Source organism: Lissotriton vulgaris, chromosome 6 (assembly GCF_964263255.1).
Source record: "Lissotriton vulgaris chromosome 6, aLisVul1.2, whole genome shotgun sequence".
NCBI lineage: Eukaryota > Metazoa > Chordata > Amphibia > Caudata > Salamandridae > Lissotriton > Lissotriton vulgaris.
Window position 1 is genome coordinate 1,350,812,104 of NC_141694.1, and position 288,358 is coordinate 1,351,100,461.

Below are 288,358 nucleotides of genomic sequence, written 5' to 3' on the forward strand. Positions count from 1 at the left end.
ATCTCTTGAGATGTGCAGTTATCAGCTGGTATTGGCAGCAATATTTAGTACATCTGGTGCAACGGTTTTAAACAGTGCATCCAGAGGATTTCTCTGGAGTCCAGTAGTTCATCCTTTAAGTCATATTCCGCAGGGAAAATCTGAAGCAGATTGTCAACAAGATTAAAATGAGTGGCTGCCGGCTGTCTAAGTTTCTTCTTATTGTTTGTGCTATTGTGATTGCTGAAATTCGTTCAGAAGTCATACATTGTTTGGCTTACATATTGATTGTTTAGAGCTGTGGCACTAAATTACATAAATAATGCATGTACGATGCTGTCTTGTTGCATAGTTTTCATCTTGTAACAGAACTTGTTACCAATGATTCTTATTAAAAGTATCCAAGTGTAATAAGCTTTTAGAATCTCAGCAATGAACACCTGTATTTGTTAAAGCTTGCTTGAGTTTAGCTCTCACAAGATGAGCTTGTAAATTGGGAGGTCTGTGAAAAGCAATGACTCATGGTTTTGGAAAAGCCATTTGTAATCTTTCACAGGTGGTTATTAAGGGAGGTTTTTTTCTGCATTATGTTTTTGTACCTAAGAGCTGATGGATGATAGTCAACAACAAATGTGAATATGTCACTTTTTCCTGCTGTTGGTATTCCAAATAAGTGCTGGTGAGTTTCAATATTTTGTTTTATTTAAAATGTTATGTTGTAACTGACACTGTTACCTAACCACAACATTACTCTAACTTTGGTGTTGTCAGTGAATTCCTAAGGTGTTTAAAAAAATATAAGCATGATATTATTACCATACCTAACTAAAATATAACTTTTAACATTTGTTTTTTTCAATGAATGTCCAGGTTTTAACATTTTTATCATACTTTACTATACGAAGGCCCTTCCTCCAACCCCCCATTAGTGGCCAACCACTCACCAGACATGGCCTTTGACTGTGCACAGCATGGGTTTGAGTGAAGGCCAGGCCCTTCTCCTAAAGACTGTGTCCCTTTTGTTTCCATAAGCAAACAGAGCAGATGATGAATGGAAAGCGGAACAATGCAAACATTCACCCCCAGTCACAGAGCTGGTTTTAATCTATCATTTTTTTGCTCACCATGCCACCCCATTTTGGACCCAGTCATATGCAAATCAGTCTTGATCCTGCTCCTCATGAGAACAGTCCAGCCTGAACTGCCAAGCCAGGTCCTTTCTGGCTTGAAAACAAGCCTCCTTGGACCAGTTTCGTGGTATCACCCCTCATCCGCCAGGCAAGCTTGAATCCGGTGGCACAATGAGCACAGGACCCACTTCTGGGCATACCCTTCCCACTCAGGGTGACAAAAGCAAAAATAAAAGATGATGGGCGGAATGATGAACAATGCAAACATTCACTCCCAGTCATTCTTGTATCCAGTCCAGGGAGGACCTGGCCTAGCAGTTCGGGCTGGACTTTTCCCATCCGGAGCAGGGTCAAGACTGATTTGCATATGGTTGGGTGCAAATTAGGGTGGCAGGAGAGAAAACAATGGATTAAACCCAGGTTTGTGACTGTGGGTGAACGTTTGATTTGTTCAGCATGCTGCCCAACATTTGTTATTTGTGAATTTCGGTTCCATGGTTCCACAGCGGAAACACACGTAGCCAGGCTGAGCACCATGACAGCTTCTTGGATCTGAGGTGCCTCAAAATAAAAATATTTTTTTATTTTCACCTCAGGGATGGTCCCTTCAGATTATATGGTTTGTGCTCACGGTAAATCGGCAATGGTACCACAGAGAGAAATATACACAATTGTTTTACTTTCATTTCTCAAAAACTAATGATTGGCTTTACACCAAATCACACAAATATGCTTCTTGGGTAAAGATCTAGCTTTCTGAGAAATTAGTTGTCATTCAATTCAGACCTTTGTTTCTGAATGTCTCTTCAATTTTCCTATGGAAACATGCATGGGGGAAATACGTTCGGGACCATTCCTTTTTCTGCCTTTTGACGAATCACTCCAAAACTTTCCATGTAGGAGCTGAGGGGGGTGAGACTTTTTTCAAAGTTTCATGAAGATTTATAATACCTTACTTATACTTTCCATGTTTGGTAAAGGCAAGAGTGGTAAAGGTTTCTGCGTGGTAAAGACATTCATGGAAAAAATGTGTAGTAATAGATGTTTCCCTTTATTATTGTAAATTAGGTGAACTGGTAAGTGTGCATTCTTTCTCACTTCTTTGGATGGTAGATGCATTCTCTTTTTTACAACAATGAGGTGAATTTCCTGCCCCGGAAGCGAGACTTCACCTCAGTTTTCACTGGGAGCCCCCAGCGTCTTTTTCCTCAGTTTCTGTGTTCTGGTCCAAAATTCGTTAGCACGTCACATTAAACCTTATTAACTCTTCCCGTATATTGCCCCATCTCAAATGTAAGACGATACTAAGCTGACAGCCATTACAGAAACTGCCAAATATTCTGTTGAAGGAAGGGTGGTATTACGGGCCCTATTTAGACCCTGGCAGGTGGTCCTACGACATGCCAAGGATGCAGAGTTCACGAGTCCACCCCCCTAGTGGAGAACTTTTCACCAGGCTTAACGTGCCCACCTTCTTCAAGGAAAACTAACACCTAAAGCGGGGTTTTGTATTCCATGAACAAAAATAAAGGGCCCTGGCTTGCACAGAGCTTGTTTCCTGTTTCTGGAGGCCATTTAGCATGTTTCCTACTTGTTTCCCCTAAGCTGCGCATAACAGAAACGTGCAGGGAAAACCAGTAGAGGCCATTTTGTGTCTCAATATGGTGGTACGACCATCACTCTGACCCAGTGGTGCTTTTGCAGATGTAGGGTTACGTCATAGGTTACTAATAAAGGAGGCACTTGAGACTCTGCTAATGGTGACCCAGTGGACTCCCCCATTCTAAATCGAGCACGACAACTTTGGTATCGCTTGGCAAGATTAGCACCAGTTCACATTGTTCCATCTTCTCTGCCAAACCCTAAATTAGGCCTTGAGTATTTACCGACATAATTTGTAGAATTAAAACTAATTTTGTGCAAGGTAGGTAGCATGTGCTTTTTTATTGGGGAAGTATTCATGCGCCTGATATTAGTTGAAAAAGTAAATTGGAATTCAGATTCCACTTTACTCTTTGAACATAAGTTAGCATCCCATCAGAGGATCTCCTTCCTTAAGAGGTAAACCTGCAATGACAACATGATTAAATCTTAAATCAGTGGTGAAAATAGGGGTGTAATTTCAGGGGGGAGGCTGGCTGGGGTGTTACACATAAACTTTATAGTAAATAGTGTGGTACAGTTGATTTAAAGCGGATATTCTGAGTTGTTTGTCGGATTTCACCTGGGATTTTAACACACACCCACAATCACACACCCATACATATACACACACACACACACACACACACACATTCGTCTCTGTTTTAAAGCTCTTAAAAATGGTTTCTTTTACAGAATATTGAGTTATAAGTACCCCTTACAATCCACACTTCTCTCACTTTCTACTGCTCCTTAATCCCCCCATGCCCTGCATCACATAATGCAGCATATTTACAAGAAATGCTGGAGCGTGGTGCTCCAGCATTTTTTAAACACATGGAAGCGCCATATTTACAAATATACGGTGCACCCTAGCGTATCCCCTAGCGCTGGCGCAAGAAAAGCTGCCTAGCACCATTGCAGACACACTTGAGATATGTTTCATTGGTGCCTGCGCTGGCAGGGGCAATTATTTATGTGCAGGAAGGAACACTTCCTGCACATAAACAGTCAATCATGGTGATTTGCTCTTCCTATATGTGCTGCATGATGCAGCACACATAGAAAGAGCAAAAAACAATAAATTAAACATTTCTCCTCGATTCGTCATTCTAAGACCAGGTATTACCTAGCCTTCTTTTTTGGCACTGCCTCAGCCTTGTAAATCTGGGACAGCGTCAAAAAGCAATAGGTGTTGTGGTGGAACACCCACAGCAACACCTTTTGCCTGCCACTTTGCTGCAGCTGGCTGCAAAGAGGGCATATTTAGGTGGCATTAAGCCACATTAAATGGCAAAGTGCCACCTTGTAAATATGTGAAATAGCTCGCCACCGGAGAGTGACAAAAAGTGATGATCCGGTGACGACCGGGGCTTGTAAATATGCCCCAATGTATTTCAACCAGCTTGATTGTCGGAAAATCCGAAGCTCACCCCCTCCCAATCTTATGGCCCAAGCTATGCCCCTGGTTAGCATGAAGTACAAGACTGACATCCATGTACACCATGAAGACACACGGTCTCCTGCCAGGCATCTAACTGCAAACGATGACCCATTTTCGGTGACAATCTAGATTAGCTGCATGCTAATGTGAAAGAGACATACATCACTTCCGTAAAGCAGTGCTGAATTCGTCATGCATGGCGTGCTTTGCTCTCTCTTGTGGAATAAATAAATCCATCTTAAAACGGTGTCCGCCATGCTAACTTGAGCTGAAATAACATCGCCGGTTAGAAGCACAATGTTGCTAGGGAGAAAAGAAATACATTACACGTACTTCCAACAAATGTTTATAGGAGCTGGAGTTTTAGGTTATTAGAGAATATTCTGCTATTTTCAAGTAGGCGTTATTCAAATTTAGACGTTCGGGGGGACCGAGTGGTCGCCCCTTTCCATATGGCTGAGATACCCGCCACCCCCTCTCAACACAATCCCCAAAAGGAGGGAAACCGGAAACAGTTCTTAAAGTTTTTGGATGTGGGAGGGAGTGACCCTCCCGGCCGTATTTATTAAAACAAAAAATTAAAACATTAAACGTTTCATGTTATGTACAATTTCATTATCACATTGCGATGTTTGGCTAACCTTAACATATTCTCTAATACAGAGGTTCTCCTAGCCGAACTAGCATCCTACAAAAACATTCTCTAGAAACACTGAAATTGTACATCCTAACGTTTAAGGGCCAACGGCAAGGTCATAACCGGTGTCAAGATCCCTAACCAGACTTACCCCTCCCACTTGGGAGGGGCGACAGCACAGAGGCTTACCTCAAGTGCAACTACTAACAATTTCCCTTGACTTGACGGGGGCACTTAAGACTCGACGCCATTTAAAGGTCGTTCGAAGACTTGTGTGTGGTATCTAGAAGGTATCGTGGACCTCACCCCACCCCACACAACTTACCGCATCTGCCGTCGCAGATGACACTGGCCCCGGGAAATTCCCCCAGGAGGGGGCTGTAACCCCTCCTACAAAGGAAGGGGCCTTGACCGCCTTTCCTTTACTTCCGGCGACCCGCCCTTAGACGGGACCGCCTCCCCATTGAGGGGCCAATGGCCACCTCTCCCGAGCGCTCCCATCCGTGTTGGGTGACGCCCACTCATAGGGATCTACCAATTAGTGCTCACCGATCATGACCTTACCGCCACAGGTCCGGATAGTTGACCGGCTATCCGGACCCCCCACAAAACTCCTACCTAAAGGTCATGTTTTAACGATTTTAACCAAGCTAGGAAGTCACCTATGAGTAACTCATTCCCCACCCTCGACAAATGCACACCATCCCCCAGATACATACTGTCCTCATTAATACAACTATGCGAGATCGAATGCAATGTCTTGGAACGGAACAACCTACTCACTTTGTTATTCAATTTTCTAACAGAATGATTCAAAGCAGGGATCGAGATAGCCCCCCGCCACACTTTTCGTGGGATCACATGAGACCACGCAATTATGCACCCCGGAACTCTCCTCGCTAACCAACTTACCGTGGAAAGCATAGCCTCCAGGAGAAGTCGTCTACCGGTGGTGACCATATCATTGCCCCCCAAATGCACTATGACTATGGACGGCGGTGACCTCATCCGCTCTAACAAACCCTCAAAAAATTCCTGAAACTGGTCAATACAGAGACCGCCCCTTCCGTAGAAGGACACTCTGAACCCGTATTCCCCAGGTACGTGAATCATGTCACCTGCTTTGAATACGTCTGCGGCCCGTCTCACGTATGAGTGGCCCACGACCCACACCTCCTTCCTCACAGACGGTGACGTGCGACCGCTGGCCTGGTGTTGGGTCGACTGCACAGTCCGCCCTGCCGCGTAGGCTTGCGCAACTGAAAACAAACAAAGGACAAGAAGCGTGAGTACATGATTACAGCTTCACAACATGTGCAATCGCACGTACCTCTTATAACAATTGGAGGACCAGCGCCCCACACGTTTCACTTGTTCTACATTAAGACCCCTGGCTGTAGCCTCAGTGGCAGCCCCTATTCGAAAGGAATGGGTCCCAAATTCGCCCGGGTCCAAGCCCGCTGCGGCAATGGCCATTGCAAGCACCCGCTGAAACTGAAACCTCGTCAGCGGGGTGGCGTCTGCATGCCTCAACAATGTCCCCCCCCATGATGCCACCCTTCGTGCTAGGTAATCTTCCAAGCACTGTACCGGACACATGGATGACTCGGGGTTCCTGCGAATGATCGTGCAGTCCCCTCTCCCATCTTGGTCAGTCTTGGACCTGAGAAAGGAGACAATCATCGCATCACCCCTGATCTGAACATGTTCCCTGCACAAGCCCCCCGTCACATCCTGTTTGTTCCTTGCAACTAGCTCACTAACTCTCATAGCCCCGTGAAATGCCAGCGTAAATGCAGTCCGGAACAAACAGGTCTCGAAAGGGGACGAGCATGTGTTAGGGAGTGTGGCCAGTAACTGGGACAACCTGTCTAAACCTATCGGTCGTCTTACGTCTACTCTGCGACCCTCTAGGCGTTGCCACCCACGCAGCGCTTTCTGTACTGTAAAAGACGCTGTTGGGTCCAGGATGCCATGGGCCCTGGCAACAAAAGAAATGGCGGCACGATGCCTTTGGGCCGTAGCCACCGATTTCCCAGCCCTACGTAAGGACATCAGAAAAAGTACAACCCACTCTTCCTGACCCCAAAGTCCCCCTCTCTCTGGCCCCAAAAAGGCTAAATAGGCCTGGAACGCCCCTTCATATGCCTTCCTTGTCCTGGGTGCTAGACTCTCTCCCACGAGGTGACGAAGTTCGGGGCACCGAGAGACCAGAGAGCTTCGGGGAAGGGTGCCGGCTCCGGGTCCGCTGAAGGAAGGAAACCCGAGAAAGCCTGCATGTGAAAACGAGACAGTGCATCAGCAGCCTGATTCATCACCCCTGGGACATGTTTTGCTCTGAATACCACGTTCAGTTGCATACACAGTAGGACAATTTCTTTGAGCAGCCTCAAGATCAATTTACAATGGGCTGCCTGACTATTGATGCATTCTACCACGGTCATATTGTCGGACCAGAACACGACAGAATGATCTCTGAACCCTTCCGGCCAGGTTCTCAGGGCCACCAGAATGGGAAATAGTTCAAGGAAAGCAATATTACTCGTTAGCCCCTTCTCGTGCCACCATAGGGGCCACCTTTGAGCAGACCACTTTGTGCCGAAGATGGCGCCAAAGCCTATGCTTCCTGCTGAATCTGTCCATAGCCCAAGCTCTTCTGAGGACACGGCTGGCTTGTTCCAGACGACTCGGCCATTGAAGTCCGCCAAAAATGCTAACCAAATCCGCATGTCCTGGCGGACCTCAGCCGATAACCTCGTGCGATGATGACCCCCCTTTAGGCCAACCATCGCTTGGGCAATTGAGCGGGAAAAAGGGCGAGCCATTGGGATCACCCTCAAGGCAAAGTTCAACTTTCCCACTAATTGTTGCAACTGATGCAGTGTAACCTTAGATGCATTCAAACATACTTGGAGGGCTGCCCTGAATTTTAACACTTTGCTAGCTGGTAAACGGAAACACCCCTCCCTTGAGTCCAACTCGATCCCCAAAAACTCGAGGCAAGTCGTGGGACCCATAGTTTTACCCGGTGCCAATGGCACGCCAAAATGACCCATCAACACACAGAATTCAGCTAAGGCCTGAGCACATTCGGGATTTCCGGCGGGACCAAGGAACAAAAAGTCGTCAAGGTAGTGCATTACATTTCGGAAACCCGTTTTCTTCGTGAACACCCATTGCAGGAAAGTACTGAATTGCTCAAAATAAGCACATGATATAGAGCATCCCATTGGCATACACCTATCCATGTAAATTGACCCCTGGAACCTGAATCCCAAAAGACGCTGATCGTCTGGGTGTACCGGGAGCAACCGGAACGCTGACTCGATATCTGATTTCGCCATCAACGTCCCGGGCCCCAGGCGATTCAAGATGGCTACTGCCTCATCAAACGATGCGTATCGCACCGCACAAACTTCTGGATCAATTGCGTCGTTCACCGAAAGGCCGTGTGGAGCAGACAAATTATGGATCAAACGAAACTCACCTGGGTCCTTCTTGGGGACCACCCCTAACGGAGAACAAACAAAATCCGGTACCGGGAGTACCCTAAACGGGCCAGCGACCCGTCCCCGGCTAACCTCTTTCTGAATTTTTTCTTGCACCACAGATGTATGTTGTAAAACAGAAAGTTGATTTTTGCAAATCCCTACACCCTGAAAGTCCCCTACCGGGATGCGGAAACCATGTGAAAAACCGTTCCGCAGCACCCCAGCAGAAGTACGATCCGGGTATTCACTGAGCCAGGGAATCATTGCCAAGGTATCAATCGGGGTTGGTAAAGGCGCCCCTCGGACTAGTTTAGACCTGTTTGGCGCCTCCCTTACCCCCATTCTCACCCGTTCTGGCTCTGCACGATGACTCAGGATGGGACGACCCACACGTACTACACTCATGTTTGAATTTACACGATCCCGGAGGTCTGGTACATTTCCCTTTGTTGAAATTAAAGCAGAAACCCTTCCTCCCTGTATTGCCTGCGGGCCTCGACTGATCGTCGGTGCTCGTACTTGGTCGAAAGGGCGTCCCCACATTTTGGCGGGAGTAATCTACAACATTGCTCCCAACCAATGGCATCTTTAACATTCCTGATTCTTTCATTTTATCCCATGTTACAGAATCGTAACAATCCCAAGTCAAACCCTTGTTATGTTCCTTTTCTTTCCTGAACAGATTGTCATAACAAAACCAATGGTTACCTTGATACGCTGTCGAGTAACCCATAATTCGTGATTGATAAATGGGAAATTCAGAAAGCAACTCGGGCCTACGTTCCCCCAAAATCGATGTAAAAATACCCCACGCATTGCCCCAGTTGCCAATATTCTCATTTACCTTAAAGGCGGCCATTTTTGCGCGCCAAACACTCGGATGCATTAGGTCCTTCTGACTTTTAACATGCTCCACCTCATAATGATCAACAAGCAAGGAGAAAATATTCACGTACTCCCCAGCCCAGATCTTTTCTTTTATAGCTAAAGGCACATGTTGTCCCAATCTCTCTCTACGAGAGGGTGCTGACTCGACCCTTGCAATCGGCAATGGCCGCTTACCTGCACCGGACGCAGCTTCGGCCGCTTGCGGCTTGTCTATTCCCGCCAACGGCGCAGTCACTTTAGCTGCATCTCTCTTCTCACGAAGCCCTTTTATCAGCGCCTGTGCCTCGGCAGCCGTGGCGCCATCACTACTATCCCCCAACCAAGCTGCTAGCTGTGCTGCCAGCTCGGGGGGCATGTCTTCTTTGGATGTCGGGGTGACGACAACGGGGATTGGATTCCCCTCCCTTGGTACTGGGGTCGGCGCCTCGAGCGGTACAGAGGGGACCGGGACGTCTCCACCGGCTGGAACCCTTCTCGGCCTCTTAGGTCTCCCTCCAGCCGGCGCAGGGCCCGAACCCTCCTCCCCGTCCCGTATCGCCAACCGTTTCTTTATGTCGGACACCTCTTTGCAAAGGGCCCGCACCATCTGGTCGGTCGTCATTCTCTTTGCGACTTTCTTTGGCATTTCTCCGACGAAGTATCTAGAAGACAAAGAAAAAGATCAAAACGCTCAAAATTGGCTCTTCGTTCTGTCCCGAGCTCACGGGTAGCGAGGAGGTGCAGCTTCGGAGCACAAGAACAAGAGGACGTCTTCTGGTCTTGCGTCCCTTTTTATCCGTCTTCAGGGCGGGCGAGAACCCGCCCCTGCCTGCCCCTAGGGCGGGGCTGGCTACGTCGGTGTCTAGGCCAGCCCCCTCTAGGGCGGGAAAAGGCGCGCCCCGGCTACGCCGCTTCGGGCATACCAGCCGAGACGCGCCTCCCGCCCAAAAATGGCTTCCCGGGGGGATCGAGGCACTCCGCCATACGTTCGGGGGGACCGAGTGGTCGCCCCTTTCCAGTCTCTCTGTTTTTCAATGGGAGTGTTTTCATCTACAGACAAATTGTTTTATTGGTAAGTTACTGAAGTTTCTCGACCTAGCATTTCAGATTTTAGAGCAAACAACAAAGTCGAACCTTTATCACAATGATATCTATAATTCCTTGATATTGAAAGTCAACATAGTTTTCCAGTGTTATTTTGTGGTGTATTTCAGCTAATGGTTTTACAGTTTTTAAATCAATTCATTGTAATTTACTCATTCGAAATACATTAACACTTACTGAGGTGGCATTTGTATCCTGATCCTCATTGCCTCCAAAGACAGGCTGTGGACATCTTTGCTATATATTATCTTCTAGAAAGAATTTATCAATTAGTTATCTATAGACCCACTTGTATGATTGTAATATGTAAATAGCTGCTCCCATGCAAAAGGATGTTTTATTAATAAATACTAATTAAAATACGTTTTAAAAAACAAACCTTACTTGGGCCTGCTTATGACTTTGGTGCAGTTGCGCCAGTTCTCCACCAGCGTGGCTACTCCAAAGCATTGCAAAGACCGCCCGCATCATTTTGAGTGTAACTCATGTCGGCAGACGGACATTTTACCATTCCCAGGCTTGTGCCAGAAAAAAGACATCGCAATGTTAATGTAAAAATTGTTCCATCACTGCATGGGCTGTGACGTCCATGCCATGCTGAAATTAGGGGGGAAAGCAGACAGGGGGCACTTGTTGTGCCCCCTTGAATGCACCCCCAAGGCAGTGGGGGCAAGTGGGCCCTGTAGGGGCCCCTTTGTTTCACCACCACAAGCCTTTTTCTGGCAGTCTCAACATCATAAAAAGGCTGGCAGTCTAAAAATATGGTCTGCGGGACTGCGCCAGTCCCGCTCTGCATAATGAATTGGCCCTCCGCCGTGCCACCGCTAGGGAACAGTGGTTCCCTGTTGAGGGTGGCGATCCACCGCCGGCAGATGGTGGACCACCACTGCGAGTGCATTGGTCGGAAGACCGTCGAACTCATAATCAGACCCTAAGTTCAGTTGATTTTGGAGGGGGCAAATTTACTATATCCACTCCAAACTTAACAAAATGAACAGTTAAAATAATCATTAACTTAAGACAAATATTATGAAAAAGCAAACCAATGGACATTTTAATTCAAATATAAAAGCAATGAATATCTATAATGTTAATAAATTATGAAATCATATGAAAGTTTAAATAAATTAAATTTACATTTTTTCAAATTATTTCACAAAACTTTAACAACAATTAAAAAAGACATTAAAATGTCCTAATTTATTTTTAGAATTTGAAAATTTAAACAATTGCCAAACAAAATAAGAAAAAAAATATTACAGAAAACGTTTGTATACAGTATTAAAATATTTAAAAGAATTGTAATAAAACATATATACAAATTTTAAATAAATGTTTAAATATTTATATATGAATAAACTACCCACTAAAATGTCCATAAAACTGACCAACCTAAAAAAGGCATGACAAATATTTATATATTATAATTTCAATACTTTCAAAACTGTTAAAATGAATTAACAATTTTAAATGTCAGCAAAAATAATTACAAACTTAATTCAAAACACAAACCACACACAATTCCCAAAAAACGTAAACCACCAAAACAATTATTTAGAAAACAAAACACTATATCATTTCCAAAAATTCTTGACAAATAGAGATTTTACATAACTACAAAACATCTCCAAAATTAATGTACAATACTATTCTTCTGTAAACACAATAAATCACAGCACACCAACAATATACAGAATGCAAACTTTAAAATAAAAATATAAAGGTTTAAAAATTCTTAAATATTTCCACTAAAATGTTTTAAAAAACAATTATTAAGTTGTAGAATTTAAATCGTACCTGAAATAAAACATAATTGGCACGAATATAACTTACAAACTATATTAAGAACCGTGATATTAAAGTTATCCTTATTTTAAAATTGAATATTAATGTTGCAACAAAAGAAACAATTTACTTACAATCGAAATTCCAAGCCTGCTGTCCGTGATATGTTGTCTTCAATATTTAGTACCATCGATAATAAGGATAAAAAAAGACCAATAATCACCCTAAAATATTAAGTACACAATTGTAAAGATCTTTACAAAAAATGTCAACCACTCATCAATTCACGTTAGTGTCATAAACTGCTGTTTTGTTTCAGGATTGAACTTTAAAATATAATCTTGGATGTGTGTGTAGGAAGAATTTGATGCATGATAAACAAAAACGTATCAATCTATTTACAAAGTACGCCAATTGGTAATCACATTAAAAAGTACCTTTGCTGGTGAACCTCCCCCCATCATGTCTTTGTATGGCCCATAAAGCCATTTTTGGAAAGGCACCTAATTATATCAAAGAGCGCTCTGGCAAAGCCTGCAAATTAATTCAACCTAGATTTAAGCTGAAATCTAAAGGTGGCAGAGCTCTATCGGTACTCCTTCCGCAAATCTGGAACGAGCTACCTGCAACTTTGCAGGGAGACTCAACATTACTTTCTTTTAGAAAGAATTTAAAGACATAGTTGTTCAAAAAGATAACATCAACACCCTAACGGGGTCTGATGTTGGAAAGGCGTCTTGGGTTGCAGCAGGTTATGTACTTTTTCTGTGAAAGCGCTTAGAGACCAGTGGTGATTTGCGCTATACAAAAACATTGTAACATAACATAACATCATTCTTTTCATAATTCGCTTCATAATTATATATTCATGTTTCAGCTGAAACTATTAAGTATGAAGAACAGTCACACATGCATGCACACAGGCACACACACAGTACAACATGTCCTATTGACACCCATTTTTGGTCCCTATAAGCGCTGTCCACTTGTAGAGTAAAAGGCTGTTCTAAATGTGAATGGCATTCATTCACTCACTTCTGGGTACTTAAATCGAAATCAGCATTAATGCCCAGTGGTGACAAGAGATGCCCTTGTAGGTGTTTCATGTTGATTAAACCTCTTCAAGTCACATAAGGGTTGGTGAGCTAAATTTTTTGTTCCTTTTTGTCTTTTTCACACTTTAAAAATTCTCCACAACCACCATTCTTGCGTATCCAAATTCAAATTCAAATTAGTCTTTATTCGATATTTTTCAATCATAAAAGACACAAATACAACACATGCAATGTCATAAAATACCATTAAAAATTTGGATTCCTTAAAAAAATATCATTAAAAGAAGAATTTTTCGTTGAAAACGTATGATTCTGTATAAAAGTTAATATCATTAAATGATGGTAAACATGTAATCACTAGGATTATTATTTCCTTAAAAGTTAAAATTTAGAAACACCAAAATAAAGAACAGTTTGTTCATGGAGAAACAATACACACAGGAGACACCACACTATATATATATATAACAGCTAATTATTACGGAGTGGTAGCTGCTGTAACCGCCAGACTAATTATCCTAAGGGCCCATGTCCAACTCAGAAACTTTGCCATTGCTATAGCTACATCTTTGCGTGTGTCTGTTTTCAGGATGCGCAGCGCTGTTTGGCATGATCCTGGGCCAAGGTTTAGACAGATCGTCCTGAGCTATTTGTGTCGAGGGCCATTGTATGCTGGATACACAAACAGTATGTGGGCTATGGACTCTTCCATCGTTAAGCACGTAGTGCAGTTGGTGTCAAAGGTGTTATGCCAATTTGACGTGAAAGATTTTATAGGGAGGGTACCGACTATAAATTGATGATATAGTTTCCTATAACTAGGTCTTGCGATAAAATCCCAATATGCTTCAGGCCTGAATTCGTACTTATGTTCTAGAGAAATGCCTGTCAGGGTAGTACTGCTCACCAGTGACATGAACTTAAGATTGACCATGTCCCTATTTAGAGCTTTATAATCATTTTCGGATGGGAAGAGGTTACCTACTGGGTCCTCCCACAAATGGCTGGGCTCCACATCAGATAATGTGCTCTTGATCTTTTACAGCCACTTAATTTTTGATGACATATCTGCTTCTCTAATATGATTCACTGCATTTGCATATGGTAATAACTCCAGTGTTGTCCACAATCGTCTCTAGTAGGCCAGGGCTCTAAAACCCGCAGCCTCCTCAAATGAGGTCCATCCCAAATATAATAGTAATAGTTTGAAGGGAGTCCATTGAGGAAGACTGGTTAGGGATCTAAGGAACTTATTTTGTGGAAGGACTAGGGGAGTTAGATTTTCAAAGCCCCAAAGCTCTGCACAATAGATTATCGATGCTCTGATTTTTCCTTTGTAGATCGATTGGACCAGGCCCTAACGATTTAGTGTGGGAAAGTCGATGCTCTTTCAGTAAAGCATCTGCTAATTGGTTATGCCTGAGGACTAATAGATCTATCTGGGGCTTCCAGTTCATCCTCTTACATATTGTTACACCCAGATATGTAAAGGTGTCGGTTTGCTCCAAGGAAACCTTGTTCATAACTAATCTGCCTTTCACTATTTTGTGTTTATGCAGCACCATGAACTTTGTCTTATCGACATTTACTACTAGCTCATGGTCGTTCCAAAAAAAATGATAAATCTGTCAAGGGCACGTTGCAGACCTGATTGAGGTTTGGACAGAATTAGGGTATCATCTGCAAACATTAATAGTGGTACCTTCGAGCCCGCTAGAGTGGGGGAATCGGTTGGATAGGCAGTATAGTATGTAATAACCTTGTTTATGAATAAGCAAAAAAGAGTAGGGGCCAAAACGCACCCTTGTCGTACCCCCTTGTTTACTGGAAAGCGATCTGTTAATTTGCCTTGTTGTCCCCACAGTACCTGGGCATAGTTAGACTCATGCAGTTTAATAATAATAAGTAGGAGCTCAAGAGGCATCCTTGCTTCCTTTAGTGTGTCCCATAGCTTGTGCCGGGGGACCAAATCAGAAGCTGTCTATAAATGCCGCGTAAAGAGTCCCCCCAGCTAAAATCACAGTTCTTCAGTAGATCATCATAAACCTAAAGACTTAGTCGATAGTGCTAACATGAGGGCGAAAACCCACTTAAAAAGTGGATAGGAGTTCATGATCATCTATCCATGTGTTAACTCTACTCAACACAAGCCTGGCCACAATTTTTCTGTATTGTGTCAATTAGGCTTATAGGCTTGTAATTACTTGGGCTGGCGCGGTCCCCTTTTTTATATATTGGTATTATTTCTGCTCCATGCCAGGATTCGTATATGGGGGTACCTCTGGCCAGGGCATTAGATATAGAATGAATATATTTAAGCCAATTCTTTCTGTCATGTTTAAATATATCTGCCAGGATGCAATCCGGGCCAGGGGCCCTGCCTTTAGGAACGGCGTCCAAAGCTCTTTCAATCTCCCCTATACCAAAGGTTAAAACATTGTCTGAGGCTATTTCGGGGTAATGTGTGGGGTGCCTACTGTGGCAGCAAATTGGGCCTGGTAGTGTGAGACCCATTGTTCTGGTGCCACATTATTAACTGATACAGGTCCTATATCTCCACTACCCCATTTAACTGTTTGCCAACATTTCCGCCAGTTGTTCCCATTACTTGTGTGCAACAAATTGTTCCATCTATTTTCATCGAAACTCTTCTTTGCCAGGCGTTGCACTTTATTGTAGTCTGACCATGTATTTTTGACCTCCTGTGGTAATCCCGACCTGATTGCTTGGGAGAGGTGCCTAAATGCTGTCCTACATGCCCCATCATACCATTTTGCTGACTTTTGGATTACGTGCCTGGTGGATCTTTTATTCTTGGTAAAAAAGACTTTCAGCTTAGCAAAAAGGTCCTCCTGTGCCTTCGTAAGGGCGGAGAGAGTGTCATCGTGGGTATCTAGAGAGGAGACTGTTGTCTTTATCTGATCTAAAATATTACCATCTTCTAATACAGCTGCCCATTTTAGCCGGCGACAGTCTTGCGACATAATTACGTCTGCTGTCACTATTTCAGAAAGTGCCCTTTGTTGTTCCAGACCCTTTGACTCTAAAGTTAGCAATAGGGAGTCATGATCACTCTCCATTCTACGTGGGATCTTCATATCCAGAAGTCAAGGCCATAGTTCCGGATTGATTAGAAAGTAGTCAATTTGGCTACTTCTTATCCCATTTTAAAGGTATGGTGGCCTTCGCTATCTGACAACGCCCTCTCATTTACAGCCCTTAGACCCCTTGCAAGACAAAGGCTTTTAAGCTGGAGCGCTGCCTCAGTCCATTTATTAATTGGGGGCAACGTTAGGAACGGGAAACCCCAATTGGAATCCTCATCACTACTAAGGCCGCAGTCTTCATAGCCGAGGGGCTCAAAAGTGCAGTTGAAATCACCAGCAATTACCACATGATTTTTCCCTTTGATACCTTCAATAAATGTTACCTAGATGGAAGACAGTTGATGAAGCTTTCCCACCGCCATCCCTCTCGCATACACATTGATCAATATTAAGTCTGGGTCATATTTCGATCGAGCTTTAATGGCCAGGATGTCGGGGCTATCAATTAATAACTCTTCAACCTGATGACCAGAATGTTGTCTAACCCAGATAATGAGCCCCCCACATGGTCTCCCTTTATGTCTTGCAGTAGCCGATTAAACAAAAGCCAGATAACCTGGATGAAAAATCATGTTCTGCGACCATGTCTCCTGAAAAGCAATGATCTGGGCCCCGATTCACATAACTAACCTAGGACAAAATCCTAAACCTACTACCATTTTGGTATTCACAGAAGGCACTTACTCATTTTGGTATTCAAAGAAGTTAGGAGTCCTAACTTTAGGACTCTCTTAATGCCTTCTGTGAATACCGAAAGTCTTAAAATTAGGATTTTTCTCAGTTTAGGAGTAGTAAAGTTAGGACAGTTCTGGTGGCCTTCTCTCAGGAAAGACATTCCGGAATGGATAAAGGCCTGTACAGTGTGTGCTTAAAACAAGACGCTTCCTGGTAAGCCACAAGGACTGCTGCAGCCTCTTCCTACTCCCGACGTCCCTTGGGAAAGGTTTTCATTGAATTTTAACGTAGGACTTCAATCTGACCACGGTCATATAGTCATTCTGATCATCATTGATTATTTAACAAAACTGGGGCATTTTGTAGCCTGCAAAACGATCCCTACTGCTGGACTTTTAGCCACTCTCTTAATGGAACATGTAGTGAGATTGCATGGACTACCTAAGGTGATTGTGTCTTATCGTGGAACCCAATTCACGGCCAAATTCTGGAAAGTCTGGTGTTCCGCCTTACAGATATCGTGTGCATTGTCTACTAGTTTTCTTCCCCAGACCGACAGGCAGACAGAAAGATTGAATAGAACCCTTAAGCAGTATTTGCGTAGTTATGTTAACAATAACATGGACACCTGGGTGGGATGGTTATGTCTGGCTAAAAGTGCATAAAACAATGCACAACACAGTTTCACAAAACACTCTCCCTTCTACGGTACATACGGGTACCAGCCCCGCTCTGCTCCCTTTTCTGCGCCTGGTAGGTGCAAGCGTATTCCAGAGGTGCATGAGAGAATAAGGCAGATTCAGAAAGTGTTGTTGAGTACTAGGAAACATTTGATCCAAGCTAAAGTTCTGTATAAGAGACAGTCTGACAAACATCGCCGTCCAGGGCCCACGTACAAAAAAGGGGATTTAGTGTGGCTTTCTACATGTAACATCTGTTTCAGAAGGTATAGCGTGTTCAATCCTAGGTACATATGTCCCTATAGAGTGGGAAAACTTTTTAACCCCGTAGCTGTGAAGCTGGCTTTGCCCTCACATATGCACATACACCCTGTGTTTCAAGTGTTTTTGTTGTATGCCTGTTTTTGGTCCGGCTCAAGCTAGGCCAGCTCCAGTTTGGATTGATGAGGAAGAAGAATATGAGGTGGCAAGATCATTGATTCTAGGGTTAGAAGTAACAAACTCTGGTTTTTGATCGCATGAAAAGGATATGGTGCTAAGGAGAACTCTTGGGAACCTGAGTCCTCGGTCCATGCACCTAAACTGATTGCCGCCTTTTTCAGGCATTGACCTGACAGTTCTTGCACATGCCTGTGCTCTCCGGGAGGGGGATGTACTGTTAGGGGACACGGAGGTGGTGGCAGTCGAGCAGGCAAGCGCTAAGGAACTACGATTCCCCGCATCCTTAGTGAAGTGCATCACTTCAGACGCCCTGTAATCAGCGCGTCCCACGTGATGCGGACACAAGGATTTAGCAAAGCAGCAGGAGAAAGACGCTGCCGATTATCCTGTGTTGCCAAATGCCGTTGCTGTCTTCAGATCCTGTCGGTTCCTGGTCAGGTAAGGGTGCTGTGTGCACCGCTTCCCTCCTATTCTATTTGGATTCCCAAGTTACTGTGGCTTGCTCCATTTTGGGATATTGTCTCATGTTGGCGAAGTACTCATAGTTTGCTCCTCGCTACCTTGATTATCTGGCCATAACTTTCAAAGTTCTTGCTTGAGAGAAACAAGAGGTTTTGTTTCATTTAGATACTTTGAGATCTTTGGGCATAGACAATAAATACATAAATTTCCCTACGTTGGCGAACCTTCGCCTATCCTGAAAGGTTCTTGCGGGGGAAATTATTTGCCCACTAACTGTGTGCATTAATTTCCCTATGTTGGTGAACCTTCTCCAATTCCTTAAGGTTCTTGCAGGGGAAACAATACTCACACAGTCAAATATCCTAAGATAGAGATAGAGGATCATTTACCTTATACTGGTTGTACTTCTTTATCAAGCGGAGAGAGTGACGTAAGTCTTCTTGTGCTTTGGTGCATCTGGGCGTTATACTTGTGCACTCTGCTGTCTTTTGGTGTGTAATACATCATGCACATTTGAATGCCGCTCGCATTGGTTTGTGCCCCACTTTTCTTGACTGTTTGGCTTCTTGCTCTGTCTCTGCGCTGTCACTTATTAGCACTGTGTTAGCATTATTGTGTTAATTTCCCTCAGTGTATTGTGCTAGCATTATTGTGTTTTTCCCTCTGTGCCCTCCACTTTGCCTTCTGTAACCCCCGCCCGCTCCCCCCTTCGTTTTTCACGCTGCTGCATCCCCTGTGGCCCTGCCCCCTGATCTCCCATTCGCCGCTCCGCTCCCGCCTCCCAGCTGCTCCTCTCTCCCACTTCCCCTCATATGTAGGCTGCACACCGGTCGCACAGTGGTCACTCCGCTGGCGCACCTAAGGTAAGCCTAGGACAAACCCGTCTGCGCCCATCTGTGCACACAGCGCCAGGACCCCTGGCTCCCACAAACACCCGCCTCCGCTGCAACTCCAGTATCCTCCACGCACTCAATGCCGGACGGTCACGCACTTGCTGCCTGGCTGCCCTTAAGCACACCCAAGGACCCTTTTCCTGCCGGAACTGCAGCTTCACCAGCATCCGGCCCACCAACCCAACTACCAAAGAACCCAACCACCCCAGATGCATCCTCCTCAACACCCGCTCCGCACCCAAACACACCGTGGAACTCGACACCAACACCCCAGACGCTGCCTTTCTGACGGAATTCTGACTGAACCCCACATCGGCACCCAACATCACCATAGTTGTCCCGGAAGGTTAAAAGATCACCCCCAAGGACCGCACCAATGGAGTAGGAGGAGGAATCGCCATTGTCCACAAGAACACCCTCAAAATCTCGACAAACATCGATGACACCCTGAGCACCACCGAACACCTGCACTTCCAGATCCATACCAACCCCAACACCACCCTCAGAGGAACCCTCGTGTACAGACCCCCCAGACCTCGACCACAGTTCAGCGACTCCATCGCCGATTTCGTCAGCAAACACGCCCTCACCTCCACGGACTACATCCTCCTCAGGGACATGAACTTCCACCTCAAGAACATCAACAACTGCATCTCCTCCACCCTGATCGCCAACCTCAGGCTCAGACAACTCGGCACAACACCCACCCACTCCGCCGGCCACACGCTTGAACCCATCTTCTCAGCAAGCTGCCTTCTTCCACCGCAAGATCACAGACATCCATGACAGCTTCAACACAGCGAACGCCCCGGCAACCACCAAGACCTCCACCCCCATGACCACCACTCGCACCAGCCGCCTGACCTCCTGGTCCAACATCAATGACGCTGACACCATGAAGATCATGAACTCCGTCCACTCCGGATCCCCGTCTGACCCATGCCCACACCACATCTTCAACAAAGCCAGCACCACCATTGCACCCCATCTCTGGAAAAACATCAACATCTCCTTCGAAACAGCAACCTTCCCGGAGAGCTGGAAGCACGCCGAGATCAACGCCTTACTCAAGAAACCCAAGATGGACCCCCAGGACCTCAAGAACTTCCGTCCCATCTCCCTGCTCCCGTTCCCAGCGAAGGTCATTGAGAAGGCCGTCAACAAACAACTGACCAGATTCCTCAAGGAAAACAGCATCCTGGACCCATCCTAGTCAAGTTTCCACAGCAACCACAGCACAGAAACTGCCTTCATCACCACCTCCGACGACATCAGGACCCTGCTAGACAATGGAGAAACCGCAGCCCTTATCCTCCTGGACCTGTCAGCAACCTTTGACACGGTCTGCCACCGCACACTACGAACACGCCTCCATGACGCCTGGAGCTAAGAGAAGGCTCTGGACTGGACCACCTCCTTCTTCTCCGGCAGAACACAGAGCATCCGCCTCCCCCTTCTGCTCTGAAGCCACCAAGATCCTCTGCGGCGCACCCCAGGGCTCATCCCTGAGCCCAACGCTGTTCAACATCTAAGTGGCACTGCTCACCCACGTCGCACGACTGCACAACCTCAACATCATCTCCTATGCTGATGACACCCAGCTGATCCTCTCCCTCACCAAAGACCCCAACACTGCCAAAACCAACCTCCACGCAGGAATGAAGCCCATAACAGACTGGATGAGAAACAGCAGACTGAAGCTTAACTCCGACAAGACGGATGTCCGCATCCTCGGCTCCACTCCCTCAGCCTGGGATGACTCTTGGTGGCTGACCGCACTAGGAACAGCTCCAACGCCCACCGATAATGGACGCAACCTAGGGGTCATCCTTGACTCCACCCTCTCTATGACGAAGCAGGTCAATGCCGTCTCTTCCTCCTGCTTCAACACCCTCTGCATGCTCTACAGGATCTACAAGTGGATCCCCACCGATACAAGAAGGACGGTCACCCAGGCCCTTGTCAGCAGCAGACTGGACTACGGAAACACCCTCTACGTAGGAGCCTCGGCCAAACTCCTGAAACGGCTCCAACACATCCAGAACGGCTCTGCACGCCTGATCCTTGACATCCTTTACCGCAGCCACATCACACCCCACCTGAGAGACCTGCACTGGCTCCCTGTCAACAAGAGAATAACCTTCAAGCTCCTCACCCACACACACAAAGCACTCCACAACTCTGGACCAGCGTACCTCAACAGTCGACTCAACTTCTACAACCCCAGCCACCAGCTCCGCTCCGCCTACCACACCCTCGCTACTTTCCCGTGCTTCCGAAGAGTGACCACCAGTAGCAGATCATTCTCCCACCTCACCGCCAAGACATGGAACACCCTCCCCACCAACCTACGGCAGACCCAAGACCTTCTGACCTTCAGAAGACTCCTCAACACCTGACTCTTCGAACAGTAGCAGCACTCCCCCTCCACTTAGTGCCTTGAGACCCTCACGGCGGGTAAGTAGTGCACTTTACAAATGCTTTGATTGATTGATTGATTGATTGTGTATCCCCCTTACCCTGACTAGAAGCAAAGGTTCCTATTTGGACAAAGGTACCTACCTTTGCCAACTACAGACCCCTATTTATAACATTGACATCCAAGACACAGGTGATATCAATAACCCACAGGCCCAATAAAAGCAGTCCACACCAGCAGTCTCACTTTTCACTTGCACACTGACAATGGAGCAGGCATACATGGCAAAGTCGTTAGGCCTTTATAAGATTCATTCCTAATACAGGAGGCTCAAATCCAGTAACAAGAGGAGAAAGCTGCCTGGCCAGCCTGCCTGCCTTTAGTCAATAGGCAGCCTAAGCCTGCCGCTGTCTGCATTCGACGTCGGGGTAGTTGATGACTCTTGGCGGGATGGTGCGTGCGGGTGTGCCGGGGCTTGGCACTTTGAAAAGAATCTACGCACACGCTGCCTACCTATGCACAGCCCTTCCCTCGCAGAACAACATCCAGCCCCCTGGGCCCTGCCCAATCAGTGCCTCCCGGCCGGGCCTGTCCATCACAGCAACACTGAAGGGCTGCAGCCCCCCCCGCTTTTTGCAAATTTGAAATGTGCATTGCATCATCATTGAAATAAATACAAAGAGTTGGATGGTCTGCGCGCGCTGAGTCTGAGCCTGCCTGAGGTACTTTATTTGTATATACTGACTACTGTAGTAGTCTCTAGTCTACCCACATTCACATTGCCTGACATATGACGTCCAGAGTCAGCGTTGCAGTGGCTTGCTGTTATCTAGACCCGTCCCTGATATATAAGTGCCGGTGCTAAGCACCTTAAAGCACCGGCACAAATTAAGCACTGCTCTCAGACGTATTTAGTCATTTCAAAATGTATGTGTAACTAGTAAATACTGTCTATGTATTAAACTTGAAAACAGCTGACTAAACGTCTCAGGATTCTGAAAAAGCTGCATAAATGTACTTGATTTAACTGAAAATCACATCATGGGCAGGAGGTTTTGGTGTCCCGAATTTAGGAGACTACTTTCGCAGCTTCCCCCTGGAGCATCTTCTCGAGCATTTTGAGCATCCTGATGTAAGTCTCTCTCCTGATTTTCGGTATAAGATTATGTTTGCTTTTCACTTTCAATGCTTGTATCCCTCTCCCAGCTTGGTCGGCCTGGCAGTGTACATCTATGGCCAGATTTACACTGAATTAGCATCAGGCTTACGTTGCTCTTTTAAATGAGACCCAACTCAAATTCTGCGTTTGTGATTTACAATCCAAAGCAAATCATGATTTGCACTGGATTTAAACCCAAAGTAAGTCAAATCAGCACAATGCCTGTAAAGAATTGTAGACAGGAATTTGTATCAAAATCCAGTGCATCCCTGAGGCAGTCGTACCAAGGGCAAAAAAATAATTTCTATTCGTTTTTTCCTCTTTGTATTTGTACTGTATTCTACAGCACACATACACATAGGGAAATGCCTTAAATCATGCCTTAAACCATAGTTTTGTACAGGAAGGGACTGCTATCGGAACAAAAACTATGATGACCGCAGTGCTATGGCACAAGGAAGCCTGCATTGGCATATAGCTACTAAAAGTGCTCCAGTGCAGGAGGAGAGCCGAACTGTGCCACTTCCCTCCATTTCACGTCAAACAGTGCAGCAACTTTAGTTGCTGCGTTGAGCGAATTCTTTGTAAATCTATTGCCTACATTTTAGTGCTACCTAAAACTTCAAAAATACCTCTTCCAAAAATAGCAATGACCAATTCTTATTAATTCTAAAAAATACTTGGAAAAGGGAACACTCCATGACTCCATAAAGTGTTTGCTCCTCAAATACAACTGTGTGAAATGGTTTCAGGGCACTTGAGTTTGGGGCAAAGGGTAGTGTGATAAGATTATGAGGTAAGTGGTTGGGATTAGGAAGATACTGGTAAGGGGACTGGTTTATGGGCTTGAAGTTAAGGGTTTTGGGGTTTAGGGCTCAGTGATAGGTGTTAAGTGTATAACAGTTTTGGTTAGGCATTCAGGACTTATAGTTTAGGTTGTGGGGTATAGGGTGAGCATAATAGCGATTAATTGATAGGAATTAAGGTTTGGGGGTTGCATGTTACAGTCAAGAGTTTGTGTGATAGGGATAAGGTGCTACGGGTTAAAGTTATAAAAAGGGGGTGGTGATGAACAGAGTGTCTGAGTTAAACAGACCACTCTTACCCAGTCCAAAGATCAGGGCTTGATCCATCACCGTTATTTATCTCACTGCCCCATCCCAGCTCAGAACCTGGCTATATGCAAATCAGTCTGTCCCTGGCCCAGTGCATCATGGGAACAGGGCAGACTAAACTACCAAGCCAATTCTTCACCAGAAAGGAGACAAGCTACCGGGGACCGGTTTCTGGCATTTCAGCCTTCTTCGGCCCGGCTTGCTTGAATCCTGATGGAGCAGTGAGAAAGGGACTCATGTCTGAGTATACCCTGCCACACCTATAGTGGCCAAAAACGATTTACAAAAAGGGGGTGGTGATGAACAGAGTGTCTGAGTTAAACAGACCACTCTTACCCAGTCCAAAGATCAGGGCTTGATCCATCACCGTTATTTATCTCACTGCCCCATCCCAGCTCAGAACCTGGCTATATGCAAATCAGTCTGTCCCTGGCCCAGTGCATCATGGGAACAGGGCAGACTAAACTACCAAGCCAATTCTTCACCAGAAAGGAGACAAGCTACCGGGGACCGGTTTCTGGCATTTCAGCCTTCTTCGGCCCGGCTTGCTTGAATCCTGATGGAGCAGTGAGAAAGGGACTCATGTCTGAGTATACCCTGCCACACCTATAGTGGCCAAAAACGATTTACAAAAAGGGGGTGGTGATGAACAGAGTGTCTGAGTTAAACAGACCACTCTTACCCAGTCCAAAGATCAGGGCTTGATCCATCACCGTTATTTATCTCACTGCCCCATCCCAGCTCAGAACCTGGCTATATGCAAATCAGTCTGTCCCTGGCCCAGTGCATCATGGGAACAGGGCAGACTAAACTACCAAGCCAATTCTTCACCAGAAAGGAGACAAGCTACCGGGGACCGGTTTCTGGCATTGCAGCCTTCTTCGGCCCGGCTTGCTTGAATCCTGATGGAGCAGTGAGAAAGGGACTCATGTCTGAGTATACCCTGCCACACCTATAGTGGCCAAAAACGATTTACAAAAAGGGGGTGGTGATGAACAGAGTGTCTGAGTTAAACAGACCACTCTTACCCAGTCCAAAGATCAGGGCTTGATCCATCACCGTTATTTATCTCACTGCCCCATCCCAGCTCAGAACCTGGCTATATGCAAATCAGTCTGTCCCTGGCCCAGTGCATCATGGGAACAGGGCAGACTAAACTACCAAGCCAATTCTTCACCAGAAAGGAGACAAGCTACCGGGGACCGGTTTCTGGCATTTCAGCCTTCTTCGGCCCGGCTTGCTTGAATCCTGATGGAGCAGTGAGAAAGGGACTCATGTCTGAGTATACCCTGCCACACCTATAGTGGCCAAAAACGATTTACAAAAAGGGGGTGGTGATGAACAGAGTGTCTGAGTTAAACAGACCACTCTTACCCAGTCCAAAGATCAGGGCTTGATCCATCACCGTTATTTATCTCACTGCCCCATCCCAGCTCAGAACCTGGCTATATGCAAATCAGTCTGTCCCTGGCCCAGTGCATCATGGGAACAGGGCAGACTAAACTACCAAGCCAATTCTTCACCAGAAAGGAGACAAGCTACCGGGGACCGGTTTCTGGCATTTCAGCCTTCTTCGGCCCGGCTTGCTTGAATCCTGATGGAGCAGTGAGAAAGGGACTCATGTCTGAGTATACCCTGCCACACCTATAGTGGCCAAAAACGATTTACAAAAAGGGGGTGGTGATGAACAGAGTGTCTGAGTTAAACAGACCACTCTTACCCAGTCCAAAGATCAGGGCTTGATCCATCACCGTTATTTATCTCACTGCCCCATCCCAGCTCAGAACCTGGCTATATGCAAATCAGTCTGTCCCTGGCCCAGTGCATCATGGGAACAGGGCAGACTAAACTACCAAGCCAATTCTTCACCAGAAAGGAGACAAGCTACCGGGGACCGGTTTCTGGCATTTCAGCCTTCTTCGGCCCGGCTTGCTTGAATCCTGATGGAGCAGTGAGAAAGGGACTCATGTCTGAGTATACCCTGCCACACCTATAGTGGCCAAAAACGATTTACAAAAAGGGGGTGGTGATGAACAGAGTGTCTGAGTTAAACAGACCACTCTTACCCAGTCCAAAGATCAGGGCTTGATCCATCACCGTTATTTATCTCACTGCCCCATCCCAGCTCAGAACCTGGCTATATGCAAATCAGTCTGTCCCTGGCCCAGTGCATCATGGGAACAGGGCAGACTAAACTACCAAGCCAATTCTTCACCAGAAAGGAGACAAGCTACCGGGGACCGGTTCTGGCATTTCAGCCTTCTTCGGCCCGGCTTGCTTGAATCCTGATGGAGCAGTGAGAAAGGGACTCATGTCTGAGTATACCCTGCCACACCTATAGTGGCCAAAAACGATTTACAAAAAGGGGGTGGTGATGAACAGAGTGTCTGAGTTAAACAGACCACTCTTACCCAGTCCAAAGATCAGGGCTTGATCCATCACCGTTATTTATCTCACTGCCCCATCCCAGCTCAGAACCTGGCTATATGCAAATCAGTCTGTCCCTGGCCCAGTGCATCATGGGAACAGGGCAGACTAAACTACCAAGCCAATTCTTCACCAGAAAGGAGACAAGCTACCGGGGACCGGTTTCTGGCATTTCAGCCTTCTTCGGCCCGGCTTGCTTGAATCCTGATGGAGCAGTGAGAAAGGGACTCATGTCTGAGTATACCCTGCCACACCTATAGTGGCCAAAAACGATTTACAAAAAGGGGGCGGGTTAAAGTTAGGCATATAGCTGTTAAGGGTGTGGAGTTAGGGAAAAGAGTTAAATGTATGGTTGAGTTTTGGGGTTAAGGGTTAATAGTTAGAGCTTTGAAGTATGTAGGATATATGTTAGACCTGGCATCTTTGGCGTGGTTTCCCCTGTCTTTTTGGCCTCTACCTCCTGTATTTTTGATGCTGTGCTGGATTTTGTTTTTGCTGTTTTAGATGCTTTGGACACTCTGCCACTGATCAGTGCCAGAATGTAAGTGCTCCCTGTGTAAATTGTTATTATGATTGGATGTACATGATTGGCATATTTGTATCACCATGAAGTCCTAGTAAAGTGCACTGGGTGTGCCAGGGCTGGTGATGACAAATGCTACTAGTAGGCCTGCAGCACTGATTGTGCCACCCAAATGAGGAACCCTAAAATGGTGTCTCAGGGATGCCACCGCAGTGCCTGTGTGCAGTCTGTGAACTGCCATGTCCTCCTTGTCAGTGTCCCCACTGACCAGGCCTAACCCTTCCCTTTTTGTGCACATTGGTCACCCCTATGGAAGGCCCAAGGTACCCCGCTGGGAAGGGTGCAGTGCATGTGAAAGGTAGGGCATGTACTGGTGCAGGTGACATGCTCTGGTAGTGAATTAAAGCCATTTCATTTTTCACTATTGTAAGGCTATCTTGCTCCATAGGTTAATATGGGGGATGCTGGCTACAGTGGCTACCAGCATTTCTTCCCATAGGAACAAGATAGGACATAAGAGTATAGAATCCCTGAACTCAGAATTTAATAACACATCTTTTAGGAAAGGTTGTTTTTAAATCCTGTGTTTGAGAACAGCACTTTTAGAAAGTTGCTGTTCTCTTGTCTGACCCTTCTGTGTCTGTATGTATTGACTGTCTGGTTTGAGAGTGACAGGGGCTGGGGATTCTCCAGGAGGCTGGCTGAGTCAGCCCCCGGCTGAATGACTGCATTTGCAACTTGAGTGGTGGGAGGAGATAGCACCTGGGCCTAAATAGGGCTGTGCCTGCCTTCCACAATGCTGGCTCCATCTCCTGCTGGGAGGCTGACGACCCTGCCCCTCACTCTGAAAGGAAAGGAGAAGCCAGGAAAACAAAGTGCTCAAGAAACACCCAAAACTGGTTCAGACCGGGCTCAGGCCCACTTGCACAAAGAGAACAAATACTTTTAGGGGTATAAGTACAGGATCACTGACAACAGAAAATTAGATCATCCTGGAATCAAGAAGGAACCTCTGCCAAGGAGAAAGCTGAGACTGAAGAAGGAAGACTGTCCAGCTGTTGCTCTGCTGGATTGCCCTGCTGTTGCTTTGCTGCGAAGGAGAGGGGAAGGACTTTGCTGTGCTGTGTCCCCTTGCTTGAAGGAATCTCCAAGGGCCTGAGAAGAGCTGGCTCCCTGTTCTGAAGTCGCAGGAACAAAAGGACTTCACCCCCAGCTTCCCCTGAACTCTACTGAGAGAGTTCTGTCCTTCCTGGAGTGCTTGGCCCATGTGTGGTGCCTCTGGAAGTTGTACCTGTGCTGGGAAGCTGGAAAGTAAGATTTGAGAGACTTTGCTTCAAAAAAGTTATTGCATCGCTCGCTGCGGAGAGCATCCCCGACAGTGCGAGGAAATTCCCGCCGCTACGAAGGTCGAGATCGTTGCAGCGCCTGTTGCCGCTGTCAGAGCCATTGCATCCTTTGTTTGTGGGACGCACCCGATTGGTACGAGAAGTCTAAGCGCTGCGAGTGTCGTCGCAGAGCCTGTCGTCGCTGGGTGAGATCGCCGCACCGCCTGCTTGCAGACCACATCACGTCGCTGCGAGAGTCATCGCCGAAATCATCGCATCGAGGAGCTGCAAGAGAGAGGAGCACCGCTGGACCGCGCATCGTCACCGCGGAGATCGTCGTAGCCCCTACGAGATCGTCACATCGTGCCTTTGCGAGAACAAACTTCCTACGGAACCTACGCACCGGAATACAGACAAGTGGCCTTCCTCCCCATACAGACCGGATTCGTCGCAACGCGCGCGCTGCTGCAGCGGGGCTGTCGCAAATGCCTCCCCAGGGTCTCAGGAGCAACGCATCGCTTGTTTTTCCCCGCACCAGCTTCTGCTTTTGGAACTTTGTCTCAACTAAAGGGACTGTATCTGAAACGTGACGCAACTGTGAACTTTTCACAAAACTGTGGATTATTTTATCGCAACCTAAAGAACTTTTTATAACAACCTTAAGAACTCTTTTGAAACCATATTCTTGAACTGTGTATGTTGGATTTTTGTCGTTTTGGTCTTGTATAGTTTAGATTAAATACCTTTATTTTTCTAAACTGTTGTGGAGTCAGTTTGTGGTGTTTTCACTGTGTTACTGTGAGTGTTGGTACAAATATTTTACACATTGCCTTCTGATTAGCCTTGACTGCTCATGCCAAGCTACCTAGAGGGTGGGCAGGGTTTATCTCAGAGGGTCTCCTCCTTGCCCTGACTAGAAGCAAGGGTCCCTATTTGGACAGTGGTACCTACCTCTGCCAACTAGAGACCCCCAATTCTAACATTGTTGGTCAGCGGTGGGGATTTGAACTTGTATTTGTACTAGACCCACAGTGATTGGTGTACATCACTAGTGAGTGCAGACCACTACGCCACCGCATACTACTGTTTTTGATTTTTATTCTATTTTGAGTAACTCTTCAAAGCATCATGTCTACAAAAGAAAAGGCACTCAGTGAAGGGGCAAAAGTAGAGTTGGAGTTTGTCTTTGGAGACTTGTATTCCTACAGTGTTGGGCAACTTAGGAAATTCTGCCACGAGTTTGAGTGCCCAATAAAGAACAGCTACAGAAAGGATGAGCTGTGAGACATCTTGAATGCCTATTGGGAGGCACAAGAGGGAAATGATGATGTGGATGCAGGGAATGGTTTTCAAGTCACAGATCTGCCAGTGGGCAGAGTAGGCTTAGGAGCTGACAGCAACCATTCCGGTAGAGGCCTCACCCCAGCAGAGTTACAAGAAAATCAGAGAGTAAGAGAATATAACTTGGAAGTCATAAAAATGAAAATGAAGCAATTGGAAATGGATAAAGAGAGAGAAAAGGCGGCGGAGGAGAGCAAAAGTGTCCGCGCCTTGGAGGAAAATAATTTGCTTTTGGCTCATGAGTTGAGCATGGATCTTAAAGCCAAGCAGGTGGATGCCAGTTCAAATGGTGGCAGCGCGCAGCCAGTTCATGGGGTAAAGTATATATTCCCAAGGATCTGGTACAGAATTACAATATGAGTGAGGATATTTATGCCTGGTTTACTTCCTATGAGATTGCATTGAGAATGAATGGTGTGTCCGAACAGCATTGGGGGGGCGGGCCTGTGGAAACATTTTGAGGCTTCTGGGAGGAGGGCTCTAGAGCCCTTAGAATTAGCAGGTACCATGACCTACCCCAATATGAAGGAGGCCTTATGTCTCAGGTATGTACTTACTCCAGAGCAGTACAGACTGCAGTTTAGAAATTCTAAGAAGAAAGAATCTGAGACTTGGATGAAGTGTGTGAATTTGTTCTCGCGTGCACTGGAAGTTTGGATGAAGGGCAGCAAAGTAACTGATTTTATTGGGTTGTTGCATTTAATCAGTTGGGAGCACTTGAGTAGTCTTTGAGTTCCAGAGCTGCGCCAGCATCTTTTAGACAGCAAGCTGACAGACCCCATTGAGCTCGCTAAGGAGGCGGACCGCTGGACCAGTACCAGGGTCTACAGAGGAATTGTGGGTACCACAGCCAAAGGTGGGCAGGGTCCCCAGCAGAAGAGTGGGGGGGACAAGGGCAATCAAAAGGAGTCCACACCAGGGCCCCAAAATAGTTCCAAGGCGAAGGAATCCCAACCCCCCAAAACTAGACAGCCATGTCCGCCTAGGGGCAGGCGGGACTACAGGTCTTTTGGATTATTTACTACGTGGCTCGGGCTAACCACGCGATCCGGGTTGCACGCCTTGGATGAAAGGAAACAAAACAACCTTAAAGATAAAAGATTATGGAAACTCAGGTGTGCATTCTGTCGTCTTTCATGAATTGATAATACTACTTTTGGCCCACCAGACGAGTAGCACCCATTGGAAGAAAATGATGAACTTGACAAACTTAAATACGTCACAAGAGAGTCAATCACATGAACATTTTTCGCTTGAATAGAACTTTACGAATGGCATACTTATGAAGATTGCAATGTTTACTCGAGACATTTGAGTGTTTATTTAAATCAGCAGAGTCCACTGCAGTCAAACACGACCTTTTTTATAATGTTGAGATCATTTTGTTAAAACATTAGCTCAGTCAACGTTGTGGATATCAGCGGGAGGGCGGGCATTGATTGGAACATTTCTCATGATGTGGGAGTAAAAGGCTAAGGAGGGAGAATAGTGTTTTGAACCATCTCAGTTAGGTTAGAAGAACAAGGGCCACTGTGAGAGATGCAGTTAGCAATGAAGGGTTAGTGAGATCGGGATGAAGTATTGAAGTAATTCCGCATGACACACGGGAAAACTTGGTGCATTATGGGAAGTATAGGCACTCACTGAGATCTGAGGATGTGCAAGCATGCGCAGGTGTAATGGGAGGGGCGGAGACTAGTACAGTTAAAAGCAGGGAAGAAAGACAGTTGAATGTTTGGTTCAGTTGGAAGTGTTTACGATGAAAGAGACAGGAGGCTGCGTCCACGGACGACTTTGAAAGGTAAAGGATTATAATAAAAGCATAACAGTAAGGGGAGCTAACTAATTCTTAAGTGGCAGATGATTGAATAGTACAGAGGAGGGAGCACGGGACTGAGACAGAGGACGGATGGGAGAGTAAGAACGCAGGGTGAAGGGAGTATGCAGTGGGTAGTCATAACATGGGAGTGTAGAATCACGATTGCTAGCGGGAAAAACGTTGAGGTTTGGGTTTTGTTATAAAAGGTCACTTTGAGATAAATAAGCAAATCTAATTGATGTATTTTACATTTGTAGAAATCCCCTGACGAAGGGCCGGAAAATGGGCCCGAAATGCATTGGGAAACAAATGATTTATGACCGTGGATAAACTTATGTATACAGTCGGGTTGCAAGATAAGGCCTGGATGGGCATTTCTGCAACACTAAGAATTAAGTAAAGACATAAGTGCCTCTCTTGTGATGTGAGTGGAAAACATCAAGATTGCAAAACATGTGGATTACGTGGAAAAAAGATTAAATAAATATGGAAAAGAAACAACTTTGTGGCATTTTGTTAGATACAATGTGAAGAAAGCTGTGCATCCAGTTTGGAGCGAGAATCCGCTCCAGGTCTTTTGGGACTACAGAGATCCCAGGGCAACAGAGGTCCCCCTACCTGCTTTCACTGCAACGAGGTGGGACATGTTATCAGCCCGTGCCCCCAAGCGACCCCCAGCACCCACTGGTGCTCCAGCCCCAGGGTTATCAAGTGTAGCTTTGGGGGGTTATTTGGTTTCTAGTGGGGAGGTGGGGCTAGCAGTTATGTCCCTTGTCTCTTTAGGAGACCAAGAGATGGTCCAGGAAAGCTTACTGCCCATGAACACTAAGAAGTATGAGCAGAAGGTGACCGTCAATGGGAGGGAGATAGAGGCTCTGAGAGACACCGGGGCCAGTGTGACATCCGTGAGGTGTCAGTGGGTGTCTGAAGAGCAGTGTATCCCTAATGTACTCCGCCCTATAGTAGCAGCTGACAGTTCAGTGCGCCTCTGCAAAGCGGCACGTGTTCCCTTTGAGTGGGGGGAGTCTCTGGTCTTTTGGAAGTTGTTGTCAGTGATGCCTTGCCTGTAGACTGTCTGCTAGGTAAATACCTGGAGAGTTCTCCATGGAAGGATGTAGAACACCGTACTCATTTGGAGATGTTGGAATTGCCTGCGTGGATCTATGTGACCACACGTGCTATGGCAGCCAGTAGGGGTGATTCAGCAGAACTGGAGCCCGAAACAGTGGCCCAGAGACCTGCCAGGAGAGGACAGGGCAGAGGGCGCGGGAAACCAGCCCCAGTTGTTCCCACGGTCCAGGAGGAAGCAGACCCTGAGGGGAATACCCTGGAACCTACAGGGGAACTGGTAGCCGAACTGGGCAACCTACCCGAGCTGACCCATTGGCAGCAAGAAGGTGGGCCCTCCAGGGCGGAATTCTGTCAGGAGCAGAAAGAGTGCCCGTCCCTCGTGGGTCTGCAGCAGCAGGCTGCAGACCAGGCGGCAAGTGGAGCGGCCAGAGATCACTTCATTCACTAGGAAGATGACTTATTATATAGCGAGCCTAAGTTTGCTGAGCATGGTGCAGCCCATGTGCTGGTGGTACCCGCGCGCTTCAGGGACTTCCTACTGGGTCTGGCTCATGACATGCCTCTCGCAGGACATCAGGGGCAAGACAAGACCCTAAACAGGCTTGTCACCCACTTCCACTGGCCCCAGATGAGGAAGCACGTTGGTTCCTTTTGTAGGTCTTGCAAAACATGTCAGGCCAGGGGCAAGACTGGAGTAAAATGCAAGGCACCCCTCCAACCCTTCTCTGTGGTGAGCACCCCTTTCGAGCGGGTATGCATTGACATTGTGGGGCCCCTGGACCCCAAGACAGCCTTAGGCAACAGGTTCATCCTGGTCTTGGTGGACCATGCCACCCAGTACCCGGAAGCAGTACCTCTCAGGACAATCACAGCACCCGTGGTGGGCCGTGCATTGATGGGGATCTTTTACCATGTGGGGTTCCCCCGAGAGGTGGTCTCCGACCGGGGTACCAACTTCATCTCTAGGTACATGAAGTCTCTGTGGGAGGAGTGTGGGGTAACTTATATGTTCACCACTCCTTACCACCCTCAAGAAAATGGGTTGGTTGAAAGATTCAACCGCACCCTGAAGGGTATGATTATGGGCCTAGAAGAGCCCATGAGACGGAAGTGGGACGTCTTGTTACCATGCCTGTTGTTTGCCTACAAGGAGGTGCCTCAGAAGTCCTTAGGTTCCAGTCCCTTTGAACTTCTGTATGGCCACCCTGTTAGAGGGCCTCTCACACTGGTGAAGGAGGGGTGGGAGAAAACCCGTGGGAAGACCCCCAGGATGTGTTCAGCTATGTGTTGGCCATTCGCAACCAGACACAGCACTTCAGGAAGCTCACACAGGAGAACCTGGAGGCTAGCCAGAAAGAAATGAAAAGATGGTATGACCAGAATACCACTCTGGTCGTATTTCAACCTGGGCAGAAAGTGTGGGTGATGGCGCCAGTGGAGCCTTGCGCGCTCCAAGACAAGTGGACTGGGCCATATGAGGTGGTGGAAAGGAAAAGTGAAGTAACCTACCTGGTTAACTTGAGAACCCCCAGGCAACCCCTGAGAGTATTACATGTGAACCGCTTCAAGCCACACTTTGAGAGGTCTGAAGTGACAATGCTCATGGCTACAGATGCTGGAGGGGAAGAGGATAGTGATCCTCTCCCTGACCTCCTGGCAGCTAAGGAGCAAGACGGGTCAGTGGATGGTGTGGTCCTCTCGCCCACCCTGACCCCAGAACAGCAGAGGGACTGTCGCCAAGTGCTGGGCCAGTTTGCCCCCCTGTTCTCCCTGACCCCAGGTATCACCAATTGGTGCCTCCATGATGTGGACACTGGAAATAGTTTACCTGTGAAACAAAAGTTTTACAGGGTAGCTGACAAGGTCAGGGCCAGTATCAAGGAAGAGGTTTCCAAGATGTTGGCGCTAGGGGTGATTGAGCCCTCCAGCAGCCCCTGGGCTAGCCCAGTGGTCTTAGTGCCAAAAGCTGCTGTGCCAGGTGCCACTCCAGAACTCAGGTTTTGCGTGGACTACCGTGGGCTCAATGCGGTCACGAAGACTGAAGCACACCACATCCCCAGAGCTAATGAGCTTGTGGATCGGTTGGGAGCTGCCCAGTACCTCAGTACCCTTGATTTGACTTCTGGGTACTGGCAGATTGCATTAACTGATGGGGCCAAAGAGAGGTCCGCATTCTCAACGCCAGAGGGGCACTTCCAGTTCCGAGTCATGCCCTTTGGGTTGAAGAATGCCCCTGCCACATTCCAGAGACTGGTTAACCAGGTACTGACCGGGCTAGAGGAATTCAGCGCTGCATACCTGGATGATATTGCTCTGTTTAGCTCCACGTGGGAGGAACACTTGCATCACCTCTGCAAAGTTTTGAAGGCTCTGCAAAGGGCAGGCCTCACTATCAAGGCCAGCAAGTGCCAGATAGGGCAGGGATCTGTGATGTACTTGGGACACCAGGTGGGGAGCGGCCAGGTGGCGCCCCTACAGGCAAAGATTGATACCATTCTGGCTTTGGAACCCCCCAAGACCCAGACAGAGGTGAGGGCCTTCTTAGGTCTCACCGGGTATTACAGACGGTTTGTCAAGGGATATGGCACCATCATTGCCCCCTTGACAGAACTGACTTCTAAGAAGTTGCCCAAAAGAGTGTACTGGACCGAAGCCTGCCAGACTGCTTTTGATGCCCTGAGGACTGCCATGTGCACAGCACCGGTGCTCAAGGCACCTGATTTCTCCAGTGAGTTCACAGTGCAGACAGACACTTCAGGGCATGGTGTGGGAGCAGTACCCTCACAGATCACTGAGGAGGACGGGGACCAGCCTGTGGCTTTCATTAGTAGGAGACTACTCCCCAGGGAACTGAAGTGGAGTGCAATTGAAAGGGAAGCTTTTGCTGTGGTTTAGGCCCTGAAGAAGCTGAGGCCCTACCTGTTTTAGACTCACTTCTGTGTTGAGACCGACCATATGCCCCTCAGGTGGTTGATGCAGGTGAGGGGGGAGAACCCAAAACTTTTGAGGTGGTCCATCTCCCTACAGGGAATGGACTTTACAGTGGAACACTGCCCTGGTACAGAACACGCCAACGCTGATGGTCTATCCAGATTTTTCCGACTTAGTGAAGAGAACTCCCAAGAGGGTGGGCAGTTCCCCCCACTTTCAGCTGGAGGGGACGCGTGTTAGACCTGGTATCTTTGGCGTGGTTTCCCCTGTCTTTTTGGCCTCTACCCCCTGTATTTTTGATGCTGTGCTGGATTTCGTTTTTGCTGGTTTAGATGCTTTGGACACTCTGCCACTGCTGATCAGTGCCAGAGTGTAAGTGCTCCCTGTGTAAATTGGTATTATGATTGGATGTACATGATTGGCATATTTGTATCACCATGAAGTCCCTAGTAAAGTGCACTGGGTGTGCCAGGGCTGGTGATGACAAATGCTACTAGTGGGCCTGCAGCACTGATTGTGCCACCCACATGAGTAGCCCTAAAATGGTGACTCAGGCCTGCCACCGCAGTGCCTGTGTGTAGTCTGTGAACTGCCATGTCCTCCTGGTCAGTGTCCCCACTGACCAGACCTAACCCTTCCCTTTTTGTGCACATTGGTCCCCCTATGGAAGGCCCAAGATACCCCCCTGGGCAGGGTGCAGTGTATGTGAAAGGTAGGGCATGTACTGGTGCAGGTGACATGCTCTGGTAGTGAATTACAGCCATTTCGTTTTTCACTATTGTAAGGCTATCTTGCTCCATAGGTTAACATGGGGGATGCTGGCTACAGTGGCTACCAGCATTTCTTCCCATAGGAACAAGATAGGACATAAGAGTCTAGTATCCCTGAACTCAGAATTTAATAACACATCTTTTAGGAAAGGTTGTTTTTAAATCCTGTGTTTGAGAACAGCACTTTTAGAAAGTTGCTGTCCTCTGTCTGACCCTTCTGTGTGCCTTGGCCTGTTTGTGTATTGACTGTCCAGTTTGAGAGTGACAGGGGCTGGGGATTCCACAGGAGGCTGGCTGAGTCAGCCACCGGCTGAATAACTACATTTGCAACTTGAGTGGTGGGAGGAGATAGCACCTGGGCCTGAATAGGGGTATACCTGCCTTCCACAATGCTGGCTCCATCTCCTGCTGGGCGGCTGATGACCCTGGCCCTCACTCTGAAAGGAAAGGAGAACCAGGAAAACAAAGTGCTCAAGAAACACCCAGAACTCGTTCAGACCGAGCTCAGGGCCCACTTGCACAAAGAGAACAAAGACTTTTAGCGGTATAAGTACAGGACCCCTGACAACAGAAAATTAGATCATCCTGGAATCAAGAAGGAACCTCTGCCAAGGAGAAAGCTGAAACTGAAGAAGGAAGATTGTCCAGCTGTTGCTCTGCTGGATTGCCCTGCTGTTGCTTTGCTGCCAAGGAGATGGGAAGGACTTTGCTGTGCTGTGTCCCCTTGCCTGAAGGAATCTCCAAGGGCCTGAGAAGAGCTGGCTCCCTGTTCTGATGTCTCAGGAGCAAAAGGACTTCAACCCCAGCTTCCCCTGAACTCTACTGAGAGAGTTCTGTCCTTCCTGGAGTGCTTGGTCCATATGTGGTGCCTCCGGAAGTTGTACCTGTGCTGGGAAGCTGGAACTAAGATTTGAGAGACTTTGCTACAGAAAAGTTATTGCATCGCTCGCTGCGCAGCGCATCCCCGACAGTGTGAGGAAATTCCCGCCGCTACGAAGGTCGAGATCGTCGCAGTGCCTATTGTCGCTGTCAGAGCCATCGCATCCTTCATTTGCGGGAGGCACCTGATCGTTGCGGGAAGTCTAACTTCGCTGCGAGTGTCGTCGCAGAGCCTGTTGTCGCTGGGTGAGATCGCCGCACCGCCTGCTTGCAGACCGCATCACGTCACTGCGAGAGTCATCGCCGAAATCAACGCATCGAGGAGCTGCGAGAGAGAGGATCACCGCTGGACCGCGCATCGTCACCCCAGAGATAGTCGCAGCCCCTACAAGATCGTTGCATCGTGCCTTAGCGAGAACAAACTTCTTACGTAACCTTCGCACCGGAATCCAGACAAGTGGTCTTCCTCCCCATACAGACTGGATTTGTCGCAACACGCCCACTGCTGCAGCGGGGCTGTCGCAAACGCCTCCCCAGGGTCTCAGGAGCAACGCATCGCTTGTTTTCCCCCGCACCAGCTTCTGTTTTTGGAACTTTGTCGCAACTAAAGGTACTGTGTCTGAAACGTGACGCAACTGTGAACTTTCCACGCAACTGTGGATTATTTTATCGCAACCTAAAGAACTTTTCATTACAACCTTAAGAACTCTTTTGAAACCATATTCTTGAACTGTGTATGTTGGATTTTTGTCGTTTTGGTCTTGTGTAGTTTAGATTAAATACCTTTATTTTTCTAAACTGTTGTGGAGTCAGTTTGTGGTGTTTTCACTGTGTTACTGTGAGTGTTGGTACAAATACTTTACACATTGCCTTCTGATTAGCCTTGACTGCTCGTGCCAAGCTACCTAGAGGGTGAGCAGGGGTTAACTCAGAGGGTTTCCTCCTTGCCCTGACTAGAAGCAAGGGTCCCTATTTGGACAGTGGTACCTACCTCTGCCAACTAGAGACCCCCAATTATAACAGTATATGTTAGAGTTTAAGGGTAAAGAAATTGGATGTAGGGTTCAGGTATAAGATTAAGGATATGGTTAAAGAGTAATAGATCATGGGATAAGGTTATGGGTAAAGGTTATAGAGCTTAAGGGTTGGGGTAAGTGGTTACTGGGATAGGATAGGGTTAAGGGTATAACGTTTCTGTTCTGAGGAAGCGGAATAATGGGTCTGGGTTGTAGCAGTGGGCTATGTCCTTTAGGGGAAAATGGTATATGGTTACGTCTAAGCGAATTAGGGTATAAAGGTTTAGTTGTAGAGCTATTATTAAGGTGAATGATACAGGGTTTAGATTATATGTTTAAGGGGCTAAGTCAAAGGGTCTCATAGTGAGGTAATAGGTTTAAAGTGTGCTGATGACTGTTCATTATTTTTAGCTTATCTGTTCAAAATAAAAAAAAAATCAAATTGAAGCGTTGCTTACCATAGAAACTTCACCTAATTTATTTCAGTTGAACACCTTACATATTTGAAGTGAAATGTTAAAAATGAAACTGACGCTAGTTCTCAGTAAAATAATTCATCAACAAGGAGCAACCATTATGGCAGAAACTGTCAGTTTCTACTTGGCTAAAGGAGATAGGCTGCCATTATTTTTGTGCTGTCAGGTGCCCCTCATCTTTGTAATATTCAGTGGAACCCTACCCCAGAATGATGGCTTTCTGAGCTGAGGCCTGAAGGGTATCTGTTAGACATGGCCGTTTTTGCAAGGTCACCCCAAACATGTTGCTTTCCTCCTACTATTTTTGCTGAATTTGATTTGTTGGCCTTGGGACTCTGTGTACTTTAACACTGCTAACCAGTGCTAAAGTGCTTGTCCTCTCTACTCAAAACATGGTGGAATTGACTCACATCCAATTGGCATATTTAACTTCCTTATAAGACCTTAATAAAGTGTACTACATATGCCCAGGGCCTGTAAGTTGAATGCTACTTGTGGGCATGAAGCACTGATTTTGTCATTCAATTAAGAAGTCCTGTAAACATGTCTCAAGCCTGCCACTGCTGAAGCTGTGTGAGCAGTTTACATTGCAATTTTGATCTTGTAAAATTAACCTTTGCCAGGACCAAACTTTTTTTTTTAATACATGTTGCCCCTAATGTAAGCCTTAGGCAACCCAGAGGGCAGGGTGCAGTGTATTTACAAAGTTAGACATGTACTTTTAAAGTTTTACATCTCCTGGTAGTACAAAAACTCTTAAATTAGTATTTTACTACTGCAGGGCATATCACTTCCATAGGATAACATTGGAGTTGCATTATTAGATTTTAAAAGTGTAATTTCTTAATGGGAAGAGATACATGTTTGCTATTTGGTGTCTCTGAAATCCTGATTTGAAAATCCTAACTTATGGTAAATTCAGGTTTTAAATTACAATTCTGAAAATACCCCTTTTAGAAAGTTGGTATTTTCGTACAATAGTATCAAAAAGTAGGGCAGGCAGGGAGCTTAAGAGAGCTCCAGTACCTTTGCTCCCAAGAACAAATATGACACTATTCTAAGGTAACACAGCTTGGAGAAGTGGTGGGGGGTTGCATGGGTACTTCCTTATTAGGAAGCAGTGGCCCAACACACTTGTGAGGGCGTCATGCTTCATCACTGGGCGTTGCTCCTCGTGGGGTCGGCACTGCTATACCCCATGGTCCCTGCGAGAGGAATCTTTGGTGGAAAACTTTTTTAGAAAATGCTGTGATGGTGAGTGCAGGTGTGTGGGGGGAAGGGGCTGGGGTTCTGGTAGTGAATTAAAACTACCTGAGGGGTACCTCAATATTATATTATAATCCAGAGTCCCCGCTGCAAGGTAAAAAAGTGTATGTAGATTTTGAGTTTCTCATAATGGAGAAAGGCAATCTACCAGTGTGTGTGGGTCTTCCGGGTTGACATGTTTCACGCCTCAATGGTCCAGGAGAGATCCGTAGCATTTCATCAGGACCAAAATGGAGAGGAGAAAAAATCCCTGCCCTTAATCTGGGTTATGTGGAGGGAGTTTATGTCTCCTGGGGTATAAACCGATACAGCCAAATAATTAATAATGGGTCACAATGGTGCCTCATGGTCAAATGACCATGAGTGAGGAGTGCCTGGAATTTCAAAATGGAAAAAGAAACACATAGATCAAAGCAGTGCTTTATTGTAGTTGGTAGTGCATCCCCAGGTCACAGTCTCTGGGGCATCCACGTCATAGTTTTATTTTAAAATCATAAAGTGCAAAAATAGTGAGGCTCCTACTGTGCAGTGTGTCACACATCCCATCTCCAATCAGGTGAGTGAATTTATCACAGACAATAACATGTTATATAATATGTTAACAATAACATAAACAGACACACCCATAAATCTAAAGATCGAGTTTTTAGCCCCAACGTAAAGGTAGGGATCTTCCACCCGCCAAAAAGAAATAAAATGCGCCTTGGGTCCAGGCATAGGACAGAGACTGAGCTGTGCCTAAAATAATGCTGGAGAGGTAAAATTTGCAAAAAACAATTAGGTACTATGCGGTCGTCTTGGTGCAAGTGGACTGAGCTGAACTGGAATGGTTAGTATTCACGTGGAGTGTTTTGGTGTGTGGCACATAGACCTATCCTTCTGTCTGCCTGCCCAGATGTAAATGCCGGACGAGCATGGCATCATTAAGTCTCTCATGGCTAAAGCAGCACGGGGCAGTCACCCCAGTCACGTACTGCTGATTGCTGACGAGCCCATCAGCCTCAGTTGCGGTCACCCCCTATCACTTCTCCAACTTGTGATTTAGCACCATAGGAACAGTTACCCTAGAGTAGAGTAGTGTCATTTTCTTGCCTTAGCCATTTGGTGCCTGCAGCCTGTCAAAGATCATATGACGGCACGTAGTTGGCAGTGGAGGTTTGTGTGTTCCTCCTAGACAGATGCACTAAATGGGAGTTTACATGTCAATGAATGGGCCATCATTGGCAGAATGGGAGGGAGGAATTCAACCCAATCTCACTTACACCTGAATAGGCTGTGTTCTGTCTCCAAACAAAAGGGCCAAATGCCCCAGTATGGTCACGTCAGTGAGCTTGGAGCCAGGACAGGGGACGCAGGGAAGCTGTGAACTTCAAAGGCATGCCTCTAGATGCTTCTCCTCACTTCAAGGGCACAACAGTGTATAAAAGAATAACCCCAGACACCACCACTTCATTCTGGACTTGTGGTTCACATTTCTATACTCTAATGCAATGCGATATGAACCGTCCGGTTTCGAAAAGAGGATTATTCATAGGAGTTGTACAGGGTTCAATTACACACTTAATATTCCAATTGAGTCAGAATGTCACAAACATGAGCCTTAGCTTCCCGTCTGATTGGATATTGTGATTGTGGCTGCGGCATAGACCGTAATGGAATCTCATGTACCAGTGAATGTCTTTCCCAGACCACTTGACAGTACACCACGGGGCAAGGGCCAAAGCCCACTCAGCTGCAAAAGCCTTTTCATGCACCTCGGGGACGTATTGTGAGAAACTAGGAAGTATCACTTCCTCTCCTCTAGAAGCGACCAAAACAAATGGTGGAGGCCAATCTGCCTCTGCCAACAAAATGTCATGAGAGGAAGTCAGTTTTCTCCAAAAAACACTAATTACTCGCTGTATCACCCTCAATTTGGAAGACTACTTCATATAGTCTATATGGGGGAGCAACTCGAGTATCTGCTGTTTTTACTGTAATAAATGTATCAGTTGCTCTCACCTCCAGACAGGAACACAGTGCCTCCCGCACTAGGGTAACCTCTGCTGCGCTGTCGAGCAGAGTCACCGCCCATGTCCAATCTAGAAGTCGTGTTCTCACCATCTGAAGCATATTTTGCTGTTAAATGGTAAGTAAAAAAAATACTTTATTTGATTTGGTTTAAATCATAGAAAGAGCGGGTTAACCGCTAAAAACACATGAGCACTTGTGACTTAAAATTCATATATAAATACTGGTTAGTTAGTAAACTTTTCATTTTAAACATTTTGATCAATAAAACAAAGGAAGCGAAGGTGCATATTTTGCTGTTAAAGCCACAACTTTTTTCTTCTGATATGGGGGTTCAAAACAAGGCAGATCCTCTTGTTTGGCTTTAACGTCAAACTGTCGAGGTTGATCCCGTCTGAGCTGTGTGGTCAGACTTTTGCCACAATCCTGGCGTTCCACACCACCGACTTAAGAGTCCGATGCGTCCTGTACAGATAGAGGAGAGCGCTGATCAGGGACTTGAAATCTATCAGGAGGCTTATTTTTTGAGCGGTCGCGCAAGTCATAAGTGCACTCAGAAGACTCAGTTGCCAGTGAACCAGCCCGCGAACCTCGTTTCTGCTGCCCCTGTTTTTTATTTCCCCAGTTCTTTTGTAGGAAAGAACGGGCACCCATCATTATCAGTCTGGGCCTTTTGTTGGGTTTGAGCTTGAGTTTGCGTTTGAGTAAAAGACTTAATTCCCAGACTGTTGCGACCTAAGGTTTTATAGGCTTTAGCAATAATCTCTGGCAATTTGCTTTCTTTGTCTGCATCAGCTACCCCCTCCAAGCGCTGAGCCACTTGCAAGCTCACTGCATCGCCCTTAACATTAGCAAGGATCATATCGCGAACAACATCGAACACCCCCACCAGTCTCATTCCCAACTCCAGGTCCGCCTCGGCCCCATGTTCATCCTCAACACGTTTTATCACGATTGGAAGGACGATCATTGAGGGGGTGTCAAAACACATTAAATATACTGCTGCAAACACTCTATCCCAATTGATATAATCAGCTAATTCGGGAACAAGGCCTTTAGGTAAACTCATGGTCAGGATCCTCTGTGTCCCAACAGGCGTGGTATTTGGAAAAACAGCTTTGAGTTGTCCAAACTTTTCATCAAGCCAATAAGGAAGTTCATCCATATTTTGCGGATGCTTGCCCATCACAGAATTAATCATTAATGGACTGATAGTTACTCCATCAGTTACTGGTGGTTGCGCAGCAACACCAGGGGGTTTTACCCAGAAGTTGTGCGACATGAACTGAATAACAGCTCTATGTATACATATTAACAAAGTATGTAATATGCGTAGCTCTGCGACTGTAGCAGTAAGATAATTTGGGTGCGGGGTATACCCAGCCAAAACGGGCCACGTGGCTCCATCTATCAATAAGGGGCCTAAATGGACCGGTGTTATTGGGTGTGGAAGGGTGCCATTAAACCATATTGCATGTTGCCAAACCGTTAGCGTAACTTCAAGAGACCTATAAGGTTGATAATTCGGATACAGGGCCGTGGAAGTATACTCGTGATACAATATGTAGGTTCCATCGACCGCCAGAAAGGTGAACCAAGAATAAAAGACCTCAAAGTGGTAAGCTGCATCCGCTTCAACAACAAACATAAGCGCAACACCAGCATCAGGGACTCCATATTGAGTCAAATATGCCGAGACCGGTGAGTAATTAGGAGGTGCTATGGTCACCGCCATACTCAATAGTAGAATAACAACGTATCAGCGTCAGCGCAATAATGGGTAAAAAGAGAGCGAAAGACCATTTAAAATTCAAACTTGAAAAACCTATAAAATTGCATAATATAGGCGGCTACACCGTGACAACCATCTCTGGAAACAGAAGTGAGGGGTTTGTGAACAAGTACAAGCACTACTCAGGAGTCTTGCAGCTAAGAACCAGACCAAACATTGGCGGTGCCATGGTGCGGGGATTCTGCACCGACACAGAACTGTGCGCAGGAAAACAGGACCTCGCTGTGTAGGGTTTGTACCTTCCTAACACCTTAGTACCCAAAGTCCCAAAACCGACTACCTATAGTGTCTGATTCGTTCTCCTACATATTCATGAAGCTACCAATATTTAGACAATCCAGAACATAACACTCCTGACTCTCTCAGGAATCGTGGTAGCAATATGTACCCTTTTGCTCACTCACTCATTCTTGTCCACAATAAGAATTGTAAGAATCAAGCTTATAGTTCAAAATGTTTATTTTAACTACTGTGCTCTATAATTCAGTATAAGAGCCACTACCAGCAGCAAAATACAAAATGCATAAACCTAAAACAGTTAGCATTGTTACTATTCCATAAAATATAAAGGGGGATGTCATCTTATACAGACAGTGGAAAAAGGACTATAAGGCCTAACCACTCTCCCCCTGATAACTTGAAGTTTATTATATAAAGGAAGATCTCTGGGCTTTGTCAGCATACCCCATACCATAGTGCCTAGATGGACGTTTTACATCACAGGAACAGCGTAGCTGTTCTCCATGGAAAGGTCCCTGTGTGTTTGAACAAAATTCATTCCCGTAATATCAAAGCACGAGTTTCCAGCAGGGCAGCTGTGTTAGCATGTTTTGTCTAGGTGCTAGGGACTAAACAGAACAGAATAACAAGGGGCAATGTTTATCAACCTTGCACATCGTGTTCAGACTAAACTCCAGGAACAGGCAGAGAACGCAGAAAGCAGACAGTTCTCATGTGAAAGGCACAAATAGGGTCTTACAAAATAAAATCAACAAGTAATGTGCGCAAAAGCAGCATCATGGCAGCAGAGCTCATGCTAACTTAGAAATGTCTCAATGACCCTGACAGGCATATAATAACATCAAGTTCAAACAGGTAGAGCCCAGCACTGATGGAGGCAGCCATTCCACTGTGTCTGAAGGAGATAAAAAGGTCTGCATATGAGGTAGTCCTGAGGGTGCAAAAGATCCCAGGAGAGCATTAGGGGTTGGGGAGTTGTGGAACACATGCCGACATTGGGGGGATACACTTTTTACTTTAGAGATTGAGGACCAAATAAGGTTACTGAGTTTGGATTGACCCATGAAAAGTACTGACAGAGGTTCAGGGACAGTCAGAAACTTCCCAACAAGTCTTTGGCAGCTTTTGTGGAATACTCCAGAAAGGCACGAATGGTTGGGTGTGGCACGAGAAAGGTCATTTTTTTATGTTGGGCTGTATAACTAAATTGTGAGAGAGCGCATGCTGTTTTCCTGAACTTGCCAGCATCTAGTTGACAAATGCAAAAAGAACAATTGATGGAAAGAATGCAGAACAATGTCATACATTCACCCAAGGACAGAGATCTGGTCCTAAATCCATCGGTTTGTTTTGCTCACCATGCCATTCAAGTTTGAACCCAGTCTTATGCATATCAGTCTTCACCCTGTGCCCAATGGCAACAGTCCAGCCCGAACTGCCAGCCCAGGTCCTCCTTGGACTGGAAACAAGCATCCTAGGACCGGTTTCGGAGTTTCACCCCTCATCAGTAAGAATTGTGTGTCTTTTGAGCATCTGATTGACAGCTAGCTGATCGACCCCAGGAAGCTTAGTGAGGAGGCAGACCTCTGGGTCAGCACCAGAGTGTCCCAGAAGGTACCTGGGAGTACACTCAGGAAGGGTGGCTCAGGTTTACCACAGCAGAGAATGGGGGAGGAAAAGGTTTCTATCGCCCATCTGACAAACAGGGTGGTGGTGCTGGTGGGCGGTGCCCCAAGGTGCCCCATTTCCAATCCCATTGCTTTGAGTGCTCCCAGTTAGGAGACACAAGCAGGGTGCCTCTGTCTATCCAAAGAAACCACCCACTGGTGGGACCACTACAGGGGTGGCCAATGTGGCCTTAGTGATAAGTAGTCCCCCACGGCAGGTTATAGGTCATGCTATGACATCCTTAAGTGGGAGATATACTCAGAGGGTGAGTTTGTGATCCCTGATGGTAGGAGTTATCACTTAAATCAGGTGAAAGTGAATAGGATCTCTGTCGTTGCTCTGAGGGACACAGGGCTAGCCAGACCATGATAGTGGAAATGCTAGTTTCCTCAGAGCAGTACACTGGCTAGGTATGTAGGGTGGCACAGGCCCATGGGCAGGACTTTTTCTACCCCATTGCTCTGGTGTCTCATGAATCAGATGGGGAGGTGACCCAGAGGGGGGGTCTTAGTTTGTCCCCATAGACTACATTCTGGGGAATGAGTTGTCCCCCGTGGCAGTAGAACTGAGAGAGGTACCCACCCAAGGCATCCTCACAGTTCAGTTTTCTGGGGGTACCACTTTCAAACTGAGGGTAATGGAGCTCAGATGGAGGGGCATGATGAGAGTGGACTCACCCTTGTCCCCTGTTCAGCAAGGTACAGACCCTAAGCTGAGCAACAAGTCTTAGGCTACCACCATTAAAATTGTGGGAGGTAGAGAGGAAGTAGGGTACATAACACCCGGAGCGACTGCCCCCCAGTGTGAAAAATCTTAGAGTTCTGGAAATCCTCAAGAGCCCTCAAGGAACTCCTTGCTAGCCCCAAAGCTGGAAGAGAAGCAAACCTGATGTCCCCACTTAGGGCTACACCTGGCAGTGGATGGCCTGGTGCCTGGCTCCTGATATTGACAACTAGCAGTGGTCTCTGTTGATTGTTGCCCATATGGGCAGAACTTTGCTTGGGTAAGGGACAGAAGTCTGATCCAAAGAGTGGAGTGGGCCACATCACTATGCTGGTCATGGTGGTACTGTCTGCCTAATGGGATGCATCTGTGAGCAATTTACGGGTAGGTGCTGCACAGATGCGATCCACCAGTGAGAAGAAGCGTTCACCATGGGTTAAATCGGTGGCACAGGAAAGTATAGACTGAGGGATCAAACTGAATTAGAAAGGCTTAGAACTGACAAGTGCCCTTGCAGTGGAGGGCCATTGTCCACATTCCATCCCCCAAGAAGGGAAGTCCATCAGGGAATTGATTAGTTCCCCCTGGATTTAGGATGAAGGGGGGTTGTGCTGGACTAGGCCTTCTTTGCAGAGTAACCCCCAAACATGTTGCCTTCCTCCTCCTGTTTTTGCTGAATTTGTTTTGTTGGCCTTAGGACTGCCAACCAGTGGTTAAGTGGTTATGCTCCGTACTCTAAACATGGTGGAATTGGCTTGTTCCAAATTGGCATATTGAAAGTTCCTAGTAAAGTATATGTCTAGGGTCTGTAAATTAAATGTGACTAGTGGGCCTGCAGCACTGATTGTGACACCCACTTAAGTATCCCTTTAAACACATATCAGGCCTGACACTGCAGAGCCTATGTGTGCAGGTCACACTACCATTTTGACATGGAAAAATAAACCTTTTGCCAGGTGCAAACCTTACTTTATAATACAAATGTCATCCCTAATGTAGGCCCTGAACAGCCCAGTGAGCAGGGTGCAGCATATTTGAAAAGCTGGACATATACTTTTAAATGTTGCTTCTCTTGGTAGTAAAAAACTCCAAAATATGTTTTCACTGCTATAAGGCCTACCTCTCCCATAGAATAGCATTGGAGTTGTCTTATTACATTTTATAAGTGCAATTTCCAAATGGGAAGAGATAACTGGTAAATATCTGATGTCTCCGGACTCCTATGGTAAAGTTGGTTACCATTCTGGAAATGTTTTTTTTTTTAGAAATTTGGCATGTTCTTGCCTTAGCCATATGGTGCCTGCAGCCTGTCTCTGATCACATGACTGGGTGTAGTTGGCAGTTGGGCTTTGTGTGTTCCTCCTAGATAGCCACACACAATGGGATCTTTGGTGTGATTGAATTGGCAATCACTGTCAGGAAAGGAGGGAGGAGCTGAGCCCAGCCTCACTTGCACCAGAAGGTCTCCTGTCTCTGCACAAAAGAGCTCAACTACCCTGCACCATCTCTTCAGCCAGCTCAGAGCCACATCAGGGGAGGCAGGGCATCTATGCACTCCAAAAGCATGCATCTAAAAGCTTCTTTCCACTTCAAAGGCACAATTGTGTATACAAGTAACTGTCACTCTGCTGGATTGATACCTTGAAGGATCTGTTGCCTTTCTGTGCTGGCAGCCCTCTTGCCTGGAGTAGAAGAACTGAACCTGCAACCCTTCTTGAGCCCAAGACCCGGAGTGACTCAAAGGTCTAGTCTGCTGGCCTACTGATCTGAGCCTCAGGGATATAACAGGCTCCCCACAGCTCCTGGACCCATCTTCAGCAAGTTTGTGTTTTGGGCCCCTAGAGGCACCTCTCAGGTCCTGGGCACCTGGTGTGGCTCTCAGTCTCTTAAAGTTACGTTTTTGGGCTTTGTGTACCATAAATGGGCCATTATGCATTGGAACCGTGCCATTCATACAGAACATTAGCAAGAGCCACAACAAGTTAATCTCTTCACACAGCAAGCATTGATCGCCCGTGTGGACCACCAACATGAAGCACCAGTCCACCTGTCTACGATGCCCGGCCTGTTCCTTGTTCCATGTCAACCACTGCCTGCAACGCTCTCCCTGCTCCCGGTGATTTCTGCTGGCAAGCACACAAGATTTTTGCCACAAAACTGGAGAGGTAAACCTTCAGCTGGACTAATCTGGGACTGTATCTGACCCAAGCTCTATGCAGTCAGCCTGAAAATTTTATTTTGATCCAGTCTAGCAGTACCAAATAGCCGCAGTTGACCCATTCTGTTCTATGTGCTAGTTTACAGTTTGTTCTTTAAATAATCATAACTTCGGTTCTACTGATTGGATTTTTGTCATTGTGGTCTTCTTTGTTTTAAATAAAGTAAGCCCTATATCTCTAACCTGGTTTGGGAACTTTATGTATGGTGTGTGCACTGTTTTATTGTTTGAAGTGCTGCACAAATACTTTACACACTGCCTCTAAGTAAAGCCTGGCTCCTCTGTGCCAACCTACCAGGGGGTTGATCACAAGTTAATTTGGGGTTTGCTTGTGCCTTGCCTTCACTAGGATTGTGGTTTCTGCTTGGCCAGGGCTCACACACCAGTCAACCAGTAACCCAAATGCTAGCAGTGTCCATTTGTGATATTTCCAATGTCACTAAATGTTCTGCTCTTGGGTCCTTTATTAACAATCATAAGCTCCAGATTGTAGGCTCTGGTGCTATTTGTGCGTCTGCAGGGGCAGATTTACGAGCCCCTTGCACCACGTTTACGCCGCTGTTGCGTCACGCAAGGCGGCGTAAACGTGGCGCATCCCTACGAGGCATTTACAACGTGATGCATCTATGGAGATGCGTCACGGTGTAAGGCCCTGCGCCACATGAAACCTGCGTCAGGTTTCATGTAGGCGTTCCGGTGCAGGGGAGGAGTTCCATCGCAGGAACGCCCCTGGAAAGTGACTCAGTGAAATCTACAAGATTTCACTGAGTCACTTTCCCAAAGCTTCTACGTCAATTCCTTATGCCTGCTTGAAGCAGGCGTATGGAGTGACGCACCATGTAATGTATGGGTGGCCCCTGTGCATTGCAGGAGTTGCGTCGCGCTTGCGACGCGACTCCAGCAATGCGCCACCCATAAGCCAAAAGATGCGTCACGCATCTGCCTTTCCTTGCACCATGGTGCGCCGCATTGTAAATGCGACGCATCATGGGTGGCGCAAGGATGGATTTGCGTGACGTATCTTTCCTGGCGCATCTCTGCCGATTTGCAGAGATGCGTCAGGCAACGTAAATCTGCCCCGTAGTGTTTAGCTCCATGATGTGTGTTTTTTTATATTGCAATGCTTCACTTGCCCCCCATTAATATTTCTTCATATATACGCATTGGGGTGAGTGAGGGGGACCGAGCAGTAGTGCCCCAGTTACTTGCTAGTAATGTTCATTACACTGGGTATAGTTCTTCCTCATCCTAGTACTTCATCCTGCCTTCCCTCACTGGCAGTCGGGGGCACTGCTGTTTGGTATTCGTTTTGCATGTTATCTAAATGCCCTATCTTATAAGATACCCTGTCTCCAGGGTGGGTCAACATCAAACATAAGAGATCAAGAAGAGTAAGAAGCAGTTTAATGCGTCCTACTAAACTATCCTTTTAGGGTAAGGCAATGCCACCATGAACAGTAAGCCACTGCGGCCCAGGTAAACACAAAGGGTCAGATTTATAAGCCCCTTGCGCCACTTTTGAGTCACTTTTCCCATGTTAAAAGTGACGCAAAAGTGGCCCAAAGGGCTTGTAAATCTACCACTTACTTTATAATTTTGAGAAAATGCATGATATAAAAAACTTTTAATTCAGTCAAAAGAAAATATAACACAATGCATTGCTTTTACATAGAGGCCTAAAGTCTAGATAATCTCACCCAGTTTTGCTGGACGGCTGAGGTATTCGAAATATTTTCGCTAATTGAGCAGGCCAGACCTGCAAATCAGCCTTTGCTCAGGAAAAGATAACACAGAATAGCTCACATAGATTTTAATCACTAAGCCAAAGCTCGGGAATTGCACCTACCTGTAACTCTGCCTGCCAACCTGGATCCTCTCTGTGCTCATTAATGAGGTAAATAACACAACCCGCAAAGCCGAGAAGTAATCTCTTAAGCAAGAGTGTCAGAGCCGAAGATAGGGATGCTCTTCGTGGAACATCTCTCATCTGGGAAGAGAGGGTCAGCGCATCTTAAGAAAACACATCTGCCAACCGACTTCCCACTGTCAGAGGTATCTTTAGTGCTTGAGAAATTGCTTTGTCCTTTTACCGTCAGAGTTAACCAACACACCCTGTGAAGCCTGCTACATTTTCAATTAAGCTGTAAAAGAGAGACATTTGGAGACAGCTGCCCGTGTTACAATAGCACTGCGCAGCCAACTTTAAAGTTGGTGTAAATGAAGTAAAATGTGAAGTAAAATCAAGTGTCATGTTATGCAGATTTGTACAGTGCACTGTCACCCAGAAGGTTATCCTGGTGCTGAATTGCTGTAATATTCACTGTCTTACCATATGTGTTAGGTGCTTTTTTTTTTTAATCTGAGAATAACAGGCCACAAAACACGAGCTGCGCTATTAACAGAAATGTTTCCCATCTGCATTTCGTACTTCTCACACTCAGGATTTCCAGAAATTCCGGGCCAAAACGTAGGGCCTAATTACGAGTTCCTCGTAATTTTTTAACCCATCTGTAAACTCCTGTTTATGCATGGGTCGCAATAACGAGTGTGAATGAATTTAACGCCTCTGATAATTATAGAAGACGTTAAATAACTCAATATTCAACCATGCGGAAATTTAACAGGTAAAAACATACGGGGCCTCATTTATGAAAAGTGACGCATCACTGCGTGAAAATAGCGATGCGTCACTTTTCACTGCGCCCTCCTTGCGCCACCAATGATGCGTCATATTTACAGTATGACGCATCATGGCGCAAGGAGTTACAGATACGTCAGTATTTCTGACATATCTGTATGGCGCAAAAGTGACGCATTGCTGGAGTGTGCCACAAAAGTGACGCAACTCCAGCAATGTGTCCTTTCACATGGGGCAAGCCCCATGTGAAAGGGCCTGCGTCAGTCTTACGCCTGCTGTGAGGCAGGCGTAAGAAATTGACGCATTTGTGTCCTAAAAGTGACGCAAATCTTATAGATTTCACTGCGTCACTTCCATGACCCTTTCTTCCGTCAATACGCCCCCCTTGCATACATTATAAATGGCACAGGTATAATGTGGCGTAGGGGTTTACAAAGTGACGCATCTACCTAGATGCGTCACTTTGTAAATATGGCGCAACAAGGCGCATTTTTTTACGCCACTGGTGCGTCACAAAAAGTGACGCACCGGTGGCGTAAAAGTGACGCACAGCCTCATAAATGAGGCCCACGATATTTATGGTATCATGTGGATTTTGGAGTGTTGAACACCAAAATCCGCATGTTATTTCCCAAAATCAAAATAGGTGTTATTTATCACACCCGATAAATGACGTACCCCGTGATATTGTTATTTACCAGGGGCAATATAAAATGCCTTAGGTCGTAATCAGGGCCTAAATGCATTATTATCAGCTGTACAACCTATGGAATTATACATGAGTAACTGTAACAAAGGAAGATGTTTTTCACCAAGGCATTCCAAGTGTCATCCAATAGGCAAAAAGGAGTAAAATTCAAGTGGGCTATGATGTCCCTCAGAACCCTGAGATGAAAAAAAAACTCCCCGTTATTTATAATTTTATGTTGCATATGCCCCCCCCCCCCCCACTCCCAAATCACCTCCCACTGCTTCTAATGGGCAGAGAAGAAATGGATGAGCCATATGTAAAATGTAAAAAAATGTGTTAAAGAGCTAGCCTCCTGTATCTCAACTCCCACAACCGTTGAGGTACCCTTCCTCAATAAATAAATGCCTATCATCCTGCCACCGAAAACCACTACCATCTAACAAAATCCCTCCCCTTTCGAAACCCAAATATAAAAACATGAACCTGGCCTCCTGCCACCCATTGACACTATCCCTTGCATACACCCCTTCCTCCATCCTGTCTCCCCCCTCACCCAAACAGGAATAAAATACCTGACATCCCACCACCATCTGCTACCCGCAATCTAAAAATTATTTACCTGGCCCTCCCACCCACTCCCATCCACACCAACCTCCGCCATACAACCTATCCCAGCTCAAAGTTGCACTCCCTGCCCTCACATTTAGAGCGGAGAGCCAGCTGATAGTGGCTCTGTGAGAACTATTTGGCAGCAAAGCTTAGTTTCTCCCCATAGAGCATGTCTGCAAAGATCTGAACTAACAGGGTAGAAGTTGGTTGGAGCATGCGCAACTCTATTAATTTTCTTACATTTCTCTCTATTGGAGACAGCGGGAGCAGTGATATACTGCTGGTAAGACACCAATTGCCATTCCATCCTCACATAAGCATGTAGGCAACTTAGTTCAGGTCATTTATTTTTAGTTTACCCATGCAGCTCATCAGTGACAGATGATGTTGTCCTATGGAGTATACATTTTTTTATTTCAAACCTGTGGCTGGAGCAGCTGGTCATTATAAAGCTTTTTTAATTGCACCATTACCTGCTAATTAAGTTACTCAATAAATGACAGAGGAATTCAGGACGTGTTTGTGAAAAGAAGTGCAACACAGGTCGGTTGCCAACTCGCTTTATTTAGTCCAATCACCACAGCTCCTGGCAGCAACTGCTGATCCCCCCACATTCCATGTTCTATGCAGGGAACTCAGAGAACCCACAAGTAGAACACTCCAGAACCCAACACACCTCCCTTCCTTCACAGGTCAACAGAAAGTATAACCATAATGAACAAAACAGTTGGAGAAAGCAGAAATAAAAATAAGGACCTACCGCAAAATGGCAAAAAAAATCTTGAGAACTAATGCATGCCATAATCCTGGAACCTGGCAGGGGCGACTCTCATCCTGGGAGGAATCTCCCTACAGTGAGAAGGTGAGGGTTTAACGCGGTAAATGTGTTAAACACTCATCACCCCTTTCCTACACCTTCTCATTTTGATCAGTTTCACTGTTTGAACTTTGTACCGCTTTGGTCAGTTTCACAGCGTTTAGAATCATCTTCACGGCGCACACCTTGCCACGATGGTAAACAGCCATAGTTGTGTTTGTGTAGTGTTTTAGGGTAGTGTAGTAGTGTTTGTGTAGTGTTTTAGGGTTTAGGGTAGTGTAGTAGTGTTTGTGTACTGTAGTGTTTTAGGGTTTAGGGTAGTGTAGTGTTTTAGATTTTAGTGTAGTATGTTAGTGTTTGTGTAGTGAAGTGTTTTAGTGTTTAGTGCAGTGGTGTAGTGTTTTAGGGTTTGGGGTAGTGTAGGGGTGGGAGTAGTGTGGGTAGTGTTGTAGTGTAGTAGTGTTTTAAGGTTTAGGGTAGTGTAGGGGTGGGAGTATTGTGGGTAGTGTTGTAGTGTAGTAGTGTTTTAGGGTTTAGGGTAGTGTAGGGGTGGGAGTAGTGTGGGTAGTGGTTCAGGGTAGGGTAGTAGTGTTTTAGGGTTAGGGGTAGTGTATGGGTGGGAGTCGTGTGGGTAGTGTTGTAGTGTCATAGTGTTTTTGGGTTAGGGGTAGTGTAGGGGTGGGAGTAGTGTGCTGTGTAGGTGTAGGGTTGTCACTTACCTTGCAAACTTTAACTACGAATATAGCTTTACCACGCATGCCTTTGCGTTGTAAAGGCATGCATGGTAAAGGCATACTTGTGGTAAAAGTATGCGAGGTAATGGCCTGTCGTTGAAATTGACATTGTGTAGTAATACCCACGTTGTAATGGCACGCGTGGAATTACTATGCGATGTAATGTCATATAACCTGCCATGATAATTCATCACTTCATTTAGACCACGTACATTTTATTTAGATTTTGGAAAATCCGAGCACTTTATATTTATATTTCAACAGAGCTCCACTGTTTTACCCCTGGTTTACATCAATCATGGTATGGATTTCACACAAACTGCATGTATATCACAAATACATTCACTACGTGCATAAGCATATAGTATCACCCATTTCCATATGTTTACATGTTTACTTATTGCACTATGCTGAATATTACCTCTATGTTTTCAGATAACATCCCCTGAGGAAGGGCAAGACCCGAAATGCATTGGGCACAATACAACAACAAAAAATGTGAAAAGAACATACTTCATAATTACTGAAGAAAGTATTATGAATTGAAAAAGAAGAAGAATACATTTGAATTTGAATATATTTGCATGAGTAAAACTTTATTGAAAGTCAACAGAGTGCAATTGGGGACTCCCTCCCTCAGTGAGAGCAGCACAAATCAACCATATTACCCATCCCCAAACTCGGGGATTTACAAATTTGCACCAACAACCTCAACACCTTTTGGTTTACGCAGATTAACAGGAGTGTGAGGGTCCTTCTCCCATCTGGATCTAATAAACAATTTGAGAGGACATGCGTACACAAATTTTTTTTTCAGGAGCTTAAAATGATTATCGCACTCATTGCTCCACATGTACCTGGTGTTTTTCTTAAGAAGTTCTCACAGACATGCAGTTTTGTCAGAAAAGTTGCTCACAAATTTGTTATAATACTCCACTACCTTTAAGAAGGAACAAAGCTGGTCTTTATTCATGGGTTCAGGCGCTTTCTGAATGGCATCCAAAATTTTCACCTTGGGGTCCACTCCACTACCAGAGATAAACTTACATTTGTCCTTGCTCAGGGTCAATTTACTTGACCTTACAATCTCCAACAGTTGCCTGAACCCGCTGTCATGCTCTAATTCGGTTTTGCCATGAATGAGAATGTTGTCTTGGAAAAACACGGCCCCCACAGTGTTCTTAAATAAATTTCCCATAAGGCGTTGGAACACCGCGGAAACCGATGCCAGACAAAGCGGCATTCATATGTAACGAAAAGTCCCTTGGTGTTTCATGAAAATTTGAGGTGTCTAGAGTCTTTGCTCAATTTGACTTGGTTGTAGGCTGAGGAAATGTCAAGAGAGGAAAAAACTTGGCTCCATCCAAGGTTGCCAGCATTTCATTGATGTTTGGCAGAGGCTGACAATCCACCCAGATGTTGGAATTGAGGTCGCGCAAGTCCACACACATTCTAAGATACTTGTCCGCCTTGTATGCCAAAATGATGGGAGACAAGTACTCAGACCCTTCAATGGGCTTAATTACACCCATAGCACACAAATGTTATAGCTTCTGTTTTAGTTCGTAATGGAGACTCAAGGGTACTTTGTGCACCTTTTGTGTAACTGCCTTTGCACAATCCTTGAGGATGATGCTATGCTGAAAACCTTTCAGCTTCCCTAAGTTGTCACTATAAACCTTGGATACTTCTGAATCCATTTATCACCGGTTAGCCGTCCTACCTTGACAACGTCAGAAGGAATAGTCGGTGAGGTAGAATTGCCCCACCTCTCCTCTTGACAAAACCATGTCAGGAGGGTTGGGATACAAAATGATCCCAAGTTCCCCTTGTTCTTCCCACCCCAACAAATTCACACCATCCTTTACTACGTACACAGTTCTAGTTGCAAAGTCTCCCCAGAATTCCAAATTAACTTCAAACTTACCAAGGACTTCCACCCTTTTGCCTCCATAAGCAAAGATCCTTATGCTACACCAGTGCAATTGAATGCCATCCAACCCATCAAAATCTTTGGCATTCATGAGGGGGAACAGGGAACTGGAATTAGAAAAAAAACTCCTTTTCTTGCCATTCACACAGATAACACACACAGGAGATTTTCTCTTGTGTGGCCCAACCATGGATGTTATCTCAACGACACATTAAAAAAACATTCTTCTCATTTGCATCAGCGGAACCAACAAAGTCTTCTTTAATAGTTCTAACAGTTTGCGTAGTGCCTTTGTGCAACCATGTCAGCTTTGCATACTTGTGCAAAGTGCCCTTTCTTACCACATGTAAAACAAAACCAAGCTTGGCATTGCCTAAATATGATTTGCTCCCACAGTGAAAACATGAAGGTTCTGCCTTCTCTGTCTTAGTTTTGGATAATCCAGGTGCAGGTGCCAGATTTCACGCAGAATTAACCTTGGTCATCTTGGCAGGTTTGACATTATGCTTTGCGTTCAGCTGCTTGACTTCACCATATTGCACAGATCCACTTATTTCCTTCATGCAGAACTGAGAATGTTCAATGCTCCTAGCTAGGGTGATGGCTGTTTCCAGGTCATGGTCATCAGATGATAAACGTTTTTCCTGGCTTTCCTCTTGCATGTGCGTTCAGCTGATCGTGGATAATTTAATCTCTAAACTCTCTGTAATTGCAAGTGGCAGCAATGGTTCTGAGTGCAGCGACAAAATCATTGATGGACTTGCAAGGAATCTGGGCACGTTGCAAACATTTGTGGCATTCTAGCACTACATTCTTCTTAGGATTAAATCGTTTGTCCAAAGTTTTGATGACAGATGCGTAGTCATCAATTATTAAGCAATCACTATCATCACCACCACTTACATGGGTACTTACAATTTCCAGGGGTAAAGTCTTCAAAATGTTTCTAACTTTGGAACCCAAATTGTAATTAAACAGCACTTTTTTTCCTTTGAGGTAAATGTATCGCCCTCAATGGCTTTAAGGTAGGCATCAAACGTGTACTTCCGCTGTTGCCAAGTGAGTGGAGGAGTGCCAGGTGATTGGAAGAAAGATGGTGGTGCTAAAACACGATCCACTGGTTGACCGTGCGTGGGTGAGTTGCTGCCCAAACAAACTAGCCCAGAGGTAATGTCAGATGCCACAATACAAGGAGGGATTAATGCTGCAAATGGTGTAGATGAAGTGCGCTTGCACTACAATATACACACAGGAAGAAATTGGTGTGCACATCACTGATGAGCAAGGATGTCCTTAGAAAAATACCAGCATAAAAAGAAACAATACATCGTAATCATTTTAAGAGACCATGATGGCTGAAAACTGTAAAATGCGTGTTTGGAGTCCGGCGTGAGGCGGGGAGGTCGCATATCGGCGGCTTTTTGACTGAATATACAGAATTTGGGATATACACTGTGAGAAGTTGGCCTGGTATATGATGCTCACTAGTTCTAGTGACCACCTTGTACCATGCCAAGGAACCCTTATGATGGTTGGTTGTAAGTCAAACTTATAGACCAGCTATCCTAGTAGCGTGGACAAAGCAGTCTTAGGCTAAACTCTGTAAAGGCATGTGAAGCAAGCTGTTTTACCATACACAATCCCCTTGAATATCAAATGAAAGGACACCACACAGATATATATTGAATATATATATATTTATTTACTACAAATATCCCCTATACTCTTTATAAGCACAGAAGCAAATGCGTTAAAACAAAACACAATTTAAATACACAAAAGTTGCACAATATGGATGAGCCCTAGGGGCCACCTAAACCATATACTAAAATAGTGGTATAAGAACCACCTAGCTGAAAGGAAGTAGGCCTAGGGCTTTGGGAATCGCTGGAGCTGTTCGGGACTAACAGAGAAGAAGTCGGGAAAGGCCCGCGGGACTCAGGTGCAGCGCTTAAAGTGCACGCATACACCAATGTAATGTCAATGGTGCGTAAAAGTTACAAAGTTAGTGTTTAAGGAACCTTCCGACTGACCTAGAAGGACAAAACTTTAGACCTAGGCACTAGAGGTGTGTATCAGTGTAGGAACACTGGCGTTGCTGAGTTACCTCACCCACAGGAGCGGGTGCACAGGTGGGAAGTAGTGTTGGGTTTCGTCACGCAGGTCGATGGTGCTTGGAGCTGAAGATGCTGCAGGCGTCGAGACGAGAAGAGTTCCGGTGGATCCAAGGGTGGATCTGAAGTGGTGAAGACCTGCAAGCAGAGGGGACAATGTTCAAAGTCATTAGCCAGTGAATACCGTGGAACCAGGATGGAACCAGGCGATGTTGGGTGCAAACAGGCGATGAGGTGCAGCTTGTCTCCTCAGCCACGTGGACACGAAGAGGTCGAGGACGTCCAGGAGTCGATCACGAGCTGTCCCACGAAGGCTCTAGCTGTTGGCGGTATCGGCAACTTGATCGGAGCAAACAGGCCTTGGCTAATGCAAGCCACGCAGGAAGTGAAGAAAGCTTATCACTCGGACCAGCAAGGTCAGAGCAATAGTGCTCCTTTTTACAGGAGCGAGGGCAAGTCTGGAGCAACCAGACCCGCAGTGTAAATTGTAGGTTTCGTCGCCAAGATGGCCGCTAGCCATGTGGCAAGTGGCCGGGATGGCACGTCGAGTGGCAAAGTGCAAAAGGGCCCCACGCAGATCGTGGAGATGGCGGGGGCTGATCTTCGGTGCAAATGCTGCTCGGTGGTGGGGCTTCTCAAGCCCAGGAGCACAGCGTCGAGGGTGCCTCGGGTGCTGCGCAGTCAGCTTCTCGGAGGTATTTCGAGATGTCCGGTCCCACATCTCTCGGTGCCTCCACGGGTCCCTTCTTTGCAGGGACTGTGGATCGGGCTGTGAGAAGTCTGGGAGTTTGGGTCTCGTCGGGCTCTAGGCTCGGGCTCCGGCAGGAAGCGGCGGCAAAGCAGACGTCGAGTTGCTGGATGGTGCCTGTGTTCACAGGGTGGCCACTCCTAGGCCACAAGGGAGATGCTCTTCAGTCTTCTGTGCAGCAAAATATCGATGTCCAGTCGTCTTCTTAGTTTCAAGTTGATTCAGGATGATCTGAGGTGCTAAGGCACTGCTCCCACTCTTATTCCCAATCTGAGGGGTGGATCACCTGCTAGGTCCCTCCTCTGGGTGGGAACAGGAAGGGGGCGGTTACACCCCCTTTCCTTTGTCCAGCTCCGCGCCAGGACTGGGGCTGGAAAGCCCCAGCACCGGTTTGGACTGCCTTATGCATGAGGACACCTTGTGTGCCCCGGGCATGTCTGATTCTGTTCAGCCCTGTCCTACCCAATACACAAAATCCTGTCTGGGATTGTGCTCGCACCTCCCAAGGCAGGAAACCCTTTGTCCAAGCCTCCCTCGCTGTAAGGACTCCCAGCAGCAGGAGGTCAGACTTGTGTCTGTGGTGGCAGCATCCATTTTGTGATGCTGAGGCTCGAGTTTAACTTTAACCGGGGTTCAGGTTATGTACATGTCGTGTCCCTCTAGAAGGGTGGACTGCTATCTCCGTTGACAGAACTGTCGAGGGGATAGTATTCCAAATCGTATGACACCTTACTTGACATGTTTTGATAAAGCCAAACCAAAGTTAGCATATAACCGCGAGGATTATAATGCACTTAAGAGTATATGGTATGGCAATATCCAGGAACAGCTAAGGGAGTTGTTCCCGACAGCTGAAGACAGGCTCAGCTCATGCTAGAGCACCATCTCACATGAAACCACGCACTCTGCCTCCAGGATTGCAGAGGTCTTCCATAGGAGTGGCTTATAGGTTACCATGTGTCCAGTTAGGTTAGATATAGGTATACTATATCTAAGTAAGAGGTGATTACACCAACTTACCCCAGCTGAGTGATCAGCCAGTTGTGTCAAATATGGAGGCCAGGCCAGGGGTGGCACAATACATGCTGCAGCCCCTGGTAGGCCTTGGATACACCTATGCCCTGGGTACCTGGAGTACACTGTTACTGGGGCCTATAAGGTGAACCAGTTCCAATTTGTAATGAACCTAAAGTGCATTGGCATTAATTTAGAGAGAGAACAGCAGGCTGTGGGTCTGATTAGCAGGCCCACAGCCACATTAAGTCATAAACCAGTGAAGCAAAAAGCAAAATGTTGGGGTGACCATAGGATAGCAGACCCTACTCTCCTACAAAACCCCCCTCCAAACGCAGGGACATTAGACTCACCTTGACCAGTTGTGTCTTCATGTTCTAAGTGAAAGTACCTGGAGAGACCATCTGCGTTGCCTTGGTCAGTCCCTGGGCGGTGCTCCACTGTAAAGTCCATCCCCTGTAGGGAAATGGACCACCTGAGTAGTTTGGGGTTTTTACCCTTCATCTGATTAAGCCATAAGAGGGGCTTATGGTCGGTCTGAATCTTGAAGTGAGTGCCAAACAAGTATGGTCTCAACTTCTTCAGGGCCCACACCACAGCAAAGGCCTCCCTCTCAATGGCTGACCAACGTTTCTCTCTGGGGGTCAGCCTTCTGCTAATGAAAGCAATGGGCTGGTCTTGACCATCTACATTAAGTTGTGAAAGCACAGCTCCCACTCCCAACTCAGAAGCATCTGTTTAGACAATGAACTCTCTTGAGTAGTCAGGACTCTTCAGGATAGGTGCAGAGCACATGGCCTTCTTCAGGCCATCAAATGCCTTTTGACAGTTTTCTGTCCACTGAACCTTTTTGGGCATCTTCTTGGATGTCAGATCATTAAGAGGAGTCACAATGGACCCATAGTTCTTAACAAACTTCCTGTAGTACCCAGTCAGGCCCAAGAAAGCTCTGACCTGAGTCTGGGTAGTTGGAGGGGACCAGTACTTTATGGTCTGGATCTTACTCTCCAGGGGCTGAACTTGGCCTCCACCTACAAGGTGGCCCAAATACACAACCTTACTCTGCCCTATCTGGCACTTTGTGGCCTTGATAGTGAGGCATGCCTTTTGCAAAGCCTCAAGCACTTCCTTCAGGTGGACTAGGTGATCCTCCCAGGTGGAGCTGAAGACAGCAATATCATCAAGATATGCTGCGCAAAAGTCATCCAACCCAGTAAGGACTTGATTCACCAACCTTTGGAAGGTGGCAGGTGCATTTTTCAAACCAAAGGGCATCACCACAAATTGATAATGCCCACTAGGGGTAGAAAATGCTGTCTTGGCTTTAGACTCCTCAGCTAACCTGATTTGCCAGTAGCCAGCTGTCAAGTCAAATGTGCTCAAATATTTGGCAGACGCCAACTTGTCAATGAGCTCATCTGCCCTTGGAATAGGGTGTGCATCTGTCCTAGTGACAGCATTGAGTCCTCTGTAATCCACATAGAACCTCATCTCTCTCTTGCCATCTTTGGTGTGAGGTTTGGGGACCAGAACCACTGGGCTAGCCCAGGGGCCTCTGAAGGCTCAATAACACCTAATTCCAGCATCTTTTGCACCTCAGTCTTTATACAGTCCCTGGCATGGCCAGGCTGCCTGTAAATCTTGCTTTTCACAGGAAGACTGTCACCAGTGTCCACCACATGGGTACACCAGTTAGTCTGACTGGGTGTCAATGAGAAATTATGTCTGTATGACTGCAAAACTTGTCTACAGTCATGTTGCTGATGTTCAGTGAGGCTGCCATCTAAGGCCACACCATCAACTGAGCCATATTCAGGGTTCTGAGTTAACAGGTATGGGAGAGGGTCACTCTCTTCCTCCTGCCCCTCATCTGTAGCCATGAGCAAGCTCATGTCTGCCCTGTCAACATATACCTTCAGTCTGTTGACATGGAGCACCCTGTGGGGGCTCCTTGGAGTTCCTAGGTCCACCAAGTAGGTAACCTCTCCCTTTTTCTTAACAATTGTATGGGGTCCAGACCATTTGTCTTGGAGTGTTGCTGGGGCCGCTGGCTCCAACACCCATACCTTCTGTCCAGGGTGATACTCAGTCAAGACAGCCTTTTGGTCATGCCAAGCTTTCTGTAATTCTTGACTAGCCTCAAGGTTTTTGGATGCCCTCTCCAAATACTAAGCCATCCTGGAGCGGAGACCAAGTACATAGTCCACTATGTCTTGTTTAGGCTTTTTGAGAGGTAACTCCCATCCTTCCCTCACCAGACATAGGGGTCCTCTTACAGGGTGCCCAAACAACAATTCAAAGGGGCTAAAGCCAACCCCCTTTTGTGGGACCTCTCTGTAAGCAAACAGAAGGCAGGGTAGAAGGATGTCCCATCTCCGCCTGAGCTTTTCAGGTAATCCTTTGATCATACCCTTTAGGGTCTTGTTAAATCTTTCAACAAGCCCATTACACTGTGGATGATAAGGAGTGGTGAACTTGTAGTTGACACCACATTTCTTCCACATAGCTGTCAAGTATCCTGACATGAAGTTGGCACCTCTGTCAGATACTACCTCCTTAGGAAACCCCACTCTGGAGAAAACTCCAAGTAAGGCCCTGGCCACAACAGGAGCTGTTGTGGTCCTAAGTGGAATTGCCTCTGGGTACCTGGTGGCTTGGTCCACCACCACCAGTATGAATCTGTGCCCAGGTGCTGTAGGGGGATCCATTGGACCTCCATTATCAATCCCCACTCTTTCAAAGGGAACCCCCACCACAGGTAGTGGTATCAGGGGGGCCTTTGTTGTGCCACCTGCTTTACCACTGGCTTGGCAGGTTACACAGGAGCGACAAAACTCCTTGGTGTCTTCAGACATGTGAGGCCAGTGAAAGTGAGGGACAAGCCTGTCCCAAGTCTTATTCTGGCCTAGGTGTCCTGCTAAGGGAATATCATGGGCCAAGGTAAGAAGGAAGCCTCTAAATTGCAGAGGTATAACCAACCTCCTGGTTGTACCAGGCTTGGGGTCTCTACCCTTTGAATAAAAGAGCCCATCATCCCAATATACTTTATGGGTACCTTGAGCATTCCCAGCAGCCTCAGCAGCAGCCTGCTGTCTGAGGGGTTCAAGAGAAGGACAAGTTAACCGAGCCTGCCCCAAGTCTGCCCTAGAAGGTCCCCCTGTCCCCGAAACTCAACCTGATCAGGTTCAAGTTCTTCAGGGACAGTTCCTTCAGGGGTCTCAAGATCATCTTCCTGTGAAGGCTGATCTTCACTTGTAGGCAGTTGGGAAGGCCCAGCCTTTACCCTCCTGTTCTTCTTCTTGGAAGGTGCTTGGTCCATTGTTCCAGGATCCAAGACCTGAGGTTCAGAGAGGCACTTTTTGGCCTGTGACCTGGTCACAGCAAGGACATGTGATGATATCCCTAACATCTCTGCATGAGTCCTGTACTCAACTTCTGACCATAGAGAGCTCTCCAGGTCATTGCCCAACAAACATTCGACTGGGAGATTAGCACTAACCACAACTCTTTTTAGGCCAGTTACCCCTCCCCAGGAGAAATTAACAATTGCCACACTATGTGTAGTAGTGACATTGCTGGCATTGGTCACCAGGTAATTGTCACCTGGTATGTATTGTCCAGGGTCCACAAAGCTAGGTTTCACCATAGTGACACTGGCACATGTGTCCCTGTATGCTTGAGCCACTTTTTCATTAATCAAAGGTGTCTGTCTGTACTTGCCCAGATTACTGGGACTTATAGTAGGGGCCAAATCTATGTCTTATTAAAATACAAAACATGTGTGTGGAGGGTCGAGGGGAATCTTTAACAACCTGTCTGCTCATACCCCTTCTGCCAAGATACAATACACGAAAGAACAGACCAGGTCTAGAAACAATGTGTGACTATACCAGTGACTGTGGCCACACGTAGTGCATGTGTGAGTGAAGGTTGCTGTCAACATAATTCATTGAAAACACATTTAACAACAATTATTAAACAAAAACTAAAGCAATTCCCATCAGACCACCCTTTTGGTGGAATTTGCGTCATGTGGGAATTGCTGAACATTCCGTCCGACCATGTAGTGCCGGTGTGGGAATGGATAACAGTAATGTAGTCATAATGTACATCCTAAAGTGATGTTGGTGAAAACGTGCAGTGCTAAAGTGATTGTGATGGATAAAAATGACTACACAGACTCTGAAGAGGGTTTAGACAGAAGTCCATGTGCCACAGGTTAAAAATGCGCCAAGTAGTAAGACTACCTACTGGCACAGTGCAGAGCGGTCGACATGTTTCAGCCATAGGGGCATTTGCCCCGGCTTTCTTCAGGACCTTTGAACATAGAATAGCTACTGCACCTACATTGAAGTGAAAGATATGAAAAATGTACTACAAAACAATATATTAATTATTTGTCTACCAGGAACTTCAATACTTAAGTGTCCACTGGAGGGAGAGCAATATGTCTTCTTCCCAGCTTTGTGTGGGTGAAGACCTCACCTCATCCAGCGAGCTCGCTGCAATACGAGGGGCACCGACGGATAGAGCGGGCCTCATACTCCCGAGCGGTCGCCGGATGAGGTGAGGTCTTCACCCACACAAAGCTGGGAAGAAGACATATTGCTCTCCCTCCATGGACACTTAAGTATTGAAGTTCCTGGTAGACAAATAATTAACATATTGTTTTGTAGTACATTTTTCATATCTTTCACTTCAATGTAGGTGCAGTAGCTATTCTATGTTTAAAGGTCCTGAAGAAAGCTGGGGCAAATGCCCCTATGGCTGAAACATGTCGACCGCTCTGCACTGTGCCAGTAGGTAGTCTTACTACTTGGCGAATTTTTAACCTGTGGCACATGGACTTCTGTCTAAACCCTCTTCAGAGTCTGTGTAGTCATTTTTATCCATCACAATCACTTTAGCACTGCACGTTTTCACCAACATCACTTTAGGATGTACATTATGACTACATTACTGTTATCCATTCCCACACCGGCACTACATGGTCGGACGGAATGTTCAGCAATTCCCACATGACGCAAATTCCACCAAAAGGGTGGTCTGATGGGAATTGCTTTAGTTTTTGTTTAATAATTGTTGTTAAATGTGTTTTCAATGAATTATATTGACAGCAACCTTCACTAACACATGCACTACGTGTGGCCACAGTCACTGGTATAGTCACACATTGTTTCTAGACCTGGTCTGTTCTTTCGTGTTTTGTATCTTGCCAAATCTATGTCCCCATCACAAATCAGAACAGCCTGTGTAGGGGTTCTGACTAGGCCAGAATCTCCCTCAGTTCCCAAGGTGATACCCACTACCCCCTTAGTTTGTGGACCAATACTGCTAACTGTACTAGTGGGTGCAGGTGCCTTTGGGGCTGCAGTGTTGGGGGCTCCACCCTTTTTACACTCACTTGTCCAGTGAGAGGTGTTTTTACATGTACTACACCAGGGTTTTCTTTGACTTTCTTTCTTCTTCTTCTTCTTTGAAGTTTGGGACCCACCCTCAGTGCTAGTTTGGGGCCCTGTTGAAGACTTCTGGTCTTTAGCTTTCTGCTCCCCACCCTTCTGGTCTGTTTTCTTTTGGTCACCACCCTGGTTCTGGTTCTTTTGCTTAACTCTGGTTCTAACCCATTTGTCTGCCCTCTTTCCCAATTCTTGGGGAGAGGTCAGATCTGAGTCAACCAAATGTTGATGCAACTGCTGGTTCTGACAATTATTTAAAATGTGTTCTTTCATAAGCAAATTGTACAATCCTTCATAGTCTGTAACATTACTTCCCAGCAACCATCCCTCCAGAGCCTTAGTGGCACATTCAACAAATTCAGACCAGTCCTGAGTCTGTGTCTTCTGGGTCTCTCTGAACATTATCCTGTACTGTTCAGTGGTTAAGCCTAACACATCAATCAGAGCACTTTTCAGGACCAGGTAGTGTCTAGAATCCCCATCACTAACTGTGAGGAGTCTGTCTTGGCCTCTACCTTCAAAGGAGAGCCACAAGATTGCTGCCCACTGCTCCTGAGGGATCTGCTGTAATCTGCAGGCTCTCTCAAGTGCAGTCATCCATTTGTGGATATTATCCCCAGCTTTCTAGGGAGGCACAATCTTACTCAGGTTTCTGTTATCAAAAGACCTGTCTTTATCCTTTGGGATAATGCTGCCACCAGTGGGTACTAACCCACTCTCTCTAGGCTGTCTTGCTCTAGCAAGTTTCTCTTGGGCCAGGGCAACCTCTAGTTCCCTCTTCTGGATCCTAAGCTCAGCCTCTCTCATGTTGGCCTCATGTTCCCTTCTCTGAGGGCTAGTCTAAGGGTGGGCGTAAAATCCGTTTCGCTGGTGATTTTGCACATTTTCCGCGATTTCGCAATCCGCGAATCTCGCGAAATCAAGGTAAAATCCGCGAATCAGCGGGGGCGAATTTTCAGCCAAGCAAGGGTTACAGCAGCAGGTGCAAAAGTTGAACCTAATTTCTTTGTAACCTTTTACAAAAGGGTTACAAACAAATTAACTTCAACTTGGACACCTGCTGCTAATTGCTTCCTGGCGCCTCGTTGCCTACTTGCTACTATTCTCTGACCCTGCTCTGACCCTTGAAGCAGGGTCAGAGAATAGTTACAAGTAGGCAACGAGGCACCTGTCCAAGGAATTAAACCTCATCAGGAAGCACTTACAGATATAAAAAAACAGGAAGAAGGGAGAGGATGTCAAATACACCCATTTTGAGTTGTCAGGAGTGGTTAAACTAAAAAAGACCTTTACAGCACAATTTTCATATGCATTTTGCTAAAAATAAAAAGCTGTATGTTCTGTAGGGGCAACTCAGGAATCTGGCCCTTCAGAGATCCGGCCTCTCTTTCTTTCTCTTGTTCTCTCTCTCCCTCTCTCTTTCCCTCTCTTTCTCTCTCTTTCTATCTATCTATCTATCTATCTATCTATCTATCTATCTATCTATCTCTCTCTCCCTCTCCCATAAACGTCTGCATGGGTAACTTCGCTATGCAAGCGGCTCGAGAAGATGCAAAAAGCCCCACGAACACGCAAAAAACCCCGCGAACACGCAAAAAACCCCGCGAACACGCAAAAAAACTAAAATCCACAAATTCGCACAAATTCGCGAATTTTGCGGATCGCGAATTCGCAAATCCGCAAATTTGCGGATCGCAAATTCGCAAAATTCGCCCATGCTTAGGCTAGTCATCCCCCTTCTGGAGTGACCATTAGAGCCTCTAGAAGCTTGGGAGGTATTGGATTCACCTGAGTGATTCCTTCTCCTCCTTTGCTCCTGGTTAAGTCCACTTGGGGGTCTGGGTAAGGTCATCCTTAGCTCAGTCCCAAATACACTTAAGTTAGCCTGGGTAAGCCTGCTGGCTGGCACCTGACTAAGTCTACCATCATCAGATTCACTGCTCCCCCCTTATGTCTCCTCTTCTTCCTCCTCCTCATCAGGCTGAGTATCTCCAGTGACTTGGTCATCCTCATCTATCTGGACTACAGGGACAGGGGTGTCAGTGTTGTCATCTTCAGTGGGAGGGCCTCCTTCAGCATTCCCTGTGGGGTCTGCTTCAGAGGTCTTTAGAGCTTCAGACTGGTCTAAAAGCTCTCTAAGGTGGTCTGTAGTAGGGGTTGGACCCGTCTTAAGACCTCTTGAGGCACAAAGCTGCCTCAATTCCTTAAAATTAAGCATAGCAAATTTGGATGGTGCCCTTGGAGGGTCACTCTCAACAGGGACAGTCCCAGTGGACCCCTCTGCTCCAGACATTGCTCTAATGTGGGTAGATATGTTGCAATCTACCTACACTGGTGTTTACCTACTAAACCTATCTAGTAGTTGTAGTCAGGGTGTGCTACTCCCTATCCTCTACAACAACTAAGTTCAGTAGAACTTAAGTATACTAGTCTTGTTTTATATGTACCTAGCAGGTACCTGTATGATCTTTCAAATGATACTCTCAAAGATTGTAATTGTAAAACAACAGCAAGCTCAAATCCCAACCGCTGCTCACCAATGTGAGAAGTTGGCCTGGTATATGATGCTCACTACTTCTAGTGATCACCTTGTACCATGCCAAGCAACCCTTATGATGATTGGTTGTAAGTCAACCTTATAGACCAGCTATCCTAGTAGCGTGGACAAAGCAGTCTTAGGCTAAACTCTGTAAAGGCATGTGAAGCAAGCTGTTTTACCATACACAATCCCCTTGAATACCAAATGAAAGGACACCACACAGATATATATTGAAAATATATATATATATATATATTTATTTACTACAAATATCCCCTATACTCTTTATGAGCACAGAAGCAAATGCGTTAAAACAAAACACAGTTTAAATACACAAAAGTTGCACAATATGGATGAGCCCTAGGGGCCACCTAAACCATATACTAAAATAATGGTATAAGAACCACCTAGCTGAAAGGAAGTAGGCCTAGGGCCTTGGGAATCGCTGGAGCTGTTGGGGACTAACAGTGAAGAAGTCAGGAAAGGCCCGCGGGACTCGGGTGCAGCGCTGAAAGTGCACGCATACACCAATGCAATGTCAATGGTGCGTAAAAGTTACAAAGTTAGTGTTTAAGGAACCTTCCGACTGACCTAGAAGGACAAAACTTTAGACCTAGGCACTAGTGGAGTGTACCAGTGTAGGAACACCGGCGTTGCTGAGTTACCTCACCCACAGGAGCAGGTGCACAGGTGCGAAGTAGTGTCGGGTTTCGTCACGCAGGTCCATGGTGCTTGGTGTCAAGTACTCTCCACAGGATCCGGGTGTTGATTATAAAGCCCACCTCCAAACGTCACAAACCCTCCGATATATATATCAACAGAGGGTTTGAGCCATTAGGTGAGGGGTAAATACAAAATAATAAACAGGGAAGGAAAGGAAGGGGTCTGCTGGGAAAGGGAAATACCTGAAACGACAAAACACACAGGGATAAGAACACCGTTCTTTTCTGCACTGTCAACACTAATGTACTTTCCTGATAAACTAAATACCTGTGGATATAAGCAGGAATACGGAAATATATTTCTCTGATTCCCCTCTTGGCAGTAGGCTTGTCCTATATGAGATATAAATATTGTAAGACCAAAATCATAAATACAACTGTAGAGAATGGACCTGATATCACACTGCCTATCCTACCTTCTCTATGTAGTTGCTTTTTAACATAGGGGGTTCCTGAGGTGGGTTTCCAACTTTCCACCAATGATACAGAAGAGAAGGACTGTAGGGAACAAAGGGAATAAGTACTGAAGTAGAAATGCAGAACACGGTAATGCGTGGGAAGCAAGAACCACAGCACTCCGCTCTGCTGAATCCACTGGACATGAACAAGACAGTTAATAATCCACAGTTACCAAGACGAAGATATCCCAGAAGAAAGAACGGAATATTGTTAAATAGTATTATTTCAGGCTAATACTATAAGGGCACAATACCCCATGTATCCATAGTTTGCTTACACGGAAACGCATAGCTGCGACCGCCACTGCGCTCTGCTTGCAGGTTTCATCAAATACACACTTATATAAACAAGACGCTTGTTCTGGTGCCACGTAGCTGCGACCACCACCGTGCACCACCTACTCACAGTAGTCAGGAAGTGGTAAAAGTCAGAATGCTATACACAATGTTCATGAAGACACGGTGGCATGTGGTGCCTTTACCACTCCGCTCCGCTCTTCGAACGTTCACTCAAATGCCAGGAAATATCACCCGATACTCCTAATTGACACGGCAACGTGTGGCGGAATACCACCGCGCTCCGCTCCATTAACAATCAAGCCAAGTAAAATGCGCTGCAGTTCCTTCACTGCACGCAAAGTAAAAACGGCAACGCGTGGCAGCCACCACAGCGCTCCGCTAAATGACGGTAAACAAGGGGGAGGGATACCGCTCCTACCTTCTGCCGCTGGTCCCGACAGTGCCCCAGACGTTTTACTCGATGCAGCGAGAGACGATACTCTTCTCACTCAAACCCAAACACCGGAATAACACGCAACAGGAAGCGTGTCGCACAGACTGAAATAGCCTCAGCCGAGGCTTCTGGGAAATGTAGTCTTTCCTGCCATAATCGGAATAGGCATTTACCATCCTGCTGGCAAGGTAATGCAGGCGCTTAGTCAGACCCTGACACTTGGAGCTGAAGATGCTGCAGGCGTCGAGACGAGAAGAGTTCCGGTGGATCCAAGGGTGGATCTGAAGTGGTGAAGACCTGCAAGCAGAGGGGACAATGTTCAAAGTCACTAGCCAGTGACTACTGTGGAACCAGGATGGAACCAGGCGATGTCGGGTGCAAACAGGCAATGAGGTGCAACTTGTCTCCTCAGCCATGTGGACACGATGAGGTTGGAGACGTCCAGGAGTCGATCACGAGCTGTCCCACAAAGGCTCTAGCTGATGGCGGTGTCGGCAACTTGATCGGAGCAAACAGGCCTTGGCTAATGCAAGCCACGCACGAAGTGAAGAAATCTTATCACTCGGACCAGCAAGGTCAGAGCGGGTGCTCCTTTTTACAGGAGCGAGGGCAAGTCTGGAGCAACCAGACCCGCAGTGTAAATTGTAGGTTTCTTTGCCAAGATGGCCGCTAGCCACGTGGCAAGTGGCCGGGATGGTGCGTCAAGTGGCAAAGTGCAAAAGGGCCCCACGCAGATCGTGGAGATGCTGGGGAGCTGATCTTCAGTGCAAATGCTGCTTGGTGGTGGGGCTTCTCAAACCCTGGAGCACAGCATCGAGGTTGCCTCGGGTGCTGCGCAGTCAGCTTCTCGGGGGACTTTTGAAATGTCCGGTCCCACGTCTCTCGGTGCCTCCACGGGTTCTTTCTTTGCAGGGACTGTGGATCGGGCTGTGAGAAGTCCGGGAGTCTGGGTCTCGTTGGGCTCTGGGCTCGGGCTCTGGCAGGAGGCGGCGGCAAATCAGATGTCGAGTTGCTGGATGGTACCTGTGTTCACAGGGTGGCCACTCCTAGGGAGATGCTCTTCAGTCTTCTGTGCAGCAGAATATCGAAGTCCAGTCGTCTTCTTAGTTTCAAGTTGATTCAGGATGATCTTAGGTGCTATGGCACTGCTCCCACTCTTATTCCCAATCTGAGGGGTGGATCACCTGCTAGGTCCCTCCTCTGGGTGGGACCAGGAAGGGGCGCAGTTTCACCCCCTTTCCTTTGTCCAGCTCCGCACCAGGACTGGGGCTGGAAAGCCCCAGCACCGGTTTGGACTGGCTTATGCACGAGGACACCTTGTGTGCCCCGGGCATGTCTGATTCTATTCAGCCCTGTCCCACCCAATACACAAAATCCTGTCTGGGGTGGTGCTCGCACCTCCCAAGGCAGGAAGCCCTTTGTCCAAGCCTCCCTCGCTGGAAGGACTCCCAGAAGCAGGAGGTCAGACTTGTGTCGGTGGTGGCAGCATCCATTTTGTGATGCTGAGGCTCGAGTTTAACTTTAACCGGGGTTCAGGTTATGTACATGTCGTGTCCCTCTAGAAGGGTGGAATGCTATCCCCGTCGACAGAACTGTCGAGGGTGATAGTATTCCAAATCGTATGACACCTTACTCGACATGTTTTGATAAAGCCAAATCAAAGTTAGCATATAACCGCGAGGATTATAATGCATTTAAGAGTATATGGTATGGCAATATCCCGGAACAGCTAAGGGAGTTGTTCCCGACAGCTGCAGACAGGCTCAGCTCATGCTAGAGCACCATCTCACATGAAACCACGCACTCTGCCTCCAGGATTGCAGAGGCCTTCCATAGGAGTGGCTTATAGGTTACCATGTGTCCAGTTAGGTTAGATATAGGTATACTATATCTAAGTAAGAGGTAATTACACCAACTTACCCCAGCTGAGTGATCAGCCAGTTGTGTCAAATATGGAGGCCAGGCCAGGGGTGGCACAATACATGCTGCAGCCCCTGGTAGGCCTTGGATACACCTATGCCCTGGGTACCTGGAGAACACTGTTACAGGGGCCTATAAGGTGAACCAGTTAAAATTCGTAATGCACCTAGAGTGCATTGGCATTAATTTAGAGAGAGAACAGCAGGCTGTGGGTCTGATTAGCAGGCCCACAGCCACATTAAGTCATAAACCAGTGAAGCAAAAAGCAAAAATTTGGGGTGACCATAGGATAGCAGACCCTACTCTCCTACATACACAATGTGGATGGTTTAAGGTGTTGGAGCAGAAATCAGCACATCAGTCCTTACAAGGTTTACCCCTCACGCCACAGGAGCAGTGTGGCATTATCGCCACATTTAAAATAGTTTGGAGTGAATTTTGTTCAGCCGTGAACGAGTCGCATGTACAAGCATACTGAGGCGACGAAACACGTGTTGGCTTGGGAACTGTTCACTTACTGGAAATACGAAGACCTATTAAAAAAGAAAAAAAGAGAAAAGGAGAACATACGGACTGATTTTCTTGTGTCTTTTTGCATAAATAACATTGGAAATTACCATTTGAATATTACGTGTGCTTGGGTTTACAATTTATGATGTCTTATTGCTTATGAACTGCACGAACAGACACAATTGTGTCACGTGCAGGAATGCACTGTTCAAACTTGCTCAGGTGCAACCCGTTTTGTCTAACTTTCATTCAAAAGTACTCCGACATGGTAAATGCTTATACATATCAATGCTTATTTTCAAAAAAACATTTTCTTCCAGTGTCGTTTACATGAACGAAACCACAACTTAAATAGCTTCACACATTATTCTTTACTTCGATTTATAAAAATATGCAATTACTCTACAAAACACATATTTCAAACTGTTTAGCAATTGGTTATCATTGCCGATACAATTCCAATGTGACGAATATGAAATTAATACATAGGAAAACACTTTTCATCCGTGCTTGTGTCGGTTCCCAATGCATTTCGATGCACTCGCATCTTCGTCAGGGGAAATCACTGCGTAAATAAATAATAAGAATTTTGTAACCATATTGTCAATTTATCATATTCTAGTCGCATACTGCCATTTAATCATGAGACAACACTGTACATATTTCTTGAGCATGTTACTTAATCCAACAAAACCAGCTATCCAAGCAATGTTCATTTCTACTGTGGTATTCCCTATACATGCTATTGAGTTCAACCAAGTATAATCAACGTGTATAGTATGAGTACTCTACTACCTGCCTTACAAAAAATGAAAAAAGGGGAGAAACATACCCTAAAATCAAGCACGAGTGCTTTCTTCAACAGTTGTGAATTGAGCCAATAGTCCTACAAACCAAAATCGAGAATTCACGTAAGTGCACACTCTCTCTAACCGTTTTTCATTATAGTATCCCAATGGCGTATCACTTACTTCTAAATATTCTGGTGTATATCTTGAGCCTCTTAAATACACTGCGCTGAATGCTGAAAGCACAAAAAGGAATCCACTATCAGAAAGAATGTCTATAATTCTCCACAACCTTAACATACAGCGTACTCAATGTTTCGGTATACTGCGCGTTTGTAACGCTTACCATCTGTCTTCCTTCCAATGCATACGCCCTGTTCACCTTGCTCACTCCAACAACACTAGCAACGCCATGTGGCCACGTGTCTAACCGGGGTCTATTTAAACCCGTCATCAAAAAAGGACAGGTGTCCCCGCCCCCTGAAGGTTACAGATGTTTTTCCAAATGCCCGTTATTTAACTGCTCATTACGAGCGAAACTTACAAGAGTTTGTATACACGTACGCTAATGTGCACTAGTGAACATTATTTTAAGGTGATGTTGCAGTGATATAATATACGACACCCATCAGTGGTTATAGAAAGAGGACTATTCCAACTCCTTATCATCCACATCAACGTATGCTACTTATCTACCTGCTTCTACTGTGTGGTTGAACTACGATGTTTGCATCTCCTAATCGCTACTGAAAAAACAAGCTAATGAGAAAATTGAAAATTCTAACTGTGAATTTACTGCGTACTCAATCGTTGATGATACTTCGGTGTAAGCTCAATCCTGTATTTACAACTAAACATGTTACCACAGATTTTGATTTTATTCAAACCAATTATTACAGAAAACACGCAAATTCAATTTTATCATTGAGCCCACCCGGTTTTACGGTATTCAGATGTCTCATCCAAAATGTTTCTCTCTGAGCTATTCTAATGTTAGGATCCACATGGGGTTCAACTAACACCTGCTCCAGTACAGTAAATCTTAACTGGGGAATAGTATGTTGCCTCTCCTTCCAGTGTTGAGCCAAACTTGATTTCTCCTGATTTAACCTTATGTTGGACTTATGTTCTGTAATCCTTATCTTAATTTTTCTTATAGTGCGGCCTACATAAACTAGGCCGCAAGGACATATGATGGCGTAAATTACAGAACTAGTGTTACAATCAGAGGTGTGTCTCAGTTTTATTTGCTTCCCTGTATGTGGATGTGTAATGGTATCTCCCACCTGTACTTTTCCACAATGTCCACAATTAAAACATTTACGCATGCCTTTGGTATTTTCTTTCAAAATGTCCTTGTCTTTCAGTTTCAGTAATTCCTTGAGATTTTTTGATCTTGATAGTGCAAATGTTGGTTTGTCAACGAATACTGTTCTGAAGTCCTCCTCCTGTTCGATTAGTTCCCACCTCCTCAAGATACATTTCTTTATTTTTGATGTAAGCGTTGATTGTTTCAACACACAGACTTCTCTCCTGCCGGGAGTTTTCTTAACCTTCTGAAGTAACACTTCTCTTGTTTTCTGAGTGACTTTCTGTTTTGCTTCAATCAATACCTGTTCTGGATATCCTCTTCTACTATATTGTTGAGACATTTCTTCTATGTCCTCCATGGCCTGTGCTTCATCACTACTGATCCTTTTGATTCTAATAAACTGTGAAAATGGCAAATGATTTTTCAAACTGATTGAGTGAAAACTGGAATAATGTAATGCATTATTTCGATCAGTCGGTTTCTTGAAAACTTTCGTTGTCATTCGATCTCCTGAGTTGTTTATTATTATACCCAAGAAATTGATGGTATTCTGATCAATGTTATTGGTGAATTTTATCATAGGATGACAACTATTCAAAACCTCCATTGCCTCTTCCAACTGTTTTTTCGTTCCTTGCCAGACTATTAGGATGTCATCTATGTACCGAGCATACAGTTTTAGATGTTCTGTCCAATTCAAATTTTCAAGAATATGTTCGTGTTCAAACTTGGCCATGAAAATGTTCGCGTACGCCGGCGCCCCCGTGAATCCCATTGATGTTCCCGTCTTCTGGAGATAAAATTTGGAATCCCAAGAAAAATATCCGTGGTACAGGCAAAATTGTAAGATTTCCAATAGAAAAATGTTCAATGACTCCTCATATTCACTTTTTAGCAGCATCCACTCCACCGCTTCTATTCCTTCCCCATGGGGGATTGATGTATAGAGTGCAGTCACATCAATTGTGGCCAGCCATGTCTCTGAATCATTAGATATTTCAACTTTACCAAGTTTGTTTAAGCAGTCCGTAGTATCCTGTATGTACGATACCCATCCTTGAACCAAGGGTTGCAAATAGTGATCCAAAAATTTTCCTATGGGCTCATGTAATGAGCCACATCCTGCCACAATTGGGCGGAAAGGCGGGCCTCTGGCATCTTTATGCAGTTTAGGCAACATATAGATGTGTGGTCTCTTGGGATGTTCTGTGATTAGATATCTGTATGTCTTTTCATTAATCCAACATAGATCTTTGGCTTTCTTCAAAATGTCTTTTAGTATTGTTTGAAAAGTCATAGTAGGATCTGTATCCAGGGCAATATATGTGTCGTTGTCTCCCACATGGTTCGAAACCTTTTGGTTGTAGTAAGTCGTGTCCATTACCACTAGGGCTCCGCCCTTATCTGCCGCTTGAAATGTTAAATCCTGATCATTCCTTAGTGTCTTTAAAGTTGTCAAATCCTTCTTCGTCAAATTCATGTGCTTTGGTACGTTTTTGTGTGTCTCCACCAAATCTTTTTTCACTAGTAGCTCAAATAAATCCAATGTCTTATGTGAAGTCGGAGGAATAAACGTACTTTTTGGTTTAAACACTTGAATAGTGGTATCACTGTCGGGTTCTTGTGGTATATTGTGAAAAAACCATCTCAAGCGAAGTTTCCTTGTAAATTTGTACAGAGATATTTCAGTTTCCAGTGGATTGGTGTTATATGTTGGTACGAAAGACATCCCTTTGTTGAGAACTTTCAATTGATTTTCCGTGAGTTCCTTGCTCGAAATGTTAACCACAAGATCCTCTACCGGTTTCTCCCTTTCGGTTTGGACTTTTTTTTTGCTGTTGTTGAGCCTTGTCCCCTTCTAACTCGCTTGTTCTGCTTGTTTCGTCCTCTTGAGGAGGATGGTCGCTCCTCTGGCCTGCCTCTAAAAAAGGCTCCCTGCTCGACCCACTGGTGGATGCTATATTACCAGTCGTTGATGTAGTTCCCGTGGTTGATACCGGTGGTCTGTTTGGGAGGGTATCTTGTTCTGTTGCCACACTTTCTTCCGATGAGGCCTGTGTTTTTTTGAAAGGACGTCTTTGGGCGTACACCTCCGCCCACGTGTACACCTCATCCAGCTTATAGTCAATCGTATCTCTACGCGTACGTGTATACAAACTCTTGTAAGTTTCGCTCGTAAATGAGCAGTTAAATAACGGGCATTTGGAAAAACATCTGTAACCTTCAGGGGGCGGGGACACCTGTCCTTTTTTGATGACGGGTTTAAATAGACCCCGGTTAGACACGTGGCCACATGGCGGTGCTAGTGTTGTTGGAGTGAGCAAGGTGAACAGGGCGTATGCATTGGAAGGAAGACAGATGGTAAGCGTTACAAACGCGCAGTATACCGAAACATTGAGTACGCTGTATGTTAAGGTTGTGGAGAATTATAGAAATTCTTTCTGATAGTGGATTCCTTTTTGTGCTTTCAGCATTCAGCGCAGTGTATTTAAGAGGCTCAAGATATACACCAGAATATTTAGAAGTAAGTGATACGCCATTGGGATACTATAATGAAAAACGGTTTGAGAGAGTGTGCACTTACGTGAATTCTCGATTTTGGTTTGTAGGACTATTGGCTCAATTCACAACTGTTGAAGAAAGCACTCGTGCTTGATTTTAGGGTATGTTTCTCCCCTTTTTTCATTTTTTGTAAGGCAGGTAGTAGAGTACTCATACTATACACGTTGATTATACTTGGTTGAACTCAATAGCATGTATAGGGAATACCACAGTAGAAATGAACATTGCTTGGATAGCTGGTTTTGTTGGATTAAGTAACATGCTCAAGAAATATGTACAGTGTTGTCTCATGATTAAATGGCAGTATGCGACTAGAAGATGATAAATTGACAATATGGTTACAAAATTTTTATTATTTATTTACGCAGTGATTTCCCCTGACGAAGATGCGAGTGCATCGAAATGCATTGGAAACCGACACAAGCACGGATGAAAAGTGTTTTCCTCTGTATTAATTTCATATTCGTCACATTGGAATTGTATCGGCAATGATAACCAATTGCTAAACAGTTTGAAATATGTGTTTTGTAGAGTAATTGCATATTTTTATAAATCGAAGTAAAGAATAATGTGTGAAGCTATTTAAGTTGTGGTTTTGTTCATGTAAACGACACTGGAAGAAAATGTTTTTTGGAAAATAAGCATTGAAATGTATAAGCATTTACCATGTCGGAGTACTTTTGAATGAAAGTTAGACAAAACGGGTTGCACCTGAGCAAGTTTGAACAGTGCATTCCTGCACGTGACACAATTGTGTCTGTTTGTGCAGTTCATTTAAAAACCTGACAGGGGTTAGTCAGGATAAGCAGGTTTGCACCAATTGGTTTAACATTAAATTAAACTATGGTTTAGAAAATTAGATGGTGTGCAGGTTACACATACAGCTGTCTTATTGCTTATGCCACAGAACTTAGAGAGGCAGGTGGCTCTCTCTAACCCTTGAGCACCGTCACTAATAAGGCTTGTTTTTAAGAAAAATTGGTGCAATTACCTATTGGCGCCTACTACCTATTACCTATACCAGAGTCCAAACTAAACTACTGTATGTATGGTGTGCTTGTCACTGCCGGAGTCTAATACATGAGGGTTGGACTGACAAGCATTGAAATAGAAAAACAGGTGTGCTTGTCACCGTGACCTGAAAGGTACGCCTGTCACAGATGATGACAGGCTGCAGCAAAACATGAGGGAAACTGCCATAAAGAAAACAGAAGATTTACATTGGAAGGTGTGCGCATCACCGTGTGTGCAACGTTGTTCAAGTAGTCAAGAGGCAGAGGCTAGCACTCTGATGCTTTGGGCGTCCCTGAAGTCTGCAAAGAAAAAAACATTTCACCCTCCACAGGCCTCTGCAACCTCTCGAAGGCGTCTTCAATAAAGGGCTGTTCCGCCCCCCAATGGCTTCCCGAAACCATCGTAGATGGAGGTGACACAAGGCGTTGTTGCGGGGTAACCACATTGGCCATCTATGATGTGAATGAAAAGGCCGTTGTGCTCACAGTAGGCCTCCGCAATGCTCGATGGAAGGGGTGATGCAGGAAGAGGTTGCGAGGCAACAAAGCTCGTCGATCTTCTCCCAAATGAAAAACTGCTCCTCCCATCGCAGGTCTCATGTTGCTGGGCTCACCACACACGGGTCATATGGGGCAGACGCCGCACCAACGAGGGTAGTTCACAATGCTCAAAACACGCTGTGCAGTCTCACTACGCCACAGCAGGACCACCGTGCCTCGTCAGAATTCCGGCCGCCGACATACACGGGCCACACAGCGGAGAGGGGTCCCACAGGAGAGGAAGCTGAGGAGCGGACAATTCGTCTCCACTGAACAGAAGTGCAACAGAGGTAGGTTGTCAACTATATTTATTCAGTCCGATCACCACACCTCCCAGCAGCAACTGCAGATTCCCCCACATTCCATGTTCCACGCAGGGAACTAAGAGAACCCACGAGCAGAAAACTCCAGAACCCAACAGTTTGATTGCTGTTTAATTTTATTTGTTAGTTTTAAGAGGTACATTTCTCAGCTGGTGGTGAATTCATTTGCTTACTTTGAAAAATGAAAGGTTTCTTTTGCATCAAGTAGGAAGGTATCAACAGTGAGATAAAATATTCAGGCAAGAGTGTTCATTGTTCAAATGTACTGAGTATATGAGAGTAGTTCAAATTCTCTTTGGAGACTGTTAGAAATTCATTTCCTGGTTGGCTGACGAATGCCACCCTTGTTAGGGTAAGTTACACACACACTGAAAAATAACCTGTGCGCTGAGGGGGGGAGCAGCTACTGATTGAACAGCCAGGTCTTGAGAAGTCTCCTGAAGGTCAGAAGGTCCTGGTTCTGTCGTAGGCGAGGGTGAGGTCAGTGGGCGGAGTTGACGGTTGGGGGTGTAGTATGTGAGTCGCTTGTTGAGGTATGCTGGTCCAACGTTGTGAAGTGCTTTGTGAGCGTGAGTGAGGAGCTTGAAGGTGATCTTCTTGTTGACGGGGAGCCAGTGCAGGTCTCTCAGGTGGGCCGTGATGTGGCTGTGGCGGGGGATGTAGAGGATGCGTGCAGAGGCATTCTGTATGCGTTGGAGTCTCGTCTGGAGTTTGGCCGTGGTTCCCTCGAGAGGGCGTTGCCGTAGTCCAGCCTACTAGTGACGAGGGCCTGGGTGACCGTTCTTCTGGCACAATGAATACACCACAAAAAGACCCCACACAAGTTTAGAAAAATAGATGCAAAAACAGCACTTAGAGGTCACTAGTGGCCAAAACATTACTTGAGGTCGCGTGAGACCAGTGCAAATCCAAAGGTCAACCCGACAGCGATGGAGGGCAGGCAGGCTATAGGACCCATGCAGGGCCACTGACAAAGTACCTTGGAAGGAGCAAAGCATCAATGCTAAGGGCACGATGTGTCGAACTGTTCCATGAAGTCGAATAACTGCGTCATTGTCCAGCTTCGCTAAGATGAAGGCAATGTGTCATTGTCGAGCTACACCACAAGTGACAGTCGTCATTATTAAACTGTGTAGAATCACTCCGCTTAGTCAGGAACGCAGGATGAATGTAGGATTATTGACCAGACTGCAGGAGTCTCACGATGCCGCGGCCATTCCGCTCGTGCGCCACCTAGCTCCTCCCATATCTAACTCCATATTACTTCATCTTATACAGGCTCCTTCGTTTTTAGAGAAATGTACAGGTAGCATATTGATTAGGCCCTCTTTGCATAGGAGGTTAAAATCCAAGGTTATAGAGATAGGGTTATGATCACTAAATGGAAGTGGACATACCTCATAATTCAAAAGGTGACAAACCAGATTATCTGTAATAAGGAAAAAATCTTTAATACTCCCACTACTTCTTCCTGTCAATGCCGGGCAGCATGCAGTCTCAATTATAGAACCATATTCTGAAGCAATGATTAAATTATGGGTTAATATTAACTGGTTTAAAGAGTCCCCATAAGGAGAATGATTTATATCTTTTCCACCAAGGGGTGAAAACCGCAAATGCGATTCCCATCTCAAGGGCATTTGGTAATATTAAAATCTCCAGCCCATATAATTAAATTAACAACATTGCTTTGTCTATCCACACAATCTGATAACACCCTCCCAAATCATAAACAATCTCTTTAGGCTACACCAAGAAAATATTGAAGTAGAAATATACAACTACTGCATTTAACAAATTTTTCACATGTAATTTCAAAACTTGATAAGATAGACTTGACGCTATTTCAAGGAACCTCAAAATCTTGATGGAGCATAAAATACTTTATTCATGTATAAGACTTTGACAGGGCTCCTGAACTCCTTCAGCTAAAGGTGAAACTCCTACCAAGACCATGGTGAACGGGGTACAATCCGGGAGAGATGCAGAATATCTGAAACACTTAAACATTGGTGTGTTTTGGCATAAGCATGGTGGTTTTTGTTGTTAATATTCATAGGCCCAGATATGAGTGAATCTAAAGAGTCCTGTGGGTGACCCAACAAAGCAGATGGGCCAAAAAGCCTGAAATTTTTGATTACTATAACTGCCATCCCACCCCCCCGCACTACCCCCTCCCCCGGCTGTAACTAATTTTTGCAAAGATTGGTCAACAGCAGTGGATAATGACCCTGGAATATGGCCTACAGTGTGAGACCGACTAGTTGGAGCTGAGTTTAAAAGAGAGAAAAGTTGATCTTCAATCTTCCCCAAACAAACCAGAATAGGCTTTAGACTGTCAGAGAGAAGATTTTTTATCCTGGAATAGAAATGATCCCAAAAAGTTTGTATTTTCTCATCGCTCACATGACTTGATTGGGAGGTATCCTGCTGATTGTCATTTTGAGAGCATCTCAAGTGAGCTGAAAGCTGTTTCTTAGACATAGTTGTAGGCTCCACCCTTTTTCTCCACCCCTTTACACTTCACACTTTCAATCCCATCAATATTCTGCACAACAGTCTTAGACTGGCTGGCAGGTTAACTATAAACAGCAATAGGGGAAGAGAGAATTTACACCATTAATGACTGAGATGCCTGCTGAGCTTTGTTTCCTTCAAACAGCGATCTTAGCCCAACAGTCGTAGGGAGAGGAGGAAATGGAAAACCGCCTAAGGTGGTTGTCTACGTTGATTAAAGCAAGCCAAAATTGGATTTCAGGTGCTACTGTTAGAAAAAGTTTACAGTACCTTGGGGCCACTGCCTGTCCTTTGGTGTAGGGCTTAAGAAAAGCCAATAAGGGGGACAAGGCCCGCTTCATCATGCAGCGAATGGGCGCAGATGGGCCCACTCTTGGCCCAGTCATTGCCAGGGCGAGTCCATTGCAGCACGAACCCGGGTGAAATTAGTAGAGTGCCTCTGAGTGTGAAACTGGAGGCGACGGCGGATCCTGCCGCAAAGACTGCTGGGGCCTGTGGTCTGACCCTTACTCCAGCTATGGGGATCTCCCCATGCAGCGGGAGCCCTGGATGAAATTAGCGGAGCACCTCAGGGAACAAAACTGGTGGCATTGGCGGGTCCTGTCGCAAAGAATTTTGGGGCCTGAGGTTTACCCCCATACTCCAGCTATGGTGCTCTGTCCGCTCAGTGGGAGCCCTGGGAGAAATTAGTAGAGCAAAATTGGCGATGTTGGTGGCTCCTGCCACAAAGACTGTTGGGGACTGCACCCCTCACTCCAGCTATGTTACTGCTGGTGGCATTGGCAGCTCCTTTTCTTCATTAGAAAAAGGCAAATAAAAAAACTGTAATTTAAAAAGAATTTAGCAAGTAAACAATGACCAAAGAAAAATAAATCACTTCTAGAAACTGCCACATTTTTCAATTATTCCAAGGAGTAGACAAAACACTGCTGCTCCCAGCTACCACTGGGAATTATATGATTGCTCTGTTCGCACCCCTTTCAGCAGCTCCAGGGAACAAACATGTGCATATCGATTTCCCTCAGCAGCTATTGAAGGGGTGACGGCTACTAGTCCACCCACAGAAGATGAGCCAGGATCCAAATCACCAGGAGCTGAAGCAACCCAGGAAGGCTAATAATATTTATTTTGAAGCAATGGCAATCATGCAAGGCATCTGTAGCTGTGAGTCTTTAAGGGGCCTACCGACAGTTCCATATTTGTAGATTGGACCAGTTGCATCCCCAAGCCATTGCCAATGTTACACCCGAAATTGCGCAGCTGACAGTAGAATACAGGCTTATTTTATATCAGACAAGGGAACCCACAAGGTAGATAAGGACCTTGGGTATCAGTATTTTATAGAAACAAAGGTCCTTAAAAAACACAATGCAGTTACAGTAAATATAGACTACAGTCAGCGCTATATTAAAGATGTCCAGACAGACAAACAATTTAATGAATCAAAGACTTAACTGAGTTGTGGGAATGATGATTACCGTCTTGTCTGTGCTCAAGGTGCCTATTGTGCATTAAAGGATTGAAATGCCGTTGACTTGCTGAAACAGTATGCACATCAATCCAATGTGTTAAAACTAGTGCATTAACTGTTTCCTTGAAAGCTTGCCCTAACTATTTGTATTGGTCACAAGCTACTCTTGTCTTGCCTGCAATGTTTTTGTCCAAATGTAATTGTTTTATGTTTGTGTCCCACTCTATTACTGTGCTCTTATGTGCTTTGCATTCTTTGATTCATTAAATTGTTTGTCTGGCTGGACATCTTTAAATTGGCACTAACTTTAGTCTATATTTACTGTAACTATTGTGTTCTTTAAGGATCTTTGTTTCAGTAGAATACGGACTGCACGCAGTGTAGCCAGACCGGCGAAAAGACAAGAACTATTTGTCATTTAGTTCTTGCAAGCAAAGGTGCACCTAATGACTACATCATTCTTTCATGAAACAGTAGCACATGTGGTAGTGTCATCTCCATTTGCCCGCATGGCTGAGCATCCATTGTGGAGGAAACAAAATAAAATCATTGTCTTGGTGACCCGGAATAGGATATGTGGTAAGCCTCCAAAAATCCTTGTAAGCACGGAGTGTATGAAATATGGAATAACTCCAAAGACCATCTGGAAGGTACTAAGCAAACTGGAGGCAAATATTTTACAAAAAGTGTGCTACCCTGCAGTATTGGAAATGTTAAAAATGCTGTGCACTTGCCCCCCAAAATGGTAATTGTGCTTCGTGTAACATAGTGTATGTCATGTCTTTTCTAGCCATACTAGTCTAGTTTTTTGTGGGATTGTATGGTAAAAGTACACTATTGGCATTTATATGGCTTCCATGGAACATGACCAGTGAGTGACATCTGTAGAGTCCTGCTCAGTAGCAAAATAGACCTAAGCTGAGATGGCCCATTTTGCAAAAAAGAGATGTCACTCTGTATGATGTCAATAACAGATGACACAATATTACCCAGATAAAGTATCTGAGAGAAAGTCATTCTTTTGGCCCTGATCACCCTGATTATTTTATTGATACTGGTAATAACTGACTCTGATTGTGCCCTGGGCTCTGCTGACCAGAACCAGGGCCAGGGCTCTGCTTTAAATGATTATGGTGTTTAGGTATAATTACAATTGGTAATGACAGATCCCTGTAAGTCCCTAGTTTATAATAAGGCAAGGGGGATTCAAACTGGCTAAAAGTCCCTTGTATATAATAGTGCAGGAGGGGTTAGAGGCCCAGTAGATGTGTTGCCTGATGGTATTTTAAAGGCAGCCCTGCTTTGCTGACTGTCTTTAAAATTAAATTGTTTGCAAATTTGACTTTGAAATTGAAGGTACTTCCCTAGTAGTAATCTACATTATTTTTTTATATAACTCACCCCTAAGCTAAGGTATCCCCTAGGTGCCCCAGAGTAGGGTGCCATGTACCTATAAGTAGGTACATTATAAAAGATGTTTTATTAGCCCTGGTGAGGGAAAAACTGCCACATGTGTATTTCCCCATTGTAGATTGCTAGCTACATGGGCCAACAATGGAATATTTTATTTAAGTATGAATATTGACAGGAGCAAGGTAAAAATGTCATTCAAGGACTTACAATGATGGGTATGATAACTCCAACAACTTGCCACTGTTGGATTTATATTAACTAACACATTTTTTTTCTTCTGTAATTCAAAATCCAGTCTTCCAGTTGCCCTCTCCTGATTGACCAGACTCTGCCAGGCTGAGCCAAGCTGTCTTAATGAGGTGTTAAATGGCCTGCTAAAGAGACAATGGATTTCCTGTTGGTGGAGAACTTCAGCTGCAGATGCAAAAGGCTGGAAGAGGGAGGGGTCGCCAAACTGGTCTCAAATGGAGAATGGCCCTTTATAACAGCACAAGCTCCCCCCCACATCCTGCAACCCCACTCACACAGGAGCCTGTGTAATTAGATTATGGAGAAGGATGGACGATGAGTGTTATGAAATCTTTTAGTCGGATCTAACCTCCAAGGAGAGAACTTCTCCATGCTGAACTTTGCAAGAATATTGCTTTCTTGGACAAAAATATGCCTGAAACCGCAAGGAGAAGAAGGACTGCTCTGCTGTAAACCCAATCTGCCAACAAAAGAGCTGCACTCTGAAAGACTGCACATGTTTCACATTCAGGAACAACAGCCCTAAGTACTTTGCCTTGCTTCAAGAAGGATTAAGGAATAGACTTCCTTCAAGTTATAGGTTAACTGAGCCCACCTTCAGCGTCTCCATCAAGCGGTTCCCATCCTGGAGTGTGTCCAGGAATGTTTTAAGGATTTGGCAAGGGGCATTGTGGGAATTGTAGTCCCAACATCCCACGGACCATCTCAGAGCTTCTAGCGCCTTGGATTGTTGTTTAGGAGTCTTTGAACCCACAAGAGGATCTTCAGGAAGAAGTTCCAGAAGTTTGGAGAAGGTTATAGCAAGTTTTGTACAAAGCTCCATAAGTTGACCAGGTACATTGTGGGAGTTCCAGACTCCAAGGAGCAACCCACAGCTTCTGAAACCTTGGATTTGTCTTTTAGATACTCACCAAACCCTTCTGGAAGTAAGTGTAAAGAACTCTCGACTTTGTCCCAGTCCAGCAGGAACTTTTTTAAGCCTTTAAGCGCTTTTCCCTTCTAAACGCTACTTTCATTTTGAATCTTTAAAAATTCTTATCTCTGGTTCTCTACTTTGGATTTTTGTGATGTTGGTGTCTGTTCATAAAAATATAATCTATTGTTATACATTGGATTAGGATTTTTATTGTGTTTTGAGTCTTACTTATTTAATTTATTGGTGTTTTTAAATGCTTTAAATACCTGTGTCCTAAGTTAATCCTGTCTGCTCATTGGCAGCTACCAAGGGTGAAGCAAGGGAATAAATTATTGAAATCCTAATTGAAACTTTTATTGGTTTTGTGGCCTTAGTAATAGTGAAAAGTCACTATTTATCACCACTAAAAGACCACTTCCCTCCAAAATCCCTGAACAGCAATATTCAACCTCAATAGCATGATTATACTTACTTTACACAAATCTTCCTTCGACCCCGACTTCTGGCCCCAAGCGGCTGTTCCTGGGTGCATCTGGGTAGAAGACGTTTTAGGGCGACTAGCCCAGTGCTGACCGGGTGATATTGCAAGAATCTCCCTGAGGACTCAGCGCCAGAATAGAATGCCTTGACCTCGATCTCTGGCCACTCACAGCTGTTCCACAGAGCTGATCACCGGCATCTGGTAAGAGGGCATAGCGGCATTGACTCGCAACTGCTGCAACGGCTAGATGCATTAACCAACGATAACCTGCCCGCTGCATCATCCCGCCGCTACATAGATGCATGGCTGAAACAAACCGCAGCTGCACGACCCATAGTTGAATTTACCAACAGTTGTATCAGCCAATGTTGCATTGTCCTACAGTTGCTTAGACCCGCAGCTGCACCGACCTGCAGTTGCACTATGCAAACATGGCGGTCGAAACCTAGATCAGCTCCGGCCGTCCAAGCTACTACAATTCCTAATCCGCTATTAACACTGACCCTGCCACAAGCGCCTGGCGCAATCGATCACAGAGAACTAAAAAAAATGGTAAATTGATACTTGTATAGCGCACTACTCACCCGCAAGGGTCTCAAGGCGCTTGTACGAATACCGCTGTGGAACCCATCCTAGCTTTCCCTGTGAGGTGTCCACTCCTGGGTACCCCCAAGTGGAGTGCCAGGCATCCTTAGCGTTGTGGGGGCTGTTGTGGAGGTTAAGCAAGCTAATGCCCAGAGTTGCAAAGTGGGACTCCATGATTGGAATAGGCACCGAGGCGAGAATTATCAGGTCTGTGGAATTTTGAGCCCAAGACCCGCCGAGGCGGGGAATTGAACCCTGGTCCCGGGCTAGACCTCTGCATCAGGGTCTGCCGCTCTAATCATTGAGCCACACTTCTCCAGTGCAGTGAAAGAGATGCACAGCAACAACCTATGATCCCGTAGAGCAGCCGTATGTTGATGAGACCGAGACCCAACTCGCTCTGAGGATAACCGGCACACGTTGCGGGTCGGCGCTCTCAAATCTCGGAGGCAGTGAGAGGGAGATAGCCGACGTGGGAGCAGACCAAGAGAAAGAGACTCTGAGGCGAGGGCAGAAATACACCCGCTACAGGTCGGTCATCGGCAGCCTCTGCCCGATAGTCAAACCAGTATTGGCTTCAAAATGGCGGGTGCAACAATCCCGGCACCTCCATCCTATGAGTACTTATATTGCTGTTACCGAACAGCTGCTGCTTATGAGGGAAGCCTTTCACACTCCTCTGCTCAAGGTACACCTTGTGTTTTGGTCTGGGGATTGTCACCTACATACACGGTGATCGGCACTGCAATACTGCCTGTCCCTGCCTGACTTCAAAATGGCTGCGGTAATTTCCCCGATCGTGTCGCTTCAATCAGCACTTTAACGGTGCCCAACTCACAGTGCACACCGTTGCTGTGGAGCTGGTAGATGCCCCATGCCATAGAATCTTGGGCCTGTGCCATTGCTGCTGTGAAGAGCACCGACACTCAGCAGAACCTTCACCGTCCACAATGAGTACCTGTTACACCTTCGGATTCCAGGCCCAACTGCCTGCTGGACCTTGGTCCTCGTCTCCTGCTGCAAAGTCTACCATGATTTCTTGGCCTCCCTCCCCTCTGCCTTTCACAATGCTTGCATCTCAGGCAGAAGTGGAGTTTGCTGCAGTGCCTGTCCCCAAGATGGAGTCTGGGGCCAGTCCAGACTACCGCTGCGGGGGACTCCTGAGTTACCGGGGCACTCCCAAACTGAGCTGGTGGGATGTTCCACTGGGTCAAGTATCTCTCCTGATCTAAAATCATCGGTCATCATCCTTTTCTGGATCAGCCCTCACCGACCCCGCTCCTGCTCACCCTCCATTACACTTGACTCGGAGATCTTTCCATCGGCAGCTGAGACCTAGACATTTTGACTGACTCCCGGTGGAGCTACCTCGCGAGCTAAAGGAGAGATGAGCTATGCTTTTCCCTCCTTGACCATCACCTACCCAGCCGGTCATTGGGCAAACTCTCCTGTGTCTCTCTACTGGACTTTTCACCCTTCTCCTCTTCACCATACCCCCTACCTTCTCCTCTCTACTCTTCTCCTCTTTCCAGCTATTGACCTTTGCCCTCACCCGGCCTTGCTCATAGTTCCCACCCCATCTTTCCACTGGACTTTCGTCTGTGAACTTTCTCTTGTCAGTTGAGACTTAGCAATCTGACTGATGCCCGATGGAGCTACCTGTTTAGCTATTGGGCTGATGGGCTGTGGATTCCCTCCTCGAACGTCACCTACTCAGTCGGTCTTTGGGCAGACTTCCCTTCATCTCTCCTGCCGTCTTTTTCTTCATCCTCCCCCTTCAAACTTCCCCCTTTTCCCTCCTCACTATTTGTCTCACCTTTCTTTCCTCTCCCAATTTGTTGCTTAATTTTTGACGTAATGTGTATTTGGTTTCATTCTCTGTAACATTGTATAGCCTAATGTAAAGTGCTCTGATACCTACGGGTCTAGCCAGCACTATATATAACTCATAAATAACGTTCCTCTAAATTTCTGATGGACCAAAACTGTTTTTACTTTGGGCGATGCCCGGTGGAGCTGTCATATGCACCTAAAGAGGAGTCTGGCCCTGGTTTCACCCCCTCGGCTGTCACCTACCCAGTTGGACATCTGACATTGTTTTCCTCTTTTTTCCTGTTGTGTATTCCTCCCTCCTCCTCCCCATGTGACTCTTTGATTTAAGTGATGTAACTATGTAACCTGTAACTCGCTGTAACTCACGTAAAGTGCTCTGATACCTCCTGGTCTAGTAGTGCTATATAAAACTTTTCAAATAAATAAAAATACAAAATCCTATTAGATACTGTGGTCATACCATTGTCAACTGCTGCTAGAGCCTTCTCGAAATTTGCTCTGTCAATTTAATGTATTCTCTCAGCAGATTCCGGCTGTGAAATTTTCCACACTTCATTGTATATTGTGTACAAAAAGAGCTTTTGATGTGACTTTCGAGGACCTACCAAAGCATCCTGTAGTGCCATGTCATCAGAAAGAATAGAAACATGCTGTTTTATCTCAGACAACATTGAATGCTTTACCCACTCTAGACTAAACTTTTCCATGCTGTATGTTGTGACCACTCCTGCGTATTGAGTCTGCACGTAATGCAGGTCTGACCTATTTACCCAAAGCCCTTTTGTGTTGTCAAGAAAACTTGCCTGACATCTGTTAGTATCTAAAATCCACACTAACCTTCCATCTGGATTTGTATGTGAGGAATTGTATGTCCCATTTCTAAGCATGTTGTCAAACGTGTCCTTCGTGTAATTTGTGCCAATTGGCCAAGTGGGCATAAGTGAGAATTTGTGGTGTATTTAGATCCTTTATCTTGGTCAAGCTGAGACAGGACATCTGCTGCTTATTTTTATTCAGGAAACTTAGCTTTTTTGGTATAAGCATGCTCTAAATAAAGGCTTGTTCGCTTGAACCTGCCAATTTCTAGTTCCCCATATACATTTTAAATAGGTATTGTTTCTCCAAAAGTCATACCCTTGTTTTGACAACTGGGAAAAAAGATACAAAATAAATTCATTTGGTGTCAGTGAACATATTTTTCTGTGCTGGGGAAGGTGTACATTTATAATAATAATAATAATAGGACTCTGGGTCTGCTGGATTGTGACAATATAAATATGCAAATGTCTTTGAGCTGCCTTGTCGTGGTGTCAGGCAGTCATCCCATTAGGTGTAATTACATATTGCAAGTGGAGTACTTGCTTTGTGTAAATACTGGTGCTCTAAATCAGCAAGCATTTCATGTGAATTTTGAATGTCCCAATCATCAGAGATAGTGCCAGGAAAAATTACATCCTTTTAGGATATTCAAAGTACATGGGGGACTTGTAAAGTCTCTTCAGGAACATATATATATCATAGGGTACCTTATCCCTAACAATTACATCGGGAACCGGAACAGCTGAAATGTTCACCAGGGAAAGGTCTCCTTGCACTTTGTGTGATGAAGAATGGGAAGAACAGCAGAGCATTCTGGGAGATAGTGTCCATTCAGAAGCAAGAAAAATACAGTCACAAAACCAATCCAAAGGAACAAGAAAAGTAACAAAACTGTAATTCAAATATATATCCATGGAGGGATAAGATATGTATTTTCCAGCAAAATGAAAGGTTCTTGTGGGCCTCTCTGTAGAGGTGGGCCTGAGGAATATGAAGAAAAATCATCAAAGTCGACAAGATAGCCAGAGAGTGTTTGTATAAAAATAGGAAGATCGTGAAGCTGTATCGGACTGGTAGATTACTCTAATGGTGGAACGTTGTAGACACCATCATTGTCTGCTTGCGGAGTCAAAATCTGTGACATTGCTCTGATTGTCTCTGAAGTTGTTAAGGCCCAGTAAAACATCCAAACATTCACAGATATCAAAAGGCGTTCCCATTGCCACTGTATTGGGGCTGTCAAGGTCTGGAACCCACATCTTAACCCCGAACAGGACTTCATAGGGAGTCCGACCACCCAAGGATCTTCTAAGGTTCTCTCTACCTCATGCAAGTGGTAAACCCAACTGTGACCTGGACCTAGTACTCTAGCTGTTAAAGACATGTTAAGTCATGGTTATTCCTCTCCACTACCTCATTTCCCTCGGAATAGTGGGGGGGTATTGTACATTCACACTCAATTTTCTCAAGGTGTCTCCATAGGCCCTCAAGGCAAATGCTGGACTCTGATCTGAATGGAATGTGGCTATTGCATATGTGCCGATAAAGACTTGCAAGTCCTTTATAACAGTTTGAACATCAGTCGATCCCTGTGGCCATACCCATAGGAATCGGGAGCAGGAATCCACTGCTAACATGATGTATTTGTAAGACCCATCTGAGTGTAGGGATCGGCAATGGTCCAGATAGACACAAGCCAGAGGCTTGCTTGTAAGCAAAAGAGGTGTCTTTGGTGAACGAGCTATGGTGTAAACTTTTATCTGCTGCCAAATGTCACATTTAAGGACATATTTTGCAACCTGTTTGTAAAGATCTGGCCACAAATAGTGTTGCTACAATAGTGAAATTGTAGTTGCCACCTTTGCATGAGCAGATGTTAGACCCTGAAGTGCTGCTAAAATAAATCCTAACCAGCAATCTGAATTTGTTATTGTTCTGTTCCCCAACTCCAGGAATATGAGCAAATGGAATATTTCACACACTTAACTGGTAGGTGATTTTTAGTGGAAAACCTTTCTGTAAGAGGTTGTCATTGCGCTAGGCATTGACAGCCGTCATGATGTCTCCACCTTTTCTCGTACAGTAACAAGTAATTGCAGCAACTGTAATAGTTTGCACTGTTGCTTTTACAAGTTCATCAGCCATTAAATTATCTACCATGTATATTCCTACATGTTGATTGCTCAGTGTGCGTGAATTAACCCTGTGCAAACTTGCTTTAAGCTTAGCCACCTGTCCCCAAAGCATCTTCTGCTTGATTGTGTACCCTTTAGAGTCTCTGAATCCATTCTGTCTCCACTAGTGTAAATACACATTGTAAGCGTGGACACAATAAATTGAATTGCACACTATAAGGGGGTCATTATGATTGCGGTTTTTCCGCATCCTCGAGGACGGCGGAAGCCACCGCCGGCCCCGAGGATGCGGAAAAACCGCAGCGGACGGACCAAAGACCCACCGCCACATTAGGATGGCTGGTGGGTCCTGGTTTCCGTCTGCAGCTTTTCCGCCACGGTCGGCTTACAACCGCGGCGGAAAAGCTCTAATATGGTGACGGTGTCTTCCAGACACCGTCCACCATATTAGGATGGCCTTTGAATTATGCTTTTCCGTGGCGGGTTTTCCGCCGTGGAAAAGCATACGGAACTTCACTGCAGGGGCCCATTGCGGGCCCCCTAGGTGAAGGGGGGGTGGGGGGTGCACATGGGGGGTACCTATGGTACCCCCCTGCATTTGCATGAAGAAAGCAGCAGGCACCGCGCGGTGCCTGCCTCTTACTGCATGCAAATGCAATGCGTGCATTTTTAACATTGCGGCGGGTGCAGCTTGAATCTCCACCCGCCGCAATGTTAAAATAGAGGATGTGACTGCAAACCTTGTGGTCACATCCTAATTGCACAGGAGGGAACTCCGCATGCCATGCAGAGGTTCCCTCCTGCTCTGGGGTCGCAGACGGACGCAAGTCCGTCCGCGATCCTAATCGACCCCCATGTGTGGGGAACTCAGGATTTGCATTCTCAAGTGACAGATTTGAAGCTTTCAGTTCAGCCAGCTGTGCAGTGCAATCATCAAGTGACTGTGTGTATGTTTTATGAGGTTGGAATTATCCACTCTTCATTTGACCCTTTACCACACCCAAGCAGAGGAGTATTAATGATGTGTCCCACTGCAGGCTGGGCAGAATCATCAGTGTAGATTAGAAAACTATTCTGATCTAGAGGTATTATTTCATTGGGCAGAACACATTTGTGTTCATATTGAAGGTAGGCTTGTGTTTGTAGTATACAGTCGAATATATGTAATCTACATCTGTTGCTGTGAGTGATTTGGCCCATTGTATTCATCTTGTATATAATGCTTTTGCATTGGGAATGCTGCCCTTTGTAACAACTTTAAAGGCGGGAATCAGGGTTGTAACAATTATTTGTTTTCCATGAGCCAATGATCTTTTTTTCACAACAGCTGTTTGTTCTGCCATCAGTATCTTTTCGGATGGTGCAAAACACGTTTCTGCATTTGTATATAAATGCAATATATATGTAATTGTTAGTGTGTCTCCTTCATTGAATGTAACATATGTACATCCTGAAGTACCCACAATTATACAGCTCACCAAGTTTATGGGGTTGACACATGTGTGTAAGTGTTTTGAAGCTAACATGTCAGCCTTTACTGAATGTAAAATCTGTGTGTGTTCAAATATTCAATGTGTGCTTGAAAAGCCTAGATGAATCAAGTCATAAAATGCTTTCATTCATTGTGCATAATCTGTTATGAAGGTTCTGCTGAAATTCAGCCACGGTGCGTCCATTGGGGCATAGGGGCGTAGCCCCACCAGCCCATGGACCTGCGGCTGCCAAGTAAAATAATTTAAATACATTTTCCTGAGTCACAGTGTGTATTAAAACTTTTCTCGTCATTTATCCGATCGCCGCCGGGCAGCACCCGACTGAAACGGGAGTGCGCAGGGGGGCGGGCTGGTGTGATTGACAGGCGAGGCGAGTCGAGACGAGTCCTCCTTCCTGGAACGCGCATGTACAGCTTGGGGCAGAAACTTGCCCGAGCATGCGCATTAAGTCCCCTCACATTAGCTAGTGACTAGGGGGGGTGCAGGTTTATTCGTGAGGCAGCCCTGGCGTTAAAAGGGCGACAGGGCGAGCAGTTAGTGTGCCCTCCAAGCCAATCCTGGCGCTGCATGCAGCGCCAGGATTGGCTGGTCACCGCGCCGCAGAGCAGGGGCAATCCATATTGGATGGCGCGTGTGGGTGGCTCAGCGGCAGTGCACAATGGCCAATCACTGTGTCTGGCTTCTTGTAGTCATGCAGTGATTGGCCATTGGCGCGCGGCGCTGCTGTCGTACGTTGGATCCGGTTCAATCACTCTGACTCGCCTCGTGGTTGTGTCTGTGTGGAGTTGTGTGGAGACAGTGTGCGCATCACCGCCGGCAGCCTGTGCTTGCCTTTTGCAATTGCTGCCTGTTCTGCTCGTTGCCTTTCTGCTGCTCGACCCGTTCTCATCATCACGAAGTATTGACTTCTCTAATCTTAGTGAGTATCAATCATTAGTTCAGTTGACTCTGTTAATGTTAGTATGTATTTGTTAAGCGCTCGTACGCCCGGGGGCTTCATGGCGCTGTAGGAAGGAACGTAGCGCGTCAGTCACAGTAGAGAATAAGCAGCTCAGCAATGCGCCTGAGAGTAGAGCCAGGTTTTCAGGGAGTGTCTAAAACGGAGGATGTTGTCATTCAGTTTCAGATGAAGGGGGAGAGAGTTCCAGAAGCCAGCTGCAAGATGGTCAAAGCAGCTGCCTCCGAGACGCTTCCTCTTGAAGGAGGGGACGATCAGAAGGGATTTGTGTATGGACCGGAGATTGCGGGAAGGGATGTATCTCTTAAACATGTCTCTAATGAATAGAGGGCCAGAATCATGCAGAGACTTGAATAAAATGCACCCAGTTTTAAAAGCCACACGCTGCTCAACAGGCAGCCAGTGTAGCTGTATCAAGCCAAGTCTAACAGACTGCCTCTTAGAGAGATTCAGAAGAAGTCTAGCTGTCTGATTCTGAACCAGCTGTAGGCGTTTTAGCTCTCCAGTTTGAAGCCCAAAATAAAGGCTGTTGGAAAAATCTAATCTGGACAGGACCAGGGAGATGACAATCTGTGTAAGGACAGCCGGAGAGAAGAAGCAAGCGATTTTCTTAATTTTCTTCGGCTGGAAAAAGCTAGATGGTACAACTGCTCCTACTTGTTTTTTTAGTGAGAGGTCCTCGCTGACAAAGATTCCCAGGCTCTTAACCGAGGATGACTTAGATGGAGGGGCTCCCATGCTAGAAGGCCAAAAGCTGGGGTTCCAACTGAGTGCACTCTGTCCAGGCAAGACCAATTCGGTCTTGCCTGGGTTAAGTTTCAAATGATTGCAGTTCATCCAGCTCAAAATGTGGGACATGGTGTTTTGGAATTCTACCACAGAGTCCTTGGTGTTCAAAGGGAAAATGAGCTGCAAATCATCTGCATAGTTGAAGATGGTAACTTTGGCTTTTCTAAGGGAGTACAGGAGGGGACGTAAATACAAATTAAAAAGCAAAGGTGACAACGAAGAGCCCTGAGGAACTCCGCAGATGGTAGGTATAGTAGGGGCAGTGAAGGGGCCCAATCTGACAGATTGAGTACGGCCAGTGATGAATGAGCGAATCCAGCTCAACGCAGGGCCCCTGAGACATGCCTGCTTGACACGGTCGACCAAGATGGTATAGTCGACCGTGTCGAACGCAGCAGAGAGGTCTAGTAGCACCAGGGCCTGATGGATCCCTTCGTCTGCATTCCGCCTCAAAGTATTCTGCACTGAAAGAATGACTGCCTCAGTGGAATGGCATGGGCGGAAGCCAGCCTGGTTAGGTGCAAGATACTCTGATTCTTCCAAAAATTTGGAAATGCTGTTGCAGACATGAGCCTCCAGAAGTTTGGCACAGTAAGGCAGCAAGGATATGGGCCTATAATTTTGCGGGTCTAGCGGGTTGGCTCCTACTTTTTTTATCAGTGGGATAAGAAGGGCCTTTTTAAATTTGTCTGGGACTTTACCCTGAGTGAGCGTTCCATTCAGCATAGAGAGTATACCCGCGGGAATGCTAGTTCCCACTTCTTTCAGAATGTGAGGGGGGCAGATGTCGTCAGGAGAACCTGATTTAACCTTGGCGAGGAGTTTGGATAAAATGGCACTGTCAACAGGGGGAAAGAATTCCAGGGTCGCAGAGTTATAAAAGGTGTCAGCCAGAAGGAGGGGGGACTGAGTAGTGCGGATGCTTTGTTTTATGATGCAGATTTTATCAAAGAAAAAGGAGTTTAATGAATTGCAGAGCTCCTGAGTGGGGACCACCGGGAGAGAAGTTCTATCACTGGCGCTCAGATTCTCCACAATGTTAAACAGTTCTTTAGATTTATTGTGAGCATTAAGGACTTTTTTAGAAAAATAGTCGGTTTTATGTTTCTGAATACGTTTTTGGTAATCCTTTCGGGCCTTGCAGTAGTTGGCTCTATCTTGTTCTGAGTACGCTATTCGCCACTTTCGCTCCATTTGACGGACTTCAAGTTTAAAAGTTTTCAAAAGGGGTGTAAACCACCTATGAGCGTCATTGGGGCGAGAGCGGGGAAAATTGGTGCAGGGAGCGTAAACATCGGCTGCCTGAAGTAGCCACCTAGAGAAGGCTTCTTCCATTTCTTCAATATCCTGATCTAATGAAGGGAGGGAAGAAGTTAAGGTGCCAATAAGAGCAGGGATGTCAACATTCTTCCATATTCTGGTTTTACCTCCTATCTGAGATGGGGGCTTCCTACTTCTTTCGGTAGTCATAGTAAAGTTGATCAAATAGTGATCTGACCAGATGCATTGCATGATGGAATTGATAGCCAGGGAGATGTTCTGAGACCACATTTGATCACGGCTATGCCCTTTTGCATGGGTTGGGAGGTGTATCTGTTGGGTGAGGTTCATGTCTAAAAGAGTCTCTTTCAGCGCAGCTGCCTGAGTGTCTAACTCGGCAGCGTCTAGCCAAAGGTTGAGGTCACCCAGCAACACAATTTTTTTGTGAGAGATTATTATAGGGGCAAGCTGTTCTGCTATGGAGTTCAGTTGTTGTTTTTTTGGAGGGGGGCCTGGGTAAAACGGAAACGGAAACCTCTTAGTGGCGTAACATCACTTGCATTGTAACATCTTGGCTTCGTGTTGCATATAGCAGGCTGAGCCTGGTATATGGCAGGCTGCTGCGTGGAAGGCTCGTCACTTTCTAAAATCTGCTGTTCGAGCTCTCAGGTCCATCTTCAACTAATTTTATTACTGATGAATTACCGTCATGATGACCATGTGTATACTTATTTTTTAAGATCTTGAGCATGCTCGTCTTCCACTATGTGATGTCCACTTGGCACTTTTATATTGCATATTTTTGCATGGTTGTTTATTGTGATGCTTTTATGGATGCTATCATGTCTCCGAATAAAGTATATTGATTCTGAATCTGAACTGCTTTGAGTTTGTCATCAGGAGTGACTGAAGGCACTCAATATACCACATGGTATTTTTCAAGAAATAAATGCACGCTCTTGATCAGTAAGTGCGCCGTGTCTTAAACTCTGACAACGGCACGTGAACTGTTGTCTTGCAGATTTTATGCATTGGTTTTATATGGCTCACATAAATTCTGGACAAACCTTGACTTGAAGGGCGTTCATGCGGTGCCCCCTGAAAGTTTATAAGAACACCATTAAAGCTGCCTCAGCTACTTCCATTTCCAAGGCTAGCTGTGTATGAACGCGAGCAGGAGTTGAGGGACATTCTCGAAAGAACAATCAGGAACAAATCACTCAGTGTACTTTGATTTGACTGTAAAAACCTGAGTTAGTGTGATGGTATTCAAACCAGGGATCTTCAGGTGTCACGGTGTCCTTCCGCAATGTCAGGAAGGTTATAAAGCTGGTGCATTGTGAAGTATATTTGCAGGTTTTCACAGGAAAATATAAACCCAGAATCATATGCTGCCAAAGTACAAACATACTCATCTCTGTAAAAAATAGGGGGGAAAAGTTGGCCTTTTTTACATTCTTAAACGCATTCATCCTCATTTTAACCTGCTGCAGCAGTTGGTTCATTTTCTTAACTCCAATGCTACCACATTGGGGACACGTGCTGCAACATTTTGGAGGTATGGTTTGTGCATGGTGATAGGTCGGTAATTGATGTTTTTGAGACTGTTTTTGCAGTTTGTTTGGACATACCATCCTTTGCAGGGATGGCTTCCTCTCTGCTAGTTCATGCCAGATTCTTTATCACTCCTTAAGTATTCCAGAGAAATCCGCCCTTGTGCACTTTAGAAGGGCCATGCAAGCTGAATTTGCTGAGAAGGTACATGAAGAACCGTGTCCTATGAGAGCTGTGGGTGTTTTTGTTGAAGTCTTTCTTTCTCCACCCTGCCTAGTCTTTTGTCTTTGGCAGATATTTCAGTTGCTTCTCTTATGTGTTATTTCTGCACAGATTCTGCCGGGCCTGTGATAAAGCCAGCAAGTCCCCTGGGCCACTCCTCAGAAATACCCAGTTGCTGTCGTGAAGTATTATCATTGGCACCGGCCGCATCTGCTGGACCGCTTGTCTAGTCCCATCCTCTGGAAGATAACTGAAAATCGCAGTCGGGCCGAGTGCCAGGCTGGTGCGAAGAAACTTGGCATCAGGTCCCTTCCACATGCCTTATGGCACCTGGCACAAGCTGGGCTTTATTTTCAATTTGCTGTTCTGTGGAGAGAGGAATGGGAGCTCTGAGGGAATCATAAAGACAGAGTGGACGTGCTATATGGAAACAAGTCAGAGAATAAAACACAAATTGATAGTTTAATTTCCAAAGCCTTACTTCGGAGCAGCAAGGAAAGATTGTTTTCTATTGATGCTGTCGCCTCTGGTTTGATCCTCCCGGAAAAGGCTGTGGTTATTTGGAGGCCATGTGGTGGGGTGTTGTTGTGTGAAATGTGGCACTTGCTTTGGGGTTTAGGATCTATGCTTGGTTATGAGTGATATTGGGTGATTTGTCCTGCCCCCTTTCTGTGACCTAGGTTGATTTTAATATTTTCTTTATTCAATTTTTTCACAAAAGTGTTCCTTTAGTAAAAAAGACGCATTAGTAGTAATTGCTTTTATACACTGTTATTAGTTTAATTACTCGTGTAGATAATGCATCTAGCATTCAGACAGTGGATGTGAAGCTCTTACATTCAGGGATTGGAAAATTCAAACCCTGCCTTCAGTCATCTTTTAAGGACTTGTGTGCACACATGTCACTTTTTCCTCCTGTAATGCACCGTGTGCAACAACCTCATGTATTTTGTTTGCTCACAATTGTCACTTTTGCCTCTTGTAACTCAACGTTTGCTTTTGTAATTTGTTCACTTGTAATTTTCTCCTCATGTTTCATTGCTGTTCCTGTTGTGAAGCGCTCTGACGCCTATGGGTAAAGTCTGCGCTATATAAAAACGCATAAATAAATAGAAGACCAGAAGACCCTGTCCGGCCTCGCCATTCCAGCCTCCTAGGCTAGTCCTGACCCGGGCGGTGCATTGTGCTTGCAGTTGCACACGGCCGACTGCATGATTCATTGCTCAAGGCAGGGAGCAGGCCAGGCCTTTCCTTGAACTCGTCACTTCACTTGCAGGTGGTTCACTTCACAGGTAGTTCACTTCATACGTATACTATGAACTGCTTTGGCTGAAATATGCCTGCTTTGCTGGCCGGTCTTCATCCTGCTGCCTTATTGTCCATCTTGGCAGTGGCAGCTTTTATGTCCCTGTGCTTTTTACTGTGGATTTGTGTTTCTGCTGACTTGTGATTTGTTATTTTGGTCATTCCCTCGGTTGGGGTCCTGCTTCTCTGGGTACACTGGCTGTGCCATTTCTCTTTTGGGTTTTTGGTCTGTTGGAGGTAAAATCGGCGTTATGGGGTTGCCAGTTAGAAAATAGAGCATTCATGCTGCGCATTTCAAGTCCCCAAAGGGAGTTAGGGATATGTATCTGGTCACTCTCCAGGCCCTCAAGCAGTGTCTCTTTCAGTGCCTCCAGCAACTACTATGGCACAGAGAGGCAGGAGGCGGTACGGCTGTATTTTAGCAGTCATTTTGTGGGAAGGGGAGCTGTTGGAGATGTTCCCACGCTCAAGACCTGTTTTTCGTCCCCCACCTTACCTTGTTTTGTTTCCCTGTTTTCCCCTTGCGTGCAATTCGTTATTCTAGAGTCCAATAGAGTAGGAAGGCCGTAGGGGAAGACTGTGGACTTTTCTTCAAGTTCCTGACGCTCCTGCGGAACGAGCCTGGCAACCATTACACTGCTGTTCAACTTCTTCTACTCTTAGAGCTGAGATTTCCATGAAAGTCTTATAGTCTGAATTCAGCACCTGAGCATAATAGGACAGAATGTATGAAGCTCTGTGGTTATACTAAATAAGCAGCTACCTATGTTATGCCATCTATTAATGTAATAACTGCACTTTCACAATTGCTTTATTAACCTTCCTGCTTTCTCAAATTTGCTTGAAAATGCATGCTTTTTCTTCTTTTTTTCCAAAATTTTCTGGGGGGGTGAGGGGGGGGGGGTAATCCCCCCAAATCCCCCTTTTGGGGTTCGGGCTCCCTCGCTGCGCTCGCTCGCTACGGTGCTGTATGCAACTCAGTTTGCGCCCCACCACTTTAAAATCTCACCCACCGCCCCTGCCGAAATTTAGAAAACCCAATATGGATTGGAGTTTTTTCAAAATGTTACGAGGTTGTAAAAGTGCCCACTTCTCTAAGTACTGTGTCACAAGAATGTTACCATTACTTGACAGCTTGTATCCCAAGGTGAGGACACTGAGATAGGCAATCTTGGATTTTTTTTTCAAATTACATTTGCAGCCCATGTGAGCAAATCTCAAAATGATATGATCTACGCTGGTCGATTGTGTTGATAAGTCATCATCCATTACATAGACATAGGACAATGCTTGGCCATCAAAATCTGGTAATAGTTCAGTTACATAAGCTGAAAACAGTCCAAGGCTATACTTACACCCTTGGGGTAATCAACAGAATTGTTTCTGAGAGACTGCTTTCAGGCATTATGTTTTAGCAGAAAACCCCATTTGAAATACCAGATATGTTGTTATATTTTTTTGTACACTGTAATGTTCATTAGTGCTGTGTCATGTGCATTTTGTACAGCAAATGTGCATATAGCAGTGTTCAAGTGACTGTAATCTAAGACTAAATTATATGAACGGTCTGGTTTCATTACTGGAAACAAGGGATTTTTCATTGGTGAGGTGCAACTCTCTTTTTCACCTTTATATTGTGGACCTCAGTTCAGCAAAATGCTAGGTGCAGCTGAAGTGTCATCCGACCCTGACGACATTACATGTCATTTGTCCTAATACAATAAAGGGTAGATCAATTAAGTATTTGAAAAAAAAATAACTAAAACATACAAAGAAGTAGTTAAGTTGCCACTTCAACATTACACAGAGAGCTGCAGAGATATTGTTATGCCCAGGCAAAACCATCACACTTGACTTGCATCATGTATTATTTTCCCATTATTTGAGACATATATCGAGCTGTTATTGTAGACAGCTATTTTAACCTTTTCTACCACTGAGACATCAAGAGATTTCTATTCATATATCTCAATCCTGACATGTACAGCACAATAGTTCAATAGTCCCAAGACATATGCAAAACTCTTGTAATGCATCCATATGGGTTTGCACTGTCCTTTGGTTTCAAAGTGGGATTCAAAGTGGAACACAAGCTGTCAAGTCCTTTGACACCTGATAAGTTCTAACATCTGTATTGTGACCCAGACTACCTATTTCTAGTAACGTAACCATATATTATTAGAGCTCTTGCCCTGCCGCAGTGCACACTGGAATCATAATAATGTCAAATCAAGCAGTTGGCTCCTAAAAGCATCTAAATCCTGATTTACACACTACATCAATATATCACTAAATAACGATTCACAGAGCTCTTACAGTACAGATCTGCCTTGATTTGCAGTACACCCCAGCATCCCAGAACGTTTATATAGCACTTCAAACTCAACTTGTAGGTTATGCAATATGCCAGTACTGATACATTCATAGAAATCTCCCCTAGCACATATCTACTGTGTGTGACCTGAAGCCCTGAGACTATAATACCAGTAAGACATCTGCAAAGGTTAATGAGATCGCACATTAAATTATTTGTGTATGCATTTGTTTGCTATGAAGGTAGTAGGCACATTAAATACGCAATCTGTGTTACGCTTACTGCAGCCACTTGCATGCAGGTTTCACAGCTCTCTATGCCCAGATAATCAGCCCCCCTCAACTGCTGTATTGGAATTTAACTTGTAAATTACAGGAGAATAGTTCTTCACAACATGAACAGGTCATTTTGCTATTCTCAATTTATCTTAAGCTCTCAGTACTGGAATTTGAGTGTTGGTTGTATATCCTAATAGGTGTACTATAAGCAGTGCTTAATTTGAGAGCCTGGTTGCAGGTCGGCCCAAAGGAACTCATTTTGGGAGCCGGCACTTGATTTTTTTTAACAAACTTTGATTCTAAGCAAGTGAGAGAAAACACAGAAAAGGGAAAGAAGGAGGAAGAGAAAGGTGGAAAAACTGTGACAAAGGACAAAGCAGGGAAGAGAAGAACCTGTGAGATTAAGATAAGGGGGCTCGGATTGACTGGTGGGGTATTAAATAGGAATGATGTGTAATCAAAAATATGCATTCTTGGTAGTCAGCACCCTGACAACAGTGCTGGCTGCAGGCTCTTCAGCAAAACTGTGGGCCTGGCACTTATTCTTTTGCAGATTTAGTAGTGACAAAAAGAGCTTTCTATACCTTTCAATACTGGGATGTCAGTGCATAGTTCAAGCCAAGCCTTGCCAGTGTTTACGTACTGAAGCACAGGTGCAATACCACTGTCTCAAAGCTATCTCATATCCACAATTTCACTTTCTTCTTCTTTGCTCAGTTTAAATGTGATAAATAATTTGAACCACCAGAGAACCTCACTCTAAAAATTGTATCATGTGCAATTTAACTATGAACGTTAAAATGCATGTCTATTTAATCAAATGAAATGAATAGTTTAGGTAGCCAGGCTATCTGGTCTGGGAAACAAGGTAACCTCAAGCCACCATGTTGTGTAGGGGGATTGAGCCAGGGAGGTTTGGCGAGGTTCACCAAGCAAAGCAATGATCGAAAAATGTGGCAACCTACTGCAATTTGCAAAACACATTTTGGCAAGGACACTGACATTTATAACAAAGGACATGATGTCACAGTGCACCATGACTTCCAGCGATGGTGATGCCAACAGGAGGGCCTTGACAACATGATGAATAATAATCAGAAATATTTTACTTACAAAGGCAAATAGTTAAAACATTGCAAACTGAAGATGTCCTCTAGAGAGGAAATAGGACTGCTCACTGGAGATTAGGGTTGGAAAGGGGAGCTAGAAGTGTCTCAACGCCTGTTCAGAGAATGAAGGTGCACAATGCCATGGTCTGTGGTCTGAGTCCATCTCCTAGAAAGAGTATCAACTTTTAGCCTAAACAAGGAGAGAGACACTGTTGGTGGACGGACAAACAGCAGTGACCACTCAGAATGATACAATGGTAACTGATGAGGAAGGAAAAGAGAAGGAATGGTTTGCTTGAGTAACTGAGCCAGTCGTGTGCACAACATTTTAGTCCCTTACACCAAGCAATGATTTCTGCATAGCTTTTAGGGTGGATGAAAACTTATGAATCCAAGTGAGAAACGGTGTATTGTGAAGCGTTCAGTCTTGATTGCAATATGCCACTAGCCAACAAATGAGCAGCCTGGTGTCTGTAAGTGGCGCACTCTACTCAGTATCCCACAGCCACTCCTTATTTTTGTCACAGATTCCTTAGCATAGGCTGTAGTCAGTACATTTCTACTATGCAGCCTCCGCAATCAGGTTAAAAAATAACTATTGATGGACAGAATGCAGAACAATGTCATACATTCACCCCAGTACAGAGATCTGGGCCGAAATCTATAGTTTTCTTTCTCACCATGCCATTCCAGTTTGGATCCAGCCATATGCAAATCAGTCTTGACCCTGCGCCCAATGGGAACAGTCCAGCCTGAGCTGCCAGGCCAGGTCCTCCTTGGACAGGAAACAAGCATCCTAGGACCGGTTTTTGGGTTTCACCCCTCTTCAGCCAGGATAGCTTGATTCCAGTGGCATGGAGAGCAGGGGACTCACGTCTGGGCATACCAGTCCCACTCGGGGTGACAAATGCAAAAATAACTATTGATGGACAGAATGCAGAACAATGTCATACATCCACAATCAGGTTGGCTTTCTGTTTTACAACAGGCTCTGCAAAATGGGTATAAAAGAGTATTCCTCTATGCTGCCTTCCTATAAACTCAAACTTGGGTATGAAAAGTAAACATTGGTTATTTAGGCAGCAGGTATAATAAGGACCCTGGTCATCAAAATCCTTTCTATAGGCTGCCCTCATATTTCAAATGAGAACATTATGTTATCGACATTTTAAGGATAGAAGAATATAGAGAATCATGCTGGAAGAAACACTACAACATTGTGAGGGGGTGAATGAGGGATGTATGATATCACTCCGAAAGCAGGGGAAAAAAATGAAAAAGGAAATATATAGCACATCTGCGATATGATAATGTTACTATCAAAATGTAACAAGTAGATTAGGGCACACAGAATGTATGTGTTTGTATCTTGGGGTTAAACGTTCATTCACAGTGCTGTGAATTATTAACACTTGTTTTACATCACCAAGTCCTTATAGAACAGCTCATAGTCACTTAAGCAGCTCTAAAATATCTTTAAGGCACATCTTCAAAACACTATCCCCCTTCAGTGAAACTCTCCCATTTAAAGCAACAGCCTCCAGTAAAATGAGCCTTTTATTAAAACTCTTTTCCCTTTATAGCATTACCTACTACATTGTAGTTCTCCTCTCTATAGCACATCTCATCTGTAAAGTACCCCTTTCTGGTGAACCATATCACTCTCTGTCTGGCAAAGCACCTTTCTGCTGTAATGCACCTCACTCTTGTAAAACACTGCTGTATTGTAAACCACCTCTTTCCTGAAAAGCACACCTCTTCTCTAAAGTACCCCCCTTTTCTAAAGTACCCACTGCCCCTGAATCACCGCTTTTCAGGGTAGTTTGAGAACAGAAAATAGGCTTGGGCACCAAAATAAAAGTGCCCCTATTAATGAACCAAATGACTGAAACATTGGTCCATGCAATTTTGAACTTGTAGAGACATGCTGAATAGATATTTTGTAAGGTATGGTAGACTGCATGCATTTGAACTTGCTGCAAGAAATGTTACTGGTAATTTCAGGGAAATCAACAGAAGAAACCGGTCCAGCAGACCATAAAACAGGCCCGCAACGCGTAAAAAACACAGACCAGGAAGTGACCTGTCAAACCAGCCCTTCTGCCGCTGCTGGCAAATGTACCTCTATAAACCATCTTTCTCCTCTTCAGGATCACTTCTAGTATATCTTTATTTGTCTTAGTGCACCAGTCTCATGTAAAGCATTCCCTCTCCTGTGAAATACGCACACCATTTTAAGCACCTTTACTGTAAATGACCTTTTGATTAAAGCATCCCTCTCTGGTTAAAAAAAAGTTTGGTTGGTAAAATTCCTCTGTTTTAAAACGATTCAACTATAATACACTCTTCTCCTGTAATAAGGCCATAAAGGATAAAAACACACAGGTTTTAAGCCACACGAGTTAAAAGGTACCCATGTTTTGTAGATGTGAGTTTGTTTCTTCCTGACATGCTCCTTTATTTAACCGGGGTTCCTGTCCGAAACAGTGGCCATTCTGTCACTGAGTAGTATCTGTGGCCACACTTGGGAGGCACTATGCAGGCCAGAGGACGGATTTTTCTATGATTTCAGTAACACAATTGTGTGCCTGTGTCAGACTGGGCTGCACAGAGGCAGTGTGTAGAAACTTTGCTAGAGGAGAGACTTCCATCATTAAGCTGAGTTACATGATTCCTGAAAGAAAGCAGTGCACACCCACTGGCACTGTCTGGCTGGGTTGCTACAATTTTGTAACAAATGCTCCTGCGTCAACAATGTCCTCATGTTTTATATCTGAATGGCTTTGCAAGTTAATTGGGCCAAAAATAGTTGCTTTCTTTCTTTCAGCTACAATCTTAAAAACGGGGATAATGTAAAAGTGTATTTATTGTATTTCCCTGCCTAGTGTTTTCCTGCTTGGGCTTCTGTTTTTTGCTCTTGTCTCAGAAAAGTTCCAAAAGAACTCTTCTAATGAGCACAAGACAGCTTGTTTACAAAAAATGCATTTCAGAGCCGGCTTCCCCGCCCCTTCTGCAGAGAAAGAAACAATGTGTACACTGCCATGTGACTTGAGCAGCAAAGTTATGTTCTGTTATGTCCTTCCATTTCCAGAGTGCTAAATCGATGTAAACAGGGCTGCAAACCCCATTTTTATGTCGGATGTGCGGTCTCTGCTTCCTTTTTGGCCAGGAGTTGCAAGGGCAGTGCCATGGGTGGCAAGGGGAATGCCAGGGATCATAGCTGCGACCCTTATATTGTGTATAAGCTTGATATCACATTGTATGAGAATCTCTCTAACTAGTTTTTTGGTCTCATATTTCATGGGGTACTGTCTCTGTGGCTGTAGGCTGGACCTCACAGGTACGACGTGATATGGGGATCCATCATCCCAACCCATGTGGTTGCGGTACAACACCAGAGCTTGCGCTAAGTCCCACTCCTTGGTAAATAAATATCTGTTTTGCTGATTCTGAAACGAGGTCAGAAAAAGCTGGCAAAATTGCTATTTCTCCTTGTGGGCAATCAAAAACAAACTCAAGTGGTCTTTCTCATACAATAAATATAGTAGCCATATGACAAGTTCTCCCCAAAAAGAACATTGATGGTATGCTGTATATCCTCCACATCTGGAGTTCCAATTCAAATAATTGACTTGGGACACTCAGGTTAATTTACTAGGACGTGACAGAGCACAGTATTAGCCACCTTGGCTTAACGTTGTGCTCCGCCACTTCCAAAAAGGCTGCACCGTATTTACAAGGATATAGTGCAGCCCTGCATTTCCCCCTGCACTGGTGCTAATTTTAGCTGCCTAGCATCAATGCAGACACCCTTGCACCATAGTGAAAAGGTGCCTGCGTTGTAGGGGAAGATTGTTTATGTGCAGGAAGGTATCCCTTCCAATGTGCAGCACACATAGAAGTTTCATAATTTAATTTTTTTTAATTGATTATTTTTGTGCAGGAAGGGTCATCTTCCTGCACATAAACAATCAATGGCATTTTGCTGTTTTTATGTTTGCTGGACAATGCAACACACATAGAAACAGTAAAAACGAGGAGAAATAACAGATTTCTACTTGTTGGGCCTGTTTAAGATCAGGTTTTCCCTGTTCTTAATTTTAGGTGCTGCCCCATATTTACAATGCCCTTGTAAATATGGGGCTGTGTCATAATAAATGGGTGTTGCGGTGGAATACCCACCACAACACCCATTGCCCGCCCCTTTCACACGACGTATAGCATGAAAGGGTGCCTTATTTACAAGGCAGCGTTAAGCCACATTAAGTGGCTTAACACTGCCTTGTAATTAAGGAGAAGCGCATATCACCACAGGAATGTCACTAAAAGTGACGTTCATGTGGCGATAGGAGCTTGTAAATATGCCCCTTAGTCTCTGGTCCGGTTTTCTAACTGGAAATAGTTACTCATTGCTACTGCTGCCAGACAGTCCAAAAGATTTCAGCAAACTATTGGGACTTCTGCAGCCCTGCCCAGCATGGTCAGAGGACACTCCCTGTTCAGATGCTGAGTCCTCAATATCTGTGATATGTTTGGCTTTAATCCTAACAACTTTCGTCCTTTTAAATTGAGTCTTCGACTGTGTAGGTTTGTCTTCCCTTTTTATTATGATGTCGGAAGAGCATTGTGAGCCCTTTTTCGGTTTCATGTACTGCTCTGATCATGTGTTCTGATCGTCCTCCTCTCTCTGAGCATTTTTCGGATGATTCCTGAAAGGAACTGTTGTGTAGGCTTCTGTTTCACGCGCTCTCTCTCGCGTGCTGTTTCTCTTGCGCGCTGTTCTCTCGCGCATTGTGTTTCTTTAAATCATATGTTATTATTTAAATGTGTTGTATTGCTTAACGGCACGATCTGCAATCGTGCCGTTTCACGGTTAAGATATAGTTGAGTCAGTTGCTGTATGCTGACCGATGTACAAGGATGTGTCACTAGGAGATGCTTCTTTTACCTACGAATAAACTACATCTCTACAACTACATTTTTGTGATCTTTGACTTAACAATTTGGTGACGAGGGACGGAACACTTTGGAAGCATTTCCTGGTTTCATTTAAAAAAAAAAAATAATAATAATTTATATTAACGAGCACCGAAGGATTAAAGGATCTACAAAGTTAATCTCTGGATCTTGAAAGTTAATTTCGGAGTATTTACTTCGACCCATTAAGACTGTGGGAGTTTTCTTTATTTTACCTTGATCGTTTAAACGCCTCGTCATCAAATCGTTTGTTGCCTGCGAAGCGCGAAGGTTGTCTTCATCTCCTTCCTTCCTACACGCTGCACAACGTTTGCGTATGAGGAGCCTTGATTGGTTTCTCTCTAAAGCAGAGAGGTGATTGGATCAACTGGTTTAAGCGCCACTCCCCTAACCGGTCTCGGAAAGAAAAGAGGTGACTTCTTCATTTTGTTCTCAAATCGGATTTCACGAAGAGGAAGTTATTTCTGGTTTATTCATCAGCAGTTTGAAGTTTTAAGAAGAAAGGAGGTGACTTTTTTATTTACTTTTCAATCGGATTTCACGAACAAGAAGTCACTCCTTGTTTATTGATTGGAGCATTTTTAAGGAAGACTCGGCAACCGCTACTATTTTTCTTAAAGTGAAGAATTCTTTTCTTCAACAATTCACTTGAGTTCGTGACTGTTTTTAATAACACATTGCTTTACTTGTTAATTAATTATTCATATAGAGTATAAGTGTAAAGTATTAATATGTGTGCACAAGGTTATACTCTTTCTCCACCCCAGAGTTATTGGGCAGCTGGAAGTTCCCCTTGCATGCCCTGGATTGAGTGGAAAGCTTATTTTCTAAATTATATTGAAACCTTAGATGCTAATGGTAAAATGAACCCCCCAGAAAAAAAGGTATTTTTTTACATTGCTTAGGACCTGAAGGTTTAAAAGCCTTCAATCAATTACCCGCTTCACAAGCTAGTGGGGATGCGAATGTTTTTGAAAAAGCATTATTTGATTTTGATAAATATTGTTCTCCAAAGGTGTGCATAGGAATCTCTAGATATAAATTCTTTCAAAGAAAACAGTTAAGTGAAGAATCTGTTGACAATTTTGTTTCTTCCCTTAAAACTCTAACCTTAGACTGCAAGTTTGGAAATTTACAAGAAGATCTAATTAGAGATCAGGTTGTTATGCATTCATGTAATGAAACTATACAAGAAAGATTGTGGATTAATGGTGATGAAAATTTGGATTTTGTTGTTGCTATTGTAAGAAAAGCTGAACTTTCGTGTAGGAGTGCACAACAAGTTAAAGGGAAGGCTGTCTCTGTAAGTAAGAATATTGTCTCAAAAATTAATCCTAAATATGACGATAAGCGTAAGGACTTTTTGAAAAAGAAACAAAATTTCAGTTCAAAAAATAATTCTGAAGAGTTTAAGAGCAATTTAAAATGTTATAGGTGTAATAGCAAATCAAATCTGGCTAATAGCAAAACATGCCCCGGTTTAAAACAAAAATGTTCTAATTGTGGACTATCTGGTCATTTTACTTCAGCTTGCAGAAAAAGTAAGACCAGCCAGAAAGTCAAGTGTATTGAACAGAGTGATAACAGTGAAGATGATACCTTCTCGAGTGATTCCAACAACTGTGCTGACCGATGTACAAGGATGTGTCACTAGGAGATGCTTCTTTTACCTACGAATAAACTACATCTCTACAACTACATTTTTGTGATCTTTGACTTAACAGGAACCAAAAGGATGTGTATCAGCATCTTGATATCTATCAGGCTGTATCCTTTTCTCATGGTTACACAAATTTAGCGCATTTCAGTGGACTCCTGTTCCACCCTATGTTTTTGTCTTTTTTTTATTTCTCTTAGCAGACTCAGGTGACTGCTTTGAGTGAATTATCCTTTTCAGAATTGCCCTTAAGCTGTGGTTTATTTGGTCTGGCTCCCAAGTTATCTATACCTGTGAATGCATTGGTTTCTTCAATAATTTTAAGCAGTTTCCGCTCCTGATCTACTGGAGCAACATGCGTGAGTCACTGGCATTGAGCCAATGTTGCTGTTTCCCCTTTTAAATTACTTGGCATGTGTTAGACATAGCATCCTTGGAATGGTTTTTCTCTGTATTCTTGCCTTTGCCTTCTGTGTTTTTTGCTGTGTGCTGGACTTCGATTTTGCTGGTCTAGAAGCTTTGGGCACTTTGCCACTGCTGATCATTGCCAAAGTGCAAGTGCTTCCTCTGTAAATTGTGACTATGGATTGGTATTTCCACGATTGGCTTGTTTTACTTACTACTAACTCCCTAGTACTGTGTGCTGTGTGTGCCCAGGGCTTGTAAGTCAAATGCTGCTAGTGGGCCTGCAGCACTGGTTGTGCCACCCACACAAGCAGTCTTGAAAAATGTTCTTAGACCTGCCACTGCAGCGTCTGTGCGCAGTTTTGTACTGCCATGTCGACCTGACAATTTCACCCACTTGTCAGGTCCTGACCTTCCCGTTTCTTACATGTAAGCCAGTCCTAAGGTAGGCCCAAGGTACCCCTGTGGGCAGGGTGCAGTGTCTGTGAAGGTAGGACATGTTTTGGTTATATCCTAGGGGGATTCTTGGCTACACTTCTACATACATGCTAGGTACATTTAGGTACATCTAGTTAGGGTTGGCATCATAGGAGTAGGCATTAATACTGTCATATATTCATATGCCTGCATATATTCATTGTCTTAGCACTATGGTAGAATTCTACCATCTAACTCTGTTAGTGCTCATGATCAAATATGTCTGTTTCTGTCTAATGGTTGTTGCAGCACACATATTTTACACTAGAATGACACTGATTCAATAAATGCTTATTAGAAACGTCCCCATTGTTTATTCTGTGCATCTCTTTGAGACAGAATGAGCACGAGGGACTGATCGAAAAGTACTGTACTGTTTCCGACGATCCCTGAGGGATCGGGGTTGTCATATTTGATAGTTGCCAGAAACTATTCACTCTTTGGTAAGAGGGGCACATAGTGGCACTGTGAGCTAGCTGGTCTACAGGTGAACATATCCGGTGGTGGTATCTGGAATCAGTCTGGACACCAATCCCACAGTTTATTTAAACGTGCAGATCTTATATAGATTTATAGGAACTACATGACATGGCGTCGCCATCATTGGTTTGGTTCTTATTTAAAGTCAAATCTGAGTAGTTCAGTCGTTCTTTTCTCAGAGACCCCTACTCAATTTACCCGGAGACTTCAGGAGTGGAAAGGGAAAAATCTGCTGCAGTTGAATAGGCATATCCTATGTATTGGCTGTAGGTGTATTCAAGCTTGAAGGATTGTATTTCCCTATATTGTGCATAAAACCGTATCTCATTTTCTTTGAAACTCTTTCAACAATGTCTGTCAAAGAGAACACTGCAGCAGCATTACAGGTGAATGCTGCAGGGGATGGAGAGCAGGAAGGAGCTATAAGCAATTCAGAAAATGTTAGAAATGCACGTTGTTTAAAAGTAGGTGAATTTGGAGTCTCAGCATTAGGTGGGACTTTTACATTTGTGAGTAAGGCTCACATATCATACAGGACAGAGGTATTCTATTCCTGGGTAAAATTCCCACCTGCAGATGCACACACAAAGACATTTAATTCTTACACTCCATATGAAGCAGCGGATGAATTCTATCCATACGAGGACATTGAAGTTCCGGTCAGTTACCAGGAGCATATAAACTGGTTTAATGGCGCCCTCCCATACACCACAGATAAAGTAAGACTCGGTCCGCTCAGCAGAAAAAGAGCAACTTGGCCAGTCCTAGCTGCTTACACACCACATCCAAAAGTTGATACATTGCCACTAGCAGACTTACGTCCACTTCAAAAAGAAATAATACAACTTTACAGAAACATGAGACAGTTTGTGATGAGAACTCCCATACTTCAACCTACAAGGGTTACACCAGCAGGTCAACTCCAAGGGACTGCAACATAAATCCCCCCACAGACACTAAACGTAGTTATGGGAAGAATGTCTACTAAACATGAGCAAATGCCATTCCGGATGGCACAGAAAATAGCACGGCTAGAGGCAGTGTTTCCACATACAGGCTCACAAAAAACACAGAATACTGACAATGTGCTTGCCAATGGGGCTAGCTACCCCAATAGAGGATTGTACCAGTTGGGGTACAGTTTTCGATGCCAGGACTCATGGCATTCCTTCGATAGCAGTTATAGCAGAATTATTAAACCCTAGGACTTTTCCCCCCTGTGCCTTTTTTGACTATTTGGGGTACTTCACGCTTAGGCCCCTGTAACCTTTTGACCACATGAGGTATCCACACCAAATTTGCGTCCTTTTTTCCAACAACATGGGGATTCTAAAGGTACCCAGGGTTTGTGGATTCCCCTAGAGGGGACCCAGAAATTAGCCAAAATACAGCTAAATTTTGGGTTTTTTTTAAAAATGGGAAAAAGATGAAAGTGTCAGTTTTTTTCTCTGCAAATGGTATAAAAAAAGGGGGTTGTGGTGCTGAAATCACCATCTTGCCAGCTTTCAAGGATAAGCAGACTTTTGTCAAAAAAACAACATTTTTCACACAGTTTTGGCATTTTTCTGGGACATAGCCTATTTTTGCAATTTTTTGTGCTTTCAATCTCCTTTCAGTTAATGGTAGAAATGGGTATGAAAAAATAATGGATCCTTGAAAGTTAAACATTTTAAAAAAGTAGACAAAATTCTAAATTCAGCAAGGGGTCACTTGTGTAGATCCTTCAAAGTTTCTTAATAAACACTAACAGTAAAATATAGGAAAAATTGAAAATTAGTTGAAAAAAACAGCCATTTGTGACAACGTTTTCACCTGTAACTTCTTCAGTACATATTTGCACATTTCCAAAATGACTTCTTTGTTACACATTGTCTTTCATTTGGAAGGCAGAAATGCATCAAAAGTAATAGGTAACAACAGTTGTTCTACAATTCTGTGTTACCCTAAGTCCCCCGATAAAAATGGTACCTTACTTGTGTGGGTAGGCCTTGTGCCCACGACAGGAAAGTGCTCAAAACACAATGTGGGCACACCACATTTCACAAAGAAAAATTACCCTTTTTTGCAACGTGCTTAGCTGTAGTTTTTGAACCCTAGCTCTGCGAAACCTAGCAAACCTATACCTTTTTGAAAACTAGACACCCAGAGAAATTTAGGATGGGGTGACTTGACTGGCTCTCACCAGGTTCTGTTTCCCAGAATCCCTTGTAAACCTGAAAAATTGTCCAAAAAAACACATTCTCCTCACATTTTTGTGGTGGAAAGTTCTGGAATCTGCGTGGAGCCACAAAATTCTACCCACACCTGTTCCACAAAGTCTTCTGAGAAAAATGGTACCTCACTTGTGTGGGTAGGCCTAGTGCCTGCAGCAGGAAGCGGCCCAAAACGCAAGGTAGACACACAACATTTTCACACTGCCTAGCTGTAGTTTTTGAACCCTAGCTCTGCCGGCACCTAGGGAAACCTAGCAAACCTATACATTTCGGAAAACTGGGGGGGGGTGTCAGCGAGGTATGGCTTATGTGGATCACGTGGATATGTGGCTAGGCAATTTTGATGTCGCCTCAATACATTTTGGGCATTTGCCTGTCGCGGGTACTTGGGCCTCGCGCAGGAGTAAGGCACCATTCCTATCAGGAAACCTGGGAGAACGCTAGGTTGTTGGAAATTTTTGTTAGCCCATTGATGCCACAACTTTCCCACACAAAAATGTGTGGGAAAAATGAGTTTTTCAGCTAAATTTGAGGTTTGCATGGGATTCTGGGTAAGAAAATGTTGGGGGATTGAAGCAAGCCATACCTCCCTAGCATTCCCCGGTTGTCTAGTTTTGAGAAATGTTTGGGTTTGGTAGGTTTCCCTGGGTGGTCGTCGAGCACGGGGCCAAAAAACAAGGTGAGGCCCCTTGCAAAACCAGGTTGTTTGGTGATAGGCAATTTTGATGTCGCCTCAATACGTTTTGGGCCCATTGCCTCTCGCGGGTACTGGGGCTTCCCACACGAGTGAGGCACCATTTTTATGAGGAGTCCTGGGGGAACGCTGGGTGGTACGAAATTTGTGTCAGCCTGGTGATGCCACAACTTTCCCACACAAAATTTGGAGGAAAAAGTGATTTTTCTGCTAAATTTGAGGTTTGCAGGGGTTTTTGGGTAAGAAAACGTTGGCGAATCCTTGCAAGTCATACCTCTCTGGAATTCTCTAAGTGTCTAGTTTTCACAAATGTGTGGTTTGGTAGGTTTCCATAGGTGGCCGCCGAGCACAGGGCCAAAAACCCAGGTGACCCCCCTTAAAAAACCAGGTCTTTTTGTGATAAGCAATTATGATGTTGCCTCAATACGTTTTGGGCCCTTGCCTGTTGCGGGTACTTGGGCGTCCCACACGAGTGAGGCACCATTTCTATCCGGAGACCTGGGGGATTGCTGGGTGGTAAAAAATTTGTGTCAGCCTGGTGATGCCACAACTTTCCCACAGAAAAATGTGTGGAAAAAGTGATTTTTTTCAGCTAAATTTGATGTTTGCAGGGGATTCTGGTTAAGAAAACTTTAGGGGATCCAAGCAAGCCATACCTCCCCAGCCGACCCTCGGTGTCTAGTTTTCAGAAATGTGTAGGTTTGGTAGGTGTCCCGAGGTGGCTGCCGAGCACGGGGCCAAAAAACAAGGTGATCCCCCTTGCAAAACCAGGTTGTTTGGTGATAGGCAATTTTGATGTCGCCTTAATAGGTTTTGGTCCCTTGCCTGTCGCGGGTACTTGGGCCTCCCACACGAGTGAGGCACCATTTTTATTGGTAGTCCCTGGGGAACGCTGGGTGGTTTGAAATTTGTGTCAGCCTGGTGATTGCACAACTTTCCCACACACAAATTTATGGAAAAAGTGATTTTTTCAGCTAAATGTGAGGTTTGCAGGGGATTCTGGGTAGGACAACATTGGGAAATCCACGTAAGTCATACCTCCTTGGAGTCCCGCGGGTGTTTACTTTTCAGAAATGTGTGGGTTTAGTAGGTTGCCCTGGGTGGCCACCAAGCACGGGGCCAAAAAACCAGGTGACCCCTCTTGCAAAAACCAGGTTGTTTTGTGTTAAGCAATTTTGATGTTGCCTCAATATGTTTTGGGCCCCTTCCTGTTGTGGGTTATTAGGGAGTCCCACACGAGTGGGGGGCCATTTCTAGTGGGAGACCTGGGGGAATGCTGGGTGGTGAGGTTCTTTGGTTTTCGACTTCGTCCCGTATTCGGCCACCATTTTGTGTCCCGTCGCCATCTTGTGTTGCCCTCACTCAGGCAGCACGGCGACCGGAGTGTTTTTGCCTTTTCCAGCTGATACGTGTCTCGTCTGTTAAAAAGTAACCCCCTTCCCTTGTTTACAAAACCGATGTCAGGGTCTGGCCGAGTTCACTAATCCTTGTCTGGGTTGATTGTTCCCTGTCTTGACTGGCTATTTGGCTTCCCCTATTCTTTCCTTAGTTTATCTTATCCGATTGGACTTCGCTATTCTCTCCTTGTATTCTCTTGTTACATAACTATCCTTTGAGGCACACAAGTACGTCCTGCCACCTGCAAATTGGATTGTAGGCACTAACACTGATTAACTTGCGGGGAGGAGTGAACACAGGGTCTGAAAGAAGGGCGTTTTTGAGACACTTGATAACTTGTTTTCCAACTTTTCTTATTGGCTAGCCTTGTATGTATTGGGAGTATACATTGTAAATATGTGTGCTATAAACGATTGTGCACCACGGAATAAAGCAGCAGTCTCCCGAGAACCTACTTTATACTTCTGGGACAACTGTGCTTAGCTGCAGCTAATAAACCTGGTTTTCTACGCCTAACAGAGTGTCTTGTGTCTCTGTCTAACAAGGCAGGTGTACTCGGAGATTTAAGGCGTGCCCTGCGCCGCCAGGCCCATAAGGCCCAGTTCTCCAACTGGCGCCCAACGTAGGGCGGCTTCAGTGGTAGCGGTTCAGCCCGAGAGTTGTGAGGAGCCTCGCAAGAAAATTCCGGAGGATTCGCGAACCACGTCAAGCGACCCCTGTATGTCGAAGAGGACCGAATGTCTTTTGCAGCGTGGCTACTCCTTTCCGGCGGCTGCTGACGACTGCTGCCCTGACTGCCGTCCTGCCTTGGCCCTTTTGGTGATGACTGGTATTGCGAGACGTTAGACTGACCTCTGTTGGCGTGAGAGAACACTTAGTTAAGTATTTGTGGGTAGTGCCCACTTCTTTGTTTTGTTTTTGGGTTTGTTATTCGACCATTTCAATAGCCGAAGCCAGGGGGTGAGTACGTTTGTGCTGTGTTATTTACCTTCACCCCTTGAAGTTTGAAAGCAGACCAGTGAATTAAAGATGCCTGGTCTTAGCAAGTTTAAGAAGTTTTGTTGTTTTGGTTGCAATAGGGATTCCTGGCTGGAGGATTCTTGTCCAATTCCTCCGGTTGGAACTCCCACTTATGAGCTCTGTTCGAAACATGGTGTTGGCCCCATTGCCTTTAACGAAACATGGATCCGATACACAAAGAAAGATGGTGTTCTACAGTGGCCACCAAATGGTAGCTTTGAGCCTAACATATTAGACAATTTGGAAGCAATTTTGTTCAAAAGAAAAGCCCGGCCGGTAATGTTTGACTCTTTCCGCCTCTGGCGTAAGGAAGCCAAACAGAGAGAAATTAAGAGGGCAAAAAGAGATAATAAAGCGCAAGGCATGATGATTGTACAGGCTGCCCAGCAATTTAAAGATAATGAGATTGATCAGGCGATTGAAGTCTCAGAAAGACAGCATTGTATGGCAATAGATAGATGTTACCCTGTGTTGCCTACTTCCCCACAGAGGAAGGATCTTGACGAAGATCCCTTAATGTCCCATTTGTTGAGATTGCCTCCACCCTATGTACCAGGTGCTAATGTACCCCCATTATTACCACTTGTCCAGCAACCTGTTGTTCAGCCAGTTGATCCGGCTCTTTCACAATTGCCCCTTCCAGTGTTGCCACCCCCGCCTCTTTGCCACCGACTTTTGTACCTCAGTCTCCTTTACCCTCGGTTCCTCTTGTAACTGTTAGCCCCTCTCCTGTTGTGCTTAATACCTTGTCTCCCGTTTTATTGTCAGATTCTCCCACAGCTCGTAAACGATTGGTTGATACTGTTTCTGGCCTTTTCTCCCCTTTCTTTGGGTCTTTTAACATGACTCCTGCTCTTTCTCGAAAGCAATCCCGTAGTCAACTGCCAGGTTTCGATGAGCGAGTTATATTGGACTCTCTTGCTCACAAATGGATCATGAGTGGTCCACAGTATAGCGCTCACGATATCCTGAGCACCTTTCTGAAGTGGAATGCTCCCACGCAGAGATATGTTTTTAATGGTATGTGTGATACTCTTGTCAAAGGATGGGAGGATATGGATTTGGATTTAGCTCCTGAGGGTCTGGTAGACGTACAGGCTAAATTTGATAAAGGACTTATTGTGGGTTCCGAAGTTGAGGACGCCGTAAGGACACTTGTCACTTTCAGGTCTTTATTTTCTTCTCAGACTATTCTTGAACCTGATCCTGCAGTTAGACAGAAAGTGAAACATTATCCTATGAGAGAAGTTCCTCCAGTATGGAGAGAAGGGGTTCCACAGGCAGGCAATATTCTGCGTGTCCCTGCTCATTTGCAGCGTATATGGGTACATGTCCCCTGGAAACGATCTGAGGTTTTGGTGCTTAAACAGTCTTTACCGGACCCTCGTAAAAATCCTGGTGGGTATTATAAAGAGCTGTCCCACACAGTTGATATGTGTTTTATGAATTTAGCTGATATCGATATGCTGATGGTGAAATGTAGTCCCACAAGCGTTATGGGCTCGGATTCGTAGGGAGGATCACGACCAAGCTTTAGGTGGTAATTGGGCTGCTATAACTGCTGCGGATGCAGCACAAGTAGGTGGTGCTAAATCCGATGATTTGATTGCACAATTGCCTGGTAGGAGCATCACTTTAATGAAAACGCTGATGCCTGCCTTACTTGTTAATTGGGATAAGCTAGCTGTGTGCAAACAGAAGAAAGATGAAAGCATCTCTGATTTCTTTACCCGTTTTGAGGAGACGTTCATTGACCATAGTGGTCAAGATATGAGTATTGAGGGTGGACAGCGATTATTAGTGGATAAATTTATATTTAATTTACTTCCAGAATTATCGCATAAATTGAAAGACCCCGAAAATTCGTGGGACGTTTCTTCGTCTGCCCAGATACTAGCCACTGCTCAGTATTACGAGAATAGGGATAAGGAGGAAAAGGATAAACTTGATAAAAAGAATAAAGAATTAAAAATGAAAGGTTCTTTTGCAACAGGCTTATCCCCCTTGTTCTGCTCAGTGCCATTTTCAACAGCCTCCCCAGTTTCAGAGGTTGTTACAGAAATCTGAACCCTTTGTTCCGCGACCTTTGCTAGGTCCTAATCATTGTGCCTATTGTAGGGAGGAAGGGCACTTTAAGAATAGTTGTCCGGTTTTATTGCAGCGTAATGGTGGATTGTCAGGACCGCAAGGTCGTGGTGGTTTTCAATCAGCACCCAGAGGTAGAGGGCGAGGTGCGTTGTCTCAGGGACAATGTTCCTTTCCCCCTCAGAATTCTATGAATTATTTTGACCAGCAGAATACTCAGTCTGCACAATATTACAATGACGATTATTGTGTTGAAAGTAAGAATCAGGGTTTTCACACTAGCTAGGACAGCCATGGGCAAAGTAAGGGAGTTGTATCAGTTCCAGTGGATCAGAATGGGCCTTATGTCAATGTTGTTGCATTGGGTGTTTCAGAGCCATTCCTTTTGGATACTGCTGCAATGAGAAGTTCTATCATTCACTCCAAACTCCCTGGGGCACCTTTGGCTTAACAAATGTTTCTGTAGGATTCTCTGGCGCCCCAGTTAGCAACCCGGTTTCTTGCCCTTTGCCTATCTCCATTGGTCCTTATGATTTGGAGGCCCGCTCATTTTAACGACTGGTTGCGGCGAGAATTTGTTGGGTTTGGACTTATTGAAACATCTGCATGCAACATTGTATTGTTCCCCCTCTGGTGTACATCTTACTGAATCACTGACAGATTATCGATTTCGAAAAAATCGACCTACTATAACATCGAGTCTCTAATATCGATAGCACTAATATCGACACCCTATACTTAACATGAAAACTACAATAATATCGAGCAAACTATATCGATGCAAAAATATATCGTCTACAGAAATATCGTTAGCATTATTTTCGATTACCATAATATCGACACTCAATACTACATATAACACATTACAATAATATCGAATACAAAAATTTCGATAGCACTATTTTCGTCTATATCTAAATATCGATAGCTAAATTATACTCCATTTTTTATATATAACACCAATAAATCTATTCTCTAAGTAATACACACATTTCTAATGACTTCACTAATGTATTTTCAAATTATTAAGTAACATTTAGTGTACAAAATTGTGTTTTCGCAAACTGACGAAATTTGTATATAAACTCTTTGTAAACATACTTATTTAATACTTAGTACTCATTTTACATAACCTTTATTTATTACTAGAGTTTTTTTTAACATAAATATATCATTTCAATTCCTCAACATAAACTATATAAGAAGATATATCTTAAATGTTTAACTTAAAAAAAATTCAAACTAACCAATAGTAACTCGTCTTTACATATCTGACCAATCAGATGGCTAACTTAATTACACATAGACTATATAAACCAATCACAAACAGCCATACAAGTTGCAGGAAACATTCTTCGTGACCACATACTGCCAATTTTGGGAGCACCATCTGTATTCTTCTCTTCAAGAAAATTCGTCCTGAAACTACAAGTAAGTAATCATATAGCTCTGTTAATAAATTCTAATGTTTTTTGTCTATTAATTATAGACCAAGATTTGTAACCTATTTTGTTATTTCTTTATGTACTTTACCTTTAAACGGACTCTACAAACAAATCAAGTTATACTTCAACTTCAAGATACAGGACACTTTAAATTTAAAAAAGGTATCTACATATGTTTAACATTTACTTAACGTTATTTGCCAATTATTGGCCTAATTTAAAACTCTATACTTTGTTTCTTAGCCTGTAAATCTTAATACATAGTGTGAATCCAGAATTTTTTGAGGAAAAAACGTTACAATGCTGTGTAAAAAATGTTTTCTTCCTGTTCTTAAATATGTTTTAATGTGCTTTTACTCATAATACATGTGTCATCCTCGGTTCTTTTTAGCAATTAAGTAACAATGCTTTATAACAAATGTGTATTATTTATATAACATATAAACGCAGTAGTAATTTTCATCAACTTTCTCTCTAAACAAAACTCAAAGGTATAGAAAAGAGATAATTCACATCAAAGAACAAACATTCTGCTACTACTATAATTCTCTTGGTAAGTTCATAAATAAAACATAACTAGTCTTTATAAACTCTATGGAATGTACTAGAAATAAAATGACTCTTTTTATGCATCTGTTAGTATAATCTTCCTGTTCTTAAATATGTTTTTTTGTGCTTTTACTCATAATACATGTATCATCCCGGTTCTTTTTAGCAATTAAGTAACAATGCTTTATAACAAATGTGTATTATTTATATCACATATAAACGCATTAGTAATTTTCATCAACTTTCTCTCTAAACAAAACTCAAAGGTACAGAAAAGAGATAATTCACATCAAAGAACAAACATTCTGCTACTACTATAATTCTCTTGGTAAGTTCATAAATAAAACATAACTAGTCTTTATAAACTCTATGGAATATACTAGAAATAAAATGACTCTTTTTATGCATCTGTTAGTATAATCTTCCTGTTCTTAAATATGTTTTTTCGTGCTTTTACTCATAATACATGTATCATCCCCGGTTCTTTTTAGCAATTAAGTAACAATGCTTTATAACAAATGTGTATTATTTATATCACATATAAACGCATTCGTAATTTTCATCAACTTTCTCTCTAAACAGAACTCAAAGGTACAGAAAACAGATAATTCACATCAAACAACAAACATTCTGCTACTACTATAATTCTCTTGGCAAGTTCATAAATAAAACATAATTAGTCTTTATAAACTCTATAGAATGTACTAGAAATAAAAATGACTCTTTTTATGCATCTGTTAGTATAATCTTGGAAATTTCTCTTTTTAAATTCAAATAAACAAAACTATTTTTAGAGACGTTATAACGTAAAACAAAAGTTACCAAAAAACAAATGGTAACTTTTCCTATAACATACTTAATTATTTCTCAACAGACCGTGGCAATAGACGAACAACATCTAACTCAACAAGCATCTACTTTCGATAAATAGAACATTACTGGTGGTAAGTAAATTACTAGAAGAATACTAGCTTTATTTAAAATCTTTTATACATTTCAGATTGTATTAATATTTGTATATTAACTTTTCTAGATACCAGAAGTCAAGAATGAGTGATGATGCAACATTTATTACATCTCAGAAAGGCAAATTTTTGTTATGCTATATGGGCTACATTTATACTCAGGAGAAACAAAAAGACCTTAAAGTGAATTGGAAGTGTACAAAATATTACTCCAATAAATGCTATGGCCGTGCTACAACAAGGGAAACTAGTGTTATAAATACCACTGAACATAATCACCCACCAAACATCTCGGAAATAGAAGTGAGATCCACTCTTGAAAATATCAAGGAATTAAGTACCAGATCAGAACTACCTACCAACGTAATTCTGAAAGAATTACTACCTAAAGTTCCCAAAGAAGCAAGAGGTCAGCTACCATCTATTGCTACCATTAAAAGAACAATAGCAAGAACCAAAAAAGCAAGTAGACCCAATATACCAACTCCTAAAACTTTTGAAGAAGTCATAATTCCGCCAGAGCTTGTAATTACTCATAATGACGAGCCATTTATATTTTATGATAATCATAGCAAGGACAAAAGAATAATCATGTTTGCAACTAATAACAATATAAAAAAATTAACTGAAAGTACTACTTGGATGATGGATGGTACTTTTTTATATATGCCCAAAACCTTTCTACCAGTTATACACAATTCATGGGCAATATCATAATACCTGTATCCCCTTCATATATTGTTTATTACCAAACAAACAAGCCACAACTTACTCAGAAATCTTACAAAAAATAAAGGAACAAAGTTCTGACTACTTCCCAATGAAAATCATCATAGACTTCGAGCAAGCTATGATTAATTCTATTTTGAAAACTTACCCACACACATCCATTCAAGGATGTTATTTTCATTTCAATCAATGTCTCTGGAGACATTTACAAAAATCTGCCCTTAGTGTTGAGTATGCAACAAATATAACTTTTGCATGCCAAATCAAACATCTTATTGCTCTGGCATATGTACCAGTAACTGATGTGGCCGAACATTACAATTTGTTAATTGAAAGTCCTTTCTACACCCAAAATGAGCAAAGACTCGCCCCACTTTTAGATTACTTTGAGGACAACTGGGTAGGAAGACTACATAGGTCAGGCCACAGACGCCAGCCAAAATTTGCAATTCCCTGGTGGAATGTCTATCTACCAACACTCAACCAAGAGGCAAAAACGAACAATGCTGTTGAAGGTTGGCACAATGCCTTCCTCTCTTCTACTGGACGTACAACACCCACATTACACAAGCTAGTCACAGCTATACAAAAAGAGCAAAGCTTTCAGGAACTACGTATGCAGCAATCAGTCATACAACTGAAACCAAAACTCTCTAGACAAACTGCTCAAATGTATTTATATCTTCAACAGCAAGTCCAACTATATCCTACAACAAGAGGACTGGAATATTTAAAAATGATAGCCAAAACATTGAACTAATTGCTATAACTAAATTAATTGATAGAGATCAAACAATATCCTTAATCTTAAAAAACACATATTTTAATATAATAAAAAAATATTTATTTAGTCTAATTTATTTTTTAACACTATTCTAAAAAGACTAAATAAATATATTATTATATCACAATATTTGTTTTTAAAAACTGCTTCCATCCAAATAAAATAACATAAATTTATAACTCACCTTTAAATAGAACATCATAAAGATAATCCTTTACCGACAATACAATGTGTAAATATCAAAGACTTAATCCAACAAATCATTATTTATGTTTTCTTTAACTCTGCAAAAACTATCCATCATCCAAATTAAACGACTATTTAAATGCCATTTAAAATAACGACTGTTATCTTAAAGTGTGAAAAATATTTCACAGAACTCAAAATATAAAGGAAGAATGTAAATCATCTCCGTTCTAACAACTGAAACACACTTCCTTTCCCCAAAAAAATAATAATCGGAAACGGAAATAGCTGTTTCAAAATACGAGAAAAAAAAACAGCTAAACAATCCCACCGACATAACACTAACGAGTATCCCAGAATATATAAACATAACATTCCTATTTATTTTTAATTTAATTAAATTATACCACATACTCATTAACTTCAACTATTTTAAATGGCTCAAAAAGTCGTGAACGAAAATACGTATTGATTCCACTCCATTATATGTAAATAGTCATACTTTAATTACCAACCCCAAAATAACAAAATATAACCTTTAATTTTAATTTACAATACTTTAAAAATATAAAAGTAGATTCGTACCTACTCAAAAGTGAACCTGCTTCCAACCGCGACTTTCCCTTTACCAAAATAACGCAAAAAGATAAAGAGTGGTTACAAAATAAACGATCCGAATTATATGTAACTGTGAAAAGTACTACTATAAATGTCCATTATTGTTATATATATGGCTCGAAATTATGTGTAATGTTAAAAAAATTGTATAGTATATTGTGAATAGAAAATGTTTTTGGCTGTATATTAATTATATATTATATACTTTTAATATTTATTACATTAAGTATGAAAATATAAAAATATTTAATGTAATATTTATTAAAATTATTATATAACTAAATGTGTAATATTGTATTTGTTTATCAGATTTATTTGTTTACAATATGACTAATATGTGAAAATTGTTATTATTAAAACGTATTTATTAATAATATTAATCATACATAAGAATATTGTAATGTTAAAAGAATCATTGATGATGATGTACATGTTCTAATTAGGATATTTATATTATATTATAAATGTAAAAGTGTTCATATGTTAATATCATCATCAGTATATCACTATATGTATTAAAAATTTGTGAGTTATGTTTTTCATTACACATGTTTGATGTTTTATTAAGAAACAATAATAGTATTATGTATGTATAATATCATACATTGCATTATGTGAACTAACCATTTTTTCTCTACAAATTAAAAGTACTTGTCAAGAAAATTACTGTAAAATGTGATTATTAAAAGAACATTGTCCTCCATTTTTGTTTATATGTATACCAAAGATAGCTTAATAAAATGTATATATGTTCGTATATTTAAAGTGTTGAATAAAAAAATTTACAGGAAAGAAAACTGGTGTCATTATTTTGTATTACCTATGACAAAATCATTCATATGTATTTTTGCAAATGTATTATAACTGTAATGTTCTATCTATTTCTATATACCACATGTAAATAAATAACATACTATACACTGAAGTTATAACAATTATTAATCATACACCCATATACATATAATATCAATATTTGAAAGACACATAATTAAATTTTTAAATATTCCGACTCCAATAACCATTTACTTTAGGTAATTGCTTCTCAAAAACCGTGATTAATTTACAATTAGAAATGCAATCACCATTTAATTAGAGTAAGTGCAGGACACAGAACATATTAAATTTACTCTTCCAACTCCAATTAACAATTAATTTAAGTAACTGCAGGACATTAAATAATAATTAATTACTATAAAAAATAAAATGTTAAAAAATGAATAATGTAATATCATTAAATTTAATTTAATATAATTAATTTAATTTAAATAGAATCTTAATTTATGTTTTCCCTGTACCCCTATAACTAAAAACTGACCCTGAAACCTAAAAATACCCCTTCACCCACAAACTAAAAACTGACCCTGAAACCTGACAAAACCCCTTCACCAACAAACTAAAAACTGACCCAGAAACCTAAAAATACCCCTTTACCCACAAACTGAAAACTGACTCTGAAACCTCACAAAACTCCTTTACCCACAAACTAAAAACTGACCCAGAAACCTAAAAATACCCCTTTACCCACAAACTGAAAACTGACTCTGAAACCTCACAAAACGCCTTTACCCACAAACAAAAAACTGACCCTGAAACCTAAAAATACCCCTTTACCCACAAACTGAAAACTGACTCTGAAACCTCACAAAACCCCTTTACCCACAAACTAAAAACTGACCCTGAAACCTTACAAAACACCTTTACCCACAAACTAAAAACTGACCCTGAAACCTAAAAATACCCCTTTACCCACAAACTAAAAACTGACCCTGAAACCTGACAAAACCCCTTCACCAACAAACTAAAAACTGACCCAGAAACCTAAAAATACCCCTTTACCCACAAACTGAAAACTGACTCTGAAACCTCACAAAACTCCTTTACCCACAAACTAAAAACTGACCCAGAAACCTAAAAATACCCCTTTACCCACAAACTGAAAACTGACTCTGAAACCTCACAAAACGCCTTTACCCACAAACAAAAAACTGACCCTGAAACCTAAAAATACCCCTTTACCCACAAACTGAAAACTGACTCTGAAACCTCACAAAACCCCTTTACCCACAAACTAAAAACTGACCCTGAAACCTTACAAAACACCTTTACCCACAAACTAAAAACTGACCCTGAAACCTAAAAATACCCCTTTACCCACAAACTAAAAACTGACCCTGAAACCTTACAAAACCCTTCACCCACAAACTAAAAACTGACCTTGAAACCTTACAAAACACCTTTACCCACAAACTAAAAACTGACCCAGAAACCTTACAAAACTCCTTCACCCACAAACTAAAAACTAACACTGAAACATTACAAAACTCCTTCACCCACAAACTAAAAACTGACCCTGAAACCTAAAAATACCCCTTTACCCACAAACTAAAAACTGACCCTGAAACCTTACAAAACTCCTTTACCCACAAACTAAAAACTGACCCTGAAACCTTACAAAACACCTTCACCCACAAACTAAAAACTGACCCTGAAACCTAAAAATACCCCTTTACCCACAAACTAAAAACTGACCCTGAAACCTTACAAAACTCCTTTACCCACAAACTAAAAACTGACCCTGAAACCTTACAAAACACCTTCACCCACAAACTAAAAACTGACCCTGAAACCTAAAAATGCCCCTTTACCCACAAACTAAAAACTGAACCTTAAACATTACAAAACCCCTTCACCCACAAACCAAAAACTGACCCTGAACACTTAAAATACCCCTTCGCACATACACAAAAAACAGACCCTAAACGCACAAAATGTACCTTTGATAAAACTACCCACCCTGATCTACTATAAAGTCTACATCCCACTCCTAAAAATATGATACATTTATTTATTTAATATCTACTACATTATATATGTTTGATTCTTTTTACTACATACACAAAATACCTCAATTTAGAACAACATAATAGTGTTCATAATTTCGTATTTAAATAATATTTATATAAAATTTCGAATCGAAACTAAAATTAAATACAAGGCGAAATTTTTACTTCTATGATTAGAGTATACTTTGTTTATACACTACCCACCCCTATCCCCTTGAAAGTATACATCCCACTCATAAAATAGTTAGACAAATATTTTTAGCAAATATATAAAAATATTATAATTACAAATCTATTTTAGTACATACACAACAGCAAACTTAAAAAATAAGTACTATATTCCAATACAATCGATATCATTTCGCATAATTCGAAAAATTAAATTAAATTTTAGAAATTTCGCAATTTTATATGAAATTGCGAAATTTTAATTTATATAATTACCCTATATATTTTTAAAACACTACCCACCCTTATCCCCTATAAACTCTACATCCCGCTCCTAAATTTATTGTACAAATATTATAAAAATATAATGTAATATTTTAATATTCATAATTCTTTTTTGTACATACACAAAAATTAATCATAATGTTTTATGTACTCCCTAAATTTCGATCAAATTTCGACTACTACAACATTTTTTTACAAATATCGAAAATTTGAAATCTAAAGGAAATGCGAAATTTAAAATTTTACAATATCACTATACTTTTTTAAAACACTACCCACCCTTATCCCCTATAAACTCTACATCCCGCTCCTAACATTAATATACAATTATTTAGTTAAAAATGAAATATTTAGATATATTTACACAATTTAATAATATATATACAAAATCAAAGAACAAATAATTTAACAATACTCAATAAATTTATATAAAATTTCGCTTTTTTAAATAATTTGAATAAAATTTCGCAAATTTAAAATTTTACTTCAAATGCGAAATTAATTATTCCTTTTTTACACTATACTTTTTTAATACACTACCCACCCTTATCCCCTATAAACTCTACATCCCGCTCCTAGACTTCTAACTAAAAATAATAAAATTATATGTAAAAATTACCTTATATATAAACAACATTTAACTAGATCATTACTTAACATACTTTAAAACATCACTTTTACATATCGATATTTTTGACAATCGATATTTTCAGCATCGATATTACTGATTTCGAAATTCATGTCTTCGATATTTTTGACACACACATAAATCGATATTTTCTACGACGATATTTTTGTTTGCGAAATTTCTTACCATCGATATTTTGGACTCGATAATATGGTACATCGACATTTACAACTCAATATTTTGACTGTCTACCCATCTTACTCTAGGTGAGAAGTCGGTTTCTCCTATGTATTTGTCTAAGGACCAACTCCCACCCGAATTGCATTTACTTCCTGCTACACTTTGGGCTACGGGTCCGAATGATGTTGGTTTGCTCCAAATTCCACCTTACGTGGTTACTGTCAAACCTATTGTTAAATTACCACGCATTCCTCAGTATAAAGTTTACAGCGATGGTGAAAGAGCTTTGTTGGCTATCATCTATGATCTAGTTCAGAAGGGTGTGGTTGAAGAAACAAGAGGAAATGTTTGCAATAGTCCTGTTCTACCTGTTCTTAAACGCACTGATCCATCTCAACCTCCTGTATATCGTTTTGTGATCGATCTTCGGGAGGTTAACAAAATTGTTGTCCCCCAGTTTCTTATCGTCCCAGATATTACTGCTTTGCTCACAATGATACCTGCTTCAGCTGCTTGGTTCTCAGTCATTGACCTCAAAAATGCTTTGTTCAGCATTCCTATTGCTGAGGAGAGTAGGAATATTTTTGCCTTCTCGCTCGGACGCTGAAGTTTCCGATTTAAACGTGCACCTCAAGGTTATTATGAGAGCCCCTCCATTTATAGTCAGGCTTTGAAATCTCAGCTTGATGCTTTCATTTTGCCTCAAGGTGCCACTCTTATTCAGTATGTGGACGATTTGTTAGTTGCTGCAGATTCACAGGATGTTTGTGAGAATGCGACTGTTTCCCTTTTGCGTCATTTGTCTGACCTACATCACAAGATTTCACCATCTAAACTACAATATTGCCGCCAAGAGGTTACCTATTTAGGTTATCTCTTGTCGAAGGAGGGAAGGCGATTGACCCCAGAACGTATTCAAGCAAACGCACAAATGTCTGTACCATCCACACAAAGGGAGGTGCGTGCCTCTCTGGGCATTACCTCTTATTTCAGACAGTGGATTACAAATTTTTCTTTGTTGGCTAAACCTCTGCTGGCACTTACTCTGAAAGACACATCCAACCTCTTCCTTGGACTGACGAATGTCAGAAGAGTTTTTCTGACTTACGTTCTGCCTTGTGTTCTGCTCCTGTGCTAGGTACTCTGGATTACAATAAGCCTTGCACACTCTATGTGCATGAATGAGAAGGTTGCACGTTGCCATTTTTAACACAACAATTTGGAGACAAACAGCGGCCATGTGCCTATTTTTCAGCTACATTGGGTCCAGTAGCCAAGGCACTGCCTAGTTGTCTCAGAGCTACAGCAGCAGCAGCGATCTCCATTCGTCAATCTGCTGGATTGGTACTGGATAACACTCTTGTTGTTATGGTACCACATGCAGTGGATACTCTTTTGAATAGAACGAAAACACAACATCTCACGAGTGCCCGTTTGTCTGGGTACGAGCTGATGCTCTTGGCTAGTCATATACACATCAAGCGATGTAATACTTTGAATCCAGCAACGCTGTTACCCATTCCAGAAGAGAAAGACACCCAAGAACAGCATGATTGTTTTCTCCGTACAGAGGAGGAAACAAAAGGTAGAATAGACTTAAAAGATACACCGCTCGTGGACCCAGATGGGATCCTATGGGTGGATGGGTCTTGTTTCAAGCTTCCTAATGGCGAGACTACTGCAGCCTATGCTGTTACCACCTTGTATACAATAGTGGAGACAGCACGCATTACACAGAATTCAGCCCAAGCAGTTGAGTTGATTGCACTGACGAGAGCGTGTGTGTTGGCTAAGGGAAAGAGAGTGAATGTTTACACCGATAGCCAATACGCCTTTGGAGTGGCTCATAGTTTTGGTCGCTTGTGGAAGGAAAGAGGATTCTTTACTTCCCAAGGGACTAAGATACAACATGGTCAGTTGGTAACTGACCTTCTTGAATCACTTGCTTTGCCTACCCAAATAGCAATTGTGAAGTGTAGTGCACATAAAAAGATCACTGATGATGTGGGTCGTGGGAATGCTTTTGCAGACGAGGTAGCGAAAGAAACAGCGAGAGATGCTACAAGTCGCATGTATGTTGCAGGCCCTGCAAGATGGGTCAGAGAAGGAGGAATGTGTGAGGACACAATAGAAAGTGTGAGAATGATTCAAGAAGAGGCTACAGAGAAGGAATTGAGTAAGTGGAGAGAAAGTACAGGAATGTTAGATGTGACAGGGTGTTGGACGGAATTGTCAGAACACCAGCGTTGGCTGTTACCAGACGCCTATGTACTGCCTGTAGTTACTATGGCGCATGGTCCAGCCCACATCAGTGCGAAAGGGATATGCAAACTTCTGGCTCCAGTATGGCAGAATGAAGGAATCCCTAATGCCCACATGCATCAAGCATTTTTGGAGTCGCAGACGGTGCGATTCCTTAAAATCGTCCGTTTGCGATTCCTAAAATGCTTTTTGAGATGCATCATTTGTTTCTGATGAAAATCGTTAATTTTGCGATTTTCTAAAATGCGATTGCATTTAAGGAATCGCAATTTTGCGATTCCTTAAATGCAATGCATCATTCTTAAAAAATTTGCGATTTTAAAGATTGCAAGTGCAAATTACCACGAGGTTGAACCTCGTGGTAATTTGCGAAATTGTTTAACCACATCGCTGCTGTGGTTATTTATCCCCTGTGCTGGAAATCGGAATTCTCATGTATTCATGACGAGCTCAGCTCGTCATCAGCACAGCTCAACTGTGCCTCATGACGAGCTGAGCTCGTCATGAGCATGGAAGGGGTTAAAAATGCACAAAAATGCATTTTTTAAACTGTTAAGTTACAGACACACATGTCCTTAGGACATATGTGTATGTAACTTATAGGTAAAAGTGCATTTCATGGGTGCAGGGGGGGGTCATTTGGACCCCCCTCTCCACCCTTGAAATGGATTGATGAATTGCGATTTCAAATTGCGAATTCGCAATTCCCATTCATTTCTATGGGCATTTTGGCCCATAGGAATGAATGGGAATTGCGAATTCGCAATTTGAAATTCGCATTTTTTATGCGATTCGGTAAAAATAGCGATTTTTACCGAATTGCATAAAAAATCTAAAAATAATCATGCATAGGCTTTTGCGATTTCTAAATTGCGAATCGCTATTTTTCGCAATTTAGAAATCGCAAAAGCCGATATTGATGCATGTGGGCATAAATGTGCGGGAAATGTGGTGAAACATTGTGTTGTCTGTTTGATGCATAATCCAGGAAAGGGAACCCCAACTCAGGCAGGTCATTTTGCTCCCCCTACGTATCCTTTTGAGGTATTACAAATTGATTACATTCATATGGATCGTTTAATAACCTTAAGTATGTCCTGGTCGTGGAGTGTGCCTTTTCCAGATGGATAGAGGCCTACCCCCTAAAGGATAATACTGCTTTGTCCACTGCCAAAGTCCTCTTGAAGGAATTCTTCCCGAGGTTTGGTTTGCCGCAAATTGTCTGGAGTGACAATGGAAGTGAATTTGTAGGCCAAATTATGCAGAAGGTGTGTGCGGGTCTTGGTATAAGGCAAATAATTCCATGCGGCAAACCACCCTCAGTCAGCAGGTTTGGTAGAGTGCTATAATGGCACCCTCAAGCTCAAACTGGCAAAGATTCAGGCCAGCACGGGTCTTGCTTGTCTCGATGCTTTGCCTTTGGCACTTTTATCTACGAGAACAGTTGTACATTCCAGTTTAGGTCTCAGCCCATACGAGGTCGTTTTTGGGCGCCCAGCTAATGTCTGGGGAGTCCCTCGACCTAAAAAGTACTCTGATATTCCGTATTATATGTTGATTGACTACTTACATGACCTCACCACTAAATTGCGTGTTCTTCACCAACAGGTTCAAAACGCTTTGCCGGAGGCCTCCACAAATCCAGGTCATTCCATCCAACCCGGAGACTGGGTTTGCCTGAAGAATTTTCAGAGGAAAAAGAACTTGGAACCTCGTTGGAGCCCGCCTCAGCAAGTTCTGCTAGCAACATGTACAGCAGTAAAAGTCGGCGAAAAGAAGAATTGGATCCATGGCGTGCACTGCAAAAGGGTACCTTTGCCTTTGCCATTTGACCTGTGGGTCCGCAAGGGTGTAGGTGGTAGTGAGGGCGAAAGGGTCCCTCGGTTCGTACCTTTCAGTAGTGCACGTCTGGATGGGACGAGGTCTGAAAAAGAAGACGACGACGTGTTGCAAGAAGCTGTACCATTACATTTGCGATTGAATACAACAAACTCAGAGACTTTGTTTCGAGAGCAAACTGTACCTGACAAGACCCGGTACAACCTAAGACCTAGACTGATTAAAGACAATTGAACTTTCTACACTCTTGAGAGACATTTCTTTTCACTATCCATCAAGTTGCAGGGTCATGGTAGGAGTCTTAGGCTGTGACCTGAGTAGTGACAGTAGGTCTGCAGGACTTGCAGTGTCATAGGACAGCTAATAACCACAACTAAGTGATCTAGGAAGATTACTGTGAGCAACGCTTTAGAGAATGGATATTTAAAATAGAAAAGAATGATAAAAAGCAAGAAATTAAAAGTAAATATAAGAAATTGTTGTTTAGTCCATGTGGCGTAACCTTATGTATTTTAATATGTTCATGTATTCTTTCGGCTTGTGTAGGTTGGGTTGGGTTGTCCACACTATGCAGCAAGCACCTGTTTCTACTTCTGTTTCTTTGCCTTCTTCTACTACTGCCTCCCCGCATCAGTTCCATACACTCCCAGAGCACGAGCAAATTAGGAGAACAGAATACTTCAACAATTCATTCATCCAGCTGTTGCATCAGCATCAACTAGTAGTCAATACTACTGACTGTTGGGTTTGTGGACTTCTGACTCGTAACACAGAGAGAGGGATGCCATATTTAGTCCTTCCGTTTTCTTACGAAGGTTCCGCTTGGGCCTATTTGGCCATGTTTTCTAATGCATACCAGAATCACCTTCAATATCCTCCTGGTGGTCCATATGGTGGTGGAGCAGATTTTAGTCATAGTTCTTTGATAAAGGGAATAGTGGCCATGGCTAGAATTGCCGAAATTGGTAAGATTCCCATTGATGAGAAAGGAGCGTATGACGGTTGGAACGTGACTTGTTACGTTACTAGCCTCACAGATGAAGGAGACTAGACGAAGGAGATCCCCACCAATTTGGACCGTACCTCATCAAGGTAATTTATGTCTACAGATAAATGGACAAAACTTTAAAAACCAACCAACAGGAAGAGTGTTTGTTCTCATACATATATCTATTCACCCCAGATTTCTTCACCGTTAGTGCCATCTCAAGGCACATATTTTGTCTGTCACGACAGAGCCTATACGTGGCTTCCCACCTACTTTTCAGGAACGTGTTATGTGGCTTTTCTTCTCCCTCTGACATACACTGCTCCTTCAGGTCATCACAGAAAAAGATATGGCAGAGGGGTCATCGATTCTGAAGACACAGCAGGACAAGAGGGAGGACACTTTATTAAAGGGTTTCTTCGTTTCTGGGGCCCAATGGCCAATAGCAGAAACATTAGACAGTTAGTTTGGGTTGTTGAAGCTACCATAAATGTGACTTCTGGAGCTTTGAGTAATCTAACAGCCGAACTGCAGGCGGACCACCTTATGACTTTGCAGAACCGTATGGTTCTAGACATTGTCCTTGCAGATCGTGGGGGAGTCTGTAAATTAATTGGGTCTAGTTGCTGCATTTATATTCCTGACAATGCCCCTACTGTATACCAAGCCATCTCTAAATAGAACGTAATTTCCGAGTCTATACACCAGGACACAGGAGATTGGTCTGTGATGGGATGGTTTTGGGGACTACTGTCCACATGGGGATGGAAGGTATTAATCTTCCTTGGAATGGTTTTGGCCATAATTTTTTCTTGTTGTCTTTGTTTACAGTGTGGCCCTGCCTTCTGCGGTCTTTGTGCCATCATGAGTGTCCCAAGGCCTGTGTCACAGAAAACAGAGAACATTAAAATGATGTTGCAACAACAGCTCGACGACCTCATGGCCATTGACATCAACTCAGACTAACTTGTGTCCTTTGTGTTTTGCCTGAGTAATGGCAAAAGGAGGGTCTGAGGTTCTTTGGTTTTCGACTTCATCCCGTATTCAGCCGTTATTTTGTGTCCCGTCGCCATCTTGTGTTGCCCTCACTCAGGCAGCACGGCGAACTGAGTGTTTTTGCCTTTTCCAGCTGCTACGTGTCTCGTCTGTTAAAAAGTAACCCCCTGCCCTTGTTTACGAAACCAATGTCAGGGTCTGGCCGAGTTCACTAATCCTTGTCTGGGTTGATTGATCCCTGTCTCGACTGACTATTAACTTCCCCTATTCTTTCGTTACTTTATCTTATCCGATTTGCCTTCGCTATTCTCTCCTTGTATTCTCTTGTTACCTAACTATCCTTTGAGGCACACAAGTACGTCCTGCCACCTGCAAATTGGATTGTAGGCACTAGCATTGATTAACTTGAGGGGAGGGGTGAACACAGGGTCTGAAAGAAGGGCGTATTTGAGACACTTGATAACTTGTTTTCAAACTTTTCTTATTGGCTAGTGTTAGACCTGACATCATTGGCTTGAGCCTCTCCTCCATTTTTTTCTGTTTGCCTCCTCTGTTTACGATGTTTTTGCTGGTATATCGCTCTGGGCACTGTGCCACTGCTGATCAGTGCTGCGGTGCAAGTGCTCCCTATGTTAAATTACTGTATCGATTGAATTCCATGTTTGGCTTATTTGGTTTACTGTCAGTCCCTAGTCTAGTGCACGCGGAGTTCCGGGGCTTGTAAATACAAATGCCGCTAGTGGGCTTGCAGCACGTGTTGTGCCACCCACACGAGCGGCCTAGTAAAAGTATGTCTACAGGTCGGTCATTGCAAGACCTACATGCAGTCTTGTACTGTCACACAGGCTGCGCAAGTACGCCTACTTGCCAGTCCTCCAAACCTTCCCTTAACTTCATATTAGTCACCCCTATGGTAGGCTCGAGGGCAGGGTGCATTGTAAGTATAAGGTAGGACAAGCCTGACGAAGTTGGCATGTCCTAATACTGAACTACCGCCAAATTCGTACTTCACTATTGTAAGGTCGCCTGCTCTCCATTAGTTAGAATGGGCTGCCGGGATTATTAATGGATGATCCTAGCTGGCTCAGGGAGCATGGTGCAATTTCGAGTTTGGTATCCCTGAACTCTGGGTTTGATAACGCATCCCTTTGGGTGGATGGTTTTTGGACTCTGGGTTTGAAAATAGCACTTTTAGAAAGTGACTATTTTCTTGTCTAACTATTTCTGGTTTCTGCTGGTTTGGTGTGTGTGTGACAGGGGCTGGGTGGCTCCAGAGTTCTGAATGAGTCAGTGTAGGGTGAGTGGTACATCTGCATTGAGAGTAGGAGAAGAGTAGCTCTTGATAGCCGGCCCTGCCCGATACAATGCTGGCTCCACCTCCTGCCGAGCGACGGATTGCTCTGCTCCTGCCAGTGACAATACTGGCTCCACCTCCTGCTGGGCGTCTGAGGACCCAGCCCTGCACCGTGAATCGGCCAGGTGTCACGACCTGGCTACACCCAACACAGACCCGGAATGAGGGGGAGTTCCCCTGCATGGACAAAGGGATCAAAGCCGAAAAGGGGTATAAGAGAAGGACGCCTGAACCAAGACTTTAGATCAATTCTGACAAGGAACCCTGAACCAAGGACAAGAAGCCTGCTGATCCAAGGACTTGCCTACCCCTTCTGCCAGAGTGCTGATTGCTGGGGGGAATCCTGCAGTTGCTTCTTAATTTTTGCTAAGGAACCAGGAGAGAGGAACTGAGTATGTACTCTCGAACTTTGCCAAGGAAATCTCCAAGGGCTGGAAGAATTCCAGCCTCCTGTTGAAGTCACAGGGCTAAAGGACTTCACCGTTTGCTAAAAGTGCTTGTTGCTGGAACCTGAAAGTCCAGCACCTCTGAAAGAATCCAGCGATCTCGACGCCGACGGACGACGCCGAATCCAGCTCGACATCGTGAGTAACGGCTCCAGTGTCCCGCTTCCTCGACGCCGGCCGCCGGGCCCGATCGACGCTAGTAGCAAAGCCGCTGCCGACGCCTCGACCCCGAGCCCTCTCGACGCCGTGAGCGCTGCTCACTCTTGCAACATCATCATCGACATCGATGACTACTGAGGCCTGATCGACACCGAAGACGCCACGCCGGATTACTCGACGCCGCTGATCATCGTGTGCTTCACTTTTCCAAGGTACTGTGTTGTTGGGGGTCCGTGTGACTCCAGGCTCGACGTAGCGCTCCTCGCGGTCGACGCCAAACTTTTAGATTAACTTTGCCTCGACGTCGCGTGTCTCCCGTGTGGGTTACATTGTTGCCAGGAACTGTGTTCTAAAAGAAGAAGACTTGCCTTTTGTTACTAAAGACTTTGTGCTAAGAAGAAACTACGCTTGAACTATTATTTTTCCTTCCAAGAGTATTTATTAAGATGGTGGTATATTTTTGTCGTTATTTGGTCTTATGCTAAGCCTTATATAAACATTCGTATTTTTATAATACTACTGTGTCGTGTCCATTTGTAGTGTCTTCACTTTATTACTGTATGTGGTCGTAAATGCTTAACGCACTGCCTCTGAGATAAGCCTATCTGCTTTGCCAAGCTACCGAGGGGGTGAGCAGGAGTTATCTAAGTGTGTGATCCCCTTGCCCTGACTAGAGGAGGTGAGTCCCTATTTGTCAGAAGTGTATACCTCTGCCAACTAGAGACAGCCAAGTCTAACAGCTAGCCATGTATGTATTGGGAGTATACGTTGCAAATATTTGTGCTATAAAAGATTGTGCGCCACAGAATAAAGTGGCAGTCTCCTGAGAAACTACTTTGTACTTTTGGGACAACTGTGCTTAGCTGCAGCTAATAAACCTGGTTTTCTACGCCTAACAGAGTGTCTCGTGTCTCTGTCTGACAAGGCAGGTGAACTCGGAGATTTAAGGCTTGCCCTGCGCCGCCAGGCCCATAAGGCCCGGTTCTCCAGTGGTAGAAAATTTGTGTCAGCCTGGTGATGCCGCAACTTTCCCACGCAAAAATGTGTGGAAAAAGTGAATTTTTAAGGTAATTTGAGGATGCAGGGGATTCTGGGTAAGAAAATGTTGGGAGATTCAAGCAAGCCATAACTCCCTGGAATTCCCAGAGTGTCTAGTTTTCAGAAATGTGTGGGTTTGGTAGGTTTCCGTAGGTGGCCACCGACCACGGGGCCAAAACCCAGGTGACCCCCCCCTTGCAAAACCAGGTTGTTTTGTGATAAGCAATTTTGATGTCGGCTCAAACCGATTTGGGCCTTTGCCTGTCGCGGGTACTTGGGACTCCCACACGAGTGAGGCACCATTTTTATCAGGAGACCTAAGGGAACGCTGGGTGGTAGGAGATTTTTGTCAGCCCGTTGATGCCACAACTTTCCCACACAAAAATGTGTGGGAAAAGTGATTTTCTTCAGCTTGATTGTAGGTTTGCAGGGGATTCTGGGTATGAAAATGCTGGGGATCCACACAAGCCATACCTCCCTAGCAAGTTTGTGTCAGCCTAGTGAATACACAACTTTCCCACACAAAAGTGTATGGAAAAAGTGATTTTTTCAGCTACATTTGAAGTTTCAGGGGATTCTGGGTAAGAAAACGTTGGGAGATCCTCGCAAGCCATATCTCTCTATAATCCTCCAGTTGTCCAGTTTTCTGAAATGTGTGGGTTTGGTAGGTTTCCATAGGTGGCCACTGAGCACGGGGCCAAAAACCAAGGTGACCCCCTTGCAAAACCAGGTTGTTTCGTGATAAGCAATTTTGATGTTGTCTCGGTACGTTTTGGGCCCTTGCCTGTTGCGGGTACCTGGGCCTCCCACACGAGTAAGGCACCCTTTTTTTGGGAGACCTGAGGGAACGCTGGGTGGTAGGAAATTTGTGTCAGATGGTGATGCCACAACTAACCCACACAAAAATGAGTGGAAAAAGTGATTTATTTCAGCTAAATTTGAGGTTTGCAGGGGATTCTGGGTAAGAAAACTTTGGGGGATCCACGCCCATCATACCTCCCTGGAATCCCTGGCGTGTCTAATTTTAGAAAATGTGTGGGTTTGGTAGATTTCCTTAGGTGGCCACCGAGCACAGGACGAAAAACCCAGGCGACCCCCCCTTGCAAAAGCAGGTCATTTTGTGATAGGCAATTTTTATGTTGGCTCAATACGTTTTGGTCCCTTGCCTGTCGCCGGTACTTGGGCCTGCCACATGAGTGAGGTGCAATATTTATCGGGAGACCTGGGGGAACGCTTGGTGGTAGGAAATTTATATCAGCCAATTAATGTCACAACTTTCCCACATAAAAATGTATGTAAAAAGGATTTTTTAAAGCAAAATTTGAGGTTTCCAGGGGATTCTGGGAAAGAAAACGTTGGGGGATCCACGCAAGCCATATCTCCCTCGCGTCCCCGCGTGTCTAGTTTTCAAAAATGCATAGGTTTGCTAGGTTTCTGTAGGTGCCTGTAGAGTTAGGCTTCAAACACTACAGCTAGGCACATTGCAAAAAAAGAGCCATTTTTCACTTTGAAAATGTGGTGTGTCCACCATGCGTTTTAGGCATTTTCCTGTCGCGGGCACAAGGCCTACCCACTTAAGTGAGGTACCATTTTTCTCAGAACACTTTGCTGAACGTGGGTGGGTGGAATTTTGTGGATCCACGCAGATTCCAAAACTTTCCACCACAGAAATGCGAGGAAAATGTATTTTTTTGGACAATTTTTCCAGGTTTGCAAGGGATTTTGGGTAACAGAACTTTGTGAGAGCCAGTCAATTCACCCCATCATGGATTCACGTGGGTGTCTAGTTTTGGAAATGTATACGTTTGCTAGGTTTCCCTAGGTTCTGGCAGAGCTAGTATTAAAAAACGACAGCTAGGCACTTTGCCAAAAAAGGGTCATTTTTCACTGTGAAAATGTGGTGTGTCCACCTTGCGATTTGGGCTGTTTCCTTTCGCGGGCATTAGGAATACTCAAACAAGTGAGGTACCATTTTTCTCAAAAGACTTTGAGGAACGCTAGGTGGGTGGAATTTTGTGGATTCACGCAGATTACAGAACTATCCACCACAGAAATGTAAGGAGAATGTCGTTTTTTTGACAATTTGTCAAGTTTGCAAGGGATTCTGGGTAACAGAACCTGGTGAGAGCCAGTTAAGTCACCCCATCCTGGATTTATGTGGGTGTCTAGTTTTCAAAAATGTATAGGTTTGCTAGGTTTCACTAGGTGCCGACAGAGCTAGGGTTCAAAAACTACAGCTAGGCACTTTGCAAAAAACAGGGTCATTTTTCCCTTTGAAAATGTGGTGTGTCCACCTTGCTTTTTGGGCCATTTCCTGTTGCAGGCACTAGGCCTTCCAACACAAGTGAGGTACCATTGTTTTGGGAAGACTTTGGGGAATGCGGGGTGAGTGAAATTTTGTGCATCCACGCAGATTCCAAAACTTTTCACCACAGAAATGTGAGAAAATGTGTTGTTTTTGACAATTCTTCAGGTCTGCAAGGGATTCTGGGTAATATGGTGAGAGCCAGTCAAGTCACCCCATCCTGGATTTATGTGGGTGTCTCGTTTTCAAAAATGTTTTCTAGGTTTCACTAGGTGCCGGCAGAGCTAGGGTTAAAAAACTACAGCTAGGCACTTGCGTTTTGGGACGTTTCCTTTCGCGGACACTAGGCCTACCCACACAAGTTAAGAACCATTTTTCTTGGAAGACTTTGTGGAACGCTGGGTGCATGGAATTTTGTGGATCCACGCAGATTCCAAAACTTTCCACCACAGAAATATAAGGAAATATGTTTTTTTGGACAATTGTTTAGGTTTGCAACGGATTCTGGATAACAGAACCTAGTGAGAGCCAAAAAAGTCACCCCATCCTAGATCCCCCTGGGTGTCCAGTTTTTAAAAATGTATAGGTTTGCTAGGTTTTCCTAGGTTGCGGCAGAGCTAGGATTAAAAAACTACAGCTAGGCACTTTTAAAAAAAGGGCAATTTTTCACTGTGAAAATGTGGTGTGTCCATGTTGCGTTTTGGGCACTAGGTCGTTTCCTGTCGCGGGCACCAGTCCTACCCAAACAAGTGAGGTACCATTTTTATCAGGAAACGTAGGGGAACTCAGAATTGTAGAGCAACTGTTATTACCTATTGACTTTCAATGCATTTCTGCCTTCCTAATGAAAGAGAATGTGTAAAAAAGAAGTCATTTTGAAAAATGAACTATAATTCTCATGCTAGTATGGGTACTCCTGATTTCGGAAATGTGCAAATATCTACTGTTTCTAAACTCTATATTTTGTTCCTATTTCAAAAATACATAGGTGTCTTTCATACCAATTTTTCCATGTATACATTTCCCAAAATAATTCCTATATACCAAGGTACATAATAAAAAACCATTGCAAGACGCTGCTCAGTTATTTGCTCTGGGTTTGTCGGGTTCTTGGTGAACCTACAATTCCTATATATCCCCAGAACCAGAAAGTTCCCGCAAATGTAACGATATATTGATTTCATACAGCTGTCTAAATCAGAAGAAGTTACAGGTGAAAATGTTGACACAAATGGCTGTTTTTTTCAACAAATTGTCAATTTTTCCTATATTTAACTGTTAGTATCTATGAAGAAACCTTAAAGGATCTACACAAATGACCCCTTGCTGAATTCATATTTTTGTCTACTTTTTATTAAATGCATAGCTCTCCAGGATCCAATATTGCTTTCATACCCATTTCTACCATTAACTGGATGGAGGTTGAAAGCACAAAAAAAGGAAAAAATAGGCTATGTCCCAGAAAAATGCCAAAACTGTGTAAAACATTTTGGTTTACTGACAAAAGTCTGCTTGTCCCTGAAGTCTGGGAAGATGGTGATTTCAGCAACACACCACTTTTTTGATACCATTTGCAGGGAAAAAAACAGACGCTTTCATCTAGTGCCCTTTTTCCCATTTTTAAATTTCTTTTTTTGGAAAATCACTTTATTTTTGCTAATTTCTGGGTCCCCTCTAGGGGAATCCACAAACCTTGGGTACCTTTTGACTCCTTATGATGTTGGAGAAAAAGGGCGCAAATTTGGCAGGGATACTTTATGTGGTCAAAAAGTTACAGGGGTCTAAGCGCAAACTACCCCAAATAGCCAAAAAAAGGCTTAGCACAGGGGAAGAAAACGCGTGGCAGCGAAGGGGTTAATGCAACCTGTTTTCCTTAAAGAAAACAGAATGCATGTAAAGTTAATTAAAAGTTTAAGTCACATTTTTTAAAGTACACATTGTCTGAAGGGATCACTGAAATTATTCCTTTTCAGAATGATATCCTCATCCATACATGACAATAATTCACGCAAATATTTAAAGCCATAACTTAGAATCCATAAACTATTAGCAAAAAGCAACTATCATCATGCTTACAACTTTATGAGTTCTATTAAAAATGTATTAATAATTTTTCATCAAAAACGTAGCACGGGGATGATACAAAACAGGCAGAATTCGTTTGGCTGGAAGAGTAAAAGGCAAATTGAGTAGAAACAGAAAGATATTGCATCACCCAAGGCACTTAAATCATGTGTGCAAAGCTATTTATTTTGTGTCACTGTCAATGCTACTTTGAATGGTCTGGTAGCGATATTGATGTGGTATACAGAAAAAGAAGAAAGTACAAGTACATTATGTGCAGAAGAAATGCTTTAGTGAGTTACCAAGAAAGAGTTACTGGTATGTGGTTTGGCAGAAGACATTCAAAGACGTTTTGTGCAGAAAAGATTTGTTATTACAACAGACCATAAAAAATGCATTTATCCTCAATGGGGAAGTGGTGTGTAATTCCACACCCATATTTGTCAGGGTAGTTGCCAATATTTAGTTTGGCCTGGATTTAAGAAATGTATGTGCTGATTCTTTGGCTCATTAGCTGTTTTTAAAGAAGACAAAGTGAAAGATATTTTGTATAATGAAGATTGGTTGATAGTTCAGATTGATGCTAGGGATTTTGGTGATGTATCAAAGGTGAAATGATTTATGACTTTTGCAAAATTACGAGGTGTTATAAGAGGAGAAAGTGCTGTAGTTGAATGGCAGTGTGTACAACCTTGTGTTAAGATCAAAGCAGAATTGTGAATATACAATTGGATATTGTTAAGGAGTAATAACCATGTGCTTCCAGAGGGCATCAGAAGGAGAGTTGTAGATGGAGGGTGTGAAGATTATTTTGGCTACAATATAAAACTAAATTCATTTAGTTCTTTGATCTGGGTTCTGATAGGCAGCCATGAATAGGGAAATAAATGAAAGTGTTAAGGCATGCATTATTTGCAGCAAAAGTAATAATTTGAGTACCACCCCTGACCTGATGTAACCAGTTCAAGTATCCGATGGCCATTTCAGCAAGTTACTATGGATGTTATTGGGCCAGGTAAAGTTTGCCACTATCACAAAGACACACCATTGGCATTGTGGTTTGTTACAGCAGGTGGACAAAGATTACATTTTTGTCTAAATGCAACAGTAATAATGTGTTCAAGCTTTTCAATGACATTCGTGTGTGGGGGTATGACAAGGAACAGGGGCCATATCACAAAAAGTGAATACTGGAAGTGCAAATTCAAGAAACGTCTTTGAAGCAGTTTTAGGTTTGACTCGTTTCTCAAATAGTTGAAGAGCTGGAGCAGTGCTATTTGATCACATTAGAAAGTTCAAAATTGAGGCTTATCACTGCAACTTTAAAGGCATCTGCTTCTTTTTGCACGTGTAGCTGCATTTGTCGACCTATCCAAAGCAAACATCAAAACAAGCACAATTTCCATTCCATCTTCATCTAACTGGAGACAGAGTCAGTCATCCAAGCCGCTATCTCTCTCTTCTTGGATCGGGCCCGAAGGAGATGAGTTCTTGGGTATCATCCACATACAATACTGTCTGAAATCCATATGCTCTTATTATCTGTGTGAGAGGCACTACATAGTTGTTAAATAATGTAGGGGTCAGGTAGGAACCCTGTGGTACACCTTTATTCATTCTCATTGTTCTAGATTGGAAGGAGTCTAAGCAGAAATTCTGGGTTCAGTTACCAAGATAATCTCTAAACCGAAGCAAGGCACTGCAGCATATCCCTGCCTCATATAATCTGAATAAGGAGGGAATGATAGACCGTATCAAAAACCACCAGCAAGTCAAGCAATGCCACAGTGATCGGGGTCCCTGTATTTAATGACAATCTGATAGTGTCAGACACTACCACTAGTGCAGTGTCCATGCTATGTGATGCTCTCAACCCAGACTGTGAAGCGTCTAGTATCATGAGTTCTTCTAGAAAGATAGTCAATTGAGAGTTAACATAACTCTCTATAAGTTTAGCAAGTAATGGTAACAAGGAGATCGGGCAGTAATTAGAGAGTATCTCTGGATTGACAGAAGGCTTCTTGAGAATGGGCGAGACTTGGGCACACTTCCATTTCACCGGAGGTTTAGCTGAGGTAAGGACAGATTCAACAGCACCATAACATCTGGTGCAATATCAATGGCAAGTCTGGTAGGTATCCTAAGAGGACAAGAGCTGAAAGGGGAGCCAATTTGCCTATAGATAACATCCTCTGCACCTGTTGCAGAGATCATGCCTTACAATTTGTTCAAGATACTATTGGTGTTTGGAGGACATTCATTAAAATGATGTTCTCTCAATTGAAATTCCAAAGCAGTTGGAAAATTCTAGTAAATACGATTAATTGTGTCAACCAAATCCGTCAACAATTCACATAGTTTTTGTGTGGCCAGAATAGTACGAGAACGGGCACATGGTTTTATAAAACAATTTAAAGGTTTGTACAGCTCCTTAATCGACTTGCCCACATGAGCAATAGTAGCCTATATGCTCTTTATGAGCATATAGCTCTTATATAGCTCTTATATAGCTCTTTATGAGCTATCCTAAACTGCTTATGCGAGCTTTTCAATAGTAACCTATATGCTTCTGTACCTTGAAGCAGGTCAACAGAAAAGGACCGTGCGTAGCATCGTTTTTTGATCGTGCGGAACCTCCGACTATAACCTACACCTGGTCTCAAGACTTTTAGACCATCTAGTTCCCGCCCACTCGGCCATTAGCCCCGAGAGAAAACTGTGCAGTATTAGGGGCAGCCTCCAAATTTGCCATTCACTAGAACTTTGATATTAGTGCATGTTGACACGTGGCAGCAACAGTCACACAGTCTGATTTAAAAAGAGACCAGACCTAGGTATAATCCACTTATAATCCACTTAAGATACATCCAGAACTTCCCATGTTTGATAATTTACAAGGCCCTGAAGAGAATCCCCAACGATTGCAGTGGGATTCGAAACGCGTAGGCCCTGCTGTAACCGGTCTGCGAGAGCATCCGGGCATTCAAGTAGTTGAATCCTGAGCTCTATTTTCTACATTACCCTGCAGGATTAATTTTTAATGAGTTCGATTAATCTGTCACTCATACAGGAATGTACTATGAAAAAATAGCGTGTTATATTAGTTTTGGAAATTATTTGTAGATCTGGTTCTTTTTTGCGTTCCATTTTATTTCCTTGAACTGTATATACATTTTTGTCTTTTTTCCTTGAATTGTATATATATTACACAATTTTCTTCTTCCCTGAGTGTGTATGTGAGATGGATGTTTGTGATATGCTTGAAAATTTGAATGAAATATTGAGTACACAGTTAATGTTTTAAAGTTCCACGTGTCTGTTATATAAATATTCTTTTCACTATGTACTAAATTTTTAAATTAATTCTCCCAAAACATTTCTTGTGAATAAAATACTATTGAGTAGTAGTTCCCACTCTTGATATTTCTGTTCTAGTGTTGGATGGTGATTGATTCATTTGAACTATTTATATCACTATTGGCACTTTTGTTCTGTTAATATATGATTTGTCTCAGCCTTACTGATTAGAGCCAGCCCCCCATTGTTTGTAGACAATCATACATAAGCAATTAGTGTTCATCCACTCTGCAGCATTGGATATTCCCTTTCTGAAAGTTGCCCAAGTCTGACAAGTGATTATCAGAAAAGAAAAGCACAAACTGAGTGTCCTCTGCTTATGACACCAGCGTAAACCCCGGGATTTGATCACCTGAGCCAAAGATTGAATGTAAATATTGAACAGAGTGGGGCTCTAATATGGTCCACTCTGCAGTCTTTGTCACTGAGGTTCCCAATCCAAAATGGAGCCAACATCTTTGTCTGCGATATCAATTCCAGTCTAAACCATATGAAAGAAGGTTTGTGCCACAGAAGGCTGCATTCAAATGCATTATTTTACAGATTTTTCATTGCATTCATTTCCTACTTTCACCTTTTAGTTCCTGCTTTTTTACTCTCTTTTTGGGTAGCAGGATTCCTCTGATATTGTCTCTTCTCAAACATCTCATGATGGCTCTTTCTCAAGTCTTATTACAGGGTGAATTTAGTGCCTTGATTTCAACTACTATCCAAGGTTATACAAATTGCTATGTTTCTACCTGGTGTTCTGGTTTTCCCTCCTAGCTAACCTTAAGGAGGCACTTCATATAGTTTCGTGTGTATAGCACCGTGCAGTACAGCATTATGGATACTGCAAGGAAACACCTTTTCCTTAGGCAAGCAAGAGGGAAACTAGAAAAACAACCACTGCATCGGCTCTTCACACCACAAAGGCCAGACCACAAACTCAAAATATGTCAGCCAAACCCAGCAATCGGGATAGTCTTTCACCCTACTATCCATAAGATGGTGAATGTCTTCATGGGCATCTCTATCTCTCTGTGCTTCTTTCTATGTTTAAATGCTGCCACAAGTTTTCCCTGACACAATTGAGGCAGGTCCCAAAAAGTCACAGACAACATCCAATATTTCTCATGTAGGCCACGCCATAAACCCACCATCTCCAATCTGCCCAAAGAATTGAATAGCTTTTACTTAGTGTGTCACACATGCTTTAGGGCCTCAATAGTAGTGTGAAGCACCATACAAATTCTAGCATACAATACAACACAGTAAAATCTCCACTCACCGAATGCATGCAGTTAACTGGAAAAATGTAGCTTTGGTTTGGTAAATCCTGTTTCTTGTTTAATAACTGTACTGCACATCCTAGTAACATTTATATTTGATTCAATATTAGGAAATTATTCTTGAGACCTTTTGAAGTTCACACAATAAAAATGTAATTTCTCAAAACCACATTCCTATATCTCCCATCCATAACAATGACCTGCTGACGTGAAGAGAAATACCAAACTCATTTCATTTTTACTAATTTATTTAGCTTCCTGAGTGGTTAACATTCAAAGAGATATTTCCATGCAATGAATACGACAGGCAGACAATAGTCTTACTAGAATGAAGCCGGATCTGTATTACAGGTGCATTTAATAGAAGCCAAAATCAATTCAGTTAGGATTAAGGTGGGCCTTGCATAATTATACGTTGTATGAGTGGCAGTGTTTGCATAATCCTATTATAACTGTCATAAGAACATTTCAAACTTCAAAACCCATTATTAAATAAATTGCCACTTTAGTGCTTGAGCAGTGTTTGAAGACAACCATTAGATTACACCTTTCTTTATATTTTTACTAGCTAATGAACGTCACGGTTTCCACAAAATGTGCAATTGTGCAGATATAAACCTTGAACATTCTTTCAGGCAGGCATAATAAACTTTTGTATTTCTCTGTATTCTGCCATTGTCAACACGCCATACCACACTGGCAGATGAAGCGGTGGGGAAAAGTACCTAAATGTAAAATTTGTCCTGATCCTGCCTTCTCTTCTTCCCCAAATTTGGTCACGCTCAACAAACACATTTTCAAATTGCCCTTCAGTTTTCTTAACTGAAGAATGTGGCAGAGCTACAAGTAGTTATTATTAACAATATTATAATTATTGTTTTTAACTATATTACAATTTAAAATGCAATACAAAGGACTATAGTGCCATGACAAATAAGTGTTGCTAATTAAACATGTAAAATACATTTAATCTTACGGTCTCACCAGTAATAGTCGTCTCAGTATCCCTATTTTTCTGAAGTCAGTGATTTATGCTGAATGTCTCTTTTTTAAGGTGTGCTTAGACACATTTCTCTGCTCACCTTATGATCTTGTCCAACATCTGTTCTGTTTGCATTTGTCACCCTAAGTTGGAAGGGTATGCTCAGATGTGGGACCCTTGCTCGCTAAGCTACAACATTCAAGCTAGCCTGGCTGATGAGGGGTGAAATCCCGAAATTGGTCCCAGGATACCAATTTCTGGTCTATGAGGGACCTGGCCTGGCAGTTCATGCTTGACTGTGCAGGGTCAATACTGATTTGCACATGGCTGGGTCTAAACTGGAAGGGTGTGGCAGGCAAAAAAAACATGGATTTACCCAGATCTGTGACTGGGGGTATATGTTTGATTGGTTCAGCATTCCGTTCATCCTCGGTTCTTTTTGCACCTTTCTGATCTTGGATGATGTACGGTTGTTTTCTATTGGTTTTATTCCCAAATATCAGATAACACTCCACTGTTTCTTTCAAGGTTTTGCTGCTTGATCCTACAGCAACCGCTAGAGAAGAACATTCGCGCCACCTTCCTTGGTGTAGTGCTGGAATTTAAAAATTATTTTATGGATCTCCAACAAAAGGGCTAACATTCCAGCTGTGCTCCTTCTGTGCACACAGAACTGCAGATTTACAAATTCTATTGAGGGTTTCATTTGTCCCCAATTATCTATGAAACTAGACTATTCTCTTTAGCCTGGAAATCCATAGGTTCGGATCTTTGCACTGTTCCACTAAAATTCATTGAGCAAAGGTTGATTAGTGATGCTTGACTTAGAGGGATCACTGACAGAATATCGACAGTCAAAATACCGAGAGGACAAAATATCGAGATTAAAATATTGACTGTAAGAATATCGACTTCCTATCTTCAAACAGGTAAGTACAAAAATATTGACTCTAAAATATCAAGTGTAAAAAATATAGACTGTCAAAATATCGAATTTTTAAATGTCTTAAAAGTAAATTAAAAAGTAATATAATAATAAATTAAATTAATTTAAACATATTTAAAATACTTAAATAAACGTAAAATTGAGAAATAATTAATGTAACTAAAAAAAATATATATTTCAAATACATATATATATATATTACCGTAGGATAGCGAAAGGGTTCAATTTACTGTAACAACTCCAGTGAGTGTAACAGTAGGGAAAGCATTGGATAGTGTAGGGGTAAAAATTACAATTCCCACTCTAGCGAGTGCAACAGTAGGGAAAGCGCTGGATAGCGTAGGGGTAAAAATTACTATTACCACTCCAGAGAGTGCAACTGTAGGGAAAGCGTTGGATAGCGTAGGGGTAAAAATTACTATTCCCACTCCAGAGAGTGCAACAGTAGGTAAAGTGTTGGATAGCGTAGGTGTAAAAATTACTATTCCCAATCAGAGAGTGCAACAGTAGGGAAAGTGTTGGATAGCGTAGGGGTAAAAATTACTATTCCTACTCCGAAGAATGCAACAGTAGGGAAAGCGTTGGATAGCATAGGGATAAAAAGTACTATTCCCACTCCAGTGAGTGCAACAGTAGGGAAAGCGTTGGATAGCGTAGGGGTTAAAATTACTATTCTGACTACAGTGAGTGCAACAGTAGGGAAAGCGTTTGATAGCGTAGGGGTAAAAATTACTATTCCAACTCCAGAGAGTGCAACAGTAGGGAAAACGTTGGATAGCGTAGGGGTAAAAATTACTATTCTCACTCCAGAGAGTGCACCAGTAGGGAAAGCGTTGGATAGTGTAGAGGTAAAAATTACTATTCCCACTCCAGAGAGTGCAAAAGTAGGGAAAGTGTTGGATAGCGTAGGGGTAAAAATTACTATTCCCACTCCAGTGAGTGCAACAGTAGGGAAAGTGTTGTATAGCATAGTGGTTTAAATTACTTTTCCAACTCCAGTGAGTGTAACAGTAGAGTAAGCGTTGGATAGCGTAGGGATAAAAATTACTATTCCAACTACAGAGAGTGCAACAGTAAGGAAAACATTGGAAAGCGGTGGGGTAAAGATTACTATTCCAACTCCAGAGAGTGCAACACTAGAGAAAGCGTTGGATAGCGTAGGAGTAAAAATTACTATTCCCACTCCAGTGAGTGCAACAGTAGGGAAAGCGTTGGATAGCGTAGGGGTTTAAATTACTATTGCAACTCCAGTGAGTGTAACAGTAGAGTAAGCGTTGGATAGCGTAGGGGTAAAAATTATTATTCCCACTCCAGAGAGTGCAACAGTAGGGAAAACATTGGATAGTGCAGGGGTAAAAATTACTATTACCACTCCAGAGAGTGCAACAGTAGGGAAAGCGTTGGATAGCGTAGGGGTAAAAATTACTATTTCCACTCCAGTGAGTGCAACAGTAGGGAAAGCGCTGGATAGCGTAGGGGTAAAAATTACTATTTCCACTCCAGTGAGTGCAACAGTAGGGAAAGCGTTGTATAGCATAGGGGTTTAAATTACTTTTCCAACTCCAGTGAGTGTAACAGTAGAGTAAGCGTTGGATAGCGTAGGGATAAAAATTACTATTCCAACTACAGAGAGTGCAACAGTAGGGAAAACATTGGAAAGCGGTGGGGTAAAGATTACTATTCCAACTCCAGAGAGTGCAACACTAGAGAAAGCGTTGGATAGCGTAGGAGTAAAAATTACTATTCCCACTCCAGTGAGTGCAACAGTAGGGAAAGCGTTGGATAGCGTAGGGGTTTAAATTACTATTGCAACTCCAGTGAGTGTAACAGTAGAGTAAGCGTTGGATAGTGTAGGGGTAAAAATTACTATTCCCACTCCAGCGAGTGCAACAGTAGGGAAAACATTGGATAGTGCAGGGGTAAAAATTACTATTACCACTCCAGAGAGTGCAACAGTAGGGAAAGCGTTGGATAGTGTAGGGGTAAAAATTACTATTTCCACTCCAGTGAGTGCAACAGTAGGGAAAGCGCTGGATAGCGTAGGGGTAAAAATTACTATTACCACTCCAGAGAGTGCAACTGTAGGGAAAGCGTTGGATAGCGTAGGGGTAAAAATTACTATTCCCACTCCAGAGAGTGCAACAGTAGGTAAAGTGTTGGATAGCGTAGGTGTAAAAATTACTATTCCCAATCAGAGAGTGCAACAGTAGGGAAAGTGTTGGATAGCGAAGGGGTAAAAATTACTATTCCTACTCCGAAGAATGCAACAGTAGGGAAAGCGTTGGATAGCATAGGGATAAAAAGTACTATTCCCACTCCAGTGAGTGCAACAGTAGGGAAAGCGTTGGATAGCGTAGGGGTTAAAATTACTATTCTGACTACAGTGAGTGCAACAGTAGGGAAAGCGTTTGATAGCGTAGGGGTAAAAATTACTATTCCAACTCCAGAGAGTGCAACAGTAGGGAAAACGTTGGATAGCGTAGGGGTAAAAATTACTATTCTCACTCCAGAGAGTGCACCAGTAGGGAAAGCGTTGGATAGTGTAGAGGTAAAAATTACTATTCCCACTCCAGAGAGTGCAAAAGTAGGGAAAGTGTTGGATAGCGTAGGGGTAAAAATTACTATTCCCACTCCAGCGAGTGCAACAGTAGGGAAAACATTGGATAGCGTAGGGGTAAAAACTACTATTACCACTCCAGAGAGTGCAACAGTAGAGAAAGCGTTGGATAGCGTAGGGGTAAAAATTACTATTCCCACTCCAGTGAGTGCAACAGTAGGGAAAGCGTTGTATAGCATAGGGGTTTAAATTACTTTTCCAACTCCAGTGAGTGTAACAGTGGAGTAAGCGTTGGATAGCGTAGGGATAAAAATTACTATTCCAACTACAGAGAGTGCAACAGTAGGGAAAACATTGGAAAGCGGTGGGGTAAAGATTACTATTCCAACTCCAGAGAGTGCAACACTAGAGAAAGCGTTGGATAGCGTAGGGGTAAAAATTACTATTCCCACTCCAGTGAGTGCAACAGTAGGGAAAGCGTTGGATAGCGTAGGGGTTTAAATTACTATTGCAACTCCAGTGAGTGTAACAGTAGAGTAAGCGTTGGATAGCGTAGGGGTAAAAATTATTATTCCCACTCCAGAGAGTGCAACAGTAGGGACAGCGTTGGATAGTGTAGGGGTAAAAATTACTATTCCCACTCCAGCGAGTGCAACAGTAGGGAAAACATTGGATAGTGCAGGGGTAAAAATTACTATTACCACTCCAGAGAGTGCAACAGTAGGGAAAGCGTTGGATAGCGTAGGGGTAAAAATTACTATTTCCACTCCAGTGAGTGCAACAGTAGGAAAGCGTTGGATAGCGTAGGGGTTTAAATTACTATTCCAACTCCAGTGAGTGTAACAGTAGAGTAAGAGTTGGATAGCGTAGGGATAAAAATTACTATTCCAACTCCAGAGAGTGCAACAGTAGGGAAAGCGTTGGATAGCGTAGGGGCAAAAATTACTATTCCCACTCCAGTGAGTGCAACACTAGGGAAAGCGTTGGATAGCGTAGGGGTTTAAATTACTATTCCAACTCCAGTGAGTGTAACAGTAGGGTAAGCGTTGGATAGCGTAGGGGTAAAAATTATTATTCCCACTCCAGAGAGTGGAACAGTAGGGAAAGCGTTGGATAGCATAGGGGTAAAAATTACTATTCCCACTCCAGTGAGTGCAACAGTGTGGAAAGCGTTGGATAGTGTAGGGGTAAAAATTACTATTCCAACTCCAGTGAGTGCAACAGTAGGGCAAGTAAATACTTCTTATTTAAATATAAATAATATAAATAGTAACGCCAATCACAAATTAATTAAAATATTTTACAATTGTGTTAAACATATTAAATAATCAATTTAAAATACAAATTCAAAATTATTTAATAATAAAAATTACCCACTAATACTAATTATTTACCTATTAATAATAAAATAATTAACAATTTTAAAGTATTTTGAAAAATGAACTCAATAAATTTTATATTCAAAAATGTAATTACTTACAATTAAATTACTTCACAAGCTATTCCCCTAAAAACACACAACCCACTTCAGAAATTAATTTAATAAAAGTAACATAATTATCAATTAATCAATTACAATAAATTACAAAATATATTTTAATTAATTACAAATTAATAATTAATTTACAATTAATTCTAAATAAATACCAATAATTAAAATAACATATTTAAATAATTATAATGAAATTACGTCCCACCCTATTCCCCTATAAACCCACAACCCGCTACAGAAAATAAATTACTAAAATTAACATATTTATCAATTAATAAAATAAATTAAATTACCAATTATATTTTAATTAATTGCCAATCAATAATTAATTATCAATTAAGTCTAAATAAATACCCACAAATTAAATTACATATTTAAGTAATTATAATAAAATTACTTCCCACCCTATTCCCCTATAAACCCACAACCCGCTACAGAAAAAAAAATAATAACTTTAACATATTTATCAATAATCAATTAAAATTAATTACCAATAATATTTTAATTAATTGCCAAATTTTAATTAATTAACAAATAATTCTAAATAAATACCAAAAATTTAAATCACATATTTAATTTATTATAATAAATTACTTCCCACCCTATTCCCCTATAAACCTACAACCCGCTACAAAAAATAAATTACTAAAAATAAAATATTTATCAATTAATCAATTAAAACTAATTAGCAATTATATTTTAATTAATTACCAATTAATAATAATTTAACAATTAATTCTAAATAAATAGCAATAAATAAAATAACATATTTAATTATTTATAATTAAATTACTTCCCACCCTATTCCCCTATAAACCCACAACCCACTACAATAAATAAATTACTAATATTTATCAATTAAAAATAAGTAGCAATCATATTTTAATTAATTACCAATTAATAATAATTTAACAATTAATTCTAAATTAATACCAATAAATAAAATAACATATTTAATTAATTATAATTAAATTACTTCCCACCCTATTCCCCTATAAACCCACAACCCGCTACAGAATTATATTACACAAAAATTAAATATTAATATTAACTTACCTTTAAATTAGATATTTTTGTTGTCTATATTCTGTCTAGTCAATATTATGTCTATTCTATATTTTTGATTCGATATTATTGCTATTCTAGTCAATATTAATTTTTCTAGTCGATATTTTTGTAGTCTATATTATGTCTAGTCGATATTATGTCTATTCTATTCTTTTAACTCGATATTATGTGTAGTCGAAATTAAAAACTCGATATTTTGACTAGTTACCGACTTAGAGAAGCCAAGTAAACACTTTTTGGGCAGGGTCCTTGTGAATGTGAATAATATCTTTAGATGTCAGTGTACCTAGCTTTACAGTTATACATTCTCCTTATTGCCTCTCTTAAATCCATTAAAAGTCCACACAGTGGATTGTAAAGAACTATACAAATATTTAATATATCTTTTTAAGGCCATAATGATACATCTAAGAGCCTGTCGTCACCTCGACTGAGTTATGATTTAAGTTCCAAGTTATAGTTAGTTTACTGTTTATAAAGGGGTAGTCTGGCACTAGAGAAAATACAGAAGAGAAGAAAAAAGAAATAGACAGATTTTCAGACACTTCTTAAATTCAAAATGAGAAGTAACGGTGCCAATGTATGAGTCACAAGAATCTCAGTCCTTAGCAGTACACACCGAGAAAGCTTAACTGATCCTTCGAGATTACCAGCTTGGGTTACTCATAAAACTAACACACTCACCTGGGCCCATAAACATTCACACATAAGCCGATAATCCCCACTGTGATCAGGATTTTATATTTTCCTTGTGATAAATTTACCTTTACACCAAATCTTACAAACCCTAGTCCCCTTGGTTCTTAATTCCCTCTGGTCAATAAATCAGGTTGTTAGTAGAATAGGTAGAAATTATATTTACCTTTCTTTCCTTTGAATGACCATTGACTCAAGAGCATTTTAAAAGCTTTATCTATGCATTCATTTTGTGAGTCAGATATCAATGCATGTCGTACACCAACTTCTTTATGGAAATGATCAAAAATAAAACACAAAGACTTGGTAAAATATCATGACGTTGGTACCTGGGAAGGGTGGAAAAGAGTAATGGTACAAGGACATACCACACAGAATTATATTTACCTAGAATGGTGTGAGGATCAACCCCTGGCCAAGGACCTGGGAAAGGGACTCCCGAGTAGTCAGAAGCTGACAGTTCAGGACAGGTTCAGGACAGAATAGGTGATCTCTTCTAAGTGCAACACCAGCGTCACACCCCTCTCTGGCACTACTCTCTTTGATTCTATTCACTTCTGGATGGACAGATTCTTCTGCACCGATATCTCCAACTCTTCTCTCTCTCCGTCTCTTCTCTCTCGAATCTTCTTTCAGAGTGCTCGAACAGCATCTCTGACCTCTGTGGCATCCACCGTCTTCTGCACCGGTGATGGGTCTGTGACAGGTTGGTGACAAATCTGACATCTAACTGTCTAAGCCTACCTTAGTTATACTATTCTAAGTGTATGTACCACCCCCAATGTTTCAATATTCGTGAACCCCTACTTCTGATTAGACAGTGGGATGGGGAGAGGTACCCGCCCCTTAATTTTACTTTCCCATGCTCTATTCCTAACCGCATTTCATATTAATTTCGTTTACATTGTATGCAATATTTTACTTTTCTCCTTCCCTTCTCCAGGTCGAGTGGTGAGGTTCCCAAGCGCTTCTTTGGTAGAGTGTCCGTGGCAGGGTTTCAAGTCACATCATGGATTCTGACAGAGTTTGGTGCGCTTGCGCATAAACCATGCGGGTTGAAGATTTCAGTCACCCTCCAGGCCCAAATATGAACTAATAATAAAGTTAGAGAAAAACATGTTAGAATACGAAAATAAATTAATGCACTATATACCACTTATTCCTACTCTAATCGGTTTAACTTATTTTAACTATTGCATTAGCAGTTTGGTAAAACGAGCAAAATTTAGTTCAAGCATAGAATGTGCATTAACATCTGAGTTCCAAGCAGCCGTTTTGATAGCTATTGCGCAGCTGCAAAGATTTCCCACCAAAGTTATAAACGTCATACCACGTAGATGCAGTACACGCATGCGCAGAGAGTTCCCAGGTTTTCGGCAGCCATTTTAGACACTCAAGTTACTTATTAGTAAACCACATAGACAAGCTTCCCCTAGCTTCAAAGTAAAAAGGTGTAATGCAATTTTTAGTATTTACGAACATGTTGATTACAATATTACACATTATTTGAGAGGATTGCATCCGAGCAAGTCTCTTTATGAACACTTGCTCCATCACCACTACCTTCTTTTTTGTCTCTGATCCCACAGAAGGTTGCGAAGCGCTCTTGAATGGGCATACTGGGTAAAATTAAATTGCAAAAAATAGGCCCTGCTTGGCAAACTGCTTCATGGCAAAGATTACTCCCTTGAACCAAATCTATTTTTAACATGTGGGAATCCAGTTGATGTTGCTGATGTGTACGGTGATGGTCCATTGCTTTTAAACTCCAACAGAAGCCAGACAGCCGCATTTTGTATTATTTGTATAATTTTCAGATTTTTTACTAGAAAGTTAGGCATTCCAGAGAAGGAATTCCTATAGTCCAAACACAAAGTAATTACTGTCTGAACAACTATCTTTCTGCATTCTAGTGGTAAAAGTGGAAGAATTTTCCTTAAGCTTTCCAAAATCATAAATCAATAGGATGACAATTTATTGATATCTGGTTAAATAGTAAGCTTATCATCCATAATAAAAGATAGATTTCCCACCTCTTAACCTGGAAGAGGAAGTTCACCCATTGAGGCTGCAGAGATCCTAGGATGTCCAAATGCAAGCACCTCTGTTTTAGCTACAATTAACTACAGTTTTTTCTTTCATCGAACTTGCCCTAGGAAACATGCATGTTTGAAATCGCTGTTGGATCATCGTGGTGACTTCTTCAACTCGAATGATAAGCTGTGCCCTATCAATTTATCCATAAATAGTAAACCCAAATGAGTGTAAAAGTTGAGCAAATGGGTGGACATACATATTACATCTAATTGAATATGTCGGCATCATTCTACCTGTCACACTGTTTGTTTAACCAATCTAATCATACTATTTTGAGTTGTCCGAGTATGCCTATGGCAAATTCTGGGCTAGCTCCTTTTTTTAACCAACTTTTAAATACAAAAGCAGCATCTGCCTTTATTTCTACTTTGTTTTTGACAAAACAAACATGCATTAATTGAACAATCATTTGAATATATTTTGTCTTACTTATAAAGGCTACTGATTGCACATTTTCATATTTTCAAATCATTAGAGAAAATTAGGCAGCCTTCCCATTAAGACGAGCAATGGCAAACATTTCAGGCTCGCTTTTTCCAAGAAATTTGGCAGCATTTTCCACCCTATGCCAGCTTGAATACTATTTGGTGCAAACAGGCTTGCCTTTGTAACGCCATCAGCATGCCTGTTGGGCACACCTAGGACACCCCCATCTTAGATATCTCTGGAAACTCAAAATATTTGTAGAAAGTCATGAAAGACTAGACCTAGGTCCAAAATGGTGATCAAAATGGAATGTTTCGTTTCCTACGTCCACCAGATATGGCCAATAACGTTCAGAGAACCAATTAGCAAGCACGGGTACTCTTTATTTCCACTTTATCAAGGTAACCTTCACCAAAAATATAAAATATTTTCCACAAAACATTTAAGCAGCTCGCCCCTAGCCAGATCAAAGGTTTAGTGAATGTTAGATTACACCGCTATCTTGTACTTATCTGCACTGCTTTAGTCACATTCCTTAACAATACCAAAGAATACACTTCCAAGACACTGCCCTTAGGAGTTTATCTGACCACCATGAACCAAGTAAGTCCTGGAATACTTACCTTCTGTGTTGTAAGAGCCCTGTAGTCACACTATATACTTCTCTCCTCGTTCTTTCCCAAGAAACAGGGAGATTGTATGAAAAAACCTTAGGAGTTGTTACAGGAGCATCATTTCCATTTCAGAAAGATTTAGGGACCTCCAAGACCAGCAGAAAAGCGAAGTGAGAAACAGACTGGTCCTCAGATCCTAGGCCAATAAGAAGAGAGAGGACGTTCTAAAAATAGATTTTTGCCTGTTCTCAAGTTCTGGTGATGTTTTGCTTTCCCACTCAATGCTCGTTTTAGTGTCTGTGAAGGTGGGCTGCATTCAACATCTGTGAAGATGGGCAGGATTTTTAAAACATTTTTGTGCCGAATTATTCGAAGGAATTTTAATTTTTTCAGTGAATGTTAACTGAAGATACTTGTCTGATGGAAGATACATGACTTTCTGTTGATTAAGTGATTTGAAGTGAGGCAAAATGTTTGTGGTTCCTATTCAATAGGAATTCATTGACCTACATACATGGGTGTCTATGCATCAATACCACATAAGGGACATTTACAGAGGACTTACCTTACTCAGACAGAGCACTCCATTCAGTGGGTATGTGCAGAGCCACAGTACAGAGATTTAGCTAATGAGTTTATATTTCTAATTAGTGAAGTGGAAACTCAAAGAATCATACGTTGTCTCATTGCCAATTTTCGACCTGAGATCTGACAGTAGGTGGTGATGTGAGCTGTACGTTCAAGGTAGGCAGCATTTTCAATTAATTTACTTAGCAGGAGTAGTTTTTATAGAGATCTACTGTTGGCGAGATCCAAATAGCCCTGGTTCACTTACTCTTATTTGAGTTGATTTGAAATTTAAGGGGGAGTATTATTAGGTTAGTGGCATGTTAATGAGCCTATGGGTTAAAAGAGGTTGTGAATCATAGTATTAACTTAGTAAACTGCAATAACATTGTCAAAGAATTATGAATATTTCATGTAAGTGTATGTAAACGAAGGACATGTCTTTACCATATGACATGTTTAGCAGTGTGAGTGTAAGTGATATCAATCAATCAATCAATCAATCAGGGTTTGTTAAGTGCAACTACTCACCAAAAAGGGTCTCCTGGCGCTGGGGGTTGGCGCAGCTCCGAGGTGTTCACAGCGATTTGTCAAAGACCCAGGTCTTGAGATTCGTCATGAACTTAGGGTGTGTTGGTGTCTGTCGGAGGTGGAGTGGGAGGGTGTTCCATGCCTTGGCCATGAGGAAAAAGAAGGAACGACCTCCTGTTCTGGTCTTTTTTCATGGGCGCACCATAGCAAGGGAGAGCTAGGCTGAGGGATCTTTGGGGTGCGTGGAACGAGAGGCGGTGGTCCAGGTAGGCAGGTCTGGTGTTGTGAAGGGCGTTGTGGCTGTGGGGGAGAAGCTTGAAGGTGATTCACTTCTCGAAGGGGAGCCAATGTAATGTCCGCAGGTGATGGTTGATGTGGAAGTGGCGCGGTAGATTGAGGACTAGTCTAGCGGAGGCGTTCTGGGCGTTCTGAAATATGCAGGTGAGGTTCTTGTTGATTCATGCGTAGAGAACGTTACCATAGTCCAGTCTGCTGCTGATGAGGGTGTGGGGTTCGGTTTTCCTGTGTTCGAAGGGAATCAGTTGAAGGTCTTTCGTAGGAGACGGAGGGTGTCGAAACAGGAGGAAGAGACAGAGTTGATTTGGTGGTCCATTTTGAGTTTAGGGTCCAGGATGATTCCGAGGTTGCATGCATGGTCAGTGGGGGAGGGTGGGTTCACAAGGGTGAGGGGCCACCAGGTGTCTTTCTAGGCATCGGGGTTTGAGCCCTTGATTAGTACTTTGTTTTGTCTGTGTTTAGTTGAAGGCAGCTGTTCTTCATCCACCCGGCGACTACTTCCTTTCCTTCTTGAAAGTTGTGTTTGGAGATGTTGAGTTTGTTGGATAGGGAGAGGATGATGAGTTTGTTGGATAGGGAGAGGATGAATTGGGTGTCGTCTGCATAGGATACAATGTTGAGTCGAGGGATCAGACGGTGGGTACAAGCAGGGCCATGTAGACCTAGAACAGGGTGGGGCTAATGGAGAATCCTTGGGGAACTCCGCATGGTGGTTGGAGTGAAGTCCGAGAGGAAGGGTGGGAGTCTGACCCGCTGCTCTCTGCTGCATAGTAATGAGTAGATTCATTTGAGGGCCTTGTTCCGGATTCCTGCGTCGTGAAGTCTGCAAACTAGAGTGACTGTGTGGAAGGCTGCTGAGAGGTCCAGGAGGATGAGGACCACAGTCTCTCCTCTATCGAGGAGAAAGAAAATGTCATTTGTCGCGGCGAGAAGGGCGGTTTTGGTGCTGTGGTTTTCCTGAAACTGGATTGGGAGAAATTGAAGATGTTGTTTTCTTCTATAAAAGAGGCGAGCTGGCTGTTGATGGCTTTTTCGATGACTTTCGCCAAGTATGGGAGTAGGGGGATCAGCCTAAAGCTTTTGAGGCTGTTGGGGTCCGCCAAGGGTTTTTTCAGGTGATGGTTGATCTCGATGTGTTTCCAGTCATCAGGGAAGGAGGCGGTCTCGAAGGAGCGGTTGATGATTCGTGAAATCTTGGGGGATGATGTCAGCGACTCTGTGGTAGATGTGACAGGGTAGGGGACACTGGAGGCCCGGAGTGTGTTGACTTCATAATCTTCAGGGTGTCTTCGATAGTGAGGGCAGTTCAGCAGTGTAGCCTGCGTGGTGGGGTAATCGTGGGTGTAGGTTCCATGTGTCAGTTGTCATCATCGAAGTTGTCATAGATGGTTTTGATTTTGTGATGGAAGAAGGGGCTGAGTCTGTTGCAGAGGTGCTGGGAGGAGGGATGTCAGTTGTCTCATTATTGGATTGGGCGAACTCTTTGATGATGATAAAGAGTTCCTTGCTGTTGTGTGCGTGGGTGGAGATTCTGTCCTTGAGTGCTTTCATCCTTGTGTATCTGATGAGCGGGTAGCGGTGGCTGCTTTGAAGTTGTCAAGGTCTGCTCTGGTTTTTGGGTTCCTCCATATCTTTTCGCGGAATCTGCAGGTTCGTCTACATTCTCTGAGTTCGGTGGAGAACCAGCTGGCTCCCTTGGCATGTGGGTTGGTAGTTTTCTTGAGGTGGGCGATGATGTTGACACAGTCGATGATCCAATTGTGCAGAGTTAGGGCAGAGGTGGTTGGGTCATCGTCCGTGTCGGTGGTAGTGGTGCTGCTGAGGGAGGCAGTGAGCTGGTTATCAGAGATCTTGTTCCAATTCCTGCATTGGAGCTGGTTTGGACGTTTGCGGGTGATGATTGTATTGAAGGTGAAATGGACGCAGCAATGGTCCGTCCATGGGAGTTCGGTGGTGTGGCTGAAGTTGATGGAGTTTCCTGCAGTGAAGATGGAGTCAAGGGTGTGTCTTGCTGAGTGCATGGGTTCTGGTACTATCTGTTTGAGTCTGATGTTGAGGAGGTTGTCCAGTAGGGAGGTGGAGTTGGGGTCTTGGAGGTTGTCGAGGTAGATGTTGAGGCCTCCCAGCAAGGTGTAGTCGGTGGAGATGATGGCTTGCTGAATGATAATGTTGGTGATGGAGTTGGTGAAATGTGTGCGGAGTTCAGGGGGTCTGTAGATGAGGTAGCCTTGAAGGGTGGTGGTTGGGTTGGTCTGTATCTTGAAGTGAAGGTGTTCCATCAGGTCTGTGGTCCTGTCGGTTTGGGTGCTCAGTCGGAGGTTGGATTTGTGGGCGATGGCTATGCCTTCTCCGGGGCGGTTGGATGATGATCTTGTAGCCTTCGAGGATCGTGATCGCGATCACAATGTCAGGTCCCGATGTGGCATTTGTCCAGGTTTCTTTCTGTGAAGAAGGCGATGTCGGGGTAGTGCTGTCGAGGAGGTCCCAGATTTCTGCTGAGTGTCTGTGGAGTGAGTGGACGTTGAGGAGGATGCATTGAAGGGTTTGGGTTGAGGTGAAGTTGTGGCGGGAGGGTTGAGGTGGGTCCTGGGTCTCGGTGAGGCAAAAGAGTGGTGACAGGTAAAGGGTCTGTGGGTGTCGATAGGAGAAGAACACTTGCAGTTGTTGCCCTGGCTGGGTTGAGTGCGTAGAGGGCAGAGGAGCTGTAGCACTGGCAGGTCAGAGGACCAGGGTTCCTGACTCTGGTTGCAGTTGGGTCGTGGCCGGGCACAGATTTGCTTGCCTTTGGCACGCACACTGAGGGAACAGTTGAGCCCCGCCTTATCTCCAACCTGCGAGGCACTAGGACTGTAGAAATTAAAAATGTGCAATAAAATACAAGAACATGCAAATACTCGAGGCTGTTGGAGAATCCAGGATGGGTCTTTGAGGACAGTTCTTCGGGCTGCAACCAAGAAAAACTGAAGTGTCGTTCAATTAACTCAGCCGGTCGCAGAAGTGGCAGTCTGAGCACGGTCTTGTCACAGTTCTCCAGATAGCAGAATAATCCCACATGTCGAGGGATGCGAGCTCAATGTGCTTTCATCACCTGCAGATTGGTGCTGGCTTTCTTCGTCGTCAGCAATTAATGTAAGTTCTCTACGTTTTTTTTACTTACCCTAGATTTTAGCTCTTTAGCAGTACCCGGTGATCCAAATGCACAGAAGTGGGAAGAAATGAAAAGAACATTGCCAATATTTATGTCATCCTCCCAGCAGCTGGAAGAAAATGAAGTAGCAGTGATGGCACACATCTAAGGATGTGGGAGGAAATAAAATGAACGATCTTGATTTTTCTGTCACTCTGTGTAACTTAAACAAAAAGATGGAGCCTTTTTTGTTCAGAAACAATAAGAAGTTACATGAAAACTTGCTGCAAAATAGTTCTCTCATCCAACTGTTTACTCGAAATATAGAGTTACTTTAATTTGGAGGTTGTTGCCTTTTAACTATATGCCCGCTTTCATTTTTACAATCAAGAGTTTCATTATTTTAATTTGGAGGCCGCTGTCTTTTAACTACATGCCCTCTTTCATTTTCACGATTGTGAGTCTCATTTTTAGGTTTCGACCTGGCGAGGGCACGCAGTGCCCCTTCCAGATCGAAAACTTTTGTCAACAGTAGGGATGTTCGGACCGCCTCTGTTTCCCATTGGCTAGCTCCATAAATGGAGGCTAGCCATTGGGAGACAGAAGCTGTCAATCACGCTTTCTCGGAAAAACGCGATTCGGGGGCGTTTCTCTGTCATTTTTTAAGTCCCGCCCCTTTGTCCTGGGCCGCGCTGTGATTGGCTGCCGGCCCGGGACACCCCCGTGACGTCATTCCCCGGGCCGCGCTGTGATTGGCTGGCCGGCCCTGGACCTGACTTGTTTTTTTTATTTACACATCCTGGAATGAAATTAAGGCATTTTATTTTTTATTTCACAAACGTTTTCAATCCCACTTGACTGTCAACCTGCTCTTTTTTTCAAATCCTGTATATGCGCAACTGCGTTATTAGGTTTTGTGTTTTTTTGCTTCTCGAGTAAAACCCAGTTGGCTGTGTAACGCGTTCGGCGGCCGTTTGCACACAGAAAAAGATTAACAACCTGTACGTCGGGAACCTGAGTGAGGCGGAGCCTCTTCAAGGAGTCCATAATCCCGTTCACCGGGCAGTTTCTGCTGAAATCGGGCTAAGCCTTCGTGGACTGCCCCGACGAGACCTGAGCGATGAAGGCCATCGACATGCTGTCAGGTGAGTGCCGCAGGGGGCCTCGGAGCATGGGATGTTGGGGGCATAAGTCAGGTGAACAGGGGTCGTGGCTGGGTGCCGGTGGGTGTGCACGTAGCCCGCTGCCGTGACCAGGGAGCCTCGCTGGCTGGTCTCGGGCCTATGCTAGAACATTGGGAGGGAAATAGGGCTCGCAGGCCGTAGTTGCAAGTATTGACGCAGTGGGTGGGTGAAGGCGATAACGTGGGCGTGGGTTCCGTTCTTAAACAAGTACATAGCGAGGGAGGGGAAGGGGGGTTGCCTTCTACTCCCCTCACCCCACCTTCCCAAATTAACCGCAACGCCCCCGCTCAGAGATAGGTTCGCTTCTAGAGCCCTCCTCCCCTGACAGCGGACCTTTGCCCCATGGCGGCGTTTCTGCCACACACCCTCTTCTGCCTGAGACCTCATGCGGATCCGTACTTCTGTTCCCGGACAGTGGTACTACTTTGCACCCCTTCCTGAACGTTCAGTTACTTATTAGCGCAGGGACCAAGTGCTTTCACTTAAGGATAGAGAAAGCGGGGACCGTGGGTAGGTAGTTCCCGGGCAGCATGAAAGGGAGGGCGCTTGTTTCATTTTGTATTCACCCTTCCCCACTGTATGAATGAGTGAACAACAAGGCTCCTTGGACACTAGAGCGTGCTGCCACTTCCTCTACAGCCAGCGGGGGCGGACTACAAAACTAACACAGCGGGTGTCTGCCCAAGACGGTTGAAAGCACTGCGCCCTTTGATGCCCAGTTCACCCACCCAGCCTCTGTCAGCGCCAGGCTAACGGGAATCTCTTCATTCAAGTTTATTACTGCTCCTTTCCCAACAATCTATTTCACTGAGCTCAGGTTCCGCGCGTTAGACATTTAAACAGGGCATAAAGTGCAACATCGTTTTAAGTACCTCGGTACACTTCAAAGATAACTGGCAGAAAAGTCGAGCGTGTTTACACCATAAACTGTTGTGTGATCGGCTCCAATTACTGCTTATGTGTGCTTTGTAATTATGTGCGCGGTGTAGGAATTTGATGTGATGCATTTTTTTTGATAAACTTGTATTATGAAGCATAGACTTGTTCTGATCACTTAATGAATCCCAAAAGTTCTTAAGATGTCATTCAGGCACGTCAGCTGTTGACTTTTTAAAAGTTTTATCAAATATCGCATTTTGTTCATCCGTGAGACGCAGAGATTTTTAGCACCACACTGCTGGGGTTGAGTTGCCCACCCTCATTTACCCAGCTCAATGTATCCCTACCACTACAGGCTAACTCCTGTCCACATCAACGCGATGCAATCCTCAACCAAGATGGAAGCTGAATTTAGTATACAGAAGCTCGTATCGTACGCATACTGATCCTCCCCTTGACACCATGTATGGTCATGAGGGGTAGATACACCAGTAAGCATATATTTCTTTCCAGTAAAATGTTTAAAGGTGGCTGTGAAGCGACATTCCATTACTGTTAACAATTCCTCTATTCTACTTCTTGGCGACTTCAACTTCTGGCCCTCTGACCCAGCTGAATGTCCGTCCTCAAAGGAATTTTCCGAAACCCTCCAATCCCTCAACTTCACATCCCATGTTCATTCCCCTACCCACATTAAAGGTCGCACGCTAGACCAGATCTGGTCCTTGAACTGTCCTGTGGAATCCCTCTCAATTTCGCCTTGTACATGGTCTGACCACCACTTGATCTCATTCTCCCTCCCCATTCACCCCCCAGCCAAGCCCCCTCGCCCTAAAAACACCTGGGTTCGAGCCTGGGGCCGAGTCAACCCGGAAGATCTCTCTTCCCTTCTCACCACCTCCCTCCCTTCCTTGCAGGGCCTATCCACTCTCTCCCAGGTTAAGGCCATAGAACAGTGGCTCTCCTCGGGCTGCAATTCTGTTGCCCCTCTCAAATGTATTACTTCCAAGCGTGAGAAGGACGCCAACCGGTGGTTCAACGTAGAGCTCAAGGCCACCAAATTAGCAGTACGGCGCGCGGAGCGGGCTTGGAGGAGAAACTATTGCCCCACTTTACGACTGGAGTATATCAACACCCTGACCCAGTATAAAAAAGACATCTTGGAGGCCAAAACCACCTACTTCTCCTCCAAAATCCTCGCTGCAGAAAACCAGTCTAAGGAAATATTTGCGATCGTTCATAACCTGGAGTTCTCGGATAGAACAACCCTTAAACCCGCCCCGTCCGAAGAACTCTGTCATTCCCTCAACAACTACGTTATTCACAAAATAGCTACCATCAAAGCCAACATCCCTCCCCCTTCTCCCTCCTTTGTTGACCCCCAATGTCCCCCTCCCAAGGGAGAACTCACCACCCTCCCCCCCATAACTAAGGAATCTCTGACCTCCTTAGTATCTCTGGTCAAATCTGGCTCCCCACTTGATCCCTGTCCTGCCCATATTCTCCGCTACATCTTCGTCACCTGTCCCGACCCCCCCCTTCATCTCCTCAATAGCTCTCTTGCTCAAGGCGTGGTACCAAACGCCTTGAAATCTGCGGTTATTGTGCCTATCCTGAAAAAGCCTGGTGCGGATCCCTCTATCCCTGCAAATTTCCGCCCCATCTCCCTCTTGCCATTTCTGGCAAAGGTGCTCGAGCGCCATGTCACCTGCGCTCTGAGCTCCTTTGTGGAGATGCATGGAGCTCTTGCCCCCCGTCAGGCCGGGTTCCGCCCCGCACACTCTACGTAGTCCGTTGTCATTTCGGTCCTGGACAACCTCAGGGAGGGTATGGATACCAACCAGCTCCAGGCCTTGGTGCTCCTCGATCTCTCAGCCGCTTTTGACACGGTGGATCATACCATCTTGCTTTCCCATGTCAGGGCGGCGGGGATCGGGGGCACCGCTCTGGTCTGGCTATCCTCCTTCCTGAGCGACCGCACCCAGGCCGTCCGCCTGGGTGACTTCACAGCGGACGTCCGGAAAGTTCAGTGTGGGGTCCCCCAAGGCTCTTCCCTCTCCCCCTTTTGTTTAATCTCTATATCGCCCCTCTTATTTTCTCTCTGCAACAAATGGAGGTCGCCGTATTTAATTATGCGGATGACCTCCAGCTTGTTTTCAACCTGTCCTCTTCCCCCTCTTCGGCTCTAAACTTCCAATCTATCATGCTCCATATCCGGGACTGGATGAACCACAACCACTTGAAGCTCAACCCCGATAAGACCGAGCTGGTGTTGACGGGTGGTTCATCCAGCCCCTGGTCCTCTCTGTTCTGGCCCCCCTCTCTTGGTCCTTCTCCTGTCCCCTCTACCTCAGTCAAAACCCTAGGCATAAAACTCAACTCTCAACTCACCCTTCACTCCCAGGTCAGCTCTGTGGTTTCTTCTTCCTTCCTTTCACTGCACACTATACGTAGGGTGTCCCGTTTCTTTTCCTTTACCGCTCTCAAACTTATCATCTTGGCCATGGTGGTGTCCCGCCTGGATTACGGCAACGCCCTATATGCAGGTATTCCTGCATATAGCTTACGGCGTCTGCGACAGATCCAAAACCAGGCAGCCCGCCTGGTCTTCAAACTCCCGAAATTCCACCACTCCACCCCCCTCTTGAAGTCTTTACACTGGCTCCCTGTGCGAGCCCGGGTCCAATTTAAGCTCGCCTCCATCACCTTCTTGGCTCAACTGGGTTTGGCACCGGCGTTCATCTCATCTGAGATCACCCCTTACGTTCCCACCAGGGAACTACGCTCGTCCTCCCAGTCCCTCCTCACCATCCCACGCTATCGGAGAAAGAAGTGGGGAGGCTCGAAATTTGCCATCCTTGCCCCGCTCCTTTGGAACTCCCTCCCCCTTGAACTTCGAACCCTCACCCTGTACCCACAATTTCGGAAACACCTCAAGGCCCATCTGTTCATGAAGTCCTTTGACTAAACCTCCGCAGTTTCCCCTGTCTTCTGGCCCGGATCTTTGTTAGTTGTAGCGCCAAGAAACCGCTGGTGTATGTGCGCTTTATAAATAATTTTAAACTCAAACTCAAACTCTACAGAACATACCTTTAATAACAAAACTTGCTTTCTATACAATCCCTATCTACAGTGTATAGGTTTATCTTAAGAGGAAGAACCTTATTCAGTGTTTGATAAATTAATGTGTCCCACTAATTTAAAATCTTAACCAATAGGAATGCCAGCTTACAAAGGTCGAGTCGTTTGACATAAAAACCAGTGGGTTTACATTATTTTTGGTTTGTTAATTTCGAAACGAATATTTGATATATGATAGACCTTACTTTCATTTTGTTTCTGTTTTCAGAACGCTGCATGTTAACTTTAGGTTAGATCAGAATTCTTTTTCGCAAAATAAAGTTCCCTAATTCAGCATTCGTCAGTGACTGACCTGATGTGTTGAATGGCGTGCAACTATTAAACGTCAGTGAAGTGCATCGCCTCCGTTAAAAATGTCTGTACGGTGTTAATCGTTTTGCTTTATAGTCTCGCTAAACAACTCCTGTGCATAGCTTTTGTGTGAAGGGTCGGAGTTAGTAACCTGTACCCATTGTTTATGTAAAATATGGAGCTCGGCTTCTAGGCATGGATAAAATGCTTTTATTTTATCAATGGGAAATTGTGGGGATTGTTGAGTTTACTAGCAAGGGCAGTTGGTCTAGTCAGTACCGACTCTCCTTGTTTTGCATTGACATCTAAACCCGTCAACTGTAGGAAGACATACAAGTGCACAGGTACATACTGTGAACAGAGGGCATGCTCCGGCTTCAGCGATCAACATCCAAAGAGCACTTGATCGTTGTTTCAGCTGATTGCACTCTCTGCGGCAATGCAGCCAATTAACAATTGACCAAAGGGCTCCTAGCCAATGGTACAGTTAGGATTGCTGGAATCAATATTGGACTGCTACAAAAAACATGCTTACACTGACTTGATTGGCTGCGAACACCTCCATAACAGGGTCTAGTCCGATTTGCCGTAATTTATGTATTTGCGGGGAAAGTCCGAACAGACTGTCAGTGGAAAAATCAATATGTATTTGCTTTGGGTTCTTTACACTAAGAGCACCTGCGGTTTAAAGTACAGTGAAAACACCAAACGGTTCAAGCGCGTTTACAGTCCGAAAGATAGTGGCGTTTTATGGAATGTACTCTGTGTCTACGGCCTCCAATGCTGCAGCAGATCGCTAGGACATGTAAAACCCAAGCCATTTACAAATTCAGGCAGTCTCATAGAGAAGGGAAGATATTGTGAATGCAGTTCATCCAGCACCTTTCGCTTGATGCTAGCACAACGTAAATTGTGAGTTAGCGCTCTAGTGCTTTGTTAGAGCGTCCTGTTTACATTCCGTGTGCTCCGGAAGCGGAAGTAAAAGCCTGTGTGTGCTTTGGTTTGACGGCCTGTGCCACCTCCAGCGTTCCTGCACCATGTAGAAGGTCACACACGTGCAATGGCACCCAGGTGTTTTGTGGGGTGCTGACCTTTGTCGGCACGGGTGGAAACATACACCCTGCAGGGCTGTGCGCGAGGGCCGCCTCCGCCGTCATGTGCACGCTCCAGAGCGGGCAACTGCTCTTGCCTCCGCTGCTCTCACGCCACCTTTCTCGGGTATCGACCCTACCCCTCCGCGGGGTCTCCGCTGCGGCAGCGGCTGGGGCGCTGTGGAAACGAGAAGTCCCTGACCTGGAGTACCTGCAGGAGCGGGCCCAGGCTAGTAAAGGCTTCCGCCGCTTCATCGCAGACCCCGAGTTGGCGCGGGAGGTGTTGCGCTATCTGGAGCCTGCGGACCTGAACCGCCGAGGGGCTCACATCTGGGAATGCAACCCTGGTAGGTGTCTGTACCCTTCCACTTCTTTTAGTCGTAATGGAAGACTGAGAAGAGTTCCTACAACGTTCAATGAATTTGTTAGATATTAAGTTTTAATTTTTATTTTGTTTGTTTTTGTTGATAAGGGGGGAGGTGATGTAGTAATGAGGTAATGCTTATGTATAGAATGTTAACCCAGCAGATTGTATTTGTTATGTTGTGTTTTCCTTTATGTATTCCTTTGATTAGAGTGTTCTGCGCTCGAGGTTTGTTCAGGGACTGTAGTTACTGAACCGACTCCGGGCTGATAGGACGCTCCTGACTGTGGGTGAATACCTGTTGGGAATAAACCTCAAAATACTTTATTTGTAATGACCATTGTATTCATTACAGTGTCTCACCTTAGAGGTCCCATCTTGTACCGTGCGACTGTTACCTCGCACAGCTCTGACGGTTTGACATAGTGTTAACCTGCATCTTTCTATTTTATCCGAAGTCTGACACTATATTGAACTGGAACTGTGAACATTGCATTTATTTTTAAAAGGAAATACTGCACTCGGAAAGCAGGGACTGCCAGATACTTCTGGCCAGCCACATTTTTACTAAACTAGAACTATTCATAGTGTCGTTACTGGTAATGTGTGTGAGGGGTAAAATAGTTGGCGTGCCCCCCCCAACTGTTTCCATCCGCTATATAAATAAAACCCTTGGTACAGACCGGGTATGCGTGCTGCGCAATGGGAATTATTTGCAATGTCAATAGCACAAACTTGCGTAAATACGTGACCTATTGCATTGAAAATGCAATAGGTCTCGCATTTGCGAGAGATTAAGCTATTGCCATTGTAAATGACAATGCCATTTATTTATCTGTTTTCAAAACCAACACATAAATAAAGTTTGTCATTTACAATGCCAATAGCTCAAACTTTTGCAAAGGCGAAACCGTTGCATTGTAAATGCTTGTTTTAAATTGGAGGCTGTGCTCCTTTAAACTGCACACCTGCGTACTGAGCTCTTTCTCACTCTTCCCTCCCCAGCATGAAGACGCCACATTGCATTTAAAGCGTTTAGAGTCCGTTTTGACTCGATGCTCTCTCTATTCATGCAACAAGCACTTCATTTTTGTTTATTTACATTATTTACATTAATTAATTACATTAATGCACAATTCATCACCATAGCCAACTTAGTACATGAAATATGGGGGACGTCAGAAAACCAGTCAGAATTTAGCACATGCCAATACAAAAGCCAAAGGAGGAACCGCAATCGGACCCGATAAATGTTTACCCTGTAAGATAGCCCCATCGAGAACATGTTGGAAGAAGCATGGCCATGCGATGCGTTAAAGCACTCTATCTAAATGGGCTAAAAATCCACAAGTTTTATAGGTATTCACAAGGGTGTTTCCGATATTTGTGTCTGCTACACTATTATGGCACCGAGTTTCTTCACGGCAGCTATTAATATTATGAGCTCAAAACATATATCTGAATAAGGAGCAGCACCATATTGCTTCACACCAGTAGTGATCCATTAGAAACATTCTTTCTCGGTCTAGCGAAAAAAGTAGGTCTGTCAAGCGACACTACTCAGGCGGCAATACATATTAAAATCAGGGATGGCTTTTTTCATGGGCGAGCTGGGCATGGGCCCGGGCCCCAACCTTTAGAGGGCCCCAGTAATCTGTCTGCACAAAGAGTGTGCAAACAGCAGTCTTCTTCTGACTGGGCTCCAGTGAATCTTCATGAACTGCTTTTCTCTTTTTTTCATTTTAATATGCTACAGGCACCATGGTTAGCATGTATTAACTCCTGCAATAACCTGTGCAGTCGGCCACTCAGTCAACCCTTAACTCCCTTCCAACAACATGAAGTACTCAAGTCGCTTGTTTGGAGAATTAAGAGTAACGAGCTGTAAAGCAATGCACAGAGGGCACACCACTTTTTTACCTCGAGGAACTTGGGGGCATATTATCAAGGGCCGGCGATAAATATTGCAAAGCGCGCTTAGCGCGTGCATATTTATCGCCGGCTATCTCTGGAATTTATCCCCATAGTTAGTGGGCATATCGCCGCTTTCCATGGTGGAAAAAGGCGATATCCTAGATGATAGGGCCTGTGGTCTTAGCCACACAATCCACCCCCATGTTAGGTATGCCTTATTGAGGAATTTAACAGACGTTAAATTCCTGCATTAAGGCATGCTTAACGTGATTTTAAATATCGCTAACACTCATTGTCAATATGACGAAGCTGGGTTAGCGATATTTTCCCAAGGGAGTCTTGTCAGGCACGCCTCCTTTGCATCTTCTTATCAATACGATGGGAGGCGTGCTGACAAGGGGCGCTATTGCAAGGAAACAAGCACTAGTGTGTCCTTGTTGATAATGCGATAAGATTATCTCCGCTTTTTGCCCGAAAACTGTCTCTAAAGCGGCGATAATATTATCGCCACCCCTTGTTGATGTGCCCCTTCTTTGGGTATTTTTATTTAGCGCAAACTAGCTTAGGTATGTTACGTGGCTTGCCCAGAATCACAAGGCTTTGAGCTGAAGCTGGCACTTGTTTTTAAACATCCTGTTAGCTAACACTCGCCCTCCCTTCCTCCCATCCTGTTTTCCCTGCCTGTTATTGCTTGTAACATCCTATGTAGAGGTCCCTGATGCACGCATTGATTTACCACAAACGTTGATGTCTTTAATGGCTATTGTAATGTAATGGATAAATCGCTGCCTGGCTAAACACTTTTAAGATCCTAACAGCGAGACCTATTGGCTATGCCAATGCTTGTCCTCTTTTTGTTATTAGTGCTGATTTTTTTGTGAGTTTCTTTCTTAAGGAGTCTAGTTCTTTCATAGGGAAAATCATGATTGTATATCAAGAAGTCCTAATTTTGTTTACCTCATTTGCAAAACAACTTTGAATGGATTTGACAAAATGGTAGTTTGCAAGTTGGACTAGCACACGTCATCGTATTCATATTTTATGAAAAAGTATTTACTGCTACTTTCGGTATGTGCAAAAGTTTGTTTTTCCCCATGGAATTAGTTTGGGGTTAAGTACTTTTAATAGTTACGCAATTCTGTTTCCCCATGGTTCCGACAAATCCATTGGGTCTTTAACTAATTCGTTTTCCACTTGTGGAGCTACTTTTGAAAGCCCTGTTTAAATAAATTACCTATGGTGCCTTGACCATAATATTATGAATATGAATTTTAAGTGGTATGGTGGTTGATGAATGATAATATTATGTTAGAATCATTAAGTTGTTTTATTATTTAAGGTATTGTATTGATTTTAATATAAATTATGCAGTAAAATGTCATCTTTACTTTTTGCACCAGATTTTCCTACAACGTGATTGATCTTGCAAAATCTCTTCTGGATCTAGTGGATGCGGCTGTGCAGTTTTATCATATTGTGCATAAGTTATTAAAGATTTAAATCAGAAATGTTTAATGTGGATTTGGGAGTCTGATGTAAACATAACTGCAAAGATGTACATAAATTAAAGTACTCCCTGACAAACATTATAAGGATATTGCAAGTCAACAAGGAGTTTTATGATTATATAGAGAAAAGAGGCAAAAGGCTGAGTTCTTTTACAAGGTCATGGAACTCCAAAGGGACTTGCAAAATCCTTAGAATTTACAGCAGGGGGTACTTTATTCCTTATAATACAGGGTCACACCTCGCCTGTCCCACATCATTGGTGCAGTGCTCTTTAGTAGAAGTTCTAGTACAACATTTTCACTAATAAGCAGTTAGATATGTGTTGAAGAAAAATATACCAGACAATTTAATACAAGTCAGATTTTATTTTAAAGTGCTGCAGCTCGAAATGTGTAGAAACATGTAAAGAGATATTTTTTTTAATTGCCTAAGGCAAGAAAAAAATTAACACATCAAGAATATCTCTTTTCTGCTTATCACTGTTCATGTAGAAAATCAGAGCACAAGAAAAAGCCAACTTGCAGCTTTAATTACGTTTCATGTCTTGACTTTCACCTTGGCTCTGCGGCAGCCATTGTGACATCAGAATTCAATTGTAATAAGTTATTACAATTGAGCAGCTGTCGTCATTTCTTTATTACAGTCGACTTGCTGCATAAGAAGCTGCCTGTAATTAGAAAACTAGAGAAGGGTTTTCTGCAGGCATTGTAGGATGTTTTAATTCATTGGAATTCTAATTAAAAATGACCATTAAGAGTTACTTTATAAGAACTGCCTAATGGCTTGCAGTTGTTAGATTGCCAAAGAACTTGTATTACTTATAAATTGTTTTTTTATTGTTAGCTGGTTGGCAGAGTCTCAGCATACGCTGGCTGCACAGTTACATCAAGGAACATTTACTAATCACCTTAATAATGTAAACCGTGTTCCTTATGTTTTTTGGCATAACCAGATCTGCATCGCCTTTAACTGGGTTGTTAATCATCGATGTGCTTCAAAATACCATGTGAAGCAGTGCAGCGTTTTACAAGAGACAATAAAACATGAATTGGAAAGAGTTTGTAGGGTGGGAGAAGCCTGCAGGAGTGGAGTCTTTGCAAATTAAGTTTGCTTCAAATTGATTTCTATAAGATTGATGGCATTTGCAAACTCACCCTCGGCTACTAGCTGGAGGCAAATTGTTTTAGGAGCAGAGTTCTGTGTTAGCAGAGCCACTAGATAACGAATCAACTTTGTCGAAAAGGCTGTAGGCTTCTGAACAGCCGGATTCGTGCAGCTGACTATATAAAGACTTTGTTAGTAGTTGATCCTGCATTATTATCCTCGGCAGAAGTAAATCAGAAGTTGGTATGAAGAAATATATTATTATTTTTAACATAACGCCATTTCCAAGTGTTCTTTTTTACTCCAAAACTAAGACTATTGCAGAGCGTACAACTATATATCCTAGTTCTGTGTTTAATTTAAGATACTATTGTGTCATAAAAGGTATTTTTAACTTGCTAAGTATAATACTTATGTGCTTTTGTCTTAATTGGCTCTGCCACAATCAGTCCTATTCTGAACAAAAACAATAGTACTTAAAAGGGTTTGTAAAGGAATTAAATATCTGGTGGTTGGTGCATTGTAAAGTTGTAATGGGCATTTTATCATCACATTGGCAGAGCACTGCAATTTGCAGATGGCAAATCACATAAGGAATAAAACGTATTCAAAGATTTTTTGATATTGGATACTGGTATTGTTGGGGGTAGGGAGGGAAACAAGATCTTGAAAGCAATGACATGTATGCTCAGATGTGACATGCACAATATGTTTTATTAATTCTCCCTATCTGTGTGAGTCTGCATATATTCCTTTTTCTTTTGAATTCATCTGTTCAAGTATACCTATATACATCTTGAATTGATCACAATACGCCCCACAAAATTCGCAAATCACAAAATACACATACATACATTTACATTGCGAAATTGGCTTGCGTTTCATCAGCCTCCTTCACTTATTGGCTTATTTCGGTAAACCTTCATCAAGAACTAGTCAAGTTGGAAGTCTATCCCCTTTTGGATCAATCACATAATTTTTGTGAATGTTAAACACTGAGTTGTTGGTTGACTGGGGATGTAAACCTAAGTCAAACAGCAATCACAATCCTAGTCAGGGCAAGGCACAAGCAAGCCCCAAATTAACCTGTGCAAAACCCCCTGGTAGCTTGGCACAAAGCAGTCAGGCTTACCTTAGAGACAGTGTGTAAAGTATATGTTCAACACTTCAAACAGAAAAAGAGTGAAAACATCCCACAAAAAGAGTCCACACCAGTTTTCAAAAATATAAACTAATTTAATATATAAAACAAGACCAAAACAACTAAAATCCAATAAGTAGAATTCGAGATATGAATTTGTAAACAATAAATGTAAAAGAAGGGCTTAGAAGCAATATGCACCTATGGGGAATATCTGGTTGTGTCAGACCGGGGCAAAGTCAAAAGTTCAGACCGACTGCAATGGAACGCAGCCCAGATACGGGGACTCAGTTAGGCTAATTGAACAAAAGACCTTGATACAGGCTGCATTGTAAAAGATTCAGGATGCTTTGTTGTACCCCACGCAGTTAGAGTGATGCATCGATTTTCTCCAAACAACGGCGGCAATGCTCCGATTCCAAGGGCGATATGCTGGTTCCGAGTTGCGGCAGTTCCAAAGGCGATGTGCTGGGTTTATCCACGCAGTAGAGGTGATGCGTTGATCAACTCGAAACAGTGTCAGTGATGTGCTTGTTCTGAGGCAGCGGGTCCAGAGGCAATGCGCTGGTTCCGACTGCAATGCAGCAATCCTGTTCTCTCAATAGCAGCAATGAGTTGTTCTGCAGGGGCAGACACCTAGGCTCCGGCTCCCAAGGGTCCAGGACTGGGGTGGCACCACTTGGCAGGGCAGACTCATAAGTAAGAGAGTCCAAGTGTTTGAGAAGGTGGGATTTTGTGTCCCTGAGAGTTCAGATCAGGAGTCAAGCCAAAAAGCCATTGGAGTCACTCTGTGTTCAAGTAATGAAGGTCCAGTCCTTCTCACCCAGGCAGGGGCACAGTAAGTAGTAGGGCAGCACAGCAAAACAGGAGTCAAGCAAAGCAGCAGTCCAGCACAGTGGGAGTCATTTAGCAGCACATCAGTTCTTAAATCCTGGGAGAGTTGTTACAGGTCCAGAAGTGTACTGATGTTATGGTGTCAGTCGTCCAGTACTCATATGCAGTTATGGCTTTCAAGTGAGGGAGACTTCTAAGAAGGGTCTTAAAAGTGCACAGAGGTCCACCCTTCATGCTCTTGCTCCAGACTTACTACAGGGGAGTAAGCAGTCCTTTGTGTGTGGACAGGACACCCGCTATTCAGGTCTAAGTGTGAGGTAGTGTCCAGTTTCTCCCTCCCATCCTCTCAGGAAGATCCATCAAGTCACAACTAAGCTCCCTTTGTGTGTGGCTGTCTAGAGAGAATACACAAAGCCCAGCTGTCATCCAACACAGACTAAACAAAGACACGCAGAAAGCATTAAGTGCCAGATGTAGGTAGCCCAATACCGGTCGGTAACGGCCGAAAATCGGTAATTTCGGCCGTTACCGACTGGTATGTAGAAAATGAGATGTAGGAGTCAAAATGTTACCGATTCGGAAAATATGAGTCGGTATTTTCCCGAATCGTAATATACCGAATCCTCAGTCACCAAATTCTTATTTACCGAATCGGTAAATGGAAATGGTAAAAAATGCCAATGGAGATGTAGGAAACCAAAAAAATACCTAATTCAATGAAATTCGGTATTTAAGAGTCGGTATTTACCATGGATTGAAAGCAGGTGGTAACCAGGTGCAGGCTATAAAATAAGGCCCTAAAATGCAACAGTGTACCCAGAATGGCGGCTTTCTACGTCATAGCAAGGCGGCAACGGCACAGGCAGCAGGAGAGAGGGAATGGATAAGGGAGGAGCAAGTGTACAGGCAGAGGATAACACTTTTCCAACTTACTGAGCCAGAGATACTGCAAGGGTTCAGGCTGCACCCCCAAACCATCCTGGACCTGATCAGGGACCTGCACCCACACCTGAAGCACCCAACACCAAGGGCGCACGCCATCCCACCCCATGTGCAGGTGCTTTGTAGCCCTCACCTGCTTGCCTCTGGGAGATATCAAAGTGTGATTGCTGCAGTAGGTGGTGGGCCCCAGAGCTGCCTGTCTTGTTTCTTTAGGAATTTCCTTGAGGCCATGATGCAGAGTATTCATCATTATATTTGTTTCCCTGACACACCTGCGGAACTTGCAAAGACCAAGACAGATTTATATCAACTGGCACACTTCCCACACGTGATATGCTGCATAGATGGCACCCACATCCCATTCTGCCCACCTGCAGCCACAGAACACAAATACAGGAACCGGAAGTCAACGCACTCCATCAATGTGCAGGTGATATGCAACACTGGCAACATCATTACAGACATTGTGGCTAAATTCCCTGGGAGTACCCATGACTCGTACATATTCCAGAACAGTGGGATATACACATGTCTAGTCGCTGGAGATTTTTGGGACGGATACCTGCTTGATAAATTACTTTGACACACCCTGACAGTCATAGCAGATGAATGTATCATGATTATGTAAATAATGGCATTTTCTTTTCCACCTAGGCGATAGCGCATATGCCCTGCGGTCCTTTGTGCTCACCCCCTACCTCAATCCATCTACCAGGAGTGAGAGGCGTCACAATGTGGCTCACAGATCTACTCGCAATGTTGTCTAACACACATTTGGACTCCTCAAGAGCAGGTTCCCCTGCCTCCACAAGAGCAGAGGTGCACGCCAGTATACTCCAATCCTGTGCTGCAAAATTATAGCGACCTGTGCCATGTTGCACAATCTTGCCACCAAGGAAGGCACAGAGGTGGAGATTGCACATCATGAGGACATTGATGATGACACAGAACAGCAGAGCCCTATGCAACAGGAGCACCACTAGCAACAGATGGAAGACTAAGACGGGAAGAGATCACACCCGCCAATATTTCTAAGTAAGTAATGAGACACAGACAGGCTTAGTATATGAAGTACGCAGTTTAATTGTCACTATGGCATTCAAATTATACCACACCATGGTATTACAATGTCTATTATTATGACTGGGTGGTCAGAGTTAACCTCACCATGACCTGTCCTGTGGGTTGAGGGCATTTTCAATCTTTGCATCCACGCAGTACAGTGCGGGATGCACGAGGCTGGTTCTGAAGGCTTACGGTGGTGCCTGGCTCAGCAGATTGGTGCCTGCTGCTCCTACGCATTTCAGGGACAGGAGTGCTCGAGCCACTCCTGCTGGTTGATTCATCTGTTTTCCCCACACCTGTGTCTCCAGCAGTGGGTGCCTGTTTCGTGAGCATCAGCTCCATGGCGGAGGTCACTCTACCCATCCCCCTTGACAAATCAGTGCAACAGTGCATAGCAACAGAACAGCGGCACAGCAGGGAGGTTGCAGTGGCATAGCGGTTCAATGCTTTTGTCTGTTGCTGCATACACATATGATCCCTGCGCCTCTCTGAGTGGTCTCTATCTAATTTGTCAGATAGAGCACTCATGCACTGGGTCATGTCTGTCATCCCCTTTGCCATCGACTGCATTCTCTCTGTCATGTTGCCTATGCCCTGGTCGATGTTTGCCATCTTGCAATTCATACTTCGCACCTGCCTGTGAACTGCCAACATTGCCTTTGCCCTCAGGCGCTGTACCTTCACCATGGGGTCCTCAAGACCGCAGAAGACCCCATTACCATCCTGGCCTTCACCTCTCTCCCGTGCCCTTCGGCCTCGGACACTGGACAGCACAGCTCTTGAAGTAGTCTGCTGCCCAGCGTTGTCTGACACACGTGGATTGGTTGGCATGTCACCCTCCTCATCTTCCTCCTCTGATGTTTCAAGAATCCGGAGAGGGGGCACATCAAGCCTCCTTGCCCTTCCCTGCAGAGGTGACTGTGATTTTGGTGTGGGGGAAAGTTGCTGCTGGTTCTGACTCTTGAGTCCCAAACAACAGAGGTGACTGAGGCTGTGGTGTGGTGGGTCGCTCAGGTGTAGTGGCTGCCTACACTGTGGTTTTCCCTTGCTGAACAGCACTGTGACCTGCTCTTTCTCTTGTCTTCTCCCTCCTCTCTGTCGTTGGTGCGCTCTCCTCCCTCTCCTGTGCTGTCTTGCGCAATGACTCTCCTGTGGACAGATATGGACATTGGGTCAGTGGTGTAGTTCACCTGTGTGTCGTGATTAAATCACATTTCTATCACGCATTTACCTGGTCTTCATCAGCTTCTAGAAGTAGTGTGTGGCATGCCTTGCTGAATTCTATGGTGACTGCATTGACGTATCTACCTTTGACTACGTCTCCCATGATGCATTGCTGGACATAAGTAAAACCTGTTCTGGAGTGTGATGCAGGCACACACAGTGGGGAAGGGGGACAGGGAAATGGGAGGGGATTAATGTCCATGCTTCTTACCTTGTTTCCTTGCAGCTCTGGCAGAGCTGTCAGTGTCCCCCAGAGCTGTCAGCGTCCCCAATGCCATGGATACTTTCCGGCTCCAGGGTGGATTCAACCAGCTCCGGTAGACAGTCAAAATATCGAGTTGGAAATATCGACCTACCATAATATCGAGTCTGAAATATCGAAGGAGCATAATATCGAAGGCAAGAATATCGTAGGACAGAATATCGACCCAAGGTAAGTAATATCGAAATACTTAATATCGATGTAAGTAATATCGAAGTTAGTAATATCGATAGCATATATATCGATGTTAATAATTTCGATGACACTAATATCGATGTTTGTATTATTTTATAGTTTTTTATTATGTATGTGTTATATGTTTAATTTAAGTATTTAAAATAATTACTATTATATGTGTATACATTTTCTATAATAATATATAAATTTATAAGGAAATTTGATGTTTTAGTACCGGAGCGGGTTGTGGGTTTATAGGGGAATAGGGTGGGAAGTAATTTAATTATTGTAAGTTGATTAATCATTAGTAGGATTAATTAATTAATTATAATTATTTGCTAATTATTATTGATTAATTGGGAAATAATTAATTGATTAATTGATATATATTTTCTGTAGAGGGATGTGGGTTTATAGGGGAATAGGGTGGGGAGTAATTTAATAATAATTAATTAATTAATATATGTTTTTAAATATTTATAACTAATTAATTGGCAAATAATTAATATTAATTAGTTAATTAATTAATATAATTTTGTACGTATTTTAAATTAGTAATTAATTAGTAATTAAATAATATTAATTAGTTAATTACATTAATTAGAGTAATTTATTTATATATATAATTTTTAGTTACTGTTAATTAATTAATTGGGGAAAAATGATATTAATTATTAAATCATATTAATTACAGCGTATGTGCTAATATATTTACCCTTATTGTTATTGTTAATTAATTATTAATTGCTAATTAAATAATATTATTTAACTTTGGGTTAAGGAGTATTTTTAGGGTTCAGGGTCATTTTTGGGTTTTTGGGTAAAGGGGTATTTTTAGTGTACAGGGTCAGTTTTGGGTTTTTGGGTAAAGGGGTTTTTTTAGGGTTCAGGGTCAGTTTTCAGTTCTTGGGTAAAGGGGTATTTTGAGTGTTTAGGGTCAGTTTTCAGTTTTTGGGTAAAGGGGTATATTTAGGGTTCAGGGTCAGTTTTCAGTTTTTGGGTAAAGGGGTATTTTTAGGGTTGAGGGTCAGTTTTCAGTTTTTGGGTAAAGGGGTATTTTTAGTGTTCAGGGTCAGTTTTCAGTTCATGGGTAAAGGGGTATTTTTAGGGTTCAGGGTCAGTTTTCAGTTAATGGGTAAAGGGGTATTTTTAGGGTTCAGGGTCAGTTTTCAGTTCTTGGGTAAAGGGGTATTTTTAGGGTTCAGGGTCAGTTTTCAGTTCATGGGTAAAGGGGTATTTTTAGGGTTCAGGGTCAGTTTTCAGTTCTTGGGTAAAGGGGTATTTTTAGGGTTCAGGGTCAGTTTTCAGTTCTTGGGTAAAGGGGTATTTTTAGGGTTCAGGGTCAGTTTTCAGTTTTTGGGTAAAGGGGTATTTTTAGAGTTCAGGGTCAGTTTTCAGTTGTTGGGTAAAGGGGTATTTTTAGGGTTCAGGGTCAGTTTTCAGTTTTTGGGTAAAGGGGTATTTTTAGGGTTCAGGGTCAGTTTTCAGTTCGTGGGTAAAGGGGTGTTTTTTGGGTTCAGGGTCAGTTTTCTCGACTGTTTCACTCTCTGGAGTGGGAATAGTAATTTTATCCCTACGCTATCAAACGCTTTCCCTACTGTTCCACTCTCTGGAGTAGGAATAGTAATTTTTACCCTTACGCTATCCAACGTTTTATATAATTAATTGTTAAAATATCACATGTTTATTTTATTTTTTATATTACTTACATTTTATTTATGTTATTGTTTTATGTTTGTAAATGTATTAGTAAATTAGAATATATTTCATTAATTTATAAATTAGTAAATTAATTATTAATACTTATTGTTCAGTACATATATATTATATCTTTACTGTATATATTTAATTAATGTATTATTAATATATATGTATTATTTATTAATTTTAAACATTATTAGATACTTTTAAATATGTATATTTTATTTATTAGTGTTATATACTTACTTTTACATTTATATATATAAAAAAACGATATTTTTAACATCGATATTTTTTACATCGATATTATTTTTTCGATATTTTTGTACTTACCATGTTGTAGATAGGATGTCGATATTTTTGCCCTCGATATTGTTGACTCGATATTCTTGTAGGTCGATATTTCTTAGGTCGAAATTCTGTCAGTGATCCACCAGCTCCTCAATGTCTGTCAGTCGTGGTGCTCTGTTTTTTCCTCCACCTGTGGCTGCAGCTTCTTTTCTGTGTGCAGAATTTTTTTTCTTAGTGATGATACGCAGATCGTACCATCTTTTTTTGAGGTCATCTATGTACCTGTGGGTGACCCCAATGGCATTGACCTTGGCTTGGATGTCAAGCCAGGTAGTACGTTTCACAGACTCTACAACATGCAGAGACTGTTTTCCAAAAATTTGGGTGTGGTGTTTAACCACCTCCTCAACCAGCACCTGCAGTTCTGCTGGGCTGAATTTGATTTTCCTCCTGCGCTCTGCTGCATCCTCTTGGCCATCCTGGGTCTCCATTCTGTAGCTCAGGTATGCTCAGGGAAGCCTGCTCCTCAGTCTTTCCTCCAGCTCTCCAAACTGTTCAGTTGCTCTGCACCTGCATGGGTGTGGCCACTCCCAGGTACTGGCGAGGGGTGCTTGAATCTGATTGGTTGGTTCCTCTGTACCTTTGTTGTGGGGTGTGGTGGGTGTTCCTGATTGGTTTACAGGCTCACATGTTTTTTTTCTTCAAATTCCCGATTCGGTAAATCCCATTCATTCCTATGGGCCAGAAGGACCATAGGAATGAATGGGTATTACTGAATCGGTATTTACCAATTCCGAAAATACCGAATCGGTAAATTCCTATTTTGAATTCCGAGTGATACCGAATCGGTAAATGTTACCGATTTTTTACCTACATCCCGTTTTCCGAATCTGAAACACCGATTCTGTATGAGTCGGTATTTAAGAGTCGGAAAATAGAATTTACCTACATCTGGCCCTAAATGGCTAAGGTATAACAATGCTAACTTTCTAAAGGTGGAATTTAAAATCCAACTTCACCTTAAGTTGGGATTTTAAATTCTGATTCCAGAGACACCAGACTTCCCAATTTGAAATTACAGTTATAAACTGTAATAAGGTGATCCCAATGTTATCCTATGGGTGAGATAAGCTGTGCAATAGTGAAAAACGACTTTGGGAGATTTCCACTACCAAGACATGTAAAACATAAAAGTACACATCTTGCATTTTAAATACATTGCGCCATGCCCTGTTAGTTATACGGGGCCTACCTTAGGGATGATTGATATTTATGATAGGTAGGTATGGGTTGTAAACTCTGCTCTTGCGGCAGAGTTGGTGAAGTTTTGCCACTCTGCGGTCTGCTTGGATCTTGGAGTTCGGCAAAAACTCTGCCAACCATCGCAAGGTGCAGTTTACCACCCACTCCATTGATCCAAAACTGTATGCTTTGGTTAGCCCAATGTTAATCATGCTCCTTTAGTCAGGGAAGTTGCAGTTTTTACATCAAATAACAGAGCCTGCCTACAAGCAGGATTCAAATAGCTACAATATAGAAGCGTAGTTCTGCTCTGAAACCTGAGTGAAATAACCAGGGGATATTCTCATCTTTGGGAATTAGGTACTTGCCAGGTAAGCAATGCTTGAGTGTTACCGTACAAATCCTGATTCCTATCTAGACTGAGGTCCCAGTATGTTACTGTGATCTGCAGCTTCCTCCTGTCCTGGGCACCATCCAGAAGCTGTGCAGAGAGTGTTCACCATGGCAAGGCCTCTCAGAGACTACGCAACAACACTTCCAAGAACTGTGCAGCAGTCTAAACATGAACTAACTGGCTAAGATAAGGCCTGGGACAATTATCAAAGCATAAGCAAGAACTACACCCTGGAAGTGAGTAGCAATGGGGCAAACTCAAGATCTCTGTGATAGTGGTGTACAGGTACATTATTTGGTGAAGTGTACACTAATGCATTATTACCAGGGGTTGCTGTGGTGTTTTGGGCTTCATGGGGTGTTGTGCGAGGCTGTACATTGGCACAGTTTTTTAGAATTAGAGGATTCCTGTTTAATGATAAAACTGGGGTGTTAAAAATATGAATGGACTGTGTCAGTGTGTTGGGAATTGGATTGCAGGAGGAACTGTGCTCATGCATGGTACACAAACAGCAATTTGTCACTTGGAAATGAGAAGCACTAGACCGTGCAAGTTTTGTGAATCATGGGTCTGGTAGGCGATCATCTTAGGTGGTAGGCCAATTGAGCCACATCCAGGAAAAGGGGTTTATAATTCCATAAGCAGCAGTAGACACTCAAGCTGCCCAGTGGCTGATCGAAGTGATGAGCCATTATTGCTAGGTGCTCAAAAATGTCTGTTTCCTGTTGGGCGCTTCGGAGCCGGCAATGACTAGGAAGTGGAATCAACAGAGAGCAGGGGCGTTGAGAAGACCTGCATCCCAGCCAAGGAGAGAGACTGCAGGGCACAGGTAGGAGCTGCGGCCAAGGAGCGGACTTGGTGCCAATCGCTGCTGCCCTCAGTATAGTAGAGTTTTCTGCAATTAGTGTTACTGCAGAGGGTCATGCAGTGTGTCGCTGTGATGCACTGCTACCGTCCGCTCCGGACATGCACCTGTGAGTCTGGGCTCATAGCTCTGTTGCCCAGACATGTTCTGGGGCAGCTGCTGATCTAAGCTTTCATTTATCATATGAGATCACCATTAAATCCACAAAACCTGTGTGACTTAAGGATGTGCGGAACCCCACTGAATCTCATGGAGGTTTTAGGTAAATCTGTGGAATTCTACGCCTGCGAGTTCTGCCCACCCCCAATTAAAAGGGAAGGTTTGAGCGTGCCCAAAGGGTTGTTTTCCAGGTCCACATGGCAATGTAAACTGCATATACAAGCTCTGCAGAGGCAGGGCTTGGACATGGTTAAAGAGCTACTTTAGTGGGTGGCACAATCAGCACCACAGGCCCACTAGTAGCATTACATTTACAGGCCCTGGGTACAAATGATATAGAAGTAAATTAAATATGCCAATTGGGGTTGAACCCATATAGCCATGTTTAAGTGAGAGGGTACAAGCACTTTAGCACTGGTTCACAGTGGTAAAGTGAACTGAGTCCTAATACTAGTGAAGATGGAGATCAGAAAATGGAGGGAGGGAAGCAGGCATGCAAAGGTTTGGGGGAAGACAACCCCATGTCCATTGTATAAGAAACACGCTAGGCAATCAAATACATATGTGATATGCATATATAAATATTAAGGCCACGTAACTCAATAACATAAAAAATAAATATACGTTATTATTACAAATAAAATCTAAAACCAATCACATAAACAATTACATTATTCACAGTGTTTTTTCACGTTAAAGAGACTCATGTAATTGATGCAGCGTTCGTAGAGCCTGAATTCCGGCAACCTTTAAATAGCACAATGCGAGACATTACCTGCCACCTGATACGAATACTGCACTGTACTTCTGCAGGAATTATCTTCATCAACAGGTACAGCAGCACGCCACCACAGCTATATTCCTTTCCTATGCCTCTGCTATGCTCTGCAAAAAGAAGCTGCATAAATATGTTGTAACATAAAGGATTTTATGTTTTTGCAGCATTACATATTTATAGGTGCAGTAGCTGGTTACTACGTAGCATCTAAATTCTGCTAGTCCCTAGTAAGCGTACCACTTTTCACTTCTTTGCGGGCCTTTCCCAGAAAAGCATTTGCACATTGTCTGATGTTCTAGCAACATAGACCCTTTCCTATTGATAACTCCTATCTATATATAAAACCTGAAACCATATTTACAGTTCATCTTGTATGCTCCTTAATTTATATCACATTTTCAATTAATTCTCCTACTTGTCTATATAGATATAATTATGCTTTCTTCTTATAATTGAGTTATCTTTTCTGTTTAGCAAATCGTCATTGGTGTAGATATATGCATGAACCGTTTTGTAGGATATGTCCCTGCATTTACATTCAATATCAATGACAAAGAGGTCCAGTATTTTTTCATGATAAATATATTAGGACATTGTTAAAAATGATCATCCCTTAGGCATTCTGTGGTTCAGAATGCACGTTATATCCATTTTTATGTATGTGTGGCTGTAAGATTAGTTACATCCTCCTTTTTCCAGAATTCCTTGATAACTAAGTAGACTCTGTTTCCAAACATATTATTATCATACACAAAAATGATCCATTACTTCCTAAGGTGTACTTTGAGAATGATTAATTTAAGGTACATTATGGCCCCATTCCTTATATGTTAATTTTAGCATGCTCTGATCATCCTGTGACCTATGACATCATTCTTGATAACCACTGGTATTCCTTACTTTTACTGTCATCTTTTTCGAAAAGTTCGTTTAAGCCAGTATTTCTACCTAGTTCTACCCAAGGTGGATTTTGCCCGCTCCGTTGGTAAGAATGATAATTCTATAGGCACCAAATCTAGCAAAAGATTTGGAAACACCTCGTAGGCTTTGTGGGAGGACTAATGGATCAAGACCTATGACCTCCTGGTCAGAGTCACTGCTCGCTCCTCGTGCAGCTCCACAATTAAGGCACTGCCTTTAGCCCCAACTTGAGCATCAGGTAGGTGTTCGAGGCCCTTATCCACCCGCAGGCTCCTGCCTGCGCCTCGTCCCTAGTGGTCTAGTGGAAGAGCCTGCTCTTCTGCTAGTGTGCTCTGTGTGTGTCACCTTTTTCTGTTCTGTCTTTTTCTGATTTACCTGTTCCTGTTGGCCCTTTCGTGTTCCTTTTCCCCGCATCTGCTGCCCCTGCGGCCTTTTTCCCCTGTGTGTTCCAACTCCTGCCTTCCAGCTGCTCACCGACCCCGACTTAATTGCGGCCACGTGCAGCAGGCACACCGCACGCCAAAGGCAAACCTGTCTGTGCCCGTCTGTGACTCAACCTCGACCAGCACCAGGGACCTTGGCCCACCGACCGGCGACCACCAGCTGCTATGTCCTCAGCACTCTCCACGTACTCAACCCTGGACACAACAACAACTACCAGCTCTCAACGTTGAGCAACACCCAGGGCCCGATCTCCAGCCGACACTGCTGCCGCACCCTCACCCACCACCGGACCCAGGCAGCCACCCCCAACCCACCAGATGCCACCACATACAAGCCACTGAGCTGCATCCTCCTCAACATATGCTCCTTGCACAGACATGCCATATAAATGTGGGACTTCCTCATCACTCACTCACCCGACGTTGCCTTCCTCACAGAAACCTGGACCAATGCCAGCTCCGCACCCGACATTCCAACTGCCATCCCCAGAGGATCCAAGATCCTGAGGAAGGACCGCCACAAACACCCAGGAGGAGGCCGCGCCATCGTCCACAAAAGCTCCCTCCGACTAACAACCACCAACTCGGACGACACCTCGCACCTCATGGAACACATCAACTTCCAGATCGAGCCTAACCCTAGTACAATGCTTTGCGAAACATTCGCCTACAGACCACATCGCTCCACACACCCTCGCCTCCACGAATTACGTACTGCTCCTGAACTTCCACCTAGACAACCACAGTGATCCCAACCACCACTGCCCTCCTGGACAACCTCACCAACGTAGGACTGAAGTATGTTTTCACAGCAGGACACACATTTGGCCCTATCATTGCAGGAGAAAACAACATTCGCTTCAGCCACACTATGGAACTGCTCTGGATAGACCACCACTACATCCATTTCTCCTCAAAGCCCACCGCACACAAGTGCACACCCCGCCCCCCACACAGAAGCTGGAGCAAAGTCTCTGAATAACACTTCATCTCCACCCTCAACTGCGCTCCTGCCCCAATTATGACAGATGTCAACAAAGCGGCGAGCAACCTCCACCAATGGATCGCTAACGGCGCAAACTCTCTCGCCCAACATCCAGAACACCACGAGACAACACAACACGAAAGCCACCTGGTTCACCATGGACCACCGATAATCCAATCGCTCGTGCCGATGACTGGAGAAAACGTGGATAAACAGCAAAACCCAGGCAGCACGCTCCGCCTACTAGGCAGCCTCCACGGCACACCACCAACTCATCAAATCAACAAAAAGCAACTTCACCTGAGACAGAATCCTCTCCAACTCCCACAACTCCTAGGAACTATTCACCATCATACAAGATTTCCCCAGACCCAACAGCAAAACAACAAAGTCCCTCCATCCCAAGACCTCTGCAACAAACTCAGCTCCTTCTTCCAACTCAAGATCAAGATGCTCGATGACAACGTTGACGACCAAGACTACAGCACCTCCTCAACACCAACCCCCAGCAACACCATCCAACAGACCCTCTTTACCTGGACCCCTCTCACCACAGAAGACACCGAAAAGACAATAAAAAGCATCCATTCCAGAGCACCTACTGACCCCTGCCCACTGCACATCTTCCACCACTGCCATTGCACCCGAAAAACGCCGAACTAGCAACTGCTCCCTCAAGACCACCACATTCCTCGACAACTGAAAATGCACCAAAGTCAACCCCCTCCTAAAGAAACCCTCTGCAGACCTGACAGATCTTAAGAACTTCAGGCCCATCTCACTGCTCCCTTTCACCGCCAAAGTCATTGAGAAAGCCTTCAACACCCTGCTAGCACAATTCATACAAACCAACAACATCCAAGACACCTCTCAATCCAGATTCTGCAGCAACCACAGCACCGAGACTGCCGTTATAACCGCCACCTACGACATCCATGCCCTCCTCGAACAAGGCCACGCAGCAGCCCTCATCCTCCTGGACCTTTCATCAGCCTTCAACACCCACTCCCACCGCACACTAGCCTCCAGTTTCCATGACACCAGTATCTAAGGAACAGCCTTAGACTGGATTCGACCTTTCCCTTCAGGCAGAACACAAAGAATACAACTTCTGCCCTTCCTCTCCGAACCAACAGAAATCAGATGTGCAGTACCCCAAGGATTCTCCTTCAGCCCCACCCTCTTTAAAGTCTACACGGCCCCCCTCGCAAACATCATCAGAAAACATGGACTCAACATAGTCTGATATGTCGATGACACCTAGCTTATCCTCTCCCTCACCAAGGAACCCAACCAACATGACTAGGTGCAATTTCCAAGAAGCGGTGAAAGACATTGCAAACTGGATGAGCAACAGCTGCCTAAAGCACAATTTAGAGAAAACAGAAGTCCTCATCCTTGGCTCCAGCCCCTCTGCATGGGTCAACACCTGGTGGGCCCCCACCCTTGGAAACCCACCCACCCCAACAGACCATGCACACAATTCGGCATCATACTCAACTCCTCACTCACCATGAACCGCTAGATCAACTCCGTGTCCTCCCCTTGCTTCAACCCTTCGCATACTTCGCAAGACCTTAAAATGGATCCCCCTGAATCGAGGAAGACCGTCACCCATACACTCATCACCAGCAGACTGGACTGAGGAAATGCTCTATAGGCCGAAATCAACAAAAAACTCCTCTGCAAACTCCAGACCGTCCACAACATTGCACCCAGACTCATCCTCGACATCCCACGACATGACCACATCACCCAACACCTCCATGACCTCCATTGGCTCCCTGTTGAAAAAGAATAACCTTCAAACTGCTCACAAAGACCTACAAAGCCCTCCATAACACCAGACCCAAATACCTCAATGAACGAGCCTCCTTCTACACCCCCAAGAGAAATCTCCACTCTGCCAACCTTGCCCTAGCCACGGCCCCCCACTTCTGCAGGACCAGGGTAGGTGCAAACAAAACAGGTGATGGACAGAATGTGGATCAATGTCACACATTCACCCCAGTCCAAAGATCTGGGCCCAAATCCATCGTTTTTTGCACTCCACACCACCGTGGGTTAGACAATGGCGATATGCAAATCAGCTCTGACCCTGTGCCCCATGGGAACAGTCCAGTCCGAACTACAAAAGCCATGTCCTTCCCAGAACGGAATCAAGCATCCGAGGACCGGACCGGTTTCGAGGTAACACCTCTCATCAGCCCGGCTAGCTTGACTCCAGTGGTGTGGAGTGCCTGGGACCCACGTCTGAGCATCCCCAGCGCACTTAGGGCGGAATTTGCCAACAAAACAGGTGATGGACAGAATGTGGATCAATGTCACACATTCACCCCAGTCCAAAGATCTGGGCCAAAATCCATCGTTTTTTTGCACTCCACACCACCGTGGGTTAGACAATGGCGATATGCAAATCAGCTCTGACCCTGTGCCCCATGGGAACAGTCCAGTCCGAACTACAAAAGCTATGTCCTTCCCAGAACGGAATCAAGCATCCGAGGACCGGACCGGTTTCGAGGTAACACCTCTCATCAGCCCGGCTAGCTTGACTCCAGTGGTGTGGAGTGCCTGGGACCCACGTCTGAGCATCCCCAGCGCACTTAGGGCGGAATTTGCCAACAAAACAGGTGATGGACAGAATGTGGATCAATGTCACACATTCACCCCAGTCCAAAGATCTGGGCCAAAATCCATCGTTTTTTTGCACTCCACACCACCCTGGGTTAGACAATGGCGATATGCAAATCAGCTCTGACCCTGTGCCCCATGGGAACAGTCCAGTCCGAACTACAAAAGCATTGTCCTTCCCAGAACGGTATCAAGCATCCGAGGACCGGACCGGTTTCGAGGTAACACCTCTCATCAGCCCGGCTAGCTTGACTCCAGTGGTGTGGAGTGCCTGGGACCCACGTCTGAGCATCCCCAGCGCACTTAGGGCGGAATTTGCAAACAAAACAGGTGATGGACAGAATGTGGATCAATGTCACACATTCACCCCAGTCCAAAGATCTGGGCCCCAATCCATCGTTTTTTTGCACTCCACACCACCCTGGGTTAGACAATGGCGATATGCAAATCAGCTCTGACCCTGTGCCCCATGGGAACAGTCCAGTCCGAACTACAAAAGCCATGTCCTTCCCAGAACGGAATCAAGCATCCGAGGACCGGACCGGATGAGAGGTAACACCTCTCATCAGCCCGGCTAGCTTGACTCCAGTGGTGTGGAGTGCCTGGGACCCACGTCTGAGCATCCCCAGCGCACTTAGGGCGGAATTTGCAAACAAAACAGGTGATGGACAGAATGTGGATCAATGTCACACATTCACCCCAGTCCAAAGATCTGGGCCCAAATCCATCGTTTTTTGCACTCTACACCACCCTGGGTTAGACTATGGCGATATGCAAATCAGCTCTGACCCTGTGCCCCATGGGAACAGTCCAGTCCGAACTACAAAAGCCATGTCCTTCCCAGAACGGAATCAAGCATCCGAGGACCGGACCGGTTTCGAGGTAACACCTCTCATCAGCCCGGCTAGCTTGACTCCAGTGGTGTGGAGTGCCTGGGACCCACGTCTGAGCATCCCCAGCGCACTTAGGGCGGAATTTGCAAACAAAACAGGTGATGGACAGAATGTGGATCAATGTCACACATTCACCCCAGTCCAAAGATCTGGGCCCAAATCCATCGTTTTTTTGCACTCCACACCACCCTGGGTTAGACAATGGCGATATGCAAATCAGCTCTGACCCTGTGCCCCATGGGAACAGTCCAGTCCGAACTACAAAAGCCATGTCCTTCCCAGAACGAAATCAAGCATCCGAGGACCGGACCGGTTTCGAGGTAACACCTCTCATCAGCCCGGCTAGCTTGACTCCAGTGGTGTGGAGTGCCTGGGACCCACGTCTGAGCATCCCCAGCGCACTTAGGGCGGAATTTGCAAACAAAACAGGTGATGGACAGAATGTGGATCAATGTCACACATTCACCCCAGTCCAAAGATCTGGGCCCAAATCCATCGTTTTTTTGCACTCCACACCACCCTGGGTTAGACAATGGCGATATGCAAATCAGCTCTGACCCTGTGCCCCATGGGAACAGTCCAGTCCGAACTACAAAAGCCATGTTCTTCCCAGAACGGAATCAAGCATCCGAGGACCGGACCGGTTTCGAGGTAACACCTCTCATCAGCCCGGCTAGCTTGACTCCAGTGGTGTGGAGTGCCTGGGACCCACGTCTGAGCATCCCCAGCGCACTTAGGGCGGAATTTGCAAACAAAACAGGTGATGGACAGAATGTGGATCAATGTCACACATTCACCCCAGTCCAAAGATCTGGGCCCAAATCCATCGTTTTTTTGCACTCCACACCACCCTGGGTTAGACAATGGCAATATGCAAATCAGCTCTGACCCTGTGCCCCATGGGAACAGTCCAGTCCGAACTTCAAAAGCCATGTCCTTCCCAGAACGGAATCAAGCATCCGAGGACCGGACCGGTTTCGAGGTAACACCTCTCATCAGCCCGGCTAGCTTGACTCCAGTGGTGTGGAATGCCTGGGACCCACGTCTGAGCATCCCCAGCGCATTTAGGGCGGAATTTGCAAACAAAACAGGTGATGGACAGAATGTGGATCAATGTCACACATTCACCCCAGTCCAAAGATCTGGGCCCAAATCCATCGTTTTTTTGCACTCCACACCACCCTGGGTTAGACAATGGCGATATGCAAATCAGCTCTGATCCTGTGCCCCATGTGTCCATCACCTGTTTTGTTTGCAAATTCCGCCATAAGTGCGCTGGGGATGCAAGTGTTGAATGTGTATAGTAATGTATTATTAATTAATTAATAATTGGTTGTTGATTAGTACAAATTCAATCATTAGTAATTAATTATGGTAAATGCGTAATTCATTTATGGTGTGCATTTTGGAGCTTATAGGTGTAAAGGGTGGGAAGTATTTTTTTTTTAATTGATGATTTAATAATTTGTTGTTAAATAATAATTATTAAACTAATTGTGTTTAATTAATTACTATATGGTTGTTAATTATTGTTAACTATTTGATATTTATTTGGGGTAATTGTTTACTTTTTTGTGTTGTTTTAACTTTTAAAGGGGCAAAGGGTGGGTATTAAGAACATTTTACTTACTTTATTATTAGTTGTTTAATATTAATCGTTTCTAATTTAAGAAAAGTTTTTATGTGTCATTTATTATTTTACAGTTTAATTTAGATGTGTGTTGTGGCAATTCAAGAGTTAAAGTCTGGGAAGTTACTTAATTTGTATTAGTTTTATTGTTTTTGGTTAATATTATTTTTTTAATTGATAATTAATTATGGAAGCACATTTTTAAAAAGAATTTAGAAGTGTGTTGTGGTGTTATAGAGTAGAAAACAGAATAATACATTTATGTAATAATTTGTTTTTTGTTTGTAACTATTTTCTAGTTCAAAATATTTCTTTTTTTTAAATGTACATTTTATGTTATTTTATATAATATTTGTAGGTATTTGTTATATGTAATTAATAATATAATATGTTTTATTTTTATATATTGAATATATTGTTTTTTTATTTTTTAACATATTTATATATGTTTTTATATGTTTAACATTTAAAATTTTTGAATATTTAATTTGGTTTTATTTTTTAACTGACTGGAGTGTGAATAATAATTTTATCCCTCTGCTATCTAATAGGAAAAGTATTTTTTACCCCCTCTATCCAACACTTTCCCTACTGTTACACTCACTGGAGTTAGAATTGTTATTTGTACCCCTTCTCTATCCAACACTGTCCCTACTGTTGTACTCATTGGAGTGGGAATAATAATATTTACTCCTCCGTTACCCAACGCTTTCCCTGCTGTTTCAGTTATTTAAGTGGGAATAGTAATTTTTACACCCCCCGCTATCCAACACTTTCCCTACTGCTGCACTCACTAGAGTGGCAATAATAATTTTTGCCCCCCCCGCTATCCACCACTTTCCTTACTGTTGCACTCACTGGAGTTGGAGTAGTAAATGTAATCCCTCCTCTATCCAACACATACCCTACTGTTGCATCCATTGGAGTTGGAATAGTAATTTTTACCCTTCGCTAACCAACACTTTCCTTACTGTTGTACTTATTGGAGTGGGAATATTAATTCACCTTTATATCCTGGCAACCAACACAATTTCATAAGAAGAAAAGGTATCCATTAATCTCATATGTAAAGGGACATTGGTGAGCAGAATCAGTTTGTAACCCTGAGTGGCAAGTTCTATAGGCATCTTTTCACAAATCATATTTTACAAAATGAAGAAGGAGTCATATGCTTCAGAAGTATGGGCCATCAGTGTATACCCCTTGAATTTTGTTTGCAAAAACATGCAAAGGAAATCATTGATGGGGGAAGGGTTATGGTAATTCCCAATTTAATCAGAAGTTAAATGTTGGATGAATATTTAATGAGTTTTGATACAATGAAGTTTTGAGTCATTTTATATGAAACACAATATCGTTTTCTGTTTTGGTCTGGGGTGGTCTTTAGTAATGTAACATGCTTCTATTTCTGGAATAGAATGTGTTTTCCACTGGGGGCATTTCTTCCCTCTGCAGATGTGGTCAAAGTCTGTGTAGTGGCCCCAGCCGAAGCAATTCATATTGCTGGTTCACTAAATCACCCATCGCTGATCATTTTCTTGTGTGTTATCCAGCAGTTTTGTGAGCGATAGAATAGATTACCCCATTGATATTTCATTTTTGGGCCCTGATATATGATACACTCATCCCTGTGACACATTTTGCAATGCATTTCACACTGATGATTTGACTGCATGTTCTAGATGTGATTGCATTAAGTACATACGTTCTTAGCTCTCAAAATCCTCTTCAGATTCAAGATACTGTAAAAGTGATTTTCACAGTGTAGAATGTAAGCATCCATGCTTCTAACCAGCTCCAAGATGTGAAATACTTCTATGAGTTGCAAAGTAAATTTCAAACAGGCCAATTCTTCAAAACCTACCAGTCTGTCTCGTGGTATTTCAAGATAGGCATTGAATGTGCTACGATCCACAAGTAACCCGACGATGCTCACCCCCAGGTACGTGTGCAACCACACTGTTTTGTTTCAATGATTTTGCAGTAAAGGGTACTCTTTAAGGTTCTGTACACATCCCCTCTCTCCCTCGGACAATGAGTATTACTATTCCGAAGGTACCAATGGCTATGTTTTTTTATTTAGTTTGTAAAAGTTTTCAAAGTCAACTTAAAATGTTATAACATTAAATAAACCACACAAGGAACATTTTGTGAAGAAAGAACTGTCAAGACTGTGAGCATACAAACAGAGCTGCAAAAAATAATTCTGGGCTACTTCGTGTAAGAAGCATCCTGCAGGAGATTATTTGGGCTGGTGAATAGCTAAAACCCATGATATACACATATTATGTGTTCAAAGTTAACAAGCTGGAATTTTTAGTAATTCTTACTTGCACAAAATCTCTCAATTCTGTGATACCTTCTGATGCTCTCTAAAACCACTGTCTCTGAAGCTGTAAATTAGGGTCTTGAGGAGAGGCCATTCTCGCCACCAAATCATTTTGGGAAAGACCTATTTGGTTATGATGTACAGCCTTTTTAACTGCCAGGTCAGGAAAATACTTTAATTTATTTATTGAAAGCCTCTGCTGTTTGGGACTAGTAGCCCTCTTTTGTTTCTTGCTAGCCTACCAGTTTTTAGCATTTACCCTAAATTACGGAGCACCCAAAACGTAATAAAATGTTACCTTATTAAAAATGTCTTCACGCTCCATCGCTATCAGCTCAAATCAGGCTGTGCAGAGCCAACATACACATGCCAAATTTTAGAACTCACACTTCAGGCTTATTATAGCAATATATTAACATGCAATTTATAGCATAGGTGTACTGTATTCAAGAGCATTTATTTACTATATTTGTAATTTGTAGCCAATATGCTACTCAAAACAATCTCCAACGACATCATGTTTAATCAAAAAACAATCATTAAACCAGTTTGCAGACTTCCAAAAAACACACTGGGGCCCCTTGCGCTGCCGGTGCGCCACTTGTTCCGGTGGCACAGGAGCCTTATCTATATTTATCAGGCAGCACTAAGCCACTTTTTGGGCCTAATGCTGCCAGAAATGTACGCCTCTCCAGAGGGTGGCGTAGGGAGTAACACTGAGGAAAACTATCTTTATTTCACCTCATTTTTCATGTTTCTATGTGTGCTGCATTTTGCACCACTCATCGAAAAAGGAAAAAACCTCTTGAGATTATTCACCCCCTCAATGCAGGTACCCTTGCACCATGGGGCATTGGTGCTTGCGCAATGCAGCCCATTGTGCGCCAGCGCAGAGTAAAAGGACAGGAATGTGCTGTATCTCATTGATATGGTGCATTCCTGCCCTTTTCTTTTGTTGTAGGGCAGCGCTGCATGAAGCGCATGAAGGCCTGTAGTGCTGCCCAACGACAAAACTCATAATGAGGCTAACTTTAAAGAAAAACACAAGGCATGCTAATATTGCAGTAGTCAATCTGTTCTAAGTAAGCATCATGCCTTTATAAAGCAGACTGGAAGCTAGGCCTTATGACATATGTATATCATTCAAGTGGTTCCTCTACCATGGAAAAATACACATAATTTGTGCCTATGCTATTTTTTCAAAAGAACACAATGTTATTTTATTCTTGGTTCTTTTTCCATTCCTTCATTATAGAACAATATTAAAACTCAGTATCTACACTTCAACACTCTGGGCCCGATTCACAGAACTAACTTAAGACAAAACCCTAAACTTACTACCTTTTTGGCATTCACAGAAGGCACTTACTCATTTTGGTATTCACAGAAGACACTTACTCATTTCGGTATTCACAGAAGTTAGGAGTCCTAACTTTAGGACTCCTAAATGCCTTCTGTGAATACCGAAAGTTCTAAAGTTAGGATTTTTCTCAGTTTAGGAGTAGTAAAGTTAGGACTCCTAACTTTAAGACTCATAAATGCCTTCGGTGAATACCGAAAGTCTTAAAATTTGGATTTTTCTCAATTTAGCAGTAGTAAAGTTAGGACTCCTAACTTTAGGACTCATAAATGCCTTCTGTGAATACCGAAAGTCTTAAAATTAGGATTTTTCTCAAGTTAGTAGTAGTAAAGTTAGGACTCCTAACTTTAGGACTCCTAAATACCTTCTGAGAATACCGAAAGTCTTAAAATTAGGATTTTCTCAATTTAGTAGTAGTAAAGTTAGGACTCCTAACTTTAGGACTCCTAAATGCCTTCTGTGAATACCGAAAGTCTTAAAATTAGGATTTTTCTCAGTTTAGTAGTAGTAAAGTTGAGAAAAATCCTAATTTTAAGACTTTCGGTATTCACAGAAGGCATTTATGAGTCTTAAAGTCAGGACTCCTAACTTCTGTGAATACCGAAATGAGTAAGTGCCTTCTGTGAATAACAAAATGAGTAAATGCCTTCTGTGAAAACCAAAATGGTAGTAAGTTTAGGATTTTGTCTTAACTTAGTTCTGTGAATCGGGCCCTCTCTGACTTGAAATAAGATTGCCTAATTTTTTCGTTGGCAAGAGTATATGAACAATGCATATTATCTCTGCACAGTTTAAATAATTAAGGCCCTGATTTAGACTTTAAAGGAGAGGGTACTCTGTTGCAAAGAAGACAGAATACCAGCTCCATCAAAGCACAGTTCTGCCTGACTCTGAATGAACTTCAGTGTGTAGACAATGGAGACTACTCCTTCTCCACTGCCTACATACACCTCTGACAACTCGACAGAGTAAAGGCCGTCCGATGTTTGCCCATGTGTCCTCCTATCCTATTTAATGTGGACGAACACATGGCCAGTTTTTGCTTCACATACCACCACACAAAACAGCATATGAAAGCAAAAAAACGTTAAATTTCCACCTTTGGAGAAAACTGCCATTGTGAGGGGGTCATTGTCCTTTTTTATTTTCAAAAACAAAATACCGGTTTGGGATCTTGTTTTTGAAAATATAAAAATGATGAAAGTTTGAGGTATAGCTATGTCTTGTTGACAAAGATGTCCATCAAACATTCAGAATATTTACAGGAGCCACTGTGATGGAGGGCCCTGTAAATGCAAGAGATGTCTGCTGGGCCGATGGACATCTTTACATTTGGTGAGTGGAGTATCATAGCCACAGCAAGTGTCAATTACTCCACTATGGTGACTGTACATATTCTGTCTGCTAAACTCAAACTCAAGCCCTGAGTGTTGTTTGTAAAAAAACAAAGTAGGGACCAATCACCAACGGTTTGTGATATGCATCATGTGCAGACACAAATTTAAAAAAGAAAAACTAAATAATCAATTGCTTAAGTATTTGCTCATAACACACCTGTGTTGCTGCATGCACTAACAAATACCACACTGCAGTTTCTTGAACCCTTTCAAAAAGATACAACGGTATTCACATCATAACAGAAGTTTCACGTTTATTCATCATGCATAGTTAGTTAAAATGATTACATGTACATTTAAAATACTTGAAATGGCTGGCCATGAAAATACAGTGTGTCCATTAAAAAAGTGCATATAATCAAGTAGGGATGTGCCAAGGTGGCAAAAAGATAATATGGCTCCGCCATCAACTAGTCAAAGGGCCCGATTACGAGTTTGGTGGTCTTAAAGCATACCTCTGTGATGGCAGTCCCAAGAAGACCATGGAGTCGGCAGTCATCCGCCCGCCCTATTATGATGCATGCAGCTGAAGAGCTGACTGTGTTGATGGAGTGGATCCCGCCTGCGCCGTAGCAGACTACAATGAGGACGATGCATACTCCGTTGCTACCAGGTCAGCGGGTTCCCACCAAGCCGATTACGAAAACACAGTTGTATTGGTGAACCCGCTTGCAGTGGTTCCCCGGCGGCGGTAGTCTGCCGCACTACCCTCCTGGCAAAGCAGAATAACAGTGCCTATTGGATGGGTACAAATTCAACACGCCTGATGTAAAATGGCTAAGTGGATACTCCTTGAAATCACACTGTAGAACACACCCCATTTCATTCCTTGATCATTTGCCACTCCACTGCAGCACTACAAGTCAAAGCCCAATTTATGGTGAGTTAAGCAGCCCCTTTTTACCCCATCCCATTTGCCACCCTCCACACACTTTTTTGCACATTTTTCAAACATCCCTTGGTGTTTTTTTATTGTCACTTACTTTAATGGGGAGTTATGTTAGGCCAAGAGTCTGAGTTATAAGTCATGATGGGTGAAATCATAAGAGTTGATCGACAATTGTTTGGAGCCCGAGTCTAACATACTGCTCTCAGTAATAAAAGGAAAATGTGGTCTAGCATAGTCGACGGAGTGAATGCTGTAGGTACCACCCTGGGCACACAGAACAAAATTAGGAAGAGTTGGAACACCCTTAATGAGAAGGTACATTCCCTGGCCTCCGAGGAAAACCTGGAAGCCCAGAAGACTGGAGGTGGTCCTCCTAGAGCCCCAATAAAGCTGTTTCATTGGAGGAGAAGGTCTTGACCATCCCATATTCTGTAGGCTTGACAGGAATACCTGGGGGAGTGGCGTCTGGTAAGTTACACCTCACTAACAATCACAATACCTCAATTTTCTGCTTGCTCTCAACTCTCACTGTGCCCACGCCAACACATCCCACCCCAGCAACAACACCTCAGCCAACCTCAGTCCCCCCAACCTGTGCACAGTTACATCTGTGTGCCCCCGCAGTCCTGGATCCTGAGGTGTATATCACCACCTCAGATAGAGAGGAGCCAGGACACAGCAAAAGAGGGCACCATGGGCCAAGGGCAAAGGCTTGTGGTGGTATGCATTGTGGGTAGGGTACTGTGGGCCATCTGAATGAGTACACTGGGTCCATTCACACCCATGCCATCATTGACCAAGTCTTTGGAGCATATCAGGACTCTCAAGGCGTAACGGGCCAGGTTCTACCCAAAAGATGGGAGATGAAGTAGCTGGAGAGGGACATACACCACTAGATGTAGACCCATAACACCATCAATGGCTCCCTTACAGGGGTTCTGCAGGACCTCTTAGTGTGGTCCAAGATTATCAGGGGCATCAACATCTGCTGCAGCCACAGGAAGGGATGCCCTGCCAGAGGAAGACACACCTGCAGGCACCCCTGTCCCAGCAGCTGCCAAGCGGGAACACCCAAGCAAATGTCCAGAAGGTGAGGATAACAAGACCTTTACCACCACCAGCAAGAAACCCCATACCTAAGTTCCTCCAGTGTGTGTAACACATTCACTCTGCTGACTATTTCAGTAATTTTAGTAATTTTGACATTGATTTCAAACAATTTGGCATCTACAACTACGGTTTCATTCACCATGACTGATTCCTTCACTTTTGGTATTTCCTGTTTGGGTTTGCACTATGTTTATTTTCTCCTTTTTCACCTCAATAAATCCACTAGTCAGAAACTCATTGCCTGGTGTAGTGTAACTCACATCGTTCAGTGTGTATATGCACTCTTCCAATCTGAACTTTACAATGCCAAAAATATTAACTTATGTAAGCATGGGTATGTTGCATGTAAAAAATGTTTAGCTCAGGATAAAAACCATACCTCACCAACACGTACATATAAATGTCTTCTCAATTAGCATCTTTAATCCATTATTCCTATAGGCTGGCACTATGCCAGAAACATAGCAAATCACACATGACTCAAATATTCTGTGCCAGTGATCACATTTTCAGTTGCAGACCTTAACAACATGTAAGGAGGGGATACATCAGACAATTTCCTATTGAATAGGCATAATAAAATAGGTCAATGTCATCAGTTGGAGCCATATCGCCTAACTCACAAAAGGATTCCCACATCAAGAACACCAATAGACAGATTCATGGCAGTACTATATTTTCTGATAACCAGATCATTCCAATCCAATGTTGCTGCATCTGGTGGAATGTCACAAACAAATGTCAGTGGTGCGCCAGAATCACCTTGCCTTACAATGAGGAGACACATTCACAGCTACATATATTTTACATACAATGAGGATCTGCCAATGTGAAGGGAGACTTGCGTGGCTTGGTCCCACAACAACATTTTGTTGGAACACATGATGGCCCATATATTTCATTAGGACCACCACACGACAAGGTACAAGTCCAATGGATTCCTCAGATCTTCCATCCTATCTCCGTCCAAGATATCTTGGTACAGGATTTCTACAACCAAAGTCTGTGACAGTCCTTCCCAGGAACAACCCATGTCCTCTTTGTACTTCCAAACAAATACTGTAAGCAAACAACTTGCACATTGATATAACAGAAGTACGTCCTCTTACAGTAAACTTGTTCCATGGCTTGCGGTGGTACTAAGGCAATTTGAGTGCAATCAATGGCTCTAGCCATGTGTGGGAGGTGATCAAATCCTTAGAAGTCAACCTTCATAGTGGGTAAATCCACAAGTCTGGAGTACTGAATGTAGCTGTCAATGTGTCTAATCATTGCTGAAAGCACATCTTTTAATACATCACTTAACATTGGTTGTGACGCACCTCCTGATTTAGCCATAGTGTATTGAAAGGAACCGGTGCCCAGAAAATGCAATTCTGCAATATGTTTAGCAATTGGTGTGATACATGTGAGATTAGTGTTTTGAGGAAGGAGATCAGGCTCCAACTGATGACATAAATCCAGTATGGTTTACCTATTCAAACAAAACCTCATGATGATATCACTTCTGAAGGTCTGGAAATGGGCTGTACAGTGGACGCTGTCGTCTCCTCCCTCTACCCGGGGTACCCATGTGTGGAGTGAAAACAATTTTGAACATTGGTGACAGTGTCCACAGTAACATATATGAAAAGTAAGCCAAAAGTCATGTGACAAAACATAACTGTTTGTGAAAGCATTACACATCATTCACATAATATGTGTCTACTATCCACCAATAATCCCCATTGTGGTCCTCACATGTGTCTTTAACATAAATGTGCACAGTAAACATCCAAAAGTGTACTATGAGCACCTTAATATGGTTCTTTTTGATATTCCCTGTCAAAATGCCGCCAACGGCGGTCTACAGTGCACTGCGCTAATAAAGTAATGTGTGTAATGTAAATTACATGGCAATGGAGTAGTCCATATGTAAACCTGTAACCCCTCATTTGGAGTGCTTGTGACACACTTAACAGTCACCAATACCGTGCTTCCAACCATTAAAATGGCAGATGTCTGACCTTGCATTTATTAAACATTCTAAACCTGCATTCACCAATAAAAGTGGACCGCGGAGGGTATTTTAATCCACCACAGACATAGGCTAACGTTGATGATTGTGATGGTAGAGTGCAAATACCTGTGTCCGCATCTGCTGATGCCTGTGTACATGTGTGCTTATCAAAGAAAAAGGAAGCTGTTCCTCTGTGTTGCAGAATCGCCTACCAACTAATTAGTGGTGGTGAGTCAGGGAAGAGAGAAGGGGGGTGGAGGGATCCGGGATCCCGCTTTTGCGGAACTAGGGTCCTCACACACCCAGCAAGCTAGGTGTCATGCTTCATCATATGGACCTGCTCCTCGTTGAGCCGGCGCTGCAATGCTCAACAGGCACCCGCGAAGGGGCTCTTTATCAGAGATCTTTTGTTCCTTTGCCGTATGAGGAAGTGGGGGTATGTGGCCCGTGTGTGTGTAGATAGTGTGTTGTGCTATGGGAGGGAGTTAAAAAAGGTTGGATATTCCAAAGTGATATGTTTTATTCTGGTTGGTAATTCACCTTACTAAAAAGAAATATATACAGAAGAGAGGCACCAGCCCTGTCGGGGAACGTTCATTCACTAATGTGCTCTTCTCTTTGGGTCGACATGTTTCTTGCCCTGTTGGTCTGGTGGTACCGTGGCAATTCTTCAGGACCTTCATATGTGTAATCTGTGAAAAAGGGGGGTTGGTGTTGGATATCTACACTAAACGGTGCTGTTAAATAAAGAGGTACCCTTCAGAGGGGACTACCTATATAAGTTAGTGTAGTCTGAAAGAAGAAGAGCTGGGGATATAAAAACAAACAAAGGAGAGCAGTGTGTTAAACACGTAGTGTCCTGGTTATCTCCAATCAGCTCTATACTCTCATTCCTTATTTGTCAAACCTCCTTGCTAGGCAATGCAATTACAGTGCAATGTGATTTAAAAACAGCTAAAACACATACGGTTCAGTGGTAATTTCTCTCATACAATTTGGACCCATATTGGAGGCCAAACATTTTCTATGCATTGATTGATGTCATCAGACGTATTCATGATGTGATAAAATGGTCACTGGTAAACAGCACGTTACGTGACAGGCTGAAAAACAACAGCTTTAAAGCCACATATTCTCTCACTATGTTTCATTCATTACGATGTTTGTATAAGTGTCAAGCAGTGGTAACATCCGCTTGTAATGGCACCATGGTTGCTCTGGGATGTGCAAAACACCAGGGCTAGGTGTCAGATATGCCCAAAAACTCACCTCCCTCATGGATGCGAGGAGCTTCAACGTGGGTGGGAGGGTCGTAGGGCGCCTCAATAGTAGGAGCCCTGTTTGAGACAAAGGATATGGTATGTTGTTGATAAAATTCCCTGGTCAGAGAAGCCGTTTGTAAGTCAGGGCACTGACTACCTCCAGCACTGATGGTGGAGTCCCTCCGCGGCTCCGATAGAGAGGCTGAGAGGCGCTGCAGTGTCACGGATGGCAGCCTGCAGAGTGTCCCTGCCCGCCACGAATCGCAGCGGCTCCCCGCCCGGCAAAGGTGTCATTCACCTCGATTGCTATCAAGCGCGAATTCATTCTTACTTACTTGACTCATCTGGAGTCCGCATTAGTTACCTAGCCTCCGTCACCGGTCCCACGGTCGTTGATATGCTCGTTACCTCGGGGGGTGGTCTTGTAGTGCAACCCCGGCGGTGGTGGGCGTGGTCACGTACCAGGACTTCCGGGTGTGTGTCAAGTAAGATTCCTCGATGTCTGGCTGTTCGTGGCGGACATGTTGGAATGGTGTTGATTGTATCTATTGTGAACAATTATTGATACTTGCCATGAGACATGGAGTGTACTATTTCAGATTGCACAGTTAAAGAGCATATATTACTGGCATATCATCTGTACCCGCTGGTATAGAAATATGAGTTGCGTGGTACATAGTATAATGTAAGATGAAATGCGGCGAATATTGGCATATTCTTAACTGTGTAGGTGTGTTAAAACATCGTTGTCGTATAGGGTGACTTAGTGGGGGAGAGCCTCCTCAGTGTAAGGAGGGGTATTAAGAAGGTGACCAACTTCAGATATCTTGGTGTTCTCAAGGGAACATATGATGTAGATTGTTATATGATATAACTCGGTAGTTAATCACCACATGAACCACGCGTGCACCTCTGATAGTGTTATCAATGACAGTATTGATAATGAAGTCCAGAGTGGGAGTTAGAATGTCCTTCACTCATTTATTCCAGAAATAGAGGGTACATTTGCGGCTTGATACATACGTGTGTCAGGGGGTTACCTTCCATTCAGTGATGCCCATGGTATGTCATCATTGAGTCCCTTCGTGGATGGGGACAACCGATGTATCCAGCGCTGCTCATTCCTAAAAAGTGTGTTGCGGGTGCTACCAGGGAGGTGGTCTAATACTAGCCATTTTAGTGATTCAGGGTCATGGCCTTTTTCATGGTAGTGTGTGTACATTTTGGTAGTCAATCTATGGCACCTAATGTTACTTTTATGCTCAGTGATCCTTGTCTTTACTGGTCTCATCGTCATACCCATATACAATTCGCCACAAGGGCATGTGAGTAGATATACACATCTGGAGGTGTTACAATTTGTGTGTTTGTTCAATGTCCATGTGAAAGAGTTGGTTAAAGTGATGGTTTTGACCACTCTTGTCTGTTTGCATACGGAACAGCCCCCGCATGGGTAGTGTCCTTTGACGGCGGGGAGGTCCCAAAGGGTTCTTTGTGGGTTGGTGACTTGGTTCCTGGGTCTAGTGTGTATTATTGCATCCTTAAGGTTCTGTGTCCTTTTGAAAGCAAATCTCAGTATCGGGAGATCCAATGATCCTGTCTTTAGGATGCCCCAGTGTTTTTTAATGATCCCTTTGACGAGTGTAGAGTTGGGGGTGAATGAGGTCACACAAGTCAGTGATTCTGTCTCCTCCTTTTGTTTTTTCTGCAGTAATGTGTCCCTGGGGTTATAGAGCGCCCTCTTGGAGGAGCCCCTAATCAACTTATTGGGGTAGCCCCTAGTCTTGAGGTTATACTCTAGGACTTTAGCCTCTCTTGTATTCAGTGGTGGAGCTGCAGTTGCGTCTCAGACACAGAAATTGCCCAAAAGGTGGGTTATCCCTTAGGCTCTTCGGGTGGTGACTCTGATAGAGTAGCAAGCTATTCCTGTCAGTTGGCTTACAATAGAATGTAGTGTTGAAACCTTCACTAGTTAGTTGTATGTTGAGGTCTAGGAAGGGTATACAGGTTGCTGAGATCGTATGGGTGAATCTAAGATGTTGATTTTGAGGGTTAACCCATTCACAGAATGATTCACATGTGTTCAGGTCACCTTTCCAAAAGATCAAGATGTCGTCTATAAATCTCCTCCATAGGATTATGTTACTCAGATACGGGTTGTTGTTGCCCCTGATGATGTTTTCCTCAAAGTGGGCCATGTACAAACAGGCCACACTCGGAGCAAATGTGCTCCCCATTGATGTGCCTTGGGACTGGTGGTAGAACTGTTTTTGATACTCAAAAAAGTTCTCTGTGAGTGCCATTGTGGCGCACTCCATGATGAATGAGACCGGTGTTGGGGAGTCCCACTCATCTTTGTTTCTTAGCCAATTTTCCACCACTTCCAGTGTGTCTCTCTGGGGTATGTTGGTGTATAATTGCTCTACGTCCAAAGTGACCAATAAGTTGATGTTAGATGTGTCTGTCAACCCATCAAGGACACGCAAGATGTCGGTGGTGTCTTGGACGTAGGCTGGTGTCTCAGCCACTATGGGTTGTAGAAAGTGGTCACAGAACCTGGAGAGTGTGCCACAGTTTGAAAAATAACTTGCTTGTCTCCTGAACATGCTTGTATCAGGACCTTCTCCACTTTAACAGCTGTTTGTCATCTATGGAAGCAATCATGCCAGACCAAGCACGTGTAAGGGCTTATGCCTTCTCTGAAGATGAGCTGGAGATGCTGGCTGAAGATGTCCTTACCCAGAGGAACAGGTAACTATCTTATATCCATATATTACTCTGTGTAACTCCCTCTTTGACATTTCCAGAGGATTCAATGCACCCCTGAGTTCCAGAGTTAGGTCTAATAAGTGTGTATCATTATTAGTCCCTACATGGGTCACTCATGTTAGGGATTGTTGAGCATTATACATTGTGATTGTAACATCACCAGTGGGATGTGTAGTGTGTAAAGCCCTAGATTTTACTTGATGTGTATGTAGCCATCAATGCCTTCATAAGTTTTATGGTGCCTGTTATGTTGAAACAAATTTCATAATGCTAAATGTGAAGACAATTGTATAGCCTTTACAGTATGGCCGTGTATGGACTCTGTTTGAAACAGATGAGGATGCTGTTAGCTATGTGTACAGTCCCACATGTCATTCACCCAAAATTATGGCTCTCCAAACAGTTGTCTGGGAGCAAGCAATAGCTCACAGACCTCTTCAGAGTGCCACACACCCTTGAGGTCACTTATTGGACGGCCCCAGGCTGACCTTCTTCATCCTGAAATGTTGCAGATGTGCTGATCATGTGACATCAGTATGCTCAGCCTGCAGAGAGCAAGGACTGACAATAAGCTGTGCACAGTCAGACTCATGTACAAGGCTGGTGTTGAGTCTCTGTGGCAATAAAACTGATGACCAGAGTTACATCCCTGTTGACCATTATATTCTGGATGCTCACAAATTACGTTGTCACAAACAATATTCCCCGAGATTTTTATCACATGGACTACATTTGGAATGGTGATTGTGGTTACCACTTGATCTGATACTTCTGTCCATTGAACTACATTTCTCAAGCTTTGTGAACTTCTAAAATTGCAGGCCCGGTACTTACACAGGTCCGTTTTCATTGTTCCATGACTATTGTTTGCACTGTCATGTAGTTCCTACTAATCCGTAGGATCTGTGCACTGTTTGGACAACATAAACTAAGGGCTTGGTGCTTAGACTGGTTCTGGACACCCCCGCAGGATATGTTGGCTCAGCGGCAGCCGTCACAGGTAAGCACGGTGAGGCCGTGGGGCGGGGCAGAGTACAGCAGAGGGAAAGTCGACAGAGGACGGATTAGGTATAATTAAGTAAATAATTAATACCTATTCCTTCATCTGTCAGCTTCCCCCCTGCCGCACCTCACCGCGCTTTCCTATGCCAGCCGCTGATGTGCTGGCCTACAGACCAGCTAGCTCACCGTGCCACTTTAAGCCCCCTAAGCTACCAGGGAGTGAGCAGTTTCTGGAAGCCACTGAACATAACAACTCTGATCACTCAGGGATCGTGGAAACAGTACAGAACCTTTCTTTCAGTCACTCATGCTCACTTATTCTCAGAGACATACACAGAATACACAGTGGGACATTTTTAATATATTTATTGACCCAACGTTGTTCTTGTATAAAATACATGTGCTGCAATGATTAGGAGACAAAAGCAAATAAAGGAGATTACCAGCACCGAGGGCGAACAGTAGGTACATTTCTACCATAGTGCTGAAGCAGTGAATGCATGTAGGCATATAGGCAATATGGTAATCTAACGTACTCCTACGATGCGGCCCCAACACTAAGTGTACCTAGAGTGTATACAGGTGTAGAGCCAAGAGTCTCCCCCAGGGACGATCTAGCCCCATTACCTGATCGGATAGAGTGTAGGACCATGTCTTGGTCTCGAGTTGGAAATCCCTCACTGAATATCCGACTAGTGTGTGGTGATTTCTCAGCATGAAGGGACCTTCAGTTTCAGCAAAAGTACCACCTCTCTCCATCTACTGGGATGCTTATTATTTATAACAAAAAGCAGCCTTTGCAATGTGTGCGCTATATTAGTGATGTTATGGATATGAAAATAGCACTGTCGCCCCGTGGATGAAGATCGGATGACCTTTGCACATAGTGCGTAGAGAGGCCTAGTACATGATGTTCAAGGCATTGTGATAACGTTATGTGAGGCCGGATGTGAAAACAAAGTAGATTTAGAGAAACAAATCCAACATTGTCGTGCATGCAAATGTGTGCAAAAGTTCACTGCTGAAATATTACTTTTTAAGACAGTGTAAAGAATAAGCTGCTTTGCTACATGGGTCTTACTCAGGAATATAACACCCACTCCTCATCCTAAGGGTCGATAAATTAAAGCTATTTAAATAGCCAGTATATCAGCATATCATAAAAAATGGAATAAAATGTAAAAATTACTCTTAACAGCATCTAAAAGCAAGCTTCCCTTTATAATATATCCATAAAAAGCCTTAACGTGATTATACTCTTTGAAATCCTAAGCACTCCAATAGCCTTGGTGCCTAAAAGATAAAAACAAAACTGTTTTGGATGAATTTTTGTTTATGAAAACAAGCCAAATTGTTCCTACAAGGAAAAAGGCCAATTATTCATGGGTTCCGGGTGGCAGACACAACATTGGTGTTGTCCTTGACCGCAGCCGACGATCTCAGAGGTGCACTTTGAAGCAGATTTATGAATCAAAGGTGATTCCATCCAGTTCCCACAGCAGCTGCTGAGGGAAAGACTGCATCCTGTATGCGTATCATAGAGCCATTTTCCAATTAGCTAGGAGCCAAAGCATCCCAGGGTGGCTCAAGAAATGCATTTATCAGCAATGGATGATGCAGGGGACAACAGTAGCCATGGACCGTTAATGGGTCCACCAGTACGTCAATGCCCAGTGACGCAACCAATTGTAATCCTAGGGATATGTCCAATACACATTTGTGGCCATAAATAGGCAATAGAATACAGGTTGTATGCAGATAAGCCAAACAGGCCTGAAGGACAAGAACCTATGCTCCTCCAGTTCTTGAAGTCGAAGTGTGCCAAACGTGTGAACCATGTGCTCATGACATCGTACCACAAACATTGCTGTCTCCATTCCAAATCGAACTGAGATGTCCTTTGTGGAGCAGAGATTTAAATCAGGATTCCCGCCAAAAGTAGCAGGACAAGTGGGAGCTCTCCAAAAATGCTTGCCAACACGGAGTATATGAATGATGAAATAATTCCGAAGATTGTCTGAAAGGTGCTAACCAGTCCAGAGCTGGTACATTTAAAAAAATGCACTATTTTTCTAGTATCAGAAATGTTAAAGGTATAATAGACTAGCTCCCCAAAATGCAGCGGGAATTTAGTGTGGAGTAAAGTCTGTATCTCAGACGAGGACCTTGCAACCTAAAACGCAAATGTCTCTCTGGCCGAAGTTAAGGCCACATCCTGTTGAAAAAGCATGGCTCTCAGTCTGCTAAGGGAATCAAAGCGCATGTTGGAAACATTAAAGGCCACAGCACTGCCTCGCTAATTTTGCTGGCAGGTGGAAAATGGACTTGTGTACAAGTGACTAAGGAATTAACTGTCACTAGATAAGCGATACCAGGTTCCATTCTACAGCAACCTTGATCATTCAGCATCAAGTAGCTCCCATTTGAGAGCATTTTGAAAATCGTACATATAACGGCAGCCGGGGAACCTTTCAGGTAACAGGACAAGTTTGCAACAAAAGCATTGCATGCCCAGTGAAGAGACATGTATTTGCCAACCAAGGATCCGCTTAAGGCTTCCTCACAGTCGGAACCACTAAGAAAAACTTTTGTGTCCCCTTTCCTGCATTTAAACCTGAACGGTAATTCCCAATACTCATGCACATAACCTTCCCCTAGCACTTTGTATCTGCCTGCTTGTTGGTATTGAAGAACAGTATTGGAATAGGAAAATCGTGCGCGGTAATAGTTTCTTTAATAGTTAAAGTTGTAGATGGGATCTGCATTAAAAAAAAGAACAACAAAGAACACTACTTATAACCGTACAGTCTTTTATATCCTGAAGCCTTGCTCGCAATATGCAACCATAGAGGCACATGAATAGTTACCATTTTAGTTCATTTTTGTTGCGCCCTCATAGAGCGTACCAGCTTAAAACACAATTTTCTGTGATGTGTAAAACAAATTTGCACAGAAGCAGATATAGCACACTATAGCTATTTCATAGGAAAACAATGTTATTACACACTATACAGAAAGCACAAGTAGTATGCCTTCTAAGTAGATTCAGAACTGTGTACATCAGAGGAAATGAGTGATTAATGTGACCTAACAATAATCACCAGCTTCCATTTGACACAAGCATAATGAATATTATTGTAATGGATAGGATGGATGACTGCAGTATATCTAGGTGCCATTCCCTAAACTGGCCATGATATGATGGTGGTTTTAATTGTCTGTGATGTATATTCTTAATGATGTAATTTATTTGCAAAAGCATGCATTCAATGAATAATGTGATCCATGAGATAGATAATACACAGACACAAGAAAGCAAGTTTTAAATTTAATTTTGTATCCACTTTATTTTGGGTGCTTGATGGATGCTTTCTAGAGCGGGCTTCATTGACTGGTGCTGATGCCGGGTGAGGTGAGGTCTAGTCCTCGTATTTTACAGGAGAGCATCTGAGTTTTTCATACCATTGTAACGATTTCTCTAAATACAAAGCTGTAATTTGATGATGATATTTAGATGCATTTTTATTGAAGTTGTAACCTTGCTGTTTTTCAGATGTCCTATACATCTTGTACAGAGGATCAGAAAAAGACTACAAGGGTATAGTGAACCCAACTTGTATGTATATTTAATATTGATTTTCACGAATAAGTATTGCAGTAGCAAAGATTTTTTGAGGTGAGGTCCTGAAGAAAGCCGGGAAGAGTTATCCCATTGGCTGAAACATGTCGACCATATAAAAGCAGTGAATCCTTTGAACTGCTATCTTTTTTCTGCACTGTTTTTACGTAGGAATGAAAATGAGATCATCAAAAAGAAAATACTTTTTTCTTCTCTTGCTAATCCTATTTTAATTACACATTTTTCTATCTTTTGCACTGCACCTTCCCATTTGGAATCAATACGAAGGGCCTAGATACAAGCTTTAACCCTTTCTCTGTGCTCTCTCTCTTTTCCTCCGATAAGAACCCAACAGAAGGATACAACTCACTCAGTATTCCTCTATGATTGACGAGAAGAGAGGAGGAGTTGGTTGGAACCCCAAATGATGACACTGGTCATTTTGGTGAAATGATGGGATACCAACAATACTGAATGGGTTCTTCTTTTTCACCAATTTCACTTATCTCTATATTCTGTCTTGATCTTCTTTGGTTACACTCAGTTTGATAGCACAATTTGCACATTTTGTTCTAGAATTGTATCTAGAGCAGCAGCTGTTTCTATAGACCACAGATGATTTCTATTGTTTTTCTGTGACAGATAGCAATGCAAACTGGTGACATAAATGTCAGGGCCTGAAGTATAAAGTGCTATGTCCCTCCTGCTTCCTAAGGATGAGGAGCTGGATCGGAGAACAGAAGCTTATGGTTACAACACTGTAAGGAGTTTATTGACCTCAGAAGGATAAAAGGCTGATTGGCTCATACCAGCTTTGATTCTGTGATTCATAGCTGCATAAGGCCCCAGGTCATTTGTTCTGCATAAAAACAAAATCAGGCTCTGGGAACATATTAATTGACATTTTATGCCTACATTTTCCACATCGAGGGCCCAAATGTTGCCTTTGTATTTACCACCAAGCTTCGAAGCTCCAGCATAATAGCACATAGATTTCTTTCCCCTTAAGAAAGCTGCACTCCTTTACATACAATGACACATCTAAAGTAAGTCTGGGTGGTGACCTCCGATCCGCTCGCAGAGTTTGCTGAGTTTTCCGCACTTATAGTTACGCGGAGCTCAGAAAAACTCTGCTCCACACAGTTGAGTGGAGTTTTTTCCCTCACTCGCGTTTGTCAACGTCAAGTTGGCGAACAAGGAAAATCCATCTCCCAGCAAGATTTTTTTAAATTCGCGATTGTCCACATCAAGTTGGCTAGCACGAGTGTGGAAAATCAACCTCCTGGTGAGATTTCTCAATGCGGGCGGCCATAGTCCTCATTGAGAGAGATTCTGTATGCTTGCGACTACTCGCGTTCAGAAACCGTAGGTTTGCGTTGAGAAAGCTGGCGCTCGAGTAAAAATCTACCCGAGTGGCAGAAAGGAAACTGTGCCCGCTTGCACTGTGCATGATGCTGTTGGCGATGATTGCACAGTGCGGACAAGCACCTGGCACTGAATATCACAGTGAACAGCATTTATCTATCCCACTCCGCCGCTTGTGGAGCACCGCGTGGAGCAGCAGAGTGTTTTTTTTCACTTTGCGGAGTTCTGTGTAGAGGAACTCCATGAACTCCGCCCAGTCTTAATCTGAAGAACAAACCCTGTGGATCACAGTCCCATAAATCCTATTGCCTTCTCTTTTGTAAATATTTATTCTTATTCCATCACTACCAGTGCCTAATGTTTAATATAGACTCTGCAGAGCCTACATGTCCAAGCCAAATTTCAAAACTCACACCTCCGACATATTATCGCAATACATTAATGTACAATTTATAACCTATGTACACTGTATTAAAGATAATTTATTCACCACATTTTACAATTTGTAACCATGTATGCTACTCAAAGCAATCGTCGACGAAAGCATGTTTAATAGCGAGTGTTAAAGCAGTTTTCACATTGCTAGAAACACTAATCTTTAAAACAGAAGGCATTACAATGCTGAAACAGAGCATGCCAGCCTTAACTTCTTTCGGGCAGCACAATAGATTGGGATCCCTTAGAAAATTTAACTGGCCCTTCTGATAACAACTATTTTGTTTTTTCTTTCAACGATAGCCAAATGTAAAACAAATACACATTGCATCATTAAAATAATTAAGATAGCACTCACATTTTCAAAATTTCAGAGCTTCTTTCAGTAGACTACCAACTTTTCAACCATGATGCTCTGCCAAAAACAGAAACTCTTCTCTTCATCACAACTGCATTTGAAACAATATTCCCTTATTTATATATTTTTACCTCTAGAAAAGTTGATTGCTTGTCTACTTCTGGAGAGCCATCAGGTGCTTGCACTGTCTCTGCAGCAGCATCTCAGGGATAGATCTCTCTGTGCTGCTCGATCATTCTTCAGTCTCCCAGGGAGCAGCTGTCTCAAACATGTGATTTTGTGCTTTGAGTATTGCATGTTTGTGTCTGCCATGTGATGATTTGTACTAAAGGGTCTTTATTTATGCAGACTTTTTTATCAATAAATGGGGGGGCATATTAGCAAGGGCACTATTGCCGCTTTAGCGGGACTTTTTCCCGCTAAAGCGGTGATCATTTTATCGCCCTATAAGCAAGCTGTCGCTAACAGCAGTTAGCGACAGCTTTTAGGCAATAGCGGCTGGTTGGGGCCCACTTTGCATTTCAGCGATATTTATCGCTAATGACATGCAAAGTGGGCGTACCCAACCTATTAGCAACTGAAAGCAGTCGCTAACACAGCTATCGCCTATTAGCAAAGCAGGCTGTGCGATTCAAAAAGTTGCGCTAAGTGCGATTATCACCAGAACCTAACGCCTGCTCAGACCATGACTTAACCTGTATATCCAATGGGAGGTGGATATTCAGGTTAAGTCCCCATTAACCTTAATGCTTGAATATCGCTTGATTTCCAGCGATATTCACACTTTGAGCCGCTATCGCCGGATATTTTATCACATTAGCTAATAGCATGTTATCTCTGCGATAATATTTCCGGCAAAAGACAGCAATAAAAAAAATGCTCTAAGCGCATATAGCGATAAATATGGCTATTTGTTGCTAATATGCTGAGGAAATTCCCTGGAATCCCTTTTAACATGGGTCTTTATTTATGCTCCTGGCTTTGTGGTACAAAAAGGGGTCCCTTAACCCCTTCCATGCTGATGACGAACCCCAGCCGTCATGCACTACCGTGCTCGTGTGCTGATGACGGCTGGGGTTCGTCACGGCCCGCCCCTGTTCGTGCTGTTTACAGCACACCAGGGGAATCGCGGCCGCATGGAAAGGGTTAAATTCACCCTTACCAACGATCTTTATTTATGCTGTTTTTTTTTTTTGCACCAATAAGAGCTGATCAGAATCACCCAGGTACAGCTTCTTCATTTCTGCAGTTTTTTTGTTGGTGTTAAAAACGGTTCCTCAGCTGGCGTTGTGTTTATCTGAAATCATCAATTCATTTGCTCTCTTTTTTTTAAATGTTTGCTCCATATTACGTGACTTTTCGGCCAACAGCCTACGGCATATGTAACGAGGCCCTTCGCACTTGAGAGAGAGAGGAGCGCACACACACAAATGCGGGGCCTCATTTACAAACTTTTGAGGCACAGCAGCGCAGCATGCCTTCCTGCTGCACTGCCATGCCTCAAAAGAAAAGGTCAGGAATGCGCCGTATCTACAAGATCCTTCTCCCCTGCACCGGCGCACAAACTGCAGCTGTGTGCCAATGCAGACACCTGTGCGTCATGTTACAAGGGTGCCTGTCATTGCAGGGATCATTGTTTTTGTGCAGGAAGGGGAACCTTCCTGCAAAAAAACAATCATTGATGCCTTTCCCCTCTTGCCATGTGAGCTGCACAATGTAGCACTCATAAAAAGAGGAAAAAACGAGGAGAAATAAAAGTATTTTCTTTCTCGTTGCGCCACAAGGCATAGGATTTGAACGCATTCCAGGTTTACGATTCCTCATAAATCTGGGAATGTTTCAGATTCAATGAGCCTCATTTATGGTTTTTTTGCCGTAGATCAGTGCAGCAGCAAGGGCAAGAATGTGCTGTATCTATCAGATGCATCGCATTCCTGTGCTTTTCCCCTGCACCTGCGCACAATGGGCTGCCGTGCGCCAACGCAGATGCCTTTGCACCATGGGGCAAGGGTGCTTGCACTGCGGGGGTGATTGTTTTTTTGTGCAGGAAGGGAAACCTTCCTGCACAAAAACAATCATAAGAGAATTTTTCCTCTCTCTATGTGTGCTGCAAAATGCAGCACACACAGAAAGAAGAACAACGAGGAGAAATAAAGACATTTCTCCTTGCTGTGTTGTTCTTATGCCTCCCCTGGGAGGTGTACGTTTTTGACGCTGCCTCAGGCTTGCTATTTCTCATTATATCTGGGGCAGTGTCAAAAAGCCATGGATGTTGCTGGGAATGCCTCCACCAACAATGATGGAATGCCCCTTTTATGCAGTTTTCTGCGTGAAAGGGGCACATATTTATAAGGCCATGAAAAGCCACATAATAGAGCTTTATGTGGCCTTATAAATATGCTGCGGCACATTGCGCCACCAGAATTTTAAAAAGTGACGTTATGGTGGCGCAGTAGTGCCAAGAGGGCCTCATAAATGATGCCCCATGGGTGTGTATATTTTGTGAATTTTTGCAGTAATGTTCTGTAATTATGATACAGCAAGTTATGTGAGTTTTGTATGCCCCTAGTCTGAAACCCAACGTGAATATGCCAGAATAGCAGAATGACCAGTCCAGCTGTATTGACAGTAGCTCTTAGAATTAACAATGTCAGAAACTAACCAAGGCATCATAAATAAAGGCTATCACTACAGTCATTTATTGTGCTTCTTTTTAAATATATTCTACTAAGATGCATCTTATGTATTTGAAAATCTATATACCTATTTTGAATGACTGGCTTCCATTGTCCTTTATCTTCACACATGTATGTAATAGTTTCGACTTCATCATCCTTAAACGTCCACATTATTAACTGAACACATCCTTTTATACTTTGCTCACTAAAATTAGGCATTTGATACTGTACACGACTAGGAGAAATACAGCGTTTTTAAGCAACATTTTTATTGCAGTAGGAGACTCCCAAAATGATATTCTGTATATAGTATAGTGTTATATGTGAATGGAGATTGCGGTAATTCGGTCAGGGCTCCCGCAGCGTGGGAAGCCCGTACCTGTGTTCTCTTGTTGGCCGGGACCGGGGGAAGCTTGAACCGCCATACCCAGCATTCTACACGGCGTGGACGATGCCAACGTCGTCACCTTTGCACGCCAGGAGGTGCATTCATTCTGGTCAGGGGTCCAAGAGTGCACGAAGCCCGTTCCTGCGTTCTCTTTTGAACGGGATCAGGGAAAGCCTGAACCACCACCCCCACCATTCTGTTGCAGGTCTAGTCTTCCTATTATTTTCCCCTGCACTTCCACCTTCCTGCTGCCGTGATTGGCCAATGTTATGACGTGCATTGGAATGTGATGTTAGTATTTATATGACGTACATCCCTGGCCCAGATGTACTCTGTCACTTTCCGACAGCTGTTCCTTCCCTCCCGCAAGCTCGTTGTACCTGAATAAATACTTACAGAATTACTTCTACTTTTCCTTGTGTTAAGTTAAGCTTGATGAGGAATCCAAAGAGTTGACCACATTTATCACACCCCTGGGAGCTTATAGATATGTACGATTGCCTTTTGGGTTGGCGTCCTCAGCAAGCGTCTTCCAAAAGCTAATGGAGAACATGTTTGGGCAGATGAAAGGTGCACAGAAGTTTCAGGATGACATTCTCATCCATGCTGAATCTGTAAGTGAACATAATGTCATTCTGGAGAAGGTACTTGGCAAGTTGAAGGAAAGGGGTATGACGGTTTCAAAGAACAAATGTGAATTTCTTAAGACTGAGTTAGAATATCTAGGCCATGTAATTAGCCAAGATGGTATCAAACCCAAAATGAATTTAGTCAGGGCAATTTCAGAAGCCCCCAAACCAGAAGACAGATATTTGCTGAGATCTTTTTTGGGGCTCAGCGAATACTATTCGAGATTTATAGAAAACTACGCTGAATTGGTTGAGCCCCTGAGAGCCCTTTTGCGCAAAGGTGAGCATTTTAAATGGGAAACTCAACATGAGGAATCGTTTGCAGAAATCAAAAAGTCTATTGTAAATGCACCCACTCTAAAACCATTTGATACAAAAGGTACCAACATTATTACTGTAGATGCTAGCTCTGTGGGTATTGTCGCAGTTTTCACTCAGAATGTCAATAAGCAAGTTCATTCAGTAGCATTCATTTCACGCAGATTGACAGAGGCAGAGAAGAATTACAGTACCATCGAGCGAGAAGCGCTCGCATGTGTTTGGGCGGTGGACAAACTGAAAATGTATTTATGGGGAAAAGATTTCGAATTAGTTACCGACCACAAGCCGCTCACGTATATGTTTGATGGGTATGGCAGAGGTAACGGTAAGGCCTCAGCCAGGCTGGTGAGATTGTTGGCAAAACTGCAAGAATATAATTTCACTATCAAACACATATCAGGCAGGGACAATATTCGAGCAGATTTTCGTTCAGGACTACCCACTGAAAGTTTTGAGGTGCAGAATGAAGATGACACTGAGTGTGTAGTCTCATTCATATCCAACATTAATGTAACAGAAATTGAATGTCAGAATAAAAATGGTTAGAAGCCATGAATACTGATTCTGTTTTAATGAAGGTTAGAGATTTCATGTCCCACAAGTGGCCCCCAATTCGAAATTTGTCTCCTGAATTCAAAACCTTCTTCCAAGTGTCAGAAGAACTAAGTTGTGTTGACAGGTTTTTAATGAGGGGTGATTTATTAGTTCCCCCATTTAAACTTAGGAACAAATTGATATCTACTGCCCACAGTACTCATTTGGGTGCCACTATGACCAAAAAGAGGCTAAAGGAACAATATTGGTGGCCTCAGATGGACATTGATGTTAACTTATTTGTGGAGAAATGTATTGTATGTATTAGATCCAACAAGCACTGGACACCAAGAGTTCAGGAGATGCAGTTGGTATCCATCCCAAATTCAGCATGGTACAAAATCGCCATTGACATGGCAGGACCATTCCAGGTGTTGGACCGGGATTCCAGATTTCTCATTGTTATGAGTGAGTACTACAGTAAATGGATATACCATAAGTTTGTCCCGACTATTGACTCAGACTCTGTCATTGACTTTTTGGACACGTGTTTCTCCATTGAAGGAAGCCCACGCATACTGGTGTCAGATAACGGGAAGCAACTTACTTCCAACAAAATGACAGAATTTCTTAATTTACATGGCATCAGGCAGGAGAAAACTCCCTTATACTCTCCAAAATCGAATGGTCAAATTGAAAGAGTGAACAGATTCATCAAGGACGGCATTCAATTAGCCAGAGCTTCGAATATTCCTGTAGAGAAATGTATCCAGGAAAGAGTATTTGCATACAATTCTACCCCAAACAGTGTAACAGGTTTTTCCCCATTTTTCCTAATGAGGGGAAAGAGATGTGATAATGACATTGTGCCTAAAATTGAAGGGTTTGATTCAGGTTTACCCGATCCTGTGGTCATAAGAGATGAACAAATGCAAGTTAAGCAGAAGATTGTTGGGAACCAGGTCAAAGCCAAACGCTATCACGACATGGTACATAAAGCTGTTAACAAATAATTTTACAAGGGTGATTGGGCACTTGTCAAAAGACATAATGGACAACATAAAGGAGAATCCAAGTACTATAAACCAGAGGAGGTGGTTGAGGTCACAGAAAGTGCCATTTGTTTGAGATTCCTGGGTTGGCGCAACAAGAGTGACGCCATATGTTTGAGCAAAAGCCAGGCAGAATTATGGTTTGAGGGATTTAAAAACGAAGATCTAGGTGACAGGGAATTCTCATGGTTGAATACTTATTCAGGTGAAATTGATAAACAAGTTGATGTTTCACAAAGAGAAGCACGTTGTGAACCAGTTAACTATGACATGGAGGAAATGTTTAGAGATGATGAAAGTAATGCCAGAACTGATATTGTAGAGAGGCATGGCAAGGGCAGCGTGGCTGAGGGACAAGCCATCGCTGACTGTGTATCTGATCCCAAACCCAGTACCTCCAGTGTCTCCGGGGAAGAAAGTGCTAAATGTCATGGAGGTTGGGAGGGTACCTGTACCCGGTTTGGGAGAATATCTAAGTTGCCAGCGGGCCTAAAGGACTATGAGTTGTTGTAGATATTCACCTTTGTGTTTGATACGGGGAGATGTTGCAGGTCTAGTCTTCCTATTATTTTCCCCTGCACTTCCACCTTCCTGCTGCTGTGATTGGCCAATGTTATGACATGCATTGGAATGTGATGTTAGTATTTATATGACGTACACCCCTGACCCCGATGTACTCTGTCACTTTCCGACAGCTGTTCCTTCCCTCCCGCAAGCTTGTTGTACCTGAATAAATACTTACAGAATTACTTCTACTTTTCCTTGTGTTATTGAACTTCTTGACACAACACATTCTATGCAGCGTGGACTCCGCCAACGTCATCACCCTTGCGAGCCAGGAGGCGCATTAATTCAGGTCAGTGCTCCCGTAGTGCGGAACGCAGGTGGGCGTGCCAGGGCCATGCCCATCCGAGTCCCATCAAGACTGGACTGGGCCACCCCCTTGAACCCTTGTTTTTGGCTTTGATATCTACTCTGGGAGCTTATTCAACCAAGATATATTCGTGGCTCGGAGACGTGAAGCGAAGTTAAGTGAAGGTAACCCACTGACTGTTTGTTTGTTTTCTAGAACAATGGGGAGACAGAAGCCCACAATAACATCTTAAACAACAGATACAACATTGAATGGTTTCTTACAAAAAGCGGTAGGGGCTCTACCGAAGGATATCGAAATAGTTGAACGTAGACTTTCTTCTGCTCCCTGTGTGGTTCCTTTTTACCATATTGACTCTGAGATTACTATACTGGGAACTGTTGCTGGACACAGGTCACAACCACCCTTATCTCCTGTTGTTAACGTCTCAAGACAGAGTGTTTTACCTGCCCTAACCCAAGGAACTGACGTGCTTACTGGTTCAGTGGAGAGATTTTCTGGGACTTGCACAGAAAAAAAGAGGGAAGAGAAAATGAGCCGATGTGGCAGGACCCGATAATGAATTTAGGGATCTTTCACCAAGGTGGAAGAGAACTAAGAAAATGACCTTAATTGGTAACAACTCAAGGACTGAGCTGGGAGGAGGGAGGGCAAAAGTATTAAAAGTCCCAGTTACTAATGTCAATGCTATTGATGATAATGGTGAAAAATTGGGTATAATTATAAGAGAGGCTTTAAGTCCCATTCTGGCTACACTAGCCAGTATTGAAAAACAGTTACCTGTTATTTTAAGAGGTCTGGTTGATAGCACGGATTCGAACCAATCTGAAAAGATTTATTATCACAGAGGTTCTAATGTCAATACTAGTACTCCCAGTGTCCCGTCAAGCAGATTGAATTTAATAAGTGCAATACCTACTATAAATGTACAGGGCCCTCTCATTGACACACAACCTAATATTGAGGGTAAAGGTAGAGCAACCCGGAAAAATCCTGACCCAGTCCTGTCTAGGAACGCTACAGGGAATAACATGACACAGGGGCAAGGGAATATAATTCACTCTATGACACCTGTGACAGCAAGGGCCGGTCTGCCTCAAGTTAACATAGTTAGTAATGAGACTGGTCGAGAACATAGTGTCAGGAGATGTTTGGAATTTGCCTCCACAATGTACACCATATATCCTTGTCTTGAAGGGAGTCCCCTGCTTGGAAGTAGGCCACGAAGAAACTTGCCAAAGTCTAATAAATACATCAGCCTATTGGTGCTCTAATAAAATGTCATCAAAGATAAACTGGCTTAAAAACATAATCATGGCTTGACGAGTGAGCTGGTTGGGCCATACGACCAAGAGCGAGGTGGGGATTGTGTTAACTTCAATAATCCTTGGTGTGCACATTTTACATTGATGCATTTCCAAAGCCCACATGCTGACTCTGTAGAGGCTTATCCTTTGTGCTTTTTCTATCCACCGCAATACAAACGCTGGACAAGGGAACTCACACATAGGATGGGTCCTAGGGAGAACATGGTTAAATCTAAACCTTTCAGCTCCCCGTGTGGGGTCCCACAGGGGTCGTCGCTGAGTCCGACACTTTTTATTCTTTATGTAGCGCCGTTAGCTGGGATCATCAGAGCATGTGGCTTCCTTCCGGTGTCTTACACAGATGACACACAAATTGTGGTCTCAATTACAGATGACACTTCAGACACTGCAGATAATTTTAAGAACTGTATGAAGCAGGTAAGTCTGTGGATGGAGAGAAACTGCTTAAAACTTAATGGGGATAAAAGCAAAGTCATGCTACTGGGTACAAAGACTAAAATCCGGTCCCAGATTGGTGGCCGGCTAACCTCAGAAATTGTCCATCGCCTGTTGAGAAAGTAAAAAATCTAGGCGTCATGCTAGATAACAGACTTGGATCACTGACAGAATTTCGACCTCATAAATATCGACCTACAAGAATATCGAGTCAACAATATCGAGGGCAAAAATATCGACATCCTATATACAACATGGTAAGTACAAAAATATCGAAAGAATAATATAGATGTAAAAAATATTGATGTTAAAAATATCGATTTTTTTTCTTTTAATATATAAATGTAAAATTAAGTATATAACACTAATAAATAAAATATACATATTTAAAAGTATCTAATATTGTTTAAAATTAATAAATAATACATATATATTAATAATACATTAATTAAATATATACAGTAAATATATAATATATATGTACTGAACAATAAGTATTAATAATTATTTTACTAATTTATAAATTAATAAAATATATTCTAAATTACTAATACATTTACAAACATAAAACAATAACATAAATAAAATGTAAGTAATATATAAAATAAAATAAACATTTAATTTTTTTACAATTAATTATATAAAACGTTGGATAGCGTAAGGGTAAAAATTACTATTCCTACTCCAGAGAGTGCAACAGTAGGGAAAGCGTTTGATAGCGTAGGGGTAAAATTAGTATTCCTACTCCAGAGAGTGCAACAGTAGGGAAAGCGTTGGATAGCGTAGGAGTAAAAATTACTATTCCCACTCCAGAGAGTGCAACAGTAGGGAAAGCGTTGGATAGCGTAGGGGTAAAAATTACTATTCCCACTCCAGAGAGTGCAACAGTAGGGAAAGCGTTGGATTGCGTAGGGGTACAAATTACTATTCCCACTCCAGAGAGTGCAACAGTAGGGAAAGCGTTGGATAGTGTACGGGTAAAAATTACTATTCCCACTCCAGAGAGTGCAACAGTAGGGAAAGCGTTGGATAGCGTAGGGGTAAAAATTACTATTCCCACTCCAGAGAGTGCAACAGTAGGGAAAGCGTTGGATAGCGTAGGGGTAAAAATTACTATTCCCACTCCAGAGAGTGCAACAGTAGGGAAAGCGTTGGATCGCGTAGGTGTAAAAATTACTATTCCCACTCCAGAGAGTGCAACAGTAGGGAAAGCGTTGGATAGCGTAGGGGTAAAAATTACTATTCCCACTCCAGAGAGTGCAACAGTAGGGAAATCGTTGGATAGCGTAGGGGTAAAAATTACTATTCCCACTCCAGAGAGTGCAACAGTAGGGAAAGCATTGGATAGCGTAGGGGTAAAAATTACTATTCCCACTCCAGAGAGTGCAACAGTAGGGAAAGCGTTGGATAGCGTAGGGGTAAGAATTACTATTCCCACTCCAGAGAGTGCAACAGTAGGGAAAGCGTTGGATAGCGTAGGGGTAAAAAATACTATTCCAACTCCAGAGAGTGCAAAAGTAGGGAAAGTGTTGGATAGTATAAGGGTTAAAATAACATACTTATAAATAAACGATTTTTGTAATTATAAAAAAATAAACTATTAAATAAATATAAACCATATACAATATTTATACTTAATTATAAAACACATGCTTAGCAAAATATATTTTACCTAAAATAATTTTAAAATAATACCATTTCATAATATTTTATTACCAATTAATAATTAATTAACAATTATATTATTAACAATACAATTAGTTTTAATACATTATTAATTAATTAAATTTTCTTTACTTCCCACCATATTTCCCTATAAAACCACTACCCACAACATAACACATTTATCCATTTATGAATTAATGAAAAATAATTAGCAAATAATTAAAATTAATTAACTATTAATTAAAATTAATTACCAATTAATTAAATTTATTTTATAATTCCTACTAATTATTAAATAATTAACCATAATTAAATTACTCCCCACCCTATTCCCCTATAAACCCACATCCCGCTACAGAAAATATATATCAATTAATCAATTATTTTTTTTCTCCAATTAATTAATATTAATTAGCAATTAATTATAATTAATTAACTAATCCTACTAATTATTAATCAACTTACCATAATTAAAATACTTCCCACCCTATTCCCCTATAAACCCACAACCCGCTACAGAACATATATATCAATTAATACATTAATTATAATTATTTTCCTATTATTTTCAAATAATTACCAATTAATTATAATGTATTAATAAATCCACTAATTAATAATCAATTTACCTTAATTAAATTACTTCCCACCCTATTCCCCTATAAACCCACAACCCGCTCCGGTACTAAAACATACAATTTTCTTATAAATTAATTTATTATTATATAAAATTAATACACATATAATAGTAATTATTTTAAATACTTAAGTTAAACATATAACACATACATAATAAAAAACTATAAAATAATACAAATATCGATATTAGTGTCATCGAAATTAGTAACATCGATATATATGCTATTAATATTACTAACTTCGATATTACTTACATCGATATTAAGAATTTCGATATTACTTACCTTGGGTCGATATTCTGTCCTACGATATTCTTGACTTTGATATTATGTTCCTCCGATATTTCAGACTCGATATTATGGTAGGTCGATATTTCCTACTCGATATTTTGACTGTGTACCAACATACTTACCTTTGATGCCCAAGTCAATAAACTAGTAGCCACTATGTGGTTTATTCTAAAAATGATTAGGAAGCTACTGCCCTACATCCCTATGGATTCCTGTAAAACGATAGTCACCACATTAGCTTTGTCAAGACTCGACTACGGGAATGCGCTACATGCTGGACTCCAGACCCAACATCTGTCCAAATTACAACGTCTGCAAAACTCGGCAGCAAGGTTAATACTAAATATCCCTAGATCAGAACACATTTCCCATCACTTGGACACTCTCCATGGCTCCCCTTGGCAAAACAAATTAAATGTAAGTCTTTATGTCTTACATACAAAGCACTCCAGGGTTCGGGTTCACTATTTCTTAGAACCCCCCTCAAGCCATATGTCCCCAAAAGAGAATTACGATCCAGCCAAGCAAAACTAATACAAGTTCCCCGGTTCAAACAAGCTAGGTGGGGAGGCAGAAGTTTCCTACTGCATGCTGCTAAAGACTGGAACGGACTCCCTCTCGCTATTAAAAACAGCACCTCCCTGTTGTCATTCAGGAAATCAGTAAAAACTTGGTCATATGTCCTTTCTTTCAGCGCCAAGACGCCCATGGGCACACAAGCGCTTTATAAAACCACAAATCAAATCAAATCAAATCATGTTCAAGCAGCCACCCTCCTTTACCCATCAAAATCGTTTCGATATCCTTTCAGGGACGTTAGAAATTGATTGACTAATTGGGTATGCTAACATTCCTGTAGCTCCGGTGACAGTAGAGTTTCCCCATAGAGATCAGGAGGCTGGAGATCAACTAAATTTAACTCTTGATAAGGCTTTTGGTGCTCTGCCAGAAACCCTCTCTAACAAAGCAATCCTTAATACTTAATCCAAATGAATGGGACAACTGTGAGAACTCATCCCTCTACCAAAACTTATCCTTAAGTGAGACCTTGTCTAGGGAGGCTTCTGGGTCCCTTAACACTGATAAACAAGATATAAATAATGAAGCAACTCGATTGGATTAATGTGGCAAACAAGTCTCTTCTCAAATTCATTTCCTGGAATATTGCAGGAATTGGGTCTAAATTGTCACACAAGTCCTGGATAACGTTTATTACAGGGTTTTATGTTATTTGCCTCCAAGAGACATGGTACACAAAGTATATTGTGTTGAATGGATATAGCTCCTACTTTGTCAATGCTATCCCCTCACCCTCAGGAAGGGCTAAAGGAGAACTGTCAATGTTGATCTTAGTAGTTTGATACTATAAAAGTTACAGTTGTCTGCACCTCTCCCTGGTATCAATTAGTCATAATCTCTAATCTGGTACGAGCTAAGTTATTAGTGATTAATTTGTACTATAATATTTTCTATCATAACCCTTCTTAAATCATTGAGGCACTACAGGTAGAAATTATTATACTCTCAGATAAGTGGCAACCCTTGTGTATCCCCTGGGTGGGAGACTTTAATTACTCAATCTGTCCATATATCTCTGAATATGCATGTGGAATTTCAATCATGGGGGGCCAGCCTTTGGCACATTTTAATCACACTAACCAGGGTGAGGCTCTTAATTCTATAATTTTGGCAAATGATTTAAGCCTTATTAATGACTTAGCTAGCAACCCTGTGGTACAGTGCCCTACTTACGTGGGTGCAGGTAGGGGGAGCACTATTGGTTTTATGTTTATATAACAAAGGTTTCTGCAACTCATTGATGATTTTGAGGTGGTCCCACATAGTGCAAGTGATCACAACCCACTTATAGTTGCAAATAATATAGCTCAGCCGGGTACTGCTTTGGGCCATAATGTTTCTTTTAACCCTAATAAGGGGGTAACAGTTAGATGGAATAAAGTAAATCCTATTAAGTTTGAAATTAAAACTGATGTATCAAATTATGACTCTATTCTGACGTGTTTAGCACCTGCTGAGATTATCCAGGAGTTTCGAGTGATATACATAAATGTAGCCAAAATTTGACTAGAACAATTAAGGCGTTGGACCACTCAGAGAAAAGATGGTTTCATGCGGAATGCACTAGAACACACAAAATTCTAAAACTGGCATTACATGCACACCCTCGAGATAGGGTCCAGATTAAAATTGCTAGGTTTCCAAAGACTCAGTGAAACAGAGGAAAGAAGAACTAAGGTGTTTAGCCTTGGATGACCTGGATAGAGCGAGCACCCTCAAGGATTCGAAAAACCTCTGGGAAGTCATAAACCACCCTCTATTCAGTGAGGAGACAGGCAGGATGGATTCCCTGATTGTTGCAGATGTCTGGGTATCCCACTATGCATCCATATTCAATCCTAAAGGCTGCACATATGAGATGTCAAGCGAGGATCTGCCTTTAGATTTGATCTCGGCACGCCAGCTCAGTGCATCAATCTCTGTAGCTGAGGTTGAGAATGCCATAGCTAAAGGTATCAGCATGAAAGCCCCTGGCCCGAATGGTGTCCCACTGGATCTTGAACTGTGGGCCCCATTACTGTCCAAAGTTTTTAAGGCAGGGGTGATTGGCCCTATCCCAGCATCCTGGAAGGATAGTGATCCCTGTGTTTAAAAAAGGTAACAGGTGTGATCCCTCCTGCTATAGGCCTGATTCCTTAATTGATGCAAAAGTATTGGGTAGGGTTTTTTTTGCGTGATTAGAAATTTGGACCAGAGATTCAGGGATTATTGGAAGATCACAGTATGACTTCAGGAGGGGCTTGGGTACCACTGAACAGTGCCTCAACTTTCACTGATTATCGGCAAGTACAAGAGGGCCAGGAAGGTTTCTATCCATCTGCCCTTCATGGACTTGTCCAGTGCCTTTGATACAGTAAATCGGGACAAGCTGTGGGCACTGATGGGGAAAATGGGTGTCGAGGAACCCCTGGTCTCTCTTGTCTTTAGGCTCCACACCTCTACATCTGTAAGCATTAGATATGGCATCAATGGCGAAAATGCTAGGCCTATTGCATCAACAGAGGGTGTCCATCAGGGATGCAAACTAGCAATTTTTTTTAATAATCTACACTAATGGTCTAGAAGCGTTCCTGGTAGAGAAAAATCTTGACTGTCCACGCTTTGGGAGAGTCCAAGTTCCGCTGCTCTCTTATGCGGACGATACTGTCCTCATGGCCCTAACTGCAAATGGCCTTCAAAAATCTCTTGATGCATTCTCTGATTTTATGCTATCATTGGAAATAAAGGTCAATGTTGTGTAATCTTACGTGATGGTCTGTGGACCTAAAATGACCAAACCAGAAATCATGCTGTTGGCTCATGAGAATTGATCAAATGAAAAGTTTTAATTATCTAGGGAATATTTTTAACAACAAGCTGAAATGGGTTTTGCTTGTGACATCTAGAATGCATAATGCTAGTAGGATGGTTGAGGGACTTTTTCGTTTTGCATCTAAACTAGGGCAAAAACCTGTGACCTAGCTAGTTACAATTTAGAAGGATAAATGTGTCCAGGTAACATACGGTGCAGGTGTCTGGGGGTACCATAACAGCAGCAAGTTGCAAACTATGGAGAATACATTTATTAAAAGGCTGCTGATGGCTCTAAAAGGTGCCCCTACTAACATCTGTCATTATGAGGTGGAATGTGACTTTGTTGACTTTCTATAAGCATTGCCCCCCTACTTTTATGGGCCAAAATTTGGCTATAGGAGGAGCAAGCATTTACTAGAGATATTATCATAGACTGTCTTAACCTTGATTAAGTGTTCTGTGGCTATCTTGTGTCAGGGATAACTTTTATAAGTTGGGTCTGAGACATCATTTTGATTGGCCTGCAAGTATTCATGAGAATGCAAAAATAATTAATAAAGAGGCATATTATGGCAGGGCAAACACCTGTCGTTCCCAACCAGAGGTAGCAAGTCCCTTGTGTTTATTTCTGGCCCAACAGCAATTGTACCTAACATTTACCTCAAATATCCAGACTCGATTTTACCTAACAAGATTGCGTTTATTGACCATGCATGTGTTTGTGGCTTTTCCGACGCAAGGTGGATGGACAGACAACTTAGTGCCCTGCCCCTCTGACAATTTGGCATTTCAAATCACATTGCACCTTATACTTTTTTGCACCCTATATAAGGAGCCTAGGAGCAGATTTTGAGTCCCGATATTAAAAAGCTCCAAGCCAAGTTCTTATACTGATGGTTTTAATCTCCTGCATTCGTTGGCCACATCAGACGTATGTATTGGGGTTTGGTGGTAATTGCTATTAGAAAACAATATTGCTACCTGTAACTGATTCACATTATCTAGAATTAATAAAGAATTTCCTCTTAATGTTGTTTTAGACTGATATTAAGGATGGTATTTGTATTCCTTTTTAATAATTGAAATAACTGAAGTGATTATTCTGTGTATGTAATTAGGTCATGGTAACTGCAAAATGTATAGCTGGTTTTATGTACTTTTATGGGGTTTTGTCTCTGAAACCGAATAAAGTTACCTTGATGATGATGATGATATTCTGTATATAGTATAGTGTTATATGTGAATGGAGATTGGTGTAAACCATTTTACAGAAAACAGGGAGTGTTGGGAAGAGGGTGGCAGAGATGCAGTTGGGACACTAATATACAGCTCACTGAATTTTGCATTACACATATGTATAATTTAAGACAGGAAAGTAGAGTGATTTGCCCAAAAATACAATTAAACCCACTTATTATGTATGGAAGATAAACTACTAAGCAACTGGACTCAATTTCCCCCTTATTTTTTGTAATATTATGCTATCTTCTTGCCGTAAACTATGCTATGTTGTTTAGTTTCTTTCCTCTGACCTACCAAGCCATTACTAGTCATTCAACTGCTTCTCTCGAGTCCGCTCTTCATCCTCCCATTCCATCTGATTTGTGAACTGATGCACTATCTATGTTTCTAAATGCTTCCAATATTGTTTAGACATCATCAGTTCTTATAAGGTTGATATAAGTTATATGGTGCTTAAGAAACTGAGCACGTGTAGAAGCTCTAAAACACTCTTCTTAGAGAGATCTTGCTCACACAAACATGATGTGACTGCTTATTAGAGATTACATTGCATTTCAGTGCAGCATAACCAATTGCTATGCATCATCATAGCTCACTTAGATTTGATCATGTAGACACTGGACATTTTACATAGACAAAACAGACAGGTTTTATCCATATTATTCCAGCCTTTGAGTGACTATAAATGGTATGCCATGTTATGTGCATTTGTAGAGTGCACTTTCACCCGTGAGGGTATCCTGATGATGTATTCTATAACAAGGATTGTTTGTTTGCAAGTGTTAACATACAATCATACCAGGGTCTTCAATATAATTTATTCTACCATACAAGAGCATGAGGACCGATTCTGTGTCCCAGTAATTTGTGCACATGGTCTATTCTGTATGAGTTGAGGATTGTTGGAGCCCTTGTGGTAAGCATGCTTTGGGGCAGAACTTCTTCTGGCTACACAGGGCCATAATATTCAAACTTTCATGCAGTGCCACACAGCAAGACACATACTTCAGAGAGAGAGGGTTGGAATGCACCTTATCTATCAAGATATTTCTGTCCTCTGCCTGTACTGGCGTACAATTAGCAGCGTAGCACCAACGCAGGCATCCTTGTGTCATGGTGCAGGGGTACCAGCGTTGTGGACAGAATTGTTTTGTGCAGGACGAACACCTTCTTGCATAAAAACAATACTCATAGGCATTTCCTCTTTCTATGTGTACTAAAGAATGCAGCACACATAGAAAGAGGAAAAAGCGAGGAGTTTTTTATCCTCTTTACGCCTTACCTGGGGAGGTGTAGCATTTTGACGCATTCCCAGGTTTACCACTGGTGGTGAATCTGGGATTGAACCAAAATCTATGATCGGTAACATCAACGGTTTAACCATGGAACCCCTCCCAGGGGGAAAAAGAAGCGCAGGCAGCGATTTGTGCTGCCTTATATTACTACAGATTTATCAAGCCATGCAGGGTCACCCAAACTGGTCTTGCATGCCTTGGTAAATTTTACTTAGGTTTGGTTTCACCCTTGTGGCACAAGGGCGGAGCAACACCTTGATAAATGCATGGGTGGATGCATGTGAACACCCATGTAAGGTCTACCCTACGCTCTATAAAGCAGCACAGCGCAGGGTGCTGCCTTACGTTGCTTTTTTACGTAGCCACACACGTTGAGGCAAATCAGCCCTTGCATGGCTTTATCAATTTTGAGTAGCATTTTGTGCCATGGCCAGGTCAGAAAAACAATTCTGGTCCTTAGTTCAGACTGAATAATGATGAGACCCATTTGAAGGTAAAGTCACCAAACCCACATAGTGTAAGATCTTTATGATAAAAAAACGATTCAAAAGATATGTGCAACTGTTGTGACATGTTGAGAGCCATCTTGGAATGTTTATCTCATAAAGTAAAAGAAGATGCATTCTACAATGCTCACAGGTGCATGTGTATGGGGCACATTGTTTTCAATGTATGAGCAGCCATTTTTTTTAAGTTTGCCAATGTCAAATCAAACAAGCATTAGCAAATCTAATATCTTACTTCTCACTCTTGTCACTACAATCTTCGTTGCAACCCCTCCTACCCTCTCTTCAAAAAAAAGCCTCAAGATGCTTCTTCTCAACAAATATCGGGGTCCTTAATGTTACTGAACACTCTGTCCTTTTTTTTCTTTCCACTTCTCGATTCACCCCCTCTTACTTCCATTTCCTATTTTCTCTCTCCTTCTCTACCTTCCCCTCTCTATCTAATTATTCAACTGTCCTCTTCTCCGTTACTTTGATCGCTAAATTACTTTTTCTTCTTACTCTAGTTTGCTTCAAATGCCTTATCCTATGTTAGTAAACTGCACTATGTTAATCTGTTTCTTGATGTGTTAACCTATCTTGTAAAGCCCTGTGATACTCTTGGGTCCAGTAGTGCTATATAAAACCTTTTAAATAAATAAATACAAATTCTTTCTCCCTTTTTGCGAATTGTTAGGGCATAGCTTAATTATTGCACGGTTATGTATTTTTCTTTGAACAACATTTTTCAATTTGCATGTTTAAATTATGGAAAATTTATGTATATTATGATTGTATTTTTTTTCTTGCAGTAAATATTTCATCAATAAAATAAAATAAAAAAGACAGTCCCCAAACCCAGGGCTTAATTTAAGACCATATCATCTTCAACCTCTACAGTGAGCTCCTTTGATGCAATAGTCAGGAGAAGCTTTCTGCTGCATGCAGCTAAGGCTTGGAATCTTCTCCCTATTGCAAACAAAATAGCCCATCTTTGCTGTCATTCAGGAAAGAGGTCAAAACCTGGCTGTTTACCTCCTGTTAGAACTTAGTCTCAGCATCTCAGCAGAATCCTGGTCTTTCTTCATCTACCCAGCGCCAAGACGCCAATGGGCACTGTGCACTTTATACATTCACAAATCAAATCAAATCAATCATGGACAACAGCTTCAAGATTTGTCAAAACACTGACAGCATACAATGTTCACAGAAAATCTCATAAGCTCATAATATTCAACAATTCTAAACCTTCTTTATTTTCATCCAGAACCGGGCATCAAATCACTGCCCTCAGTGCTTAATTTATAAAATATTAAATTGTCCAGCTGCCTCAGGTACCAAATACCAAGGCTGCATAGTCTTAACTCTCCCTCATGCATCTTTAATCCAACACCAGACACTCTCTACACCTCTGATTCACATCCATGTGTATACCTACTTTCTCCCTTTGTCACTCTATTTCCACCTTTTTCTTCCACCTTCTTTCTCTTGTTCTGGATAAAATACTGATGAGAAAACATAAGTGCCAGTGCCCCAGAATTAATGCCAATGAACTCCCCCTGCATCCACCAGCTCATATTAAGCACTGGCTACCATACTTAGACAGAATTCCACCTGCTCACCAATGCCACTATACAAATACAGACTTCAGCTTGGGGTCCCAAAATGAATCTCAATGTCTACAAAACCAGCTACCAACAGCACAAAATGATTTGATCCACCCTTGACATACACGGCTCTTTTAAAGAATACATCCCCTAGACAACCAATACATCATAGTACCATCTAGTCATCCGGAACACAATGAAATGCTTCCTACTTACATTTGACATTAAAGTATCTTTCTTAGTGGATGGAGTCAAAACACTGGATTAAAGTCTTTTTGACAACACGTTGGCCAAAGTGAAAAGCATCCTACACAGCACAGCACCTCTCCATAAAGGACTAAAGAAAGTTTACCCACATTGAGGGAATGGCACCGACTCTCACCTCAAGTCTGCAAAATGTTCAAGACCAGCGGTATCACATATCAGTCAATCAGAAATAGCATCCGACATAAGTACCCTTGTAATGAGGAGGGGTACAGATGTAATCTCATTAGGTGGATTGGTGGTGGAGGCCTAAAGGGGACAAGACTAGAGGCCATGCTCTTAGAGTGGTATAAGGAGGATTGATATGGGCATTGGGCTTCACCTATGGGAGAAATAAAACTAGGTTAATGACCTGAACAGGGCAAATAGTATTACTAGATCAGGGGTGTCATGTATCTCTGTCATACGAATATGTAGGCATCTCTGGAGGATACCTGTACACAAATATGTGACAGATCAAACAGTGAGGCACGCTTATATAATCGAGTACTGGAGGAAGAATAGTGGGACCAGCGTAAGGTAGTTGTAACAAGACAACATTCGTTCGAAGCTTAGGGGCACTTGATTAAATGTTCACGCAGTGTTCACCTGTACATTGATTCCAAGTTTAATAAGAGATACCAAAACATCATAAGGTAAATATGTAACATAAAAAATTAAACTGTGCAAACAGATATGTAAAACAAATGTATGGAAAGGGTGTATGTCCACGCAGTGTGGGAGCTGCGAATAGGTCAAGAATGAGCAATGGGGAGTTGATTAAAAGTGCTAGGATCATGTATATAATTGGATTGTTAGCAGTGTATTAATAGAGCAGGTTGGCTGCGAGTTCAGACCATATGATTAATTCTGGCAGTTATCGTTAGGAGGTCAGCAGGGTTAAATCCGTAACTTCTACTTGCAAAATGGAAGTAGCAGTTAGTGGCTGGGGTTGGCAGCACCCATGTTGAGAGTATGTCGGTGGTGGCGTATCATGGAGAGAAAATGTCTGTGTGTCAAAGGAGCATGTGCAGGTTATGAATAAAGGGGGATACATGCAGTGGCTCTGTACAGTAAAACAACAACCACCAAGTCAAAGCCCACCAGAAGAGTGCTTCTAAATAGAGCCATAGAGTAGCTAGCATCACCTCCCATGCTTCCATTCAGAACCCACTGCCAATACAGCCAAGAGCGACATACTCCAGACAGCTGGAACAGATTTGAAGCATTCCTCAATTCCTCTACACCAATCTTTTTGGGTTGAAAATCGCTGTGGGCGCTATATGTTTCTTTTTCTTAACCTCCCTTGGATGAATGATAAATTTGTGTTTTTGCTGTTTAATAGCATGTTCCACTTTCTTACCCTCCTTGTAGTTGAATGTTAAACGTTTTTTCATGTTTGCATAAATGTTTCCTTTTCTTCACCCTCCCTTTAAAGTAAATACAATTGGTTATTTGATTTAATAGCGGGTTCCATTTCTTACCTTCCCCATAGTTACATGCTAGAAGTTGGTTTTTGTTATTGCATATTATGTTCCCCTTTTCTCCCAACCTTTGATAATTGCGTAAACTGTGTTATTTTAGTATGTTCCTTATTCTTTACCCACCCATAGCAAATTGTGCAAGTTGGTTTTAAAAATAATAGCATGTTCCATGTTCTTATCTTCCCTTTATTTTCTAACTAAACGATTGGCATAATATATCTTTTGCATAGTTATACACTATTTCTAAAATTGGTTATCGATAGTCTTATTGCTTTCAATATTTGGATTATGACCTTTGATGATGATTAGATAAAGAGTTTTAAACCTTCTAGAGTCTGTGGTTATTTAAATGAGTGCAAATGCTACTTGGTCATTGAACTGCCTTTAAACTAACTCCCTGATCCAATAGGTTATAGGTACCAGTGACAAGGATTGGTAAGTCAATGGTATAGGACCTAGGAGGTAAAAATAAATTGATAGTAGAGCGAAGGTTACCTGCTTAAATAAATGTGTAATTAAATTATGGGCCCAGGTGAGTATGGTAAAATTATAGTCGGGTGACCTGCGCGCTCTATCAGTATATTTCCTTGGTAGCAGAGGTAAGGTTAGGGTTTAGTAAAATAAAGGTAGTAAGTTAGTTGGTTATGTCGATCTACTAAATGTGATATTATTTGAAATGTTTTGACATTTTATTGATTCTGCTGCTGCTATATTGAATTTTATGTATTAACCAAAATCGTTCGTACCTGTTATATGTTTGTTTGGAATCCCCGGGGGCAGAATAGCGGGTGGTAATTGGAATCCACATCGCAGTGAGATCACTTACTCGCAGGAAGTTAGGGCATGGTTAAGTAGAGCCAGAAGCACTATTTTGGGTTTTCTGTATGAATGTGTGAAGGAATGATAGCAAAGAGTTCGCTAGCAAAACTTCTGTTGGGATATCACCTAGAAAGGGTCACACGGAAGGAGTAGCAGGTTCGTCTGAGCTTGATTGATAGCAGAGGGGTTCGCTGGTGAAACTTTGGTCTTAGTATATATCCCGGAGTGGATTAGTCCAGAGGAGTAGCAGGTTCTTTAATGCTTGTATGAAGGGTAGGCGGAAAGGATCTACTCGTAGTGTATGAAAAGTAAACAGAAGGGATTTACTTGCAGTGAAACATATCTTTTCTTTCTAGACACTCGGGTACAGTGGCGAATGTTTTTACGTTGTTGATTTAAAGCAAATGGCACTTTAAAATAAAAGAATTGAGTGTCGCATTACCTTGTGAAGGAGGGATTCAGTTGCAGAGCTGCATTGACGTCAAACAGAGCCGCACTGGTATTGGTCGAGACAGCGGGCGTGTAGCTGAGATAGTATTGTAAAGGAGGGGTGAGCACAGGAGCGTGGGAACTAATCTCATGGGAGAAGCCGCGCAACTATTGGCTAAGACTATTTGAAACCGCATTGTTGATTGGTCGATAAAAGATGCACGTGTATTGAGAGTAATTTGTAAACAAAGTGGAGTGCTATTGTACAATTTGAATTTTGCAAAATATATTTGGCATCCAACTAATCGAGAAACTCGACCTGATCGAAGATACTTAGGGTTTGCTAGAGATCAGATGCTAAGAGGCAGACCTTACAAAATGTACGGAATTGAGAGAAAAATGTCACTTGTAAACAGAGTTAAGAATTTCTTTAGAAAAGATAAACCAATTAAAACTAGAGAAGGAGTTATTATTCCACCACCGAATACTCCTGCATCATTTATGATGTTTGACAGGGGTTACCACACTTGTGTATGGTTAGAAAAGTGGGTGGAATACACTAAAAATGACGGAATTTTGGCATTTCCCTTAGGTGGCACACTTAATGGCAGAATTTTGTTCAACTTAAGGACTCGAATGAATGATTTACATCCTAGACCTAGATTAACGCATTATGAAGCACTAGAAGAATGGGAGATTGAGGCTTTTGAGCGAGACAGACCTAGAATTGACAAGGGATTGAGTAAATTCTACCGTAACGTTCCACGGGATTCCAACGACAAACAAATGAAACAATGGAGACAGAACATGTTAGTGGAAGGACTATTTCCTGTATTAACTTTTGAAGAGCCCACAGGAAGTAAAAGGACTGAGAAAACATTTATTGACTAGTGGTGATTCAAACGATGATTATATGGAGGATTTATTAATGAACAATCCACCACCTTATAATGAGGAACCTAGTACAGTAAATCCGAACGCCCCGTTTTTAAAACCGCCTTTAATTCCGCAAGTGGTACATGAGACCTCCATTGAAAGGGTGTTACAAGAAAGAGAAAGAGAAGCTTTAAATAAACAGAGAAGTGAATTAATTCAGAGGATTTCCCAATTAAATACAAGTCCCGAAGCTCTGACAATCCCAGTAACTATTGGCCCAGTTGTTCCTCTGTACGGAGATAAGCAAGCTAGTCCAAAAGCTCCAGTTATAACTGCATCAGTAGTACAGCCAAGAAAAGAACCGTTGATAATAGATGATCAGGCAAGTGAATGTGAATCAGTAATCTCCTTAATGGATTTACCCATAAGAGAACCAGAAGGTAGTTCAATTAGGAAAACCACTCCTTTAAATTCGAGAGAAGTACAGATGGAGACATCTTCAGGTACGAAAAGTGCCACTGTAGTAACTCCTGAAGAGATAGACAGATGGACAAGAGAAATAGAAAAACCAAAAACACAGCCAAAGCCATTAGATATATATAAATTAAGAATTGAATTGGAGGAATTGATGGCTGGAAATGTGGGATTGGACAGGTTAAATACCCTTAGCGAAGATGAATTATTATTCATTTGTAAAAGCATTACTAAAAATACAAGGGTGTTTCATAAGAAATTAATAGACACTGCAGCTCAATCAATCAATCAATCAAAGACATTTATAGAGCGCACTACCTACCCGTAGGGTCTCGAGGCGCTTGGGAGGGGGGGTGCCGTTAATGCTCGAACAGCCAGGTCTTGAGCTTCTTCCTGAAGGAGAGGTGGTCTTGGGTCAGGCGCAGGTCGGCCGGGAGGGAGTTCCAGGTCTTGGCGGCCAGGTAGGAGAAGGACCTTCCTCCTGTGGTGGCTCTGCGGATGCGTGGGACGGCGGCGAGGGCGTGGCTGGCAGATCGGAGGTGGCGTTTGGGAGCGTAGAAGTTGATGCGGTTGTTGAGGTAGCTCGGGCCTTGATCGTGGAGAGCTTTGTGTGCGTGGGTAAGGAGGCGGAAGGTGATTCTCTTGTTGACCGGGAGCCAGTGTAGGTCTCTTAGGTGTCCGGAGATGTGGCTGTGTCGTGGGATGTCGAGGATGAGTCTAGCCGAGGCGTTCTGGATGCGCTGGAGCCTCTTCTGGATCTTGGCGGTGGTTCCTGCGTAGAGTGCGTTGCCGTAGTCCAGTCGGCTGGTGACGAGGGCCTGGGTGACGGTCTTCCTGGTCTCTGTGGGGATCCACCAGAAGATCTTCCGCAGCATGCGCAGGATGTTGAAGCACGACGAGGAGACGGCGTTGACTTGCCTGGTCATGGAGAGGGAGGAGTCCAGGATGAAACCCAGGTTGCGTGCGTGGTCCGTTGGTTTGGGTGCGGTGCCCAGGGCGGGGGGCCACCAGGAGTCGTCCCAGGCGGAGGGCGAGGAGCCCAGGATGAGGACCTCCGTCTTATCTGAGTTCAGTTTCAGGCGGCTCGTCGTCATCCAGTCGGCTACCTCTTTCATCCCTTCGTGCAGGTTGGCTCTGGCGGCGGCGGGGTCGTTGGTCAGGGAGAGGATCAGCTGGGTGTCGTCGGCGTAGGAGATTATGTTGAGGTTGTGTTGGCGTGCGATGGCCGCGAGGGGGCTCATGTAGACGTTGAAGAGGGTAGGGCTCAGCGAGGATCCTTGAGGGACGCCGCAGATGACTTCGGTGGCCTCTGACTTGTACGGTGGTAGGCGGACTCTTTGTGTTCTTCCGTCGAGGAAGGAGACGATCCATTCCAGTGCCTTCTCCTGGATTCCGACGTTGCTGAGGCGCTGCACTAGGGTGCGGTGGCAGACCGTGTCGAAAGCCGCGGAGAGGTCTAGGAGGATAGCTAGCATGGGAATTGATATTGGTAAATCTAAAGTATTGCAGAAACCATATTGAGTAGAATTTTCTGACAAGGATTTAGAAAACATGAATGTGTTGGGAAGAAAAGTGCAGATTAGAGAGCTGTTGACACTATTGCAAAAATGGGGAGAACTAGACAAATGGAAAGCCAGATGGGCAAAGAAAAAATAAGAGGTTCGATCAAAGCAAATTACTTCAGAGTATGTTTTAAAAGAGGCAGAAAAGGTGGAAAAATGATGTCCTATGCTGGAGGTACCAGGTGGAGGTCATGTGCATGTTCCATGGTCCCGACAGGATATTTTGTCATTTGCGAATGATTTTCCAAAACTTCGTGTAAAACCTGTAGAATGGTACAGACAAGTCGAGAGATTTGTAAAGGTTTCGAAGTGTCTTTTGAAGGACTTAGATGGATTTTTTGACATTGTGGTTCCAGTAGATTTGTGGACGGAGTGCAAAATTGCTGTTGATTGGCCTAGTGATAAGTACCCTAGAGACCCAAAGACAGGGGCACATTCCGAGGATGTGATGTGATGTGATGGGTTTTTATAAAGCGCAGGTTGCACTCCAAGGAGCATCTTTGCGCTATAGAAGAGATTTAAGAACCCTGGTAATTATGGAGAGACATGATGTCATGAAGAAATACAATCAGGTAATACTTTACCTTAAAGGAAAGGTGCCTGCAAGAAAAACAGACTGGATGAAAATAGATAGAACCACTCAGAATAAAGACGATTCAGTGCATGCATATTATGAACGCTTATTACACATTTTCTAACAGTACAGCGGATTGGATAACATAGATATGAAGGATATGACGCATTTCCTTTATCAATTTGTGTTAGGATTAAGACCAGAAATTTCACAATAATTTAAAGACAATAAAATTTGTTGGCAGGCTAAGCCCATAGACGAAGTCCTTAAATATGCTAAATATTGTGAAGATGAGCTAGAAAACAAACGAAAAGAGTTAAAGGAAAAAGTCATGTGGGCACAAGTAAAATTAGCAGACAACAGTTAAGCCAGATGAATAGTAACCAGAATCAGAGTTATGGAAATGGAGGAAAGCCAAGGTGAAAATTCAATAGAGAGGATGCAAAAAGGAAATTTCCATGTCACAGGTGTGGCAAGTTGGGGCACTGGAAGAACAAGTGTAAGGCTGTGCAGAGTGGTAATGTACAAACAAATGATTTCAATCCACAGACGCAGAATGAGGTGCCACTGAAGACCCAGCAGAAGGTAATACAAAACCAGTTACCCCCAGCACCTATGCCAAATTACAGGAGCAAAGCACAACAGAGTGTAGATACCACAAATTGGGAAGAAAGGGAAAAAAGAGATACAGCAACATCACAATTTCTTCTGAGTGATACATTCTTTTGTGATGAACCCTACTGTCAGTGCCTGAGGGGGGAGGACGAGGAGTGCATGCTTGGCGCCTCCTTGCCGGTAGACCAGTCAGGGCCATACATTGAAGAAAAGGTTGAAGGAAATGATGTCACCTTTCTGTTGGACACTGGTGCTACCCTTTCTACTGTGAGAACAGCAGATGTTGCAAACCTACCCCTCTCAGGAGAAGCGATCCAAGTAGTGGGTGCTTCTAATAAACAAATTAGTACCCCAGTCACAGAACCTATGGAAGTCAGAATAGGTAACTTTAAAGAAATGCATAGATTTGTTGTCTGCGATTCAAGTCCTGTAAACCTGTAAGGACGAGACTTGTTGTGCAAAATGAATTGCACCATTTTCTGTACTCCAAATGGTGTTGAAATTCAAACCCCAGACAAAGACGGAATTTACAAATTAATGTTAGCAAGACCAGAGACAGAAATTAAAAGAATGACAATAAAGGGCTCACCAGAAGAACTACAAAAGACAGTAAAACCAGAGGTCTTGGATTTTACTGGAAAGGATGTAGGATTAATGGCAAATGTTGACCCAATAAAAGTGACCATAAAAGATGCAGTCTACCCAAATACTCAACAGTATAAAATGAGTTAAGAAATAAAGACAGGTGTTGCAGTAGAAATTAAGCGTTTGGTTGAAACAGGCATTTTACAGGAAATAATGAGCAGTCCATGCAACTCACCCATAATTGGTATAAAGAAACCGAGTGGCAAGTACAGGGTTGTACAAGACCTCCGCAAAATTAATAAAATTGTTGTACCTTGCTGTCCAGTTGTACCAAATCCAGCAGTAATTCTGTATCAGATACCGTAGGAGGCTGGATGGTTTACTGTCATAGACATGTGTCATGCATTCTTCTTGATTCCATTGCATCCAGATAGCAAATTTCTTTTCTCATTTGAATTTGACAGTCATGTTTATGTTTGGAATCGTGTCCCTCAGGGGTACACAGAAAGTTCCTCGATTTTTAATCGGATTTTGAAAAAGTGCCTTGAGTCTTTAGTACTGCCTGGACAGTCAGTCCTGGTTCAGTATATCGATGTCTTTATATCAACAAGAGAGATAGGGCGCGAGTAAACACTCCTATACCCCAACAAGTATATCAAAAACAACTATGGAGTGACTCTGTGAAACGTAACATACGTGAAAAACAAAATCAAAGTGTCAGGTTATTCAGAAACCCCTACCCGGTTAATGCATATCTCGGATTTGGCATGTCCAATCCTAACAGCTAGGAGGCAAAAACCCAGTCGACCGGAATAACCGCATCCAACAGGGAATGACAAGTAACCTCTTGTTTAGAAGGACCCTCACTCACCACTAGTTGGTGACATGCTTCATCATCGGGTTCCCGCTGGGGTGGCCTAATGCCCCCCCCAGCGTGCTACAACGCCTGAGTTACAGCGGAGCGGGTTGATGGTGAGTGTAATAGTGATTAAACTCAAAAGGATGTGCAAAATGTGAGTGCAAGGTTAAAAAATACTCGGTTGGAACCCAAACAAAATATTTAATGTGGGCCAACCTGTATTAGGGTTAAAAACATGAAAGCCGGACAACCAGAGGTTCTATATTAGGAGACCCTTGTCCTTAATTACAATATCTGGTCAACATGTTTCTGCTGTCAAAAAGCGGGATCGCACAGCATTCGTCAGGACCACACCTAAATGGCACTCCGGTGGTATGTACGCACTAAGGTACACCCTCCCGTGAGGCACTTAATGTGAAAAATACAAAATTAAAAAGTGAAAAAGTAGTTACTCACGGATATTACCCGTGCTGGCACACTGTGGATTACAGCAGCCAAAGGTACAAGTTCAAGGAAGAAAAATGACTTCCTGGGTCAGAGCGGTGCGGGAAATGTTCACGCGGCATTCACTTTCTACGCTTGCGACTCCCCGCCCAGCACCTATGCTCAAGGACTGCCGTCTGCCCGAAGGTCAGTATATCGATGACCTATTGGTGGCGTCTAAACCTCGCAATGACTGTATAGTCGACACCATTGCCTTACTGAATCGTTTAGGTGAAGGAGGACATAAAGTGTCACCAGAACAATTGCTATTCTGTGCCACGTCTGTGAAATATCTGGGGCACCAGATAGAAAAAGGTGTTAAGAGAATAATTAGAAATATGAATTTGCCTCAGACCCAAAAAGAGATTAGAATGTTCCTTGGAGTTGTAGGATACTGCAGGCAATGGATTGTGGGATGTGCAGTCCTAGCAAAGCCATTAATTCAAATGACAAAGAAAAGAGCAAAGGACCCAGTAGAGTGGGATGACTAAAGCATGACTGCTTTTGTAAAATTACGAGAATGTCTGTGTACAGCTCCAGCACTGGGAATGCCTGACTATTCAAAGGATTTTGCACTTTTTTGTGACACACGAGATAATTGTGCACTTTCAGTTTTTACTCAGATTCATGGTTTGGTAAGACGTCCAGTGGCCCATTTTTCTTACACATTAGACCCAGTGGCAGCTGCATTGCCTGGATGTCTGAAAGCAGTGCTGCAACTTGCATGAGCCTTGAGCAGAGTGAATCCATTATTATGGGACATCCTGTAACTGTGTATGTTCTAAATGCAGTTGTAATTTTGCTAACCAGAACTAAGACCCAGTATCTCACACCTAGTCGGCTGACTACGCATGAGAAAATCCTTGTAGGTTCAGGAAATGTAACCATTGCTAGATGTATCATTCTGAGCCCAGCAACACTACTACCTAGTTCACATACTGCTGCAGAAGTGAAGGGAGAAGTTGAGCATGACTGTATTGATCTAACTGAATATAGTACAAAACCACGACCAGACATAAGAGAAGAGCCATTAATTGATTCAGACTGTGAGCTATTTGTGGATGGCTCATGTATAAGACATGAGGAAGGAGGTCTGAGCGCTGCTTATGCAGTGTGTAATCTAGGAGATCCAGTGGAAGCATCCCATTTGCCTGCAGTCAAGTCTGCACAAGTAGCCAAATTGGCTGCCCTGGCAAAGGCCTGCAAATTTGGGAAAAATTGGAAAGTAACCATATACACTGACAGCTAGTATGGTTACGGGGTTGTGCATGACTTTGGCCAATTATGGATGCAACGGGATTTTCTGACTTCTTCATGTACTCCAATCAGAAATGGTCAATATGTGAAAGATTTACTGGAAGCAATCCAGTTGCCAAAAGAAGTGGCTGTGGCCAAGTGTGCTGCTCACACATCTGGCAACGACAAATCACAGCTGGTAATCGATATGCTGACCAGTTAGCCCAACATTGTGCAAAATATAAAATGGCTGTTAACAAGAAAGTTGAGGTGGGCGGAATCAGCTCCCAACTTATGTTGCGAGATGGTATGAATACGTGGGAAGAAGTGAGAGATTTGCAGAATGCAGCAGAACAAAAAGAAAGGGAAGAATGGAGGAAGCTAGGCTGTCGGAGAAGGGATGAGGATGGTGTCATTGTTTATCTTGATGAAATGCCAGTGTCACCCGACTTTCTGCTTGCTCCTACGGCTAGGCTGATTCACCGAGATTCTCATTTGGGAAGAGATGCTATGATACGTCTGTTCAGACAGTCATGGTTTAATAGGAAATTCAGGAACATAGCAGAGGCACTCTGACAGAGGTGTTTGGTTTGTCAACAAATGAATCCAGGGAAGAAAACAGTAGTGTTACCAGGGAAGATTGGGAAGGCAGAAGGTCCCTTTATACGTTTGCAGATTGATTTCATACAGTTACCCCTGCTTGTTTTTAAAATGGGTGGAGGCTTACCCCACACGCAGGAATGATAGCATCACAGTAGCCAAACTTCTACTTAGAGAGCTAATACCACGTTTCGGTTTTCCAGTAACAATTGAATCAGATAGAGGAAAACATTTTAATAGTGAAATAATGGGTCTAATTTATGAAGCATTCAAAATTAAGCAAAAATTGCACTGTGCATATCGCCCAGAGTCTTCTGGAGTGGTAGAACAATTGAATGGCACAATCAAATCAAGACTGGGAAAGATGTATGAGTCTACTCGATTGGAGAGGCCAGATGCTTTGCCACTAATTCTGATGGGACTTAGAAGTATTCCAGACCGAGACACAGGCTTAAGTCCCCATGAAATACTGATGGGAAGAGCAATGAGGCAAGCATGGGTGCCAGGACACAAGCTGCTAGATATATCTGATAATTTAGTACTGGAGTACTGCAAAGAACTGGCTGACCAAGTCCTTCTATCTCTCACCAGGTTGGGGAAGACCTTGTCGCCAGACCAGCAACACCAGCACATGACCTGAACCCAGGTGATTGGGTAGTGCTTAAGAAACATACTCGAACATCTTGCCTTGCACCATGGTGGGGAAAACCACAACAAGTGATTTTGGTTACCACCACAGCTGTAAAGTGTGCAGGAGTTCCACACTGGATCCATGCCAGTCATACGAAAAAGGTGACTGAACCTGATGAAACTGAAGCTGAAGGTTGTGCAGCTGAGGGGTCTCAAGATATCGATCCTGAAGTAGCTGAAGAAGAGCAACCGAGCACCAGTCAAGATGATTGGATTCCAGTAGTCGACATACCCACAGAATATGTGAGAACAAGGAGTCAAACTTATCAAGATAGACAGAGTGATAGTGAGGACGAGACAGGTGTAGAAGAAGGTACTCAGATCATAGAAATACAAGTCAAAAGTGATTCTGAGGAGGACAAGATAGGGAAAGATCCAGCAATCGACACTCCACCAAGAACTCCAGAGCCTGAAAAGGGACAGATAGAAATTAGGGCGGAGGCTCAAGCAGAAGCAAATCAAGGGTTCGAAGAGCTTGAGCAGGACCAGACAGGAGTAGAAAATCGTGTTCAGGACGAAGAAGGTGAAACAAACAAAAGTAAAATTCAGCAGATCCCTGAACAAGGCCAGATTAGTAACCAGGCAGAAGAAACAGAAATAAGACCTTGATCTAGTCAGATAGAGAGGGAAACGGAAGACAGCATTGAAATAGATGTGCCACAACTGAATGAAAATAAAAGAGCATTTGAAGAGGGCCAAAGCACAGTGCCAGCTAAAAGACTTAGAAAAGGAGACAAGTGGCCTAGATTTGTCAAAAGACTGAGACTGCGTTTGAAGACAATTAATGAAGAACCTGAACAAATAAATGAAGTAACAAATACAAATGATCAACCTGTGATACAACCAAGAAGGAAAAGTCCACGACTAAAGAGACTGAATAATAAATACAAAGGCCCTGAGTGGACCTACATTGTTTTGGAAGATTTTGAAAACATGGAAATAAGTGACAAAAGTGATGAAGAATTAATTTCTGATCAAACTGATAAAGAAGTGAGACCAACCTGAAATTCACACAAGGTAAAAGCTGTGTAAAAGTTACAAAGAGGGGTTGAATCTCCTTTAGTCAGAAATGGCTAATTATACTGGTAATGGAACACCGAAAAACAATTGTTTAAAAACATGCTTTAGAGTATGTTTATGTAGTATAGCAATAGTACATATACTTTGGATAGGACTAACAATAGCTATTCCTTACATGATGAGTAAAGAAACAAAGAATGACATTAATGGACAGTTGACAATAGACACAGAAGAACTACAGACATTAGATACACCAAAAAGAGTAGATACACAAGAAAAAGCACTTAGCATTAGACAGCGAAAGATAGACTTAGAAGCACCAGATGAGAAAGGACTGCATTAAAATAGAATTAAAAACAGAACTCATTTAAATGTATTTGCAAACCTATTAGTACACTATGTATAAGCAATGGAAATAGAAGACTGCTATGTTTGTATGAAGCTGCCTACTTTGGTAGCTGAAGGTGTAACGTATCACCATTTGCCATTAACATATGGAATTTCATGTAGTATTTTAGCTAGTTTATTCTATAAGAAAGGACCTTTACAGTATTATTATTCTAATTTAGACGTGATATTTTCTGAACTTCCTATACGTAGAAACCTGAATCCTGTACATACTACTAGAAATGTAGCACGTTACATGAGTGAATATGTTCTAACTATAGGTACAATAGATATAGCTGACGCACACAAGAATAATCTAACATGTTTGTTACAAGAAAAAGAAAAGATATTTTTGAATATGGTTGAGAAAAGGAGAGAGAGTTTCCAAAGAAAGGCAAATGATAAGAACCATAACATTCCTAAATGGGCTGAAAGTATGGGGAACACCTCAAATGGTTGAGCTAATGCTGCTATGTTGCTGGATCTCGAAAAAAAGGCGAAACTCTGTCTTCAAAGAGAAAAGACTAGTTATTATAACAATGTATTCATTGTTCCCAGTCAATGTGAACACAATTTTAAGGTAATTGGGGGTTGGGGTTTCAAAGATGGGACTGAACCTGTGTTTCCCGGAGTCTATTATATATGTGGGAACCAGGCTTATTACAAATTACCAGATCACTGGTATGGGAGCTGTTATTTTGGAATAGTTTTCCCAAAGATATATCATGTGGGTAAAATCACTTGAAACAATGAAGAAACTAATGGATTAGTTCGTAGTAAAAGAGCTAGTTTTGGTGAAGTAGTAGGTGATATATTTAGTGCATTGATACCAACAGTGGGAGTGGCTCTGAACACAGACAGAATATGGAAATTGTCAACAGTAGTAGATCGGTTATCAACTGACACTGCTGGAGGTTTCTTGATGGTCAATACCGAATTGTTTGCGATCAGATCTATGGTTTTACAAAATCGACTTGCTCTTGACACGTTATTGGCAAAAGAGGGTGGAGTCTGTAGAATGTTGAAAGCGCAACATTGTTGCACTTACATACCAGACAAAAGTGTTGAAATTAAAAGGTATGTGAGAAATATTACTAATTTGGAAAAAGAACTTAAACCACAGGAAGTTGATAGTGCGTGGAAGAGACTTACTGATGGTCTCTCCTCAGTAGGTAGTTGGTTTTCTAATCTAGGTAAAAGTCTTGGGAGTAGAATACTGATGCCAATGGCGGGAATAGGTTTACTAGTTTTAGGAATAATAATTTGTTGCAAATGTCGAAAACATAAAAAGAAACATTCCATAAATAGGCGAGGAGTAAAAAGAAATATTGAGGAACTCGAATTAGAAGAAATGAATAGCCAAATATATAAGAAGATGAAAAATTCTCATAATAATAATGAGAAGAAGCAAAATAGAAAGTTTGAAGAGATTGAATAGGGTGAAATGTGAAAAGTTGGCATCTGTTTCATTAATTGGTGATGATATAAAATATCATCAAAGAGGGGATTGACGGAGCAAGGATTCGCACAAGAAGCGACTTGCTTGTACTCATTGTAGTGTAGTTCCTAGTTTCCCACTAGGCCCTGCGCATTGGAATAACATAAACAGTAGTATCGACGTGGAACTGCTTATATTCCAGGCCTCCACTGACTATGCTAAACTTAATTGGGTTGTGTTACCAACTAGCTCAGAGGTCACTGGAAACTTTCTTCTCTGCATAGGAAGTGATCAGCTTCCTTGGCACAGACAAGAAGGGATTCAGCTTTCCAACAACCGTGCAACATGACAACTTTGCTCCTCAGATCAAGAGTCGATCTCTAGGGTCGTGTGAAACAATAGACACAGATTTCACTCAGTCAGTCTAGTGCAGTTTACTTTCACAGTATGTAGAGAATAGAGAGACGGGCGTGTATCAATAAAGGGTTAACATTTATTGAACAGTCTTTCTTCTCGTACAAGAGAAATGTATTGCCACAATTGCAATAACTGTTATTATGAAAAGTACGTACAGTAAGATAAGTATTGCGAAATAGAACTGTAAAAGCATTGATATGGTTTCTTAGCCATACAATGGTTTAGAAGTAATAAAACATATATACAGTCATATATACATTAGGCTAACATACTCAACTGGTGCTTCTAACTAAGCCTACCCCAGTGTGCCTGACCTAAGCCTAACACGTGAAAGGGGAGCAAGTAAGTAGCTTTAAGTTAAGTTGGTTTTGCCAAGGTTTGTTTCAAGAATTCTCGTCTAAGGGTTTAGTCAACACCATACCTCTGAATAGAATGATGGAGGATTGGTATCTCCTTCAGGGGTCTCTCTCGATATCCCAGTCACCCGCGAGGGTAAACCGGAAGCGCCGGGACTGGATTTCTCTGCACGAGAAAGGCAGCGGCTTCTCTCAGCGAGTCGAGGAAGGAGGGGTGACAGCGTCTGCGGGCAGCTGGGCTGGATGTCTTCGCAGAGGACGGCTGCACGGCTCCTCAAGCGTACTGCACCATAGGTCGCGCTGTAGCAGCGATAATGGTAATCAGTAGCTTCACCACCACAGGATAGCAGGCTGCAGCGACAGAGTGCTAGTTCTTACCAACACGGGGTCATGCAGGCAGCTGGCATCAGCAACATGTTCGCTCCTTGCTTAAGGCAACGTTGGTAATATTTATACCTGACAGGTGCCGGGTTTGACGCAAGTTTGCTGGACATAAGACGTCAATTAAAGATGTCACTAGGAAGTGATAGTTATCAGTTGCTCATTAGAGTTCCATTACTAATCAAAACATAGCAAGCGGGGATTTCCAGGTTTGCTAAGTTTTTATCTTGTTGAAGAACTCGGAGTGTTATCTAGGAATATCAGATAGTGACTGCTGCTCTGTCATTGCACTAATTGGTCGCAAAGGAAGTAGCAGAGAGTCATGCTGGAATGTGGCTCTGTGGCTCTGTGGCTCTGCTCGTGTGAGGCCAGAGATGACTTTACAGAAAATCGCACTTGAACGGTTATGCCAATATAGGGAATAAATGGATTTATAGCCGAATAGGGGCATAAGGTCACAGTATCGATCAGGAACCTAGATAAGCACATGACACCCACTCCACGAATTCATGTCCATCAAAATTACTAAAACTAAGCAATTAGATGCATGTGTAACATGGTGTAACATAGCCCACCCCAAAATACATAAATGCATTCGAAATAGGCGTACTTGTAATACATGGAATTTAGGTACTGTACGTAGTTTTAAAAGCATAGTAATTCATTCAGAAATTATTGTATATGAAATCAATGAACGATTATGCATAAAGAATTACACATGAAGTATCTCTGACAGAAGAAATGCGAGATAAATCATCACATAAAAATGCATTGTAATAATATGTGTGCTAGAGGCTGGTGTTATGTTGTTATGTCTCTAGATGTGTTTTTAGAAATAGAAGTGTGAAGCTTCTGTTCTCTAAGAATAGTTTTTACGTTAAGCAAAGAATTGTTCGTGCCAAAAGGAGAGGGTCAATATTTTTTAAAAAATTGTCCAATTCAAAGAAAAAATCAGTTTACCAAAGCTCCTGGCAGTTTTATGTTGATCAAAACTGAAGGCCGAATTCAGAGTTCATGGGAACGCTGTGTGTCGGAAAGCTTCTCAAAAGTTATTGTTTCTCTGTGGGTGAGAACATCGTATCAGACAGGCTCGCAAAGAATTGGTCTACAAAATCAGGTGATAGTTCAACCAAATTAGATAGCGCTGAAACTTGGCAGGTGTGAGAATGATTGCTGTCATCGAAGACAGGACCAGCCCTGCTCACAGAACGTTGTACCTGGATGATGTTGCTTTTGTCACTCGCTCCACTGTTACCACTTGGCTGTAGTACAGGAGTCTCCACGAATGCCGTCATCAGGATTGGTAGCCGCTGGGGACAACACAATGCGTGAGCCGTTATTGGACTTAGCAAAGTATCGACGTCCATTGGTACTGCTGATGGAAGTGAAAGACAGATGTCCAACACGCATTCATCGCCGCAAAGCATACACCGTAGCACAGGTAAAATGCAATTTTGCCATATTGGTCTGAATGAAAGGAACCAGGTCATGTTTAGATCTCTCAGCCTGGCCAATCCGAGGACGTTAGTTATCCTGTCCCTGTAGCGCATTGCTAGGATTGTTTCTTCCATTCCCATGGGAGCTATGTCTGAGCCGAGGCTTGCCATAACGTAGCAAAAGGGTCAAAAATAGAATCCCTGCGATGAGTCCAAAAAATAGTGGGATACCACCAAAGATGGAGTGCACAAAATTAGGAAAGATTCCCAAAATTGCCTGGAAGGGTGTTAGCAGTCCCGTAAAGACTGTCTTAAATATGCCTGGGATGCTTGTAGCACTAGACATGTTAAGGAGTTGGTCGAGCATTTGTACGAAATGCACGGGGCAATTTGTTGATAAAAGGTCATGGACTTCAGTAGCCGTCCTTGCGACTAGAAGATCATACGTCTCTTTAGATGACGTTATAGGCACTGTTGTCTGTAAAAGCACAGATTTCATTTTGCTTAATGTATCAATTCGTATAGAATAGAGATTCAGACGAGGCCAGAGGGGAGTCACTAAGTCTGGAGGCCCGCTCGGGAACAATGCTTGCATGCAACATTTGACCATGGACGTTACTTGTACTAGATAACTTTTTCCGGGCGCGAGGCCACAGCACCTGTGATCCGTTCTTAGAATGTAACTCCCGTTTGCGAGTTGCATAAAGAAGGGCTCTATCTGAGTTGCAGGTGTGACTAGCTGGTGGCATGAGAGGTTGTTTGAATTTCCATCACATGCTCCGTGTAAATTAATACCCTGACACAAAAGTATACCGCTTAGTGAGTGTTTACAGTTGTCACCACTAAGAAATACATTTTTGTCGCTGTCACTATAGCAAGAATGAGTGTATGGTAATTTCCATTCGGATTTTACATATCCCTTACCCAATTGTTCATACTGGCCAGCAGGTATGTATTCAAGGCATTTTTTAAAGCGGAAAGTTGTTATCGGAATTGTGATAATTCCGTGTATTATCCATTCAATGACAGGGCTCTCTGACATTGTCAATGGTAATCTCTCGAGTTTCTCGATGCTCAAGATTGTATAGTCTGCTCCTTTCTGTGCCAAACTGATCTGTTTATCAGTAAGGTTAAAAATGGAAAATAATGACGTTGTGTTTATCAGACGCCAAGGCACATAGCCTGAACGAAGATTTTGCAGCGTCCAGCCTAATTCTATAATAGAGCGTAATTGAGACTGGCCATGTTGTAACATTAGCAAATCTCTGTCTATCACATCAAAGGCAGAGGATACAATATTGTCCAAAGAATATATTCTGGAAGACAGAGTCATTAACCCATTGTCTACCACAGAAAGTGATTTTTCCAAATTAATACGATCAATTTCTCGTATCTTTTCAGCAGTTTCAATTTGCTTTACTTTCCAAGCCTCGTTGTAAGCAGCATAGATGCTGGTCGCTATGAAACGCTTTTGACGCTGTTTGCGTGGTCCAAGAATGAAATCGCGCAAATCAGCACCATCTTTTAATAAAGACAAGTGTTGCTTAATTTCAGCCAGTGTGGATGTAGTTAGCCATTCTAGGCAGAGTTTCCCTACACTGTATGTGGTTATAATTCCTGGATGTTGTCTCTGGGAATATCTCGAGTCTAATCTGGTCATTTTTAAACCCTGTGTTTTATTCAGGAATCTATCTTGACAGCTATTTGTGTCTGTAGGCCAGATTAACCACTTTTTCCAATCAGGATGTGTTCTGTTGAAATTTAAAATTTGTGACACGTCTAACTCAATATCAGCTGTTGCATTTTCAGGTAATGGCTTTGGTATAGACGGTGTTTTAAGTTCTTTGTTCTTAGCTAGGCCAAGACAAGATGTTTGGTGTATAGTGTCATTTAAAAATAACATTTGTTCTGGTATCATGCAGGTTCTAAATAGTGCTTCTATGCCTTGCACCTGCCAATCTTTTGTACCCCAAATTGATTTTGTTTCAATATTATTTTTCCAATAATCAAAACCAAATGTTATCATTTTGTCATAAAATGCTTCTGAATATATCAATTTAGAATTTGTCAGCATTGTTTTCATTCCTGTTTTATCTAACAGTTTATAATAAAACGTTTCTGCATCACTGGTGTTAAACCCTGAAAAATATTTGAATTTCTCAAAAAATGCTTTAGAACTGCTTTTAGGTGGTGTAGAACAATGTTCCCATTGATTATACATAAAAACATTTCTAGGCTGTGCAGATTTATGCAAGTAATGATCCCCATAGTGGGTGTAACAGAATAACTGCTCATAACTAGATGAACCTTGTAAATAATCATGATCTGTGAATCTAGCTGACATTACTAAATCAGACATCATGTCATTAATACTGTTAAAGTCCCAATCATCAGAGAATGTACTTGGTGTCACAAAGTCACTTAAGGAAACCTTTAGTTGATGAGGATACTTCAGGATTTCAACCGGACCATAGATCTCATAGTCTGTTTTCTCCCATACTACCCCACCAGGTATTGGAATTGCTGTGACATTTACTGTTGACAGTTCTCTTTTCTTCACGTGGGATGATCTGTGTTGTTTCAGGACTAGGTTGATGTTCTGACTTGCTGTGTCCATTCAATTGTAATGAACTTTCCTAAAATTAAAACTAAAATTAGGCATAGTAGGAGTATGAATACCCCTGAGATGATCCAATGCTCAATCAACGGTGAATCCAGATATAGTTCTTTGATTTGTTGAAGGAGTCCTGTTGTATTTTCTTTAGAATACTTTTTTGTTTCTGGCATCACTTCCGGGTCATTTAAATCTTCAGAGAAGTTGTCGAAGTTGATGAAATAACCAGAGGCAGTTCTGTCAATTGATGGGATTGTTCTTTCAATCTGTCTCTCGGTAGCACTTTCTGATGCCACATCATTGTAGACTGGTGTTGTTTCTTGACGAACTGTTTCAATCTGTGTTTCAAGAGGCACGAGTTCCATGGCATTATTGCATAGTCCTTCATTGTGCACTGCAGGCTGATCGAATGTGATTAGTCTTTCAGTTTGAACCTCTTGGATTGTTGCAAGTTTGGGTATTCTGTTGTTTCTTGGGAGTCCACTGGGCCTACTGTTGATTATAGGCCACATGCTTGTGGTTTTACCAGGTCGATGGACACGACTCTGTTCTCCTTTTTACCAGCAAGGGGCGGTAGCACAACTGATCTTGTTCCGGTGACTGCTAAGACAGGTACTGCTTTTCTGTAAGAAGGCCCAAATTCCTTCTTAACCGCGATCTTTTCTCTGACTAGATCCCCAATCTTTGGAATCCAGACAGTCCTTGCTGGGGCTGTTGCGGGTGGTGCCTCGTCAGTGGTATTTGGCTGTTGTTTTAACTTTATGTTGCTTAATGATTTTCTTGTTTCATTCAGTTCCTGTAAAACAGCCAAACGGTCTTTTACTTCAAACTGCTTTGTTTCTTCTTGTACCACTGACATCTGACTATCGAGGTCCTGAAGGTTCATTCTAATTCCGAACAATAGTTCGTATGGGCTGAAACCTTTTAGAGAATTTCTTGGCATGTTGTTAAGACTAGTCTGGACACTTATTAAATGTTTGACCCACCCAGCGCCTGAACCTAATACCTTCGCTGTTATAGATTGCTTTATGTCCCGGTTTTTTCTTTCTACCACACTTGTGCGACGGACAAGAATACCACAACCCAATTCCCATGCTAGCCATGGCCCCCCCATAAGCTCGAGAGCTGAAAGCAGGACCCTGGTCAGAATGGAACGTGGTAATTGCGTATATGCCGATATGGACTCGCAAATCTTTTATAACCGTTCTAGCGTCAGCCGAGCGCTGGGGCCACATCCATATGAACCTCGTACAGGAATCCACTGCTACCATGATATATCTATAGTTACCGTCCCTTTGTAGGGGACCACAGTGGTCCAGGTAAACACATGCAAATGGTTTATCCGAGATGAGAAGGGGTGTCTGCGCTGGTCGTTTCACTGTTGATACTTTTATCCTTTGGCATATGTCGCATTCTAATACATACTTTTTAGTTTGTATTCTCAAGCGAGGCCACCAATATCTCTGTTTTAATAGTGATACTGTTGCGGAAACGCCAGCGTGTGCAGAAGCAAGCCCTTCGTGTGCCGCTTTTATTAGTCCTAGTCTGTGTTCCTTGTTTGGAATTACTCTATCCCCCACTCCAGGGATTCGAGCAAAAGGAACATTATTTGTATCCGTTAAGTACAAGTACTTTTCAGGAAAGCCTTTTGGGAGTGTTTTCTTATCATTTTTTACTGACGCACTGACAGCTTGTAGAACATCGCTGTCTATTTTTGTTTGTGACCGAGTTATCGCAGCTACGGAAGCCGTTTGCACAGCTGCCTTCGCGGCTTCATCAGCCAATGAATTCCCTGCAACGTGAACGCCATCACGTTGATGACTCAGTGTATGTATCACGTGAATCTTATGTAGTTCTTTTTGTAAAAGAACTACCTGTTCCCAAAGCATTTTATGCTTTATTGTGCCACCTTTTGCATCTTTGAAACCATTTTCCACCCAATTCTGCAAGTATTCATTATAAGATTGTACGCAATAAAAAGAATCGCACACTATTAGTGTGGGGAATTCGCGATCAGTATTTTCTAGCGCCATCTTAAATGCTACTAATTCAGCTCGTTGAGCCGAGCAATCTCCTAGAGATTGTGTTTTAGTGATCAATGGTCTAAATTTTCCTTTGTGCCAGCGACCTTTAACAATCGCGCACGCAGCACTGTAAGCTTGCTTACCCCCAACTGCGGGTTGTGCTGATCCGTCAGTATATATAATACTTCCGTATTCTTCGAGAGGCAGGATTTCAATTGGCAGAGGACATTCGTATTCATATTGTAAAAATTCCTGTGTTTTTAAGTTAGGATCAAATTCGTAAACTACGTCTGTTGCAGCAAGAGAATTAACCCACTGAATCCATCTCGGATGCAAAGCTTTAGCATTAGGAATGCTTGCTTTAGTTACCGCTTCTAAAGCCGGAATTGGTGTTACGATTATTATTCGTTTACCTTGTGCTAGGGGCCTTTCTTTCGCTACAGCAGTCTGAACCGCAGTTAGAATTTTCTCCGTTGAACTGAATTTTATTTCAGCCTTTGTGTACAAATGTGATTTGTAAGCTATTGGTACCTTTTCTCCCTTATTAGAGGTTAGGTACGTGAATCCGCATCTTCCTGGGATGACTCGGATTACAAGATCACGTGTGTTGTCACGTGTATCTAATTTTGTTTTTGCTAACATGTCTGTTTGCAGTGATCTCAAAATTTCTGTGTGTTTTTGAGTCCAATTGATTTGTTTTAAATCAGGTTTTATTAGTTCGTAGAGAGGTTTAACCCTCTCTGCGTAATTTAGTATGTAAGTTCTTCCGAAATTCAGAAAACCTAGTATTGATTGTAAATTCTTCAGCGTTTTTGGAGCTTGGAGTACAGCGCACTTCTCTAAGAAGTTGTCCGCTAGGCTTTTCCCTTCACTTGATAATTCGTACCCTAAAAACAGTACTGTCAGATGGGCAATTCGGGACTTTTTAAAGTTGAATTTGTAACCCTCTGCTGCGAACCCAAGTATAATGGTGTTCACTCTTTTCAAGTGAGTATCCAAGTCGTCGTCTGTGAGATAAATATCATCTACGTAAGATAATGCTTCATCATCATAGATTTGTAGTAACTCTGTTACCCTAGCTGAGAATAGTCCTGGGCTGTTCTTGAACCCCTGTGGGAGTCGACAGAATTTTTTCTGTGACCCAAATGCGGAGAAAGCGGTCAAGTATCTGCTTTCTGGTGCAATGTTTTGACAAAAGAAACCATTAGAAATGTCTAATGTCGTTTTGTATTTTTTCCTAACTATGTTATTCATTAGGGCTGCACTATGCGAGTTTTGTACTGCAAAAGTTTTGCAACATGTATTAAGGTGTCTGTAGTCCAAAACTAGACGATATGAATTGTCTGGCTTGGAGACAGGAAACAAAGGATTGTTCATTTGAGAGGTGCATGTTTCAATCACCCCCTGGTACTCAAGTTGATCTAAGATCTCCCTGACCTGTTTTTTAGCTTCTTGCTTTATGGGATACTGCCGTTGGGCAGTTGGTTCACTTTTTAGTTGGATTTTGTGAGGCGGTGAATCCTCATCCCATCCTACATGATTTTTATACAATGCAGGTGCCTGGGCTACTGCCCATTTCCTTGCATATGTGTATTTTTTATGAATCGGAATGTGATTCGAGAAGGCAGGCATAATCACTTCTTCGCCACGAGGGCACTCCCTGACAAACTCCGGGGGCCAATCTTTTTCAGCTAACAGAATATCATAGCCTTTTGAGAGCTTATCCCAAAATAGACCCTTAATTTTCCTAGTCTTATCACCCTCCATACGCAATGTTATTTCGTATATTTTATGGGGCTCGCTAAGTCTGGCGTCGGCAGTTTCAACCTGAATGTATTCATTCGTGTCCACTGTCTCCAGATGACTCATCAAGATCTTGCGCGCTATACTGATCTCTGCTGCACTGTCCAACATTGTCAATGCCCACTCCCCGTTTTTCAACTGTGTCCTCAGTATTCTCGGCATGGTTGATTACTCTAATACTGGCTACCTTCTTTTTCTGAAATTGAGATTTCTTATTTTGAGCAGGTTCCTTGTCTTTGGACTTGGTGTGCTCTCCTGGGTCTGACCGTCCTCTTCTTTCCGAATTCTGTGGAAGAGATCGAGAGGGACGTGTATCAATACTTTGATATCTATCAGGTTTTTTTATATTATCCCTATTTCTAAGGTTATATCTTTTCTCAGAGGGCTCCCGTTGGGGAGACTGGCGTTCTCGAGTCGGAGTTCTCTCCCTCCGTCGAGGAGACCTTCCTCTGGACTGGAAAACTTTTTCCTTGGGAGTGGATTGTTTATTTCCATCCCAGCTCTTTTTAGGAGTATTTGAATTATTTTTAATAAATAATTTTTCTGGATTTTCGAGCAGTTGGGGCTTAACTGGTTTCCCACCCAAGCTGTCTCTACCTAATTCTTCATAGCATTTTTCTATGATTTTGGCAAGCTCAACAGGATCTTTTATATCTGTTTCCCTCAACTTCTGGCGAATCGCCACAGATGCTGCTTCTCCCTTTACATTGGCTAATAATATAGCCGTGACCTGCTTGAAGTCTTTCAGTAATTTCATACCTAGATTTAAAGCGGGCTCTGGACCGAATTCATTTTGAATCTGTTTTAGCACTTCTGGTATTACCGCCATAGACGGAACACCGTGTGTTTTTGTGTAAATGGAAGCAAAGACTGTACCCCAAGTGTCGCAGTCCTCCACGTGTGGTGCGATTCCCATAGGAAGGCAGATGGTCAAGATTCTGTGTTTCTCAATAGGGGTAGTATCAGGAAATACTGCCTCTATTTGAGTGATTTTCTGGGCTAACCAGAAAGGAATTTGTTCCCGTTTTACGGGTGTTTTACCAAGACATGACTGTATGTTCTGTGGTGTAATTTTATTTGTGTTCCCCTGATGAGGGGTCAGCTGGTGTGAATTAACAGCTGGCTGGACTGTTGCAGTCCGTATTACATATTGGACTAATTGCCTATGTATTTTTATTAATGTGTTTAGCTGTACTAACAGCTCTTCTCTAGACATTTTTATAATGTCAGGATGTGGTGTGTAGCTGGCTAGAACCGGCCACGTGGCTCCTGGTCTACCTAGTGGACCGAGCCTGGTAATGTGATCATTGTGTTTTAGGGCGCCATTAAACCAGAGCAGGTGCTCTTGAAATTTAAGTGGGATTTCAATCTCCTCGAAAGGAGCGTACTCTCCCGGAGGTTCCTCTATTTTGTAATAGTGAAACTCTTGTGTTATAGCGTTTACCGCTGGAAAGTTTATCCATGAATAGAATACCTCTGTCTGCCGATACTCGTGAGCCTCTATCACGAAAATTACTGTACCACCTTGAGGTGGCAGTCCGTTTTCTATAAGTTTTAAAGTTATAGATCTTCTTAACTGGACCGGGATGATAATAGCATCCGGGTCTGCCTGTAGGAGACTCGAGTCCTCCTCTATTAGTATGGAAGCCAACCTAGCTGCTTCTTCATTGTCTGACATTTTAAAAATGCAGTTTTTTGCAGAGTAGGTCTCCAAGGAGACAAAGATTAGATGCACAATATTTTGGAACACTGTATCCTTCAACGTTGAATAAACCAGAGCTTTACATAGGAATCTCTTCCTACTAAGGTCGGGCGGATTTTAACCTTTCACCCACTCCAGACGTCTATTGGAGTATTTAAGGGAGAAGGGGGTGTGAAATATGCACGACTGAGTTACTCTACAAGTCTTACGTTAGTTTATCGCCTTACCAAACGTTGGGCGCCATGTAGTGTAGTTCCTAGTTTCCCACTAGGCCCTGCGCATTGGAATAACATAAACAGTAGTATCGACGTGGAACTGCTTATATTCCAGGCCTCCACTGACTATGCTAAACTTAATTGGGTTGTGTTACCAACTAGCTCAGAGGTCACTGGAAACTTTCTTCTCTGCATAGGAAGTGATCAGCTTCCTTGGCACAGACAAGAAGGGATTCAGCTTTCCAACAACCGTGCAACATGACAACTTTGCTCCTCAGATCAAGAGTCGATCTCTAGGGTCGTGTGAAACAATAGACACAGATTTCACTCAGTCAGTCTAGTGCAGTTTACTTTCACAGTATGTAGAGAATAGAGAGACGGGCGTGTATCAATAAAGGGTTAACATTTATTGAACAGTCTTTCTTCTCGTACAAGAGAAATGTATTGCCACAATTGCAATAACTGTTATTATGAAAAGTACGTACAGTAAGATAAGTATTGCGAAATAGAACTGTAAAAGCATTGATATGGTTTCTTAGCCATACAATGGTTTAGAAGTAATAAAACATATATACAGTCATATATACATTAGGCTAACATACTCAACTGGTGCTTCTAACTAAGCCTACCCCAGTGTGCCTGACCTAAGCCTAACACGTGAAAGGGGAGCAAGTAAGTAGCTTTAAGTTAAGTTGGTTTTGCCAAGGTTTGTTTCAAGAATTCTCGTCTAAGGGTTTAGTCAACACCATACCTCTGAATAGAATGATGGAGGATTGGTATCTCCTTCAGGGGTCTCTCTCGATATCCCAGTCACCCGCGAGGGTAAACCGGAAGCGCCGGGACTGGATTTCTCTGCACGAGAAAGGCAGCGGCTTCTCTCAGCGAGTCGAGGAAGGAGGGGTGACAGCGTCTGCGGGCAGCTGGGCTGGATGTCTTCGCAGAGGACGGCTGCACGGCTCCTCAAGCGTACTGCACCATAGGTCGCGCTGTAGCGGCGATAATGGTAATCAGTAGCTTCACCACCACAGGATAGCAGGCTGCAGCGACAGAGTGCTAGTTCTTACCAACACGGGGTCATGCAGGCAGCTGGCATCAGCAACATGTTCGCTCCTTGCTTAAGGCAACGTTGGTAATATTTATACCTGACAGGTGCCGGGTTTGACGCAAGTTTGCTGGACATAAGACGTCAATTAAAGATGTCACTAGGAAGTGATAGTTATCAGTTGCTCATTAGAGTTCCATTACTAATCAAAACATAGCAAGCGGGGATTTCCAGGTTTGCTAAGTTTTTATCTTGTTGAAGAACTCGGAGTGTTATCTAGGAATATCAGATAGTGACTGCTGCTCTGTCATTGCACTAATTGGTCGCAAAGGAAGTAGCAGAGAGTCATGCTGGAATGTGGCTCTGTGGCTCTGTGGCTCTGCTCGTGTGAGGCCAGAGATGACTTTACAGAAAATCGCACTTGAACGGTTATGCCAATATAGGGAATAAATGGATTTATAGCCGAATAGGGGCATAAGGTCACAGTATCGATCAGGAACCTAGATAAGCACATGACATCATGAACCTCGAATAACGTTAACTATGTAACCAACATGTTTGTTTTACTAATTTTTCACCTTTTACATTGACATGGGGTGTCCGAATGAAGCTTGCTTATGTGTTTACTAAAACTTAATACGCTTGCATCTAATATGGCTGCTGCAACGCGGGATTTTCTACTGCGCATGCGTCTGTCATACTCACGTGACATGACGTACTCGGAGATTTGGAGGGAAACTGTTGCTTCTGCGTACTAGTGCTAATATGGCTGCTCTGTGTTCTCACATGCGAGAAGTTTGCACTGCTGCTTTTGTTAAGCTGTTCGTTCTGCCTAATCCTAATGCTATAGTCTATTATAAAGTAATGGGTATAGAGTAGAAATGCATAGTATACAGTGTGTTAATTTATTCTGTGTTCTAAAACTGTTTCTTTTCCATTTCATATTACACTTTGAAAACTGGCCTGCATGGTACCGATGTACTCCATTTTTGTTGAAACTGAGGCTGCGCGAAATTCTCAAGTCTCAAGAACAGTGACCTTTGGACTATAGCCAAGGAGCAGACTGACTAGAAGATGCTCCTGCGAAAGCGCCCTATTGAACCCAAGTTTATACAATGTTAAACAATGTATTGGTCAATAGAACATCCATTGTTGGGTGGAATAAAAAACTTAATGAGAACCTGAAATTTGATGGGCGGGAACGAAATTTGAATAGGAGACGGTAAAAGTCTAAAATTTAGGTGGTGTGATGACCTGTCCTCTTTTTTCTGCCCAATCGAAATTGGGGATTCTTACACTTGCAACATTGGGGGGTGGTACACTGCCCTGAAAAATGGTATAACTAGAGTCGGCTTAGCTAGTTATTTTGTCCGAATAGCTGACCTGTCACTGACCCAGCGCACTCAATAGGGGATTAAGAGCAGTGGTGCTGCGAAGCACTCTGCAGAAGATTTGCTGACCCATTCGGGGTTCTGGGAAGCTAAAGTGCTGGCGAAGCACTTTGCTGGTGAATGCTGTAACCCAATCGGGGTTATGGCTGATTCCTTGCAGAGAGGGAGTAGCGCAGGCGTTGCAACTGAACTGCGGGTGCTGGTCTTAGCCTTTAGTGGTCCGGTCCTGATCCAAATCTGGGTTTTCCTGTTCTGATTCTGAACTGCACCTGCTGGCTACTGGCACTGCAACCTTTCGGTTTCTTCTGTCCTTTTCAACTGACCCGTGGCCAGGGTTGGTCTTCACACCCTTCTAGGTAAATGTAAATCTGTGTGGGTAATTGTCAGTATAATTTGCGTTCTTTTCTTTACCCTCCCTAAAATTGCCAAAGCTTTCTTTACATATGTTCCTTTTTCTTAACCTCCCTTGGATAAATGATAAATGTGTGTTTTTGCTGTTTAATAGCATGTTCCACTTTCTTACCATTCTTGTAGTTGAATGTTAAACGTTTTTTCATGTTTGCATAAATGTTTCCTTTTCTTCACCCTCCCTTTAAAGTAATTAAAATAGGTTATTTGATTTAATAGCAGGTTCCATTTCTTACCTTCCCTACAGTTACATGCTAAAAGTTGTTTTTCGTTATTGCATATTATGTTCCCCTTTTCTCCCAACCTTTGATAATTGCGTAAACTGTGTTATTTTAGTATGTTCCTTATTCTTGACCCACCCTTAGGAAATTGTGCAAGTTGGTTTTAAAAATAATAGCATGTTCCATGTTCTTATCTTCCCTTTATTTTCTAAATAAATGATTAGCATTATATATCTTTTGCATAGTTATACACTATTTCTGATATTGGTTATCGATAGTCTTATTGCTTTCAATCTTTGGATTATGATCTTTGATGATGATTAGATAAATAGTTTTAAACCTTCCAGAGTCTGTGGTTATTTTATGAGTGCAAATGCTACCTGGTTATTGAACTGCCTTTAAACTAACTCCCTAATCCAATAGGTTATAGGTACCAGTGACAAGGATTGGTAAATCAATGGTATAGGACCTAAGAGGTAAAAATAAACTGATAGTAGAGCGAAGGTTACCTGCTTAAGTAAATGTGTAATTGAATCATAGGCTCAGGTGAGTATGGTAAAATTATAGTCGGGTGACCTGCGCGCTCTATCACACATATAGGATTAGGAAAACTGACAGAACTTTATTTCTTGACAAACATTTCTGTGGGGTTAGAACAATACTTGGATTATGTGGAAAAGGGCAAAACTCTTGGTTATAACGGTTTGGAGGGAACTGTTGCTGGATGAAAGAAAAGACGACACAACTTCTGCTATAAATATAGTATAAAGTTTAATATAAGCATATGCAGAAGGTCAGTCAGCTCTGTAAAACTGGAATCTGAGCTTCAACTTACAATAAGCAGCCAGTTTCTTTTATGTGTTTATTCAATGCATAAATATGTCACACATTTTGCATAACTGATAACACTTCTGCTCAAGCACATCACTATATAAAAGTATTATACCTAGATGTAGGTAATTCCCATTTACAGACTCTTAAATACCGATTTTTACCAAATCGGTATTTAAGAGTCTGTAAATGGGAAGGGGGCAGATTTCGGTAATTCCGAATTTAGGAATACCGAATCTGTAAGATTCGGTATTTACCAATTCGGTAAATACCGAATCGGTATTGCCCATTGATTCCTATGGGCCTTGAAGCCCATAGGAATCAATGGGAAATACCGATTCGGTATTTACCGAATCGGTAAATACCGAATCCTGCAAGGGTGCAGGGGGTGTCCCTTTGACACCCTCTAGCACACCAAGTACAGGCTTGTGTGACATGTGGCACACATACATGCCCTAAGGGCATGTCTGTGTGTCACATGGCACAGGTGTGCATGCACAGATGTGCATGCACACCTGAATTCAGTATTTTACCACACAATAGGATTGTGTGGTAAAATACCGACTCTTAAGGGCCTGTGGCACTCTTAGGAGTGTCAGCTACATATCGATTTACCGATTCGGTAAATATACAAATTCGGTATTTTACCGAATCGGTATAGTTACCGAAACGGTAAAATTACAGAATCGGTAAAATTACCGATTCGGTATGCCCCCTAAATCTGAAAAGCCTAATACCGGTCGGAAAAGGCCGAAATCGGCCGTTTCCGACCGGTATTAGGGCTCCTACATCTGGCCCTTACTTTCTATAAAAACTGGAAATCACAGTTCTAAAGAATGTGATTAATACGCATGTCTCTACACTACTGCTTTTACTACCGGTTGCCCTTGACTTGTCTCTTTGAAATCTAGCAATGCTCTACTGTTCTGTGACTCTGGGCTACCTCTCTACATATTTTCATAAAGGCGTGCTCTAACAAAGAAGGCCTGTAATTTTTTATCCCTGCTTTATCTACTTATATTTCTCTATTCTACTGAAGCTCGCATCTACGTCCACCCCCCCCCCCTTCCCCCGGACCTGGCTTCATTTTCTGTTGCTCTTCTATTCCACTTTGGCAGATCGCTTAGGCCTGTATTTCTCCTTTAATACATATATCTGCACACGACTTCCTGTTGATGCCTGCATTGACATGTATGGACCTTCTTAATTTTCTACATTTATTATAACAGAATCCTGCCTGTACTGTACTAACAAATCCATGGATGCTCTTGGCCTGTCCATCAGAATTTTGCCCTCAGTGTCCAGAAAGTCTGGAAACAGAGGGACCCTTTATGTCCACTGTTTCACAAAAAAAATATTTTCCCCCGTTTTGTGAAATAGTGTCCCAAGACATTACCAGACAGTACTAACCACGCGCAAATCGGACACTTCGGGGCCACTGATATTTTCTATATATTTTGAAGTATGGAATTTTACAGTGAAGATGATTTAGGGTAACCTAGTAACCAGTGATAAATTACTTACATCATTACTCACTATGAATTATTATTTGCCTTAGGAGCACTTTTTAACATTGAACAGGTGCGTATATCAATCACCATATTTTAATAGAATTTTAACAACATTACCTTGCTATAAGTATTGTTATCTTCGCGATACACATTCGGAGTGTTGTTTTCCATTTTCTTAATCGCATCTGTTGTTTTAAGTGTCAGTGGATGGTGTCTTGAGGTCCGCATAAATCTGCACATGCGCCTGTAAAGATGATCGTCTATGTTTATGGACTATTTATTTGTATACGAAATAAAACAAATAAACATTGCACTCACTGACATAAAGTATTGATTACCAAGCAGTGTTCTCGATGAGATAGGAAAGGATCGAAGTTAACTGAATTGCAAATGGTTGCTCTTTGATATTATTGTTTCATCTCGTATTGTTACTGAGCTACCACGAATCTACCAGTTCTCTTAATCTGTGAGAGTTGAAACTCAATACTCATTTTTCAAAATCACAGTTACCTCACTAGAGTGTATTTCACAGTTGATATGAAATTTGTTAATCTGACTTCTAGTTGAATCTGGCCTTCCCAATGACACAGTCCGAATCTTAGATAAGCATACAGCCTCACGTTTCTTGAAAAATGTTATATTCCATGTATTCAATATTCTTTTTCACAAATATAACATTTACTTAAATCAAATTACTGTAGAAACCTGAACTGGATGGCTCTGCTTTTTTGGTGCAGAGTGGAAAGGATGGAAAGACTTTAATAAAAAAGCAAGTAACAAAAACAATGTTTTAAATGCCTGAAGTTTCCCAGCCTTGCACACATGGCTAACAGTTAGCAACATTTGTACCATCTACAGAAGACATTCATTTTGGTGTACTTTGCCACATGTACTGCAGTAGCAAAACCTGGGCAAATCATCTATTTTATTTACGTGTTTACTTGTAAATTGTGCATTACACTCCATATTTGTCTTTCAGTTTCTCTAGAACACTGAAGGGGCTGACAATATGCAGGCTTATGTGGAGATAAAGAAGGCAGGAGTCCCATCAGAAGGATGGAGATTGTTTCGACTGTTCTTCAGTAACAAATTAGGAAGTCTGAAAGTACTCGGTGTCGATTTGAAGGAAATCAGAATAAAGGAAATATATTAATGATATTTGGCTTAATTGCGAAGAATTCAAGCACACAATCTTTAAGAGAAGAACTTACAGTTTGAGTGTTGGTTGTTAAGGTCTATGGGCCAGATGTATCAAGGCTTTTGCGACTCACAAAGGCTGAAATTCGCAGAATTTCGGCCTTTGCGACTCGCAAACGGGCGTTTTGCGATTTTTGATATGTAAGAAAAAATCGCAATTTAAGGTATCGCAATTATTTGCGATTCCTTATTTTGCCATAGCATTTAGGGAATCGCAAATTTTGTGATTCCTTAAATGATATGTATGACACATTTTTGGTTTGCGAATTTGTGTTAAAAAATCGCATTTTACCATCAACTTGTAGTTGGTGGTAATTTGCAATTTCTTTTAATAATGCCCTTTTTGGCATTTGTAAGGGTGGCATGTGACACTCATACATGCCCATAGGGCATGTATGTGTGCCACATGCACACACATGTCGATTTGAGGGGTGCAGCAGGGTGTCTTTGAGACACCCCTGCACCCTTGAAATAATTCTCAAATTGCGATTAGCAAATTGCGAATTCGCAATTTGAGAATTATTGCACTATCATTCCTATGGGCCTCCTGGCCCATAGGAATGCATTGAAAATTATTCTTTATTTGCGAATTCGCAAAATGCGAAATCGCAAATAAAGAATATTAAGGAATCGCAAAAAATTTGCGATTTTGTACATACATACCGTTTTGCTAATTCTAAATAGCGATTCGCAAAAAATCGCTATTTAGGATTCGCAAAACGGTATCTTGATACATCTGGCCCTTAGTTACATAATTTATGCAGAGCACTGCATTAGGTACGCCTGAGGACTTTGAAATACAAGTGTAGGGTTATAAATCTCCGCATAAAACGTCAAGAAAAGGTGTAGTCGTACTCATACTGAGATTCATGATTCTCCTTTACATTCCCGCATATTCAGCTGCTTGGATGTGATACCAAAGTGTGAGCAAAGTTAATATTAGGAAGACTGCCTCATCGCATCTCAAAGACATACATTAGTTTTTTAATTGGTCTGCAATCTCTGCCACAGCAGTCATTTCACAGTTGATGGTGCCACTGTTTGCATTTCATGAGGACAGCCAACAAAGAGTCTTAAATTGAACAATTCACAATGTACAATTTCTCTTTTTTCTCCCACGGTTATGAAGGGAAGCAGGGGCGTATCACAAGACCCTGCCGCCTCTGTGGTGTGCAGGGGGGGCTCAAAACCTTCAGGGCCCCCAGGTCTACAATGGGTCCCCACTGAAGGCATATATACTGCCTCTATGATTTCAGGCTTTCGAGATATTTGCAGGAAGGTGTTCCTGCCTGCAAATAAACAATCCCCCTGCAACGTAGGCACCTTGCACAATGGTGCAATGGTGTCTGAGTTAGCACTTTGCAGCTTTTTTAGCACAAGAGCAAAGGAAAACAAAGGGGGTGCGCCATATTCTTGTGAATATGGCGCATCCCTGTGTTTTTTAAATGATGCAACTTGGCACTGGTAAATTGCTTGCAGTGCTTCCCTGCGTCATTTCTTTGTAAATATGCCCCATAGAGTGTCCTCTTCCTGCGTATGTTACGGCGCTAGATGCAAGGAAGGACTGTGCACCATATTCAGATAATGCACTGTCCAAGGGCAGTTGTGAACTGGTGCCTGCCATGGGTATAATGCATTAGTCAAATCGGACTAACGTTAGAACGAGGCCATCCACCCTCCACAGTGTAGGCATACACTGGCCCGCTTTTGAAATGGACGTAGAGAAGTTCCTGTGGGTGCATGCAGAGAGTGACTGTACCCACCTGTAGGGACGTGCCTCGGGTCCATAGGGCTGCATCTTCATATGATACTCATGAACAGGCACTAATTGTGTTTAAAACGCCTGTTGTTTGCTTAATTACAGATTGTTGAAAAATCAGGTGCTTCATGTACTGTAGCAATTGATGCCATGCGAGGCAACAGATCCTCAATCCTGATGATGATCCCATAATTTTACAGGATCTAAATGTCGTCAACATACACTCTGACCCGGTACACTATGCTTTGTAGTATATTTGTTTTGGGTGCAATAGGGTTTTGCTTTTAATAAGAAGTGACCTAAAGCAGTTATATTAACCCCTTGCATGCTGATGACAGAACGGTTCCGTCATCAGCTACGGGTGAGCTGTGCTGATGACGGAACCGTTCCGTCATGACTCCGCCCGCGCAAGGCGGAGTCAGCATGGGCGGGGAATTCCCGCCGCACGCAAGGGGTTAATGTTGGTCACTGTTTGCTTGCCTACATATGTCTGCATGTTTTTTATTGTCAGTTTTTAACACCTGATTTTCTGTGCAGGATTGTTTTATTTCCCATTATTTGTTTCAGTTCATTGTTTGTTTGCTCTCTTGATCTTTGGTTTTTGAAATTATTCTGCTGGGGTAATTCAAAATTTGTGTTCGAATTGTAGTAATAAAACTGGAAACTCTGCTAATTGAATCTGTTTACGGAACAGATTTTTCCATCCAGACTGACTGTATTTCATTTTTTGTTAAGGGATCGTTGTCTCTAGAATTACTCAAGTACCCTTGGTCCCTTACAATCTTTGCGTTTCCCTTGTGTACATATACTAGATTTGACATATTTTATGGCACCCAGAGCAGAATGACCAGAGCAGATGATGCAACTCCTGCTAGCACTGTGGTCAAGGCAACGAACAGAGATCTTTTGACAATTTGCAGCACTAGGTAAATGGTAACTTTCCTCTCACTGGCTTGATTTCACTGAAAGAAGAGTGTGGTGTTTAAAGGCATATAATTGTAAGGTGCTCATGAGATAGCCTCACTACTAGGCCTGGGCGGGGCTTGCTGATTTTTACTCTGTGGAATACCAAAAAAGGTTTGCGAGATTCCATATAACTCTGCGAATGGGCAAAAGAATGCCCATCTGCCCCGTTCGTGCTACTTTTACAGGCCAATACCATGTTCCGTACTTAAAAATCACCACTTATGACACAACATATCCGCATGGGCATGGCCATTTTGTTTTCCTTCATTCTGTCTTTCCTTGCTGGCTGCATTTTGTTTTCTCTATCCTAATATATGCAACCCCATTTGCTCTATCCTATTCCTCCAACCCAACATTTTTATACTTTGTTTGTTATCTAATTGTCCCTGCATTTATTTTTGTGTTTATTTTATGTTATGACAAAGTTTTTTACTTTAACCATTTTCTGGCCTATCCTGACTCCTGTTTTTCACTCCAGTCCCACTACTTCCTTAATTCCTTCCAGTTTCTTCCTCCTTGTGTCTTTCTTATCTATTCTACGGCAGAAGCAGGTAAAAAGGGCACCATATGTACACCATGTGGCCGGCACAGATGGCCCGCCCTATCTTAGGCAAGAAGGAGGAACCAGCACTCATTTTTTGGGTGCAGTGCCACCTCCCCTACATGCTAGCATCAAGTACCAGACCTGGCAAGGTCTAGGCCCTGCGCAAGCTTCAGCTGCCTTGTGGGCAATGTGCAATGCACCACCAAAATCACTCACACCCAGCAGCATTCAACGCACCTCGGGATAAGAAGTCAGCCGGGTCCTGCAACCGACCCGGGATATGACGAACTTGGAAGGAAAAGGATTGTAAGGCCAAAACCTAATGCAATATGCGAGTATTAGTCTCCTTCTGACGAGCCAACCACACCGAGGGGGTATGATCCGGGTACAACACAAATGGAAAGGGGCGACCACTCGGTCCCCCCGAACGTATGGCTGGGTGCCCGGATCCCCCCGGGAAACCATTTTGGGCGGAGGGCGTGTCTCGGCTGGTATGCCCGAAGCGGCGTAGCCGGGGCGCGCCTTTTCCCGCCCAAGAAGGGGTTGTCCTAGACACCTACACCGTTGGTCACGCCCCGTAGGCGTACCAGAGGAGGGTACATGCCCTCCCGAAGAGGAATAAAAGGAGCAACAATCCGGAGAAGCATCCTCTTGTTCCTGTGCTTGGAAGCTGCACCCTCTCGTTGCACGTGAGCCCTAGACGGAACAAGGAGCAATTTTGAGAACTTGTAATTTTTGTGTTTCTCTTCCAGGAGCCTCCTCTCCCAGTATCGGCGGACCTCTGGAGCTAGGACCTCGTCGAGCAGCTAAGCAGCAAGGGTCTAGTCTCTGACAACGATGCCTGGCAAGAAGGTCGGAAAGAAGCCAGGAATGGAGCAGATGCTCCGCATGCTGGTGAAGGACGTGGCGAACATGAAAAAGAAAATGGCGGCAATGGATAATACGGGCAGACCGAAGAAGGTTATCGGACCAGCATTGCCGGGAGTAGTACCTGCAGGGAGAGGTAAAAGGGCCAGGAATAGGGCGGCAGGGGGGGAGTCCCCAGTTCCCGAGTCACCCCCGGTAAGCCCAGTTAGGCCAGTCGAGGCCCCGGTACCTGTACCGATCCCGGATGCGGGCCAGCCAATTCCGGTAGTAGTTACGCCCACTAGCGAGGAGGAAATGCCTCCGGAGTTGGCCGCCCAGTTGGCCGCATGGCTTGGAAAGAATACCGAGGGTGCAGCGGCGCCCGGAGACACGGCCAAAGAGGCTAGGTTGTTAATGAAGCAGTTGCTGCAATCGCGAGATGCCGCGAAGGCGAATGTCCCTCTTGTTCCCTCACAGATTCCCTCGGAAGAATCAACGGCGAGCGGTGGAAAATTGGCAGGACCGGCTGTGGAGTCTGGTAAGCAGCCATTGCCAATGGCAAATGGGGGGTCTTTGCCCTCAAGAAGGGAGAATGTAGTTCAGCATATTCCTCTGGCCACGAAAGAGATGATTTGGGCTGATAAATATGTCAATATGTTTTCGCTCCTGACTGATCACCACGAGATTGAGTATGTTAAGGCCCAGAAGGATTTGTGGCATCCGAGTGTATGGCGTGCAAAAATGGCGGGCTTCAGGGTGGATGAGACGATTTTGAATTGGGCCAAGTCCTTTGGGATGTTTACTGCTATTATGGGTGAGCGTAAACCAGAGATTATGACTGAATTAGCCTGTTATCAGACTCGTATAATGGATTTCTATGAAACATATGAGGGCGATCTATGGAGGGGTTATGATAGTAAGTTTCGTAAGACCAAGGAGCACGATTCGTCTCTGACGTGGGACTGTCTCGACTCCGTCTCTTGGCAGAAGCAGCTCTTGCCGGGCACGACGAAGTCGTCCTCGCTCGGCGAGTATGGGTCGGCGCCTTCCCGCCATCAATCGGCGGCGCCCTTTCGATCAAACCCCGCAGGTGATCACCAACCCAGGAGTAGTGGGAATGGAGGTAGAAAGGGGGTTTGTTGGAATTTTAACAGAGGCAAGTGCACGAGGCCACAAGGGTCATGTAAGTTCAGGCACGAGTGTGCAGGGTGCGGACATTCTTCACACCCGGAGAGTTCGTGCAGAGCCAGGAATGGGGATACCGGGGGTAGAGGAGGTACCAAACAGGTCTAATACCGGCCGAGGGGTACCACTACCTACCCCCGTAGATATCATGGCGATGATCCCCTGGCTAAACGAATACCCTGATCATGTCTCCGCTGGGGTGTTGCGAGATGGCTTTTCATATGGCTTCCGCATCCCGGCGGGGGATTTTCGGGGGGACTCAATGCGCAGAAACCAACTGTCCGTTCAGCAGCACCCGATGGTGGTGGAAAACAAGATTGCGAAGGAAGTTGTCTTGGGCCGGGTTGCCGGCCCATATAGGCACCCGCCTGTCCCTAATTTCATTTGTTCACCGTTGGGAGTAGTCCCCAAGAAGGACCCAGGTGAGTTTAGGTTAATTCATAACTTGTCGGCTCCTAGGGGTCTTTCGGTGAACGATGCAATCGATCCTGGAGTCTGTTCGGTGCGGTACGCATCCTTTGATGAGGCCGTCGCCATGTTGAATCGCCTGGGGCCCGGAGCGCTGATGGCTAAATCAGATATCGAGTCAGCATTCCGGTTGCTCCCGGTACATACTCAAGATCAGCGCCTGTTAGGTTTTGTGTTTCAAGGACGCTATTACATGGACAGATGTATGCCTATGGGCTGCTCCATCTCTTGTGCTTATTTTGAAAAGTTCAGCTGTTTCTTGCAATGGGCGTTCACAAAAGCTACGGGCTATACACAGGTTATGCACTACTTAGATGATTTTTTGTTCTTGGGACCCGCCGGCGACACGAAATGTGCGCAGGCTTTACTGGAATTTTGCAATCTCATGAGACGGTTTGGGGTGCCATTGGTACCGGGGAAAACGGTGGGGCCATCTACTTCACTCGAGTTTCTTGGAATTGAGCTCGATTCAGTGGAGGGATGCTTCCGTTTGCCCAGGGACAAGGTAATGAAATTCAGGGCCTCGCTGGAATTGTGCATTAGCAAAGAGAAGGTAACTCTCCATCAGTTGCAGCAAGCGGTGGGCCAACTTAACTTGGCCCTCAGAGTGATACCAATGGCCCGCCCCTTTTCCCGCTCTATTGCACAAGCCATGGTCGGTCTCAAAGAAGGACACCATCGCACGAGACTGTCTGCAGAGGTTCGCCAGGATATGCGCATATGGTTGGCATTTCTGGCGGATTTCAACGGTCGAGTGGTATGGAACAAACCACCAGCATCCTCGGAAGAGCTGGGTTTGTGGACCGACTCGGCAGGGAGCGTGGGATTTGGCGCCATCTTTGGTAATCGATGGTCGGCGCAAACATGGCCGACGTGGTGGCACACCAGTGGGCTAACAGGTAACATTGGGTTTCTTGAGTTGTTCCCCATTTTGGTTGCCCTGAAGGCATGGCCGGACAATTTCCGTGATCGCTCAGTGGTATTTTGATCCGATAACATGACCGTTGTTGAATGCATAAATAACCAGGCAGCACGCTGCAAGTTGATTTTGAGGTTGCTAAAAGAAATTGTCCTACTGTGCATGAGACTGAACGTTCAGTTTAGGGCGAGGCATGTGCCGGGTGTATTGAACCAGGCGGCTGATGCACTCTCTCGTTCCCACATGCAGGCCTTCAGGGGTTATCTACCTTCTGCGGATCTAGTGGCGGCACCGTTTCCCGAAGCTCTCTGGTCACTCGGTGCCCCGGATTACAGGACCTCGTGGGAGCCAGCCTAGCCCCCAGGACATGGAAGGCATACGAGGGAGCGTTTCGTTCCTATTGTGCATTTTTGGGTCCAACAGGAGGGGAGAAATGGGGACAGGAGGAGTATGTACTGAAATTTCTGGTAGCACTCCACAAGGCAGGCCGATCAGCAGCGACGGCTAATAGGCACCGGGCCGCCATTGCATTCATGGCGCAGGCTCACGGCATCAAGGACCCTACATCGTCCTTTTTGGTTAAAAAGGCGCTACGAGGGTGGCAACGCCTTGAAGGTCATAGAGTAGACGAGAGGCGCCCGATTGGGTTAGATAGATTGTCCCTGCTGATGTCAGTGCTCCCCACGACATGTTCCTCCCAGTCCGAAGTAGTGCTGTTCTGGGCTGCTTTCGCATTAGCATTCCATGGGGCTATGCGGGTGAGCGAGCTGGTGGCAAAGAATAAGAAGGATGTGGGGGGAGGTCTATGTCGGGAACACGTTCAGATTAAGGGTGATTCAATGGTAATCACAATAGCCAGGTCTAAAACCGACCAGGGCGCGATGGGGGACAGTATTGTGGTCCAGCGCATGCGAGGGTCCACCATGTGCCCGGTGCAGTGCGTCGAGCAATACCTGGCGCAAAGGGCTGTAACATGGGGGGGAAGCTTGCTGAGACACACCGACACCACCCCACTGACAAGGTTCCAGTTTCAGCGGGTGTTAACTTTGGCAATCGCGGCAGCGGGCTTGGACCCGAGCGATTTTGGGACCCATTCCTTCAGGATAGGGGCTGCTACAGAGGCTACAGCCAGGGGCGATGGTCCTCGAACTGTTATAAAAGGTATGTGCGGTTGCACATGTTGTGAAGCTAATGTCATGCACTCACGCTTCTTGTCTTTTGTTTGGTTTACAGTTTCGCGAGCTTGCGAGGTGGGGCGGACTGTGCAGTCGACCCGACACCTGGGGACCAGCGGTCAAAGATCACCGGCTGAGGAAAGAGTGGTGTGGGTCGTGGGCCACTCATACGTGAGGCGTGCCGCGGACGTATTCAAAGCAGGTGACATGATTCACGCAGCTGGGGAATACGGGTACAGGGTGACCTTCCATGGAAGGGGCGGGCTCTGTATTGACCGGTTTCAGTGTTTTGTTGAGGAACTGTTAGGGCGGACAAGTCACCGCCGTCTATAATCATAGTGCATCTGGGGGGCAATGACTTGGTGTCGCTCGGTCGACGAGTACTCCTCGAGCGGGTTCTATCCACTGTTAGCTGGTTGGCAAAGAGGGTTCCGGGGTGCACAATAGCATGGTCACACATGATTCCAAGGAAGGTGTGGCGGGGGGCCCTCTCTGTGTCAGCTTTGAATCATTCAGTAAAGAAGGTTAATAACAAGCTGGGTAGATTGTTTCGTTCAGGACAGTTGCACTGTATTCCGCATGGATGTATCCGGGGGGACCACATGTATCTTGAAGACGGGGTCCATTTGTCCCGGGAGGGGAATGTCTTACTCATAGGAGACTTCATAGCATGGTTACGGGGTTTGTATAGTCATGACCTTTAGTAGGAGTGTGGGGGGTCCGGATAGCCGGTCAACTATCTGGCCTGTGGCGGTAAGGTCATGATCGGTGAGCAGTAATTTCAAGATCCCTAGAGGGGGCGTCACCCATTATGGATGGGAGCGCCCGGGGGGAGGCGGCCATTGGCCCCTCACAAGGGGAGGCGGCACCCACTAAGTATGGGGTCGCCGAAGGGAAGGCGGTCATAGGCCCCTCCCAGGGGAGGAGGCGGCTCGAAGCCCCTCCTAGGAATTTCCCGGGGCCAGGATATCCGCGACGGCGGATGTGGTGAACAGTGTGGGGTGGGAGGGGGGTCCACGGTACCTTCTAGACACCTCACACGAGTCCTCGGACGACCACTAAGATGGCGTCGAGTTAAATAGGGGGCCCCCGTTAAGACAAGGGAAATTGGAAGTTGGCATTAGAGGTACAGTCCTCTGTGCGACCGCCCCTCACATGTGAGGGGGGAGTTCTGGTAGTGGGGATCTGACACCGGCTACGACCTTGCCGTTGGCCCGTAATGTTAGGATGTACAATTTTTAATTTAGAAAGTATGCATTTGCAGGATGTTTAGACTCGGCTAGGAGAACCTTTGTATTAGAGATTTGTTAAGGTTAGCCAATAAACGTGACTGCAGTAAAATGTATAAAGGAAAAATTGTACATGATATGAAACTGTTATTTTAATGTTTTAATTTTGTTTCATATTTTAATAAATACGGCCTGGAGGGTGACTCCCTCCCGCCTTCCAAAAGTTCAGAACTGTGTCCGTCTTCCCATCCTTGGGATTGTGTTGGGAGGGGGTGATAGGCATCCCGGCCATATGGAAAGGGGCGACCACTCGGTCCCCCCGAACGTATGGCTGGGTGCCCGGATCCCCCCGGGAAACCATTTTGGGCGGAGGGCGTGTCTCGGCTGGTATGCCCGAAGCGGCATAGCCGGGGCGCGCCTTTTCCCGCCCAAGAAGGGGTTGTCCTAGACACCTACACCGTTGGTCATGCCCCGTAGGCGTACCAGAGGAGGGTACACGCCCTCCCGAAGAGGAATAAAAGGAGCAACAATCCGGAGAAGCATCCTCTTGTTCCTGTGCTTGGAAGCTGCACCCTCTCGTTGCACGTGAGCCCTAGACGGAACAAGGAGCAATTTTGACCCACCCACCAGCCCCTTATGGCAACGTTTAGTAATGCATTAAAAATGGAGTTGCATTAATAATATCTTTTTCCGAAGTTTTTTTAGTGTGTAATAAAGATGTCAGATGTTTTGAACGGCAATAAAGTAATTTGCTTCTGCGCAATTTTCTCATCCAGTGAGCGGAGTATCACAGTCTAATGGAATGTGTAGCATGTGTAGATAGGTGGATGAAGAGTACAATGTCCAGGTAACCGCTCTTTTAGCTCTTTTCCTTAGGTCCAAAAATGTCGTATTTATTTTGGTCGGGCGGTAAGGTCATGATCGGTGAGCAGTAATTTCAAGATCCCTAGAGGGGGCGTCACCCATTATGGATGGGAGCGCCTGGGGGGAGGCGGCCATTGGCCCCTCACAAGGGGAGGCGGCACCCACTAAGTATGGGGTCGCCGAAGGGAAGGCGGTCATAGGCCCCTCCCAGGGGAGGAGGCGGCTCGAAGCCCCTCCTAGGAATTTCCCGGGGCCAGGATATCCGCGACGGCGGATGTGGTGAACAGTGTGGGGTGGGAGGGGGGTCCACGCTACCTTCTAGACACCTCACACGAGTCCTCGGACGACCACTAAGATGGCGTCGAGTTAAATAGGGGGCCCCCGTTAAGACAAGGGAAATTGGAAGTTGGCATTAGAGGAACAGTCCTCTGTGCGACTGCCCCTCACACGTGAGGGGGGAGTTCTGGTAGTGGGGATCTGACACCGGTTACGACCTTGCCGTTGGCCCGTAATGTTAGGATGTACAATTTTTAATTTAGAAAGTATGCATTTGCAGGATGTTTAGACTCGGCTAGGAGAACCTTTGTATTAGAGATTTGTTAAGGTTAGCCAATAAACGTGACTGCAGTAAAATGTATAAAGGAAAAATTGTACATGATATGAAACTGTTATTTTAATGTTTTAATTTTGTTTCATATTTTAATAAATACGGCCGGGAGGGTGACTCCCTCCCGCCTTCCAAAAGTTCAGAACTGTGTCCGTCTTCCCATCCTTGGGATTGTGTTGGGAGGGGGTGATAGGCATCCCGGCCATAGGAGCATCCCAACAGATAGTATCCAAAGGCCTTCATGGCCCACTTGATTGCCAGGCATTCTTTCTCAATAGTGGGATAGCAGGGGTCCCAAGGCAACAGTTTCCTACTGAGAAAGACAACAGGGGGGGGCGTGGCTAGCAGCCAACAATGGCGGCCGCAGCTTAGGGAGGCTCCCACAGTGAGGAGGCATCCCACATAAATCCGTTGCACCTATCCGACGAAATTATCATTCTGACGGGGCGGACCGGGTCTGGTGACCGTGCGGCGCCAAGCGACATACTTCTGAGGCAGCGGCGGCCCGGTGAGCGGAGGAGAGGGCAGACGAGAGGAGGGGCCTGCTGTCCTCCTCGAAGCACCGGAGTAGCTGGTGATCGGAACCCGACCGGAAGTCAAGCGCCGGCGGACATCCTTAACCGGAAGTGCCGGACCTCCGAGCTAATTGTCAACGCGGGACCGGGAAGCTCCCGAGAGGCACACATGGACTCAAGGACGACGGGGATAACTGGGAATGCCACCTCAAGGGTTAACAAATCGCCACGGAGATCACCACGACGCGAGGGGCAGAACTGCCAACCTGAGTTGAGGAGCCGGCACATAAGCAGTGACTCCGAGAGGGAAACACGGGACCCCTGGGAAGGTACGCCAGAGGTGCCGGGACCGGGAGAAAGGCATCGGAGATTATAGGGACTATCCGCAAACGTTTACAGGCACTCAGGGGAGGAGACCAGGGGGGCGCAATAACTACCGGGCTAATGTGCCGCGAGTGACTGGGGTCCCCCACACTGCCCCCCCCTCCTGCAGCTCAAACAGGGTCACCACGCGTCGACCTACATATTTAGCGCAAGGGATAGGAGGGACACACTCCAACCTGGTAACGCACCCGGTGCGCAGGGTGACACCAGGAACACTGAGTTTGAAGGTCTCCGGCTCTGGGACACTGCACGGGCGCATTGGAAGGGAGACTATAGCATCTACCTCCTGAATAAGGGCATAAGAGACGCCTAGATTGCGGAAAGTGTGTGCAGGACGTGGCTAAACTTTGCACTGCCAATAGTGGAGATACAGGAGGCCGGGTACACACGAAGGGGGACTTGCATCACGCGCTACAAGGTGGCGGCTGCGCGCATGACGCTGATCGCGTCTAGGAATCGCAAGTGGACTCCCCTCCCGGACATGGTGGCACACCCTTACTAGTGCATAGAACGATCACTGGCAGCACAGTATGTCACATAGAGGCCCCAAGCACAGCTCCACACAGGCAAAACTAGACAAATTTGCCTATGAAAGACAGACGCCCCCTCAAGACCAACGCAAGACCGCGGGGAAAATGGCGGATGCTGAAGGGGCAAAGAAAGCTACGTTGGATGATGTTCTGGCGGCACTGGCGAAGGTGCAGGAGACAGTGGGGGCGACGGTGACCGAAGTCACATTGATACGTGCAGATCTTCAGAAGATGAACGAGAGAGTGAAACAGGTCGAGGTGGTGACCAAGTCCTTCGTCGAAGATGTGTCGGACCTGCAAGTTCAAATGGATAAACTGCAAGCGGATAATAAACCGCTCAAAGAAAAGCCAAGAAGGGCGCTCACGGAGAAATAACGTCTGCATCCTAGGCGTGCCGGAATCTAAAACCACTGGAGCAATGGACCTGTATGTAGAGGATTTGATCAAAAATCAGCTCCAGCCTAAAGGCCTTTCACATTTCTTTTCTGTGGAAAGGGCGCACAGGGTGCCAGGGGGTAAACCAAAGACTGGAGGCCCACCGAGACCGATACTAGCAAGACTCTTCAACTTCAGGGACCGGGACGCCATTTTACAAGCGGCTAGGGTGGCCCCAGCCATCCAGATTCAAAACTCCAGAGTATCCTTCTTCCCAGACTATACGGCGGAAGTCTCGCGGTGACGGAGAACTTTTCTTGAAGTAAAAAGGACATTAGAGAAAAAAGAACTGCCCTATTCAATGCTCTTCCCAGCCCGGCTTCGAGTAGTAGCGGATAAAAAAGTCTGGTTCTTCGATTCCCAGGATGCGGCAAGAGACTGGATGGAGGGGTGGCACACTATGGGCCAGCCACGGAGGAATTAGGGGCCTAACCACGGGCGCAGAGACGACAGCCGAACAGGGTCGCAAACATCAGGCAGAGGGGGAGCGGGAAGGTCACCGACCCAAGAACATACGGAAGCTGATGGAGGGGAATGACCGGTATACAAAACACTAAACTGGTAGCTGCCTCTTGCTAATAGACTAAAGTTTTCACAGTTGCAGAAGGACGCTGGCCTGGTTAGCCCCGGATGTGAGCAGGGATGCCGCCTGCTCGGGGAGACGCTCTCCCCCCTACACGCAAGTACTCTGGTTTTGGGATGGGCTAAGCACTCTGCTCAGTTGGGGGGGCGGGCAGTTCAGAGTCCGTTAAGCAGGGGGGCAGGGAGGGGGGTGGAGGGGGATTATTGTTTTGACGTTGTAAGGAATGCACATGTAAGGTCTAGGAACACTGTAATGCAATCAAGAGGTGTAGTGAACATTCGGAATACGCTACAGAGGTCTAGCTTGTCGATTATGACCCTAAGCAATCTAATGGTCGAATGTAGAGTGCTTGTTCATGATACGATACATGTTACACACATTGGTAGCCTCATAAACGCAAATGGCAGACGTCCCAACACTTAGTACGGAAAGTAATGACCAGAATCCACGGGGAAGGTCCATACGAATAATGACGTGGAATGTGCGGGGACTGGGGGATAAGGTAAAACGGGGACTAGTACTGACAGCACTGAAAAGACAGAAACCTACTATAGCACTACTACAAGAAACACATTTGACAGGGGGCGCAACTAAGGCAATGGACAGAAAGGGGTACAAAATGATAACTCATTCCGAATTCACCTCTGGGTCAAGGGGGACCGGCATCCTCATTCAGAAATCCTCACAGTTCATCCCACTGCAAACCAAGACTGTCGATCAGGGATGCTTTGCTGCCCTACAAGGGAAGTGGGAGGGTAGATTCCTTAATTTGGTCTCAGTATACATCCCTCCAGCGCTCCACTCGGTGCAGCTCCCGAAATTGGCTGACTTCTTACTGACTCTCCCCGAAGGGGATATGGTACTTGGTGGAGACTTCAACGCCATAGTGGATACTCAATTGGATAGGTTCCTGGCAATACCTCCCACTGGGGGACCCTCCCGCTTCCAACGTTTCCTGACGGCTATGGGTCTAATTGACGTATGGAGACACACCCACCCCCAGACTAAGCAATACGCATTCCACTCCGCAGTACACGGCAGCATGTCGAGAATTGACCACATCCTGGCCTTGGGCGATGGTATCCAACACATGGACTCCATAGCAATCCTTCCCAGGGGGATCTCAGATCACTCCCCGATTACACTGACGATATCCACTCAGGACAAATCACGAAACCGCATATACCCCATACGTGCTACATACCTAAAGATCCCCCAAGTACGCAAGGCACTCACACAGGCGACGACACAGTATTTCACAGAGAATGTAGACTCAGTGCACTCCTCAGAGGTGGTGTGGGAGGCCTATAAGACAGTGTTAAGGGGCCATGCGATCAACTCAATCACAGGTTACAAAAGGGAGAAAGCTCAGGAATTAACCGAAATGGAATTAAAACTGCAAGAACTAACTACAGCGCATGAATTATACCCCACTCCAGACACATCACACACACTTAACCTCCATCAGCAACTCTATGAGGATCATTTACAGACTCAAGTTAAAGGCCAAATAGCAGATACGCAGAATAGGATTTACGAAGTGGGAGACAAGGCGGGTAGGATGCTGGCATGGCTTGACAAGCGGGGTGGAAGTTCTAGAGGGGTCCAACAAGTGAGGGACAGTCAGGGAGTGATGCACACAACACCGGAGCAAATAGTCGACGCGCTCGCGTCCCACTTTGAAGGGGTATATACCCCTGAACGAATAGAACACCGGAAATGGCCAGAGCGGAGTTAGACCAGGTTGAAGTCCAGACACTCCCCTCGAAAGTCGCAACAGAACTAGAGGCAGACAAAACTGCAGAAGAAATCCAATTAGCCATAACCGCTTTGAAAGCGGGCAAGGCGCTTGGACCAAACGGCATACCTATAGAATGGTATCAATCATCGCCGGAGCGTCTGAGTAGCCATCTGCTAGCGATGTACGAGGAATGCCTAGAGAAGGGGATACTTCCACCAGATCAAAGACTAGCTACTATAGTAGCTATCCCCAAACCGGGGAAGCCACCGGAGGACTGCTCCTCTTACCGCCCCATCTCGCTACTTAACGCAGAGGTCAAAATCCTCGCCAAGTTACTGGCGACCAGGGTTTTACCCGATCTGCCCCCCCTCATACATCCGGTTCAGTCCGGCTTTATGCCCCATAGGAATACTGCCCTAAACCTACGCAGACTACACGGGGTGCGGGCTAAGGCTGATGCAATAACAACCCCAGCAGTGATTTTGGCACTAGACGTCAAGATGGCCTTTGACCTTGTAGAATGGAATTATTTGTTTGAAGTTCTGTCGCGTCTGGGCTTCAGCCCCAAGTTTATTGCATGGATCAAATTACTATACGCTGACCTGGTTGCGCAGGTGGTGGCAAACGGTCATATCTCACGACCATTTTCTCAGGGGCGGGGAACACGTCAGGGATGCCCCCTCTCGCCGTTGCTCTTTGCGATGTCATTGGAGCCGCTGGCCACTTTGATAAGGAGCACACCGTTACTGAAAGGCATACGCTGGAATGAGGGCTGGGAAGACAGGCTCTCCCTTTATGCGGACGACATGCTGGTATATCTAACGGACCCAGAACATGGCGTGCCGGCACTCCTGCATCTCCGTGACAGCTATGGTCTGGTATCAGGGTACACGTTGAACTGGACCAAGTCAGAGATGTACGTCCTAAAAGGCCCGAATCCGGCGCTGAGTGCAGATTGCCCTCTTAGGACGGCCGGTTCTTCCTTTAAATATTTGGGTATCCGTATCACAAGGGACCCGACAGAGTTTATGGACAAAAATCTGGGACCCCCAATGGCGAGACTCCGACAGGACGTTAAGTTTTGGGCGGGGCTGCCACTAACACTACTAGGGAGAGCCGCACTGTATAAAATGATGTCACTGCCCCCCGTTTCTGTATATACTTGAGAATACTCCATATCCGGTGGCCCCGAGATTCTTTCAGAGTGGCGGCATTAGTATCCACTCTTTTGTGGGGGAATCTCCCAGCACGCATCGCACAAGTCAAATTGCACAGGGGATGGTATGATGGAGGAATCGCGTTGCCTAATCTGAAATTATATTACTGGGCGGCCCAACTTAAACCCATAAACCACTGGATACACACGCCGCAACACGAACCAGCATTTCAAGCAGACAGGGCGCAATTAGGAACAGAGACTTTACTGGCTCCGTTATATGACCAGAATAAACTGCGTAAACTGGTAGGGCCCACCAGACTAACCGCGACGCTGTGGCATACTGCGACAGCGGCATTAGGATGGAAGGGGAGATTAACCAAGCTTACACCACTGTGGGACTCTCGAGCCTTGGGCAACATGAGAAACAGCAGAGGCTTCGAGCATTGGGATACCATAGGGATATCTACAGTTGGGGATCTCTGGGAAAGGGGTGGAGTACTGCCTTTTAGCAGACTAAGAGAGCTATATGATCTAGGAGAAAGAGAACTGTATAGGTACATTCAGATACAACATGCACTGCTAGCTGCCATACCCCCAGACACGGTATTGCCGGAGTCCTCTCCGCTGGAAGACTGTCTACTAACGGAGTTTATGATTGAACGGGCGACATCGCTTACATACCGTAAACTACTTAATAATCTATCTGACCCGATGTCCATGGTTAAGGAGAAATGGGAGAGACACACAAGTGAGATGGATGAACATGAATGGAACGAGGCGCTGGCGTCGCCTAAAGAAGTAGGCATTTCAGCACGATTGAGACTGGTTCAGCTAAAGGTTTTACATAGGGTATGTTACACTAGAACTATGTTACACCGCATTCACAGAGCACAGCACCCTTACTGCCTCCGTGGGTGTGGGGAGGAGGGCACGTTTTTTCACACTATATGGGACTGTCCCCATATCCAGGACTTCTGGAGAAAGATAATGCGAACAATATCACAGGCACTGGAAACTTCGCTGCTGCCTGACCCATGAAGGTGCCTCCTAAATGTATGGGAGGCAACCGACTTGTCCAGGCATGATCAACTCTGGGTTACGGTAGGCTCGATAGTGGCGAAATGTGATGTGGCGCAGCGATGGGGAGCGACAGACGTGCCAACAAAGACTCAATGTTGTCTTAACATGGACAGGGTTATGATTACGGAAAGGGCAGTATACACTAACAGAGCTTGTCCGGGGAAGTGGAATAAAATCTGGACCAAGTGGAACATATACAGGGGGGAGATATGTGATCCTTTACCGGAGGACGATCAAGACATGTCGGATGACGAAGGGGCAGGGGAATAATTGACAGCACAAAGTCAGGTGGGGAGGGCAGACTCGGAACTCGGGAAAATCTAAGCTGCTATAAGATAGAATTGTGAGTGCGATATGAGGGGATATCAGGGGTGCGACGCCAGGGGGTAGGAGTCCACTCCCATGGTAAGAACTTAGCGTAGGCCTGGGGGACCCGGACGGAGGAGACACGGGAGAGAAACCTCACTACTCACTTAAGGTAACCTATAATCAGCACTGCTGGACCGCAATGTGATTCCTAAAGTTTTTTTGAAGTTATCTGTTGCTATTGTAAAAAACGAAAAACCAAGAACCATTATTTCTCAGCAAACGAATGTGAATACTGTTGCAGATGTACAGATTGCAAATGACGAACACATAGATTCCAGACTGATGTTACTGCAGGATGTTTGTAAGATTGTAATGGCGTCCAGCCCTAAGGGTTGTAGGCCTACAGCTGTGTAAAGTTGAAGGTACAATAAAGGTTTTTGGGGAAAAAAAAAAAAGACAACAGGGTGTAACACCCAGTGTCCCTGAGTTGAGAAAGAACGGTCCCTAGAGCACTGTCCGAGGCATCTGTCTGGAGAACAAATTGTTTTGTCACCCACCAAATGTCTAACAGCACAATGGTTTTTCTGGATCTCAATATTTACCATGAAGCCGGCTTTTTGAAAACCGAGACCCATTTTAAACCCACGGCAAGGAACTGCCTCCTCAGGTTTGACAGTTTCCATCCTCGTCACCTGAGGGAGAATCTGCCATACGGCCAGTTCCTTCGCCTTCGCCGGAACTGCAGCGACCTAGCCAAATACAAAACTCAGGCTAAAGACCTCAGTAAAAAACGAAGACAAAGAAAATATCCTAACCATGTAATTCTAAAAGCTATGAAAAGAGCCAGGAACAACAATCGTGAAGCCCTCTTAGAAGAAAAACCCACAGAAGACGACCAACTGAGCAGAACAGTCTGTGTCACCACTTACAGTCCAGTAACTAACCAAGTAGCCAAACTGGTCAACAAACATTGGCGCACACTGACAAGCGGCTCACTAAAGCTGGAGAAACCGCTGTTTGCCCACAGACGGGGGAGGAATCTAAAGGACATGCTAGTCCACACAAGACCTCCTACACACAGAGTGGAACGAACGAGGTTACAAGGAATACAGGGCCATCACCCGTGTGGCAATTGTAACAGCTGTCACCTCACTAAGAAAAGCCATACTCTAGTCTTCACCAATGGTACCAGTGGGAACAACGTACATTCACCAACTGTAATAGCAAGAATGTAGTGTACCTAATCACATGCCCCTGCAAAAAAGAATACGTGGGAATGACAACAAGACAAGTCAAAATAGGGATTAATGAGCACAAGAGCAACATTAGATGCAAGAAATCAACCACAAAAATGGCAGCTCATTTCCTTGAATACCAACATTGTGTGAATGAGTTACAGTGGACAGTGATTGAGCAGCTACCCACAGAGATAGGGCTATTTGAAAAAGAACAGCGGTGGGTGTTCCGCCTTGGGACTGACACCTCTGGGCTCAAGGACTCCATTCCTTGGAGCCAGCTACGTTGAGAACACAGTGACACCTGTCTCACCGTTTTTGCAACACGGTCGCTTGGCAATATCTTTGTCTTACTATTACTCAACCTGGATAGCCATTATATGAAGTGTGCACGGGGTGTGACAAAAAAAACCTTACAAACCCATAAGTTGATGGAATAGCCCCCATCGAACAACAGGTTGCAGTATGCAACATTCCTTTGATCTGCATGCGTGCTTTTAGCCCCAGGCGCCACCCCACTTTGAATCAACTCTCCCCTTGATTAGTGCTGTCAATGTCACCCTTTATTTATATGGACGCGTGGTCACTCATTTAACCTTAATTCTAATAATCTGCCTCAGGTCGCCGGCTTTATCCTAACCGGAGCCGGTAACATAGTTGCCCATGCGCAATGATTCCACACTAACTTCTAGCGCATGCGCGTTTCTTTCCCGATTCCGGGTAAAACGCATGCGCAGACTTGGCTGCACTACCTTCCAACGCGTGCGTGTCACGCTCTCGCACCGCACCCAGCCTCTCGCGCAACACCGGATCCCGTGTGCCAAAAACCTCCGTATTTGGGCATACTTCCGCACTTAATTAACCAATCTTCCTCCCGTAATTAACAGAATCCGGGAGTATAAATAGAAAATCGCCACCCTCACTCCACACTTCATCGGAGCAGCGTTGAGGGGAAGGCAGGCGATTTGACCATGCAGTAACTGTGAGTTGGGCAACATGATCTAGGAGGAGCACTGTGTATTTTTTACCTTCTGTTGACCTTTCTGATATACAACCTAAAACCCACTTTTAATATCCTTTAGGTTGCTTTACTGAGCAGTGAGGAAGGAATCCCCCAATACCACGCTTAGGCTCATGAGGTCATCATACTTTGAACTTTAAGTAAGCCTTGATTTAACAACTTTCTCCCCCCCTCAAAAACCATACCTGGGAGAACACTATTTATGTGGTAGATGTATGTCTGTGTTTTTTATGTGTGTCCTTTTTAATGTTTTCTTTTACAGGGTCTCTGAACCTTATTGTTGGGTTCTGCATTCACCCTCATTCACTAGGAAAGCATTTTTTTCCTCAGTTCCTGGACATCGGACTATGATGTTTATTATGTCTTTCTATTTCCACAGGTTCTCTTCAACGCCAATTGGGCGCAACAGAGCTTACTCATATAAACAACATTGATAGGTACATTTCACCTAGTTTATATATTTTATATTTTTTATAGAATACACTTTAACATTACATGTGACCAAGGTGAGGATAACGTGCATATCCTTGTCCTGAAGAAGGAGTCTTCGCACTCCGAAACATGTTGACACTCTTAATGGTTGATATACCCTAATACGTATATAATCAACCACACTCTGCACCTTTTTAACAATACCAGCCGAGGACATAATACATTATTTTTTTCCTACGAGCCAGGTATTTTTTAAATAAACTCACTTTTTCACCTCACCTCACCTCACAAACTCACATCTCTTCCCTGAACACACACCCTCACATAGTTCACTACCAAGTGCTCTTACGCAGTCGTTAGTCGTAGCACGCCGCACTCTGTAGAGGGGTGCGAAGGCCCCGATGATGAAGCTTGACACCAAGGGGCCTGTTGGTGTGTGAGGGGCATTTAAACAACACTGTGTGCTCCCCATCACTTTAGGGACCACCACCACTTTCTGAGTGGATTGCATTTTGTTTAATCATATTGCTAAGGGAGACTGAATCCACTTGTTCTCTCTCTCTCCCCCCTCTTTGTTGTATTCCAGTCAAAGAAGTAGCCTTTTCAGAAAAGTGGGGAATGAAACGCCAGTAATATCCAATTACACTTAGAAAGGATCTGACCTCTTTCTTGGGTTTGGGAGGGGGTAGGTCCTTGATTGCCTTCACCTTGTCAACCTGAGGACAACGTTGGCCCTCCTGTATGTGATACCCCAAAAACCGAATTGAATTGGTGGCCAATAGACATTTCACTGGAATTTGCAAGTAGGCCAGCCAGTCTATGGGTAAGTAATATTGCTTCTAAGTGTTGTAGGTGTAGTTCCCAGGACCGACTAAAGATCACTATGTCATCTAAGTTTGCTGCAGCATATGCCCGATAATTTCTGAGTACCCGATCCATCAGGCATTGAAATGTGGCAGGGGCGCCTTGTAGCCCAAACAGTAACACGGGAAACTGGTAATGGCCTGTTGGGGTAGAGAATGCTGATTTCCCTCTGGCTGTCGGTGTAAGAGGTATCTACTAGTAACCTTTTATGAGGTCTAAAGTGGTCATGTATGAAACAGACCCTAGACTTTCAATCATCTCATCGATCCTGGGCATGGGATAGCTATCAAAATGGGAAACTTCATTCAATCAGTGGAAATCGATACAAAAGCGTATGGACCCATAGGGTATGGGGACCAACACCATACGAAAGGACCAGGGGCTAAAGGATGGCTCTACCTCTTGTCTCACAGCCTACCTCCTTGCCTCGGGTATCCGGTATGGACGGAGACGGATGAGTCTCACTCCGTCATTCCTAACGTCATGTTGTACTAGGTGTGTTTTTTCCTGGCTGGGAAGAGAATACATTGCTATACTTGCTTGCTAAATCAATGAGAGACAGTTGTTGTATGTCAGAAAGGTTGAAACCCATGGGTAACTTCCCCACCGTCTGAACAATGTTTTGTCATGGGAATGCAATGTCTAGTGGGCTAGAGTTGGTTACAAACAGAGTTGGGTTCTCCTTTTCTACCCATTTCTTTTAGAGATTAATATGGTAGATTTGTCCTTATCCCCCTCTTTGTGGTGTGTCTAATCTGTATGTTACAGAAGCAATTTCATCTAAGACTGTATAGGGCCCCTGCCACTTCGCTAATAGTTTATTGTCCGAGGAAGAATGGAGAACCAGGACCTTGTCCCCACCAGCTAGCTCTCTTAGCTGGATATTGACATCATAGATCCTTTTCAGTCTCTGCTGTGCTTTTTTCAGATTTTGTTGGGTCTCTTCCCATGAGGTCTCTACATTCTGCCTGAGTTTGGAGGCATAGTCAAGGAGGTCTAGCCCTTCATCTTCCTGATCCTCCCATTGTTCGGCGCCATATCCAGGAGGGTACAGGGATTCCTACCCAAGACTAGTTCAAAGGAGCAGCATCCTGTAGAGGATTGCACATGTGTGCATATGTCAAAGAGTAGTTAACTGTCCCAATCCTTACTTGTTTCTGCAACCACTTTCTTTAACATGGTTTTGATGGTGCGATTATAACGCTCCACCAACCCATCGGTCTGTGGATGATAGACGGATGTTCGCATCTATTTTATGGATATACACACAAAAGGGGGATTTAAGGAGGTTTAAGGACCTGCGTGGGCGAATTCCCCACTTGTAATACCTATCATAAAAAGAGCCCACGGGTCCAGAACATTGGTCTTAGGGGCATATGAAGTGTGACAACCATGCTAAGGGGGATCCCTTTTAAGGACGGTTCCCCTCACACACCAGAGGTGTCAGGCTTCATCATAGGGGTGCTTCCTCGCATTAAGAGCTTAGTCTTAACGCGGGCCACCACCCCCTTGCTGTGAGGGAGAAGCTCAGGGATGTTTTTTTGAAGAGTGGGTTACTCTAAAACCCGATGTGCGTGTGGTGTGTAGTGGAAGAGGTGCAGTGCTAGAGTGAATTGTGGGTTAAAACTGGCTACAAGGTTACCTATGGTAAGATTTATTCAGCTACCCTGGGACAGGATTAAAAACAGAACGCTAGTAATGCAACTGCCAACATTAAAGACTATTACATTGGAAGACGATCAACATGTTTTAGCCTAGGGAGCTATAGGAGTGCCTTGGCCTTCATCAGGATCAAGTGAAACCTACTGCAATAGGTGAATAAACACCAAAGACTTGTGAAAGTAACAAATAACGGTGTAAAATACTGTACCAGTGGTCCTGTAGTTCAGTAAGTTCACCTCTGGAACGTGTGTTGAGACAAAGTGACATTGAATCGTGCCATTTAAATTGTGATTAGGAAAACACATATTGCATGACTGCACCAGAGCTCATCAGACTGACAATACAGTACATCAATGGATGTAGCAAACAAATGCCTGTTGCACCCTAAATTACAAAAGTACAGAAGTTCGGTGTTTAAATGGACACTTTGAAGTTCAAGTTTCCGCCGTCAGAGAAAACACCAATGTTTGTGTGATTTGGATCCTCTTTTATTGTATTTAATTGGCCAGCCAACACGTGTTTCGTCACAATGGAATACAGTAATTCCGCGACTCCTCAGGGCTGGGGAGGATACAATATGAAAACAGATGGAGTGCATGACAGTAACACAATGTACATAGTAATTACTTTAGTGAACTCATTATGTGAAGGTGCTGGGACAAATGAAAGAATCGTGAAAACGAGCAAACAAACTGTAGTGGATGAACAAGACACCGTACCCACATGCCAATGTAGGTAGAGTAAAGTAGAGACGCAAGCAGGACTGTGAATCGATAGTGAATTCGAAAGTGACATAGTATAACATCTGTTTAAACTTTGGTGAAACATCGTGTTTAAGTGACGCAAAGGGAAAAGGAAGAAAATAGTGAAGACATGTGTGGTAACAAGATAATTATTGAAAAGGGGAGAAAGAAAAATGATAATGGAGTTAAGGATGTTCGTGGATCCCATTATTAGTTCTATTCAGCATCCTTTAGTGTAAAAGAGGGCGTGCGTCCTACCTGTGATTAAAGGGTGGCGGACCGCAGGTCTATATAATTTTCAAAAAAGAAGGGGGGGTGGGGAGTGGGACACAATTTAAGAATCATTTCTAGATGCTCAGTACTAAGTTAAGTTAATGGTGAGTGGTAGTTATCAAAATTTAGATAAGGTTATTAAAAGAAATCTCACCGCTTTGCCGGTGATAATTCCGACCCGGCCCCGCTCGAGACCAGGTAAAGAGAATGGGTCCAAATCGCCGTCAGTACAATTCTAGGATTGTTCATACCCATTGAAAAATAAGGAAAATAAAAAATATAGAAACAAGGAAGTTAAGGGACTGTCACAGATTAAATGCAAGTTGTTGTGTGTGACTGATCAGGTTCACCATATCAGAATAATAGTCGATCAGCATCTCACCTTTAAAAACGAAGGGGAAAATTTAGAACCCATGGCGACACCTTACGAAATCCATAGGAGGTTTAGACTACAACATAATAATTTGTAGAACTGCTTTTAATTTGTACCTAACGTAGAGAGCTAGGAGAGTCATGCCAAGCAAATCGTTGAATACTATTTTATGTCATAATGACAGGTGAGAGCGTCCGATCTTATGCTCTCGTCTTTTTCTTTTCTATTCCCTCTCTCCGCCACTATACTTATACATCTAGGGCATCTAATGTCCTGGGAGCTTCCACACTCCCCGTAATTTGTTAAGTGGACGCCAACATACCTGCACCATTTGAAAGAACCTACCGCACAACAATATCACCCTACAAGCCTTCGTTTTTAAAGGTGAGATGCTGATCGACTAATATTCTGATATGGTGAACCTGATCAGTCACACACAACAACTTGCATTTAATCTGTGACAGTCCCTTAACTTCCTTTTTTCTCTATATTTTTTATTTTCCTTATTTTTCAATGGGTATGAACAATCCTAGAATTGTACTGACGGCGATTTGGACCCATTCTCTTTACCTGGTCTCAAGCGGGCCGGGTCGGAATTATCACCGGCAAAGCGGTGAGATTTCTTTTAATAACTAAACTCACATTATCTAAATTTTGATAACTACCACTCACCATTAACTTAACTTAGTACTGAGCATTTAGAAATGATTCTTAAATCGTGTCCCACTCTCCTCCCCCCCCTTATTTTTTGGTAATTATATAGACCTGCGGTCCGCCACCCTTTAATTACAGGTAGGACGCACGCCCTCTTTTGCACTAAAGGATGCTGAATAGAACTAATAATAGGATCCACGAACATCCTTAACTCCTTTATCATTTTTCTTTCTCCCCTTTTCAATAATTATCTTGTTACCACACATGTCTTCACTATTTTCTTCCTTTTCCCTTTGCGTCACTTAAACACGACGTTTCACCAAAGTTTAAACCGATGTTATACTATGTCACTTTCAAATTCACTATCGTTTCACAGTCCTGCTTGCGTCTCTACTTTTCTCTACCTACATTGGCATGTGGGTACGGTGTCTTGTTCATCCACTACAGTTTGTTTGCTCGTTTTCACGATTCTTTCATTTGTCCCAGCACCTTCACATAATGAGTTCACTAAAGTAATTACTATGTACATTGTGTTACTGTCATGCACTCCATCTGCTTTCATAATTGTATCCTCCCCAGCCCTGAGGAGTCGCGGACTTACTGTATTCCATTGCGACGAAACACGTGTCGGCTGGCCAATTAAGTACAATAAAACAGGATCCGAATCACACAAACATTGGTGTTTTCTCTGACTGCGGAAACTTGAACTTCAAAGTGTCCATTGAGACACCGAACTTCTGTACTTTTGTAATTTAGTGTGCAACAGGCATTTGTTTGCTCTGACTTAGCGTGTGGTCCTTACCACACACTTTTGGAGGGGTTATAGGGCTTCTCCCCTCACCTGTCTGCACCTGTTGTTTCAAATATCAGTACAAACCCTTTTGCGCTTTAATCAAAAGCAGTGCGCCCAGTATTTCCCTCATTCTAAAAACCCTGTTCTAAATTGAATTCATCAATGGATGTAGTCAAATCACTTATTAGTACATGGTAAGTGAAAAAGGATGCACAACTCACCTACAAAAGTTAGGTAATTAGCTGCATCTGTCCTGGGCAATGTGCCATAGGTACATACATCAACCAGCCCTGGTAGATAAAGGTGATGGCGCTAAAGAGGAAAAAGGAAGGGAGCATAGTTCAAAATGATGATGAAAATGAGCCAAACAATGAGCAAGTAATCATGAGCAGTATTAAATGAGAGGACTAGCGTACAATGCTGTAAGGGAATGCACGCCCGGCACAGGGTAATAATTGTGATGGATGGTCAGTGAGCATAACTTGTTATGTTATTTTGAGAACTAGAAGCCTGTGTATGTCGGATTGAGCAGGAATGAGGCTGAACCCAGTCGCAAGGGGCCCAAATAGACACTCCCAGAGGGCTGGAAATATGGATTTATTGATCACCATGAAGGTGAAAGTTTCAACATCACGCCTTTTCATGTCCTGCACAGTAAGTGGTAGGGCTGACAAGATACTGTGCGCAGATAGACCCAGGGAACAAAGGTCCCGGGTGGAAGGGTTTTGTTTGAGGGGATATGGGGGGAGAGAGTAAAAGAGATAACATGGATGGGCCACGTTGGGGGCTGGCCTGAGTGTCTGTTTAAAAGCCCGGATTGGCATGTGGATGACAATAAAATGCTTGGTGACTGGCGATAGGAGACGGGTCAGGGGAAGGCTCCGAAATTGAAACATGAAAATCCGGATTCTGGCCTGGCAGTGCAGTTGGCAGGAATGAGCTGTATTAGCATGGGGGGTGGTAGGAGGCTAAAACGGGGCCACAGGCGTGAACAGGAAGGGAGCTGATAAGCAGCCGGGACCGGCTGCACAGTGCATGACCAAAGAAGTAATTAACAGGCTATAATGTGCCCTCTGTTGTGCGCAATTGATAGCCAGAAAAGAAATGTTCACAGGTGCTGTTACTGTACAATTTTGCATGGGTACTATGTGCGTATGTCCAACCAACAGGAAAAAACAACTTGGAGAACGTGTTTAAATAGAAGAAATACAACGCGTGTAATGACTTCCTGGTTTGATTGCCAGGAATGCTAGGAGTCGTAGTCCGGGTGCAGGAGCAACTGCGGAACAACAGAATAAAATAAATGGTAGAAAGACACTAGGTGGAGCGTGTCTGAGAGTGGAACAATAAACATATAAAAGAGCCGTCCCAAAGGACATTATGGGGCATGCATTTACAGAAAATCTTAATGATAACAGGGAGATCTTGAAAGATCCACAAATAGGAAGATGGCAAAAAGAGAAGAGAAACTGGGCGGAGCACCCGGGGTCTGTGCTGATGGTTTCTCAAAAAGCCTAACAAGACACGGTGTGCGTGTCTGTAGGGTCAGGACTTGCAGGGTTAAGAGACTCGCCATAGAGGCTGG